The sequence below is a fragment of the Zeugodacus cucurbitae genome, chromosome X (genome assembly GCF_028554725.1).
Source record: "Zeugodacus cucurbitae isolate PBARC_wt_2022May chromosome X, idZeuCucr1.2, whole genome shotgun sequence".
Taxonomy (NCBI): Eukaryota; Metazoa; Arthropoda; class Insecta; order Diptera; family Tephritidae; genus Zeugodacus; species Zeugodacus cucurbitae.
Window position 1 is genome coordinate 32234427 of NC_071672.1, and position 205948 is coordinate 32440374.

General features: G+C 37.2%; 2 protein-coding genes and 1 long non-coding RNA gene across 9 annotated transcripts; all 3 read right to left on the reverse strand.

Moving 5' to 3' along the window:
- Window positions 1-12641: 12641 nt before the first annotated feature.
- On the reverse strand, window positions 12642-14692 carry LOC105219772 (uncharacterized). Of its 2 annotated transcripts, XR_852218.3 has the most exons (5): window positions 14376-14692; window positions 13913-14312; window positions 13753-13855; window positions 13415-13704; window positions 12660-12765 (listed from the first exon to the last, which is right to left on the reverse strand). XR_852218.3 is itself a non-coding variant. In XM_029045302.2 (4 exons), the coding sequence occupies exons 2-4, from the start codon at window positions 14238-14240 to the stop codon at window positions 12753-12755; spliced, it is 444 nt and encodes a 147-aa protein (XP_028901135.2). In that variant the 5' UTR covers window positions 14241-14312; window positions 14376-14692; the 3' UTR covers window positions 12642-12752. The 2 variants fall into 2 exon arrangements, 1 of the variants encoding a protein (XP_028901135.2); XM_029045302.2 differs by lacking the exon at window positions 13415-13704 and having other exon boundaries at window positions 12642-12765.
- A 13937-nt stretch (window positions 14693-28629) lies between these two features.
- Window positions 28630-159920, reverse strand: LOC105219774 (zinc finger protein 2). Of its 6 annotated transcripts, none has more exons than XR_008472098.1 (15): window positions 159644-159701; window positions 109460-110091; window positions 108725-108860; window positions 103527-105612; window positions 98704-98885; window positions 86553-88520; window positions 60856-62568; window positions 58994-59640; window positions 57488-57628; window positions 57207-57374; window positions 56223-57131; window positions 52665-54830; window positions 47519-48689; window positions 31593-31702; window positions 28630-29915 (listed from the first exon to the last, which is right to left on the reverse strand). XR_008472098.1 is itself a non-coding variant. In XM_054235325.1 (15 exons), exons 4-15 carry the CDS (start codon window positions 108831-108833, stop codon window positions 35140-35142), a joined length of 11316 nt encoding a protein of 3771 aa, XP_054091300.1. In that variant the 5' UTR covers window positions 108834-108860; window positions 109460-109858; window positions 110000-110091; window positions 159644-159920; the 3' UTR covers window positions 33008-35139. The 6 variants fall into 6 exon arrangements, 4 of the variants coding, with proteins under 4 accessions (XP_054091299.1, XP_054091300.1, XP_054091298.1 ...); XM_054235325.1 differs by lacking the exons at window positions 28630-29915; window positions 31593-31702 and adding an exon at window positions 33008-35195 and having other exon boundaries at window positions 109460-109858; window positions 110000-110091; window positions 159644-159920; XM_054235324.1 differs by lacking the exon at window positions 31593-31702.
- Window positions 159921-159959: 39 nt separating this feature from the next.
- On the reverse strand, window positions 159960-171940 carry LOC128922929 (uncharacterized). The gene is made up of 2 exons (XR_008472100.1): window positions 170651-171940; window positions 159960-160161 (listed from the first exon to the last, which is right to left on the reverse strand). It is a non-coding gene; the product is annotated as an uncharacterized LOC128922929 (long non-coding RNA).
- Between the last annotated feature and the right edge of the window lie 34008 nt (window positions 171941-205948).

Genomic DNA, 205948 nt, shown 5'->3' on the forward strand with positions numbered 1-205948 from the left:
GTACCGGAAATTTTAAATAGCTTGTGATAATTGACTACGTAAACCTGGTTGGTAGCTGTGTCAACTCTCTTGGACCGAAATTCTTAATTGTCGCATTAAGATCATCGATATCTTTTTTTTACCACCAATATAGGTCACTCAATCAGTCATTAATGGTTATCATATTGAGGTTTCATGTCAGGAAAACTTCTCTTTCGAGTCAATGAAGTGACAGAAATCTGTTGAAAATGCTATTAAACCATCGAGGTGTCAACTGCCAACTGCTTCTACAATCGCAATTTGATATTATTGCAAAAACACTCATATGTTAGTTGTTAATTGGCGATTCTTTATATGTCGCCACAAATTAAATGATTTTAGGCATGCGATTAGCCCGTCAATAACAGTTGATCCAGGAATAATTGGAAGAGTCTGGCGTAAATCACCTGCTAACAGAATCCTGGCTCCACCAAAAACGTTCATCGGCAATCAAGATCTTTTAAAGTCCTGTGCAGTACCTCCAGCGACTTCTTGAATATTTGAAAAGTCTTCGTTAAAGCGCTATTTTTGGCGATTTTGCCGACTGGTGTTTCGTTCATTTGCAATTTAGGAGTAATTTCAAGGCCGAATGTGCCGTTTGTTTGCCTACTAATAGGTGCCCAGTTGCCCCTATTCCCGTTAATCTTGCTGTTGAAAATGAGTAAAATTGGTTCTGGAATTACATCAGCCCTCATATACTATATGTGATGATTTTATATTGGACTTTATGCCGAATATATAGGCCAAATTGTGTGTTATCTTAATAAAATTACATCAATAAATTGCGAGAGTATAAAATGTTCGGTTGGACGCGAACTTAGCCTTTCCTTATTTGTTACAAATTGTTTTGGGCTATCGACAAAATCTTATACAATTGAACAATAACAAAAATATTTTAACAAAGCTACAATGATAACCTTCAAAATATTATTTTTTTGTTTTCTCTTTTTATATTTTTCTTGTCAACGCGAATAAAATTCTTTTATTATTATCTTCCTCGCAATTTTTCCATATTTACTCACTATCTAATCTTTTTCCTGCTCTCCACGAATATTTCAAGACTAAAATTAGCCAGGTCGGTTTGGCCGTTCTCGTTTTTTTGCTGCACAAACGAACAGCAATTCATTTTTATATTATATTATTATCAAGGAGGATGGAGTCATATGTAGAAGTTCACGTAAGTGAGGAAAGTTTCTGACTGTCATTCACTTGGGAGTGGCCAGGAACGATTCTTTTACATGTGGCTCAAGAGCTCACGACTTCAGGTCTTAGACCAAGTATCCTCTGGGTATCCAACAGACATCCGTTTGGAAGCGAGCTAAAGAGAGAAGGCGAAACCCGCTTATGCGGTTGTGCGTAGTTTTTGGGATCCACCACATAAAAACACCCCCCAATGAAAAGAAAAAAACAGCCTCGGATGAGAGACCCCAATTTTGATGACGACCACTGCACACGTTTAAAGGACTACGAATTAAGGGCATGCACCTGGAATGTCCGGACCCAGCTGGTTGATGTCCTCGTAAGAGTAAATGCTGACATCACCGCAATCCAAGAAATGCGATGGACGGGACAAGGACGGAAGAAGGTGGGTCCTTGTGACATCTACTACAGCGGCCATATAAAGGAGCGCAAATTCGGCGTGGGATTCGTGGTGGGAGAGAGACACCGTCGTAGAGTCCTGGCATTCACTCCGGTGGATGAACGTCTAGCCACAATCCGCATCAAAGCGAGGTTCTTCAACATATCGCTGATTTGCGCCCACGCCCCGACGGAACAGAAGGACGAAGTGATCAAAGATACCTTCTATGAGCGCCTAGAACGTACCTATGTGCCCCCGCCACGATGTCAAAATCGTGCTTGGCGATTTCAACGCTAGGGTGGGTAAAGAAGGTGTCTTTGACACAACAGTCGGAAAATTCAGCCTCCATGACGAAACATCACCAAACGGTCTGAGGCTGATCGACTTCGCCGGGGCCCGAAATATGGTCGTCTATAGTACTAGATTCCAGCATAAGAAAATCCATGAAGCTACTTGGCAGTCCCCGGATCGAATCACTCGCAACCAGATCGATCATGTTGTGATAGATGGACGACATGTCTCCAGTGTTTTTGATGTGCGTACACTTCGTGGTCCCAACATCGACTCGGACCACTATCTTGTAGCAGCTAAGATACGCACCCGCCTCTGTGTAGAAAAGCGCACACGTCAACAAACTCAAGGAAGGTTCGACATCGAGAAGCTGCAATCACAACCGACAGCCGAACGATTTTCTACTCGACTTGCACTCCTGCTCTCTGAGAGCACTCATCAGCATCTCGGTATAAGGAAGCTGTGGGACGGCATATCAAACTCCTTACGTACAGCTGCAACCGAAACCATTGGTTTTCGGAAAAGTCAAAAAAACAGCTGGTATGATGAGGATTGTCGTCTCGTTGTGGAGAGAAAACAGATTGCCTACCTCGCAATGTTGCGATCGACCGCAACACGAGCGGGATGGGAAAGATACCGAGAGCTGAAGAGGGAAGCGAGACGCATTTGCAGACAAAAAAAGAAAGAGGCCGAAATGGGTGAGTATGAAGAGCTTGACAAGCTGGCCGACAGGGGTAATGCTCGAAAATTTTACGAAAAGATCCGGCGACTAACTGATGGTTTCAAGACCGGAGCGCACTCCTGTAGGACCCCCAGAGGTGATCTAGTTATTGATGACCAGAGTATACTGAGTTTGTGGAGGGAACACTTCTCCAGCCTGCTGAATGGCAGTGAAAGTACAACACCAGGAGATGGCGAACCCGATTCCCCAATCGACGACGATGGAGCAGATGTTCCATTGCCCGACCGTGAAGAAATTCGAATAGCAATTACCCGCTTGAAGAACAATAAGGCGGCGGGGGCCGATGAAGTACCGGCCGAGCTATTCAAATACGGCGGCGAAGAGCTGATAAGATGCTTGCATCAGCTTCTTTGCAGAATATGGTCGGAAGAAAGCATGCCTGACGATTGAAATCTCAGTGTACTCTGCCCAATACACAAAAAGGGAGACCCCACAATTTGCGCCAATTACCGTGGGATAAGCCTCCTCAACATCGCGTATAAGGTTCTGTCGAGCGTATTGCTGTGTAAGGTGACGTTGAGCAACACCAAAAGCTCCGTCAGGATCGGGAAGGACCTCTGCGAGCCGTTCGATACCAGACGAGGTTTCAGACCAGGTGGCTCACTCTCGTGTGATTTCTTTAACCTGATGCTGGTGAAAATAATACGAGCGGCAGAGCTAAAAAGAGAAGGTACAATCTTCTATAAGAGTGTACAGCTACTGGCGTACGCCGATGATATCGATATCATTGGAAACAACATTCGCGCCGTTAGTTCTGCTTTTTCCAGACTGGATAAGGAAGCGAAGCGTATGGGTCTGGTGGTGAACGAGGACAAGACGAAATATCTCCTGTCATCAAACAAACAGTCAGCGCATTCGCGTCTTGGCTCCCACGTCACTGTTGACAGTCATAACTTTGAAGTTGTAGATAATTTCATCTACCTGGGAACCAACATTAACAGCAATAACAATGTCAGCCTGGAAATCCAACGCAGAATCACTCTTGCCAACAGGTGCTACTATGGACTAAGTAGGCAATTGAAAAGTAAAGTCCTCTTTCGACGAACAAAAACCAAACTCTACAAGTCTCTCATCAGTCCCGTCCTACTTTACGGTGCAGAAGCGTGGACGGTGTCAACATCCGATGAGACGGCACTAGGAGTTTTCGAGAGAAAGGTTTTGCGGAAGATTTATGGTCCCTTAAACATTGGCAACGGTGAATACCGCAGGCGATGGAACGATGAGCTGTATGTGTTATTCGACGACATAGACATAGTCCAGCGAATAAAAAAACAGCGGCTACGCCGGCTAGGTCATGTTGTTCGAATGGATGAAAGTGCTCCAGCTCTGAAAGTATTCGATGCAGTACCCGCTGGTGGAAGACGAGGAAGAGCGAGACCTACACTCCGATGGAAGGACCAGGTGGAGAGGGACCTGTCTTCACTTGGTATTTCCAATTGGCGCTAAACTGTCAAAAGGAGAGATGCGTGGCGCGCTGTTGTGGACTCGGCTATAACCGCGTAAGCGGTGTCTAGGCCAGTCAGGAAGAAGAAGAATTATCAAGCGACAATTTGTTTTAATTCCGCACAGGACCATTCAGTAGGGAGCCGACCGCGCGAGTGCTCTTAAGCCCCCTCTCGTACCCCCGTGCCCGAGTGACGCCTACAACTCTACAACGCATAGTTAGCCGCCGAGCGGCTTTTCAAAATTTTTAACTCGTGATATATTTTGAATGGAATGTCAGAATCTAATAATTCAAAAAGTTATATAAAGGTTTTCAAGCGATCTTAAATGATAAATCATTTATTTCGATAAGGTTTAATACTAAGGTACTAATAAAGAGCCTTTTCAAGTAGTGGCATTTTAATTAATTTTTTTTAGAAAATGATAAGTTCTACAAAATTGTACTACATCACTTTGTTATATCTTCAATCGTTTTCGCTGCATTCGCGATTAAAGAAAGTTTTTTGGTATTTTTTTTACATTATCGGAGATTTGGTAAGGAACCCTATTTATTTTTTAAACTAAATATAGCCTATGTCACTCAGGGATAGTATAGCTTTCCAACGGTAAAGAATTTTTCAAATCAGTTCAGTAGTTTCGGAGCCTATTCGAGACAAACAAACAAAAAAACAAACCTTTCCTCTTTATAATATTAGTATATAAAATAAAAATAAAACAATTTACATTTTTCGTTTTCAAACGGAAAAGTAGGTGACCTATAGAATGAAGACCAATGAACCAAATTTAAGTAACGAAACGGTAACCCAACAAATTACCAATATATTGATATATTATGGGGTGACCCTGAAAATAATAAATCCAACAATCTCCACTGATAGATGGCTGATTAAATAAAAAACCACTACAGAGGGCTCCGCTAACCACAGAGTGACATATGCCTTTCCAAAACAAAGAAAAATTAGAGCAGAGAGACATATGCAGGATTTGCACCAAAATCAATGAGAGAGACCGAGCAAGATAATCACACCGACATGCCTAAAAGAGGAGAAATGGTAACTTTTTTCTTGCACTTGAACAAGAGAGACCAGTAAAATAATACAATCTTTTTTTACTGGTAACCAATATTCCATAAGATAAGTAACTATACTCGTCTTGCAGGGTAATTTCTGCATAGTCAAATCAGAAGCAGGATGAACAACTTCTGCACCTCAATATTGTTTTCTCGATCTCTGTTTCTATGTTAGGTATCCATTGTGTAGATCCATTGGAGACTCTGTGTTGAGCACGTCGAAAATAAGTAGTGAAACCGCTACTCCAAAAGTCCGATGTAATTTGTTGTACATCATCCGATACCTGAAAAATATGTATAGTTGTTTAGAAATAATTAAAATATCTATATTCGTAGAATAAACCTTGTTATTTGCCGGCTGCTTTGTGCAATTTTGTCTTTTATTCAGAATTTGAATATACTTATATTAATTGTTGCTGCTGCTGCCGGTGTTGTTGAGTTGCTGAGTAGTGATTACTTGCTGGTTGAAGTCATACGCACTATTTGGCGATTATCCACCAGTATTTATTATACGCATGGGAAGTATTAATACCAACGCTAAGCCTCGTTGTTCCAACTCTCTTTTGAGTTGTGTCAGAATGTTCGCGTGGGAATGTATCGCCCACAATCGTCTATGTAAGGGCTGCCGGTCTGGCAGCAAGACATGGTTCTAATAAGGACAATTCTAAAGAAAGAGTTGTCCAGATGTTGAAAATCCGTTACAATTGGTGTCAGAAGTGGGATTGACAAAAATTCCATAAGAGGTATTGGCCAAATTCTGTGAATTAAAGATACCACAACTTAAAAAGTAGTTGGAGCAATAAGGTTTAGCAACGAATGGGTTGAAAGCCGAGTTACAAGCAGTGACAATGGAGGAAGAAATCATTAACGTTGACGAATATGTTTTCGAATCGATATTGGAGGAATCAACAACGAAGATAGAAGATTATCCACCAGTATTTATTATACGCATGGGAAGTATTAATACCAACGCTAAGCCTCGTTGTTCCAACTCTCTTTTGAGTTGTGTCAGAATGTTCGCGTGGGAATGTATCGCCCACAATCGTCTATGTAAGGGCTGCCGGTCTGGCAGCAAGACATGGTTCTAATAAGGACAATTCTAAAGAAAGAGTTGTCCAGATGTTGAAAATCCGTTACAATTGGTGTCAGAAGTGGGATTGACAAAAATTCCATAAGAGGTATTGGCCAAATTCTGTGAATTAAAGATACCACAACTTAAAAAGTAGTTGGAGCAATGAGGTTTAGCAACGAATGGGTTGAAAGCCGAGTTACAAGCAGTGACAATGGAGGAAGAAATCATTAACGTTGACGAATATGTTTTCGAATCGATATTGGAGGAATCAACAACGAAGATAGAAGAGAGTTAAGAAACCCAATGTTCATGTTGTTGTAACGATTTACTAGGTCTTCTCACGGGAGGCCCAGGAAACATAAAACAACAAAGGGAAAGAGGTGTTAGATGAGTAGGGTTCGTTGGGCATGAAAAAGGTGGTTAGTGTCATGTGGGACTCGTTGCATGCATGACATGTATTTTGTATGTCGGGGTTCAATCTCGATAAGTAGGAGTTTAACATGCTATAATATCCAGATCGAAGTTACGCAAGGGTCACTCTGCTTTCACGCGGCAACTCCAGCTCTTCGTCCGCTAAATGTGGTGGTTTGGTTCCAAGGACGCCATTCACTGGAAAGGAGTCAAGGAAGATGTCAATGGCTCCACTGTGAATGGCGTTTAGAGCGTGTCTGAAACTGTCTGCGTCCGCAGTCTGGTAGGTGTATTGTTCAAGATGGTCGACATATTGTAGGAGGGACCTCTTGAGCGTGCCGCTGCATCCAGGCGACCATACCGGTGCTGCGTATCGACCAGCCGGTCGATAGCCTTGTAAGTGGCCAGCAACGATTCTTTGTTCTTTCCCCAAATGCTACCGGCTAGTGACTTGAGGATTTTGTTGTGGCTCTGTACTTAATTATTATCGCGTTCGTGTGTGGAGTGAAAGAGTGCAGACTGTCAAATGTGACCACCAAAATCTTGGGTTTATTCACAGTCGGTATTGGTGTGCCATCGACGTGAATATTAAGATTTACAGCCCTATTCTGTGCACTTGATAAAATAACAAAAAAATTGAAAATGTTTTCAGATTTTTATCAAGTAAGAATTTTTTTGGTATTCTGTGACAATTTTGATAAAATAAAAAGCTTCAGAACGCATAGCTTTTCCCCACACGTGTGGGAAACAAAAAATGTAAACAGAAACAGCTGATTTCTGTCCAATTATGCTGATTTGAAATGAAAAATTTATTTTAATTATTTTATAAGGTAAGTTCTCACATGCATTTCAATATTTGTTGCAAAATAGTTAATAGTTTAACTTCAATTTCACAATAAATCCTTTGCTCTTGGTCTAAACGTGAAGTTTCTGGGAGAGTGCAAATAATCCATGCTCCGAATCTGGACTTATTTTATTTTGATTGACCTGTTATCAGTTTATCTATCCGGTTTTTATACCGATGAGAAGGTTATACGGCCTTTACTTGGTCGCCAGAACCTCGTTTGCTAAACATACAGAGGGTGCCGCGTAGATGAGGTTGATAATCGGATGGCAGGGGCTATATATTCGTTTTTCGATCCCACATCCCCTGGAGTCTTTTGCTCCTCCGCGGAGCAATATCTATATCCATATGTATATAAAAATTTCATGTCGCGTTGTTTGTCCGGGATTGACGCCTAAACTACTGAACAATTTTACTGAAATTTTGCACACGTCTGCAGTTTGGTCTAACTTAAAAGATAGGATAGTTTATATAGAAAATTTTTGTCGCAATGTCCATCCGTCTGTCCATTCGGTCAAGCGATAATTTGAATTGAAATGAAATCGTTCGTATACGTTACAGTTAGCAATATGAGATTGTATTGTAGATAGGCAAAATCGGACAAATGCAAACAATAAAAAAAAAAATAAATTAAGACTTTTGCAACAGATATTCACAAGACCGAAGGACAATCTGATTTACACATTTTTACGTAAATGGACGTGGTCACAGCTCAACATCCGTCTATCCGGTCGGTCATTTGGTCAAGCGATAATTTGATCTGGATATCCTAATATAACTTAGCTCAAACTTAAGCATTGTGTTACTATGAGATTATGGAATTCTTGATGGCCAAAATCGGACTTCTACAACGACTAAAAAATCATAGTTAAACAAAAAGGAATATAACAAACAATTTGAGTTATAAAATTCGGAACACATGAAATAGGTACGAAAAAAACCAAGAGAGAGTTTTGGTATATTTATCGTAAACCACTTTGGTATATTTATCGTAAAGCTGACGGAGAAAATGGAAAGTAGTTAAATAATTTCAATTTATCAAATATAACTTATCAACAGCAATGGGTGGTCCGGTCACTAGTAATATTATATAATATAATGCATATACATACATATTTCCTTTGTAATAGATTTAAAAATATTTGGAATGTAATTTTGACTTAGATGGTTTAGCTTCAGAAAAGTTCCTTGGGGACTACGAAATCTAAACTTTGTTCATTATTGGCAAAAATGTGCTAAGCTGTAATCGAATGCAATATAAGTATGTACATATAGAAAACAATTTCGTCAAAGTTACCCTCATTATCTCCATTTTTTATACAAAAAATAAACTTCTTAACATAAAAACGGCTCAATAACGCGAGCCATCAACATGTTCATATTTTTCCTCTTTGCAACAAATTCACTTTCACAACTATCCACAGCCAGATATTTTATTTGTCAAGAGCATTTTACTTCTTAACAACTGCCAGGCTCCTCGCAGAGGAGAAACAAGAAAGTTCGAAGAGGTAGTCGTTCACTTTCAACGTTCACCTTCACATGTCACCGATACCAGTGCCCGACATCGTTATCGTACAGTCATCTGCGTAGGAGGTAACTGAAATTCCCTCCGGTGGTTGAGGAAGTTTAGAGATATAGAAATTAAACAGTAACGGGGAGAGGACACCGTCTGTGGAACCCACTTTTTAATTTTCCTGAGTTTAGAGGTTTTACTTCGATATAATACGAATGATTGCCGACCGCCCAGGTAGTTCATGATCCATCTCTTCAGCCCCGGAGAAAGTGTTGTTTGCTCAATGTCTTCTAGTAGCGTTGTCCGTGTTGACAGGTCCAACGCCACAAGGACGGTTCTCTTACAGGGTCTATCTGGGCGTTTATGACGGTAAGTGCTGTGGTGGTGCTGCGCACTTTACGGAAACCATGTTGATGATCCTGAACCTCTCCACTGGTGAAAACAAGTGGCGCGCCGTTGTTTCGAATTTTGCGCAACTGTCTGATGACACGCCTTTTAGCCTTGTCAACCGGGGCTGCAGTATAAATTGGTATGAAGCGAGCAGTAGCAGTAGTGATCACCTTGCGGAATTGACGTTCGCCAACGATTACGTCCGTATGAATGTTTAGAACGGAGAAGGCATTCTCGGTGAATTCTTTGAAACCGTTCCAGTTAGATAATTATTCCAGAGATAATTATGGGCAGAAGATCTGATGCTAGAGTTCGCCAGGTTATGTACTTTATCAGACCACCGCTAGCAATGGTGATGTCCGGCAAGCTGCTGCGAGTGCTCATAATTCTGGTGGGGGCTTCGTCATTCATTATGCAGAATGTCGAATCGTTTGTCTGTTCTGCCAGCTCCATCCCTCTCCGATCATTTGACAGGCATGAATGCCAAAGATCGTGGTGCACGTTAAAGTCGCCTAGCACCAATTGGTTTTCACCACGAAGTAGCGCACTAATATTCGGGTGTATTCTGTTGGGCAACTTGTAACTGGGGGGATGTATATATTAAATATTTCGACCTCGACATCGCCTGACAGGGCAGCTATACCTTGACACTCTAGGATAGTGTCCCTGCGGTCGATGTCATCTTCGATAAAACGATATTGTACGGTGTTGTGTAGTATGAATGCTAGGCCTCCACCACTATCTCGCTCGCGATCTTTACGTAAAACGACCGCAGCTATTGATACGCCTTACCGACTCATAAAATACTCTATCTCCTCGATCTTGCTCTGGAGTCCGTTGCAGATAAATTGTAAGAGTCGGGTGTGTCGTGGTGTTGCTGTCGTGACCCTGGCAGTGAATTACAGGTACCCTGGCAGTGACGTACAGGTACAGGTGGCGGCGCGTTGCGCAAACTAAGTGCAAATTGCACTGCCGTAGAGGCAATAGTCGCAGTAGTGCGTTGACAGCATGGGGCCACATCGTGAGGTCTATATTCGCGACTAAAAATTTTTTTATTCGCGGATCTAATAAGCACATACATAATAATAAAAATTATTCGAATAGGTATCCAACCCAATATTCTTGTCGAATGGACTAATAAAAAAGTAAAATAGATCTTATTACAAGAAAATTTTAAATATTCCACTATTTTCGCAATATTTTTGAACTTTTGGTAGTATTTCCATATATAAGGGGCTCACATGGAACTGAACACAACCTGTTGAAAAAAAGGCTTCAACAAGCACTGGAAACGTGACATTCAATTTGAAAAAACTTAGTGAAGGTTTAAGAATGGCAAATGAGCTCTGCGATTTCTTTATGAACATTGATCCGTCTATGGAACGAAGTCTAATTTTTAAGAGACAAAGTGCTAATGCGACTGCTGTGTATCAGTCTGAATTGAAGGAGCTTTTGAAAACTGCCAAGCAAGAAAAAATTACAAAATTCTTCAAACCATTGCCTAAGCCTTAAGATAACACTGTGATAGTTTTTTTCCAAAAAAAAAAGACAAGACCAAATTCGACGGTTTCCCCCTATTTCGGGTCCTACGAATCGAACTGCATCATTACTTTTTTGAGTTACAATCATGGATTCATACAAAATTTTTTTTTGAAGTTTTTCATCAAAGTGGCCCATTGTAAGAGAAAGGCACTTTTTTCTTCGGTCTCTAACTTTTTTAATGTTGACTTTTTTGGTAAACTTTCTTTGGCAAAGCTTCTCAGAATAAGTCTGTCTTTAAGTTCTTAGAGGACTGTAAACCCCAAAATCAATGTTTTTTGTGTCCTTATAGCCAATATGTCGAAAAAACTGAAATTTAATCCATTTTTTTAATGTTTTTGCCCTCAGGTTTCGTCAATATTTTAATTTACCCTTTGATACATGCCACACAGCTCGCGATTCTATGGCCATTTTGAGGGAAAACTTCGGAGAACAATTCATCTCAAGAAATGGACCCGTAAGTTGGCCACCAAGATCATGCGATTTAACGCCTTTAGACTATTTTTTGTGGGGCTACGTCAAGTCTAAAGTCTACAGAAATAAGCCAGCAACTATTCCAGCTTTGGAAGACAACATTTCCGAAGAAATTCGGGCTATTCCGGCCGAAATGCTCGAAAAAGTTGCCCAAAATTGGACTTTCCGAATGGACCACCTAAGACGCAGCCGCGGTCAACATTTAAATGAAATTATCTTCAAAAAGTAAATGTCATGAACCAATCTAACGTTTCAAATAAAGAACCGATGAGATTTTGCAAATTTTATGCGTTTTTTTTTTAAAAAAAAAAGTTATCAAGCTCTTAAAAAATCACCCTTTATATACCAGAATTTTAAGACGACCTGAATCGTTTACTTTGCACTAGTAAAGATATCGATGCAGAACTTTGCACAAATACTACGTTTATAGTGTGGCAGTCCCATTCTAAAAATCACCGAAATCGAACTATAGGTTGACAAGGCCCCATATATCGAACATGAGGACCTCGGTACTTCTAACCTAATATTAGGGTTTCCAACTTTCAATGAACTTTATACAATATATATGACGAATATGTGGGTCAAATTGTGTATTATATAATATTAATAAAGTTAAATAAATAAATTGCGAGAGTATAAAATGTTCGGTTATACCCGAACTTAGGCCTTCCTTACTTGTTTTTATATACCTATATGTTTTTTTTTGTCACCCAGGAACGTATCCCCTATAATCCCATATGAATTACCATTCCGTATTCACGATTTCTGTATTCGCGGCATATTTATGGAACATATACCCCGCGAATAAAGAGCTTTTACTGTATATTTAAATCTATACATTTTTCAGAAAGAAGCGATCCAAGTGGAATAAGGAAGAAGTTGAACTTCTCCTGAGATTGTGGACGGAAAAATTGCCACAGTTACGAGGTGTTAAACGGAATTCGCATGTCTATAAAGACATGTCTATGGAAATGGCCGCCAAAGGTTTCATATATTCCGCGAATGAAATTCGTGTGAAAATACACAATTTAACAAATAAATACAGGTAAGTTTATTTAATATTCATGTACATTTAATAATCATCCAATTTTTCTCAAAAATGTACCTATTTACAGAGATGAGAGGAAAATTGTTTGTCCCTCTGGGGGCAGCCCTTCGACTTGGGAATATTATACTAAAATTAATGGCATTCTCGGCAGCTATAAGAGTTTCAAGTAGAAGAGAGCACAGGTTAATAAAACAAAATAGAAATTTGAATAGTTTGTAGTTATTTTTATAAACTTTCATTTATTACAGTTTACGAAGTTGTGGAGTGTACGCTCTCTCCAAATAACTCTTCCATAGATTCGCAAGAAGAATTTCTGCCTTCAGTCGAGGAACCTGTAAAGAAAAAGAAAAAGACAAATGCATCAGTTAGCATTCAATATGAGTTTTTGGATGTTTTCCAGGCTTTGAATACCAAATACAGGCTGAAATTGAAGCAATTAAGGAGGATGGCAGGGAGGCCATACAAATTGAAAGAGAAAAAAATTCAATCCTGGAAAAATTTCTGGAAGTTTTTAAACAAAACATATAATCTCGTAGCTGTGTCATTATTTTTTCTTTCTTTCTAGTCCAGGAGAAGTTCAACATTTTTCTGTTTAATGTAATGTTTTAAATGTTTAATTGTTCTGCTAATGTATTATTCAGTTTGGGAATTGAATTACTATTGTTTTGTTAATGTATTGTTTAGTTTGGTAAATTAATTACTATTATTTTCTTAATGTTAATTTGTTAATTAACTTTTGGTCTTTTGTTTCGTTATAGTGTATCAATATGTGATATAAAAATGAACCGATATGTAATATTGAATATATATATTGTAATATTGAATATGAACTGAAAATAAATACAACTTACGAAGAAATAGACTTGCACTTCCAACCATTTCGTGTTTATGTTGTCATTCATTTCATTTACAAAATTGTGCAAGACGCAAGAACAATTTATTATTGATATTGCGTTTTTAATATCGTTGTCAATTCCTTACCCTATTCTTCTAAATCTTGCTTTTAGGTGACCAAATGCGTTTTCCACAACCCTTCGAGATTTAGATAAGTGGTAATTAAAAATATTTTTGTAATAGGGCTTCATTAGAAACGGAGAAAAGCGAAATGTTGAGTCCCCAAGAACTACATTTGGGACATTAGTTTCACCATTTTTTTTGCATTCTCTTTAAGCAGAGGGTTTTTCAAAATTCTTTTCAAGTTGAATTTTTGAAATATTTGAGAATCATTACAACGACCAGGTGCTCCAACATTAATGTACATAAATCTATATCTGAAAAGAGTTTAAGTTTTATCCAAAATATTTATGTTGTTAACTTACCTGTAGTCTACGAAGGCTAGTAAAACCATTGAGTACCAACCTTTGTAGTTGAAATAGTCAACAGCATCAGATGCGGAGGGACTAATATCAACATGGCATCCATCTGAAATAAATTGTATTTGCATGTTATGGGTAAAATATTTCAAATTCACAAACTTACCTACTGCACCCAGGCATTGTGGAAATCCAATCTTTGTAAACCCTTCAACGCACTCCGTAATTTTTTCTTGCGTGAGAAATGAGCTGGTTAAATATTTAGACGAGATTTTGTCCCACACTCCTCGACAAAAATCTTTAAGAATACAACATACAGACGTTTTGGAAATCCCGCATAGTCTCCCAATTGTTCTATATTCAGCAGAAGAACCAAGGGTGTACAAAGCGATAGCCATTCTTTTTTCTAATGGAATACATTCCCTGTATGTAGTATTATGTTTGACAATGTGTGATAGCTCATTACATAAAATTGTGAATGATTCCCGGCTCATCCTGAAGCTCTCCTTGAAGAATTTGTCACTATTGTAAGCAACGTCGAGCTCTCAAAAATTACCTTATCTTTCCTACAAAACAACGACAAGCGGATAACTTGTGGGAATTTTATAAAAATTCATGTAATTTCTTACGTGTTTCCACAAACGTTTTGATCTAATGTTATTAATTACAAAAAGCAATAACGCGTTTCGCTTGTGTATTTCTGTTAATATCTTAATCAATCTGAGTTGTCGTCTTTTCCGTATTTTTGCCAACTTCTTACTACTGGCAGCAATCTGCGCAATCAAGTATACAATTGCGTTCCTTCCATATCTTTAATATTTTTTAATTTATCCTTTTTTGAGGGTTTCAACGTAATTATAAATATTTATTCGTTCCGGTATGTAAACGGTTAGATTATTAATCGAGATTATAACGAGATTATTTTCATATGTAAACATACTATAAGTCAACGGATGGGACTTCAAATAAAGCGAATGAGAATTACGCCAGAGCAACCCTGAAACGACAATCGAAATCGATAACTTGCCAGATTTATCCAGACATCGATATCCGTAGTTGCCAGAATGTTCGAGTGGCAATGTGTCGCTTACAATCGACTATATAAGGGCTGCTGGACTGTCAGCAAGACACAGTTCTAAAGAGAGAGTTGTCGAGGATAGTGTAAACAAGTAATAAGTTAGAGTTGTAAAGTAGAGTATTGAGTAATAAATTGTTAAGTTATAAGGATTTACAAATAAAGATTAGTGTATAGCCGTTAAAGTGTGACTTTTATTTGACAATACAGTGATCGAACTCAGTGTAGAGTTTCAGCATAAACGACAGATTTTGGAAATCCGTTACAATACATAGAAATTCGTAGTTGCCGAGTCATGTGTAAACGTGTTATAAGTAAGAAGTTGTTAAGGTTGTTAGAGACACGAAAAAAATATAATTTTCAGAATCTTTTTTGCTATTATAATGTTTCAAAAGTTTGAAGGCGAGCTATGGCTTTATTAGACAACGTTTTGACCTGAAGTCACGAAAATTTGAAAAAAATATTATAATTTCCAATGTTAAAACTGTTTGTGTTGACCCAGTTCCAAAAAAAAAATGACCTTGCGTTGACAATCATAAGTCCTTGGAGATTTATCTAAAATTAATTGGATAAAAAATTAAGTTTATAAATAGAAAATACTGGCCCTGAGCTTCTTTTTTTTCAGAAATTAACAAAATGGCGGCATCAAGAAATGTTTTTCCACATCTTCGGGAAAAATTTAATAAAAAATTTAAATTTTAAGTTTTTGCGTTACAGTTGTCACCAGTTCAAAAAACATACTTTTGAGAAAAACGCATTTAAGTTCCACACTAGCTTTTTGTAGTGCCCAAGCGCTCATATTTATTTTTCGAATAAAACGAAAAGTAATTATAGGACCAACTTAAAAGTTTCAGAGAATATTTATTTTGACGAAAATGCAATAAACAAAAAAAGTGTTAGGTGTTTTAATTTAGAAATAAAGATAAGTGTAATAAATTGTGACTTTTATTTGAGAGTAGATTTTCAGTATAGACGATTGATTTGGGTAATCCGATACAATATGGACCAGAGCACCTTGGCGGCAGTCAAATAATGGCGTTCTCTTGATCAGCGACCTCTGCCGTATGCTGCCGGTCATTGTCCTTATGGAAGACTCACCAATGTGGTATTCACCACTCAGCATCAGGCAGCATTATGGATTGAATACTGTCTCTGCAGACGTATAGACCATGAATCATGATAGCACTAAAACCATGATAATTAACTGCGTAAATAAGCGTCACTCAGGAGAGGAGTAACCATTGTTGGACAGCTTGGTAACCTTACCAATTGCGGAGCTCTATTAAATGAAAGCTTATGCTCAGTATTCATATTTCCATCAATACAAATGCGATTCAGTTAGAAAAAGGAGTATTGGGGTGCAACAACGGACAGACAAAGCTCTTTAAGTGAAATAATCTGCAGTAAAAGCAGATGTGGTCATATGTGGAAGTTCACGCAAGTGAGGAAAGTTTCTGATTGCCATTCACTTGGGAGTGGCCAGGAACGATTCTTTTACATATGACTCAAGCAGCTCACGACTTCCGGTTTTAGACCAAGTATCCTCTGGGTAGCCAACAGACATCCGTTTGAAGGCGAGCTAAAGTGAGAAGGCGAAGACCGCTTCTGCGGTTGTGCGTAGGGTTTGGGACCCACCACATAAAAAAAAACTCCACCATGAAAAAAAAATCAGAGCCTCGGAAGAGAAACCCCTCTTTCGCTGACGACCCCTGCAAACGTTTTAAGGAACATGATTTGAGGGCATGCACCCGGAATGTACGGACCCTTAATTGGGAAGGTGCCTTTGCCCATCTGGTTGATGTCCTCATACAACTAAAGGTTGACGTCACCGCCATCCAAGAAATGCGATGGACGGGACAATGACGGGCGAAGGGTGGTCATTGTGACATCTACTACAGCGGCCATATAAAGAAGCGCCAATTTGGTGTTGGATTTGTGGTGGGAGAGAGACTCCGTCGCCGAGTCCTGGCATTCACTCCAGTGGATGAACGTCTAGCCACAACCCGCATCAAACGGAGGTTCTTCAATAAATCTCTGATTTGCGACCACGCCCCAACGGAAGAGAAGGACGATGTGACCAAAGATGCTTTCTATAAGCGCCTAGAACGTACCTATGAGCGCTGCAGCGGCCATATAAAGGAGCGCAAATTTGGTGTTGGATTTGTGGTGGGAGAGAGACTCCGTCGCAGAGTCCTGGCATTCACCCCGGTAGATGAACGTCTAGCCATAATCCGCATCAAAGCGAGGTTCTTCAACATATCGCTGATTTGCGCCCACGCCCCAACGGAAGAGAAGGACGATGTGACCAAAGATGCTTTCTATGAGCGCCTAGAACGCACCTATGAGCGCTGCCCCCGCCACGATGTAAAAGTCGTGCTTGGTGATTTTAACGCCAGGGTGGGTAAAGAAGGTGTCTTTGGCACAACAGTCGGAAAATTCAGCCTCCATGACGAAACATCGCCAAACGGCCTGAGGCTGATCGACTTCGCTGGGGCCCGAAATATGGTCGTCTGTAGTACCAGATTCCAGCATAAGAAAATACATCAAGCTACTTGGCTGTCTCCTGATCGAAACACGCGGAACCAAATCGATCACGTTGTGATAGACGGAAGACATGTCTCCTGTGTTTTAGACGTGCGTACGCTCCGAGGACCAAATATAGACTCGGACCATTATCTGGTCGCAGCGAAGATACGCACCCGCCTCTGTGCAGCAAAGAATGCCCGTCAACAAACACAAGGAAGGTTCGACGTCGAAAAGCTGCAATCGCAACAGACAGCCACGAAATACTCTACTCGACTTGCACTCCTGCTCTCTGAGAGCACTCATCGGCATCTCGGTATAAGGGAACTGTGGAACGGCATCTCAAACTCACTGCGTACCGCTGCAGCCGAAACAATTGGTTTTCGGCAACGACAAAAAACAAGCTGGTACGATGAGGAGTGCCGTCTCGCAGCGGAGAGAAAACAGACTGCCTACCTCACAACATTGCAAACGACCACAACACGTGCGGGATGGGATAGATACCGAGAGCTGAAGAGGGAAGCGAGACGCATCTGCAGACAAAAAAAGAAAGAGGCCGAAATGCGTGAGTACGAAGAGCTTGAGAAGCTGGCAGACAGAGGGAATGCACGAAAATTTTATGAAAAAATGAAGCGACTTACGAAGGTTTCAAGACCGGAGCATCCTCATGTAGAGACCAAGGTGGTAATCTGGTAACCGATGTCCAGGGCATACTGGGATTGTGGAGGGAACACTTCTCCGACCTGCTGAATGGCAGTGAGAGTACAACACCAGGAGATGGCGAACCCGATCCCCCAATCGATGACGATGGAACAGATGTTCCATTACCCGACCATGAAGAAATTCGAATAGCAATTACCCGCTTGAAGAACAACAAAGCAGCGGGGGCCGATAGATTACCGGCAGAACTATTCAAATACGGCGGCGAAGAACTGATAAGGTGCATGCATCAGCTTCTTTGCAGAATATGGTCGGAAGAAAGCATGCCCGACGATTGGAATCTCAGTGTGCTCTGCCTAATCCATAAAAGGGAGATCCCACAATCTGCGCCAATTACCGTGGTATAAGTCTCCTCAATAGAAGGTTTTGTCGAGCGTATTGTGTGAAAGACTAAAGCCCACCGTCAACGAACTGATAGGACCTTGTCACCATGCGCCAAATCTTGGACAAGACCCGAGAGAGAAGAATCGATACTCACCATCTTTTCATCGATTTTAAAGCTGCCTTCGATAGCACGAAAAAGAGCTGCCTTTATGCCGCGATGTCTTGATTTAGTATCCCCGTAAAACTAATACGGCTGTGTAAACTGACGTTGAGTAACACCAAAAGCTCCGTCAGGATCGGGAAGGACTCCTTCGAGCCGGTCGATACCAAACGAGGCTTCAGACAGGGTGACTCACTATCGTGCGACTTCTTCAATCTATTACTGGAAAAAATAATACGAGCTGCAGAGCTAAATAGAGAAGGTACAATCTTCTACAAGAGTGTACAGCTGCTGGCGTATGCCGATGATATTGATATCATCGGAAGCAACAAACGCGCCGTTTGTTCTGCTTTTTCCAGACTAGATAAAGAAGCGAAGCGTATGGGTCTGGTGGTGAATGAGGACAAGACGAAATATCTCCTGTCATCAAACAAACAGTCAGCGCACTCGCGTCTTGGCTCCCACGTCACTGTTGACAGTCATTACCTTTGAAGTAGTAGATAGTTTCGTCTACTTGGGAACCAGCGTTAACAACACCAACAATGTCAGCCTTGAAATCCAACACAGAATCACTCTTGCCAACAGGTGTTACTTTGAACTGAGTAGGCAATTGCAAAGTAAAGTCCTCTATCGACGAACAAAAATCAAACTCTACAAGTCGCACATTATTTCCGTCCGATGAGACGACACTTGGGGTTTTCAAGGGAAAGGTTTTGCGTAAGATTTATGGTCCTCTGAACATTGGCAACGGCGAATACCGCAGACAATGGAACGATGAGCTGTACGATTTATACGACGACATTGAAATAGTTCAGCGAATAAAAAGACAGCGGCTACGCTGGCTAGGTCATGTTGTACGAATGGATGAAAACACACCAGCTCTGAAAGCGTTCGATGCAGCACCCGCTGGAGGAAGCCGCGGAAGAGGACGACCTCCACTCCGGTGGAAAGACCAAGTGCAAAATGACCTGGCTTCACTTGGTGTTTCCAGTTGGCGCCAAAAAGCAAAAAGGAGGAACGAGTGGCGCGCTCTGGTGGATTCGGCTATAATCCCTTAAAGCGGTTTCTACGCCAAATATATATGTAAAGGCAGATTTTTCGCTGGACATAACTTAACCTAATCACCGAGGTTGTCACTTAACTACGAAAAGTTGGCAGTAAGTATGCGTCGGTGAAAGATGAAAAACTGCATGCACTTTCTCACTGCACTTATATTATGAATTGAGTAGATAGATATTGAAGATAGTTTTGGACAGTGAGCGAAACGTAGTGTTCATGTGACATGTGATCTCGTGACATCATACGTTAAAGGCATCACACATCCGTCATCACAAAGCGCACCACGCAACACAACATATAATACCAACGCAAATTCACCACATCACCTATTCAAAGAATTAATCCTATCTACATTGCTTTCTACTCGGTTTCATTCATGAACCAGGAGGTTCGACATTACGACCGTGAATTTTACCATTCTACAGCCGTCTGGAACAGTTCGCAGTGGTTTTTACGCGTACAATGTTATGAAACAAAATTAATCATAATAATAATTATGTTTAAAGGAATATACAATTTGCGAAATAGAATTTATTAATTAAAGGTAATCTTAAGTTTAATATAAAATATAAATATCCGTTAAAACCAAATTGAAACAAGTAAGGAAAGGCTAAGATTTTAACCATTTCTGGTACTGAGACACACTCTCAGAAGAAAAATATTTCCTCTACATGAAGTTAAGATACCTGGGAGTTTTATCGAAATTTTCGGTGAAAAATTACCATGGGGCACTGAATTCTTCATATTCGATATTTAGTTCCTGAGATATGGTTTGTGACCCATAAGTGGGGATGCCACGCCCATTTTCAATTCAGGAAAAAAATCTGAGTGCAGCTTCCTTCTGCAATTTCTTTTGTAAAATTTAGTATTTCTGACGTTTTTCGTTAGTAACTCACTAACTTTCAGTAATTTCAACCTAACCTTTGTATGGGAGGAGGGCGTGGTTATAATCCGATTTCAACTAATTTCATGGTGTGTGGTGGGGACGTAAGAGAACCGACTGCCGAAAGTTTGGTTTATATAACTTTATTGGTTTGCGAGATTTATACAAATAACCGAATTGGGGGCGGGGCCACGCCCACTTCCCCATAAAAATTACATCCAAATATAGGACGATCCTTTCTACCACATTTTACTTTATAACTTTATTTATGGCATAGTTATGTGTTTTCGGTTTCGCCATTTTGTAGGCGTGGCAGTGGTCCGATTTTGAACATCTTCGAAAGCAATCCTCGAACGGTCCCAAGGAACATGTGTTCCAAGTTTCATCAAGATATCTCAAGTTTTCCGTTGCACGGACGGACGGACAGACAGACATTCGGATTTTGACTCGTCTCGTCACCCTGATCATTTTGAAATATATAACCCTATGTCTAACTCGTTTAGTTTTATGACTTACAAACAACCGTTATGAGAACAAAACTATAAACTCTTTTAGCAACTTTTGTTGCGAGAGTATAAAAAGTAAACAGTTCGTGTTTCGACAGCATATTTTATTTTAGAATCTGTATACGTTTGTGTCAACCTGACGGTTTTTGCGTTACCGAAAATGTTTCTGTGACCAGATTATATCCAATTGAAGTTTCTGCTCATCATCAATTGGCACTACAACCGGGTGTCGGTTTTCGACGCGTCCATAAGCCTTCGCCAGTCGTCTCTACATTGCGCACGACGGCGCCATTTGGGAATTTCAAACTTCGCCAGGTCTACATGAACTAGATCCTTCCACCTGTTCTTTTAGTTCTAGTTCTTTTCTTCGTCGGCCGCCAGGGGCTACCGTAACGTATGTTTTCTCGAGGGATTGTTTTCCTTCATTCGGGCGATATACCGGTCGGTATAGGGCAATTACTGATGACTCTTGAAAAAGATAGTCCCAATACGGTTAAGATCTGCAGCGCGAATTATCTTTTCAATAATAAGGTTAAAGAAATCACTCGATAAAGGGTCGCCTTGTCTGAAACCTTGTTTGGTATCGAAAGGCTCGGAGAAGTCCTTCGCTATTCTGACGAAGCTGTTGGTACCGCTCAACGCCATTTTACATAGCCTTATAAGTTTTGTGGGTATCCCAAATTCATACATTGCGGCGTAGAGGCGATCGCTTTTTGTGCTATCAAAACCAGCATTGAAATCGATAAGAAGATGGTGCGTGTCGATCTGCTTTTCGTGGGTCTTTTCTCGGAGCTGGCGTATGGTGAATATCTGGTCAATGGTTGACATACCGGGTCGGAAGCCACACAGATAAGATCCAATCCGTTTGTTGACGATATGTTTCAGTCTTTCACATAGTACGCTTGATAAGACCTTTTATACGATATTCAGACTACTGATACCGCGGTGGTTGGTGCAGATTGCGGTAACACATTTCTTGTGGATAGGGCAGAGCACACTCCGGTTACAGTCGTTGGGCATGCGTTCTTCTAACCATATTTGACAGAGGAGTTGATCCATGCGAGGTTCTGATGACCGGTATTCTCGCCGCCGTGTTTGAATAGCTCGGCCGGTAGGTCATCGGAGCCTGGGGCTTTTTTGTTTTTAACCCGGACAATAGCTATTTGAACAGCGTTATGGTCAGGTGGTGGTACGACAACATTGTCTTCAACACGGAGACGAGTTTGTCGAAGTCTCCGCCGCACCACGAAACCGGCGGGATATCCCACAACTTGATCGAACATGTTGTGATAGATTGATGGCATTCCATTGTTTTTGACGTGCGTACGCTCCGAGGTACATCGACTCGGACCTTTATCTGTAGCAGCAAAGAAACGCACCCGCCTCTGCGCAACAAAGCATGCCCGTAAACAAACACTAGGAAGGGTCGACATCGAGAATCTGCCGACAGCCAAACTGTTTCTACTCGATTTTCACTTTCATTGTAACTAGCATTGAAGACTTTCCTTAGATGAGTTCTTAGTTTCTTAAAATCACTGTTCCACCAAATGTGAGTAGTAGGTCTTTAACCTCATCCTGGTCTCGAACGCATTTGCACCTCTGATATCAGACTGGAATGTTCTCGCCATAAATTTGCTGGAAGAGAGACGCGGTGAGCTTCTTTGCGGTTGGGTTGAAGTTAGCGGTTAAGATTGGGTCATCAACCTCAGCTTCAGGCTTCCAGACAATGATAGCATGGGCATATGGGCCATAAAAGCCGATGAGCTTGTTAGGCTAGGTGTGTCAGTCTGACCTACAGTGGAATTTAATGGGAACAAGTAGGAGCACCACTATCCTGATGTAATTTACTACTGGATGGATGGGTCTCTGCGGAACTGCGCTAGACAATCACAGGACCCTTCAGACCCAAGATAAATCGCAAGAGGTCTAGGGAACTCTCGGCCTCATTAAATCCTTCCTTAGCTATATGATTTTTAAATGGCCATTGCCCATGGAACGCTCGCGGTCAAAGTAAAAAATTTACCGGGCGCTAGCAGAAGTAGATAAGACGAGGTTGAGTTGGTATCTTCTCAACATTTCCTTCTGGAATGTAAATAAAATTCAGGAAAATGTATGAACCATTTATTTGAATCGCACTGAATGAATGTGAGAAACACTCATACTTGCGATCGTTATTACAATATGGTGTAACAGATTTACCAAATTAATTGCTTACACTAAAACTCTATTCTAAGTTCGATCTGGATTGTCAAATAAAAATCACAATTTAGTAGCTATACACTAGTCTTTATTTCAAATTCAAATAACCACACTTTATTAGGTGTTATTCGAATTTACACTTTCTTACTTCAAATTTTCGTAAACATTACTCGGCAAATCTTAATCATTGGGAACACATCCTCACCCACGGATTCCGGCAACTACGGGTTTCGCTGTCAGTATAAACCTGAATGATCGATTTCAGTTGTCGATTCTGGTATCCATTCTCATTACACTGCCCTCCACTTAAGTCTTAAATCCACAATTTTCTAATCACCCATACAAACAATATGTGTCGTTAGTCTTGAAAAAAGTCGAGAAGTTTTGAAATATTTATGGAAGATCAGGGAAGGATTAAAAAGTAAGTGTGTATCGAAAAATTGTGAGGAAGATAACAAGAATATGATTTTATTTGAAATGACAACAAAATTATAAAAAAAAACAACACAAAAAATAATAATATTTTGAATGTTGTCATTGTTGCTTTGTTAAAATATTTTTATTATTGTTCAATTGTATAAGGCTGTGTCGATAGCCCAAAACAATTTGTAACAAGTAGGGAAAGGCAACCGAACATTTTATACTCTAGCAATTTATTGATGTAATTTTATTACACAAAAGTCCAATAGAATAACGAAAATCAGCATATATTGTACGGTACATGAGGGTTGAGGTAATTCCTGAACCGATTTCACTCATTTTCACCATCAAAGCATAATGGGAATAGGGGCAACTTGGCTACCTGATAGTAGGCACACAAACTGTACATTCGGTATTGAAATTACTCCTAAATTGTAAACACCAGTTTGCAAAATCGCAACTGCGATTGTAGAAATAGTTGAAAATGGTAGCGACGCAGTTGACACCTCGATGGATTAATAACATTTTTAACGGGTTTATGTTACTTCATGGCCTCGAAAGAGGAGCTTATTCATCGTGTTTTTCCTGACATGAAATTATAATATGATAAACATAAATGGCTGATTGAATGACCTATATTGGTGATAAAAAAAACAGGGATCTCTTTGATCTTAATGCGACAATTTAGAATTTCGTTAAAGGAGAGTTGACACAGCTACAAACCAGGATGACGTATTCAATTATCCCACAGACTATTTTAAATTGCTGGACTATCCCCACTCACTTGCAATTAAAAGTAGTGTGAGTTGTCATCATGCTGCGTAGCATAAATCCACATCAAACTTTGCAAAAGAACAAGACTGGCTGTGAAGAAGGTGATCAATATCGTCACCAAAGCCAAGATAAAGCCAACTATGAAATTTGGTCATTTGTTACTTTCTCTAATATACGATTAAAAAATCAATGTTTTACTAATTATAATGATTTACGCTTAACACAGATCTACAATAATGTCTATCAATCATTTAAAATTTATCGGCTATAACATTTTCGTCGTTATGTGTAAGCATTTTTTCTCTGCATTGAAAGATTTACTAATTTAATTTAGGTATACAACCTTAGCAAACGACCACAACACGTGCGGGATGGGATAGATACCGAGAGCTGAAGAGGGAAGCGAGACGCATCTGCAGACAAAAAAAGAAAGAGGCCGAAATGCGTGAGTACGAAGAGCTTGAGAAGCTGGCAGACAGAGGGAATGCACGAAAATTTTATGAAAAAATGAAGCGACTTAACGAAGGTTTCAAGACCGGAGCATCCTCATGTAAAGACCAAGGTGGTAATCTGGTAACCGATGTCCAGGGCATACTGGGATTATGGAGGGAACACTTCTCCGACCTGCTGAATGGCAGTGAGAGTACAACACCAGGAGATGGCGAACCCGATTCCCCAATCGATGACAATGGAATAGATATTCCTGTGCTGTGCTATTCAAATACGGCGGCGAAGTACTGATAAGGTGCATGCAACAGCTTCTTTGCAAAATATGGTCGGAAGGAAGCATGCCTGACGATTGGAATCTCAGTGTGCTCTGCCCAATCCATAAAAAGGGAGATCCCACAAACTGTGCCAATTACCGTGGGATAAGCCTCCTAAATATCGCCTATAAGGTTCTATCGAGCCTACTGTGTGAAAGACTTAAGCCCACCGTCAACAAACTGATTGGACCTTATCCACCATGGACCAGATATTCACCATGCGCCAAATCTTGGAGAAGACCCGTGAAAATAGGATCGACACACACCAACTTTTTGTCGATTTTAAAGCTGCTTTCGACAGCACGAAAAGGAGCTGCCCTTATGCCGAGATGTCTGAATTTGGTATCCCCGCAAAACTAATACGGCTGTGTAAGTTGACGTTGAGCAACACCAAAAGCTCCGTCATGATTGGGAAGGACCTCTCCGAGCCGTTCGATACCAAACGAGGTTTCAGACACGGTGACTCACTATCGTGCGACTTCTTTAACCTGATGCTGGAAAAAATTATAAGAGCTGCAGAGCTAAACCGAGAAGGTACAATCTTCTACAAGAGTGTACAGCTCCTGGCGTACGCCGATGATATTGATATCATCGGAAGCAACAACCGCGCCGTTTGTTCTGCTTTTTCCCGCATGGATAAGGAGGCGAAGCGAATGGGTCTGGAGGTGAATGAGGACAAGACGAAATATCTCCTGTCATCAAACAAACAGTCATCAAACAAACAGTCGGCGCATTCGCGTCTTGGCTCCCACGTCACTGTTGACAGTCATAACTTCGAGGTCGTAGATAATTTCGTATACCTGAGAACCAGCATCAACAACACGAACAATGTCAGCCTCGAAATCCAGCGCAGAATAACTCTTGCCAACAGGTGCTACTTTGGACTGAGTAGGCAATTGAACAGTAAAGTCCTCTCTCGACGAACCAAAATCAAGCTCTACAAGTCGCTTATCATTCCCGTCCTGCTTTACGGTGCAGAAGCTTGGACGATGTCAACATCAGATGAGACGACACTAGGAGTTTTCGAGAGGAAAATTTTGCGCAAGATTTATGGTCCTCAGAACATTGGCAACGGCGAATACCGCAGACGATGGAACGATGAGCTGTACGAGTTATACGACGACATTGACATAGTTCAGCGAATAAAAAGACAGCAGCTACGCTGGCTAGGTCATGTTGTCCGAATGGACGAAAACACTCCAGCCCTGAAAGTGTTCGATGCAGTACCCGCCGGAGGAAGCCGAGGAAGGGGAAGGCCTCCACTCCGTTGGAGGGACCAGGTGGAGAGCGACCTGGTTACACTTGGGATCTCCAACTGGCGCCGAACTGCGAAGGAGAGAGAGAGGTGGCGCACTATCGTCGATTCGGCTATAACCGGCTAAACGGTTGCAACGCCAATCACATACATACATACATACAACCTTAGCCACGAAAACGTGTGACCGGGTCTGCTAGTCTTTATATAAACATACATACCACCAGATGTAAATCCACTCATATAAAATGCTTAAAAATATAGTATCCTTAAAATATATTTGTACTTACAATTTCTCCGCCATCTCAATTTAAGAAACTGGTATTGTGCAGTAGCCTGTTTTTGGCATATTTGGATACTAGCCTATTTGGATACGTCTAAACAGCGTTTTCGAATTGTTTAACTTTATTACGAAAAATCACGTTCTGTAAAGAATGTGTTTCGTGCGCTTCGTTCAATAGCATTCATTACTGGATAATATTGTGGAGAGTCTATTCGGCGACAACGCCTCGCTCTATGGGCTCTGGAAAAGTTCCATGAAGACCCAACATTTTCGAGGCAAATTCTGATCAGCGATGAGGTCCATATCTGGCTCAATGGGTACGTAAACAAGTAAAATTGCCGCATTTGGGCGAAGAGTTTGGTGTGGTTTGTGTGCCGGTGGAATCATCGGTTCATATTTCTTCAAAAATGATACCGGTGAGAACGTAACCATAATGGCGACCGTTACGCACCGTGATAATCGGCAATAAGACGGCACCACTTTCCGCATATCGCATCAATCAATGGATTGATTGAGAGAGCATGTCGCTGATAATTTCCCATGCTGATCCGGTCGATTGGCCACCAAGATCATGTGATATCACACCCTTAGTCTTTTTCCTGTGGGTATAGTAAAGTCTAAAGTGTATGCGGAAAACCCTGCTGAGATAAGGCACTTTGAACAAACATTACGCGTGTCATTCTCGAGTTACCAGTTGAAGTGCTCGATCGAGTCATCAAAAATTTTGACCAACTGCTAACATATCTCAGATATTAACTGATATATTAGGTATAATGGACGTAGTAATTACCCGATTTAGTCCATTTTTGGCACAGATGCACACTATTAGAACCGGCATTTTCATTAAAGAATTAACCACAAGCACCGAGGCCTCGTTCCGGTATCTTCGTTGGTGCTTTATTTATAAATTGTAAGGTGAACGAATTAGATTGAATTCAAAATTGTGGTATAAGGAAAGAAGGAGTGATTGTGAACCAATTTTTTCAAATTATAGCAGTCGAGTAGTTCCTGAGATATGATTTTTGGCCACTAAGTGGGCCATTGTGAACCAATTTTTTCAAATTATAGCAGTCGAGTAGTTCCTGAGATATGATTTTTGGCCACTAAGTGGGGGGCACCACGTCCATTTCAAATTTCTGGAGTTTTTCATTGCTGAGTTAAAGCACTTTTAGTAGTTTTCAATGGTCCGATCCATCTGCCTTACCAAGCGTGTCGTTACATGGGTGCTTGCGGGGTCGCTGATTACAAATTTTACGTTACTTTTCAAAAATTTAAAATGGCGGACTAATAAAGCAGACATCTTTTACCGACAGCCGTTTCATAATAAGTGACTCCGAAAATCCCCGAGTAACGAGTTTTAAGCGAATCCGATGAATTTTTAAAAACGCTATCCGCCCTTCTGGTATTTTGGGGTTATGTCAAATCCCTGATCTGTTGGGGTTAAATGGAATGAATATGAAGCGCTACTTTCTAAATGCAATTTTAATAAATTTCGAATTTATAAAATAATCCCCGGCTCCCACCACCGCTACCAACATGGTCAAATTGTTCGAATTAGGCTACAAACTGCTGATACAACCAACGCATTCGCCAGTTTTGGATCGTGCGACTGCTTGCTGTTGTAAATGAACTAACCAGGCAGAAATTTGAGTCGAAGGTGGAAGTAGCTACTTCATAAAAAGCATGCTTCAGTGTATCGTGCTAGGTCCAATATATCGAGCTAAATCGAAATTAAATCGCCGTTTTGCAAACATATCCGTTACTTATCGGACCGCTATCATCAAATTTATGTCAAACCATTTGCAATTGTGATAGGATGGCAGAGTATATGAGGATTTTACCTGATTTGAATACACGCAAAGCACTTGATTTTTATCGAATATGAATTTGTTTACATACCGACGTTTTTTGATCAAATTTAATTTTATTATTTCTTTAGTTTTGGTTGGCACATATGTATGTCTGAATGTATATAGTTAGGATCTATGCTTGTATGTATGTAGGCGATATTTTTTAATCGTTCGCGTAATCTTTGAGTTGATTGCTGTATAGTAATAAATATAAGTATGTATGAATTCAAAGGTGCTAAAATACTCTTAAGTAATGATTTGTAATGCTGTTACTTTATTATACTTCGCAAGAGCGTTCATTTTTTGTGGATAAGGTTTACAGGATTTAGTTTATATCATTAACTTAATCAATATTTTCGACCATTGATGGTTTTTTTTTGTTTCAAATAATCATCTTCTTTAATAGTTATAAGGTAAAAATATAAATTGCTTAATTTAACTGACCACATTGCGTTTTCTATTGCGTACTTGTTTACTTGTCAACATTACAATACATTTAAATTAGCCAGATTTTAAGCTTTAATTTAAGTAAGGAATAAACAAAGGCAAAATAGTATGTAGCACACTAAAATGCTAGGAACTTTGTTGCATATTTTTCGAAAATTTATTTTATCTTAGTTTTCGTTTACTTTCACTAAAGTTTTATATTCTTTAATTGTTACTTTTACTTATTTCAATTAATTTATTGTAATACACCTATCTTAGACACGGGTAAAATATGCATATATGTTTCTTGTTTTCTTAATTTTTTCTTAAGACTGTCTGAGAAACCCAGTCTCAACATCTTCTAGTTCATTGAATCTTGATTCCTTTAATGTATATTAAGTGTTATTAACACAACACCTAAAAATATTGTAATATATACTCGTTCATCTCTTCTAATGAAGCACACACTTTGATAGTGTCAATCTTTGGCGCTTCCATATCAATGTGTGTTCTCCTTACTTTACTTGTATTTATTTATATGCTTAATTTGGTCTATTAATGCATGAGACTGCATCTAACATTATTTTTGTGTTCTCTATGTATATTTTCCACGTGTATATCAGCCGCTTTATATTGAATAATGTAATAGTTTCTCCTTAATAAATCGAGGTGTTAGATTTAAAATTACGTTACTAATGATTTTTTTTGTTTTTTTTTTTTCAAAATAGGAACTATGTGTATATGTCTTTTAGTATAAGTTTTTTGTTATCATTAAACATGTTGCGAGTATTCTTTGCAGTAAATCCTTTTAGTTTTCTTTTTTATTATGTTTTGCTTTTATCACTCCGCTTGGCAGATATCTCTTATAGCCGATTTTCGTCATATATGTGAGCAAGCTTTTATGATTTGTCATCCCAGTCAATTATTCCGAAGAATTAAAAGGTTTAGCTGCAAGTAATATAAATAATATCAGAACAGCTGTCGATCGCTTAATTCATATAAATATGTTTTATTAAAAGAATGAAAAAATGCCGTGAAATTAAAGTTAAAATGGACTCAGCAGAAATCTTTAAGGCAGCTTTAGAACTAAACAAAAATTAATTTAATAAATAATTAGGGCATAAATAATAATTCGCTCAAACCCCCAAACCATACGAATCAACAAAATATAATATGAGACAATTCTTTAATATAAAAATACAATTACTTTCATTATATTCATTCATTTCACAATTCTTTGAAAATACTATTCATCTATGCAGGCGGTAGCAAATAAATTTTATAACGTTATTAATATAAACTAGGAACTGTATTGAAAAAGTGGCTACCGCAGCACCATTGAGTATAAGTGCCAATTACATACTACATATAATGGGACACGCTTCAATTATAATGACAATCACATATGTACATATGCACAGTGAAACCTCTCTTGGAAGGACAATCACCGTCGATCGATTTTTGTCCGCCCAAGCGAGGATATTGAAGTTACGCATCATAAAGGATAAATGATGTACGGTTATGACATCACGATTTAATTTAGTATAATTTGGGAGTTCACAAGTCGTATTATTTCACAGATTTGCGTTATTGTTTATTTATTTAAAACAGTTGTAAACTTGTTTTTATTGTTTTGCAAGTAAAATTTGTATAAGCGTGTTGGGTTTAGTGTGTATTGCTAGTGTCATCAGCTGTTTTTTGTTTACATTTTGTGCTTGTGAATTCAATAAAAAGATTAATAATAAATAATAAATAAAAACTAATGTTGGAATTATTATTTAATTAAAACAATTTGTTTAAACATTTGTTATTTTACGGAAAAGTCAAACGTGTTCGCGGCAATTCAACAAGGATTTCCTATCTGATAGGGATCAATTTTCTAACTGAAAATTTTCATCTTGAGGTTTGTTTTTTGTTTAAGTATAAAAAATGTAAATTAACTTGGAGTTATTCCAATGAAAATTTTAAAGAAGCCGTCTACACAAACGTTTTTGTGAAGAATACCAAATTTAAATGGTAGGTAGCATGGATGACGATACCATTAAAGGTAAGTCTTATGGGGTCTTTAAATGTCAATTTACTTTAATAACTAATAATCCTCGATATCTTATTAAACATGTGCAGCCAGTATTACAAATTGTATGCCATATTTAGCAGGAGGGTAAGTGATTGCTCGATAATAGTAGATAAGATGGTGGAAGACGCTATTGATGTTGATCGAGATATAGAAACTCGAGCAACAGTAGTAGCAAAATGTAGAATACATTGTAAGTCCGACACTAAACGCCAAACAAGGAGACATAAGTTTATAAAGACATATATAGTTGAACCGTCTTGGAAATTAATTAAAGTTCAAAACGAAATTATTAACGTTCGAAAAGAAAAGTTGGTGACAGATTGTGCCGCCAGATTAAAAAAAAAAAAGAAAAATAATTTCAGCTTAAGGAAACTTTTTCGAAAGTATTAAATCCTAACTATGTCTAAAGTAAATGATACTTAAGTTTTAAAGAAATCCATATGAAAATGAATAAACATACAATAGACCGGAAAATAGCGCGGCTTGTGAACTCCATAAGTATAAATTTAAAATGTTTTTTGTTTTAGTTCACTTTGTCGGGTACTTACATGTTTTCTAAAAAGAAAGTCGTATTTAGGTTTTTACGTTTTGTTTGTGCTTTCTTTGATCCATGAATTGTTAAAACTTATTTTACGGTCGAATTATTTGCCGCCCGAAACTAAGTGAAGAAATATAGAATATATATAGAAGTTTTATATAATAAGAAGTAATGACTTGTCGCGATATTTTGAGTACTATAAGCATATACATATATATATATATATCTATAAATGTTGTTTATGGAAAATTTTAATTTGAAAGTTATTGAATTTATATTTTGATACTTCGAACAATATAAAAAATGTAAAACTCTAATTATATAAGACAATTAATACATTTAAATAATTTGGCGTGATTCATTTCAAAAACATAAAATGTGTTAATTACAATATATTTTAACATTGTTGATGATGCATAGATATATTTGTTCCTGCTACAACTGCAAGGCAAGGAGCTTAGGCCAAAGAACGTATAATAATAAAAAGTGCAAATGTTAGCTAAGTCAAAATGTTATTTGACATTAGGGAACATCGAAAAAATTTCGAACACTTTAAAGGAACACACCACTAAAAAGGGGAACAAGTCAAATGTTTACCACCCGATAAGGGAACCAAACAAGTGTTTACCACAATATAAAGGAACATGAGAAATGGCTCGCGCAGCTCATCATGCTCATGCTCATTAGGAAATACAGTGGTACCTCGACATACGAGTGCCTCAACATACGAGTTTTTCGAGATACGAGCCGACGAGCAAGTGATTTTTAGCTTTTAGTTACGAGCGAAATTCGAGATACGAGTCCGGTTCGGTTCGGTAGTAACACGCAGTCGCGCCATCACGATCAGTTAGCAGCGTGCTTCCGCTGTGATAAGTTGTGCAGTTGTGTTTTCGCGTTTTGTGTTGCGTTTACATTTAAAGTTGTAGTTTATTTTTATTTATGGCCGTAGTACGTCATCGAGGAGCGCACCCAGGAACTGACGACTGAGGAGATACATGAGTTACAGTCACAGCAGCATACTGAGGTTATGCAAGAAATTGGTTTTGAGGAGTCATAGGAGGAGGTTATTTCTACAAGTGAGATAAAGGAGATTTTAGGAATGTGGGAGAGAGTTTCACAGTTCGTGAAAAAAAAACACCCAGAAAAAGTAGCAACAGGTCGTGCATCTGACCTTTTTTCTGACACTTGCCTAGGTAGGTAGGTAGGAGTGCTGCCCTGTTTTAGTTCGGGCTCAATTAGCACTATCTGTGCCATTTTGATGCACTAGTCGTTGACCTTTTATTTTATTTTTTTTTATTTGTTGTCTTCTTCTCGTTCAAACCCATTTGTGGTTTCGATGATTGTTTCTTGACTTATTTAATAAGTCGTTGGTTCTCTTCATGTCATATTTTGGCCATATCTGTTTGGTTATTTTGCATTTTGTTGTATTTTCCCATCTGTTATTTGCTAATTGTTTGCCTAGCGGGCTTGGTATTAATTCGGTCTCCGATTCGTTCAGACAAGCCCCTGTCTTTGCCAGTTCGTCTGCTTTTTCGTTGCCGAAAATGTTCCTGTGGCCGGGAACCCATACCAAGTCTAGGATGAGCTTGTCTTCTAGCGACTTCAGCGCCTTCTTGCAATTTAGGACAATTATTTATTAGTCACGGGTGACGACAATGCCAGGAGAGCCGCTTGGCTATCCGTATATATTGTTGCTTTATGTATCCTCTCATAGTTTTCCAATAGAGCTTCACAGGCCTTTTCAATGCCTAGTACTTCCGCTTGGAAGATACTAGCCGAGTTTGGTAAACGGATAGAGAGAGAAATGTCTAGATCATCGGAAAATACTCCCGTGCCTACCCCGCAGTCCATTTTGGACCCGTCGGTATATACTGAGATGGTATCTTCCTCCTCTATTCTTCCCCTTCTCCATTCTCGTCTAGAGGGTATCCTCACCTGGAAGTTACTATTGAAATCCAGCTTTGGGAGAATATAGTCTGATTTATAGACTTGTGTTCTGAGTTGGTTTAGAATATCACTATGTCCATAGTTCTTCTGGTTCCAGGCTTTTTTTGTTCTTTTTTCAATGTTCATTTTCCAGTTCAGTTTGGTGTCAATCTCCACTCCTAAGCATTTAGCTGTGGGAGACAGTGAGAGCGTTGTACCATTTAGTACTGGAAGATGAAACTGGGGAATCTTGGTTTTGCTTGTGAAAAGCATCAGTTCTGTTTTATTAGGGTTAACACCTAGTCCATTGTTTGTAGCCCATATGTTTAGCCTGCGTAGTGCTCTTTCCATAATCTCGCTGACTGTTGATGGAAACATTCCTGATACCAACAACACTATATCGTCTACATATGCTACTGCTTTCACCCCTCCGCCATTAAGTTGGAGGAGTATTTCGTTCAGTGCTACAACCCATAGGAGCGGGAAGAGGACCCCTCCTTGAGGAGTCCCTCTACTCACATGACTTATTTGTGATGTAGCGCCATTTGATGCTATTATTTTCCTATTTCTAAGCATTGATTGAATCCACCTGCACACCGTATCTTCTATACCGCCATGCGTCAAAGAATTAATGATCGTGCTTACTTCTATGTTATTAAAGGCTCCCTCTATATCGAGAAATGCAGCCATAGTATATTGTTTGTAATGTAGTGATTTTTCAATTACGTTTATCACCTCATGAAGGGCAGTTTCGGTCGATCGACCTTTTATGTATGTATGTTGGGACTTGGATAACTTTCCTTCCATGCTTGATCTTATATGTATATCCATTAGCCTTTCTAGTACCTTAAGCATGAAGGATGTGAGGCTTATGGGTCTAAAATCCTTAGCATTTTCATGTGTTCTTCTGCCTGGTTTTGGTAGGAACACCACTTTAGTTCTTTTCCAACTTCTTGGGATGTAAGACAGTTGAATACTTGCCTTGTATATGTTTTCAAGCTTTTGACTTATTGGTTCTTCCAGTTTTTGCAGCATTATTGGCATAATCCCGTCTGGACCTGCCGCTTTGAATGGTGAGAAACTATTTATAGCGTATTTTATTTTCCTTCTGTTTACTATCAGGCCTTGGTAGTCAGCTGCTTTTGCGGGTGGATCTGGATGAACCTCCGTTATTGCCGTTTGCTGACTCCCTGGGAAATGCGTTTTAATGAGAACCTCCATTCTTTTGCAGAGGAGGTCCACGCATTTCCATCCGCCTTTATGTAGGCAATATTGCTGTGTTCTTTGGATAGTATTTTACTTAGTCTAGCGGATTCTTTGCAACTTTCTATCGATGTGCAGAAAGAACGCCATGCGTCAGTTTTTGCTTTTCTGACTGCTTTTTTGTATTTCTTTAAGACATCCTTGTAGGGTTGCCAGATTTTGGCTTTGAAACTTTCGTTGAAGTGTGTTCTCAGGTTCTTAAGATCACTATTCCACCAAGGAGGAGACTTTCTCTTTTTCAAAACCGTTAGCGGTGTGGATTTGTTGAAAGTTGTTATTCGAGTTCTTGAGGAGTTTTGATGTTAATATTCCCTCCTTTATCGAGGCTCTTTGTTGCTATACTAGTAAATTTTTCCCATGCTGTTCTTCTAGGGTTTCGATACTTGAGAGGTTCGATACTTGCCTAACTCATTTCCGGAACATTCTGAGAGGGAGGAAGAAACATTGTATTATTTCTTTACATTCTCTTTTTTGTTTTTGTGTAATAAATATTTGATATTTGTAAATACGTTTTTATTATTCAAAACCACGTAACAAAAATAACTGGGGTGACATTTTGGAGGTTGGATTAATGGTAGTTCAATTGTTTTGTATGGGGAAATTTGCTTCGAGATACGAGTAATTCAAAATACGAGCAAGGTTGCGGAATGAATTAAACTCGTATGTCGAGGTACCACTGTACTAGAAAAATGTGTAATAGTAAGCAATTAACTTATAGTGAGAATATAAAAATAATCAAAATAATATTGATTAATTTTAAAGTATAATAAAAAAAAAACATAAACAATAAAAAGAAAATTGTAAAAATTCGGTTGGGATTTGAACTTCGGCAAAATATTCCAAGTTGCAACATAAAGTTGTCCTATACGAACAGGTCCCATGATCACATTTCTTTTCAATTGTCTATGGCAGATCAAATTCATATATGGCTCGACTTTACTTCACACACATAAGTATGTATGTAAATATTGGGCCTCATGCATAAAACGTGAGCTTGAGCTCGGACTCGATTTTTTGAGTAAAAGGTGCTTGTCGTATGCATAATAAAATTTGATGTGTTTGCTTTTACTCGCTGCTTTCGTTTGATCTCATCGTGCTCAGTATGAACGAAGTTAGATGAGCTCGTGCTCACTTTCATATGCATAAAAACAAGCTTTTGCTTTCTTTTGTGAGCTCTTGCTCAAATTTTGTTGAGGCTGCCTTATAGTTGACTCGCGTACACTAAAAAGGAATCATGGCTGAATATTTTGTGCCACAAAGAAATATAAAATGTTATCAACAGCGTAAAACAAATTTAACAAGTGAGGATAAAAAATTATATAGGTTTGTATTCGTAATTATTAATTTTTTTTTTTATTATATAATTAATAATAAAATGATAAATACATAGGTTTGATGACACTAGCATCTGTTGGTTGGCTTATTATTTTTTTGAGAAGTCAAAAGAAACACTTAGTGATGCCCTCAGTAACATTGATAACATTTGACTATATTTAATATTTTGTGCAGATCCTGGATTCCAAAATGGTATAACCTCAAAATTGCATAGTAATGTTCAAATCCGGATATCTGTCTGTCTGTCTGTCCGTCCGTCCGTCCGTCTATCCGTTCGCGCAAACTGTAACTTGAGTAAAAATAGTCACATATCTTCCTGAAATTAGTAGACGTGTTTTTTAGCACTATATGAAGATTGATTTCGTCCACAAAATGGCGGAACCCGAAAAGGCATAAAGTGCCATAACTAAGCCATAAAATAAGCTATGAAAGTAAAATTAGGTACAAAGGATCGCGCTGTAAAGGGCATATTTGGATGTAATTTTTGTACATATCTCGTAAACTACATACAAAAGCTATATCAACCAAACTCTCTAAAACCATTTCTTTTAATCGGATTATAACCACGCCCACCTCCCATGCAAAGGTTATGTTGAAAACTACTAAAAATGCTTTAATAGGAAAGGAAAAGTAAGGAAAAACCCCAGAAACCTAAAATTTCGTTATAAAGATGGTACATAAAAGCTGCACTCAAATTGGAATACAAAAGTTCAAATTGGCTCCTCCCACAAACCCTTACGACAGAAACTAATCCACCAATTTCAATGAAATTCGGTTCATAATATATTCCAGCCATCCCAATAATATGTTGTGAAAATAGGCCAAATCGGTTCATAACAACGCCTACTTCCTATAACCAGAACTGTGAGGTCAATCTGAATCGTCGGGTCATAACTTCAGCTAGCTTCCATGTACCTAATATTAAGGTTTCCAACTTTCAATGTACTTTATACCATATATATGACGAATATGTGAGTCAAATTGTATGTTATAGTAATAAAATTAATTAAGAGAGTATAAAATGTTCGGTTACACCCGAACTTAATGCTTTCCCCGTTAATTGAATGCCCAATTTTTGCTCAATTTCTTTTACACATGTTTCTAGTGTATGTTTATTTTATTTTTAATGCTTGGTAATTGACCTTTTTCTAGCAAATATTTATTTTATTTTAGTTTTTCCACTAAAAATTTAGAAATGTCGTAAGTTTCTATTTTATTATTATTATTTGATCCTACTTCTACTTCACTTTCACTTGACGACACGTTTGCACTTCTATAACATTAGATGTTTGATCTCCCTTTGCTCAAGTAATTGCAATTGGTTTGAACTCATTTTTATGCATACGAAATTGAGCAAAAGCTGTTGCTGTTTGATCGAACTCGACTTACGAGCAATTGCTCACATGCCTCAACTCAGCGCTTTTACTCGTTTTTATGCATGAGACCCATTATCTTTTTTTCTAATGCCTAAAGAGATGTACAAACATATATTCCTCACAATTCATTTTAACGATTACTTGCAAAAAATGAAACATTCGCGCAAGTTACACAAAAAACATCCAATCGTATGCGCAACGATTCCTGATTGGTCAATATTTGGGCTTGCGCTACATATGTACACAAAACAAATTTCATTCATAAGGAACGCGCGTCTTCGCTTCAGTATGATGATGATGATGCGAAATGTTCTAACGAGGATGACAAAATTTCAATTGTAGAATCTTAGAGTCAACCCACCCTTGAAAATGAATCTTCCATCCATCCCCGCATATTCAAGCCGCCCACAAGTTATCTCTTCACGACGATGCTAAAAATCAAGAGTTGAAGAATTTTGTAATGTCCACTTCAGAAGTGAAAAGTGGGAACATAGCCCTTTCCAGACACAAAAGATTCTTCAGCCAATTATGTGGAAGCTTGCAAATCATCCTTACTTGATGCAGTTTTATCCTTACTTGATTAACCTGATTTGTGTTGAAAGTGGGAATGCGCGAGGCTTAGCTAATGTTTTATTCTGATCATTTGTGTCTGTTTGTGCCATTGTTCCCAGTTCCCTGATGCTGTGGTGTACTTTTTTCTTTCGAAGTGGCGAGTTTTCGATGTTCCCTTATAATTTCGCACTCAAAAAGTTGCAGGTTAATATTTGCTCTTTATTATTATTATACGTTCTATGCTTAGGCCCACTCAGCGTAGATAAATACAAAAAAATATATTAAGCTACCAATTATAATTTTGAAGTATTGCGAACTGACGTGGGGGTGTGTCTAATTGAAGAGCTCTAATTGAAACGGTATAGTCTTTAATATTTCAGTTGTATTGCATCATTATACTTTTGATTTACTGAAGTCGACTGCGTCTAATTGAAAAAACTGCATTTTATAACTATGCGATTCGTTCTAATAATAACTGATATTACTGCTTAAGAGTTTTGTACTTTTACAGTATAGAGAGAATCCAATATGTACATATATATTACATACATATAAAAATATAGTGTCCGACCGATACTAAAATTTGCCGATGCCGATGCCGATTAATCGGCCAGTTGGCAAAGAATCGGCCGATGCCGATGCCGATTCTTTCATCAACAACTTGATTTAGTAAATTAGTATAGTAACAAGGCAAATAACATCACAAAATAAGTAAACAACTCAATTCATATGTAAATATGAAGTTTTTTATTCTTTTAATTAATATTCAAAACTAAATAAATTATTATTATAAGATCTATGTTGATAGAGATAGAACAAATAAGTTTTTCGCGTTTTCTCAAAGCGAATCGGCAATATAGCTTTTTTCCTTTAAGGGGGTATAACGGTGTGGAATTTTCAAAAAATCGATTTTTTTTATTTTTTACTTATTCGATAGTTTATAATTTGAAAAATATCCTGTGAAAGCGGTAAGGTCGTATCTTGAATAGTTTTTGAATGGCAGCGTTCTAAAGAGCAATCGCTTATAGGTATAAGCCGCTATAGTCAAAACTTTAAACGCTTTTTTCTCGAAACGACTTTTCACAAAATTGCTGACATCATAACTCAACGAGATATTGACCGATCAACTTCTAATTTAAACTGAATGTTCTTGAATATATTTACTATACAATGACTATTTTTGATTTGTTGAAAATTGTCAATTTGGCATCTAAAAAAAATTCCATTTTTTACCTAAAAAATCTAATTTTTTTTCAAAACTACGCCATTTTGTGAATGTTTGATATTTTTCAATAATCGTAGGTCTTTGTATAGGGAATATATTCAACTTTAATGACATTTTTAAATTTTTGTGTTTCAGTTACTCATTCGGCCGAAATCATGTCAGCAGTTGGGGAACTTTTTTTGGCACCTCCCAAGAAAGCCCATAACTCTTTTAGTTTTCAAAATTTTTGTAAAATAAAAATCCTAAAATATAGTTGAAAGTATACCTTATTATGTCCAAAAAACTTCGAAACATTCGATCGAGTACTTTCTTTAAAAAAATTCACTAAAATCGCTTAATTTTTCATGGGTTACGCTGGAGGAGGATGGGATCATGTGTAGAAGTTCACGCAAGTGAGGAAAGTTTTTGATTGTCATTCACTTGGGAGTGGCCAGATACGATTCTTCTCCACATGGTTCAAGCAGCTCACGACTTCCGGTTTTAGACCAAGTATCCTCTGGGTAGCCAACAGACATCCGTTTGAAGGCGAGCTAAAGTGAGAAGGCGAAGCCCGCTTATGCGGTTGTGCGTAGGGCTTGGGACCCACCACATAAAAACGAAGTACCAATGAAAAATCTACGAAAGCCTCGGATGAGACACCCCCCTTTTGATGACGACCCCTGCAAACGTTTTAAGGATAATGATATAAGGGCATGCACCTGGAATGTCCGGACCCTTAATTGGGAAAGTGCCTCTGCCCAGCTGGTTGATGTCCTCATACGACTCAAGGCTGACATCACCGCCATCCAAGAAGTGCGATGGACGGGACAAGGACGGAAGAAGGTGGGTCCTTGTGACATCTACTACAGCGGCCATATAAAGGAGCGCAAATTTGGTGTTGGATTTGTGGTGGGAGAGAGACTCCGTCGCAGAGTCCTGGCATTCACCCCGGTAGATGAACGTCTAGCCATAATCCGCATCAAAGCGAGGTTCTTCAACATATCGCTGATTTGCGCCCACGCCCCAACGGAAGAGAAGGACGATGTGACCAAAGATGCTTTCTATGAGCGCCTAGAACGCACCTATGAGCGCTGCTCCCGCCACGATGTAAAAGTCGTGCTTGGCGATTTTAACGCCAGGGTGGGTAAAGAAGGTGTCTTTGGCACAACAGTCGGAAAATTCAGCCTCCATGACGAAACATCGCCAAACGGCCTGAGGCTGATCGACTTCGCTGGGGCCCGAAATATGGTCGTCTGTAGTACCAGATTCCAGCATAAGAAAATACATCAAGCTACTTGGCTGTCTCCTGATCGAAACACGCGGAACCAAATCGATCACATTGTGATAGACGGAAGACATGTCTCCTGTGTTTTAGACGTGCGTACGCTCCGAGGACCAAATATAGACTCGGACCATTATCTGGTCGCAGCGAAGATACGCACCCGCCTCTGTGCAGCAAAGAATGCCCGTCAACAAACACAAGGAAGGTTCGACGTCGAAAAGCTGCAATCGCAACAGACATCCACGAAATACTCTACTCGACTTGCACTCCTGCTCTCTGAGAGCACTCATCAGCATCTCGGTATAAGGGAACTGTGGAACGGCATCTCAAACGCTCTGCGTAGCGCTGCAGCCGAAACAATTGGTTTTCGGCAACGACAAAAAACAAGCTGGTACGATGAGGAGTGCCGTCTCGCAGCGGAGAGAAAACAGACTGCCTACCTCGCAACGTTGCAAACGACCACAACACGTGCGGGATGGGATAGATACCGAGAGCTGAAGAGGGAAGCGAGACGCATCTGCAGACAAAAAAAGAAAGAGGCCGAAATGAGTGAGTACGAAGAGCTTGAGAAGCTGGCAGACAGAGGGAATGCTCGAAAATTTTACGAAAAAATGAAGCGACTTAACGAAGGTTTCAAGACCGGAGCATCCTCATGTAGAGACCAAGGTGGTAATCTGGTAACCGATGTCCAGGGCATACTGGGATTGTGGAGGGAACACTTCTCCGATCTGCTGAATGGCAGTGAGAGTACAACACCAGGAGATGGCGAACCCGATCCCCCAATCGATGACGATGGAACAGATGTTCCATTACCCGACCATGAAGAAATTCGAATAGCAATTACCCGCTTGAAGAACAACAAAGCAGCGGGGGCCGATAGATTACCGGCAGAACTATTCAAATACGGCGGCGAAGAACTGATAAGGTGCATGCATCAGCTTCTTTGCAGAATATGGTCGGAAGAAAGCATGCCTGACGATTGGAATCTCAGTGTGCTCTGCCCAATCCATAAAAAGGGAGATCCCACAATCTGCGCCAATTACCGTCGGATCAGCCTCCTAAATATCGCATACAAGGTTCTATCGAGCGTACTGTGTGAAAGACTAAAGCCCACCGTCAACAAACTGATTGGACCTTATCAGTGTGGCTTTAGACCTGGAAAATCGACAACTGACCAGATATTCACCATGCGCCAAATCTTGGAGAAGACCCGTGAAAAGAGGATCGACACACACCACCTTTTTGTCGATTTTAAAGCTGCTTTCGACAGCACGAAAAGGAACTGCCTTTATGCCGCGATGTCTGAATTTGGTATCCCCGCAAAACTAATACGGCTGTGTAAGTTGACGTTGAGCAACACCAAAAGCTCCGTCATGATTGGGAAGGACCTCTCCGAGCCGTTCGATACCAAACGAGGTTTCAGACAAGGTGACTCACTATCGTGCGACTTCTTTAACCTGATGCTGGAAAAAATTATAAGAGCTGCAGAGCTAAACCGAGAAGGTACAATCTTCTACAAGAGTGTACAGCTCCTGGCGTACGCCGATGATATTGATATCATCGGAAGCAACAACCGCGCCGTTTGTTCTGCTTTTTCCCGCATGGATAAGGAGGCGAAGCGAATGGGTCTGGAGGTGAATGAGGACAAGACGAAATATCTCCTGTCATCAAACAAACAGTCATCAAACAAACAGTCGGCGCATTCGCGTCTTGGCTCCCACGTCACTGTTGACAGTCATAACTTCGAGGTCGTAGATAATTTCGTATACCTGAGAACCAGCATCAACAACACGAACAATGTCAGCCTCGAAATCCAGCGCAGAATAACTCTTGCCAACAGGTGCTACTTTGGACTGAGTAGGCAATTGAACAGTAAAGTCCTCTCTCGACGAACCAAAATCAAGCTCTACAAGTTGCTTATCATTCCCGTCCTGCTTTACGGTGCAGAAGCTTGGACGATGTCAACATCAGATGAGACGACACTAGGAGTTTTTGAGAGGAAAATTTTGCGCAAGATTTATGGTCCTCAGAACATTGGCAACGGCGAATACCGCAGACGATGGAACGATGAGCTGTACGAGTTATACGACGACATTGACATAGTTCAGCGAATAAAAAGACAGCGGCTACGCTGGCTAGGTCATGTTGTCCGAATAGACGAAAACACTCCAGCCCTGAAAGTGTTCGATGCAGTACCCGCCGGAGGAAGTCGAGGAAGGGGAAGGCCTCCACTCCGTTGGAGGGACCAGGTGGAGAGCGACCTGGTTACACTTGGGATCTCCAACTGGCGCCGAACTGCGAAGGAGAGAGAGAGGTGGCGCACTATCGTCGATTCGGCTATAACCGGCTAAACGGTTGCAACGCCAATCACATACATACGCTGGTATAGTCCCTTAAGGACAAATATGACCATTAAGGCCAATATTCGAAAATAGTAGGTCTCGTAAAAAGAATCCGTTATTTTCAAAGAGATGACTTTTGTCATTTATATCTCGCATGGTGAAAGGCGGCAAATAGTGATAGTGACTCAATAGAAACTTCGGAAGCTTGTTTGGGAGGTTCTTTTCCATGCACCTTATAGTCCAGGCCAGCACCAAGTGATTATTACGTGACCCTGTCTATGGAAAACTTTTAAAAATAGATTAACCTAGTTACGAATGCTTCTATAATAGTGGCTTTATGACATTTTCTTCAAAATCTCAACAACTTTAAACAAAACTGTGCATATTTGACATAAATCGAATGTTTCTAGCAGTGCTAAATAAAACCTTTCATGAATGCAAAATTATTGAATTTCTTTATACTAGACTTAAATTATCACCATGATGAATTGTTAGTTTAGTGAAATGTGATTCACTGTGTTTTATATGGTAAACAGAAGAATTCAAATTTTATGCTCTAAAGAAATAAAAAAAAAGTATAAAAAAAATGTATTTTAGTGTAATCCGAAAGAAGTAGAAAAAATCGGCTAAGAATCGGCCAAATATGACTGATGCCGATACCGATGCCGATGCTTAATTTTGTGGCCGATACTGGCCGATGCCGATACCAAGGCCGATTAATCGGTCGGTCGCTATTAAAATAATGTCTTTCAGAAATGTGTCCAAACAGTACATGAGTTATACATACATACATTTAATTAATTAGTACTTTAAAATACAAACCTGACGCAAAGCTTCAATATTAGTGCAGCTATAAATGCAGTGACTTCTAAACTCAGCTATGTACAGTTTGCATAAAATTGTCTAGTCAGAACGTATGTAGAGTTAGGTAAAAGTGAAAATTTGGGATCTAAAAATAATGTTTTCAATAAGCTGTGACTATTACTACTAACACTAGCACTTGCTAATAAAGAACTTACCGGATTTGATAAGATTTTGGTTCGAAACTTAAAATCAAAAACATATTAAGTTATCAGTAGATTTCAATAACCTTGTAGAATATTTGAGCGGAAATCGAACAAGAAGAGAAGACAGAAGATGTATATAAAAGGCAAAGAGGCGTCCTTATCTGTAGAGCTACAATATTTGAAATTTGGCGGGTCGTATAAATGAACGGCTTCTAAACAGAAATGCATAACATGGCTTTGCTGTCTGCCAAGAAACAAACTGATACAACTTTTGACACTTTACACTGGTCACTCAGACAAAGCTGCCATCAGAACAAACTAGGAATCTACTCAGCGGCCACCTTGTCTGTCCGGCGAACGCGACGAAAACGAGTCAGGTAATAGGGGCTCTGTAGCGCCAAAGCGACCTTTATTCTCGTCACTGAAATACTATTAAGATTTCTTAACGCGACGGGGTTTTATGGCATACTGTGCTAATAGGAGAGCGCATAATAGAACTTAGACCACAGTCCGTTTCTCAAAGCATAATCTAAACTAATGTTTATAGTATTAGACAGCAGACAGAAACCGCCTAAAATATAAGGTACCAGCCAGATTACAAAAAAGGCTAAAACGCGACATTGTTATATACTAGTTTTAAATAGTTCTAGGCTTTAATTATATATTTTTATACAGCAAATGCACAGATTTTCCATATTTGCCAGTTTCGCGTAATCCGTGGAAAAAAATAAGCGTTAATAAGTAATGAAATTAAAAGACGGGGTGGTGTGTTTTTTGTTCAGCATGATTATTGCCAACCATTTTCAATATTACATAAAATAAAATAATTGAAGAGAAAATAAATAAATATTGTTTAATTTGTTTGCACTTTGCTTGTGTGAGTTTTTCAATTATACATATAAAATGTTTAATTACGATTTTTAAACAGAAGTTAATTCAATAATAATTGTTCTAAGTATATATATTATATACATTTATAATATAAATATTTATACATATATATATTTATATATATATATACATATATATATGTATATCATAAAACGTACATATAAATGTATATATTCGTATTATGATTTAATGCGAGGTGTTTATTCAACAAAAACACAAAAATAAAGCAAAATAATAAAAAAAAAACAAAACGAACGAGGCGATTCGAATATAATTGCTTTTGTTGAATATTATTCTTAATTTTATAAGTCTTTGTGTTTTTTTAAAGTTATTTCAGTTATAAAATTTTTAATTTTTGTATATATCGTGCATTAAACTATTAACATTTAAAATGTCCACGAATTTTATGATTTAAAAATAATTTCGTTGCTCATTACAATATATATTTATAAATAAATGAATTTAAAATAAAATACAAATTATATTTGTTCGCTTATATAAACACATTTTTAAATTAAAATTTATATACGTAATTAAATATTGGAGTTATAAATGATAGTAGCAATAATAGGAACTTTGTGTAAAACTAAAAGTTATATGTAACTATGTTAGTTGATTTGACTTATATAGTCAATTACAAACACCTTACTACACACACTGCTAAATCCTCCTTGCAGGAGTAACAGGAACAAATACTATGTAATAACTATACAAATTTATGTATGAAAAAATATTTGGTCCTAAAGCAAACATTATGTGTTAAAAATAAGTTGACAAAGAAACGAAAAGTACTGACTTTACTTATTTAAACCAATGAACAAAAGTTTTTATTGGAAGGTGTGATAATGCTTATATCAAAGGTCTTTCCAGGTGATGTCGCTTATTACGCAAGTCTTATCTCACCGCAAACATTGGTGTGCTTACTGGTCACTGTTCAATAGGCACACATGCGGTGCGATTTGGGATCAAGCTAGACGCTTGTAGTCGAAGCTACTTGGTGGAAGGCAAAGCGGAATCATCCAAGCACTTCCTCCTTCAATTTCCGCAGACTAAGGTTAAAACTCCGCGATAGGCACACAGGCGGCGAACCGAGCAAAGTGACTGCAATCGACATTAGCCGACTTGAGAACTTCAGAGTCCAAGCGATTTGTCGAATCATAAGGGTCTTGGCGATTCGTCAGGAGTATTTGGGTGTCATAAAGGACAGTCGTTGCTGTCTAAGATGCTGAGATCTACCACTTGAGCTAATCTAACATAACCTAATGCGGTGTGATTTTCAATATATCGTACTTCAAAAATAATGAAATGTATTTATACTTTAAAATAAAATTAAGAGCTTATGTTAAATTAAACTAATGGAATTAGTATTATGGAGGAACATTTCGCACACGGGCACGCATATACTGTACATATGTAAAACATTTGTAACAAATGAATAGCATGTGAACATGGATAAGACAGCTACATTCATTCAAGTAGACGCGACGTATAAAATTTATATGAAAGTATTACATCATTAAAGTTATTGTTATCTGTTTTCGATTTGCCACACTTGGACGTTTTTATATCTTTAGAATATCATATAGTCCGAGTGTTTTCATAATAGAGTTACGCCGATAGTAAGGAAATTACAATAAATAGGATACTGATATCAAAATTATTAGTGTGAACCAACGTGACTTTGATAACTCAGTCCGGGACTCAGTAAATAAAACGGTATTAAAAAAAACAGCACAAAAAACAATAATTACATTTTACGGCAAACACATAATATGCTCCTACTTGGTGTATATACAGTAGCGGACTGTGTAACCTGGACAAGTAAACAATATTTTTTTTATTACTTTAGAGCGTATTAAATTTGCCTCAAGTATCTACTTAGTGCCTTTATCGGTTCTATCGTTTAGGGCTAGTTGCGCGAAGCCATGGTAAGAAAAGCCACCGCACACCAATCGGTTGCATCACTGCTTAACTGTGCTTCAAACACATTGATTCTTGAATCGTTCACCAGTTCTGGTCCTTACGTAGCACATACCGTCGCTACAAAGAAGGTTACATTTCGACTCAGCTGAGAAACTAACAAGATGAGTCCAGTTTTGATATTTTTTACCCATCGTAAATAGTTTTGACGCATTTTTAGGTTAAAAGTGGCTTACTGGCGTTCAAATCGCGCCTCTTGAAGCCACCGACCTCTTGAAGGTACCGACATCTTCAAATAACTCCACTTTAATGTCCTCAGCAGTTTTGATGTTATGTTCTAACACCTAATCTTCCCTTAAAATTGTCTTCTACTATGCTTCAGCGGCAGTTTTTCATCATCTCTATTAGTCATTTTCCGTACGGTCAGTTTTCTTTTTGCAAAATCAAAATTAATATTTAACAAAGCACGTGCACAAAATAAACAATGAGATGATTGAGAAGAAACTAAACGTTGCTATAAAACGTGTGCTGCACACATATTTATGTGAAAAATAAGCCGCCGATGGAAGCAGCGGAAGAGGAAGACCTGCACGCCGTTGGAAATACGACCTGGTTTCACTTGGGATTTCAAACTGGCGTCGCACGGTTCCTAACAGTTCCTACGCCAATTACATACAAATATAATAATCTTTCAGGCAGTAAATTACACCTGTCTCTTAAAAACGCGTTTTTAATGCAAACTGAAAGGATTGCTCGGATTTCATTGCCCGCTACTGTATGTATATTATACTCAGTTTTTAACTATATTGCTCAGCAGCATGCGTTTCATAAAACTCACCAGTTATTTCATTACATTTAAATAATTGCTGGATAATATCTTTAGTATGAGCATTTGTTAAATGCGAATGGGTTGTTAATGTTGAAGATGAGCTGCTACTGTTGCTGTTCGCTGTTGTTGTTTCATTTCTTGTCGATGGGTTTTGTATGACCTCAGTATGCTCTACCGTATTCCCACCATTGCTATCTTTATATTCGTCCATATAATTATCATCATCGTCATCAGTAATACTGGTTGCCAGCGGTGCATTTGAAAAAAAATTGGCACTTTTGCTGTCGTTAATATTATATTGCGCTGTCATTACTTTGTGATTGGCAATATTGTTGAGTTTCTTAAAATGCTGATAATCTTGTGCCAGCACACATTGACTACCATTTTCGTTACCGTTGCTGTTAGGCATGCTGTCAACCTGCTCGGTCGCATTGTTTGCCATATTAATAACATCAACACTTGCAGGTCCATCATAGTTTTTTGCTGCAGTTTGTGCAGAAGCTTGTTGCTGTCGTTGCACTTTAAATCGTTTTGCATCGTTGTTTTTTGTTGTTTCGCCATCTGCTTCATCATGCATATTGCTTAATTCGTGCCATTCCTTTAGTTCATTACCTTGATTATTACATGTATAATCGATGACTTGTTTCATTGTGTTTTGTAGCTTCAGTTCCTTATAGATTCTTGTAAATGTGCCAAGTCTATCGCTGTCGGCAATATCGGTAACCACATGCGTCTTCAAATTACCAGCCTGTGCAACACTTGTGACATCTTTACATACATTAACAACGGCATTACTAATTTGTTTATTGCTATATTTATCATCTTCCGTCTCGATATTTGGTTTGCCATCAACTGTGCTCTGCTCCAATAGCTTCTTCACTTTACATATGTGCTGAATGGATAAGGCATGTTGCTGCAGATTAACTTGCGGCAGTTGGCATAAGTTGGAGTCCCCAACTTCCATGCCAGTGTTGGTATTAATACTTATATTAGCATCAGCTAATAAATTCATGTTGCCCTTGCTGCCGTGCATTTTAGTAGATTTCAACGCATTCTTTTGCAACAAACCGTATTCTCTATTATTTTGCGAAGCGTCCTCGTAGTTACTGTCTTCGGATATGGCGGTAAAGCGTTGATTGCGTGACTTTTTATCTTTGGCACGTGAGTTTTGGAACCAAACCTATGAAAGAAAGCACACAGATGAGGAAATATGTCAGTGCAGGTTATATAAAAATAATATTATATGCTTAAAAGTGTTTTTGTAGTGCTTACTAAGAAATTTTGTATATAATTTGCTTTTCTAATAAGAACAATTTCGTTCAAAAATGCACATTTTCAAATTATCTTATAAACCGAATTTTAGATATAATCATTTTAAGTCTTTAACCAATTTTTTAATGGTAGTAGCAAATAAAATGGCAAATATATATAAAATAATTATAATTAATAATTTATAAATTATTATTGGCGAAAATCAAATGAGGAACCATTTGCGGCTCATTAAGGCAACTACTATTTTGTTGCTCTTGTACAACTACGAATATTTAAACATTATTACTGGTGATTATATAAATTATAGTTCCAGTACAACAGTTATTTTCGAACTCTCCAATGAGTTATAACGCCGCAGGTCTCGATATTAATTCAGCCCACGTAGTAAAACAATCCTGCGTCCAGAACATTTTAATACTCTCGCAACAAAGTTGCTTGCTACGAGAGTATAATAGTTTTGTCCACATAACGGTTGGTTGTAAGTCCTAAAACTAAACGAGTTAGATATAGGGTTATATATATCAAAATGATCAGGGATACGAGAAAAGTTCAAATCCGGATGTCTGTCTGTCCGTCCGACCGTGCAAGCTGTAACTTGAGATATCTTAATGAAACTTGGAACACGTGTTCTTTGGCACCATAAGAAGGTTAAGTTCGAAAATCAGCAAAATAGAACCACTGCCACGCCCACAAAATGGATTTGGATGTAATTTGGATTTTATGTTTTTTGTATATATTTCGCAAACCAACCAAACTTTCTGCAGTCGTTTTTTTTTAGCCATTTCCTTATACAGTCCAAATGACAGAAATCGGATAATAACCACGCCCCCTCCCATACAAAGGTTAGGTTTAAAATTACCCACTTTTGGGTTAGCTCACTAACCAAAAACGTCAGAAACACTAAATTTCACATAGGAAATGTCAGATAGAAGCTACACTCAGATTTTTTTTACAAAATGGAAAATGGGCGTGGCGTCGCCCACTTATGGGTCAAAAACCATATCTCAGGAACTACTCGACCGATTTCAATGAAACTTGGTTTGTAATAGTTTCCTTACATCCCAATGATATGTTGTGAAAATAGGCCAAATCGCTTCACAACCACGCCTACTTCCTATATACCAGAACCTTGAAGACGATTTGCATCGTTAACTTTACAATATATAAAGTAAGCACTAGTGAAGATATCGATGCAGAACTTTGCACAAATACTACGTTTATAGTGTGGCAGCCCCATTCTAAAAATCACCGAAATCGGACCATAGGTTGTCAAGGCCCCATATATCGAACATGAGGACCTCGGGTCTTCTAACCTAATATTAGGGTTTCCAACTTTCAACGGACTTAATACAATATATATGACGAATATGTGTGTCAAATTGTGAATTATATAATATTAATAAAGTTAAATAAATAAATTGCGAGAGTATAAAACCCCGAACTTACACCCGAACTTAGCCCTTCCTTACTTGTTGTATTGACATTTGGGAATGAGTAGACAGATTATAGGTATTTTGAAACGGTTTAGTGAAGGCAATTTTTAACAGACCTGACTTATAATCATCTCAATTAAACTAATGCCGGTATTCAGCTTGTCACGGCACTTGTCTCACACCTCTAATAGTCATAATTGTGAATTAGTGATTCTATTACTAAATAATTAAATTAATAATTAATTAATTAATTAGTGCCTCTGTTAGTCAGGACTGGTATCGTTTTAATATTCAGCCAGCTACAGTCTCAAAAATATTCACCAAATAGTGTGTTGAATAGAAATTGTAGCACGCAATCAGCTGTTGGGTTTAGGCTGCTAAGAGATGAGCGCAAGATAATAATAGTAATTTATAAATTGAAACAAATTTGTGAACAGCTTCAAAGCAAATAATAAATTAGAGACTGGTTTGGCTTGATTAGAGATGAGATACTACAGATTAAATAGCAAACAGTCTCTAAAAATATTTCGCACAGTTGAGACTCTATTAGAGACCTGAGACTGCACGCTGTATACCAGCATAAATGTTTCTAGCGTTAATGTTTTAATTAATTGGCTAAATTATCGCTTAAAATATTTATGCTAAATTTTTAAGAAAATACATATTTTATAAAATTTAAATAAATCGAAAACAACAAAATTATAGGCATATCTATGAACATATGTATAATTTTTTAGTTGTTTTTTAATTGATAAGTCGTAGGTTAGCATGTGCATGTTGTAGTAGTTCCATTTGTCAAACACAAATTTTACCTTTTAAAAATCGCATCCAGACGAAAAACATGTTTATTTTATACAGCAATGAGTTGACACAGCAAACTAATGTAGCGAATTCTAATGTTTAGAGTTCAGTTCATCAACAGCAACATTTTACTTTACTAAAACAAATAAAAGAAAAAACAAACAAAATCAAATAAAACTCGAAATTAAACTACAGTAAGTAAAAGGCATTGTGTTAATTAAAATAAAATAAACTTTGACTGTGTTATGTAATAAAGTCAGTAAAAAAAGTCAGATAGAGCTCTAAATACGGCTGTAACCGCACATTATAAGCTGAAGGTCGAAATCCATTTTTTGTGTATTAAACTCAATTATTTTCAACAACACAAAAAAACGGTACTTTTTTGAATATCCTTTTTTTTTGAAAGATTACGCTTGATTCGTGTCAAGCTGTCATGTTGTTTTTGTGTAGTATTGACAAAATACAGCTTGTGCAAGAACTAAAGTCGCTCGACCTTCAATAGTTCCAAGAAGATCCGACGAAACATCGGTCCATATTTCTTCAAAAATGATGCCTTTTAAAAACAAATGCCAAATAATCTTCTTTCGAATGAGAATAAACATTCCACATTAAATTTGAAGTGTCTGTGTTTTTTTAAGCAATGCATGTAAGGATTCTAGGTAAAATGCTATTTTAAAGGTGTTAAGCTGTCTAATTCGCAGTAAAAGTTGCCTACCTAATTAGTTTTTACTAATTTATTTAAATAAATTAAATTTATAATTATACATTTTTTTAAATTTAAATTTATCAAATCTAGTAAGTTTAAAACAACGCGCTTGTAATATGAAAATTGTCAATAGATCGCTAGATGATGACAGTGTTAGTGTACATAGTTGTATTTGATTCATAACATTGTTACTTGATATGTATTAAAATAATTTTTTTATGAAATTCTAAATAAATAAGTTAAATAACTAGAAGATAACTATAAAAAAATTGTTACTTTTCACTTAATAAATGGGACTTTGAGTAATAGAAAATCGGGTCTCTACATACATAGCAAGCAAAGTAAAGCGATTTTCATACGCGGACGTATCAGCATTATCTGAGTCGTTCAGAAAAAAAAAGGTAAATTTCCACAACGTTCGCGTGTGTTTAATTTTTTGTATGTTTTTCGTATATTTCGCGTATTGCAGCAATTCGTGCTCAGAAATATTAGAAAGTTTTATTAATATTGTAGCAATTGCCTTGCAGAAAAACATTTTTAGGCTGGTTTCAGATTTCTCTGTATATGTAAATGATTCTTTTTCGATATGTATATATTTTATATTATTGTCAAATGGCGGCGATGAGCGCTGTCAAGTACGTCATTAAAATTACATACTGATGCTTGACAGTTATCGGCACAAAGCAAGCAAAATAGACTTACGAAAAAACGTGTAAAATTTTTGTTATTGTTCCCTTGCGAGAACGTGAACGACACAGATAATGTTGACTTCGACGTGATATACCCGAAAATCTGCAGACAGTTGGCTGCTTACTATATAAGACAGTTTAAAATGCAGCGAGTTCAAAAATATATCGAAAATGTTTCAACGCTGCGTGCTTGCTTTTGTTATATTAATTATAGAATTTTGATTTTGAAGGTAGGCAAGTGTACCTTTACTTACTTGTACAACCCGTTTTTTGAGATTCACTTTCTTTGCGATCTCCTCAAGCATTTTGCGACTTGGATTCGATTCATTTTGATAGCATTCATAGAGAAAATTCAATTGCTCCGGCAGTATTGTAGTGCGTAAACGTTTGCTTTGCTGTTTCTCGTTAATGCCAGTAAATGTTTTTGTTGCGGTAGTGTTATTTGAATTTGTCGTTGAATTCGGTGATGATAATGGCGTTTCTGTTATTTTTAATTTATCGATTGTTGGTCCATTATTCACACAAGCGTCTGTTTCATTTGGTGCTTGTTGTAATTCTTTATAATGCTGTTGCTGTTTCATTTTCCCTTTTGCTTCCGACTTTTGGTTGACGTGCAGAAAATCGCTTAAATTGTCAATGTAGGCGCTGCCAAAGTTGCTGGTCGCTGTTGTTGATTTCTGTTTATTGAGTGGTGCTTTATGCTTATGCATTTTCTCGCATGTGGTCATAGATTTGCTTAAATCCTTGAAATTCTGTTGTTCAGCGCAGTAGGAAAGTTGTGTTTGCAAACTGCTAGTGAATTCATTGATTTCATTCATTTTGAATTTTTGCACAGCTTCAAGCGTACTGGCAGTCAGTTGTTGTGCATTCTGCTCATTTTCATTAACTTTTCTACACTTCGCAGGGCTTTTGTGTGCGTAGATTTCGTTAGATTTCGTGCGATTATTGTCATTATTATGTTCATCGTTATCAGTGTAAATTTCAGCGTCGTCAACATCCATACCACAACCATTGCTGCGCGTTTCGTTGTTATCATTATCGCAATCTGGAAAATTAAGCGCATCCAGACAGTTCTTCTTCAAACTCATATCGCTCATGTCATACTGTTCCACACCAGGCATGGTACCTGTGTGTTCACTATGCGCAATTGTTGTCGGATTATTTCCATGTTGGTATTGTGATGTCGATGTTGGCGACGCTGTCGTGTGATCATTTATTTCTGGGTTCGAGGCATCTAACTGAAAAAACTTTTTCGATTCATTCAGTTGATAGTACTGCAGTAGTACATCGATATTTGGCTTATTCTCTGCGCCGAAAAATCCCGTTTGTGCGGCTAAAGCACCCATTTGCGGTGTGCACTCATTTTTTTGATAATATTGATACAAGAAATCATAACTGCTACGTTTACGCAACTCACATTGATTGTAAAAATTTGTTAAATACTCCATTTCCAGCTCCGGCTCGTGTGACTGTTGCTGCTGTGCGTGAAATTGTTGCTTCAACTCATTGTTGCTCTCGTTTTGCATGAAATACTGGTACAAAAATTCGTATTTTTTGTTGTTTGGCAACATAGATGATACATGGTTGATGATGTCACCATCACCGGTGCCACCCACTGAAGAGACATCGTCCGCTATTGAAGATGTTTCCGAGCATTTACGTTTCTTTGCTGGCGGTTGGCCTTGCTGTTCTAGGAACTGTTGTTGCTGCTGTTGCGTGGCACTGGCAGCTGCCACTTGTTGTAAGCTCTGCAATATGCTACCAAATGAACCATATGCCTCGGGTATGTTCGCAATTTGTGTAGTAAATAAGCTGGGATTCATTAGGTGCAACAACTGATGCTCGCGGAAATGCTCATAGTAGTTGAATTGTAGTTTGCATTTGTCGCATTCGAACTTGGACTTCTGCGCTTGACTTTGCGACAGTAATTCATTGCTATCACTACGTTCACGTTGGGTTTGTGGCGGTGTGGGCGTGGTGGATGGACTAAAATCGGTCATGGACATTGACGATTTACCAAATAAATGCTGTGGCGATGTATTGCAGTGTAAATTCATGCCCGCAGCTACGACGCCGGGTGATGTGCTGGAAACTTTGACTGCTGTTGTTGCAGCAGCGGAAGCATGTTGTTGCTGTAATTGAAACGCAGCGCTATTATTTATGTCCATCGAGGAGTTGGAGTCTTCCGAGCTGAGATTTTGTGCGATTTGTGCTGCTGCGATTTGTGCCTTTGCCGACTTTTTGTTGTTTTCTTCTTTGAAACAATGATTCTTTTGATGGCGTATCAATTCGTAGTAGCGCTGAAACGCCATATTACACTTCTTGCAGGCATAGTTGATATTGTGTTTTTTCTCCTCAGTTTCGTAAATTGAATTATTCGGTTGATTCTCATAAATCTTACGCTGTTTTTGGCGTGCATTCTAAAATAGGCAAAGAAATAAAAGAAATATAGTATTTATATTTGGTAATTAATAATGAAATTAAGCAAACTATAAAATAATTAAACATTCTTATGTTGCCGCATCTTTTACAAAACTTTTGCTTTCTTCGCGCTATACTACCTCCTAATGAACATACTATTTTCGACTTTATATAGCCGTATGTGGACAATGTAATTTCTTTTAGAGTTTTTTTTGTAGTGTTACTTGTTGATAAAATTTTACAGCCTTTAGGAGTTAGTTCTAGTTCAATATCCATGTAATCGTAGTTGTTTACGAGTTGTAATGTTTCCTATGCGGTCTACGTCTAGTTGTCGTCGAGGTCATCAAACGGTAAGCCCAGAAAACGTGCAGTTTCGACAGATTCGGACCAAATGGAGAGGAGTGTTAGATGAGTCGGGTGCGTTGATAATGCAAATAGGTGGTTGTGTCATGCGGACACTCTTTGTATACAAGACATATATTCTATATGTCGGAATTCAGTCTGGATAAATAGAAATTTAACCTGCTACAATATGCAGAACGCAGTTGCGCAGAGGTCACTCTGTTTTCAAGAGCTCAATTTCTGCAAAGGGTTGTGGTATGACTCCAAGTACGCCATTCAATGGGAGGGAGGCAAGGTAGGTGTTAAGGGCTCCGCTGTGAATGAAGTCTTACAGCTGATCTGTTTGGTGGGCAGTTCATAATACTCATTTACGGGTAGTATAACGGCGCTTGGTAACTGTGCTTGAGGAGACATCAAGTGGCATCCTGTGACTATCCGTAGTGTACTTTGGCTGCGTAATTGACGGCCGGCAGGCCGATAGCATTGTAAGTGGCCAACGACGTGTACTTTATACTTTCCCTAAGTGCTACCCGCTAGCGACTAGAGTTTCTTGTTGTTGCTCAGAACTTTGGCCATTATCGCGTTCGTATGTGGGTTGACTGTCAAAGGTAACACCGAAATTGTACGGTTATTGATGGTCGGTATTGGTATAATGTTTGCTTGAAAAGTGCATGTAAGGTTTCAAATCAAATGCATGGAGACAATCGCAGACGTATGCAGATCACATGTGCAAAGAATGCGAAATAGTTGAGTGATGCTTGCTTGAAATAAAAAATGGTTTTCCTAAAGATATATATAATGATACATACACAAATAATGGAATGTGTGATCTATATAAAGTTGAGAAATATAGCTATATAGTAGCTCGAAAAATTAGTAAATCAACACAACCACGTAGACAACATTTCATAAATGAGTGGACGCTAAGAAATTGTACCTCAGCCACATTCCACTTTTCAGTTCACGTATGGTCTCAATGCGCAATGCGTTTGTACAGTTGCTTAATGTTTTCATTTTAAGTAACAATTTGGGTCGGTATAATTTCTTACCTGAAACCAGACAACAATAACTCGTGGGGAAAGCAATAATAGCTTGCTTAAATACTCCAAATCACTATCCTTTGGATAGGAGTTATTCTCAAAGAATTCCTGTAGTACCTTAATTTGGTAGTCCGTAAAGCGTGTGCGATTGGCGCGTTTCCCGCTCGATGTGGACGATGCATTCGATGAATTGGAATTTGTGTCAAACTGTGAAGATGGCGAATTCTTATCGAATGATTTGTTAGCTTGGAAATTTTTCGGCGGACCCATGTTGTTGCCGTGCATGTTGGCAACATTGATATTGGTAAGATTTTGGCTGAGGGGCAAATTGTCCAATTGTTGATGCAATAACTCATTAATGCTGGCATAGTGAGTTGGCACAACTGTGGAACTGTTGTTGGGTGATTGAGGTCTGGAGAGGATATCCGAGCTGCCGCTTTCTGACTTTGTTTCATAGCTGTATAGGTTGATATGCTGTTGTTGCTGATGAATATTCTGACTTGATTGGCCATGCAATTGTTGTTGCTGTTGATGTTGTTGCTGTTGTAATGCAGTGGCTGTAGTTTCTGGCACTTCAGCAACTTGTTGTTGGTGTTCTGTCGTTGACATTGCGCTTAAATGTTGTTGTCGCTTATGATGCAGCAGCACCGATGCCGTGCTCAATAAATGCTTCTCATCTTGTTTATGCTGTTCTAGCTGCTTTTGTTGCTGGTGTTGCTGCAGTTCATTTTGACGATGTAGACTCTGCGGTATTGTAATGTGTGGTTCAACGTTATCACCGAAAGGCTCTGTTTTTATTTCAATCAATAAAGTAGAATCGCCACATATTTCTGGTGTTGTGATTGGTTTCTCATTTGTATTATTTTGCGAATTACATTCATGCATATTTTGCTTTGGTTGTTGCTGCATGGCATTGAACTTTAAATGCAAAAAATAATAAGTATATTTTACAAACAATTATACCATATATTATATTATTGTAGGTAAACCTACCGTAGCCAAATGTAAATCCTCGTTCAGTGGTGTTACTTTAGTTTGCCCAGTGCGTTCGTATTCTTCCAAATTTAGTGTTGTAGATGGTGGATTATTAAAGTTGTATGGCGAATCTTTGTTCCTCTGGCGTTCTTTAAATAGCGTATTCCGAAACCAATGCTTGACGACCTTTAAGAGAGTTAAGAAATTGGTTAATTTCATTTCTACTTGCCTCTTTTCCGTGTGTACGAAATTAATAACGTTACAATTACACAAAATTTAAGAAATATTATATGTTATACCTTCATTGGCAAATTCGCTTTTTGTGACATTTCCGTAATACTTTCTTCACTTGGCGAATTATTGATATCGAAATGGGCACGGAGTATTTTCAGCTGTTCGTCAGTGATACGCGTCCGTGCACGCTTTTGATTACTGGCCATCTGGAATAAGAGCTCTTATTTTTTAATATATGGTACATTCATATAATATAGATAATAATTCAGCTAATAAAGCTGAAACGACAATACATACAAGCACTAATACTAATGTATCGCGTGATCCAATTGGAGCTACTTTTTTCACTAGCCTTATTTTACAGAGCTCTATGGGCTCTTGAAAAGTTCCAAGAAGATACGAAGTTGTCGAGCCAAATTCTGTTCAGTGATAATGCCCATTTCTGGCTTAATGGTTATGTAAACAAGCAAAATTGCGGCATTTGGTACGAAAAGCAACCTGATGAGATTCAAGAGCTGCCATTTCATACAGGAAAAATGTCTAAAATTGAAGCACGTGATCTCGGCGACATTTGGTCTCAACAAGATGGCGTCACTTCCCACACATCGCATCAATCAATGGGTTTATTGAGAGAACACTTTTGTGAGCAGATAATTTCACGGTTTTGGTCGGTCGATTGGCCATCAAGATCATGGCCGTTAGACTTTTTCCTGTGGGGATATCTAAAGTCTGAAGTCTATGAGGATAATCCAGCTTCGTTTCAGATCTTGGAACAAAACAACACGAGTGACATTCGCGAGATACTAGTTGAAATGCTCGAACGAGTCATCGAAAATTGGACTCAACGGATGGAACATCTGAGACGCAGCCGCGGCCAACATTTGAAAGAGATAATCTTTGTCGACTGGAGGGATTATCGTCGCAACGATGGCCTACATTTTATCATCCATGAAGGCACAACAGCTTACCGCATCTTTGGGTTAAGTATAATGAGCTAAAAGGAATTTGTGTTAAGAAATATATCTGTTTTTTTATTTTCAATGCTAATTACTTATCGAACCCCCGCTCATAAAATTGATGTCAGAGTGGGAACGAGAATTGATGCGATAAGATGGCGCTACTGCTCTTTATTACTCGCTGCTTCTTTCAGCATGTGCAAATCGCTCAAAGATGTCAGAGTAAGTGCGAGCAACAAAGCGACTTTCAGCGATGTCAAGAGGGCAAAGCGACAAAGCAGGTTCGCTTCAACTATCTTTACTACTGTTAGTATTAGTAAACTGAACACTTTTTTGCATGGTATTCTAGAGAGACGGAAATATTTATACTGGGTGTAGGGGGGCCAGGGAAAGATCTAAATGATCGGTAAAGTTTCTTAGGCTAACTTAGACTTCACTTGTGGAAAAAAAGTCCAAAAGGAGTGCGCAAAATAAATGCTGAGATACAATAAGATTTTCTACTTTTAATAAATGTTATACACGACATATTCAAATAATAAATTATAAGAAAACAAATATTTGGACTTGGAAATATTCGAGAATTAATAATTAACACTAATTATTACAACTTCTTACCTGAGCGCTACTTGTTGATGCGGATTGTTGCGGTTGCGGCTGTTGCTGTTGTTGCAATGTACCAATGAGGTCGGTTGTGGGCGCCACTGGCACTGGTGTGCCTGGTACCGATAATTCGCTGCCACATAGCAGTGCATTGGCGCTTGGATTGTGTGCAAGTTTAGGTGTGTGCGTGGGTGTTAACAAATCCACATTGCCACTAGAGCTCACATTAGCGCCGACCCCAAATATAAGCGGCGGTGCAAGATTCATAAAGTTCATGGACATAATGTGATGGAACTGCATTAAATTAAACATCTCAACCGGATTTAATTGCAAGCCAGATGCAGCTGCTGCTCCAGGCAATTGTTGCAGGTTTTGCAGATTCTGTTGTTGTAGATATTTTTGTGTTAAGAGCGAGCCACGTGGTTTCATTTGCAAATGCTGTATGAGGTGTTCTGATGTTATGCCACCGCTCTCTGATAATTCATCGCCGCTGATATGTTGTTGTTGTTGTGGTGGTGTTGACTGATTTAATAACGCAGCAGTAAAAGCAGCAACATGTTGTTGTTGCTGCTGCTGGTCTTGCAATAAGTTAGTTGGTAATGGGGAAGACGCTACTTGCGGTGATTCATTTGTTTTTGGTGTTGTAGGTGGTGATTCACGGACTGTGAAATTTGAATTGAATTTCAAAAATTTAGTTAAAGGAAATTTCATAAATTAATATAATTCTTAAAATATGTTGCAGAGTACAAAGCTTTGTTTGTAATTCCTAAAACTATTGAAGGTACGTGTATCACAATGACTACAATGAATTATGAGTCTCAAGTTCTTAAATTGTAGTTTTCTGTATACAAGATTTCAAAACGAAAGCCGTATTCTTCAACAAGTCTTTGTCGATTTTATCTGAATTTGGTATACCCGCAAAACTAATACGGTTGTATAAACTGACTTTGAGCAGCATCAAAAGCTTCGTCAGGATGTTATGAATCTCTTCGAGCCGTTTGATACCAAACGAGATTTCAGATAGGGTGACTCACTATCGTGTCACTTCTTTAACCTGATGCTGGAAAGAATAATACTAGCTGCAGAGCTGCTGCTGCAGAGAGAATCCAATGCAGAATCATACTTGTCAACAGTTACTACTTTCAACTGAGAAGGAAATTGAAAAGTAAAGTCCTCTCTCGACGAACCAAAACCAAACTCATAATTCTCGTGCTGCTTTATTGTGCTGAAGCGTTTTCGAGAGAAATGTTTTGCGGACCATAAAGGTCCTTTGAACATTGGCACGGCGAATACCGCAGATGCTGGAACAATGAGCTGTATGAATTATACGACGACATTGACGTAGTTCAGCGAAAAAAAGGCAGCGGCTACGCTGGCGAGGTCATGTTGCCCGAATTGATGAAATTACTCCAACTTTGAAAGTGTACGTGTAAGTAGGGGAAGAGGAAGACCTCCACTGCATTGGAAGTACCAGATGTCTGCACTTGGTATCACAAACAGCGAAAAGAAAAAACGAATGGCGCGCTTTTGTTAACTCGGCTATAATCACGTAAGCGCTGTCTACGCGAGTAAAGACGAAGCCGTAATCTTCACACTACAATTTCAAGATTTCAATGAAATTTCGGATTCGGCCTCGCAAAATATAAGTCTTTCATATGGAATTCAATATAAAGTTTGTCAATTTTTTTTAAATAAATTTAAATTTTTAGTTGTTTTTTGTTTTAGGAATAGTACCAAACGAGCTGTGATGTATACCTAGGATGTGCATGACGCAATCGAAAAAATTACACAGGGCCGCTAAAGGCGGCAATCAAACAGAGTTATATAGGGATATGTATTTATACACTTAGCTAATTTAATTCAGTATGTATATTTACCATTGCTGTCTGCGTTTTTAGCTGAATTGTCCGGCATAACATCAGCTAATTGTGCTTTGTTTTGCACGTGACTCAACTGCAAGGCTGGCGATCCACGGCCGCCGAAGTTGCTTGTTGTCGGTGAGCTTATGCCGCCAGCATGCTGATCCTCGCTACTGTGATGTGTTTGATCAATGTGCTTTTGTAGCGCTTGAGTCGTACGAAAATTTCGTTGGCATAGCGAACATTTGGTGGCTTCTCGCATGGTGTGATACAGCAAGTGGGTCGATAGTTTTTCTTGAGTTTTAAATGCAAGTGAACAATGTTTACAACGATATTTATACACATGACGCTCGGATATCACTAGGCTAATATGAGTGTTTTTATAATGGACGACCATTGCGGCGTGTGTGGGAAATATCGAATGGCAAGAACGGCTAGGATGACTAGCAGCCAAACAACGATGATCGCCATTTGGCAAGATTAGAAAATGTTGCATTTTTAGCGCATGCTGCAACAATTGTTGTTCATGCTTGAATTTTGCACCACATTTTTCACACGACAATTTATTATTGTTTGCCGATTCTTGGTATGTGGTATGAGCAGCATTGAGATTCAAAGGTAGATCATTTGAAACCTCCATTAGCGATAAGTCTAATTCTTGGGCGTCTTTAATATTCATATTATCCGTAGTAGTTTGTTGAGTTGTTGTCTCGATATTTGGGCCCTTACAGTCTTTAACTACAGTAGGTGTTGTTGTGGTGGTCGCATGCCAAACGCTAGTGTCTACCAATTGTAGGAGACGTGACAAACCATCACGATTCACACTATGTATATTCATCAAGTGAGTTTCCAGATTTTGTTTGCGATCAAATGTATCCGTACAGAGTGGACATTGCACATTGTTTGTTTCACCCACATATTTTTTGCTACCTTCTACTAATGCGTTGTCTTTACTTGTATCTTCAATTGGCTGTTCTTTCTGCACCCTTTGCTCCTTTTTTTCTAACTCACGCAATACATTATGCATTGGTTTGATTTCAACCAAATCTGCTGGTGTTTCGGTATTACTCATTGTGTTCGCTGTTGTTGGGAGCCAAGGTGTCATCATCGACACATCCTGCAGCGATATTGTACTTTGCATGTCGCCGGACTTGTCGGTCTCCTCATCTTCTTGCATACGTATACGCTCTCTTTTAATTGTTGTTGGACAGTCATCATTCATAGCGTCATTTTCTGCATAAGATTTGTTACTAGGCTCACGGGTAGCAATCACTGCAGAGGCGGCCGCTGCTGTTGCTGCCGCTACAGCCGCTTGAAATGCTTGTATGGCCGCAGAGTTCGTTGGGATGCTAATGTAGTCTGGCTCAGTGTGTGGATGTACCGCACTTAGATGTTGTTCCATTTCAGTTTTGGACTGTGCGAAAAAATCACAATTGTTGCATTTGAATACAACTGGCGGCATAATGGCAGCACTACCGCCCGTCAAGTCTGACGATGAAACATCTTGGTCATCGCCCGTACTTTGAAAGTTAAACATATTGACTCCCTGATAATTTTTACTCCGTACACTGGTGTTGCCTGAAGCAGTTGAGGAGTTCGAAGATGGTGAAAAGGAATTTTGTTCTCTATTAGATGTAATGCAGCCAAGATCGTCGGTTGGTAAACGAGCCAGGGGCGCAGGAAAATAGCTGGGGATTGTGGTAGTGCAGACATTCTTCATTCGGTTGTTTTCTGTGGAAAAGGAAAACAGTAATATTATGAAAACATTAATGTAAAATGTTTAAACAAAATTATTTAAGCGTAAGTTGCAGAAATTAAAAAAAAATATTGTGAAATTTTTAAAATTATGAAATAAAATCTGGGTTGAAGAAGTTCACGCACGTGAGAAAAGTTTCAAATGGCTCAAGCACCCCACCACTTGCGATCTTAGAACAAATATTATCTGCGTAGTCATCAAACAGCCGATTGGAGGCGAGCTAACGTAAGCAGGCGAACCCTTACCGTGGTTGTGCGTAGGGTTTGGACCCACCACATAAAAAAGGATCAAACAATGCAGAATTTCTCGTATGAGATGACAATCACTGCAATGGTTTCAAGGATCATGAACATATCAGCTTGAGGGATCGCTTTAAAACCGCTTAGAACATTAAAGTGAAGTTATTTGAAGGTGCCTTTGAGAGATCGGTGGCTTCAAGAGGTTCGGTTTGAACGCATGTCGGGCCGCTAAAAAGCCATGTTTAACCCCAAAAATGCGTCAAAACTGTTTACGATGGGCCCAAGGCAAACTAAACTGGACTTATCTTGTTTGGCGAAATGTTAGCTATTCAGATGAGTGCAAATGTAATATTTTTTATAGCGACGGTATGTGCTACGTAAGGAGCAGAACAGGTGAAAAGTTCATGGATGAATGTGTTTAAAGCACAGTTAAGCACGGAGGCAACCGAATAGTCTTGTGTTGTTTCTTTACCATAGATCTGGGCAACTAGCCCTGATAGATGGAATTGTAAACTCTACTAATAGTACTTCCATTTCTCGATGAAAATGCTGTCTCTTTATAATTTTACATTATACACATGTTGTATTACCTCTTTGAGTGTTTTCCATTTTTTACATAAAAATATAAAAGAACAAATAAAGGTCTTCTTATTATGCTGGTCAACTCGTACACACAATTTGAAAACCCGAGTACAGGGCAGAATAAATGTTAAATTTTTTTGAGAAAAGAAAACGCTATAAGTATCAGCAGATACTTGAGACAAACTTAATACGCTCTAAAATAATGACCCTGATCATTGAATCCGTTTCGATAGAAAAATGGTTCGATATGTCGGAATCATTGAAACCGTATCGAAAATAAAATTTACGATCAAATAGAACTCACTTACCGACTCGAAAAAATACATATCGCGGCTAATAGATGTCGCTAATTACGAAATCATTGAATACGCAAGATCGAAAATTTTGGTCGAAACCTATTCGTTGATGAGTGAGTTGCGGAAATTAAAAAGAAATGAACCATTGCGAAGTTTTTATGTAAACATTTACCGATGAAGAACTAATTTATATTTTAAATGAGTATTTAGAGACAAAAACAAACTAACAAAAATATGTTTAAGCTGTTTAAAAGCGATATAAAGTTGCCCTCCCCGAAATAGTGAAATAATTTTCTCAAAGAGACTGAGGCGAATTAAATACGTTTTACAACGCATGAAACGCATATCTAAAACAGTGGGTAGGCCCTATATTTAAGTAAATTTAAGTTCATTCGATGAGGAGGACAGTTTTAATTTTTTTGAACGAAGCAAAAGGCACAGACAATTTAATTTATCAAATTTGTCGCATTTGGCGATAAAGGTCGATAAAACAGTTTTAGTTCAGTTGTTCTGATTTCGCTGTGCGCTATTGTTGTATATGTTGAAAAGACATCGACTTGTTTTTCCTAATTTTCCAGCCAAACAGTAACAAGAGAATGTGATGAAAATTATTCCAGGAAGTAGGCATTGATTGTTGACTCTTCATAAATATATACTAATATTATAAAGAGGAAAGATTTGTATGAATAAACTCAAAAACTATTGTGCCGATTTTATCATTGGAAAGCTACATTCATCCTCAGTAACATAGACTATATTTATTGCTAGAAAGGATTAGGGATCCTTATTAAAACTTAACTAACGTAATTCAAAGCGTAAAAAAGTGCCCTAATACGTATTTTGCCGCATGCGCTGCGGTAATAATTGATGGTAGAACCACGATCAAGTTTAACTAGATCTCAACGTTCTGGAAATAGTTCCCAGGCGAGGGTATCAAAAATACTCCATGATGGAGAATCTTAATCTGAAACTGAAAATCGTCTTGCAAGCCATTCTTTTCGTATCGCAATCGCGTGCCAGAGAGTAGAGGAACAAACGTTCGCAGCTGTTTTCTGAACAAAATTTCAAAACCTTCCAAGTACGCGCTTGAGAGTCGAGTAAGGAGCGTGTGCAGCGGCTTAAAGAACAAAATATTAGAAATATACAAACTCGCTCTAGGGAGTCGACCTATATTACCCCACGCAAGAAACGGGAAAGTACATACATACATATGTATGGGAGAGTGTGTCTGTACACTAAGCATCATAAGTCTACGCTCCTTAAAAAATTAAACATTTAACTCGCAAAATTTATAAAAGTAACGTCAAAATTTTTGGAACTTTGCATACTCGGTATTGCAAGCTAAGATGTTGGCGCCACAAATTCTGCTGCTCAGTCAGACGACGCCAGAGATAACGGCATTTTTGTTACTGCAGCTTCACAATGCGTGCGTCAAAAGTGTACGTTCACTATATTTCGGTACAAGCTATAGTGGTCACAGTGCGTTGAATTTTATAACAAGAGTGTTTATTGTATAAATCGAATATACATATGTATGTATATTGTACATATTATAAGATCTGGTTGACTTTCCAAGCTAACAGACAGGGAGGCGCGAAGTGTTGTGTCCCTTATTAAGAAAAATCCAAGGACTGCTGCATCCCAAGTGACGAGGACATTCAACAAAATTTCGAAAAGTCCATAATTACTTCCAATGGGCGTGTCGCCCGAAAAAAACGTACATTTCCTTGCATAACCTACTAAAACTTATCGCCTTCGCAAATAAGTACGTCAACATACCCCAGAGTTCTGGAAGAAAGTTTTATTTTCCGATGAAAGTAAATTCTGTATTTTCGGCATCAAAGGAAGGGAACGAAAATGTGTTGCCCACCGTCAAATGCAGTATTTATGCAAAGTTCTGTTCCGATACAAAAACACTGGCACTAAGAGTTTTATACTTGAATGCATAGTTATTAAGTAATATATGATTTTTAGATACATAGTTAAGTTAAATAACATTCTTGGAACAACATTTACCCAAAGTATATGTTGTAGCATGTGTGTCACATACACGTTTTTTACACCAACTGCAAATCTTGCGTGTGGTTTTATGCTTTCCAGCTTCACAATTTTGACAACGAACAGGGAACGTAGGTTGAAAGTCATTAGAAATATCAGCCAGTGGTTCGCAATAGTGCCGGAAACAGGAGAACTACCGAGTGCCATTTCAATAGCCAGGCGTGTTGGAGCATGGCCTAATACCCTTGGATTTTCAGAGCGCTGTTCAATTGCTGGCTGTTTTGCAAGGCAACGCAGGAACTTTCGTCGTTTGTCAACGCAAAGTTTTGCGTTTAGTGGAATATGCAGAAAGCTTCTAAGGTACAATAGCATTTGTCAAGGGCGTACTGGATAGTAATATAACAGCTTTTCCGTTTTTGGCACATAAGATATATATATATATTTGGCGTAGAAACCGCTTAAGCGATTATAGCCGAATCCACCAGAGCGCGCCACTCGTTCCTCCTTTTTGCTTTTTGGCGCCAACTGGAAACACCAAGTGAAGCCAGGTCAGCGGGTACAGCATCGAACACTTTCAGAGCTGGAGTGTTTTCATCCATTCGTACAACTTGACCTAGCCAGCGTAGCCGCTATTTTTTAATTCGCTGGACTATGTCTATGTCGTCGAATAACACATACAGCTCATCGTTCCATCGTCTGCGGTATTCACCGTTGCCAATGTTTAAGGGACCATAAATCTTCCGCAAAACCTTTCTCTCGAAAACTCCTAGTGCCGTCTCATCGGATATTGACATCGTCCACGCTTCTGCACCGTAAAGTAGGACGGGAATGATGAGCGACTTGTAGAGTTTGATTTTTGTTCGTTGAGAGAGGACTTTACTGTTCAATTGCCTACTCAATCCAAAGTAACACCTGTTGGCAAGAGTGATTCTGCGTTGGATTTCAGGGCTGACATTGTTGGTGTTGTTAACACTGGTTCCCAAGTAGACGAAACTATCTACTACTTCAAAGGTATGACTGTCAACAGTGACGTGGGAGCCAAGACGCGAGTGCGCTGACTGTTTGTTTGATGACAGGAGATATTTCGTCTTGTCCTCATTCACCACCAGACCCATACGCTTCGCTTCTTTATCTAGTCTGGAAAAAGCAGAACAAACGGCGCGGTTGTTGCTTCCGATGATATCAATATCATCGGCATATGCCAGCAGCTGTACACTCTTGTAGAAGATTGTACCTTCTCTATTTAGCACTGCAGCTCGTATTATTTTTTCCAGTAATAGATTGAAGAAGTCGCACGATAGTAAGTCACCCTGTCTGAAGCCTCGTTTGGTATCGAACGGCTCGGAGAGGTCCTTCCCGATCCTGACGGAGCTTTTGGTGTTGCTCAACGTCAGTTTACACAGTATTAGTTTTACGGGGATACCAAATCCAGACATCGCGGCATAAAAGCAGCTCCTTTTCGTGCTATCGAAGGCAGCTTTAAAATCGATGAAAAGATGGTGAGTATCGATTCTTCTCTCTCGGGTCTTTCCCAATATTTGGCGCATGGTGAATATCTGGTCCATTGTCGATTTTCCAGGTCTAAAGCCACACTGATAAGGTCCAATCAGTTCGTTGACGGTGGGCTTTGGTCTTCCACACAATACGCTCGACAAAACATTATATGCGATATTGAGGAGACTTATACCACGGTAATTAGCGCAGATTGTGGGGTCTCCCTTTTTATGGATTGGGCAGAGCACACTGAGATTCCAATCGTCGGGCATGCTTTCTTCCGACCATATTCTACAAAGAAGCTGATGCATGCACCTTATCAGTTCTTCGCCGCCGTATTTGAATAGCTCGGCCGGTAGTCCATCGGCCCCCGCCGCTTTGTTGTTCTTCAAGTAATTGCTATACGAATTTCTTCATGGTCGGTCATGTACTTTCACTGCCGTTTAGCAGGTCGGAGAAGTGTTCCCTCCATAATCCCAGTATGCTCTGGACCTCCGTTACCAGATAACCTCGGTCCCTACATGATAATGCTCCGGTCTTGAAACCTTCTGTAAATCGCCTTATCTTTTAATAAAATTTTCGAGCATTACCCACGTCGGCCAGCTTTTCATACTCACGCATTTCGGTCTCTTTCTTTTTACGTCTGCAAATGCGTCTCGCTTCCCTCTTCAGTTCTCGATATCTGTCCCACCCCGTTGTGGTCTTTCGCAACGTTGCGAGGTAGGCAGTCTGTTTTCTCTCCACTGCGGAACGACAACTCTCATCGTACCAACTGGTTTTTTGGCGTTGCCGGAGACCAATTGTTTCGGCTGCAGCGGTATGTAATGAGTTTGCGATGCCATTCCACAGCTCCCTTATATCGAGATGCTGATGAGTGCTCTCAGAGAGCAGGAGGGCAAGTCGAGTAGAAAATCGCTCGGCTGTCGGTTGTGATTGCAGCTTTTCGACGTCGAACTTTCCTTGTGTTTGTTGACGGGCGTTCTTTGCTGCACAGAGGCGAGTGCGTATCTTTGCTGCTACTAGATAATGGTCCGAGTCAATATTTGGTCCTCGGAGCGTACGCACGTCTAAAACACTGGAGACATGTCTTCCGTCTATCACAACGTGATCAATTTGATTGCACGTGTTTCGATCAGGGGACAGCCATTTTGCTTGATGAATTTTCTTGTGCTGGAATCTGGTACTACAGACAACCATATTTCGGGCCCCAGCGAAGTCGATCAGCCTCAGGCCGTTTGGCGATGTTTCGTCATGGAGACTGAATTTTCCGACTGTTTACCGACTGTTTACCGACTTCTTTACCCACCCTGGCGTTAAAATCACCAAGCACGATTTTGACATCGTGGCGGGGGCAGCGCTCATAGGTACGTTCTAGGCGCTCATAGAAAGCATCTTTGGTGCAAAGGAGCGATATGTTGAAGAACCTCGCTTTGATGCGGATTGTGGCAAGACGTTCAACCAGGGGTGAATGCCAGGACTCGGCGACGGAGTCTCTCTCCCACCACAAATCCAACACCAAACTTGCGCTCCTTTATATGGCCGCTGTAGTAGATGTCACAAGGACCCACCTTCGTCCGTCCTTGTCCCGCCCATCGCACTTCTTGGATGGCGGTGATGTCAGCCTTTAGTTGTATGAGGACATCAACCAGCTGGGCAGAGGCACCTTCCCAATTAAGGGTCCGGGCATTCCAGGTGCATGCCCTCAAGTCATGATCCTTAGTACGTTTGCAGGGGTCGTCATCAAAAGGGGTGTTTCTCATCCGAGGCTCTGATTGTTTTTTCATTGGCGAGGTTTTGTTATGTGATGGGTCCCAAACTCTACGCACAACCGCACATAAGATACCAAAGCAAATTTTTATTCGAGAAAGCCAAAAATTGTTGACTGTTCTGCTCTTTTGCGGTCTGCTTTCATATTTTGTTTTGACGAACAGTACCGAGAAGAAAGTGCCCTTTCGACATCAAATGCATAGCCAGATTCAATGAAGTAAAAAAGTTATCACAGATTATGATTATTCCGGTGTTTTGCCAAGGGTAAACCAGTCTTTGCGCGACATTCTCTCCAAACAATACGCCTTCTATTTGCTCATCGGATCGAATATCGTCTTCTTCAAGTATCATTTCGTTTTTGGCATCTGATTCTTCGGGATTTATACCAGGTGTTACGTAATCATCGGTAGAATCATCAAAATCTAGGCCCTCTTCTGCTTCTTCATCAACCTCACTCAATAGATTCTCAATATGGTTTTGAAGCTCTGCGTACCCTAGCCTGTGTTTACAATTTTCTTTTATATCATCCATATCATGGAAAAAGATACACTTACCGTTTAACGACTCGTTTCGGACGGTTTGAGGCATAGACATATTTATTGCTGTTATGCACCAAGAAATGCTTGAGAAGCAATGCAAAACTGATCACCACAATATTAATATTTAATAGAAATCACTGCAAAAACAATTATTGCTATTGCGAAATACGCTGAAAAATCAGTAACGCAAGCACAGCCTACTTATTTAAAAATCGCATTCAAAAAATTAGAGTTGAGTGAAAGAGTGATGTGAATTTTCATACATTTTATATGTTGTCTACATTTGTAGACTAACCGCCAGGAGATCGTCATATTGAAAAGTAGGGTCTGGGGGGTGCTGTGAACTATTTTTTTTTACGTGTTAGTGGCCAAAACTCTCTTTAGCAACTTTGATGCGAGAGTACAAAAAAGTATTAGAGAAGAATGGGATAAAGAGGCTGGCTTTTTCCATGCCGTGGGTATCCAACTCATTACTAACGTATTTGATTTTTTTATAACAATGTACTATATATTATTTTGGTTTTTGAATAACTTTTAATTTATGAGCGTAGACCTTTGACGCGCTAGTTTTTGATCTCTTAATTGATAATTTAATTTTTTATTAAAACTGTAAACAGTATAATGAAATATATAACATAGAAATAACTTATTGAAGTAACTGATCAGTTTTTAAAAAAAGGAATTTTTGAAAAAATTACGTGGCTTATTTAAAAAAAAAAGCATCTTGCAATGAAAACACGTTAGGTGCGTAGACTAATGATTCCTAATGTCAATGTGTATGAAAACATATAACTTTTGAAAGTTTTGTTTAAACCCGTGCGAAGCCGGAGCGGTCTGATAGTTACATATAATTTACCATGAAAATATCGTTAAAGCTGCGTTTCAAGAATTAATTTATGCTATTAGTAATACATGTCTAAATAAATTGTTTATATAGACTATACAAAGCTACAGCTACGTGCTATTTACCATTTAGTGAGAATTAACAAGCCACAATTTATGCATTCACTCATGTACCATACATACTCGTTCATATGTGTATACTGTGTACATACATATATTAATATACATTGTATGTATGTATGTATATGCGTTATTGGGCAAGTTTATATACAATTAAATCTAATTGAATTATTGATAGTTAAAATAAGCAAGGCAGTACTAAGTTCGGGTGTAACCGCATCGTCGGATGTCCGAAAATATGAAACCAATTTATTGAAATTGTTCGAATATTAACTGAGATATGATTTTTGAGCCAGAAGTCCATTTTTAATATAATTTTAAGTGCAGCTTCAAACCTTTATCTGGGAAGTAGGCGTGCCATTAACTGATTTCATTCGTTTTCATACTGTATGAAGGAGAAAAATATACATATATATATATTTAGCGTACTATGGCTCCGGGGCACCGATGGGGTAGCAAAGGACCACAGTGAGATTCCTCCATTTATAACGATCTTATGCTAACCTCTTAATTTGACTCCAATTTTTTTAGACCTTTGATATTTCGATGTCCAAATTTCTAATCCAGTTAAGCCTTTTCTTCGGCTACCTTGTGTATTCCCGTTCCGTGTGATTCCAACATCGACCGAGCCAGCTGAGAATTTTAGCATTTAGGGATTTGTTCGGTTTGTGCGTGACCATAAGTCCGTATTAGAGACCATGACGGGATAGAAAATGCGCCAAACATTACGAAGGCAACGGTTTGTAAAACTTGCAGCCGTAAGGAGAAATGGCTTCAGCCACTTCTAGAAAAAGAAAGCAGTGAAACCTCTCTTGGACGGAAACTCACCGTCGAGCGATTTTTGCCCGCCCAAGAGAGATATCCGCCTAAGAGAGGGCCATTTGTTCTAAAAATTTAACTTGGTGTATTAAAAAATTATCGCTCAACGGAGGTATCCGTCTAATAGAGGTTTCTCTGTATATGTACGTTCAACTGCTCGTCGCTAAAGGAAATTTGTTTCTCAGAAATATTTTCTACTCTGTAAAGAATTGTTCATGTTGTGACCAATGGGCGTTATGTAGTATTTAAAGCTGAGTAAGATTGTGTTGATATTAGAGTCCGACTGATTAATCGGCCTTGGCATCGGCATCGGCCAGTATCAGCCACAAAATTCAGTATCAGCTTCGGCATCGGCCATATTTGGCCGATTCTTTCTACTTCATTTGAATTACATTTACATTATTATTTTTTGATTTGATTACTTAAAAGCCTTAAGGGGGGGAAAGGTTTGTTTCGTCGAAAAAATACCCTTTTTCATGAATTTTGAAAATTATTGCTGTAGGTTTACTTTACTTATTATTATATGAAAGTACAACATTTGTAGGATATTTAAAAAAAGTTTTATCGAAAAATAGCGAGGAATAACGGATTTATCTCGATCTCTGCAGGCACCTCGAAAAGAAGTTTTTGTGCGGTGACCAGCCTACAGCATCACTGGATCATCCGAAACCAAAAAATCAAAATGCTTTCTTTAGTTTATTTAAATTTCAATTTACGCATAGTTTTTTTTTAATTTTTCAATTTTTGGTACCATTTTCAAGCCAAAATGACGATTTTAGACGAAAAAATCGACCTATTTGTTATTGTAAAATTGTTGGTAATTAAAAACCGCACGTCATTCGAGAGCTATATTTATGTAGAATATTTGTTCAAAATTTCAAAACGATGGATGCAGTAGTTTTTTCTGTAGGCTGGTCACCGACATTAAAAGTGACATATTTGGGAAAATCGATTCAAAGTTTTGTAAACTCAGCGCAGATAGCTGGAGGTACCGTTATTCAACCTTCTGTAACTTCGTTAGTTTTTCTCCGAATGACCTAAAACTTTAACACAATATTCATGAGATGTTGATGGTTCAGAAAAAAAACTAAAAAATTAAAAAAAAAGTTGTTAAACCTTACCCCCTCCCCCCTTAAATATTAAGTGTTCTGTTCACCTCAAAAAAAAACACAGTTTGATTCATATTTGCCTGAACCAATCAAATACCAATCGATGATAATATTAAGTCTAGTATAATGAACTTCATTATTATACTCTCGCAACAAAAGTTGCTAAAGAGATTATTACAGTTTTGTTCACAGAACGGTTGTTTGTAACACCCAAAACTAAACGAGTTATATATACCAAAGTGATCAGGGTGAAGAGTGGAGTTCAAATCCGAATGTGTGTCAGTCCGTCCGTCCGTCTGTGCAAGCTGTAACTTGAGTAAAAATTAAGATATCTTGATGAAACTTGGCACACTTATTTCTTGGCACCATAGAAAGGTTGCTTTCGAAAATTAGCTAAATCGGACCACTGCCACGCTCACAAAATGGCGAAAACCGAAAACACATAAAGTGCCATAACTAAGCCATAAATAAAGTTATGGAAATAAAATTTGGTATGAAGGATCGCACTATGAAGGAGCATATTTGGATGTAATTTTTGTGGGGAGGTGGGCCTGGCCCCGTGTACATATCTCGCAAACCAATAGAGCTATATAAACCAAACTTTCTGCAGTCGTTTTTTTAGCCACTTCCTAATACAGTCCAAAAATGAAAGAAATCGGATCATAACCACGCCCACCTCCCATACAAAAGTTAGGTTGAAAATTACTAAAAGTGGGTTAACTCACTAACGAAAAACGTCAGAAACACTAAATTTCACATAAGAAATGGCAGATGAAAGCTGCACTCAGATTTTTTTACAAAATGGAATATGGGCTTGGCGTCGCCCACTTATGGGTCAAAACCCATATCTCAGGAACTACTTGACCGATTTCAATGAAACTTGGTTTGTAATAGTTTCCTTACATCCCAATGATATGTTGTGAAAATAGGCCAAATCGCTTCATAACCACGCCTACTTCCTATATACCAGAACTTTGAAGACAATCTGAATCGTTTACTTTACAATATATAAAGTAAGTGAAGATATCGGTGCAGAACTTTGCACAAATACTATGTTAATAGTGTGGCAGCCCCATTCTAAAAATCGCCGAAATCGGACCATAGGTTTTTAAGGCCCCATATATCGAACACGAGGCCCTCGGTGCTTCTAACCTAAAATGATGGTTTCCAACTTTCAATGGACTTTATACAATATATATGACGAATATGTGGGTCAAATTGTGTATTATATAATATAAATAAAGTAAAATAAATAAATTGCGAGAGTATAAAATGTTCGGTTACACCCGAACTTAGCCCTTCCTTACTTGTTTTTTGTTTTAAATTTATTATTACATTATCTAGAATGATCGGATTTATTTCAAATATGCACAGTTTTGTTCAACAACTTATTGATTGTTTGAAGATAATTTCATAATGTCAGTCTAATATAAACCCTTGTTGGGACTACAGTGATCCCCGCTTAAATGCGGGGTATTTTCGTTGTATTTTCTCTAAATTTACATATGTATAAAATTCCCCGCTTAAGAGCCTCCGCTTAAGTGCCTTTCCCGCTTAAGTGACTGTAATATTATATTTAGGCCACACATACCAAATTGTTTGCAAATTTTCTCTTTTAAGTGACTTTTAATATTTTTGACATTGAATGCGCTTAAAATTCTCAAAAGGAAAACACATACATAGTTTTGTAATGTTTTTTTTCATATTTATTGTTATTAATGAGAAATAAATGTGACTTTCATTCTAAAAAAAAAAAATATTGGATCGAAGTACTTGAGAAAAAGTTTGGTAAGTGCCTCGAGGCACTTAAACGGTATTCATTTAAGTGGATTCAGGATTCTGAAGAAAAAATTATTTAACCACCATTCATAAATGTTGTAACGCATGCCTTTGCAATTTTAAATACGAATATTAATATAGGGTGATCCGAATAGAGGTAATTTAAAAATTTTTTTTTTTTTACAGATCACGCGAGAGTCGTGTCAAGCGGTCATGCTACTTTTGTTCAGTATTGTTTGGCATTTAATCATGGAAAGGTTTATGCCTGAAAAAGGTTTATAAATTATTCAACTTTATTAACAAAATTCACGTTCTGTAAAGAATTTGTTTCGTGCACTTCGCTCAACTTATGGTCAATATAATCTTCCAACTGAGCGTACTATTCACAACACCAACACTCATCTGGAGACCCACTCATCCCAGACCCATAAAAATAGAAGCCGTAGCTGAGAGTGTACAAGAATGCCGTGGAGAGTCGATACGGTGCCGTGCGCAGCAACTCGGACTGACGTATGGAATAACTTGGCGCATTTTATGTCTAAATCAGTGGTCGGTACGAGAGGAATTGTGACTCTGTAGGTGAGCACGAATGAAATAATACCCAGTGAGAACACTGTAGTCAACAATTTTTAAAATGTTTTCCATTTTTAATAACACATGATTTTTTGTACTCATTTATTCATTTTAGATATTTTATTATTAACACAAATATATTAGATCATAAAAGTCCTGTATTTACTGTCTTTAAACAGCTTAAAACAGTAAATGGAAGACATAATAACAAACAATATTCATAACAACAAGGCATTTCGCGCCATGTTCATTCGTTGCTGGTTCGACAACGACTGAAAGATAGAGCATAAGCGTACATGTGATCTGAGTCGGCACAATTATGCCAAGCAGTGCCGACCACTGGTCTAGATCTTAAATTGAAAGCGTACTAAATACAGCTTGTGCATGAACTGAAGCCGCTCGACCCTCGCAAGCGACATCACTTCGTTCTATGGGCTCTTGAAAAGTTTCAAGAAGATACGAATTTTTTGAGCCAAATTCTGTTCAGCGATGAGATCCCTTTCTGGCACAATGAGTATGTAAACAAGCAAAATTTCAGTATTTGGGACGAAGAGCAACCTTAAGAGATTCAGGAGATGACATTTCGTCTAGAAAAACAACAAACAAACAAACAAACAACGGTTTGGTGTAGTTTGTAGGCCGATGGAATCATGGGTACACATTTTTTCAAAATTATGCCGGTGAAAACGTAATCGTCAATGGCGACCGTTATCACGCCATAATAACCGACTGTTGTCTGATGTCTGACATTGAAGCTCGTGATCTCGGCGACAGTTGGTTTCAAAAAGACGGCGCCACTTCCCACACTTCGCTCACTCTCGGTGGTCGGTCGATTGGCCCCCAAGATCATGTGATATCAGTGAGGATATGTAAAGTCTAAAGTTTATGAGGCCCATCCCGCGTGTCATTCGTCAGTTACCGGTCAAAATGATTGAATGAGTCATCGAAAATTGAAGTCAACGGATAGACCATCTTAGACGTAGCCGCGGCCAACATTTGAAAGTGATAATCTGTAAGAAATAAATGCCAAGGAATGATCTTTCGAATGATAATAAAAATTCACCATTAAATTGGAATTGACTGTATTTTTTCCTTAAAAAAGTAGGGAACCTTGAAATGAATCACCCTTTACAACTGACGATCACTACACTAAAGCACTAAACTGTGTAGCACAATTTTTCCCTGATACAAACAAGCAAAAAATAAATGTTCGGCCAAAAATTACAGATTAAATGTTCTAACTTATGTAACTTAGAAAAAAAACTTTATGCGAATTAAATAAATAAAGCTGTGCATAAATATATATAGCTTTGTAAAAAATTTTATGTTTTAATGAAAACTTCTATAACTCGTAGACTTTCTAACTCGAAATTCTGTATAAGTATATAAGTATATACATATATTTGAATGATATCAATGCATCCATTTTTCATATAAATTATTATTTTTTTGTTATTTCTACATGCGATTTGAAGTAGTCTTAACAATTACTTGTTTAAATTTTTTTAGCTATAGAGTTGTTGTTTTAATTGATTTAATTTTAGTGTTTCTGTAGGTTTTGATAAAAGCAATAATACGACCACGACAATGTAGATTTCGTAGACGAAGTCGAAGTCGGCTGGTGTATGCATATGGCCAAGGTATTGTGTACCAGTCTGGACTTAGTGCCGTTTGACGCTTTGTTCTGTTGTGTGCTGTTATTGAGTAGTGCAGCATTGCATGCCCTTCTTCTCTCTACAGGCTGCCTCTACAGTATGCTGCTGTATGTGAACGCTTTAACTTCAGCTTTCACAGAGTACAAAAGACGCAGACCAAAGACATATTGCTGCTGCTGCGGTGTATTTAAGTTAGGTAGAATGATGTGGTTTGGTGCACTCTTCACTAATTGCAAATTCAATGGATACACATAATCGTTTTTGCATTCTTAAATAATTTGCAATAATTTCCTCAAGGGCCAATCGTATAAATCTCGACGGTATACAAATCGATATGAGTGTACATATATCAACGGTAACTATAATAACAACAATGATGCCGCTGTACTGTACTGCTGCTTCGTTTTTGTTATTATTATTGTTGTTGTTAGTAGTAGTGTATAATGCGCTTATTGGAAATTATTGAGCTTGAGACTTGCATATTGCTTTCAAAGTTAGAATTCGTGAGAAGGCAGACTCGCCTGGATGGTTGATCAGCCATCGAGTCAGTTGGCTAATCGCTCGATCCAGCGCTTTGATCGCTTATACAGACATACATACATACGTTTGAGCACATCCATACATACATGCATCATACTCGCATGTATTGCTGTATTGTGTATAAGCATGCAGCGATGTATGTGCGTATGTATATATGTTGGCTGCAAGTTCAAGGTGGTTCTGAGTTTTACTTGTGCGCTAGGTATTTTACGCTTAGTGCGTGGTGCGTTATTACCTATCTGTAATTCTCGTCATCACAGCGGGCCAAATCAGCTTAAACAAAAACAAAAACACAACAATGAAAGCAGCAACAATGCAATATAATATGCGCGTGCATAAAAAAATTGGTTTTTGTGTATTATTATTGTATTTTACTTTAATAATAATGTTTCTGTTTTTTTTTTTGTTTCTGTGTTTTGTAAGCAAAACCTACACAGAAATTAAAATAATAAGGAACATACATGCATCTATAACATATATTCATATGTATGTACATAGCGTCGAAAATGAAATTGCATATGAAGTTGTAGATTTTCAGCCGCCTAAAGGCGCGCAGATAATTGCCATACAATCTCAACACGTTTCCCCTTCTACGTAGCGTGCGTATGTGTATGCATATATTTGTACGTGTTCGCACTTATGTACAACTGCATGCATTTACGCTTAATAAATACAATCGTTATGTAGTATTGTATTCAAATTATAAAATGCTGCATGATTACACGCACCCATTAGAATCCACAAGCAGCAAAAAGTAAGGCAAGAGTTGTAGTGACAATTGCATATATGTATTTCCCATCAACTGTGAGCGTCTTTTTGCGGTTTCTTTGCAATTTAATTTAATCCAGTACACTTCTAATTTCATATTCGTTCCATTTTTTATTATTCCCTTCTCTATTTTTCCCTTTTAACAAGCTCATCCTATTTTTTTCATTTTTATGACATTGTTATACGCTCGCAACACAAGTTGCTAAGAGATTATTATAGTTTTGTTCACTTAACGGTTGTTTGTAAGTCATAAAACTAAACGAGTTAGATATAGGGGTTATATATATCAAAAAGATCAGGGCGACGAGACGAGTCAAAATCCGAATGTCTGTCTGTCCGTCCGTCCGTGCAACGGATAACTTGAGTAAAAATTGAGATATCTTCATGAAACTTGACACACTTATTTCTTGGCACCATAGGAAGGTTGGGCAAATCGGACCACTGCCACGCTCACAAAATGGCGAAAACCGAAAACACATAAAGTGTCATAACTAAGCCATAAATAAAGTTATAAAAGTAAAATTTGGAATAAAGGACTAGCACTAGTAAGGGGCATATTTGGATTAATTTTTTTGGAAAAGTGGGCGTGGCCCCGCCCCTTAATAGGTTTTTTGTACATATCTCGTAAACTACTAAAGCTATATCAACGAAATTCTCAAGAAGTAGTTTTTTTCAGGGATTTCCTTATATAGTACAAAAATGGAGGATATCGGATTATAACCACGCTCACCTCCCATACAAAGGTTAGGTTGAAAATTACTAAAAGTGCGTTAACTCACTAACAAAAAACGTCAGAAACACTAAATTTTACAGAAGAAGTATCAGAAGGAAGCTGCACTCAGATTTTTTACCAAATTGAAAATGGGCGTGGCATCGCCCACTTATGGGTCAAAAACCATATCTCAGGAACTACTCGACCGATTCGTATGAAATTCGGTATATAATAATTTCTTGACCCTGATGACACGTGTGGAAAATGGATGAAATCGGTTCACAACCACGACAACTTCCCATGTAACTCAATTTTGAACTCCACCTTATTCCTTCACTTTATAATATATACATAAGGAACCAACAAATACACAAATACTGTATATGATCCGTGGCATCACTTGTGAAAGAATTGTCGAAATCGGACTATAACTTTTCAATGCCCCGGATATCGAATACGAAGAACTCAGTGCCTTATGGCAATTTTTACCGAAAATATCGGTAAATCTCTCAGATATCTCAATTTAATTCAAACCAGAAATGATTAAAATCGGGTCATAACTTTCCCTAGCTCTCATATAGCAAATTATAGGATTTTCAAAAATACGATGGGCTTAATCTATACTAATATTATAAAGAGGAAAGGTTTGTTTGTCTCGAATATTCTCCGAAACTACTGAACCGATTTGAAAAATTCTTTCACCGTTGGAAAGCTCTACTATCCCTGAGTGACATAGGCTATATTTAGTTTAACAAAAAAATAGGGTTCCTTACCAAAACTCCGATAATGTAAAAAAATACCAAAAAAAAACTTTCTTTAATCGCGAATGCTGCGAAAACGATTGAATATAACAAAGTGATGTACTACAATTTTGTAGAACTTATCATTATCTACAAAAAACATCCCGACATCATATCTCGAACTATTATAGTTCTGTCACAATAAGCGATTTTCTATAAAAAAAAATAATTAAAATTCAACTACTTGAAAAGGCTCTTTATTTGTACCTTAGTATTAATCCTTATCGAAATAAATGATTTATTATTCAAAACCTTTATATAACTTTTTGAATTATTAGATTCTGACATTCCATTCAAAAGTTATCACAGGTTAAAAATTTTGAAAAGCCGCTCGGCGGCTAACTATGCGTTGTAGAGTTGTAGGGGTCACTCGGCACGGAGGTACGGGAGGGGGGTTAAGATCATTCGCGCGGTCGGCTCCCTACTGAATGGTTGTGTGCGGAATTAAAAAAAATTGTCGCTTGATAATAATCCATATTAATATTATAAATGCGAAAGTAACTCTGTCTGTCTGTCACTCTTTCACGCCTAAACGGCTGAACGGATTTTGATGAAATCTGGTATGGTGATAGATGATAACCTAGAAATGGTCATATGCTATAAATAATCCCGCCATCGTTCTTAGGGGGTAGGAAGTAGGCAGATAAATAAATTGAGTCAGTGATTTTTAGTCGTTTTTGCTGGAAGTTTTGCTCTATCATGCCTAAACGGCTGAACGGATTTTGACGAAATTAGGAGATATAAATAATTAACATTTTGTTTTACTTCTAATTTACAGTTACATAAATATAATTTATTGCTGTTCGTTAGTCTCGCAAAAAGTCGAGAACGGCCAAACCGATCTGGCTAATTTTAGCCTTTATATATTCGTGGAAGGCAAGGAAAAGATTAGAGAGTGAGTAAATATGGAAAAATTGCGAGGAAGATAATAATAAGAGAATTTTATTCGAGTTGACAAGCAAAATATAAAAAGAGAAAACAAAAAAGTACTATATTGAAGGTTGTCATTGTTGCTTTGTTAAAATATTTTTGTTATTTTTAAATTGTATAAGGTTGTGTCGATAGCCCAAAACAAATAATGAAAGGCTAAGTTCGGGCCCAACCGAATATTTTATACTCTCGCAATTTATTGATGTAATTTTATTAAGATAACACACAATTTGACCTATATATTGGGCATAAATTCCAATAGAAAATCATCATATATTGTATATGAGGGCTGATGTAATTCCAGAACCTATTTCAATCATTTTCGGGAATAGGGGCATCTTGGCACATGTTAGTAGGCAAACAAGCGGCACATTCGGCCTTGAAATTACTTCTAAAGTGCAAATGAACGAAACACCAAAAACACGATTGGCAAAATCGCCAAAAATAGCGCTATAACGAAGATTTTCCAAATATTCAAGAAGTTGCTGGAGGTACTGCACAGGACTTTAAAAGATCTTGGTAGTCGATGAACGTTTTTGGTGGAGCCAGGATTCTGTTAGCGGGTGATTTACGCCAGACTCTTCCAATTATTCCTGGATCAACTGTTACTGACAGGCTAATCGCATGCCTAAAATCATTTAATTTGTGACGACACATAAAGTATCGCCAATTAACAACTAACATATCAAATTGCGATTGTAGAATCAGTTGGAAATGGTAGGGTCGCAGTTGACACCTCGATGGATTAATAGCTTTTCCAACAGATTTCCGTCACTTCATTAACTCGAAAGAGAAGTTTTTTTGACATGAAACTTCAATATGATAACCATAAATGACTGATTGAATGACCTATATTGGTGGTAAAAAAAGATATCGATGATCTTAATGCGACAATTTAGAATTTCGGTCCAAGAGAGTTGACACAGCTACAAACCAGGATGACGTAGTCAATTATCCCAAACTATATAAAATTGCCTGTACTATCACCATTCATTTTGCAATTAAAAGATTAAAAGTAGTGTGAGTTGTAATCATGCTGCGTAACATAAATCAACCTCCAGTAATCAATATCGTCGCCGAAGCCAAGATTGGCCACAAAAACGTGTGGCCGGGTCTGCTAGTACCTTATAAATCGGTTAATATGTGAAATATCTTAGCCAAATTAAGTGAGCATATAATCTCAGCTATAATGTATGTTGGTGATGAGTGAATTCGGTTCAGGAATAACCTTAGCTATATAATATATATGATGATTTTCGTTTTTCTATTGGACTTTATGCCGAATAAATGGGTCAAATTGTGTGTGATCTTAATTAAAATATAGCAATAACTTGTGAGAGTATAAAATGTTCGGTTGCACCTGAACTTAGCCTTTCCTTTCTAGTTTTTCATATATATTTTTAAGTTCTCATTTGCATAAGCAAAAGTTTCACTTTCATCACAAAGAGATGAAGGCACATTTTAACAACCGTTATACCGTTAAACGCAGCACTACGATGCCTTCCTGTAGGTATTTAGTTATAAAAAAATTATGAAAATTATATGAAACTTGGACGTGCATAACCTAAAATATTTATAAGTGTTAACGATGATTTAAATAAATGGAATAAATGTGCTTCCGAATGATAATAAACATTCCCCATTAAATTTGAATTTTCTGTGTTTTTTCCTTTAAAAAAGTAGACAAACTAAAAATGGACTACCCTATATCATGTGTCATTACAAGTGTTGTTGGTTTCTGTTATTATTTAAATTTTTTAATTACAAATAAATTTAAAAAATCTTAATTTTTTAATATTTGTTTATTATTTTATAGGTTTATTCCTCTCATAAGGGGGTCATCCCGTGTGACGGCCTGTTTTTTTAGTGATTTCTTAGATTTTTATTTCTACGACTAGTACATAGTTAGAGCTTTAAGTTTATTACATATGTATGTATTTCGAAAGTGTAAATATAAATTTTAAGCTTAAAATTGTATGTAAAACACGAGTTACAGCGAACTTTATTAGCGTATTCTGGGCATTGCTGCCCAAGCAATTTATGAAAAAAAAATATAAATCGATTTTGAGCCATCACATGGCATGACCTCCATCACTATTCGAAACAGGTTTTTATTTTGGATAAATAGAGAAATTTTGACAGCTGCAGCAGTTTTCGGTGCCTTGCAGCAGACGCTTGAAGAATTGTTATATTTGCAATAAAAGCGTACATTTTTTTAAGTCGGTGGATCTCGAAATTTCATGAAGCGACTTCGAACAAACTTCGCACACACCTCTGTATTATCTAGCTAAAAAAAAAGGATTTTTCCATATTTTTATTACAACTATTTTTTTCAAGCCAATGCAGGCTGAGTTTTCGGAATTTTTAAATAAATATTTGACAAAATACTGTCTCAATATGTAGCATTGAAATGATAAAATATATGTTTGCATATTTAAAAAAATAGTAAAAAGTCCTTGTCTTCAGCCACTAAAACCCATCAACAACCCAACACCTTAATATAGTAGCACTTCTATACGTCGAAATAAAATTACATACAAAATTCATTCCATAAACCAAACTTTTCGACCAGGGGATAATAAAAAATTTAAAATTTTACTATCGAGGCAGTGTTTTAAAGAGTCTCTCTATATCGCATGGAGGCTAACAAAAAATATTATATTATACTTATGGATTGCATAAATCATGTAACAAAGGCATGGGATACAGACTTCAATAGCCAAACAATAGCAAACTGCAACGGACAAACTTACAGAATACGTGTTTTAATGTATGCACATAAAACTTTATGCGAAGTAAATAAATAAAGCTGGGTATAAATCTATAGTTTGCAGTTTTTTTAAATGCATGTTTTAATGAAAATTCTGTAACTGGAAGTCTCTCTAACTCGAAGTTTTTTTGTGGATAATGGTGATTAGAGTTAGAGAAGTTCCACTGTAGTTATTGCAAAAGTAAAAGAAACTCACAATTATAAGTGCCATCATCATGAATTGCAAAATAGCTTAAACATATCATTATGCAGAGATGTAGTCAAAATTATTTACACATTAGGGTAGCTCAAAATAAATTATTCTCTGCCAAATCCACCAAACACATAGCAATATCTTCCTGGTCGTGAATCCTTGATTGGTTACCATTTGCGCCGTGTGGTAAAAATGATTACGACCATAATCGCTTGACGTTTTCGTTACTGAACCACTTTTCATCGAAAGTTATCACCAATTTACTGTCATCAAAGAAACAGTCAGCGCATTCGCGATTTGGCGCTCACATCACTGTTGTCAGTCATAGCTTTGGTTGTAGATAATTTCGTCTAACTTGGAACCAACATTAACAACAATAACAATGTCTGCCTTGGAATCCAACACAGCATAAGACTTGCCAACAGTTGGTACTTTGGACTGAGTAGGCAATTGAAAAGTAAAGTCCTCTCTCAACGAACTAAAACCAAACTTTACAAGTCGCTCATCATTCACGTGCTGCTTTACGATGCTGAAGCGTCTCCGATGAGACGGCACTATGAGTTTTCGAAAGTAAGGTTTTGCGGAAGATTTATGGCCCTTTGAATATTGTCAACTTCGAATACTACAGACGATGGAACGATGAGCTGTATGAATTATACGACGACATTGACTGAGTTCAGAAAATAAAACGACAACGGTTATGCTGGCCAGGTTATGTTGCCCAAATGGACGAAAATACTTCAGATTTGAAAGTGAACGTGGAAGCAGAGGGAGTGGAAGACCGCCACTCTGTTGGAAAGACCAGGAGGAGGTACCAACTGGTGAAAGCAGAGGAAAATGAATAACACCACTCCGTTGGAAGAAGAGCTACTATTTTCGATTATTGGCCTCAAAGCTGCTATTTGTGCTTAAAAGAAAAAAACTATACAGCTAACGTAGCAACTTGTTATACTCTCGCAACAAATGTTGCTAAAGAGAGTATTATAGTTTTGTTCACATAACGGTTGTTTGTAACACCCAAAACTAAACGAGTTAGATATAGGGTTATATATACCAAAGTGATCAGGGTGAAGAGTGGAGTTCAAATCCGAATGTCTGTCTGTCCGTCCGTCCGTCTGTGCAAGCTGTAACTTGAGTAAAAATTAAGATATCTTGATGAAACTTGGCACCATAGGAAGGTTGCTTTCGAAAATGAGCAAAATCGGAACACTGCCACGCCCACAAAATGGCGAAAACCGAAAACACATAAAGTGCCATAACTAAGCCATAAATAAAGCTATGGAAATAAAATTTGGTATGAAGGATCGCACTATGAAGGGGCATATTTGGATGTAATTTTTTTGGGGAAGTGGGCGTGGCCCCGCCCCCAAATAGGTTTTTTACACATATCTTGCAAACCAATAGAGCTATATAAACCAAACATTCTGCAGTCGTTTTTTTAGCCACTTCCTAATACAGTCCAAAAATGAAAGAAATCGGATAATAACCACGCCCACCTCCCATACAAAAGTTAGGTTGAAAATTACTAAAAGTGGGTTAACTCACTAACAAAAAACGTCAGAAACCCTAAATTTCACATAAGAAATGGCAGATGAAAGCTGCACTCAGATTTTTTTACAAAATGGAAAATGGGCGTGGCGTCGCCCACTTATGGGTCAAAAACCATATCTCAGGAACTATTCGACCGATTTCCATGAAACTTGGTTTGTAATAGTTTCCTTACATCCCAATGATATTTTGTGAAAATAGGCCAAATCGCTTCACAACCACGCCTACTTCCTATATACCAGAACTTTGAGGACTATCTGAATCGTTTACATTACGATATATAAAGTAAGCACTAGTGAAGATATCGGTGCAGAACTTTGCACAAATACAATGTTAATAGTGTTGCCGCCCCATTCTAAAAATCGCCGAAATCGGACCATAAGTTTTCAAGGCCCAAGATATCGAACATGAGGACCTCGGTGCTTCTAGCCTAATATTAGGGTTTCCAACTTTCAATGGACTTTGTACAATATATATGACGAATATGTGGGTCAAATTGTGTATTATATAATATAAATAAAGTTAAATAAATAAATTGCGAGAGTATAAAATGTTCGGTTACACCCGAACTTAGCCCTTCCTTACTTGTTTTCTTTTTACTTTGATACAATACTAGTTTAGTTAATAGATTTGTGCATGAAAGAAGAATCTTTGCCAATTGTTATGTGGAATTGTTCGGCCACTAGTTTATATATCTAACTTATGTATAATATGGCTTTTCAATGTTTTTATACTCTCGCAACAAAAGTTGCTAAGAGAGTGTTATAGTTTTGTTCACATAACGGTTGTTTGTAAGTCCTAAAACTAAACGAGTTAGATATAGGGTTATATATACTAAAGTGATCAGGGTGACGAGTAAAGTTCAAATCCGGATGTCTGTCTGTCCGTCCGTCCGTCTGTCCGTCTGTGCAAGCTGTAACTTGAGTAAAAATTGAGATATCTTAATGAAACTTGGAACACGTGTTCCTTGGCACCATAAGAAGGTTAAGTTCGAAGATGGGCGGAATCGGACCACTGGCACGCCCACAAAATGGCGATAACCAAAAACGCATAAAGAGCTATAACTAAGCCATAAATAAAGTTATGAAAATAAAATTTGGAACATAGGATCGCATTAGGGAGGAGCACATTTGAATGTAATTTTTTTGGAAAAATGGGCGTGACTCCGTCCCCAAATAGGTTTTTTGTATATATCTTGCAAACCAATAAAGCTATATAAACCAAACTTTCTGCAGTCGTTTCTTTTAGCCGTTTCCTTATACAGTCCAAAGAAATCGGATAATAACCACGCCCACCTCCCATACAAAGTTTAGGTTGAAAATGACTAAAAGTGCGTTAACACACTAACGAGGAACGTCAGAAACACCAAATGCAGCAGAAGGAAGCTGCACTGAGATTTTTTTACAAAATGGAAAATGGGCGTGGCGTCGCCCACTTATGGGTCAAAAACCATATCTCAAGAACTACTCGACAGATTTCAATGAAATTCGGTATATAATACTTTCTTGACACCCTGATGACACGTGTGGAATATGGTCGAAATCGGTTCACAACTACTCCTACTTCCCATATAACTCAATTTTGAATCCTTCTGATTCGTTCACTTTATAATGTATACATAAGGAACCGATAAAGATAGCGAAATAAAACTTTACACAAATACTGTATTTTAGCTGTGACATCACTTGTGGAAAAATTGTCAAAATCGAACCATGACTTTTCAAGGCCCCTGATATCAAGCATGAAGAACTCAGTGCCTAAGGGTAATTTTTCACCGAAAATATAGGTAAATCTCTAAAGAAATTACGAGAGTATAAAATGTTCGGTTGCACCCGAACTTAGCCTTTCCCTACTTGTTAATATTTAGTTCTAATCAAGCACTTACCTTCTTGCGTTGCAGCATCTGTTAGCGCCGAAGGCATCAGTACAGGTCGTTCGACTACCTTGAAAATGTCATCCAGACTAGGTGGGTCAAGTTGTTCGCTGCGTCGTTGTAGACTTACAAACTGTTCTATCTGCATGTGACGCATGCTCTTCACGTGCTGGATCATATTGAGCAACGTGAAAGTACTGAAATCACACAATTGACAGGTCAAACACTTTTGCACCGACTGCGGCATGTCGTCCGCCACAATGTTGCTACTGGGGTTGGTGTCACTCCCTCCTTCATTTGCATCTTTAAGCGAGTGCGTTTTTGCGTGTGTTGTCAGTTGTTCTTTCAGCTGCTGATGTACGATTTTGCTACGCTCGAAATTATGCTGTTCCATAATATGTAATAGATGATGGAAGATCATACGCATTGTGTCGTGACGCATATGCTGTGTGTGCAACGACAGCTTTTGGATGGAATTTGTGTAGAAATCACAACTGTTGCATTTCAGTTGCACAGTGTTGGCGGCTAGCTGCAAATATTTCAGCTTGTATTCATTATGTGCGCCGCCTTCGCGTATATGATTGATATAATTCAATTTCTGCAGATGTTTGTCCGTTTTGCTGTGCAGCTGAAAGTTCGCCTTCAGATTAGTCTTGTAGTTGCATAAACGACAAATGTAGTTGTTGTTTAAGATAACCATTATATCTGTGTTACTGGTTGTATTGGCGACATTGGAATTCTCCGAACTACTGCTGGCGACTGCATTTGTTGCTGCTGACTTGTTACAGCTACGCGAGCGATCAATCAGCAAATGTTGATTCAATTCGTCCAAACTATTTGTGCTGAAGACATCACATACAAGGCAAGTGTAGAGACTTGTGGGACATGGGTCGGCGTGTATGGGTGGTTCCAACGTTTCGTCGTTGCTGAAGCTGCCACTAACGTTAGAAGACGAATTTACATCGCTGGTGCCGTACGCATCCGCCGCAAGTAGTAATGTTGATGAATTACTGTTCGGTGAATAGGATTGCTGCAATTGTTGACGCAATTGCTGCAGTTGCAGTTGCAGTTGCTGTTGCTGCTGGTGCTGTTGCATTGTGGTTTGCTGTTCGATTTGCATTGAACGTGGTGAGGAACATGGTGAGGTTTTCAACTGCATTTGGGCAACAGCTTCACGTTGCTGCTGTTGGTGTTGTTGACTAATAGTGTTGTGCTGCAGCAATTGTATCATAAGCGCTTGATTATAAGCTAAATCGGCTAACGCCATTTCTGGCAGAAAACTGTTAGCTAAACCGCTGGCTATCGCTGGTAATTGCGTTTGTGACGTCTGTGTTGCTGCTGCCGCCAATTGTTGTTGCTGATGTGCAACAACGGCTTGCTGATGCTGCTGCAAGAAGCTGTATGCTTGTATGTGTTTGATATTATTTTGCAGTGCGGCCATGTTGTGCGTATGCTTCTCGCTAGTCATGTGTATGCGCAGATTGCGTGCCACCGATGTTTCATAACTGCAAATGTCACAACGAAAGGACGGCTTATTTTTATTGAGCATGTTGCAATTACTGCCCATACCACCATCGACGCTGGCACGACCGCTAACGCTGACAGCAGGACTACCATTGCTGACCATTGACGAACTACCAACAAGCGTCGATTGCGGTTGTTGGGATTGAGCTTGTGTTAGTGCTTGCTGCGACTGCTGTTGCTGGTGTTTTTGCTGTTGCTGTTGAGTAGCAGCAACATTGTTGGATAGCAACATTTTGGTTGCAACATCCGCCTTGCCACTACTAGCGGCGGCAACGGCGGCTGCCAGCATACTCTGTGAACTATTTAACTCCTGCATATTATTCAAATGCTTGTCGGACTGCATATGAATGGAGAGATTGCCTTTTGTCGTTGTCGAGTAATTACAAATTTCACAGCGATACGGTTTGTAGCCGCAAGAATATGACTCACCACGTGCCAGACGAGGATGCTGTTGTCCTATGGAACAGACAAGAAAAAAGAAAAACAAATCAGAAATGAAGATTTTTTAATTTTGTTTATGCAGGTTGTTTATATGCAGAAGGGAATTAGTGTCTCTCTTACTGAATTTCATTAATAGATTTGTATATAAATTTGAAAATCATCGCAATTCCATTTAAAACGTTTTCTTTCAAACTTAATATTACAGTTGAACTTCCATAACTCGTATTTCTATAGCTTGAAGTTCTCCCTAAACAAATATACAGTTGAACTTCCATAACTGGAGTCACCATAATCCACAAAAAACTTCGAGTTATGGCATGTAAATTTGATTTCTAATTCCAATTCAAAAGTTTAATGTGTGTAACCTCCGAGATATAGTCGAGTAAATCGTGTTCGATTGTTGCGATTATTTTCCTGTACAATACTTTGCATGCACATAGAAGATGTACAACAATAGAATAATAAGAGACTTCTACTGCTTGGCAGCTCATATAGTAGTCATTGTTTGGTAACCCCAGTCTGTTGGCATGTCTTGCTATCAGCAAACAACCAATTAGCACTTTTACTAGAGTTCCTATGTCATTCCTTTTAAATTTCAATAGCCGAAACCTGCGGCATTTATTCCAATCAGGCCACGTTCGCCTGCTTGTTGAGCAAGTCATAGAGTCTTCCCACCGGGACTCAGCCCAATATATGACCAGTTGGTCAATTAAGTGTCTACAAGTGGAGAACGGAATGCATTAAGGGATCCTATTGTAAGGCTGTGCCCATTCTACCGAGTTCATCTAATTGGCAGTTACCTGAAATATCACTGTGTCCAGGTTTATAGTGTAGTCAGTTCCATTAATAGCTCATGGCATTCTTTTACTATCTTAGACGAAATCCTTAGGGTGTTAAGTGATTTCAAAGCCGCTTGGCTGTATGCAAAAATATATGCATGTTTCTCGTCGTTCTATTGGGTTTCATCAGTTTCAGTATACTAGCAATAATTAAAAAGGAAATTAAAATTAAAGGATTGCTTGTATCGTACCTACTTGAATAACTGATAAAGACATTTTCAAATAACCACCACAAAATATGCATACATACATAATTTGGCAGATTGTTGATTTCTTCATATTTCATTTGAATTCAAATGTAATTTCCCCTTTAAAGATTTTGTTGAAGGATTTCATTGGTCTTTTGGACACAATGTGAACAAAGGACGACACGAAAATATATATTTGATTTGTATGCAGATTTGTAAATAATTCACGGGCGTTCGACTTCCCGTGTGGCAGCAGTGAATTAATCCCACGTGTCATAATGCTTGCACATTTTACAGTTGATTTTTGCTCCATTACACGAGCTCGTTATAATAATTGTCGGTGTATGTTGGTTGGTAATGTGTCGTAATATGCAATGAGACACGTAGCGTACAATCATGCGTTGTATGCAAATTAAGCATATTTATATGATAATCATTTATCATTTCAAACGCGACTTGCAATCAACGCTCGCCATACACCGACCACCCACTCCCCGCCCCCATTCTTGGTGCTTTAATCAAACCTTCCTATTCACACATCGCTTGATTGCGTAAATCTTTTATATGTAATTAACTAATTTTTAAGCCCATCATCGCCATCTCTCTCAACGCGACATTGAACCACAACAGGGTGGTTTGTTACAAATAATCCCACTTACCGCCTTGTATACAGTTATGAGTTTATGAAGAACTACAATTAACACGTAAGAAAGAGGTCATTGTGTGCACAATCTACAATTTTTCACAAAAAGTCAGTTTGAAACTGTCTGTCGCGTTGTAAACATGTACTTTATACTTTAGCGTAATGGCATGAAGAAGATTGCTTATAAATGTAGCAGAAATAAGAACTTCTTCCCACCAATTTTTTACGCCGATTTGGTACTAATTTTACTTTTTTATACTCTCGCAACACATGTTGCTAAAGAGAGTATTATAGTTTTGTTCACATAACGGTTGTTTGTAACACCCAAAACTAAACGAGTTTGATATAGGGTTATATATACCAAAGTGATCAGGGTGAAGAGTGGAGTTCAAATCCGAATGTTTGTCTGTCCGTCCGTCTGTGCAAGCTGTAACTTGAGTAAAAATTAAGATATCTTGATGAAACTTGGCACACTTATTTACTGGCACCATAGGAAGGTTGCTTTCGAAAATGAGCAAAATCGGACCACTGCCACGCCCACAAAATGGCGAAAACCAAAAACACATAAAGTGCCATAACTAAGCCATAAATAAAGCTATGGAAATAAAATTTGGTATGAAGGATCGCACTATAAAGGGGCATATTTGGATGTAATTTTTTTTGGGGAAGTGGGCGTGGCCCCGCCCCCTACTAAGTTTTTTGTACATATCTCGCAAACCAATAGAGCTATATATACCAAACTTTCTGCAGTCGGTATTTTTAGCCACTTCCCAATACAGTCCAAAAATGAAAGTAATCGGAAAACCACGCCCACCTCCCATACAAAGTTAGGTTGAAAATTACTAAAAATGGGTTAACTCACTAACGAAAAACGTCAGAAACACTAAATTTCACATAAGAAATGGCAGATGGAAGCTGCACTCAGATTTTTCTACAAAATGGAAAATGGGCGTGGCATCACCCACTTATGGGTCAAAAACCATATCTCAGGAACTACTCGACCGATTTCAATGAAACTTGGTTTGTAATAGTTTCCTTACATCCTCATGATATGTTGTGAAAATAGGCCAAATCGCTCCACAACCACGCCTACTTCCTATATACCAGAACTTTGAATACGATCTGAATCGTTTACTTTACAATATATAAAGTAAGTACTAGTGAAGATATCGGTGCAGAACTCTGCACAAATACTATGTTAATAGTGTGGCAGCCCCATTCTAAAAATCGCCGAAATCGGACAATAGGTTTTTAAGGCCCCATATAACGAACACGAGGACCTCGGTGCTTCTAACCTAATATTAGGGTTTCCAACTTTCAATGGACTTTATGCAATATATATGAGGAATATGTGGGTCAAATTGTGAATTATATAATATAAATAAAGTTAAATAAATAAATTGCGAGAGTATAAAATGTTCGGTTACACCCGAACTTAGCCCATCCTTACTTGTTATTATATACAGTTGAACTTCCATAACTCGAACTTTTTTAACTTTTTTGTGGAATATGGTGATTCGAGTTAGGCAAGTTCAACAGTATATTATTTAATTAATATATTAATATAAATATATATAAATGAAATAATTAACAATTTATTAAAAAATATACAAATAAATGTACCTACATACACCCCTCGTCAATAGGTTAGACGCGCCCGTACTTACAATAGTATGCAGCTTAGAACTTCTATAGATTAGAACTAGCATAAACGCACTTAAAGTAATTAATTTTAGGCCGAAAATAGCTTATTTTTAACTTTTTTTTAGTGAGTGTAAAAATTTGACTTTGGGTATAAAATGAAATATATTTTCAGTAAAGTGTTCTGCTTCCTTTGTTTGCAATAACTTCATATAGTAACTATTACGCCCTTGAATGATGGAGGGAGTATACATACATATTTAGCGAAATCTCGCTGGTGCAATAATTGGTTCTTGAATCTACGTATTGCTTTCCTGCTTCATAAACTTTCCATGTTTAACGTGTTCAATCACGTTAAGATACGGAGAATTTGGTGACCATGTGATGATATTAACGTTTTGAATTGGCGCATTATGTTGATGAAAAATCCATGGCATAGGTACGAGGAGATCTTTTAATTATAGAAAAATTTACGCCAATGTTGTTTTGAAGCGCTCACCGCATATTTTCTGTTCAATAAAAACACCAATCAATTGTTCTAAAACGTTAAACGTGATGACATTACCCTCTTGCGATGGCGGCTTAAAGACATAAATATAGTATTGAAAGCCAACGGCTCCCTTTAAATTAAAACGTTTTTCATCAGTAAAAATAACTGAACGCCGATCATTGAGTCGAGTGTCAGATAGCGCACTCCAAGTCGTGCACTCTTCCGCAAATTGCTTAAACATTTCCAGTCGCTGTATGAACTTGATTGCCACATTCTCAGGCTTTTTATTTCAAGGTCTTCTGAATGCATTGCATGATAGAGTTTTATAGGGTTTGGAACGAATTCGCTTCCAGGTATGAAATGCAATATGAATATTTTGTCATACAGAGTTAACAGATTGCAACGGTCGCCAGTTGTAAAGTCGAGTATTTATTGGGATATCTTACGCTAACGCTTACGTTGTATACGATATAAACTGAGCTAAAGGAGCGAAATTTCATGTATTGGATACATAAGGGTAAAGTCGAGCAGAAGGAATCAAAAAGTATATGCACCAGTTGAGCGCTTATAACGACGCCAAGTCAGGTACTGAATGCCACTGGCGGCGAAGGAGGCATTTAGACTGAGGGAATACTTCTCGCTAGTCACCTATAATAAGGGACACTCTCAATCAAGTACACTTAGCAAGTTCCCATTCCCCGTTAGAAATAAATCTAATCCCTGAATTGCTCAACAAGCATACAAACGTGGCTTGAATGGAATAAGACAAGAACATGTCGCCTATTGAAATTTAAAAGAACTCTAGTAGGAGTGTTAAAAGTCCATTGTCTGATTGGTAGCCATGCTAGTAGACTGGGGACATCATACAATGACTATTGCAGAAGCTGCTATGAAGTTGAAGAGGACAAGAGAGTAGAACATCTGCTATATGGATGCAAGGCTTTGCACAGGAAAAGAAAGACAACGATCGGTCACGATTTTCTTGACGATGTCTCCGAAGTAGCATTTATAACACTTGTTCAATTGAAAAACTTTATCACGAGCACAGTATAGTTCAGCGAGGACACGATAGTATGATGGGATTCTAGTTAATGTGGAGTCACAATCGACCTTCCAAAGACCTAAGTGAGTCGTTCGACATCCACTTTTTCTTCATTAAGATAACTCTAGAGATTCACCGCTCACGTAATGACCGATTTACACGGATGCATACGGTATCGAAACTTTGAAATTTGATACATTTTTGGCAGTAGGCACCATTGTTAACCGGTAAAGATGCCAACTGAATTCATTAATGTACGGTATTTCAAAGAGTGACAGATATTTTCGATAAAGAGATAACCGAGGTACTCATATTCCACAGCTTTCGGGCCTGTAAAGTTATGGTTAGGGGTCATTGCAATACGATTTCTATTGTAACAGAAAAAGTATGGTTAAAATTAGACTAGTACACAGTGGTTCCGCCCATAGGCCAAAAATCAAAAAATTCATCTCACTATTTTATGTCCAAATGTATACCGATGACCTCTAAATTGTCCAAACTTCCTATTTGCAAACCGGGTTTTTCTAAAAATATAACCGTCCTTTTTAAAAATGGAGTTAAATGCACACCTCTAAAATTTCAAAGCACTCGAATGATTACAATGAAATGCGATACATAATTCTTTCTTGACACCCTGATAACACGGATGGAAAATGGGCGAAATCTGCTCACAACCACGACTACTTTTCATATAACTCAATTTTGAATTCCATCTGATGCCTTTACTTTATAATGTATACATAAGGAACCAATGAAGATAGCGGAATAAAATATTACACAAATACTGCATATCATCTGAGGCTTCACGTGTGGAAAATTTGTCGAAATCGGACTATAGCTTTTCAAGGCTCCGGATATCGAACATGCTGAACTCAGCGCCTAAGAGTAATTTTTAACCGAAAATATGGGTAAATCTCTCAGATAATTTAATGTCATTCATTTCAGCCAAACAAACATCTTTAAAATAATATTATCTGGTTAAAAAATGAAAAATTTTTTTATTACAACAATTTTTTTCGCTTCAAATATGACAAATATATAGGAGGATGGGATCATGTGTAGAAGTTCACGTAAGTGAGGAAAGTTTTTGATTGTCATTCACTTGGGAGTGGCCAGAAACGATTATTCTCCACATGATTCAAGCAGCTCACGACTTCCGGTTTTAGACCAAGTATCCTCTGGGTAGCTAACAAACATCCGTTTGAAGGAGAGCTAAAGTGAGAAGGCGAACCCGCTTCTGCGGTTGTGTGTAGGGTTTGGGATCCACCACATAAAAACGAAGTACCAATGAAAAATCGAAAACCTCCGATGAGACACCCCCCTTTCGATGGCGACTCCTGCAAACGTTTTAAGGATAATGATTTAAGGGCATGTACCTGGAATACCCGGACCCTTAATTGGGAAGGTGCCTCTGCTGGTTGATGCCCTCATACGACTAAAGGCTGCATCACCGCCATCTAAGTAGTGCGATGGACGGGTCAAGGATGGAAGAAGGTGGGTACTTGTGACATCTACTACAGCGGCCATATAAAGGAGCGCAAATTTGCTGTTGGATTTGTGGTGGGAGAGAGACTCCGTCGTCGAGTCCTGGCATTCACTCCGGTGGATGAACGTCTATCCACAATCCGCATAAAAGCGAGGTTCTTCAACATATCGCTTATTTGCGTCCACGGCCCAACGACTATGAGCGCCTAAAAGTACCTATGAGCGCTGCCCCCGCCACGATGTCAAAATCGTGCTTGGCGATTTTAACGCCAGGGTATGTAAAGAATGTGTCTTTGGCAAAACAGTCGGAAAATTCAGCCTCCATGGCGAAACATCGCCAAACGGCCTGAGGCTGATCGACTTCGCTGGGGCCCGAAATATGGTCGTCTGTAGTACCAGATTTCAGTATAAGAAAATACACCAAGCTACATGGTTGTCTCCTGATCGAAACACGTGCAACCAAATCGATCACGTTGTGATAGACGGAAGACATGTCTCCATTGTTTTAGACGTGCGTACGCTCCGAGGACCAAGTATAGACTCGGACCATTATCTGGTTGCAGCGAAGATACGAGCCCGCCTCTGTGCAGCAAAGAACGCCCGTCAACAAACACAAGGAAGGTTCGACGTCGAAAAGCTGCAATCGCAACAGACAGCCACGAAATACTCTACTCGACTTGCACTCCTGCTCTCTGAGAGCACTCAACAGCATCTCGGTATAAGGGATCTGTGGAACGGCATCTCCCACTCACTGCGTACAGCTGCAGCCGAAACAATTGGATTTCGGCAACGACAAAAAACAAGCTGGTACGATGAGGAATGCCGTCTCGCAGCGGAGAGAAAACAACCACAACACGTGCGGGATGGGATAGATACCGAGAGCTGAAGAGGGAAGCGAGACGCATCTGCAGACAAAAAAAGAAAGAGGCCCAAATGCGTGAGTACGAAGAGCTTGAAAAGCTGGCAGACAGAGGTAATGCTCGAAAATTTTACGAAAAAATCAAGCGACTTAACGAAGGTTTCAAGACAGGAGCATCCCCATGTAGATACCAAAATGGTAATCTGGTAACCGATGTCCAGGGCATACTGGGATTATGGAGGGAACACTTCTCCGACCTGCTGAATGGCAGTGAAAGTACAACACCAGGAGATGGCGAACCCGATTCCCCAATCGATGACAATGGAATAGATATTCCTGTGCTGTGCTATTCAAATACGGCGGCGAAGTACTGATAAGGTGCATGCAACAGCTTCTTTGCAAAATATGGTCGGAAGAAAGCATGCCTGACGATTGGAATCTCAGTGTGCTCTGCCCAATCCATAAAAAGGGAGATCCCACAAACTGTGCCAATTACCGTGGGATAAGCCTCCTAAATATCGCCTATAAGGATCTATCGAGCCTACTGTGTGAAAGACTTAAGCCCACCGTCAACAAACTGATTGGACCTTATCCACCATGGACCAGATATTCACCATGCGCCAAATCTTGGAGAAGACCCGTGCAAATAGGATCGACACACACCAACTTTTTGTCGATTTTAAAGCTGCTTTCGACAGCACGAAAAGGAGCTGCCCTTATGCCGAGATGTCTGAATTTGGTATCCCCGCAAAACTAATACGGCTGTGTAAGTTGACGTTGAGCAACACCAAAAGCTCCATCATGATTGGGAAGGACCTCTCCGAGCCGTTCGATACCAAACGAGGTTTCAGACAAGGTGATCCCCTTTGGTGCGACTTCTTTAACTCGATGTTGGAAAAAATAATACGAGCTGCAGAGCTAAATAGAGAAGGTACAATCTTCTACAAGAGTGCACAGCTGCTGGCGTACGCCGATGATATTGATATCATCGGAAGCAACAACCGCGCCATTTGTTCTGCTTTTTCCCGCTTGGAATGGGTCTGAAGGTGAATAAAGACAAGACGAAATATCTCTTGTCATCAAGCAAACAGTCGGCGCACTCGCGTCTTGTCTCCCACGTCACTGTTGACAGTCATAACTTCGAAGTCGTAGATAATTTCGTATACTTGGGAACCAGTATCAACAACACCAACAATGTCAGCCTCGAATCCAGCGCAGAATCACTCTTGCCAACAGGTGCTACTTTGGACTGAGTAGGCAATTGAACAGTAAAGTCCTCTCTCGACGAACCAAAATCAAACTCTACAAGTCACTTATCATTCTCGTCCTACTTTATGGTGCAGAAGCTTGGACGATGTCAACATCAGATGAGACGACACTAGGAGTTTTCGAGAAAATTTTGCGGAAGATTTATGGTCCTCAGAACATTGGCAACGGCGAATACCGCAGACGATGGAACGATGAGCTGTACGAGTTATACGACGACATTGACATAGTTCAGCGAATAAAAAGACAGCGGCTACGCTGGCTAGGTCATGTTGTCCGAATGGACGAAAACACTCCAGCCCTGAAAGTGTTCGATGCAGTACCCGACGGAGGAAGCCGAGGAAGGGGAAGGCCTCCACTCCGTTGGAGAAGCCAGGTGGAGAGCGACCTGGTTACAACTGGTACCGAACTGCGAAGGAAAGAGAAGAGTGGCGCGCTCTCATCGATTCGGCTATAAACGGTTGAACGCCAATAACATACATACATATGGCAAATATTTTAACAAAAAAGTTATTGTTTTTAATTCTGTTAAAAATACATATTTTAATATTTGCTTTTTTCCTTCATCCATTAACTAGATTTAACCATGTAATAACGAAATGTTTTTGGTTTATTGATTTTGGTTGCACCAATAATGAGTTATGCTCACCACGGCAAGCGCTATTATTTTTTTGGAGACGTCGTGGGAGTTGAGTTGTCAACGGCTGAGCTTACGTAATTCTTAAATAAAAATTCACAAAATACTGTTAAAATATGTATATTTTATGTGCTGTATAGTTTAAATGAAATATATGTTTGTATAGTATATTTAAAGAAATTGTTCAAAATTACCCCTGTTTTTAGCCGCTGAAACAGACCTAACCGCTTAAGGGGTTATATACAGTTAGACGGCAGAAAAAAAGTGAATTTTCCAGATTTTTTTCTGAGAAAACTTTTTAATTTATTGATCCAAAAATTATACACATATTATGGTATCTTTTAACTGTATTTTAAGACTTAGTACTAGTAAAAATATTTATTTGAAACAGAGCTACAGCTGATCTCCAGGAGCACCTCTCAAAAAAGACGTTTTGCGCTGACCACTATATCTCGGAACTGGATCATCCGAATTTAAAAACCCAAACAGATTTCGTTAAAATAATGTCAAATCTAGTCATTAATCGAAGGAGTAAGCAAAATAAAATTTTTTGACAAAATGGCGGTTTCTCAAAAAAAAAATCGATTCTACACCGAAATTTCGGCCTTAAATTGTTTATAAAAAAAAAAATATTTAACGGAGAGAAAAAATCTACGATTAATTACTAAAAAATATATTTAAGAAGGTCGTGTTAAAATTTGAGACTAATCGGTCTAGCCGTTTTCGAGTAATGTTGGTCACCGACTTTGAAAACACCATTTTGAGAAAAACGCGTTTAAAGTTTGGATCTTGTACTTACAAGCACTCTGAAACGTCTTTCAAATTTTTCATTTGCTTGTAACTTTGAAAATATTCACCGGAACGATATTTTCTTGTTTTCTGTGTGTATTCTTAAATATATGTACATTAAGAAAATGAAATAAAAAAAAATCGATTTTTTGAAAATTCTAACTGTATATAACCCCTTAAGCATATTTAATATTGTGTGTTTGATTTGTTCAAATTAAAAATTAAAATTAAAATTAAAACATAATAAATTTACTAATTTGAAAATTATTCAGCTAAATTAAATACATTTTCAGTTTCAAAACATAACAAATTTACTTACCGGACAAACAGTAGCCACAAGCACTCTCACCATCCGGATGCTTTTCACGCATATGAATCTCGAGTGTCTCCTGATATTTGTAGTGCCAATTACATTGTGGACATTTCAATGTTTTACAAGAATTGCGCGTGGACATTTGTACGCCTGTATTGAGACGCGTTGAGTTCAATATCATTTCACACCTGTCACATGTTCAAAGACGAGATTAGTATTGACAGATTTTAACATGTTAAATATTTAATATATAAGCCATGTAATTGATATGCATATATTTTTGCTATGCTAAATAAAATTATTTATTTATTGTATATTATTTGAGGCGCTGTGTCCCACCTAGGAACTTTGGGAAAACATATACATTATATAGCTAAAAGGTCTGGTAAATTTATTTCTATTACTGTAGCTACTCATTACTTTATGAGTACGTATAAAATTAATAATTATTTCGTATACTGCATAGCGTACTATACTATATGCCAATTATATAAATATTTGATGCTTAATTTTCGTTTTATATTAATTCCATGCATGCATTCACATGTGCCGTTGTTGCCAGGAATTGTATGGTCCCACTCGTATTGACACACTCCACTCCCAATCATAATAGAAATAACTGATAATAAAAAATTACCAATTCTCGTGCATATTTATTCTATGCTTGCGTGAAGGGCTTTTGGGGCTGTGCACATGGTATGGGTAAGGCTGGAAAATCAGTAGCTAATGAGACACCGCAGCAGTGGTAGGTAATTTGAATGTATGTACCGAACGTTGTTATTGTATTCGCTATACATATATTTATACTCTCGCAACAAAGTAGCTAGTAACAAAGTTGCTAGAGAGTATTATAGTTTTGTTCACATAACGGTTGTTTGTAACACCCAAAACTAAGCGAGGAAGGTTGCTTTTGAAAATGAGCAAAATCGGACCACTGCCACGCCCACAAAATGGCGAAAACCGAAAACACATAAAAAGCCATAACTAAGCTATAAATAAAGCTAGTGAAATAAAATTTGGTATGAAGGATCGCACTATGCAGGGGCATATTTGGATGTAATTTTTTTGGGGAGGTGGGCGTGGCCCCGCCCCCAAATAGGTTTTTTGTACATATCTCGGAAACCAATAGAAACCAAACTTTCTGCAGTAGTTTTTTTTAGCCAAATTCGCCGAAATCGGACCATAGGTTTTTAAGGCCCCATATATCGAACACGAGGACCTCGGTACTTCTAACCTAATATTATGGTTTCCAACTTTCAATGGACTTTATACAATATATATGACGAATATGTGGGTCAAATTGTGTATTAAGTTAAATAAATAAATTGCGAGAGTATAAAATGTTCGGTTACACCCGAACTTAACCCTTCCTTACTTGTTTTATTTCGATTCATACAATTGTTCATTTAGGTTATGAAAGCGGTTGCGTATTTGATTTAATTGAGATTGTTTTTATCGGTTTTACGTTTGGTTAGCGTGTTGGGATTTCCGCGCGTCCCCAGAGATGCAATCGAGGCAAAACTTAAGTGAAATTCGGCGAAAGAGGGATGCAGTACCACGTACGTAGTGTTTTCTTTGCATTGATGAAATAATTTAAGCAATGAGTTATGCGAAGTCCCAACTAATTGCGCATTGTACGAATTCATTGAGAGCTATGCAAAATATCCTAAGGCATATCGCGACTGATTTGTGCAGGTACATACGTTGTACCATACACAACTTCCCATAGTTGAATTGTACACTTTCTTATATACTGTAGTAGATATACTATAACTGAAAAGCAGCTACATATTTCTAAAATTTTCGGAGTCCTTATAGTCTCCATATGTATATTATATGAGTAGTAGCTCATAAAGCAATTTTTTGTAACGCTTTAGCAACAGTAATTTGAATTTTAAATGGATGAAATCTGTACACATACATATATGTGTGTATTAACAATTATGTATGGCTAAAAAATAATTTTAAAACAAGTAAGGAAGGGCTAAGTTCGGGTGTAACCGAACATTTTATACTCTCGCAATTTATTTATTTAACTTTATTTATGTTATATAATACACAATTGTCCCACATATTCGTCATATATATTGTATAAAGTCCATTGAAAGTTGGAAACCATAATATTAGGTTAGAAGCACCGAGGTCCTCGTGTTCGATATATGGGGCCTTAAAAACCTATGGTCCGATTTCGGCGATTTTTAGAATGGGACTGCCACACTATAAACATAGTATTTGTGCAAAGTTCTGCACCGATATCTTCACTAGTGCTTACTTTATATATTGTAATGTAAACGATTCAGATCGTCTTCAAAGTTCTGGTATATAGGAAGTAGGCGTGGTTGTGAAGCGATTTGGCCTATTTTCACAACATATCATGAGGAAACTATTACAAACCAAGTTTCATTGAAATCGGTCGAGTAGTTCCTGAGATATGGTTTCTGACCCATAAGTGGGCGACGCCACGCCCATTTTCCATTTTGTAAAATATGAGTGCAGCTTCCATCTGGCATTTCTTATGTGAAATTTAGTGTTTCTGACGTTTTTCGTTAGTGAGTTAACCCACTTTTAATAATTTTCAACCTAACCTTTGTATGGGAAGTGGGCGTGGCTAAAAAAAACGACTGCAGAAAGTTTGGTTTATATAGCTCTATTGGTTTCCGAGGTATGGACAAAAAACCTATTTGGGGGCGGTGCCACGCCCACCCTCCCAAAAAATTACATCTAAATATGCCCCTTCATAGTGCGATCCTTCATACCAAATTTTATTTCACTAGCTTTATTTATGGCTTAGTTATGGCACTTTAAGTGTTTTCGGTTTTCGCCATTTTGTGGGCGTGGCAGTGGGCCGATTTTGCTCATTTTCGAAAGCAACCTTCCTATGGTGCCAAGAAATAAGTGTGCCAAGTTTCATCAAGATATCTTAATTTTTACTCAAGTTACAGCTTGCACAGGCGGACGGACGGACAGACAGACATTCGGATTTGAACTCCACTCTTCACCCTGATCACTTTGGTATATATAACCCTATCTCTAACTCGTTTATTTTTGGGTGTTACAAACAACCGTTATGTGAACAAAACTATAATACTCTCTAGCAAATTTGTTGCGAGAGTATAAATAGTTTTTAATTTATTTATAAAGAATCTTTTCTCATAATAATTTATTTAGGAAAATAGCCTAAAAATACTCAGACATTTGATTAAATGCATTTGACTTTTTGTAAAGAATAAAAAGTGAAAATTTATTTTTCTGGCGAATGTTTAGTATGTTAATCATTAATTACACTTCCTTTGGATGTTATGAGTTTGAAAATTCTATATCTCTAGAAGTTTTCTAAGGACATCGGGTTCAATTTCCATCCAACAAGTTTGTATTCGTTCCTTTAGCTCGAAAATTTTTTATATGATTATACGTTAAGGCAACCTACACCTTTACAGAATCCCCTCTAAAGTTGCGCCTCATTCTTTGACCTTGTATTTTGCCTTCTAAGATAAGATAAGCTTTTCTCGTCCGAAACTATGACGCATTTTCACCTCTTCTTCCAGTGCATATACTTTTTAGCAAAGGTCGACTTTTTCTCTTTGTACATCTTCGACATACTTAGACGTGCGACCGTTTTCTTCAAAATTATGCCTCCGGTTCCTCTCAAAACACGCGAAAGGTGTCGCTTCGTCACAGAAAGTTATAATTGATTTTTTTTTTAAATACATTTGCAAAAATTTCAAAAAGTTTAAGTGCGTTTAATCAAATATCTATGGCTGTATTTGTTTATTTTTTATACTAAGATAACACCTATATACATATGTATTCGCCATAAAGTTCACTAAAATAAAGAAAATCATAACATATAGTATATGAGGGTTGGGGTGATTTCTGGAGGAATTTCGTAAATTTTCGCTACATTGCTACACAAAATTTTATTTTCACTTCATTTTGTCAAAACAATGTACGATAATATTGTACAAAGCTCAGCGGATGTTTGAAACTCCTATTATAAGGTATCCGAACTGGGTGGATACCCGGTCACCGCGGAATCGCAGGAAACTGCAAGGCTTCCCCACTTGCAAGCGAGGATACCCTAGCTACATTGACGTCGTAGTAAAAGGGGTTCATTTGCGCTAGAGCACTAGACACACTGACTAGCGAGTCAGCTCGTCAAAAGATGGACAACAACTAGCAGTTGCGCAGTAGCAAGATCTTTTTGATCCGCGGTGGAACGAAAAAGATCTTTCCAGCTGCTGTCGCCTAGGAAGACACATCTCACCGCAATCATTGATGTGCTTACTGGTCACCGTCCAATAGGAATACATGCGGTGAGAGTAGTCATCAAACCAGACGCTGGTTGCCAAAGATACTTGAAGAAAGGCGAATAGAAATTATCCAAGTACTTCTTCCTACAATGTCCAGCATACGCCAGACTAAGGCTAAAATAACGCGGTAGGCATTCCTTCGGTGAACCAAGCAAAGTGACTGGAATCGACACTAGCCGACTTAAGTACATTATAATAGAGTCCAAGTGAAGTATCGAATCAAAAGTTGGCAATCCGTCAGGAATATTTGGTTGTCACAAGAGACAGTCGAAGCTGTCTATGTGAGACTCTCTGCAGGTGCGGACTATCCACTACTCAACGTGTCTTACTGACAATTTTGATACTTAACTGTATACCAGTATATATAAATGTGAATAAATACCGAGGCTACACCCAAAGACCAATATATCGGTTATTGAACGAACTCAATAATATTAATACAGTAACAGTTTTTTACAATAAGATATGGCCAAAACTGTGTTTATAACAAGGAATCAATCAATGAATAAAGTAACTTACCGTGCGCATTCGACGCCTAATGGCCGTCCGTTGATGTGGTCTGAACAGGCCCCGATAGTGAAACTTGAGGTATTGCCAGCCACGGACGCCACCGCCGCTGCTGCTGCAGCCGCCACTGCTACAGCAGCAGCTGCATTCTGTTGCTGGTTTGCTGCTGCGGCCGCTACTGCCGCTGCCGAGACAGTGACAGCTGTGGTGTTCGGAGATGTGGCCAAATTCGCAGGCGATTTGTTAACTGCACTGATGGTACAACTGCCATTATTGCGACTGGGCGAGAGTTGCGAGGGATGGCTGGTGAGCTGATAGTTTGAACTGTGATACTGGGGCGACTTTAATTGTTGCATTTCGCAGTTCTTACAGTCGACGTCCTTGTAGTCGACATGTTCTGGACAATTGCCACTAACATCGCCATATGGTTTCTGTTGCTGTAAATTGAGATGCTGTTGCAAGAAGTCGGTGAATAATTTAGCATTCGTTTTTTGTGCCTCTGTTGAGCTACAGTTGACATTTCTGTCATCAGACAGAGCCGCCAAAGAGGCATGTAAGCAGCTGAGTTGAGCGTCCGTGGGTGCCATGGAAACCAATGCTGGTAAAGAAGGAGTCGTAAAGGAGCTACTTGTTATTGTTGCACTATATCCCTGCTGCTGCTGCAAAGAGCTGACTGTTTCTTCGAGTGTATCTGTTGGAACCAACTTATCACTTTCTACAACAACTGCATTCTGAACGCATTCTTTGTTTCCGCCCATATCGCAGGTCAAAGCGGTACTTTTACTTGTAGGCGTTGTACAAGCTAGCAATTTTACAGTTTTCGAGTCCATGCTATATGACTCGTCTGGTTTCGTCATATTTTCTGCTTCAGTTTTTGGTAATAAGGGTGGGGAAGTTGGTAACTGCTTTTCCGTCAATGAAATCAGTCCTGGTGATATCGTTGCATTATGCATTTTGGACTCAGTAATTTCGTTGGATTCTTTTAGTTTTTTTTGCTGCAGCTGTTGATCGTTGTTGTCGTCAAATTTAGTGCTTGTTGTTGGTATATCGTTGGCCTCATTACGCTGCTCCTGGAGCATGCATTTTGAAAAGGAGGTTGCCAGCAATAATTGACTCTTGTTCACACATTCGTTTGCGGTGGACGACGTAGTCGATGTTATTTGTGACGGTGACAATGCCGTCTGTGTTATTGGTACTACGGTTGATGACACTGGTGAAGTTGGTGACGATGAAGTCGATGGCGATAATGAATTTGGATTTGACAATGTTGGCACTGGTTTGTCAGATTTTTCACTGATTATACGTGCTGTGATCGTCCCTTGCTCAGACATGGAAGTATCAACCGTACTATCTAGTCTACAAGAAAACTCCTGCGTTGTACCCTCTTTAAATTGAATATCAGTCTCAGAATTCAAATGATCATTTTTGATAACATTGAGTACATCAATTGGCTCAAGGAATGATATTTGCGGCCGTTCGTCCATATTTTGCGGCTGTATAATGACGCTCGAGTATTCGCGGTTCAATAAATGCTGCTCTTTCGGTTGTAATGTCAGTTGATGCTCAGTGTTGGCGTGTGAGCTAAACGATTTTGTGTTACCAAATGACAGTTTGCAAATAAAGCACATCAATATTGGTTTCTGTATTTTGGAAGATCTTTCTAGAATTGTATGGTTGCCGTTACTTCTGTCGCTATCGTTATCGGTGTCGTTATCGTCGATGTTGCTGTATCGGCGTTGTTGCTGCTGCTGTTGTTGTTCTTCGATATACGATGCTCCGTACTCCGTTGACTCCACACTGCTTTTGTCGGTGGCGGTGGTGGTAGTGTTAGTAATGTTGGCGGTTGTAGCATCCTGAGCACTTACAATTCGAAATGAATGTATGCGAGGGCTTGCGCTGCTTTTTAGCGCAACGGGTCCTTTTCCATCTTGACTGCCCGCGGCTTCCTCCAACGTTGGCGATATTGTGCTCAATGTTGCTTTTGCTTTTGTCGTAGTTGCTACAGTAGTTGATGTTAAGTTTTGTGTTGCAGTATTTGTTTCAACCGCATTTGAAGTCAGTAATTGCTTAGATTCTGTCGTTTTTTGTACTGTTTTTGCTGTTAATGAATTGACATGAAATTCCGGGAAATTAGTTTAATTCTCTAACATGCGAAGATAATTAAAAATAAACAATAGCTGCACTGATCGTTTGAAGCAATTAAATACAATTCAAATAGCACGACCTCTTCGAGCCGTTCGATACCAAACTAAGCGACCCCCTACGAGCGATTTCTTTGACTTAATGCTTGAGAAGATAATGCAAAGGATCTCATCATTTAGGAGACCACGTCATGTTTGCACTTATAACTTCGAGGTAGTAAAAGACAAGACATCGTGTATCTGTGTTCCTGCATAAACACCAACAACGAGGTCTTGCCAACAGGTGCTATCACGGGATCAGTAGGCAACTGAAAATCAGTGCCCTCTCAAGCAAAATCAAAGTAATGCTCTATAAGTCACTAATCATACCCATCTGTATGTGATGTATGGTACGGAAGCATGGGCCAGATCAAATCGATGTAGAACTGCTGAAGCTTGAAATCTCCAATTAGCGTCATCGTGCGCAATGCGGAGACGACTGGCGAATGCTTATTGACGCGGCCAATAGCAACATCCGGTTGTACTCTCATTCCTCATCATATTCAACTGCTATGTCGAAAATGATTTTTATACTCTCGCAACAAAGTTGCTAGAGAGTATTATAGTTTTGTTCACATAACGGTTGTTTGTAACACCCAAAAATAAACGAGTTAGAGATAGGGTTATATATACCAAAGTGATCGGGGTGAAGAGTGGAGTTCAAATCCGAATGTCTGTCTGTCCGTCCGTCCGTCTGTGCAAGCTGTAACTTGAGTAAAAATTAAGATATCTTGACGAAACTTGGCACACTTATTTCTTGGCACTATAGGAAGGTTGCTTTCGAAAATGAGCAAAATCGCCACTGCCACGCCCACAAGATGGCGAAAACTGAAAACGCATAAAGTGCCATAACTAAGCCTTAAATAAAGCTAGTGAAATAAAGTTTGGTATGAAGGATCGCACTATGAAGGGACATATTTGGATGTAATTTTTTTGGGGAGGTGGGCGTGGCCCCGCCCCCAAATAGGTTTTTTGTACATATCTCGGAAACCAATAGAGCTATATAAACCAAACTTTCTGCAGTCGTTTTTTAGCCACTTCTTAATACAGTCCAAAAATGAAAGAAATCGGATAATAACCACGCACACCTCCCATACAAAGGTTAGGTTGAAAATTACTAAAAGTGGGTTAACTCTCTAACGAAAAACGTCAGAAACACTAAATTTCACATAAGAAATGACAGATGGAAGCTGCACTCATATTTTACAAAATGGAAAATGGGCGTGGCGTCGCCCACTTATGGGTCAAAAACCATATCTCAGGAACTAATCAACCGATTTCAATGAAACTTGGTTTGTAATAGTTTCCTTACATCCCAATGATATGTTGTGAAAATAGGCCAAATCGCTTCACAACCACGCCTACTTCCTATATACCAGAACTTTGAAGACGATCTGAATTCTTTACTTTACAATATATAAAGTAAGCACTAGTGAAGATATCGGTGCAGAACTTTGCACAAATACTACGTTTATAGTGTGGCAGCCCCATTCTAAAAATCGCCGAAATCGGACCATAGGTTTTTAAGGCCTCATATATCGAACACGAGGACCTCGGTGCTTCTAACCCAATATTATGGTTTCCAACTCTCAATGGACTTTATACAATATATATGACGAATATGTGGGTCAAATTGTGTATTATATAATATAAATAAAGTTAAATAAATAAATTGCGAGAGTATAAAATGTTCGGTTACACCCGAACTTAGCCCTTCCTTACTTGTTATTATTTATTTTATTGTTATAATTGCCGATATACATATTCGACATAAAGTCAAACAAAACAAGTAAGGAAGGGCTAAGTTTGGGTGTAACCGAACATTTTATACTCTCGCAATTTATTTATTTATTTTTTTTATTAATAAAACCCACAATTGGAAGAGAAATATGCCCTTTGACTTTCTCAAAATATATGAGAGACTTAGCTATATTTTCGGTAAAAAATTTATTAGATGCACTGGGGTCCGCATGTTGTGTATATGGGGCCTTGAAATCTTATTATGTGATTTCGACGAGTTTTAGGAAGGCGATCTCACGCTATAAATGCAGTATTTGTGCAAAATTCTGTTCCGATATCTTCACTAGAGCTTAACTTATATATTGTAAAGTAAAGGATTCAGATATACTTCAAAGTTCTGGTATATAGGAAGTAGGCGTGGTTGGGAATCGATTTGGCCTATTTTCACAAAATATCATTGGGATGCAAGGAAAATACTACAAACCAAGTTTCATTGATATTGGTCGATTAGTTTCGGAGATATGGTTTTTGACCCATAAGTGAGCGGAGCCACGACCATTTCAACTTGTGCATACCAGTTTGAGTGCAGCCCTTCTGTAACATCTTTGTAATGAAATTTAAGGTTTTTGGTGTTTTTCCTTAGTGAATTAAAGCTTTTTTAGTAGTTTTAAACATAACCTTTGTATGGGAGGTGGGCGTGATTATAATCCGATTTCTTCTATTTTTGGACTGTATAAGGAAGAGCCTAAAAGAAACGACTCTAGAAAGCTTGGTTGATATAGCTTTAGCAGTTTACAAGATATGTACAAAAACCTTAGTAGGGGGCGATGCAACGCCCACTTCCATAAAAAATTACATCTAATGCCCCTTCCTAGTGCGAACCTTTGTACCAAATTTTACTTCTATAATTTGATTTATGACTTAGTTATGGTACTTTATAAGTTTATAAGTTTTCGACATTTTGTGGCAAGGGATATGTGTTCCAAGTTTCATTAAGGTATTTCAATTTTTACTCAAGTTATCGCTTGCACAGACAGACGGTCGGATGGACAGACATCCGGATTTCAACTCCACTCGTCATCCTGATCATTTAAATATAAATATCCCCATTCTTAATCTTTTAGTTCTGGGTGACACAAACAACCGTTATGTGAACAAAACTATAATACTCTCTTTAGCAACTTTGTTGCGAGAGTATAAAAATGAAATTATGATATAAGTTATTTGGAGAAAGGGCTGCACCAAAATAATAATAATAATAATAATAAAACATAGAGAAAATTTGCTTACCATTAAAAATCAAATCCTGTGTCGAATTTTCCGTAGCGATTATGAATGCTCGGCCATCCAAGTTGAAAACGATTTTTCCTTGAAAAACTTCGACATCTGTCCTTAACATTGGTTCTTTGTCATCCGTTTCAGTTTTCTAAAATGCAAAATAAAATGACTATTGTTTATGTTATTTAAATTTTTTTTATATACAAATTAGAGGAGCTCACATACGGGGTGTCTTCAAAAAATAACTGCAATTTTGTTTTTTGAAAAAAAAAAAAAATATTCATGCATTCAACAGTTAAAGGTTAAGCCAATGAAGTGTGGTCTCGGCTAGATACTGATAACTGGCATGGAAGGGTTGAAAACAATAATAAAAGACGAACGAGATTACGGTGAAGGAAGATAACGTCCAAGTTAGTTAATTCTATGCCAAATAGGCTATGAAAATTACTTCGGAGATATCATATACCATACTAAGCGAAATCTGACTTTAACCTTTCCAAGGTACCAGATATCGAATATGAGGAGCTCAAAACTTATGGCAAATATTTTATTGAAAATAATGGCAAATAACTCAGGTATTTTAAGAAATGTTGTATGGTTTGCGCCAAAAACCCTTTAAAAATAATTCTATATACATATATATAATATATATATATCATTTGTTATAAGTATTTTTCGTTTTGAGAATAAAGTTAGATATCGGGGTAATATGAGATGGTATACAATAATGTTTCGTTGCCTAATTACCTCGTCTTTAGTGTCAGCTATGTTTACGTTATCTATGGAACAGGAACGTTGGTTTTTACATTTACGTCGACGTTTACGTTCAAAAACCGCCTTTGTTTTAGCCTGTTGCTCCAGTTGTTGTGGCGAAGTCGATCTCTTAATATCTCCCCCAAATTTTTGTTCTGAGTTGAATTTTGCTATTGATGGCGGGAATAGTGTTGTAGCTGACTTTGATGTTTCTTTATATGCCGTTTCTTTTGATTGTATAGTGACTAAGTCTTGTGCTTGGTTGTCAGTTTTGAAAGTAGCTAATTGTGACAGCTTGCTGTTCGATTCTGCGGTAGTGGTTGCTGTTGTTGTGGCGTTTGTTGTTCCAGCGTTTGTAAATGCTCTCACCGATATATTCCTTCTTGTTATTGACTTGTGTTCGATTGGTTGCAGGGAAACGTGTGACATAATACGGGCACATTGGTTAGAGTTAGAATAGAATTTTATGTGTTGATTAGCTGTACAGTTGCAAGTTCAAAGGCATGATTAGCGTTAATCAATTACAGTGCTTACGTATATGTATGATTCACTTTCATAATCAAGAGCATGTGATTTTTGTGCCAAATTGAATTGCTCAAACTGAATCTGTAGCAGAATTGTCAAGCCTGCATGTAAAGAAAAAGCAAAAATTTCAAATATTAAAATTACTATATGTAGCATATTATTAACGTTATTTTTTAATATTCGAATTTTCATTCTGCCCGAGAGAAGTGCTAGTCTAATAGTGTTGTCCGTTAGAAGAGGTTTCTCTGTGTATATATATACATATGCAATAACGAAAAGGGATAAAAATATTCCACTTGAAGCTATAAGTAACAAAAAACTAAAAAGATTTGATGTGTTACTCAAAAAACTCGGAAATTGTCGATTGTCAGAAGTTTTTCTCTTCCGAGCTTTTTGATAATCAAAAAATTGCAGCCGACCATCCTAAGGAAAATCATCTACGGGCTCGCGTCCAGTTGCTAGATTGCTATTTTTGTCAAACCATGCTTTTTGGTAGCAAGTTTTTATGGTTTCCGGTTGAACCTTCGCCTTTCTTTTATAAAATGTTTGGCCCTAAAATATTTATAATTTTTTTTTCGAATCAGTCTCTCAATAAGTATTTTCATGAACGTTGCGTTGCCTTTTTTACGTTTGTTCGCCCATGAGGAGTACGCGCACGAATTACTTTGCAATCCGACTTGAGATGGCAAAGAGGACCACCTTGCAAGAGAGGCTACCCTAGCAATATTGACGTCGGAGTGGAAGCGGGTGGGTAGCCTTGCTCCACTTGCGTTAAAGCGCTGAACATACTGACTTCGAGTGTGCTCACCAAACGCTGGGCAACAACTAGCACCTGTGCAGTAGCGGGGTCTTTCTGGCCCGCGGTGGATTGGAAACGGTCCTTTGAACTGTTATCGCTTAGGAAGGTTCAACTCGCCGCAATCATTGGTGTGCTTACTGGTCACTGTCTAATAGGCACACATGCGGTTAGATTAGGCATCAAGCCAGAAGCTACTTGCAAAAGCTGCTTAGAGGAAGGCAAGGAGTAATAATCCAAGCACTTCTTCCTTCAATGTGCAGCATACGCCAGACTAGGGTCTTGGCGATCTGACAGTTGAAGCTATCTAAGTGAGACTCTCTGCAGTAACTAAGTGCTGCTGCTTTCTTCTATATTGTAATTTGAAAATATTGAATTCAACTGCGTTTCCATATACGCAAAATCATTAATCTAATATGTATTATACAAATGTATGTTTGTTGTTTAATAATCTTAAGGTATTTTCTGAATAAAATATATAAATATATTTTTACAGTGAAAATAAGAATTCTTGCTCTGCTGTAAAATCATAATTTCACAAAATGTTGTTTTTGTTTAAATTGCACATGTCGCGTTTAGCTGGTCTTGCAGGGCACAACGAGGTTTGCATAACTATACAGTAATTGCACTTATTAAAGTTGCTTATTGTTATTTAAATAATTAATTAATGGTGAATCTCATTACAATGTGCGATGGTGTGTGAATCAGTGATGAGTATAAATACGCTTAAACGTACTTCCGAGAAGGAAAGTGGAGAACCCAACAACGGCAAACAGCACTGCAGTTTCAAATCTTAGCCATTTTAACAAATAATCAGCCAATGCAATTTGCAAAAAAGTACTGTCGGAAAACTATTGCTGCATGGAGAGATTGAGTGCTGTGCTTTTATTTGAAAAAGTGCTGAATGCATATTAGCATGCACTACTTTTCTTACAGGGTCGGTGTATAATTTGCCACATTAACTAATTCGACGCAGCAAGTAATTTCACCAACTCAACGCAATGTGGTCTCTCAGTGTAACAACTTGTTATAGCTGGCTAGACAATAAAATTATTGGTTAACCAAAATTAAAAACTCCAACTATTTGCCTTCGAATTGCTGTTGTGAGGGCGGGTTTCACATTGCGCTTAACCGCAAGACATTTGACTTTTCCCTAGCATCCGGTATGCACGATATTACGCTAGGCTATTGTACTAAAAAGCCTAATATTATAAGATCATTATAAATTTTCTGATGTTCAATCACAGTGAAGTTGGCTTCGAGTGGTTACTAGTAGTAAATTCCCAAATGATTGTATCTCACATTAAAAATAACTGTACACTATTTCTGGTTTTCGGCAGAAAGAAATTCTTATTCTAACTGTGAAAGTAAGTGTACAACGCGTAAATATTGAGTTGTCCACTTTGACTAGAACCCGCTAATGCAAAGCCCTCAAACAAAATATGTACAGCGGAAACTCTCCTAACGGACACCTTACTTGAGCGGACATTTTTTGAATAAATGAATTTGTCGTCTTACGCAGTCGCGGACAATAATCTATAATATAAAAATGAATCGCTAAATGTGTTGCTAAGCGCAAATTTCGCATTAAACAGCTGAACCGTTTTAGCTAATTCTGTTTTTAGAATAATCCCTGAAGTACCTGGATGGTTCTTACAAAGAAAAATTAAAAAAAAAACTGGCTGAAAAAGTCTAAAACCAACACTTGTCTATGTATAATACCATATATATAATTTGTAATCTACAGATATACAAATCAATTGCTATTCGCAAGTCTCGCTATAAGTCCAGAACGGCCAAACCGATTTGTATAACTTTAGTCTTGAAATATTCGTGGAAGTCTAGAGAAGGTTTAAAAAGTATGAAAATATAGAAAATAAATAATAAATAATAGAATCGCTAAATGTGTTGCTAAGCGCAAATTTCGCATCAAACAGCTGAACCGTTTAGCTAATTCTGTTTTTAGAAAAATCCCTGAAGTACCTGGGTGGTTCTTACAAAGAAAAATTTAAAAAAAAACTGGCTGAAAAAGTCTAAAACCAACACTTGTCTATGTATAATACCATATATATAATTTGTAATCTACAGATATACAAATCAATTGCTATTCGCAAGTCTCGCTAAAAGTCCAGAACGGCCAAACCGATTTGTATAACTTTAGTCTTGAAATATTCGTGGAAGTCTAGAGAAGGTTTAAAAAGTATGAAAATATAGAAAAATTGCTATAATAATAAAAGAATTGAATTTGAGTTGACAACATAAGTCTAAAAAATATATTAATAATACAGTACTCGAAGATCTCCATAACTCGAACTCTTGAAGCGGCATTAGCGTTTCGAAATCAAATTTCATAGAAATTTCCTTCCATAAATCGAACTTTTCGACCAGAGCGTAATACAAAACGTAAAAAAAAACTTCTGTACTATCGTGGCAGAAGTTGAAAAGAGTCCTTCTATATCACATGGAAGCGAAGAAAAATATGATATTAACAAAGGCATCCCAGACGTGAAGACACAAACAATAGCAACAAAGAAAATTACAGAGTACAAACTTTAACGGATGTACATAAAACTTTATGCGAAGTAAATAAATGAAACTGTGATAAATCTATATTTTACAACTTTTTGAATGAAACCTATAACTCGAAGTTTTAGTGTGGATTATGATCATTCGAGTTGGGGAAGTTCAACTATATTTTGAAGGATGTTATGGTTGCTCTGTTAAGATATTGTTGACACTGTATTGAAATACATATTTTGTAATTGATTTGAATCATTATTCAATTGTTTAAGGTTAGTTGGCGGACAAACTGAACCCCTTACCTCTAAATTGCAAATCAACGAAAATCCAGTTTGCAACATAGCAAAATATAGCGCTATTGTGAGGATTCTCCAGATATGCTTTATTGATAATTCGGGACAAATACACGAAGCAGTTGCTACATATTGGTAAGATCGCAATTGACAACTCTACCGGAGTAATACCATTTCTTACAGATTTCTGTCACTTCACAGACTCGAAAAAGGAGCTTATTCAGCGTGTTTTTTCGGACATAAAACAACAATAAAATAAAAATACCAGGTGAGTGAACGAGCAATATTGACGGCAAAAAAATGTCGATGATCTTAATGCGAGAACTCAGAATTCCCTTCCAGGAGAGTTGACACAGCTACAAATCTGGATGACTGAGTCAATAAATCGTAAGGCCAGTCGTGGCAAGTTTACGGAATCAACTTGGAGCTTGATTAGGTATTACGATTTTACAAAGCGCGCTGAACCTGCTATAACTCTGCAGAGGTTTTTCACTTCTAAATCGCTATTTCGTTGGTTGTTCAAAAAACTGAGTTCTGAGAAATCTTTTTTTGATCAAATAACAAAAAAGTGAGGACATGATTCCACCTCGTCCTTCTCCATGCAGCGTCTACAGCTAGCATCCGGTACCTTATCATCCTTACCTTATCTTAACCTTACAGCGTGTATCCCGATGGGACAATGGCCAGTTAGAACCCCTAGGACTAAGGAAGTGTCATCATTAAGAAGCGAAATAATTTCATATTTTATTTGCAAATTGTGAGCGCGGAGATTTTGTCTATTTTAGCTTTGACTAATTAGTTAAAACTTGTCAATACACTTTATTTCTCGCGGCGTATTGAATAATCGCGTATACATACATACATGTACATATACATGCGTACATATGTTTGCATATAAATACTTATCAGTACTGGCAGTTATATTCTTAGGGCAGTTGTATGGATTACTCGCGCCAATGCATTTGGCATATAAATTCATGGAATGTTGCGTGTGGGTGTTAAAGTAAGCTGAATTTGCCGAAGAGATACCAAACCGACCAATACTCAATAATGAAAACTATTAAGATGAAACCAACAAAAAAAAACGAACGATCGCAAAAATAAAAAATAAAACTAAAGCAGCTAACAGCAGCGTATCGCACGTCTCACCTTGACTTTTTTGCTTCTTTTTATACTAAGCCCTGTGACAATGAACTTCTGGTGAGCGCGTCGGCATCGAGTTATGAGTGTCCACAAATCGGCGAAACTGTTGCAAAATAACACGGCACGAGCGAACAGCTAACAAAGATATGCATACGTAGATATGTTGACTGTGAAGGAGCGCGATTATACATACGTACATATATATATTCATAAATGCATACCTGTATTTGTGCATATGTGTATGCAAATACGGTACGTAGGAATGTGTTATTAAACTACACAAGTCGTAGGAGTAGGAAGTTTTTAACAGTACATATGTATATGCAAAATATGTTGAATTAGTAGTATGACTAAACACTACACTTCTTCGCTTGCAAAGGATTTACGAAGCAAAATATTTTAATTAAAAGGTTTTTGATGCGCTATTGTTGCTGCACAGGCGGTATGGTATAAAAAATGTGCCACTTTTTTGAGTAGAAGCCAGTATGCTGCTTTTAATTTTAATTTTTATACTCTCGCAACAAATGTTGCTAAAGAGAGTATTATAGTTTTGTTCACATAACGGTTGTTTGTAACACCCAAAACTAAACGAGTTAGATATAGGGTTATATATACCAAAGTGATCAAAGTAAAGAGTGGAGTTCAAATCCGAATGTCTGTCTGTCCGTCCGTCCGTCCGTCCGTCCGCCTGTGCAAGCTGTAACTTGAGTAAAAATTAACATATCTTGATGAAACTTGGCACACTTATTTCTTGGCACCATGGGAAGGTTGCTTTCGAAAATGAGCAAAATCAGACCACTGCCACGCCCACAAAATGGCGAAAACCGAAAACACATAAAGTGCCATAACTAAGCCATAAATAAAGCTATGGGAATAAAATTTGGTATGAAGGATCGCACTATAAAGGGCATATTTGGATGTAATTTTTTTGGGAAAGTGGGCGTGGCCCCGCCCCTACTAAGTTTTTTGTACATATCTCGCAAACCAATAAAGCTATATAAACCAAACTTTCTGCAGTCGTTTTTTTTAGCCACTTCCTAATGCAGTTCAAAAATGAAAGAAATCGAATCATAACCACGCCCACCTCCCATACAAAGGTTACGTTGAAAATTACTAAAAGTGGGTTAACTCACTAATTAAAAACGTCAGAAACACAAAATCACATAAGAAATGGAAGATGGAAGCTCCACTCAGATTTTTTTACAAAATGGAAAATGGGTGTGGCGTCGCCCACTTATGGGTCAAAAACCATATCTCAGGAACTACTCGACCGATTTCAATGAAACTTGGTCTGTAATAGTTTCCTTACATCCCAATGATATATTGTGAAAATAGGCCAAATCGCTTCACAACCACGCATACTTCCTATATACCAGAACTTTGAAGACAATCTGAATTGTTTACTTTACAATATATAAAGTAAGTACTAGTGAAGATATCGGTGCAGAACTTTGCACAAATTCTAAGTTAATAGTGTGGCAGCCCAATTCTAATCGCTAAAATCGGACCATAAGTTTTTAAGGCCCCATATATCGAACACGAGGACCTCGGTGCTTCTAGTCAAATATTATGGTTTCCAACTTTCAATGGACTTTATACAATATATATGACGAATATGTGGGTCAAATTGTGTATTATATAATATAAATAAAGTTAAATAAATAAATTGCGAGAGTATAAAATGTTCGGTTACACCCGAACTTAGCCCTTCCTTACTGTTTTTTTTTTTTTGTTTTTTAAAGACATAACTACAAACGAGCACAAAAGTAGAACTGCTACAAGCGTTTAGAATATTAAATTAGCTCAACATTATAATGCCATATAACGGTTTCGTTACTGAGCTATGCCACTATACAGTTTAAGGCGGTCATCCCAAGTGACGGCCTGTTTTTTAACGATTTTTTAGAATTGTTTTTCTACGACCAATAAATAGTTAGAGCTTTGAGTTTATTAACACATATTTCAAGAGCGGATATATAAATGTTGAGCTAAAAATATTGTGTAGCACATGAATTACAGCGAGTTGAACACCATCGCCTCGAAAAAAATGTTATTTTTTGTAACTACCGTATCCTTGTAACGTCTAAGAATTTTAAAAAATCACTTTATTACCGTATTCTAGACATGTTAGCGAAAACAAGGCTAAGTTCAGGTGCAACCGAACATTTTATACTCTCGCAATTTATTGCTATATTTTTATTAAGATAACACACAATTTAACCCATATATTCGGTATAAAGTCCAATAGAACAAGTAAGGAAGGGCTAAGTTCGGGTGTAACCGAACATTTTATACTCTCGCAATTTATTGATGTAATTTTATAAAGACAACACAATTCGACCCATATATTCGGCATAAAGTTCAATAGAATAACGAAAATCATCATAAATAGTATATGGGGACTGAGGTAATTCCTAAACCGATTTCACTCGTTTTCACCACCAAGATACAACGTATCGAAGACTATACGCTCACTTAATTTAATATTACTTATAATTAGGTATATGGGATCTGGGGGAAGTTATGACCCAATTTTTACCATTTCAGGTACAGAGAGAAACTGTTATAAGAAAAAAATTCAGAGGGAATGAATTACATTAAAATATCTGAGGGATTTACCTATATTTTCGGTGAAAAATTAACCTTAGGCACTGAGTACTTCATGTTTGATATCAGGGGCCTTGAAAAGTCATGGTTCGATTTTGACAATTTTTCCACAAGTGATGTCACAGCTCAAATACAGTATTTGTGTAAAGTTTTATTCCGCTAGCTTCATTGGTTCCTTATGAATACATTATAAAGTGAACGAATCAGATGGAATTCAAAATTGGGTTATATGGGAAGTAGACGTAGTTGTGAACCGATTTCGCCCATATTCCACCCGTGTCATCAAGGTGTCAAGAAAGTGTTATGTACCGAATTTCATTGAAATCGGTCGAATAGTTCTTGAGATATGGTTTTTGACCCATAAGTGGGCGACGCCACGCCCACTTATCTCAGTGCAGCTTTCTTCTGCCTTTTCTTATGTAAAATTTGGTGTTTCTGACGTTTTTCGTTAGGGAGTTAACCCACTTTTAGTAATTTTCAACCTAACCTTTGTATGGGAGGTGGGCGTGGTTATTATCCGATTTCTTTCATTTTTGGACTGTATAAGGAAATGGCTAAAAGAAACGACTGCAGAAAGTTTGGCTTATATAGCTTTATTGGTTTGCGAGTTATATACAAAAAACCTATTTTGGGGCGGGGTCACGCCCACTTTTCCAAAAAAATTACATCCAAATGTGCCCCTCCCTAATGGGATCCTATGTTCCAAATTTCATTTTCATAACTTTATTTATGGCTTAGTTATGACACTGTATAGGTTTTCGGTTTCCTCCATTTTGTGGGCGTGGCAGTGGACCGATTTTGCCCATTTTCGAAAGCAAGGATGCCAAGGAACATGTGTTCCAAGTTTCATTAAGATATCTTAATTTGTACTCAAGTTATCGCTTGCACGGACAGACGGACAGACGGACAGACGGACGGACAGACATCCGGATTTCAAATCTACTCGTCATCCTGATCATTTATGTATATAAAACCCCATATCTAACTCTTATATTTCTTGGTGACACAAACAACCGTTATGTGAACAAAACTATGATACTCTGTGCAACAGGTTGCGAGAGTATAAAAACGAAAATCATTTTACATGGTATCTAAGCTGAGGTAATTCCTGTGTCGATTAAACTCATTTTATCACCAACATACATTATATCTAATATTATATGCTCATTTACTTTGGCTAAGATATTTCATATATTACCCGATTTATAAGCTATTAAGCCCATCGTATTTTTGAAAATCCTATAATTAGCTATATGAGAGCTAGGGGAAGTTAGGACCCGATTTGAACCATTTCTGGTACAGAGACATACTATTAGAAGAAAAAGATTTCCTCTGAATTAAATTGATATATCTGAAAGACCTTAAAGGCACTGAGTTCTTCATATTCGATATTCGGGTCATTGAAAAGTTATAGTCCGATTTCGAAAATTTTTTCACAAGTGATGCCACAGATCATATACATTATTTGTGTAAAATTTAATTTTGCTATCTTCATTGGTTCCTTATGTATATCTTATTAAGTGAAGGAATCAGATAGAATTCAAAATTTTGCTATATAGGAAGTTGTCGTAGTTGTAAACCGATTTCATCTATTTTCCACACGTGTCATTAAAATGTTATACACCGAATTTCATTGAAATCTATCTAGTAGTTCCAGAGGTATGGTTTTTGACCCATAAATGGGTGATGCCACGCCTATTTTCCATTTTGTAAAAAAATTTAGTGCAGCTTCTTTATGGTATTTCTTCTGAAAATTTTGTGTTTCGTAAGTGAGTTTACGCACTTTCAGTAATTTTCAACGTAACCTTTGTATGGGAGGTGGGCGTGGTTATTATCCGATTTCTTTCATTTTTGGACTGTATAAGGGAATGGCTAAAAGAAACGACTGCATAAAGTTTTGTTTATATAGCTCTATTGGGTTGCGAGATATATACATAAAACCTGTTTGGGGCGGGGCCAGGCCAGGCCCACTTACCCAAAAATATTATATCTAAATCTGTCCCTTCATAGTGTGATCCGTTGTACCAAATTTTATTTCTATAGCTTTAATTATGGCTTAGTTATGGCACCTTATGTGTTATCGGCTTTTGTGGGCATGGCAATGGTCCGATTTTGCCATCTTTGCAAGCAACCTTCCTATGGTGCCAAGTGTGCCAAGTTTCTTCAAGATATCTTAATTTTTACTCAAGTTACAGTTTGCACAGACGGACGGACGGACAGACAGACAATCGGATTTTGACTCGCCTCGTCGCCCTAATCACTTTGGTGTATATAACCCAATATCTAACTCGTTTAGTTTTGGGTGTTACAAACAACCGCTATGTGAACAAAACTATAATACTCTCTTAGCAACTTTGTTGCTAGAGTATACAAATTACAAAATGTATGAGTCCAAGACATGGGCCGACCTCCTTAAGTAAAGAAAACAATACATTAAAGCGCCTGTATAAATTTGGTTCAATATCTTTAACATATGGTCGTTACACTTGAGACATGCTGCATACATGTACGTTTACTTATAATTCTTCGTTTCGCTAAGCGTTGGCGAATAGCGTCTAACAAACTATCAAAAGCACCAGTTCTTTTAACAACAAACTGACAACAATTGCGGTTTATCTTTGTGGTAACATGTACTCTGACGCAGGCGCTTACTGCTTTATTGAAGAAATGCCGTTTTCCACGGAAAAAATAAAATAATAATAACCCTTAAACTTAACCCCTCATTGCGTAAATTGTCCTTTTATGTCACCAAGCGTAACTCTAAAATTATGTTTTCGATATTATTTATTATTATTATGCTGGGTGCTGGGCGTGTTGTAATTATAATAACTTATTACGCAAAACAATTAGAATGGTTCCACAACTTTATATAACAACGAGCATTGACTGTAAAAAAATGTTTACGGTTATTAAAAACTGCAGGTTCCGAGAGATAAACAATTTCGACCTTTGCGGGTTTCAGAAGGACTACTGTGGCCGATTATATAAACAAATTTTCGGGAGACGGGTTCTTTCGCCCCGAAGAAAGGGTCCGAAAGGCGACAGTCGACAGGCTCAACCGACGATATTGTATACTGGATCGTTTTAAATCCTAGTCACATATCATCGAAGACCTGTATCAACACCAAAGCGACATCATAGAAACTGAATACCGTTCTTCTGAAGACGTATGGTGAATGACATGGCAAAAGTAGGTGCAGCAAAGTATTGATTGCGATATTGAGATTTCCCTATAGATAGTGTAAAATTATAAAGTAAAAACAAACAAACACTACGATGTTACTTTTTTATGAATTTTCTTATCGATATGGGTGAATATACCTAATGGTAATAATTGGACAAAATTTAAAAAAAAAATCGCTCCTGAAAAATTTAGCATTAATATTTTTTTGATGAATAATTTATTTTATCTCTCATAACAACTTTAAATAAACCCTAATTTTCAATTTTTTCCTGAATGAATATTTTAGCTTGTAATTAAAATTTTCCCCAGTGCTGTGTATTAAATGGTACCAATTTGACTATGTACCATTTCATGCCAGTTCATGTTTTCCTGCAGGGTGTGTCTACATAGCTACATATAGCAGCTTCGTATATACATATGTATATAAATTTATACATGTGCTCATTTAATTTAATTGTAGTTAAATTCGCCGTGATTTAATCATCTTAAGGCAGTAGTCTGCTTTACAGGCTTCAAAAAATCGATTTTTTTTATTTTGTTTTAAATCTCTTCCAAAACTATCCAAGAATATGTCTTTAAAATTCCAGAGGCCAATTCGACATATTTTCGTAGCTAGAGCAGTATAGTGGCCGAGCGTCGAGCAGATGCGAGTGCTCAGGCAGACTCTAAACCGCGTTTTCTCGAGTTTTCATTTTCATAAGTGTTAGTGCCGGCGATAGCAAAAAGAATATACATATGTCCGATCGAAAAAAAGTGATCTAGCTTAAGTATTAAATTATCTTCTATTTGAACTAAAAAAATTGGACAAAAGTATTATTTAAACTACTTGTTTTGCAACTTAAAGTCAATTTGTTTTCTTAATAAATTGATTTTTATTTTCAAAATTTGGAATTTTATAACTTCTGCGGTATTTTTTCAGTTCATAAAAAAAAGAAACTTATAAAAATTAAAAAAAAAATTTGGTTCGACTGCACCGATTTACAAGTGCAGACTTCAGACGCTCCAGAAAAATACTTACAACTTTGAAAAAATTTCAATATTTTTAAATAATAAATATTGTTTTTTAAGCCTTAAATATAGTACACTATCGTCTTAAAATTCCGTTTACCGCAATCATTTCCTTCCCTTTCAAAAAAAAATTGCTAAAAACGCTTTTTTTCGGCTTCTAAAGCAGACTACTATTTAATGAGCAATGAGAAATGTGAAAGTAACAAGTAGTTGCGCTAGTATATAAGTAATGTACTTGTATGTATACATACATATACTGCACTAAAATTAACTAATTTTGTTTATATTCAGTAAAGATGCGCACGTAAATAAGACCAGAGTCCATGTAAGTGTATATGCTAAGCATATTTGCCTGCGTATAATCACAAAACTGTTTACTGTGCAACTGTATTACGAGACATATGGTCAACGCGCACTTTCGAATCGCAAATGCTTTAATACCTTTGCCGCTCTTTTAACTTGACCGTCTGTTTATTTCACCTATGTATATGTATGTACGTTCATCCCATGGATCGTTCATTGTCATTGCGCTGCTACATTCGGCACGCTGGACACGTCTCAGTTATATGTGGTATCTGCTACACAAGCAGCGTATTTTAGGTATGTGTGACCATCACCAATAACAAACACGTGGTCAATCCTTTTCTTTCGGCATTAGGGTGCGCGACAAAACTTTTGTGTTTTTGCTCACGTTTATTATTATACTCTCGCAACAAAGTTGCTAGAGAGTATTATAGTTTTGTTCACCCAAACGAGTTAGATATAGGGTTTTATGTACATATCTCGGAAACCAATAGAGCTATATAAACCAAACTTTCTGCAGTCGTTTTTTTAGCCACTCCTTAATATAGTTCAAAAATTAAAGAAATTGGATAATAACCACGCACACCTCCCATACAAAGGTTAGGTTGAAAATTACTAAAAGTGGGCTAACTCACTAACGAAACACTAAATTTCACATAAGAAATGACAGATGGAAGCTGCACTCAGATTTTTTTTACAAAATGGAAAATGGGCGTGGCGTCGCCCACTTACGGGTCAAAAACCATATCTCAGAAACTACTCGACCGATTTCAATGAAACTTGGTTTGTAATAGTTTCCTTACATCCCAATGATATGTTGTGAAAATAGGCCCAATTGTTTAAAACAACCACGCCTACTTCCTATATACCAGAACTTTGAAGACGATCTGAATCGTTTACATTACAATATATAAAGTAAGCACTAGTGAAGATATCGCTGCAGAACTTTGCACAAATACTATGGTTATTGTGTGGCAGCCCCATTCTAAAAATCGCCGAAATCGGACTATAGGTTTTTAAGGCCTCATATATCGAACATGAGGACCTCGGTGCTTCTAACCTAATATTATGGTTTCCAACTTTCAATGGACTTTATACAATATATATGACGAATATGTGGGTCAAATTGTGTATTATTTAATATAAATAAAGTTAAATAAATAAATTGCGAGAGTATAAAATGTTCGGTTACACCCGAACTTAGCTCTTCCTTACTTGTTTTTATTTTAATTTTGTTTGTTTACTTATTCCGCTTTTTTGTCGGAACTTAAGTAATTGTGTGCACAACCACCAAGTCTGTCAGAGAGTCTGCCACTAACGTACAATGTGTGTTGCTACAAAAAATATTTCGATATACTTTCAGATCGTCTGTCAACGCATATGTACATGTTATTGGTAAATATTGCGATACATACATAATTAGTTTACATAGAGTTAAGAGTTTTTTTAACTATTTCGTTTTTAATATATACAAACATATATTTCATTTAAACTATACAGCATTTCAAAGTTACATATTTTAACAGAATTTTGCGAAATTTGTATTTAAAAATTCCGACGAAAACGGAAACTCAGCCGTTGGTAACTCAACTTCCAAAGTGTATATGTATCTCTTAGAATTTCTCTCCGCTAGATATGATATTTTTGGATAATATTTTAAACATATTTTACTACTTAATAAGCCAAAAAATACAATACAAATTTTGAAACCCACTTAGGAGGTCCATTATGACTCCACCGGTACTAGAATCTCCTCAAACTACCATATTCTCTCTTAACCTTGCTGTGCTCTTCATAAAGTTTTTCAATGCAACAAGTTTTATAAGAGTAACTTCGGAGACATCGTCAGATAGTTACCTGTTAACACTCCTACTATCTACAGGTCGCCAGCGGTATCTATATTCCCCGTTTATCAGAATTTGGTTGTAAGGTGGTGACTTTTCTGGAACCCATGCAGGTTTATCAAGATATAGACAGATAATCCCATTACAGGTTCAAGGCTTTCTGTCTTTGAAACCCAGCAAGTTCATAGTTCCATCGTCTACGTTATTTCCATAAACCTTTCTCTCGAAAAGTCCAAGTTCCATTTCATCGGATATTGACATCGCCCACGCCTCAGTACCACAAAGCAGCACGGGAATGAAGAGGGAGTTTGGTTTTAGTTCGCCTAAAGAGGACTTTACTTTTCAATTGCCTACTCAGTCCAATGTAGATACTGTTGGTAATGTGTGATTCTGCGTTGAATTTCAACGCTGACTTTGTTGTTGGTGTTAATGCTGGTTCCAAGTTAGACGAAATTATCTACAACTGCAAAGTTATGACTGTCAACAATGAGGTGAGCGCCAAGTCGCGTATGCGCTGACAGTTTCTTTGATGACAGCAGATATTTCGTGTTGTCCTGTTTGGTTTGACTACAGGGTATGTAAATACACAGGATCACACGTAGGGATATTAGAAACAAATTCAGTATGTCTTGAAATAACCGTTCGCATATATGAGTGTATGTACATATGTACATATGTATGTGCTGTCCATTGTTTCATTTGTGAAACATTTTCAAAGGATACGCATAAAATACGACTCCAGTCTGCTGCTTAAGAAACAATTGTGTCTACAATATCATGTATACGTACATACGCTATGTGAGAGCATATATTTCAGCATATAACCGTCATCAAGCCCCATAAAGTGTACGTGTTACGGTGTATTAGCGCTTCTTTATTTTCGTTCTTGTTGCTAAGACAGCAAACTTTTTCTACAAAGATCCGGGTTTGTGTTATTCATTTCGGAGAAGATCTATCGCAAAATTGCAAGCGTAATAGGCAGTAAAGTATCATGTTGAGCTGTTTGATTCATACAGTTTGAATAGCGCTCAGTCACCGTTTCAATTATTGGTTTTTATTTCGTCCTGTATATCACTTTTAATTTATTAATTCACTTTTATATTTTTTCGTAACTGTTTTTCTTTTTTTGTTTTCGAACGCACTATGCGCGTTGACTGGTGTTTTTGTGTACAAAAAACTATACAGACCGGTTGGCATCATTACATTAATTATTGTCTCCCTCAACTTTATACACTAAACAAGCATTTGCTACACATAATTTCTGCGCATTATAAATATGTGCATATGTGTATAGTTATAAATGTGACGCCTTGTGTTTGTATATATGTATTAATACCCTGCAGGAAAACGCCGTATGCAGAGTAATTCTACAATTTAGGCACCAAATTAACACCGGGTCCAGTGTAGCTGTAGCCTACAAGCAGTCATAACAATCAAAAACAAATATGTGCCTTTAAAATATTATTTAAAAATATCGAATAAAAAAATTTGATAAAAAAAATCGTTTTTTTTTTGGTTAAAATTGTGTCAAAAATTCTAATTTTAAAATTTCCTTTTTTCCTGCGTTCATTAATCATTTGAGATTTTAACATTATAGTTAGGCTTTAAACGAGCAGTTCCAATGAATAAAGGAATATTGAAGAATAAATAAGATAATTATGCATGATAAAGAACCGAAACTTGTAACGAGGTCAGCAAAAGTTTGGTTACCTCTCGAAATGTATATAAATATTTATTGATGTATTGAACTGGCCAGCGCATAGTCATCCTTTCAAACTGTTAGCAAACCTCTGGTATGATTTAAAAGTGAAGGTCGGACAAAAAAGAAATTGGAAGATTTTAAACGGAAGCATGGTATTCCCTGGCTGGGAGTAGATGCAAGAAACTGTTGGAGAGCTTACCTCACAGTTGGCAAACTATTTAAAAAAAATCACTAAAATATAGAACGAGATATAGTTGAACTTCACAAACTAGAGACACCATTATCCACAAAAAAACTTCAAGTTAGGGGGTCTTCGAATTATGGAAGGTAATTTGTATGAAATTTGACTTCTATTGCCAATTCAAGAGTTCGAGTTATGGAGAACTTTTCAAAAACGTTCGTTTAACTGTATTGCTAATAAGGAATATATTATTATTTTTTTTTATTTTCTTCCCATATAAACATATGCTTTCTTACAGAAATCTGAAAATCTGCTATTTCTGTAAGAAAGCATTTTGTTTGTTCCTTTTTTATATACATTTTTATATACATTTTTTCCATCGAAGTAGTTAGATTAGGTTGTATGGCTGTTCCCTAGAGTGAAAAACCCACGTAGACGATGAAAGACAGTGCTTCATGTATCCAGGATCCCCCGCTTGTTTAAGTCTTACGATTCTACAAAGTGCCCAGAACCTACATAGTACAAATCAGCAGAGATTTTTCACTTCTATAATCGCAATTCCGCATCGTTGTTTTGATCTTACAAAGGCGGTACATTCCAGAAATAAGTGATGAATTTATTCCAGGCAGATACTACTGCTAACAGCCGGTAAGAGTTTTAACCTTACAGCGTGGATGCCGTTGGGTCACTGGCCAGTTAGTACCCCACCCCACTACATCGAGGTAGTGCTGATCCACAAATATATATGGTTCATTTGTCAAGTTTGCACTTGTTGGGTATGTACCGGCGTAATCAAAATGTTTACCACTATCGCAAGTATATTCATGTACGCACACATAAAGGTGAATAACAATGATTATGTATCACAAAGGAAAACAAAAACTACAGGAGCCGCATGAAACCGCAATTATCACAACTGTATCTGCATCTATATACGTGCGTACGTATACGTACGTACGCGTCGCTGTCATTTTAGTGTTGGTTCTTTTTTTCCTTGGTGAATGTTAAGTGTTTCGCATAATCGCATCTGTGAAGTTGAAACAATGAAAAAATCGTTTTTTCTGCAATGTTATTCTCTGAACGAAGTCGTATTTTTTTGTTTTTGATTAATTCGTATAATCGGACTTTGGTTTAAAACATATAAAGCAGAATATGAGTATTGTTTTGCTTCCTTCACGGCGTTCTTCTTGATCTTAGGCTTATGCTTATTGTATTTGGCCTTGTCGCGACTCCAAACCAACCAACCTGGCTATGTTGCCTGTCTGCTGCTTACTTCTCCTTATGCTTGACCCTTTCCCATTATAGTGGTATCTGCTTGCAAATTTACAAATGATTGATTTTACAATCGTGTTCTTTTGTGTTGATCTCCCATATTTTATTAAAATAATAAATAAATAAAGGCCCATACAATGCGACATATGGGATTGTATGAAAATATGCATACAATAGAAGTGCCTTTACGCATTTATTTACATTTAAAACGAAAATGAGAAAGTAATAATGTTTTTACCAATAATAGTGATTAACGGCGGACCTATATACTGTAGTATGGCAGTAAATCTAAGGAAAACTCTTAACTATTTACATACAGTGAAACAGTATGGGTACAGGTGTCCGCCTAAGAGAGGGTCATTTGTTCTAAAAATTTAACTTCTTACATGATGAGAGGTGTTCATTAGGAGATGTTTCTCTGTATTCTACAGATATACTACATTTATAAATGTCATATGGACATGACTTCCATTTAATAAGCGTAGTTTGGTATAAAAAATTTCTCTGTTTAAGAGTTTGGTGGGTTTCAAAATTTAGAAAAACAAGAAAAAACGTTAACTTCGGCTGTACCGAAGCTAATATACCCATTACTGGTGCATTTCTTTTAGTAACTATGTGTTTTAGCAAATCTAAAGACGTAAGAAAAAGTAAGTGAAAACAAAACTAAAACAAGGTAATTATATTATTACCTTAAGCAGTAATCCATGTCAAATTTCGTGAAGATACCACGTCAAATGCGAAAATTTTCCATACAAGCCATTGATTCCGATCGTTCGGGTTGTATGGCAGCTATATGCTATAGTGAACCGATCTGAATAATTTTTTCGGAGATTAAATTATTTCTATGAACAATAACTCACACCAAATTGAAGATATGAAGTAAAATGCGGAAGTTTTCAACACAAGCCCTTGATTCCGATCGTTCAGTTTGTATGGCAGCTATATGATATAGTGGTCCGATATCGGCAGTTCCGACAAATGAGCAGCTTCTTGAAGAGGAAATAACATCTGCAAAATTTCAAAACGAGATCTTAAAAACTGAAGGACTAGTTCGTATATATCCAGACAGACAGACAGACAGACGGACATGGCTAAATCGACTCAGTTCAACATACTGATCATTTATATATGTACTTTATAGGGCCTCCGACGCTTCCTTCTGGGTGTTACAAACTTTGTGACAAACTTAATATACCCTGTTCAGGGTATAAAAATTATGTTTTTAAATAGTGCAATACGTTTAAAATATTAAAAAAACATCAAATCGATTTTTTTTTTTACAAATTTTGCACACATCTTTGAAATAATATTAACTAATAAAAAACGAAGGCTTTTATATATTTTTTATTACAAACATTTTTTTCTAACTAATATATGCCTAAAATTTTACCAAAAAAGTGTGTCTTTTCTTTTTTTTCAATTTATAATATTTTATTTTTTCCTACGTTCATTATCTTGATTTATGCATTAACTAACGACATATTTTTTGATTTATTGAATTTGTATGAACCAATAATGAATTATGATGTTCACTGCAAGCGCTTTTATTTGGGGGGCGTCAAAGGAGTTGAGTCACAAACGGCTTGGTTATCGGAATTTGTAAATAAAAATTTCACAAAATACTGTTTAAATATGTAACTTTGATATGATAAATTTTTTAAACGAAATATATGATAATTGTTTTATTAAAAAAAGTTGAAATACACTTGTTTTCACCCACTGAAAGCCAGCAAATCCTTTAAATGCATATATTCCATGAACCGAATTCAACTATTTTTGTCACTAAGTTACATTATCCCTTAATCGGGCAAGGCCACAAATTTTGAAAATTTTTTTGTTTTTCGGTAGCGTCAGTCAAAATAAAAATACAACTTTCTTAGATTTTATTTTTTAATTTTTTTTTACTATTTATTTAAGAAAATATCTTTTGTGACAGATATGTTACATTGCCTGGAAAAGGAAAATTAAATTTATGTCAAATGGTATGCACGGTAACAGTTATTATGCTTGTTGTAGCACAATGCAATTCGACATTTTTCACACATTGTTTGGGTAACTCCTTGGCAATTAGGCATCTTGCATCTTATCCTCTTTTCCGTCCATATTGGCCAATGACCAACTTGATCAAGTCGTAAAGCTTGTGGAGGGGCGTGCTGCGCTGGTCCTTTGCGTTTTTTTGCTTGTATTTGTGGCTCGAGGGATCTAGTGTTCTTGACGTTGATTTTTTGTCCGTATTTTAAAAGTGTTTCCGCGATCTGTAAGCGAAACTCTGTCGCAGGCAACAACTTTTCTGTGTTATTGGATCGATTTTTTTTATATAGAAGACAAGCGTTTGCCATCACTAAATCTAATAGGTGGTAAAATACTCGAACTTGCCATCTTTTACTTCGAAGTTTTATTTTATATCTTCCCATGATGGAATCAATAAGGTCTACACCACCCATATGCGCGTTGTATTCACCAACAATAGACGGACGATCAATTTCAACGTACTTCTTTTGAATTTTATCGTGCCTTGTTACTTTACGTTTTGGTATTTCACCAAGGAAAGTCGATGCGAGATTTACAATCTTACTATCTTTCCACGAAACTGTTGAAATGTCGATTCCTTCAGCCTGACACACGTACTCTATGCCAGATCCTCTCTCTTTTTTCATCATTTCTTTTTCGCTTGGTAGTTTACAATTGGGAATTCTATTCCTCCGAATTGTTCCCACACTGAATATCCCTTCATTTGCCAAGTATACGAGCAGTGGAATTGAAGTAAAATAATTGTCGAAATAAAGTTTGAAATTTTGGTTTCGTGGAATCATACGTGACAGTCTCATGACTACATTGGAAGAGGCTCCCAAATCCGGCTCGTTATCCCCAACGATATTTTCTTTTCCAGTTTCCGGTTCAATTTTGTAAGCAAATCCAGTTGTCCCGCAGAGAACAAATATTTTGTAGCCCCATTTATGAGGCTTGTTTGGCAGGTAGCGTTTCAAAAGGTTTCGGGCTTTTGTGGAACATATTTGTTCATCGACGCATAGATGTTGTTCAAGGGGCACTTTTGCAAAATTCTTATTTAACTCATCCAGGATCGGGCGTATTTTGTACATTCTGTCAATATTTTTATCAGTCGACGGCAAATTTTTGCTGTTATCGTTAAAGTGTATGCGACGTCGTAAATTTTCAAATTTTTTCAGCGGCATCGCTTCTTGTATCATGGATGTACCAATTTTGCTTCAGTGACTGGGTACATTAGGAAGTTGTACTAAGGACATCATATAAACTACTCCAATAAATTGCTGAATATCCATTTCTGATACACGAAATGGATCATTAACGTCCTTTTGGACAACATACAAATTTGTTTCATTGGCAATACACTTTATCAATTCTTTTGGAAATAAGTACAAGAAATATTCAATTGGCGCTTCGATAATCTTTATATCATCGGGCAATGATGTATTGCCTGTAAAACGCAATTGGTGCTCTTCCAAAACTAAATTCTTTTTTTTCCAGAGAATGTCATTGTAACATTTTTTTTGTTGTGCTCTCTCTGCCAAAATGGGCGGAACATCGTTCGAAGGATCTGCACACAATTCCATATTTTCATTTTCAATATCTTCTAATATATTCTCAACCACTTCATCAAAATCAGCATGTACCAACTCTTCATTATAATTAGGATCATCCACATCATCATCATCATCAAAATCGAGTCCATCTTCACTCTCGTCAAGAATTTCTCGAATTTCACTCTTGCGCAAAGTTTTAGACATTCTGCTAAAAATATACTCGCGCTGTAAGGCAATGTGACATATATGTAACAAACAATAAATACAATATAGAAAAGACGAATGAAATTTTTTTTCGATTGCACTTAGTAAAATCACTAAATTACATGCTCACCCAATGTATTTAAACAAATAAACACGTTTTTCACATTCACAAAAACCGCTTTTCGTCACCAATTTCAGCACTTGTTGTGAAATCACCAAACTTAATGCACTACACTTTTGGCACAAAAATACGTTACAATAGGGATGTCTCGCTGTATCTTATTACTTTTATACTATTCACAGTTTGTACCAGTTGTGTTACAAAAACCAATATGACTATATCAAATAAGAATGGTAAAATTACAGTCGAAAAAAGGGTTTGTAACATTTCTGTCACATGGCCAGGTTAAGGGTTATATCCAAGAATATGTCATTGGCTTTGGTTATAGCCGAATCGATGATAGCGCGCCACTCCTCTCTTTCCTTCGCAGTTTGGTGCCAGTTGGAGATTCCAAGTGTAACCCGGTCGCTCTCCACCGCCAGCAGCTGTACACTCTTATAGAAGATTGCACCTTCTCTATTTATAAAGCTCTGCAGCTCGTATTATTTTTTTCAGCATCAAGTTAAAGAAGCCTCACGATAGAGAGTCACCTTGTATCGAATGGCTCGGAAACGTCCTTCCCAATCATGACTGAGCTTCTGGTGTTGCCCAACGTCAGCTTACACAGACGTATTAGTTTTGCGAGGATACCAAATTCAGACATCGCGGTAAGACAGTTCCTTTTCGTGCTGTCGAAAAAAGGTGGTGTGTGTCGATCCTCTATTCACGGATCTTCTCCAAGATTTGGCGCATGGTGAATATCTAGTCAGTTGTAGATTTTCCAATCAGTTTTTTGACGGTGGGCTTTAGTCTTTCACACAGTACGCTCGATAAAACCTTATAGGCGATATTTATAGGGCTTATCCCACGATAATTGACACAGATTGTGGGATCTCCCTTTTTATGGATTGGGCAGAGCACACGGAGATTCCAATCGTCAGGCATGCTTTTTTACGCGCACTTAATTTTGCAAAGAATTCAAAATTGTATCATATGAGTAGTAGGCACGGTTGTTAATATTAGCAGCAAATTTTGTTGAAATTTCTCAAGTAGTTCCTGAGGTATGGTTCACACCCCATTTATAATATATAAATCTTCATATATAATTTTAGAGACTAGGGATCCTGGCAAATTCAAGTTACTAAAGCATCTAAGCATTTCCCAACTCCAATGTCCAGCTTTTGCCAGACTGAGGCTGAATCCCCTTGGAATACCCGCCTTCGGCGAACCTACTGAAAAGGCTAGAATTGACATTAGTCACCTCATGAAGTTTTCAACCAAGCGCTTTGCCGAATCATAAATGCCTTTTTTATCCATTAGGAGTTTATTGGTATCACAAAGGATAGCGGTTAAATCTTGTAAGTGCATCAACATTCTGCAAGCCTAACTGTTTTAGAATAACGGAACTTCCTAACCTTAATTCCGGCGTTTCACTCAGTTTCTCAATGCAACATCTAAAATTATCTAATGTATGCATATTTTCTTAAAATTAAAGTATTCAAACTTCAAAACTCGCAAAATATTGGAGGCAACTGATCTCTATCGCAATGGAAAATATACAAAAATGGCAACAGACAACTGAGTTAAGCTAATGCAATGCCAATGCATTGAATTAATATAATAATATTTTGCTTCTTTCCGGACTGGATAGGGAAGCGAAGCGTATGGGACTGGTAGTGAACGAGGACAAATATCTCCTGTCATCAAACAAACAGTTGAAGTTGTACATAATTTCGTCTAATTTGGAACCAGCATTAACACCAATAACAATGTCAGCCTTTAAATTCAACGCAGAATCACACTTACCAACGGCTGCTACTTTGGACTGAGTAGGCAATTGAAAATTAAAGTCCTTTCTCGGCGAACTGAAATAAACGCACTTTTCATTCCCAAGTTGATTTATGGTGATGATGCGTGGACGATAAGACGGCACTAGGAGTTTTTGGGACAAAGGTTTTGCGCAAAATGTGTGGTCCTTTGAATACGAAACGGCGTATACCGCAGAGGTTGAAACGATGAGCTGTACGAGTTATACGACGACATTGACATAGTTCCGCTAATAAAAAGGCAGTGAACACGCTGGTTACGTCATGTTGTCCAAATGGACGAAAGCACTCCAGCTTGGAAAGAGTTCGATATAGTAGGGAGGGAGGTGGAAGCCGAGGAAGAGAAAGAGCTCAATTCGTTCTACGTAATCGAAACGGTACTGGTTTTTTATCCGGCCAAGGACTATCAAATCGGATACATTCCTCAAAGTTATTTGGTTTTCTTGGTATCACCAATTAAATCACTAGTCACTGAGAGCGTAGAAGGTCTGAAGCGTTTATAAGCTCACAGTAATGTCTAACATTGATAATAGTGAGGCTCTTATCTTAATATATAAAAATCCAGTGTCCGTGTGTATGTTCCGAATGAACTCAAAAACAAGTCAACTGATATTCATTTAAGGTGTCATATACATGTAATTTGGTCAAACTTAGACGATAGGATAGTTATTATTCAAATTAATCGTCTCCACAATTAATAATTAACATTTTGTTTTACTTCTAATTTACAGTTACATAAATATAATATAAAAAAATTAATTGCTGTTCGTTAGTCTCGCAAAATGTCGAGAACGGCCAAACCGATCTGGCTATTATACTCTCGCAACCTGTTGCACAGAGTATCATAGTTTTGTTCACATAACGGTTGTTTGTGTCACCAAGAAATATAAGAGTTAGATATGGGGTTATATATACATAAATGATCAGGATGACGAGTAGATTTGAAATCCGGATGTCTGTACGTCCGTCTGTCCGTCTGTCCGTGCAAGCGATAACTTGAGTACAAATTAAGATATCTTAATGAAACTTGGAACACATGTTCCTTGGCATCCTGCTTTCGAAAATGGGCAAAATCGGTCCACTGCCACGCCCACAAAATGGAGGAAACCGAAAACCTATACAGTGTCATAACTAAGCCATAAATAAAGTTATGAAAATGAAATTTGGAACATAGGATCCCATTAGGAAGGGGCACATTTGGATGTAATTTTTTTGGAAAAGTGGGCGTGACCCCGCCCCCAAATAGGTTTTTTGTATATAACTCGCAAACCAATAAAGCTATATAAGCCAAACTTTCTGCAGTCGTTTCTTTTAGCCATTTCCTTATACAGTCCAAAAATGAAAGAAATCGGATAATAACCACGCCCACCTCCCATACAAAGGTTAGGTTGAAAATTACTAAAAGTGGGTTAACTCCCTAACGAAAAACGTCAGAAACACCAAATTTTACATAAGAAAAGGCAGAAGAAAGCTGCACTGAGATTTTTTTACAAAATGGAAAATGGGCGTGGCGTCGCCCACTTGTGGGTCAAAAACCATATCTCAAGAACTATTCGACCGATTTCAATGAAATTCGGTACATAACACTTTCTTGACACCCTGATGACACGGGTGGAATATGGGCGAAATCGGTTCACAACTACGTCTACTTCCCATATAACCCAATTTTGAATTCCATCTGATTCGTTCACTTTATAATGTATTCATAAGGAACCAATGAAGCTAGCGGAATAAAACTTTACACAAATACTGTATTTGAGCTGTGACATCACTTGTGGAAAAATTGTCAAAATCGAACCATGACTTTTCAAGGCCCCTGATATCAAACATGAAGAACTCAGTGCCTAAGGTTAATTTTTCACCAAAAATATAGGTAAATCCCTCAGATATTTTAATGTAATTCATTCCCTCTGAATTTTTTTCTTATAACAGTTTCTCTCTGTACTTGAAATGGTAAAAATTGGGTAATAACTTCCCCCAGATCCCATATACCTAATTATAAGTAATATTAAATTAAATGAGCGTATAGTCTTCGATACGTTGTATCTTGGTGGTGAAAACGAGTGAAATCGGTTTAGGAATTACCTCAGTCCCCATATACTATTTATGATGATTTTCGTTATTCTATTGAACTTTATGCCGAATATATGGGTCGAATTGTGTTGTCTTTATAAAATTACATCAATAAATTGCGAGAGTATAAAATGTTCGGTTACACCCGAACTTAGCCCTTCCTTACTTGTTTTAGTCTTGAAATATTCGTGGAAGGCCAGGAAAAGATTAGATAGTGAGTAAATATGGAAAAATTACGAGGAAGATAATAATAAGAGAATTTTATTCGAGTTGACAAGAAAAATGAAAAAAGAGAAAACAAAAAAAAATAATATTTTGAAGGTTGTCATTGTTGCTTTGTTAAAATATTTTTGTTATAGTTCAAATGTATAAGGTTGTGTCGATAGCCTAAAACAATTTGTAACAGATAAGGAAAGGCTAAGTTCGGGTCCAACCGAATATTTTATACTCTCGCAACTTATTGATGTAATTTTATTAAGATAACACACAATTTGACCTACATATATATTCGGCATAAAGTCCAATAGAAAATCATCATATATAGTATATGAGGGCTGATGTAGTTCCAGAACCAATTTCACTTATTTTCATCACCAAGGTTAACGGGAATAGGGGCAACTTGGCACCTGTTAGTAAACAAACAAACGGAACATTCGGCCTTGAAATTACTCCTAAATTCCAAATGAACGAAACACCTGTCGGCAAAATCGCCAAAAATAGCGCTATAACGAAGATTTTCCAAATATTCAAGAAGTCGCCGGAGGTACTGCATAGGACTTTAAAAGATCTTGATTGTCGATGAACGTTTTTGGTGGAGCCAGGATGATGTTAGCAGGTGATTTACGCCAGACTCTTCCAATTATTCCTGGATCAACTGTTACTGACGGGCTAATCGCATGCCTAAAATCATTTAATTTGTGGTGACACATAAAGAATCGCCAATTAACAACTAACATATGAGTGTTTTTGCAACAATATCAAATTGCGATTGTAGAAGCAGTTGAAATGGTAGGGTCGCAGTTGACACCTCGATGGATTAATAACATTTCCAACAGATTTCTGTCACTTCATTGACTCGAAAGAGAAGTTTTCCTGACATGAAACCTCAATATGATAACCATAAATGATTGATTATGATCTTAATGCGACAATTTAGAATTTCGGTCCTGGAGCACAGCTACCAACCAGGATGACGTAGTCAATTATCCCAAACTATATGCCTGTACTATCACCACTCACTTTGCAATTAAAAGTAGTGTGAGTTGTCATCATGCTGCGTAACATAAATCGACTTCGAGTAAACAATATCGTCGCCGACGCCAAGATTGGACCAACTTAATTTAATGTATACCTTAGCCACAAAAACGTGTGGCCGGGTCTCCTAGTATATCATATGTAAACATATTTTTTGAACCGATTTTCCAAGAAAAATGCTTAATGCTTTTCCGTTTAGTGCCAGTCCAGCCAAGAAACTAGTTGAAAACTGTTATATTTACTGATAAGTTTGAAATCAAAGAACTTAAACTTATTTTTACATATGTATGTATGGTACACACACATTCTTATACTTATGTATTATGTATTGTATGCATATTGTGCACATATTTACGTTCGTATGTCGACTGCTTTTGTATTCCTATTAATTACGTACCGAATGATCATTGTGTGTCTGTGCTCGCTATCACAAGTTGTGTTAATTATTTCAGTTTGGTCGTTGAGATTGTTGTTTCCTTTTTTGATTTTTTATTTTTATATTACTGTACGAAAAAATCAATTGCGCATGAACAAAGGCTAGCCGAGTTTATGTTTGAAACCAATTTAATTTAATTAAAGACTCAGCATTCCAAGATTTGCTGACAATAATCCATGCAGCAGCAGTCAAAACTACACAAAATGGTGCTGTGTTAAGGGAGAATTTGGGTGCACAAAGCACGATTCTGTAGCATAATTACAATTATGTGTAATTATTGCCACATTCCGTCAAACATATACGGTTTAATATCATGTTAACTAAGTGTGAGGGTCTCTAAATTGAGCGGGTATGATCGATTAAACAAAACGGCGAAAAAAATATCCACCGAAAATCAAAATATCATGCGCAGTACATCTGATCATTATTATATACTGTACGTTTTTTTAACTCACTTCCGTTGACTATTTATTGCGATCTATGCCTGAGATTTTATATAAAAGTAAAAATACACGTTCCTCTTGGTGCTTTGAGGAAGTTATTTAAATTTTATAAAATCTATAACTAAACGAGAGAAATGTAGAACAATTGATTTAGGTACAGTTGACAACTTTGCTTCGATAGTATAATTTAAAATTTTGTGTATTATGCCCTGGTCGAAAAGTTCGATTTATGGAAGGACATTTGCATGCAAATTGGCTTCTTAGCGCTATTGCCAAGAGTTGGAGTTATGGAGATCTTCGATTTATAGAAATTCGAGTTATGGAAGTTCAACTGTATGTATGTCGAGATCAGTTGAATTCTGGATATCTGCCTAACCGTCACTGTAATCGATAACTAAAGTCAATACTGAGATATCATGACAAAACGTGGTATGCGTGTTCCTTGAAACGCTGACGTTGATAGCACTGATATAGATAGCCAATAAGACACTATAAACACGCTTACTGCATACATATGTACATATATAACACAATATACACAATATACAAATCCAGCACTAATGAGTATTACGGAATAAATCGAAAATATAGCACAATCTGTGATATGAGATATATTAATGAGATCCCCCTTAAATAGAGATATGGATTTTTAACTCTCTTTTGATCTTGTATAAGTTAGTCAATTATGTAAGATTTCTTAGCAAAGTAAAATTACCGTATATGCTGCGAAATACTGTTAGTTAAAATCAAGAAAATCAGAGCAATTACATATCAAAATGATTACTCTTGTGGGGGCTAGAAGATATTTATTTTCCAATAGTACTTACATAGATGACACGTAGGGTCTCTAGATGAAATAGATACTTTAATTGATAATTAATTCTTGCAGCCACTTTAATTGAATGCCAAAGGTAAATGCAAACAGTTCATATCCTCCACCAGATATTTCGTTATATCTCCAATATAACCCAAATCACTATGATTTTCAACATTCCGCTTGAGTTTATACCGTTTCTAGTGGACAATATGTGGAAGATGGTTTTTGCACCAGCGCTTAATATGTATGAAATCGGTGCAAAGCGGTCCATTGCAGTACGATGTGAATCCGAACGCATACGTCTCGGCTCTATTTGCAAATTTAAATACATATGTATGTTCTAAAAATGACAAGTTCATTCTGATGAAGAAATCATCGAGGCTTTGAACAGTAAAGAGAGAGAAGATGATGAAGCGACTGAAACTGCAGATGTATGTATGTCAAGTACCATCTCGCGCAGAAACTTCAAATCAAATGTTTCTTTTAAGTGATTTGGAAGACAGGATGCATCGGATCCCATACAGTTGTTACAATTGATGTGCATCAGGGACTTGGACGCAATGCAAAGATGTGATTCATTACGCCCAAAATCAAATTAAAATATTGTTTGACTTGCTTTGAAATCGATTATCCGGAATACCACTGGTTTAATTTGATACGGTTAATCGGGATGCTACTGTAGCTAATATAATGTTTTTCGCAGCTCTGATTGAACTTTCTCTCATAAATCCAATATATTAAATAATAAATATATATAAAAACATGGATGCTCTAAATCTAAATCCAGCAGAACGTTTGCATTGAGACTTATACTAAAGACGAATGCTCATTGAAATGGAAAATCGGAAACCCTTCTGCACGGTTTTCTAGTTTCCGACGGTATCGTTTGATATCCGATTTTTCTTTCAAAATTGTTGCGCCAATAATATTTTCGATAATGTCTTTGTTGATCAAACGTGTACCATTGCATAATCGAGTTGAAGCAGGATAGGTGACCCAATCTTCAATTGAAGAAGATCCCGCTATATCAAAAATTTAAACTTTAATTTTCAACAACAACATTGATTAGACAACAAAGACATTCAAGCTCCTGGCAACAACCGTTGTAACTTGAAGTTAATGTCGTCTGCAACAATATATTTTTCGGATACCGGATTATAACCACGCCCGCCTCCCATACAAAGGTTGTATAAATGTTGAAAACTACTAAAAATGCAGTTGGGAGACTAGTTAGTTTTAAGTTAGTTGTAACAAGTGTTATCTTTAATGTAGTTATCAACTAGTTAATTTAACTGCAGCATATACACACACATTGACAACCGCACAAAACTTCACAATCTATATATTGCCCATAAAAACTTGTACACCCACACAGGTACGCGTTATTTAAACTACGCGTGCATATATATCTAATGTAAAAATCTACACTGAGCGTGGTAGTTTCCAGACAGCGAATAAACTCTTTTTTGTTTATTTTTTTGTGTAACAAATCATAAACCGTACTGCCACAACGTTACATTATTTAATATAAGCCTCCATCGCCAAAAGAAAATATAAAACACACACACCAACACACGCAACTAACGACCTCCTTCCGCCCTTTAAACATCATATATACAGCATGAGTTAGCTACTGACAAGCAGCAACCGACTAATTGCACTGGCTCACTAATTAGGATGACACAAGCGGCAAGCGAAGTTAACCAATGAGAAGAAACCATAGTAAATGAAGGTTAATACTGTGTTTAACCGAGCTTTACCACACAGGCATACATACATATGTACATACATTTACATATGGACATATAGAGGTAAATGTGTAGCACCGCATAACATATGCTAAAACATAGATATACAGTATACTCTCGAAAAGTAAATAATCGCGGAAATGTTAATCACCTTTAAGATTACACATGCACCTCGAAAAAGTAAATTTTTAAATTTACTTTTCAGAGAGTGTGATAAAAAATTCGAAACGAAGCAAGCAGCGTTTTTTACGATGTTGCAAAAACACTCTCTTGTTTATCGCGTCTTTTTAGTAAATAAACTCTCCTACTTGATCCACTGGAAAATATATTGCAAAAGAAAATAAAAACAAAAGAATATTCAAGATTTTTTCTCTTCATAGTAAATACATATGTATGTACATATGTAAATGTAAATATGTTTTTCATGTAAATCCATATGTTTTATTGAAGCAAATAAATGAATGATTTTTTTAAGTTTAAATATGCATTTTATATTATAAAAACAGATAATTTATGTATATATTTGGAAAAGTAAATTATTCGAAAAAGTAAATTACCCAAAATACCAATCGATTTACTTTTCGAGAGTATACTGTATTTGGAAAAGTAAATTATTCGAAAAAGTAAATTATTCGAAAAAGTAAATTACCCAAAATACCAATCGATTTACTTTTCGAGAGTATACTGTATATATATATATATGTCTAAATGTCTAAATATCTGCGTATATGTATAATTTATTTTATATTTCTTTACGTTAAAAATTTCTATAAAGTTAGTCAAAAGAGTCTATAAATTCATACTCGAAGTCTCTCTAACTCGAAGTTTTTTTTATGGATTATAGTGATCTCTCATCTATATTCTGGACTGATTGCTGGTCTACTTGTTGTCTTTCTAACGTTTCAAGCGAAATAAGTTTAGTTTATTTCTAAGGCAACTTCACACTACTTTTGTGGAAAACCAAACATTTTTGGACGATATTTGCTGATTTTCTTTGTATTTTTTAATTTTTTTAAAATAAAGTTATTGTTCCTTCGAGGTAGGACTTTGAACACCCTCTAATATGTTAACTAACATTTTGTCTTAATCTGTACGGTTATGTGCATCTAAAAACACAATTTGAGTACAAATTTCTATAGCAAATCGAACGGTGTTTTATATGGCAAATGGCAATGCTATTAATATGCACGGTATGCATGTATGTAGGTGGACATTTGTGCAATGCTCACATAATATACGGCTTTGGCTCCACCCATTTACCGCACCCCTTTGTACTGTATGCACTTTATTTTTTTATTTATTGTAAGTAGACGTATTATTTGGTAAAAATTAGTGTAAATTAGTGCACTTGAAATTTATCTAAATGTACATACATGCATACATTTGGGCGCTACAATTAAATCGATTTTTGCGTTGAAATGTAAACATAATGAATATCATAACGACAATTAGTATTAGCTTATACATATATGTATTTCACCTGTTCCTTTTCATTTTGTCATTTCTCACATTCTCAACTAACAGTTTTAGGGCTGTCATTTATTGCCGTTAGTTTTGTTTATATTTTGACATAAAAATGACAAAAGCATACTTTTATGTGCGGTATGCACATATCGTCTGCGTTGCGCTACCACAGCGCGGTTGCTAGTAGCTACTGCCTAAAATTGGTATTGGTGTGAAAGAGCGAGCGCGCAAAGAAAAGCTCCATGGGCGTAATTTTAGCGAGAGTAAAATGGGAGCGCAATACCCCACATACTTACGTGTGAAAAGGCAAAAATTGCACATTATTAGTCTTGGAGGGAAAACAAATGATTGCTCCCACCGGCTCATGTTTTACAATCTACTTATGTACATACGGTTATTTTTCTACTTTAGCGCTGCATTTGTCGCGTTGTGGCTCGATTTCTGTGCCCTACGCGTATGTACATATAATGAAAAAGAATGAGAGAGAGACAAGGAATTGTATTGCTTCCACCCACAATGTAATGGATATTAACCAGTTTGATTATATTCTGGTCGGAGTCTCTAATAAACATGGACTATTTTCAGAGCAACGAACTTTGTTTAAAATCAGAGTGCAAAAGCCGTATGCACGTACATACATATGTATGTATATGTAAATGTAGACATATGCACAGTAGAGGTCAAAATTTGGTATGAATATTAATCGACGCGCGTAAAATTCTATGAGATATACAGTTTGGAAGTTCCACCCATCTGTCCACGTCAGTTTCAATTGAAAACTTTGATTGATTTAATTATACACGAAATCTCGAAAAGTTATAAAGCGATTTTGTACGAAGTTTGCACACTGATTTCAACGAAGAATTCCATTTTAATTACAACTTTTTTTTCGCGCCAATAATATGGCAAAATTTGAAACAAAAGAGTTTTTTTTTCGTAAAAATTCAGTCAAAAAAACAAATTTTAATATTTTATTTTTCTCCTACGTTCATTAAATAGATTTATGCATTTATTAACGAAATATTGTTTGGTTTATTGATTTTGGTTGCAGCAATAATGAGTTATGCTCTCCAAGGCAAGCGCTTTTATTTTTTGAGAAGTCGCGGGAGTTGAGCTACCAACGGCTGAGTTGCCAGAATTTTTAAATAAAATTTCACAAAATACTGTTTATATGAATATGTAACTGTAATGCGGAATTGTTTAAATGATTGTATATAATTTGTATATAATTTAATTTTAAATAAATGTCTATGATATGCAGAATTGTTTAAATGAAATATATGCAGAATTGTTTAAATGAAATATATGTTTGCATATATTAAATAATAATAATAATAATGGGCTTGTTTTCAGTCTCTGAGACACACCTAACTCCTTAAAATGTATAATAAAACACACCCAGCTGCATTTCCTACTAGGTATTTTGCTCAGTTATTGTTATACATACATACATTTATTAAGCATTACATCTGAAAATACTTGTGTATCGTTATTTTCAGACTAAGGAAAGTGTTTCGGAATTGAAACTGACTGCTAAATAACGAGCAAGTTCATACATATATACAGAGATGTATGAATTTGCAAATGCACACAGTTCAGCACACATGAGCATTTCTCATACAAAGACGCAGTATATACTTAATGCGAATTTCCAATGCCAACAACATGCTTTTGCTCGTGTGCAATGCCGCTCATTGTCATCCCGCAAATAATGCCCGCCCACATAAGCAACCCCTTATACTACTATTTTCTCTTTCAACTCGTCGGCTCTGGCGCTGTACGTTCGTTTTAATTCGGTTTGCAGAATTTTTTCTGCTGCGAATTTCGTCAAAGTAAAATATGTATAAAAAACGGTATATTTACCTTGGATAACCATATTCTCAACTGTATGTACATATATATGTATGTGTGCATTTGTGTGAGAAGATACAGCAGAATTGATTAAAACGAAGTAGAATGATAAAAGAGATGCACAAAAAAACGCTCGATCCAATCATACGAAAGTAATAAACCAAAAAATCTGTGTTACATATACATATACATCCGAGTAATGAAATACATTTTCACTCAGCCATACATACATACAAATGTATATATGAATATACTTTTTTAGTTAAATATTTACATTATAAATGCAAATGCTCTCGAGCATTCGAGAGCAACAGCAATACAAATTGAGTATTTATACGCCGTATACACGGTTGCCGTTTTGGTCCATTTGTTTTCTCTTGGTCCATTGGTCTGACTTTGTGAAATGGTCCATTTTGAATGCAACATTTTATCCTACAAGTGAACAGGGTTTTTTTCATTATCGCTACAATAAGATTTCAATTTAATCGAAAATCCGGCGTATCAATTTTGCCTTGACCAATTTCTTTAATTGGTACTTGATTCGATAGGTATGAAGCGATATTTTTATTGAATACTTGGTATACGTCTTGCGTAGTACAATGTCTAATTTGTAAAATCAACTTAAGAACATAAAAAATACAAATAATTCTCAAAGTTGATATGACATTTTACGCAAACAAATTTAGTTAGTATGAGGCAAGTCCCCATACATTGAAATGAGAAAAAAAATCTACAAACGGGGACGATTTTCTCCTTTTTCATCTGATGAAATGTATTGAAAATTAAAAATTTTGATATGAAAATTTAAACGAAAAAATTAAATCGTTAAAGAACATGTCGAATAAATAACGAACAATTTGAAAAAAAAGAAATATGAAATCGGTTGAAAACTCTTTCGACAATAAAAGTCACCGCAATGACTTTTTCGGGAAAACATGATTTCGAAATAAATGCGTTTAAAGTTTTAACTACAATTTTGTCTAGTGTAGCGGAGTGAGATGAAAAACGCTATAACTTTGCTTCTACTGCTTAAATCTCTATAAAAATTTTAGAAATTTTTTGACCGACTTCAACATATATAACCCCTTAAAACACTTCACATTATTATCCTATTTTTTGTTATTCTATTATAGTTTTAATATGTTTAGTGTGATGTAAGCACGTAAACCTGAAGAATATCTAATATTTGTTAAATGTATAAATTGATACTAAATTTAATGTCTAATATCTTAATTCATGTACCTATACTGGCGTACCAGAAAGATGAAAAAGAGAAAAAACAAACAAAATTAAAATTAAATTAACAAAATAAATGTATATTTCTTTTTTTGTGAAAAAATATATTTCTCTTTTGCTGCTTACACACTCCCCCATCTCTTCGGTTTCGAATTAGGTTTGGTCCATTTTACTCTCTATGATCCACTTTTTGGTCCATAAATAAAAAGTCAAGCGGTATCCGTGGCCCTATACCAAATTCAACTCCATAAAGAGTATGTAATGAAATGAGAAAAAAAGAGCTGATGATGAAGAAGAGAAAATATGAAATTGAGTTCGACGTTATTATAAAATTGGGGAAATAATTGCAGATACATATTAAATTTAAATTAAGGTCGGATTTTCATTTTAGCATACTTGGAAAGGGTTGACAATTTCTCACATACATATGTATATGTATACGAGCATAATTAGTATGTTTAAATATATACGAATATGAATTTATACCCACTATGTATGCTCCCATTGGCTGCTGCGCTTTACATGTTTACGCATGTATTCTAGAAATGACACAACCCTGTAAAAATCACTTTCCTAAAGCTTGTATACGACTTGCTCTGAGAGTACTCCAAAATTAAAGAAAATTGCAGTTGAAATATGTAGAACAATGAGCGTTGCGTCCAAATTTGGTACATAACACAAAGTTTACGAAAATTTTGAAAATCGTAATGGTTGAGTATTGAGTAGTAAATAGTGTACTACTACTGTACTACAAAAAACAAGCGCCTATCATCATATGTATGTATGTATGTATGTCAAATTAACCGTTTTTAAACGTCCACACTTTTTCCAACGGGATCCACGCTGCAAGCTTAAAAGTCTTACTGGCTGCTAGCTGTAGTATCTGCCTACAGGAGAACGAGGTGGAATCATCTCAACACTTTTTACTGCAATGCCCCGCCTTTTGCCATATCAAGAAAAATACTTTTCGAATTTCGAGAATTCGCTGGAATCAACTCATCACTTTCTGCTGGAATGTACCGCCTTTGCGAGATAAAGAAAAAGTTTTCTCGGTACTCCCAACCGTAGCGGCTTTAGCTTAGTTTTGACTTAGTTTAGACATAATGCTGGAAATTTTTTTTAAAACATGTCGTACAACGCTTTTACCACAAAAATATACAAATAACAAAATAACATATAATAATATAATAGAAAAAAAAACCAATTCAATTTTTCAATTTTAAAAATATTAATTTCCACTCTTCTCTTGAATTTAGCTGGGATTACTGCCGAATTGTTGTCACTTTCGTTCATATAATCAAGACAGTTGAACTCCCCTAACTCGAATCCACAAAAACCCCTGGAGTTAGAGAGACTTCGAAATTTGACTTCCATGACCAATTCAAGAGTTCAAGTTTTAGAGAACTTCGAGTTATTGAAGTTCACCTGTTATATTTATACTAATGTATATTAATTGATTGTCCGTCCGTCTGCCAGTGCAGCAGAGAGGTTGTGTTAAATGGAGATATTTTGTTGAAACTTTCTGTTTTTGGGTACCCTGAGGCGGTTTGTATTGCTGACGCCTAAAAAATGGCGCAAACTTTAGATTTAAAATAATGATAAAATCGGCCTAGACCAATATTTACCTCATGTACTGCTAATAATTTAATCATTTATTCGCGTTTCTTTGAATAACGAATATCGAATTCCTTTACAAAATGTTAGAGTAACTTTAAATAAAGCTCTCTTTCAACGTCATTTTCTCATTAACATTACGCAAATCAGCTGTGAAAGGCAAAATTTTGAAATATGTACATATGCAGGTTTGATAGAATGTGCTTACTTTTGAACGAAATAAATTGCTTGATATACCATAAAGATATTTATGTATGTACGTATTACGATTCGCTCAAATCTAAGTATGACGTACAGACATGTACATACGTTAGGTGTTGGTGGGTGTAAGGACATAACATTTAAAAATGCTCAGCATGGGTGAATTGCGCGTACCAAGGGTGAAATATGTGCGCAAGCACGTACACACTTACGTATATACCGTTGCTTTTGTATATTTACATATGTATGTATGTATGTAGGTAGGTAAGTATCTATGAAGTGATTGAAAAAGTTTTAATTTTATGACGTGCATCGTACAAAGCGCACAAAAATTGGTAAAAAAGTCAGGGAGTTAGTGGAGGATGTTGGTGCAAAACACTGTTGAAAATTATCGATTGTTAGTTACGGGGAAATATTGATTAGTTTGATTGAAGAAAAAGTTATAGATTGAAAAATTGTGCAAAATATGAAAGTAGACGGATAAGTAACATTATAGGTAACATACTTGTATAATATATATATGTATGTACATTCATATGTATATTACCACAACTAATTTTGTACGCAAATGTTGTACTTTTTTCGAATATTATTATACTTTGTAAAAGCGGAAAATTTTCAATTTCTATTTCTAAATAGCACAGAGATCAGAAAAAAAGAAAACCAATTACGGTGTTAGCTGGGTTTCAAAATTTCAATATTTGAAACATTTTTTTTTTATTAAATAGTACAATTGAAGATATTATACAAAAATAACAAATCGACCGAGTAAAATTCTAAAATATATACACTTTGGAAGTTAAAAAATTCAAATTTTAAAGGACATGAAAAAATAGTACCAAAAAACTTAATAACAAACATGTAATCCAAAAGTGAGTTTTATTTCGAGCAAAAAATATAAAAGTCAAATATATTGATTATTTATGATTTTTATTTTTTTGCTCTAAAATAATGATTATTTATGATTTTAATTTTTTTTGCTCAAATATGATGATTATTTATTATTTTTTACAAATTACTCAAAATTAATCATTAACTGTGAAGAAAATCATAAAAATCTGTATTTAAAAAATCATTGTGGAAATGGATAGATCGTCAAAAAAGGATTACAATGACGTTATCCTTTTGTTTGTGTGGCGATTCTAAGTGATTGATTTTTTAACTTAAAAATCAGAACGATAATCATTATTTACGGTCCCTGATTTAAATCAAAAACTCCCAAAATTTTGATTTTTTTAATACTAAAATCAAATAAATCTCTTTTTTTTCAAATGTCTACCAAAACTCCAATTGATGGTATATTCATTTGAATAAGCTTACAGTTCAAAACGCCGTTAATTTTTTTGTTTCTGATAAGCCAATCATCCGGCATCGTGGCGGAAGTACGAGCGCATGTTTTCGAGATGAGGGTGCTCAGAACAGTGTAACTCATGTTGTGCACAATATTTTTGTCTTAAAATTTCTAAAAACTCGGTAAAGAACAAAACGTCACATGGGATGACTGCCTTAAAAAGCATAAATTTGATTTATTTTTGTCATTTTGTTCTATTTAAATATAAGTACACAAATAATTTAAAAATAAATGGCTCTTAGCACCAGATTAGTTTCTTTTCTTCGCTAGTGGGACATTCATTTCAAAAACGTAGTTAAGACAAGTCTTTTGCTTGGTATTTTCAGATATTTTCTATTTAGAAGCCAACCCTTAGCTGCTGTGCAGCCATTCAAACATATGTGACCATTAAACAATTTATTTTTATTTTTTTTTTTAACTATTTTTTATTATCTGATTTTATTTTATTTCATGTTTATTTTTAATTTTTTATAAATTTTTATAAATTTCTTCTTATTTAAGTTCTAAACAATAAAATAACCTTCTTAGTAAAAAATTTGCTAAATCCTCAACGCCGCAACTATACTTAATTGCACGGCAGAGCGCTAAATTCTCGAAGTTTTTTGGGTTTTCCAGCGGTTTAACGGTTTTGTAATCATACATGTGTACATACTATGTATTTGTCATGGGCTCAGGGGGTGGCGATATTATTTATATTTTGAGTTGAGTCGTTGCTAAGTAATACATATATGTGATGTAAATAACATAATAACAAATAATTACATTTTGTAAGGAAATTATTACCAGCTCTTTATGGCTTAAAACAAGGTTATTTTGGAAAAATTTATGTATATATGTATCGTATGCGTAATTTGTCACGTTTCTGTTTACACACTAGTGCATATGTATGTACATGTATGCATATCTATGCATTGTATAACTCGTTATAGCACATGCAAGTAAATATTAACTGCAAAGCAAATTAATTAGAAGAAAATATAAAAATAAGCACACAGAAAGCAGCTTGGAAACGAATCCGATTCGTCGAAGATGTTTACTAATAAGTAGCAGCATTTACTTATTGCTTTCTCTCTTACACAAAATCTCGTTCGTCGCACATTTGTCTCACATTTGCACACTCATTCTTCGTCTATCCATTAGTCGGAAGCTTTGGATATACGAATTCTTGTAGGGGCGGGTTTTGGGAGCTTAATTAATTTTTTGAGCGATATATTGAGTCAAATATTTTTTAATACAATGTTGTTTAGAATAAATTTAAAGTGTCATAACTAAGCCATAAAAAAAAATTTAAAATAAATAAAATTTGGTATGAAGGATCGTACTATGAAGGGGCATATTTGGATATAATTTTTTGGGGAAGTGGGCGTGGCCCCGCCCCCAAATAGGTTTTTTGTACATAAATCGCAAACCAATAGAGCTATATAAACCAGTCGTTTTTTTAGTCACTTCTTAATACAGTCCAAAATTGAAAGAAATCGGATAATACCCACGCCCACCTCCCATACAAAGGTTAGGTTGAAAATTACTAAAAGTGCGTTAACTCACTAACTAAACACGTCAGAAACACTAAATTTTTCAGAAGAAATACCATAAAGAAGCTGCACTCAGATTTTTTTACAAAATGGAAAATGGGCGTGGCATCTCCCACTTATGGAACAAAAACAATAGCTCAGGAACTACTCGACAGATTTCAATGAAATTCGGTATATAATATTTTCTTGACACCCTAATGACACGTGTGGAAAATGGATAAAATCGGTTCACAACTGCGACCACTTCCCATATAACTCAATTTTGAACTGCATCTGATTCCTTCACTTTATAAGATACATATACATAAGGATCCAATGAAGATAGCGATATAAAAGTTTACTCAAATACTGTATATGATCCGTGGCATACCTTGAAAAAATTGTCGAAATCGGACTATAACTTTTCAAGGCCCCGGATATAGAATTTGAAGAACTCAGTGTCTTATGGTAATTTTTCACCGAAAATATCGGTAAATCTCTCAGATATCTTAATTTAATTCAGAGGAAATATTTTCTTCTAATAGTGTGTCTCTGTATCAGAAATGGTTAAAATCAGGTCTTAACTTCCCCTAGTTCTCATATAGCTAATTATAAGATTTTCAAAAATACGATGGGCTTTATAGCTTATAAATCGGTTAATATATGAAATATCTTAGCCAAATTAAATGAGCGTATAATCTTAGAAATAATGTCTTTTGTTGATGAAATGAGTTTAATCGACCCAGGAATTACCATATATGATGATGTTCGTTTTTCTACTGGACTTTATACCGAATATATGGGTCGAATTGTGTGTTATCTTAATAAAAATATCGCAATAAATTGCGAGAGTATAAAATGTTCGGTTGCATCCGAACTTAGCCTTTCCTTACTTGTTTTAATCTTGTATTTGATTGACCCGCTATAGATGTCGTCCCAAACCTAGTTAGTTAGCAGAGTTTTTAGGCTTTCACGCCTGCTGTTGTCATATTTGCATATGAATTCCAATTTTATGTCCAAATACGTGCAATCGGATTTTATGCTGACTCACAAACAGTTAAGGCTTTATATAGCAGTTAGTCTCGAAAAACATTCGGTTTTGGTTGAAAAACTAACCGAAACTATCCACAGTTTCACTTAAATTGTGTGCCAATATATTTTTAAGCACATAACGGTACGTAGTACCCTCTATAAAACCAAACGTCTAACTCCAGTTGAAGCCATCCCTTAACCCTTTTATTTTACCGTATGTATAAAATTATTCACATTTTTCGATCTGAGCAGTGATACTTATATGCTGATTTTATAATACGCTAAATAATGCCAAAATCGCAAAATCATAGATTTTTTCCTTGACTGTATATAATAACTAATTTCTATTAATTTTTTTGAAATCTAAAGCGATTTTTCTGCTTTTTAGTTTATAATAAAATATAATATAATACGAAATAAAATATAATACTAAAATGTAATAGTAAAATATGGATACGCAAAAGTTATAATTCACCGTCATGGCAAATTTTTTCTAGATGTCACTTCCAATTATTGTGATTTCCGAACGCATGAACTTTCTTAGATATTACGAAATTTTTAAATAAAAATTCACAAAATACTGTTTAAATATGTTACTTTGATATGATGAATTGTTGAAATGAAATATATGTATGTATGTAGTAAAATAAATAGCAGTGGAGAGAAAACAGACTGCCTACCTCGCAACGTTGCGAAAGACCACAACGGGGTGGGACAGATATCGAGAACTGAAGAGGGAAGTGAGACGCATTTGCAGACGTAAAAAGAAAGAGGCCGAAATGCGTGAGTATGAAAAGCTTGAAAAGCTGGCCGACATGGGTAATGCTCGAAAATTTTATTAAAAGATCAGGCGATTTACAGAAGGTTTCAAGACCGGAGCATTATCATGTAGGGACCGAGGAGGTTGTCTGGTAACGGATGTCCAGAGCATACTGGAGTTATGGAGGGAACACTTCTCCGATCTGCTGAATGGCAGTGAAAGTACAGCACCAGGAGATGGCGAACCCGATTCCCCAATCGATGACGATTCCATTACCCGACCTTGAAGAAATTCGAATAGCAATTACCCTCCTGAAGAAGAACAAAGCGGCCGACAAGGGGCAGATAGATTACCGGTTGAGCTATTCAAATACGGCGGCGAAGAACTGATAAGGTGCATGCTTCAGCTTCTTTGGAAAATATGGTCGGAAGAAAGCATGCCTGACGATTGGAATCTCGGTGTACTCTGCCCAATCCATAAAAAGGGAGACCCCACAATCTGCGCCAATTACCGTGGTATAAGTCTCCTCAATATCGCATATAAGGTTTTGTCGAGCGTATTATGTGAAATACTAAAGCCCACCGTCAACGAACTGATTGGACCTTTTCCGTGTGGCTTTAGACCTGGAAAATCGACAATGGACCAGATATTCACCATGCGCCAAATCTTGGGAAATACCCGAGAGAGAAGAATCGATACCCACCATCTTTTCATCGATTTTAAAGCTGCCTTCGATACACGAAAAGGAGCTGCCTTTATGCCGCGATGTCTGAATTTGGTATCCCTGCAAAACTAATACGGCTATGTAAACTGACGTTGAGCAACACCAAAAGCTCCGTCAGGATCGGGAAGGACCTCTCCGAGCCGTTCGATACGAAACGAGGCTTCAGACAGGGTGACTCACTATCGTGCGACTTCTTCAATCTATTACTGGAAAAAATAATACGAGCTGCAGAGCTAAATAGAGAAGGTACAATCTTCTACAAAAGTGTACAGCTGCTGGCGTATGCCGATGATATTGATATCATCGGAAGCAACAACAGCGCCGTTTGTTCTGCTTTTTCCAGACTAGATAAAGAAGCGAAGCGTATGGGTCTGGTGGTGAATGAGGACAAGACGAAATATCTTCTGTCATCAAACAAACAGTCAGCGCACTCGCGTCTTGGCTCCCACGTCACTGTTGACAGTCATTACCTTTGAAGTAGTAGATAGTTTCGTCTACTTGGGAACCAGCGTTAACAACACCAACAATGTCAGCCTTGAAATCCAACGCAGAATCACTCTTGCCAACAGGTTTTACTTTGGACTAAGTAGGCAATTGCAAAGTAAAGTCCTCTCTCGACGAACAAAAATCAAACTCTACAAGTCGATCAGACGACTCTTGGGGTTTTCGAGAGAAAAGTTTTGCGTAAGATTTATGGTCCTCTGAACATTGGCAACGGCGAATACCGCAGACGATGGAACGATGAGCTGTACAATTTATACGACGACATTGAAATAGTTAAGCGAATAAAAAGACAGGTAATGACTGTCAACAGTGACGTGGGAGCCAAGACGCGAGTGCGCTGACTGTTTGTTTGATGACAAGAGATATTTCGTCTTGTCCTCATTCACCACCAGACCCATACGCTTCGCTTCTTTATCTAGTCTGGAAAACGCAGAACAAACGGCGCGGTTGTTGCTTCCGATGATATCAATATCATCGGCATACGCCAGCAGCTGTACACTCTTGTAGAAGATTGTACCTTCTCTATTTAGCTCTGCAGCTCGTATTATTTTTTCCAGTAATAGATTGAAGAAGTCGCACGATAGTGAGTCACCCTGTCTGAAGCCTCGTTTCGTATCGAACGGCTCGGAGAGGTTCTTCCCGATCCTGACGGAGCTTTTGGTGTTGCTCAACGTCAGTTTACATAGCCGTATTAGTTTTGCAGGGATACCAAATTCAGACATCGCAGCATAAAGGCAGCTCCTTTTCGTGTATCGAAGGCAGCTTTAAAATCGATGAAAAGATGGTGGGTATCGATTCTTCTCTCTCGGGTATTTCCCACGATTTGGCGCATGGTGAATATCTGGTCCATTGTCGATTTTCCAGGTCTAAAGCCACACGGATAAGGTCCAATCAGTTCGTTGACGGTGGGCTTTAGTATTTCACATAATACGCTCGACAAAACCTTATATGCGATATTGAGGAGACTTATACCACGGTAATTGGCGCAGATTGTGGGGTCTCCCTTTTTATGGATTGGGCAGAGTACACCGAGATTCCAATCGTCGGGCATGCTTTCTTCCGACCATATTCTACAAAGAAGCTCATGCATGTACCTTATCAGTTCTTCGCCGCCGTATTTGAATTGCTCGGTCGGTAGTCCATCGGCCCCCGCCGCGGGTAATTGCTATTCGAATTTCTTCAAGGTCGGGTAATGGTAAAAAAAGTATTAAAAAAGCCTCTGAAACCCATTTAACCGCAAAAGTTAATATGGTTAAGTTGTGAATATTCATAAACCTGAAGAGTATTAAGTTGCAGTTATAATGCTGCTGGTTTATTGAGTAAATATACTAGCATTGTTTTGAACTTCCGAGCTTCCCTAACTTACGAGAGACTTCGAGTTATGGAAGGCAATTTGTATGAAATTTGACTTCTATTGTCAATTCAAGAGTTCGAGTTATGGAGAATTTAGTGTTATAGAAGGAGGAAGGAGGAGGAAGTTCAATTGTATTTTTAAAAAAAGTTTCTAGCTCAATATTAAAAATTATTATTTTTTATTATTTTATTATTTATTTTTATCAATTTATGATATAAAGCTTTTTATCCTAGGCATTTAAGCGTTTTTTATTACAAATAATCTCTAATGGCAAGCACTCAACATCGTGCTTAAGTATTTCGTTCAACGGCTGTATATAGCGTATATGCTTTCATGTCTGCGTAATTAAATGGAGTTATCATTGTAGCTATTTTCCACTGGGTATTCATATGCACACATATGTATGTTGTACATTGTAGCTATGTATGTTGGTCACACAGCAAATTCTTGTAGTCTGTTTACCACCACTATGCCACTAATCTGTTCTCCACATATTTAGCCAATCCAGTAATTGCATTTAATTAGTTATCGCTGGCTATGCTTTGCTTTACACTTTTCCGTGTATAGCACAGCGCTTATTGTGTGTTATTGTTTGTGAGTGCTTTGTTTTAGCTCAGCGAAAAAGCCAGAGAGCGCAAATGAAATTTATGTGCCCCAAGCCAACAACATAGCGTCATACACACACACTTGTATGCTTGTGTATAGTTTAACCCTAGTACAACCAACCATTTACACCTTCTACAGCTTTTGCTTGTGACGTTTCTCTTTAGTCTTTCCCCCATTGATTGCATACGCCAAGTGTATGCTGCTACTCTCCACTCAACTGGATCTGATTCGACGACGTTCATTTGTTGCTGTTTAACGTACGTCTGCTCCATTGTAGTACAGCCACATATAAGTTTCTCTTATTTATATGTACGGATTTGACGCAGTACCATACACATACATATATACATGAGCTTGCTATTGTGTTGAGAATAATATGGGTATGTATATGGGTAGACATATGTATGTATAGATATTTATAACCATTCAGACATTCGTATATGTACGTACGTTTGTATATAGCGAACACTTGTTCTTTATATGCATATATTTGACATTGTTTTACCGCTTAGTACATACAGTATACGGAGTGTGACTGTATGCTCTATGCTTTGCTGGGGGGGCTTTTCACAACCAATTAGAAAAAAGCGTGCTCTCAACTTTGCGGTCGCTAATTAACCACCCAACCAGTATTTAATTAACCAATAATAACGCGGCATTACGAAGCCGTGTGTTTCATGCTAAGCTGAAAATGCCAATAGCAAAGTGTTGGAAATGTAAATGATTCGAAATGATTTAAACATGGAGACGAAGCATATCATTACATATTTGAGTACATATGTATATGGAACACTATAGTGATATGTATTAAATTTATATTTTAGTACAACATTTAAATTTTCATAAACATGTATATGTACATGTATGTGTATACATGCTTTTAGAACAACCAATAAGGAGTAACTTAGTTAGGTGCCACACACACAGCAATGCATGTGTGCCTATATAGTATATATGTTATGTGAATTTTTTGCTAGACAAAGCGGCTTGTTATTGTTTTACGTACTATACACATACATATGTGAGCATGGTTGCTTGCCGGCAAAATCAAATTTATAACATTAGATAGGGCGTAGCATACATAATTATATAAATGAGTAGTGAAACAAAACCTTTGTAACAAGGTATGGGACTTACGACTTACTAAATAAATATTTTTTGTAACGATTATTTTTATTTATTTGCATATACAACTGCAATGCGCTAATACTCACGAAACGCTAAACTGAGAGTAGAGAGAGTTACAACTTATGAAATAAATAAATACTTACCTTCAGAGCGTTCAACATAATATTTAAAATAAATTGTTGTTTTACACTAAACATAAAATTTTGTTTTATCGTAAAAATCTGTATCATTATATCTAAAATTCTGCTGTAGGTGCTGAACTCCAGCTAAACGGCTGGACCGATTTGTATGAAATTTTTTGTGTGCCTTCAGCTAGATTTGAGTGTGGTTTGTAGTCACCATACGGTCGAATTTAAATAACGCATTTAATTAGTTTAAAAATTATAAACTTTCAGCAGTTTTATATTCATTAAAAAAAGATGGCGTCTTTGTTACTGTATAAAAACCGCCTAAAGGGATATCAAATTTGTTTTTGTTTGGGATATATTTTTTAATTGTATGTCGCTACTGTCGATGTATCAAATCATTAAACCAGTTATATGGGCATTTTCTGTGTAGAATACACATTTTAAAAGTATCTAATGTTCGTTCACCAAATGAGTAACTGGGTCTGATTGTGGGAGCTTTGTTTACATACTGAATTATACAATAAGGCACAAGCGCAACTATTTTATACTCTCGCAATTTATTTATTTTATGTAACAAATTGTGTTGAATTTACGGTATACATATATACGGCATAAATAATAACGAAAATCATTATATATAATGTATGGAGGCGATGGTAATTCCTGAACCGATATCAACTAGTTTTGCCACCAAGTGACATTATATACAATTTTATATATGTATATGTTTACTTATTTTTATTTAATTTTGCTATGATATCTCGCATACTAACCGATATATACGGTATAAAATCCACCGGAAGTTTGATAGTCAGTATATCAGTTGTATGGGGATATACATATATATTTTAAGGGAAACACCTGGATATCTGGTGGATATCTTTCGAATATATTAGAAAATTACTAATGATTGCAGTAAAATCCAACCTCAAGTTATCGCTTCACAAACGGACGAACGTACATACAGACATCCGGATTTCAACTCTACACCCTGTCACTTTGGTATATAAATACATATAAATGTATATCATTAAAAAGTTGAACTATGGACAGTTTAAAACTGGGTGTAATCAAACTGTCATCAAACCATGTAGGATATAGTGTGTTTTGACTACTTTTAGCTTTTTTACTCCACAATAAATAGTTGTAAGTTATTAATGAAGGTATCGCAGCAACCTTATTTCCAATAATTCGCCTGATATCTACCATATAAGATAAATGTATGAAATTCAATAGACATTTTCATGGATAATGTTGTTTATCAATCTCAATATCTCAATCATTTTTGATCCAAATTTTATCTTTGATTTGTTCCAAATGATCCAGATTTGAACTAAATTAATCACATAACCGTCCTGACCGCAGTACGGTATAGTTTAAAAATCGAAATCGGACCTCTATAACCCACACCACGCGCCATATAAACTATTTCAGGCACCACAGTTGATAAATTATTTTCACACCAGTTTAAGTCCATTTACAATAGTTGATAGATACATATGCATATGTATATAACTGAAATATCGGTTCATTTTCAAGCTATTTTAAAACAACTAGATTGACTTTATTGCTGATAATGTAAAATACATTTTTTGCCTTAAGAAATGATTTCATTAGTTTTTAAGCGTACGTTATTTTTCTTTAGACCTTGGGGATTGGACAAATATTGAAAGTGAAACTCCGGTTTGGCGATTTAGCACAGCAACCGCCTGGTGTGGATCAAAATTAAGACATGATTTGCTAAATATACGCATGCGCCAAAACCAAACTCAAGGTGTGGTTTAGTTATTATTGTAGGATTAGTCAATAAAACATAATCTATACCTAGATCTAATTTATTACGTTCTAAACTAAAAACATCGTTCTTTGATTATAAATATATTATATACGATGTTGCATAACTTAGCAATAAGTTCATTAACAATTAAGTTAATTATTTCCAATACTAACGAGTCAGAGGATCCAACACCAACGGGTCAGAGTTAAGGCGGTTATGCCATGTGATGGGTTCAAAAAATCTGTTTTTATTTTATTTTTTTTTCATAATTGTAATTCTTAACATGTCTAGAATACGGTAGAAAAGTGTTTTTTTTTTTAATTCATCGTTTTAAAGTTACAGCAGTAACACAACATTTTTAGCTTAAAATTTGTATTCATTCTGTCGAAAGTTATGTTACTAAAGGTTAATAAACTTAAAACTCTTTCTATTTACTGGTCGTAGAAAAGAAAATACTAAAAAATCCCTTTAAAACCAGACCGTCACATGGGATGATACCATTCATCAGTTGCATGTCCAATGAGTCAGAGTTAATTAAGGTTGTATGGTTTGTTAAGGCTGTATGGTTTCCGAGACTATGATTTTCAATACCAACGAGTCAGAGTTCGAGTTAGGGCTGTATGGTTTGTAAAGTCTATATTGTTTCCAAGACTAACGTGTCAGAGTTAAGTCTGTATGGTAAGACTAACGGGACAGATTTAAGGTTGTATAGTTTGAGTACTATATTGTCTGTAGGAGATGATCATTAAAAGCCGTTACCAAAAGGTTTCTTAGCTCGCTTACATATTGTCAGTATACAATAGAATGTGTGTATATGTTACGAGCCTTATTATGATGTTCGACCAAACTTAATATTGTGAAAACACAGCGACAATAAAATATACTACAATTACCAGTAGATCAAATGATGATGATTTTAGATGAAGCAAATATACTAGAACAGTGATATAATGTCACAAATAATATTATACTAATTGTATTTAAATGTATTAAAAGAAATAAATTAATATACTTAAAACTAAAATATAAGATGCTAGCAGAGCGCTTCGGCTTCGCACGGGTTTAAACAAACATTTAAAAAGTTATAAGTTTTTACACACTTTCCCATACATATGTATGTACTTTCCTGTTTTTTGCGTGGGTTCATTTTAAAAAAGTAAAATGAGGAAAATTCGAACATGAAATTATATTTTATTTGCAATGAGCTAAAACTTGATAACGAACCCTAGTCTTCGGTATCCGTTGTCTTTCTCTCTGATTATGAAGGCGTTGGGAACGTTCAGAGCTCGTAGTGCGAGCTTGTATATTTCTAATATTTATACTCTCGCAACAAAAGTTGCTAATGAGAGTATTATAGTTTTGTTCACATAACGGTTGTTTGTAACACCCAAAACTAAACGAGTTAGATATAGTGTTATATATACCAAAGTGATCAGGGTGAAAAGTGGAGTTCAAATCCGAAAGTCTGTCTGTCCCTCCGTCCGACGGTCTGTGCAAGCTGTAACTTGAGTAAAAATTAAGATATCTTGATGAAACTTGGCACACTTATTTCTTGGCACCATAGGAAGGTTGCTTTCGAAAATGAGCAAAATCGGACCACTGCCACGCCCACAAAATGGCGAAACCGAAAACACATAAAGTGCCATAACTAAGCCATAAATAAAGCTATGGAAATAAAATTTGGTATGAAGGATCGCACTATGAAGGGGCATATTTGGATGTAATTTTTTTGGGGAAGTGGTGGTGGCCCCGCCCCCAACTAAGTTTTTTGTACATATCTCGCAAACCAATAGAGCTATATAAACCAAACTTTCTGCAGTCGTTTTTTTTAGCCACTTCCTAATACAGTCCAAAAATGAAAGAAATCGGAAAACCACGCCCACCTCCCATACAAAGTTAGGTTGAAAATTACTAAAAGTGGGTTAACTAACTAACGAAAAACGTCAGAAACACTAAATTTCACATAAGAAATGGCAGATGAAAGCTGCACTCAGATTTTTTTACAAAATGGAAAATGGGCGTGGCGTCGCCCACTTATGGGTCAAAAACCATATCTCAGGAACTACTCGAACGATTTCAATGAAACTTGGTTTGTAATAGTTTCCTTACATCCCAATGATATGTTGTGAAAATAGGCCAAATCGCGGAAGGGCTAAGTTCGGGTGTAGCCGAACATTTTATACTCTCGCAATTTATTTATTTAATTTTATTAACATAACACTCAATTTGACCCACATATTCGTCATATATATTGTATAAAGTCCATTGGTCCTCGTGTTCGATATATGGGGCCTTAAAAACCTATGGTCCGATTTCGCCGATTTTTAGAATGGGGCTGCCACACTATTAACATAGTATTTGTGCAAAGTTCTGCACCGATATCTTCACTAGTGCTTACTTTATATATCGTAAAGTAAACGGTTCATATCGTCTTCAAAGTGCTGGTATATAGGAAGTAGGCGTGGTTGTGAACTGATTTGAACTATTTTCACAACATATCATTGGGATGCAAGAAAATATCACAAAGCAAATTTCATTGATATTGGTCGAGTAGTTTCGGAGATATTGTTTTTTTGACCCATAAGTGGGCGGAGCCACACCCATTTTAAATTTTGTATACCAATTTGAGTGCAGCTCTTCCGTTCCTTCTTTATAATGAAATTTAAGGTATTTAGTGTTTTTTTTTAATTAAAGCATTTTTTGTAGTTTTCAACATAACCTTTGACTGTATAAGTACCTAAAAGAAACGACTCTAGAAAGTTTGGTTGATATAGCTTAAGTAGTTTACGAGATATGTGCAAAAAACTTAGTTGGGGGCGGGTCCCGCCCACTTCTCCAAAAAAATTTCATCCAAATATGCCCCTTAATAGTGCGATCCTTTGTACCAAATTTTTTCTTCCATAGATTTATTTTATGGCTTAGTTAGGGCAATTTATGTGCAATTTATTTTACTTTGTTGCGAGAGTATAAAAACAACAACAAGCAATATTAAAATTTACTGCAACAAACTATAAAAGGCGACTTTTACATCTAATTAATATGGCATAATTTTCTTACATGCAAAATATATTGTATTTGTAGCTGATAGCACTTACCGGTTTGTGACAAGTATTCTACGTGAGTTTTGCGAACGTTTATGAAGAATACAAGAAGTTTTGAAACTTTTTTGGGAATTGTCGCTGCGGGAAGTTCATATTGTCCAACTGCTTTGTTGTTGGCGTTAGCGGGAACATTTACCAAGTTGTTAAATTTCGTAATGTAATGCGTTATTGTAGCGCGCTCATTACTATTCAGTCCGTGAATGATCAGAAGACTTTTAATATGATGCCTATTACTGTATCCGTTCGTTTTGTACTCGTTGATAAGTTTTTGTTTTGTTTAATATTTCACACGCTTTGTACTGTTATATTTCTTGTTTTATGACCTTATTTTTCATGCTACTTATACTTAATTATTTTATTTACAGAGTTGATTTCATTTTCCTTAAAGTTTATAATAATTGTTAAATAGGAACTTTTTACTTATGTGTCTTTATTGATAGCGCATATTATGTCGAGCAGTTTATTTGGAAAAAATGTTGTTATCAAAATGTGCCAAAACGAGTGATATGGTCCTGTAAGTAATATATATATATATATAAATTGTTGTAAGAACACATGGCGTAGTAGCAGTTCATTTGCAGTGTGTGCGCAATTTTTGTTTATTGCAGAAGTTTAAAACTAACTTTTATTAACAGTTGGTAATGATTTTAATATTTTTGTAAACACCAACTCGTTTGTGGTTGTACAATGTAACGTTTAGTTGTACAAAGAAAGCGAGCAGAGAAATGGCATTAACATCGTAGATATACACGTATGTATATGTATAAAACAGTATTCGGTCAAATGCTATTATGAGGTTAATTGCGTCTCACAAATTTCAAAATTTGAAAAATATGTAAACAAAATTTAAAAATCCGCTTGTATTCAGCCGCTGAAACCGTTAAGCAAAGAATTCGATTATCCAATACATTTTTACTATTATTTGAATATTTCTTTCAAAAGGTGAGGTAAAATCGCACAAAAATATGCTGGAGTACTATCCAAATAGTAATAAAAAATAACAAGAAAAGTGATGGACTAGAGAATCCACAAAGAACAGGCCGTGCAAGGGCAAGTACTGCCCGCGAGGAGATAAATAGAAAGGAAGAAAGTCCCGATTTATACAACAGTACTTTCAGATTAATGCTTCTGAGCAAACAATTAAGCGGAGACTCCGAGAAGACCATACCAGCCACTAAAAAATCAAAAAGCTTATAATCAGCAAACAGTACTCGAAGTCACGTTTGGAATTTGCCAAAAAGTGTTATCAAATGCCGCCAAATTTTCGGAAAATATTAATTTGGAGTAATGAGCCGAAATTTGAATTTCAAAATGCGAAAGGTCGAGAAAAGGTTTGTCGAAAGAGTTAAGAGAGGCGTCAAAGTAAGTAAAGGATAATCCAAATAGAGATACAGTTTTCAATAGCCTTTTTTGACATATCAAGCTGTCCTGTTATTTTGGTTCAGTATTGTTTGGCATTTCATTGTGGAAAGATTTAAGCCTGAAGAACGTTTACAAATTGTTCAACTTTATGACGAAAATTCACGTTCTGTAAAGAATGTATTTCTCGCGCTTCGCTCAACTTATGTTTGTTTGTTTGTGGGCCGGTCGTCCATGTTTCTTCAAAAATTATACCGATGAGAACGTAATCGTTATCGCGCTATGACAACCGAATATTTGATGCCTGAAATTAAAGCTCAGGATCAGGAAGACAGTTGATTTCAAAACTCATCGTATCAATCTATAGGTTTATTGAGAGAACACTTCGGTTTCTTGTTTTTGGCCGGTAGATTGATTGACCACCTAGAACGTGTGATATCACACCGTTAGACTTTTTTCTGTGAAGTCTAAAGTTTATGCAGACAATTCCGCTGCGATTCAGGCCTTGGATCAAGGCGTTCAAATACAATTGCCCTTAGATGTCGCTAAAAAAAATAATTGCATTGAAAAAATACACAAAATAATGTAAAATCTAAAATTTCTATTTGAGCATAGATGGTTGCGGTAGACGCTACGCACCGAAAACAGGTTGCCATAAACAACCAGTCACCGTGGTAATCAACAGTAATTACTTTTACGAGTAAAACATTGCAGGTAACCAACTATTTGTATACATAAATACACGCACATAATAAATAGCACACATATAAAACAAATATAATAAATATACATTTGTATATGTTCATGTGTGTGCATGCATGCGTGTACATCAATAGAAAAATGCTCGTAGGTACGTGATGCATACAAATAGTAATTTAAATGATGCCACATACATACATACCCATATGTATATGTAGCACAATAGTTGTATTATTAAATAATAGGTATTTATGTGTGTGTGTTTGTGTATGCTTTACTGTTGCTTTAAGGACACACTTACGTTTGGAATGCATTCAAATTGTATGTGTGTCTTGTATTTGTTGGCAATCGAAGAGCATATAAAGTAAATAGGGAGCACTATAAAGAATATATGGAGCTACAACTGCAAGAAGCAGCTAGTTTCTAGCTTCAAATGACACATAGAGGAGTTGAAAGATATTTATATATAACCAACACAGTAACAACCTGAATAATTGCCGAATACTCACACTGTTTTGAAAAAGTAAATTTTTTGGTTAATACAAAAACAAAAAAAAAAACAATTTCCGCTAGCGTTGATTGTGCTGCTTCTTCTGTTTTTTTTTTTTTTTGGAGAAGCGCGAAATAATAACAACAGTTGGTTGATTATAACTATGCATTGAGTGCACGACCTCCACCACTAATTGGGTCGTAGGTTCAAATACCGATATTAAGCGAACAAATTTACAGTTAAATAACACTCGCCTTTTTTCAGCGTATTGTAACAATTAACATTTTTCTGGGAGATTGGATTCCCCATTTTTTCGAATTTCCATATACGCCTTCGATTTTAGCTTACTGGAAACGCCATTATTAACTACACTATACGACAAAATAAGTAAAGAAATTGCATACCCCGATTTTCGAAGTTGGCCTACAGAGTCGAAATATTTGGTTCCGAAGTTCGAAATAACGCCATTATTAATTACACTTTATAGCAAAATTGACATTTTTCTGCGGTTTAGATCAGTTAAAATTTTTCCGGAAGATTGAAGCATGAGTAAAAAAATTGGATACGTTTTCGAAAAACGAAATATTTGATTTCGAAAAAATTATATTTTTATTATTATTATTATTAAAAGTATTTATATTTTTCGAACTTCGAAATGTAAATATTTCGATTTCGAAAATCGAAGGACACAAATTTTTTTCTCAAGCTCCCAGAAAAAGTTAATTTGGTGCAATACCCGAGCCGAGTATTGATCAGTATAATTATATTACGTTGTTATTAGTATGTATGATATGCAATTAGTTTTCGTACTCATTACCCAATATTTTTATTGTCGCAATCATATTTGCCACTTTAAGTTTGCATACTGGCCAGAGTTTATTGTAAAGATTTTGAAGCGTACACTAACGTACGTACATATATGTATGTGTATTTAAGAGTGTTATTGAACTTGTTAGGCATGTAGAGCATTGTGTACAGTTTTTTAGTTTATACCAATACTCGTGACTCTATGGCATATGCTGCGCTACCCCAACTAACATGCGATATGCGTTTGTCTTCCAGGGCTTGGCTTTGGGTGAAACTCACTTGACTGTGAGTCGTCTTTTTAGCAATGACGTTAACCGGCAGCTGTGACTGACCATTTAAAAGATCAAAAGGATTAGTTAATTAAATAATTGTGAAACGTACTGTAATTCAAATTACTGCCCAGTTGCCCAGTAGTATTTAGTGTGTATTTGCGGTATTTTCCAATTCGATAATTTTATAGATAAAAAGAAATATTTTCGGCATATTCGGCAAGATATATTGTAAATGGAGGTGAGTCCAGACAGTTTTCCAGTAAACAGTAAACATGTAGTTGCTTTAAGGGGGTTTTAATTAATTGTGGGTTAAAAAATCAATTTTTATTTTTATTTTTTTATAAATTGCTTTCTTAACATGTCTAGTATACGATAGGAAAGTGGTTTTTTTAATTTCGAAATGGTTTTAAAGAAACGGCAGTTAGAAGCAGAAGCTGCTCGCCCATTTTTTCGAGGCCCGGTGTACTAATTTTCTTCACAGTTAATGATTAATTTTGAGTCATTTGTAAAAAATCATAAATAATCATCATTTTTGGGCAAAAAAATAAAAATCATAAATAAGGGGGATGGGGTCATATGTAGAAGTTCACGCAAGTGAGGAAAGTTTCTGATTGCCATTCACTTGGGAGTGGCCAGGAACGATTCTTTTGCATATGACTCAAGCAGCTCACGACTTCCGGTTTTAGACCAAGTATCCCCTGGGTAGCTAACAGACATCCGTTTGGAGGCGAGCTAAAGTGAGAAGGCGAAGCCCGCTTGTGCGGTTGAGCGTAGGGCTTGGGACCCACCACATAAAAAAATCTCCCCAATGAAAACAAACACCGAGCCTCGGATGAGAAACCCCCCTTTTGATGACGACCCCTGCAAACGTACTAAGGATCATGATGTGAGGGCATACACCAGGAATGTCCGGACTCTTAATTGGGAAGGTGCCTCTGCCCAGCTGGTTGATGTCCTCATACAACTAAAGGCTGACATTACCGCCGTCCAAGAAGTGCGATGGACGGGACAAGGACGGAAGAAGGTGGGTCCTTGTGACATCTACTACAGCGGCCATATAAAGGAGCGCAAATTTGGTGTTGGATTTGTGGTGGGAGAGAGACTCCGTCGCCGAGTCCTGGCATTCACCCCGGTGGATGAACGTCTTGCCACAATCCGCATCAAAGCGAGGTTCTTCAACATATCGCTGATTTGCGCCCACGCCCCAGCGGAAGAGAAAGACGATGTGACCAAAGATGCTTTCTATGAGCGCCTAGAACGCACCTATGAGCGCTGCCCCCGCCACGATGTCAAAATCGTGCTTGGCGATTTTAACGCCAGGGTGGGTAAAGAAGGTGTCTTTGGCACAACAGTCGGAAAATTCAGCCTCCATGACGAAACATCGCCAAACGGCCTGAGGCTGATCGACTTCGCTGGGGCCCGAAATATGGTTGTCTGTAGTACCAGATTTCAGTATAAGAAAATCCATCAAGCTACTTGGCTGTACCCGGATCGAAACACGCGCAATTAAATCGATCACGTTGTGATAGACGGAAGACATGTCTCCAGTGTTTTAGACGTGCGTACGCTCCGAGGACCAAACATTGACTCGGACCATTATCTAGTAGCAGCAAAGATACGCACTCGCCTCTGTGCAGCAAAGAACGCCCGTCAACAAACACAAGGAAGGTTCGACGTCGAAAAGCTGCAATCACAACCGACAGCAGAACGATTTTCTACTCGACTTGCACTCCTGCTCTCTGAGAGCACTCATCAGCATCTCGATATAAGGGAGCTGTGGAACGGCATCTCAAACTCATTGTATACCGCTGCAGCAGAAACAATTGGTCTCCGGCAACGCCAAAAAACCAGTTGGTACGATGAGAATTGTCGTTCCGCAGTGGAGAGAAAACAGACTGCCTACCTCGCAACGTTGCGATCGACCACAACACTTTCGGGGTGGGATAGATATCGAGAACTGAAGAGGGAAGCGAGACGCATTTGCAGACGTAAAAAGAAAGAGGCCGAAATGCGTGAGTATGAAAAGCTTGAAAAGCTAGCCGACATGGGTAATGCTCGAAAATTTTATGAAAAGATGAGGCGATTAACAGAAGGTTTCAAGACCGGAGCATTATCATGTAGGGACCGAGAAGGTAATCTGGTAACGGATGCCCAGAGCACACTGGGATTATGGAGGGAACACTTCTCCGACCTACTCAATGGCAGTGAAAGTACAACACCAGGAGATGGCGAACCCGATTCCCCAATCGATGACGATGGAATAGATGTTCCATTACCCGACCATGAAGAAATTCGAATAGCAATTACCCGCTTGAAGAACAACAAAGTGGCGGGGGCCGATGGATTACCGGCCGAGCTATTCAAATACGGCGGCGAAGAACTGATAAGGTGCATGCATCAGCTTCTTTGTAGAATATGGTCGGAAGAAAGCATGCCTGACGATTGGAATCTTAGTGTGCTCTGCCCAATCCATAAGAAGGGAGACCCCACAATCTGCGCCAACTACCGTGGTATAAGTCTCCTCAATATCGCATATAAGGTTTTGTCGAGCGTATTGTGTGAAAGACTAAAGCCCACCGTCAACGAACTGATTGGACCTTATCAGTGTGGCTTTAGACCTGGAGAACTAAATAGAGAGGGTACAATCTTCTACAAGAGTGTACAGCTCCTGGCGTATGCCGATGATATTGATATCATCGGAAGCAACAACCGCGCCGTTTGTTCTGCGTTTTCCAGACTAGATAAAGAAGCGAAGCGTATGGGTCTGGTGGTGAATGAGGACAAGACGAAATATCTCCTGTCATCAAACAAACAGTCAGCGCACTCGCGTCTTGGCTCCCACGTCACTGTTGACAGTCATAACTTTGAAGTTGTAGATAATTTCGTTTATCTGGGAACCAGCATCAACAACACCAACAATGTCAGCCCTGAAATCCAACGCAGAATCACTCTTGCCAACAGGTGCTACTTTGGACTGAGTAGGCAATTGAAAAGTAAAGTCCTCTCTCGACGAACCAAAATCAAACTCTATAAGTCGCTCATTATTCCCGTCCTGATGTATGGCGCTGAAGCGTGGACGATGACAACATCCGATGAGACGACTCTTGGGGTTTTCGAGAGAAAGGTTTTGCGCAAGATTTATGGTCCTCTAAACATTGGCAACGGCGAATGCCGCAGACGATGGAACGATGAGCTGTACGATTTATACGACGACATTGACATAACACTCCAGCTCTGAAAGTATTCGATGCAGTACCCGCTGGAGGAAGCCGCGGAAGAGGACGACCTCCACTCCGGTGGAAAGACCAAGTGCAAAGTGAGCTGGCTTCACTTGGTGTTTCCAGTTGGCGCCAAAAAGCAAAAAGGAGGAATGAGTGGCGCGCTCTGGTGGATTCGGCTATAATCGCTTAAAGCGGTTCCTATGCCAAATATATATATAATCATTAACTGTGAAGAAAATCATAAAAATCTGTATTTAAAAAATCATTGTGGAAATGGATAGATCGTCCAAAAAGGATTACAATGACGTTATCCTTTTGTTTGTGTGGCGATTCTAAGTGATTGATTTTTTTACTTAAAAATCAGAACGATAATCATTATTTACGGTCCCTGATGTTTTTAGCTCAAAATTTAAACTTAAAGCTCTAACTATTTACTGGTCGTGGAAAATAAATTCTCAAAAAATCTAAAATATAACACAAAAAACAGACTGTCATATGGCATGATTTCCTTAAGAAACATATGTATGTACAAATCATTGGTATGAACGCTTTAGCATAAAGTCAGTGGCATGGAGAGTGCTTAATTTTTTTAGTTTAAAGTAATTTAATAATTTATATTTTTTAACAAGAAAATAAATAAATAAAATACAGCGTGTAGTTGAAAAATAATAACGAAAATATAAGGCTCAACACACACCCGATTATACTTTAAGTTTTAATAACAATCAAACAACGATTGAATAAACAATTAAATAGGTTCTACAGATTGAAACACGCGAGAGGTAGCCTCAACTATCATTATCTGTCCTACAAATAGAGCTTACACTGTTTAAAATGCAGTTATTGACATCAACTAATCGCAGAGTGCTTACAAAGGAAGATCTCAAGACCCTAAACGCAAGAAAAGTCCAGAAAAGAACGTCTAACAAATGCTAATATTTCTTGAAAAACATGTACTTTGACATTCTCCAGTCTGACAAACCAAAAGTAAGCTTATTTAGTACTGAACGAAGTATTCAGCATATAAGTAGTCGAAGAGATTAAGTTTAAAACTCTATGTACCCAATAAAGACCGCTAAATTTGGTGGCAGAAACATTATGATTTGGGGATTTCCGGTTTCCGTCTGCCAAAACCTAGTTTCTTCTATGCCTTAGGGAAATCGTTCCAACATAAACAACAATGGATTTTCCAAAAAAATATATACTAAACTGCTTTGAGACACAATTGAAGATTAGTTCTTATGTATTTTTTTAATTTTTTAGCAAAACTTGTTTTGTCCTTATTAAATAAATACAAAAAAAAAATAAAAAATACTTTGCTAATTCTGGATAGAACTAAAAACCATTTAATTTGAATTTATATCTCCTTAGTTAATTATCTTTGATTCCCTCACATTTTTTGATGAGCATTAACTGCAGGCCATTATTTTCCACACCAGTGTACAACAAATCCTAGCACACACAATTACAATAATTGTGAAAAATCCCGTTTATATAATTTAATTGTATATACACAATTGTTAGCAGTTAGACAATAACAATGCGTGAGTTGTCACAAATATGCGGAAGTCAAAATACACACATATGTAAATAATGTTCATTTAAAATTATTTTATTTTAATTTATATTAATGACGTTTAATTAAATTGTAAATGTGGTGGCGAAACTAATAAAGGAAGACTGATAGTACAGAAAATTTGTTGAGAATAACTAAAAAATGTTTTTGTTTAGAATTAAAATTTGAAATAAAGCATTTTGTTGCTCCAAATTTTTGCTACACATAATAAATTATTATTTTTAAATTTAAGTTTTGTTCAAACATTTTTTTGCTCATAATTCATATTTTATTTTTTTTTCTCTTCTCTTGCAATAAAAGGTATCCGTCGCTAAAATTTTTGACTACAGCGTTTACGGCGTGCTCTATGTCTCTATGCCATGTAGGCAATATTTTCGTGTTTGCCACATATATGTATTGTAAAGATGTGTTGTTTAATAAAAACATAATGTTTCATAATTAAATTTTAGTTTAGTTTTTTTTTTTTAATTTTCAAATCAGCACTTTGTCAAAAAGCTCAATTATTTTAATTTATTTTTAATTTTTGCACAATTAAGCATTTGGTAATTACTTGCTTATTTAGCAATAACACTAACACTTAACTCGTTTGAACCATCACCACACATGTGCGTGTGCTATTTTTTTAAGAAACACATTTCGTTTAGTTACTTGCATACACTTTTGTAATTAGCTCTCACAAACTCAGTTGCACGACTCATTTTTGGTTAGAACTTGACACGTTACGTTTATTTGAATGCTTACATATTTACTTTGGTATTTAACGCGGGTTGATTTTTTACTAAATCACAATTTTTTGTTTCGCTCCAGAATCCATGCAACATTATGTGTTTTTGTAAATATGAGTTGCCACACAAGTATATGGGGCTCATATAAAATGTTATAGCATATGTATGCTCATATGTGTACATATGTGTGTGCAGTTATTTCCTTAGTTTGTATATTTTATTAAGGGTTGCAAGCTGAAATTCGCGAATATAACTAACGATTTTTATTTGTGTCTGTTTTTTGTTTCGGCGCGTACATTTGACGGTGTGCAAAAAAGTTTGGCCTGGGATCTTCATTTCCACAATTCATGAAGGGTTGGAAAGTAAAATTTGCAAATTCACATTCATATGGCTACAAATACATATGATAAATATGTTTGATGGCAGTTGGGGTGAAAAACGGCATATTACACAGGACAACAAACAATGTTTTTGAGTTTTCGGAGTTGGCACACCATATACATATATAGCATTAGATGTTTTATGTTTATTTCCAAAAAACGCACGTAGAAATTATTTTAATTATTTTCGAAATGTTAAAGTTTTCACATAACACTTGTAATGTACGTAATGCATGTAATCATTGCTGCTACGAAGATAAGTTGCAGCAGTTGACAAGATTGTTTGCTAATTTTGTTAAATCAACACCTTTATGGCTACAACAGAGTGATTTTTTTTCTTGTAACCTGTAAGTCTCTTGTAATATTGTTTATGATTTCGCAACGCGTAACCTATCAAACCGAAACCTATTGATCGAAAGGAACAGTTGACGGAAATTATGCACTATGTGGTAAGTAGCATAATGTGTAGCTCAGGCTCGTTAAAGAAATTTGTATTTATATTTTTTTTTTTATTATTTTTAACAATGAACCATTTTTTTATTTTTAAGGCACGAGTAAACTGAAGTAAACCAAAAAATAAAAAAAACTGTAACTGCAGAAAATAGGACTGAAAACGTGTTTTAAATCGAAAACACAGGCGTTCACAACTCAGCTGCAAAATTTCACTAATTTTAACCACTAATTTTTAAAGTTTAAAAATAATAATCATAAAAACAATCAGAAAGTTAATGCTGTGCGGCTATCACTATACTGAACATATTTTTATTGATTAGAAATAAATAATAATAATCAGAGGATGTTTTGAAAGCTAACGTTGTCCAAATAGCACTACATATATTAAACATATTTTTGACGTTAAAAAAATCATCAAAAGATGTTTTGAAAGCTGATGTTGACGGGCTAGCACTCACTGCACACATGCAATATTTTTTCGGCTGTTTCAAATTTTTTTTACAATATGTGCTGAAAGACAATAACGTCCGGCAAGCATTATGCTAAATAAGCAAACAACTAAAATTTATTTCTGTTGTATGACAAGAAGTTGTTAAATTAATTATTATTATTATTTTTTAACGCGGCTGATTTTAGCGATTTTATTTTATTGTTATTAATTTTTATACGTATTAATTTTAGTGATTTCGTTTTTTATTATTTCATTATTAGTTTTTATTTAACCTAACACAAGCCAAAAGCATAGTCTTAACTCACAGGTTTAAAAACAGCACACAGTTCAATACTTAACAGTTCGCGGCATAATTCGAGCATTTTATAATACAAATTAATTATTTCATGTCTAAACAACATTTTTTTCGACATTACATTTACAGAAAATCAATTATATAGGTATATTAGTGTATGAACACATTTTTTGTTTGTGTTATAAGCGACACACCGCTATTTACAATTGGTTTGCAATAATAAAGGCGTACACACATTGTAATTGGAGCAAAACTAGACGGTGTTTTACTCACAAAATTTTTTAACAATTTTCTACGTGCGCACCGTACGCATACCATATGTATAGTCGCCGCACTATCAAATATAAAACGTGTGAGCTTTGACGCGAACAAACATTACCAATAAGCAAAACAACGACACTTCACCACGCAGCGTCAGTTTGTTACTATTACTGCAAACAGCGGAAATATTTTTTTGGTAGCAAATAATGTTGTTGATGATGTGTTCACCAGCCGTAGCCGTAATATATTCCGAACAAGCACTTCACACTCCACACGCAGTTCACAAAACACCGAAATATCTGCCGTGTAACGCAAGGAAAATTGTATAAACGAAACAAAAGGAGAGCAAATCAACAATGCAAATCAAAGAGCGTAATGAGCGCCGCAAAAATGCAGAGAGTGAATGGTGTTGAACGAAGAAATACAACAAAAAAAACAAAAAAGCAAAATAATCGTGTTACAAATGAGCGTGTGAGTAAATGAGAAAATGAGTGAACTCAAAAGCATGCACACACACGCACGCACATATATATATATATATATTTGTGTAGTTGTGAGTTGCTCCGTAGAGTGAAATAAGTGTATTTTATAGTGGGAGTTGTATGTGCGTGGTGCTCACAGATTTTATGGTGCTCTATGTTGTTTTCGGCGCAAATACATATGCATATAGATATGTATATAAATATGTGTGTCGGACTGTGCATTTGATTTGGTAGTTAGAAAAGTATCTCAGGTAACCGACCCATGAAACAATTTACAGTTTATACGTAAAGTTAGAAAAAAGTGGTAGCACATTAGCAACGAACTCAGCGTATAATTACGGCGTGTATATGTGTATGTATGTATGTACTTACAAATTTTTAATTTTTTTTATTTATGTATCAACTTTGTTTGATTTTATTCGAAATCTTTTTATTATTTTTGTAAATAGTATGCAGCGACAGTAAGACACATTGATACAATAGCATGTGAGCAACAGCAACTACTGCTGTATAAGTTTGTACATACATATGTACATATGTACATGATTAAAAAAATAAAATAAAAAATCGTAAAGAAATTATAACACTTAATTTTTAATAACGCGTCATGTAATCAAATCTAGTTGAACTAGCAAGAAGACCGTGTTTAAGTGATTAGTTAGGTTTAAAAATTTCAAAATTTGAAGAAAAAAATTTGACTTATGTTTAAAATATCAAACAGAAATATGAAATAATATACAGCCGTTGAAAAATTACTTAAGAACGATGTTGAGCTCATACCTTTAAAGATTATTAAAAAAGCGGTTAAATGCCTGGAATAAAAAGCTTTATTTCATAAACTGAAGATTTTTTCAGCATATAATACTAAATTTTGCTTAGAAAAAAGTAAAATTTTAGGATTATCAACGTATTGTTCTTAAGTATTTTTGTACACTTCGATGGTTTCGCACCCGTCCGTTTCGACTGAAAACGCGCTGATATCAAAACTAAATTTTCTAGAAAAGTTATGAAGCGATTTTGTACAAATTTCTTATAGAACTTTGAAATAATTATTGAACGCAGGATGAACGCGCCAATATCTGGCGAAAATTTTCGTTAACATTCTGTCAAAAATACAAATTTCAAAATTTTATTCCTACGTTCATTAACTAGATTTATGCATTTACTAACGAAAATTTTTTTGGTTTATTGATTTTGGATGAGCCAATAATGATATATGCTGTACACGCAAACGCTTTTTTTTGGAGACCTCATGGTAGATATCGTGCCAACGGCTGAGTTTTCGGAAGTTTTAAATGAATATTTCAAAAAATAATATTTAAATATGTAACTTTAAAATGCTATTTAGTTTAAATAAAATATATGTTTGTATATATTTAAGAAAAAATGCAAAAATACCCCAGTTTTCAGTCGCTGATATCCAGCTAACCGCTCAATTTGAATTTATGCTTCAAACAACTAATCTCTGCGAAATAAAAATATTCAACTTACACATCTGTGCTGTTTGTCACCATTGGTTTTAAATGCAGAAACATTTTTTTAAACAGAATTTTTAACACCTTTTAATATTCGACGTGTGGTCTATTGAACCCTCCCTATGTCTATATCAACTCCATCAGCCCCAGCACTCTTATAAATTCCAGTATGGTGCTGGGAATGAGGGTGTCGATGCGTTCCTAAATCTCAAAATTTTACTTATTATTTTTATTAGCTGCTACACTAACTGAAATACCGCTCGTTGGAGCTAACTGCTAAAGATTATTTTATATTATCTTTAGTAGAACAGTTTTTAACATCCGAAACATTTGTTTGTAAAGCCGGGATTAAAGCTGGGACTAAAGCTTATTAAATAAACACATTTTTTTTGTAAAAAAAATAATAAAAGTTTTTTAAATAAAAATAAAACAATTTTTTTTAATAAAAATATAAACATTAAAAGAATAATAAAAACGTTTTTTTTTTTTATAAAAAATAAAAACAACTTTATTTAATAAAAATAAAAACAATTTATTTTATTTTATTTTATTTATTTTTTATTAAACATTGTTTTCCTTACAATTGTTTGTGTTTACCGCTCGTTGGAGCTAACTGCTAAAGATTATTTTATATTATCTTTAGTAGAACAGTTTTTAACATCCGAAACATTTGTTTGTAAAGCCGGGATTAAAGCTGGGACTAAAGCTTATTAAATAAACACATTTTTTTTGTAAAAAAAATAATAAAAGTTTTTTAAATAAAAATAAAACAATTTTTTTTAATAAAAATATAAACATTAAAAGAATAATAAAAACGTTTTTTTTTTATAAAAAATAAAAACAACTTTATTTAATAAAAATAAAAACAATTTATTTTATTTTATTTTATTTATTTTTTATTAAACATTGTTTTCCTTACAATTGTTTGTGTTTATGTTATGATATATTATAACTCAGCATATCATGTTAGTGGCTTGAAAAAATATATATAGTAATAGCGGACCGACCAGACTGTTGTTGTCCTGCAAGATATTTCAATCTATTAGCATATTAAACAAAGTCTGAAATGAAACAAAAATAATAAAATTATTGGTATTAATATGTAAACGGATAGAACATTTGGTATAGCGACAGTAGCGACATACAGTAAATCATTTCCCAACATTTTTTTATAGCTTTAGAGGGTTACTATATAGTAACAAATGGCGCATATAAAACAAAAACAACAAAAAACAATTAAAAACGTATTTAAAAAATTAAAAAAATCTGATATTTTATTTTGACCAATAACAAAAAATTTAAAATCAATTAAATGCACTATGTAAATTGTAACGTATGGTTACTACAAACCATGCTCGAATTCAGCTGAAAATACTCAAAAAATTTCATTCAAATCGGTCCAGCTGTTTAGGAGGAGTTCAGTGACATCACGTACAGCGGAATTTTATTTATATAGCATAAAAAGTTATAAGAAACCGTTTGTTTATTTCTAATATACAGTTTTTGAATTCTTAATATTTATAAATAATATAACACATAATATACTGAGATTATTAAGATGAAACGAAATTTATATTTATCGAGTGCTGCATCTTATCCATTTTATCTAAGAAACATGTGCCCTGAAATAATAAAGCGCAGCATAATATTATACATTTTTTTAAGTTTTTATTTTCATTTATTTTGCATTCAATTGTTTGTTAATTTGATAATTACTGTTAAATATATTTTTTTTCTCTGTTTACCATCCCTATATAACTATTTAGTTTACTTTATTATTTATTAGCATGAAGCATTTATAGCATATATATATTATTATAATTTATACTTAAGCTTTTTAATAATTTTTTTTATGTATTTTATATATTGTGTATGAGATATGCAAATATTGTATATACAAAATAATAAGTAAACTTACAAAAGTCACATCCTACCTGTTGCTATTGCGCAAGGCGCACAAACAATCTATACATATTTACTAATTACTGCAGAAATACATAAAACTGTGCGCCAATTAAAACGCTAGCTTTATAAGAGACTACACGAACAGTGTAGTTAAACGCGAAAAGGCTGAGCAAAGGGGGCGGGATTGTCTTGGTACTTGTGGAGGCTGCAGCATGTACACAACTAACCGCACACAACAACCAACAACGAATCAACTGCACCCCAGCTATTTACTTAATCAGACAACCCACCTATCCATTTGCTGTTTATTAAAGTGTTCTTTACACACTGGTAATGCCATTTTTCTTCATACGTTCATGGGGAAACGTGCTCTCTTTTATTACATACATACATACATTTATCCAAACATATACTATACGATACTAAATATATGTATGTATGTATGGTGTAAGATAGCCTCATGCATATATGCCGACACATTTAAAGAGGTTTTATTTAAAAAAAATTGGCACTATTTGCACACACTAGCGCATGACAGAACGTTCATGGATTATCATACACATATGTAAATATGTATGAAATAGATATTTTTTTAATTATCGCTATTTAAATGATTTTTTGTTGTTATTTATATACGTTGATTATATTATATTATATATTATATACGCTGAAAAGATAAATTAATTTTATAAAGGCCATTCTTTGCTTTTGAATTGACTCCGATTAATGTCGTTTTTAACATGAAGGATTCAATATGCGGTGAAATGGCGAACTCATAACCGGACATCGAAGCTCTACACTTATGGTAGCGTGTGTTTTAAATGAATGCTTAATGTTACTAAAATTTACAAAATGTTTTTTGTGATTCATTAAATATTGTACGTTTTACAAAATTATTTATTTATATTTAGGAATCACAAATAATATATACATAAATTTATATATATATATATAAATTATTCATTACAAACATACATAGAAATCTTTCCTCTTTATAATAGTAGTATAGATTATTGTATATACTTATATATGTATATATATATACTACTATTATAAAGAGGAAAGATTTGTATATATGTTTGTAATGAATAAACTCAAAAACTACTGTGACGATTTCAAAAATTCTTTCACCATTGGAAAGCTACATTCACCCCGAGTAACATAGGCTATATTTATTGCTAGAATCTCAACTTTTTGGAAATTGTGCCCAGGAGAAAGTTTCAAAAAGGCTCCCTGATGGAGAATCTTAATCGGAAACTGAAAATCGTCCTGCAAGTCATTCTCTACGCATCGCAATCGCGTGCCAGAGTGTCGAGTAACGAGCGCTCGCAGCTGCTTGCTAAACAAAATTTCAAAACCTGCCAAGTACGCGCTTGACAGTCGAGTACAGAGCGTGTGCCGCTGCTTGAAGAACAAAATATTAGATATATAAAAGTCGCACTAGGGGTCGAACTCTGATCGTTCCCAACACCTTCATAATCAGAGAGAAAAACAACGGACACCAAAGACCAGAGGTCGTAATCAATTTCTTTTCTCATTGCAAATAAAATATAATTTCATGTTCGAATTTTCCTCATTTTATCTTTTTTAAAATGAACCCACGCAAGAAGAAAATATATACATATATGTATAAGTGTAAAAAAGTTATAAAAACTTATAACTTTTGAAATGTTTGTTTAAACCCGTGCGAAGCAGGACCGGTCTGCTAGTTATATATATAAATAAGGGTCCGTATATATATATATATATATATATATATATTACTATATATATATATTATATTATTCTCGTATAAACGTGTTTAAATTTGATTGCACAAATTTGTAAATAGTTAAGTTTAATTCTGTTGCTTGTTTTAACCTGGTTTCGGTTGAAAACGGGTGTATTTTTACAATTCCATTTTAAATATTTACAATCATATATAATCATTTAAAATATTTAGCATATCAAGGTTACACATTAAAAGAGTAATTTAAGAAATTTTTATTTAAAAATTCCGTATATGTATTCAGCTATTGGTAACTCAAGTTCCTTGACGTCTCAAAAAAATAAAAGCGCTTGCCGTAGACAGCATAACTCATTGAAAATTTGTATTTTCACAGAATTTTAATGAAAAAACACACTTTTTTGTTCAAATTTACTTTTGAGATAAACGCGTCTAAATTTTTCAATTAAAATTGACGTGAACTGGTGGGCGGTACTTCCAAATTGTCTATCTCTTAGAATTATCCTTGGATCGATTTGATATTTTCGTATAATACTTTATTAATAATAATAATCGTATAATACGTAACCGGAACGGATCCGGATTTTTATACGGCCAAGGACTGTCAAATCGACAGCATTCCTCAAACTAATTTGTGGTATGTGAGATTTAGAAATTTTGAAACCCACCTATAACCCTTAATGAATTGAGTTTCAAAATAATAATTTTCAAATAAATCTTTATTTTATAATTTTTTTGCCCACAGCACAACTTTATATTGCCAATCTTTCCTACCAGAGTTAACGAGTCGGTCGAGTCCTTTAAGAATTCACTTTCTGAAATTGTTAGTATCGAAAAAGTGATTGATTCAAAAAAGGCGTCTAGACACGATAGCGTTATTCCAAAAATGCTAATTTAGTTACCAAATACTATTGCTATAACAATGCACTCCGTGTTCTTAGACGCTATTCTCATTTTCGGATATTATCCAATTCCATGGAAATACGACTTCTTCCATCATGATAGTTAATCCTGGGTAAGACTAACACAGCCGTCTACATACAGACGAATCAGTCCTCTACCCTATCTTTCTAAAATATATATTTTTTTATATATTTATTTTACATTGCAACTAATTCAAAAATATTTACAAAAGAAAGACTAACAAGCAACTTGAGTATGATATAAATGTATAGGTATTACAAGATTACAAAACTACTCTGCGAGTATTGACTAATTTAAAAGATCGCTTGGTTTTAAGCGTTTGAGTCGTCTTGGTGGTCCATCTCTAAAAGTTAAAATGGTTCCTTCTTCGTAATATACTTTAACAACCTGGCTTCATGTGCTGTTGCAATTTTTTAAATTCCTGCGATAACTGATCAGGACATCTTTATATCAGGACATCTACTAGGCGCTTTGACAATTAACCTTAGTATGTTGTTTTGGAATTGTTGGATGATTGTTATTTGCGTTAGTACATCCCCAGAGTTGTACACCATAGCGAAAAAGTGTTACTATCAAAAATATTCTCTTTACTTCATGAAAATAATTATTGCTAACGAACTCAGAAACCGTTCGAGCACAGTGTCTACTGTTCTGCTATATTTCTAGATATGACCCAAGCGTTCGATAAAGTGTGGCATGAATGCCTTTTATATAAAAATAAAACAAATTAAATTAAGAATTGTATAAATCCTTGGAAGCCTAATTTAAAAAAAAAAGAAAATTTACGGTTCAAGTAGCAGATTTTATATCTGGCGAACAAACGATAAGAGCTGGTGTACCTCATGGCAGTGTGCTAGGCCCAACTCTATACATAATATATACAGCTGATCTTCCAACAACTGTATTGACATACACTTTTGCGAATGACACAGTTGCCCTACTATAACATCCAGAGTATTGGAAGTACACCTAATTTTTGTTGAAGAATGGCTAGCCGGCTGACGTATGAATGAACAAAAGTGCAAACTTGTTACATTTTCACTACGACCAAATATGTGTCGAGCCATTAAAACGAAAATAGTACCTCCAGCGAATGAAGTAACTTATCTTGGGATTCACCTGGATAGGAGACTTATGTGGCGAAAACGCATAGCGGGTTAAATAACTTTCTTTAAATACTTAGAAGAAGTAATGTTCACCATGGTACATGAGTAATAAAAATATCCACACAGATCTTGATATCACTATGATAAACACGGAAGTAGAGGACAGCAAATTGAAATACAGTAGTTTTCCGAAATAACAAATATTGGTTTAAAGAAAACCGCTTATAACGAACAAGCAAATTTGTTACATTGAGAACCTTAAATAACGAACATCGGGGATTTGTAAGTACTGGGTTTAACGAACAACATGGAGAAGACTCTACATATGTCTTATCCATGTTGTTTGTTAAACCGAGCACTTACCAATCCCCGATGGTAAAAACTCGAATAAAATCGAAGTGAAAATAGAATTACAACAAGTAAGGAAAGGCTAAGTTCGGGTGCAACCGAACATTTTATACTCCCGCAATTTATTGCTATATTTTAATTAAGATAACACACAATTTGACCCATATATTCGGCATAAAGTTCAATAGAAAAACGCAAATCATCATATATAGTATATAGGTTGAGGTAATTCCTGAACCGATTTCACTAATTTTCCTCACCATTATATCTGAGATTATATGCTCACTTAATTTATTAACCGATTTACAAGCTATTTCCTCTATAAAATTTAGTGTTTCTGACATTTTTCGTTAGTGAGTTAACGCACTTTTGGTAATTTTCAACCTAACCTTTGTATGGGAGGTAGGCGTGGTTATTATCCGATTTCAACTATAATATTTTCATGGTATGTACCCCACACATAATGGAACGACATCAGAAAGTTTGGTTTATATAGCTTTATTGGTTTGCGATTGGGGGCGGGGCCTAGGCCCACTTTCCCAAAAAAATTACATCCAAATATGGCCCTTACTATGACGATCCATTGTACCAAATTTTATTTCCGTAGCTTTATTTATGACTTAGTTATGACACTTTATGTGTTTTCGGGTTTCGCCATTTTGTGGGCGTAGCATTGGTCCGATTTTGCCCATTTTCGAAAGCAACCCTCTCTCACCGGCCGGAGGGACGGACGGGCGGACAGACAGACATTTGGATATATCATTTTGATATATGTATATCAGTGGCGGATCCACGGTGGGGGTTTTTGGTGTTAAAACACCCCCTAAACTCAGAGGAAAATATGTGTTTGTTGATATGGGTTTGGAATGAGGTTATTGATCAAAAAAATCACATTAAATTATAAGCAATTATAATAAGTTACAAGATTTTTGTTGTTATTCATATAATTCGAAGTTTCTCTACATTTGTACAAGCAGTATCGCTGAAGCTCAGTGATTATTTGAGGATTACGCAGGATCTCACATTCCATGTTATATTTTCCTTGGTTTTTTAAAGAATTCTTCTAGTATTTCATCAATTGACAGATCAATATCCCTATGAATATTCATTGATGCTAGACCATTAAGCCTATCTTGACCTGTCGTATTTCGTAAATAGGTTTTCATTCTCTTTAAACTTGAAAAACTTTTTCCGGTGATGCTATTGAAACAGGCAATAACAGGCAAAAGACGTTTTGTTCACTGCTTCTAAAGCTTCGAGAGCATTCCGAAAATGCTTGCCTGAAGTTCGCTGTTTCCACATTTTTACCTCCGAAAGTTTTGTTCTGAACAGTTGATCACCCTTTCATAAAAAGAAAATATTTCTCGAGCTTTTTAGCTTCAAATTCGAACTTTGGGAAAAATACACAAAAAAAAACAACAAAACGTGTCCTATAATAACTGAATTTTCGCGAGGGAACTGTTATATAAAAATACGTTGAGTAATAAAACTTTTCGTAAAACCACCCCCTCCCCCCAAAAAAAAAATTTTTTTCTGGATCCGCCACTGATAAATATGTTTAGTTTTATGACTTACAAAGAACCGTTATGTGAACAAAACTATAATACTTTCTTAGTAACTTTTGTTGCGAGAATATAAATATAACTAAATAAATGTCAAAAGAAATCTGTAAATTGGAAAATGTTGAATTTTATAGAAAAGCTAAAAATTATTGATCAGCACCAAATAAAAGTATAAGTGTCAGCGCTTACTTTTAAGTACAAAATTGCGCGTCGTTCATGTAAAAATATGAAACAAAAATATTATGTGCAGCGCTCATGTAGATGATGTCCCCAACTTATTATAGCAACATATTATAACATATTGGCTCAACATTTCCTTTCCTTAGCTTAGTCATCGATCTAACATATTTCTGCAAGCTCGTTTTCAAATTAATCGTAAGTGACCGGTGGTTTATCATCATCGGCATCGGGAACAATGTGATTCCAGCTTAGCGGGATTAGGTGGGTTTCAAAATTAAAAAAAAAAAAACGAAAAAAGAAATATCTTATTAAATACTCCAATATGTAAAAAAAATATGTCACATCGAAAAACAAATTTATTTATTTAAAATTTTGTACCTTTTTCAGTTAAATGAATAAATTGATGTTACTCTATTGTCGAAATACAAAAAAAAAATGTTTTTTATTTTTTAATTAAGGCAAAAAGTGGCGAGTGCATATAAAGATACTGTACATAATTAGGTAATATTTTTCAGTTATATAGTTAACTGTAAATTAGATTATTAGATTAATGAAATCAATACAAGTTTAACTGAATAAATACAGGTGTTCAAATAAACCAAAATCGAATTTCAGAAAAAACTCTCATAAGTAACGCACACATGGGGTAGCATCTAAGTATAAATTAAACAATTGTGTGCTGGCACGTAAATAATAAGGAGTTATGCATACATAAACAGCCACTGATTAGTAATGTACATACATACGTACGTACAAACATACATACGTAAAGAAAATTATTACCGACCTGTAGAAAAGGTAAGCTACTTACATACATATTTACTTAGCTATGCATGGCATGTATGCATTTGAATTGTATAACATACATATACATATGTATAGCTAGGTACATATATCCACGATATTTTGAAAATTAAAACGAAGTGTATAATGTCTGCTAATGAGTTTAATTATATCTCAAAGACAGCTAAATCCAACATATTTGAACAAAAGGCGAAAATATTACAAAACTTTTCTGGAAAGCTGGAAGGTCTAAGCAACGATTTGCCAAAGTTTCTAACTTTATTAAAATTCTGATGGGAAGCCATTTATTTAACCCTTAGCTGTTGTCGATATTTCAAATCCCTATACATACATACATATATGGGGCATTCTCTATTATTAATATTAAACAAAAAACAAGTAAGGAAGGGCTAAGTTCGGGTGTAACCGAACATTTTATACTCTCGCAATTTATTTATTTAATTTTATTAATATAACACACAATTTGACCCACATATTCGTCATATATATTGTATAAAGTCCATTGAAAGTTTATAACCATAATATTAGGTTAGAAGCACCGAGGTCCTCGTGTTCGATATATGGGGCCTTAAAAACCTATGGTCCGATTTCGGCGATTTTTAGAATGGGGCTGCGACACTATTAACATAGTATTTGTGCAAAGTTTTGCACCGATATCTTCACTAGTACTTACTTTATATATTGTAAAGTAAACGATTCAGATTGTCTTCAAAGTTCTGGTATATAGGAAGTAGGCGTGATTGAAAACCTATTTGGCCTATTTTCTCAACATATCATTGGGATGTAAGGAAACTATTACAAACCAAGTTTCATTGAAATCGGTCGAGTAGTTTCTGAGATATAGTTTTTGACCCATAAGTGGGCGACGCCACGCGCATTTTCCATTTTATAAAAAATCTGAGTGCAGCTTTCATCTGCCATTTCTTACGTGAAATTTAGTGTTTCTGACGTTTTTCGTTAATGAGTTAACCCACTTTTAGTATTAGGAAGTGGCTAAAAAAAACTACTGCAGAAAGTTTGGTTTATATAGCTCTATTGGTTTGCGAGATATGTACAAAAAACTTAGTAGGGGGCGGGGCCACTGGCCGACAGGGGTAATGCTCGAAAATTTTACGAAAAGATCCGGCGACTAACTGAAGGTTTCAAGACCGGAGCACACTCCTGTAGGACCCCCAGAGGTGATCTAGTTGTTGATGAAAAGAGTATACTGTGTTTGTGGAGGGAACACTTCTCCAGCCTGCTGAATGGCAGTGAAAGTACCACACCAGGAGATGGAGAACCCGATTCCCCAATCGACGAAAATGATGTTCCATTGCCCGCCAGTGAAGAAATTAGAATAGCAATTACCCGCTTGAAGAACAACAAAGCGGCGGGGGCCGATGGATTACCGGCCGAGCTATTCAAATACGGCGGCGAAGAACTGATAAGGTGCATGCATCAGCTTCTTCGTGGAATATGGTCGGAACAAAGCATGCCCGACGATTGGAATCTCAGTGTACTCTGCCCAATACACAAAAAGGGAGACCCCACAAACTGTGCCTATTACCGTGGGATAAGCCTCCTGTGTGAAAGACTTAAGCCCACCGTCAACAAACTGCTTGGACCTTATCAGTGTGGCTTTAAACCTGGAAAATCCACCATGGACCAGATATTCATAATGCGTGAAAATAGGATCGACACACAAAACCTTTTTGTCGACTTTAAAGCGGCTGTCGACAGCACGAAAAGGGGCTGCCTTTATGCCGCGATGTCTGAATTTGGTATCCCCGCAAAACTAATACGGCTGTGTAAGCTGACGTTGAGCAACACCAAAAGCTCCGTCAGGATCGGGAAGGACCTCTCCGAGCCGTTCGATACAAAACGAGGTTTTAGACAAGGTGACTCGCTATCTCATTGAAGGGATATTGTGATTGATATAGCTTTCTTTAACCTGATGCTGGAAAAAATAATACGAGCCGCAGAGCTAAACAGAGAAGGTACAATTTTTTATACAGCTTCTGGCGTACGCGGATGATATCGATATCATTGGAAACAACACCCGCGCGGTTAGTTCTGCTTTTTCCCGCCTGGATAAGGAAGCGAAGCGAATGGGTCTGGTAGTGAACGAGGACAAGACGAAATATCTTCTGTCATCAAACAAACAGTCTGCGCATTCGCGTCTTGGCTCCCACGTCGCTGTTGACAGTCATAACTTTGAAGTTGTAGATAATTTCGTCTACCTGGGAACCAGCATTAACAGCAATAACAATGTCAGCCTGGAAATCCAACGCAGAATCACTCTTGCCAACAGGTGCTACTATGGACTAAGTAGGCAATTGAAAAGTAAAGTCCTCTCTCGACAAACAAAAACCAAACTCTACAAGTCCCTCATCATTCCCGTCCTACTTTACGGTAAAGAAGCGTGGTGTCAACATCCGATGAGACGGCACTAGGAGTTTTCGTGAGAAAGGTTTTGCGGAAGATTTAGGGTCCCTTAAACATTGGCAACGGCGAATACCGCAGACGATGGAACGATGAGCTGTATGTGTTATTCGACGACATAGACATAGTCCAGCGAATAAAAAAACAGCGGCTACGCTAGCTAGGTCATGTTGTTCGAATGGATGAAAGTACTCCAGCTCTGAGAGTATTCGATGCAGTACCCGCTGGTGGAAGCCGAGGAAGAGGGAGACCTCCACTCCGATGGAAGGACCAGGTGGAGAGGGACCTGGCTTCGCTTGGTATAACCAATTGGCGCCAAACTGCCAGAAGGAGGGATACGTGGCGCGCTGTTTTGGACTCGGCTATAACTGCGTAAGCGGTGTCTACGCCAGTCAAGAAGAAGAAGAAGAAGAATGTTCGTAATAGAGTGGAACAATTTGTAAACGTTTTTCAGGCGTAAGTCTTTCATGATGAAATGCCAAACAATACTGAACCAAAATAACAGGACAGCTTGACCTGTCTAACAAAGGCTATTGAGAAAAGTACTTATACTTGGATCATTCATTACTTGACACTTTTAGATTATCCTTATAATAAAATATATATAAAAAATAAGTTAAAATCAAAACTCAAAATGCTCATTTGTATCACTAAAGAGGAAGAAAGTTCGTCGCCATGTCAGCTCATTAAATAAAAATATGCCAAAAAATGAACAGATTACGTTACAATATATTTTAAAATTTTAATGTTATCATTTTATTGTGTAAAAGTTAGAAAAATATATGTTATTATGCCAAACAACAATGCCTAAAATAAACAAATGCTTAATGAGACACCTTCTCGAACACCACACTCGATTTTTTGCTTGCCTTCATCTTCCGGATCGTTTTAATAGGGAACTTTAACATTTAAAATACTCCACTGAAATTGTAATCCTATAATGATACAAAAGAATATTTAATGTTTTGTATGTATAATCGACGCTGCGACGAATCATTCTTTTCAACACTTCCCTGCTTATACTGGTTTGAATGTAGGTATGCACATACATACATATGTGTTCATATGCACCCTGTAGTGAATCGAACTATTTATAAACCCATATACTTTAGAGCTAGCCTGAACCGTAAGCCCATGAACCGTAAGTTCCATTCAAAAAACCAATCGAAGAAGAATTTTTAATTTGCTTTTTAACTGACTAGTTGGATTTTAGTTAGTCAATTCTCAATATACTGTGGTACTGTTCCTAATTAGTGTAATATCTCACAATTGGTAACATAACTGGGCACATTTCCATGTTGCTGTAGTAGAAAGTTGTTTCTATGATAAGAAAATGTTAGAGACAAATGTGGGTAAGGTATTAATACAGCATCATAAATAAAACAATAACACACCGATACCTATCAGTTTCATTTATGCCACATTGAATTTAACTGTTATTATGTATTGTTATTTTTTTATAATATTACGTTTTCTATCGTTTCTACGTTGGAAATCGAACTAGTTATACAGCTTTCGAAAAAAATTCATTCACGGATTTGTTCATTCACATTGTCAGACCAGACACCTATTTAAATGTGATACACAACACGCCATCACCCATAGGTTGCTAATAACTGATATAAAGTTTGATGTGTCATAAAGACGACACTAATATTAGGCTAATTTAAATCATATGCATATGACAGACACCTCAGTTTTTTTGTTTTTATTATATTATGTATGAACATTATTATTTCCATAAAGCTATCGGTTTGCATTAATTCTTAGCTGCAGCATAAACAATACCGTTTTTATTATTTTAGTGAATCAAAAAGTAAATGTATCGGTATATATAATATAAGCCTACATATATATGTGAATCTACTGTTTGGTTATTGTAATATATGCATGTTTTGTTCCGCATACTTTCATATGAACTTTTGCGGAACGTTGGTGTTACTACGTTTATGCTTCATTTCTTCGCGGTTATATTCTACATGGGTAAAGCCAAGAATGATAGATGACAAGCTTACAACATAGTGACGCGCTCATGACCACCGAATGGGAAAAGGCAACAGAAGAATTGCCAAATGGAAAACGGAAATGTAAAACATAGTGAACCAAATTGTATAATGTGCAGATAAAATATTACAATGAACGTGATTCTTAAAATCGTCATCTATAAAATGATCCAATATAATAATGATATAGAGACCGACTGATTAATCGTAATAAGTTAATACATTTTTCACTTAGAATTTAAATAATAATTAAGCACTAGCCTTGACTTCAGCTCTTTGTTTTGCTTTTTTATTGTTTTGTACTAACGTGCATTTGTCACTTTTTCTTTCGTTTTTTGTTTTGCTCGCGTGTTTGGGAGTCGTGAGTGCGTCACTCAACAGGAAATTAATTTACAGCGAAAAATTACCAATACGGGAACCCTGCATATGCAATCTGTTAAATTTGTATATTGTACACCGGCACAAAAATCATCTGACTTGACGTTCAACTTAATTCTAAATCCGTTTATGCACCCGAGTTAACAAAGTTAAAAAATGCGTATATTCTTTCCGAGTAGATCATTTAAACGTGTTTACGCATGTCTTCTTCTTCTTGACTGGCGTAGACACCGCTTACGCGGTTATAGCCGAGTCCAAAACAGCGCGCCACGCATCATTCCTGCTGGCAGTTTGGCGCCAATTGGTTATACTAAGCGAAGCCAGGTCCCTCTCCACCTGGTCCTTGCAGCGGGTACTGCATCGAATACTTTCAGAGTTGGAGCACTTTCATCCATTCAAACAACATGACCTAGCCAGCGTAGCCGCTGTTTTTTTATTCGCTGGACTATGTCTATATCGAATAACAAATACAGCTCATCGTTTCATCGTCTGCGGTATTCGCCGTTGCCAATGTTTAAGGGACCATAAATCTTCCGCAAAACCTTTCTCTCGAAATCTCCTAGTGCCGTCTCATCGGATGTTGACATCGTCCACGCTTCTGAAGGACGGGAATGATAAGTGACTTGTAGAGTTTGATTTTGGTTCGTCGAAAGAGGACTTTACTGTTCAATTGCCTACTCAGTCCAAAGTAGCACCTGTTGGCAAGACAGGTGGTGTGTGCCGTTCCTCTTTTCACGGGTCTTCTCCAAGATTTGGCGCATGGTGAATATCTGGTCAGTTGCGGATTTTCCAGGTCTAAAGCCACACTGATAAGGTCCAATCAGTTTGTTGACGGTGGGCTTTAGTCTTTCACATAGTAAACTCGATAAAACCTTATAGGAGATAATTAGGAGGCTGATCCCACGGTAACTGGCGCAGATTGTGGGATCTCCCTTTTTATGGATTGGGCAGAGTACACTGAGATTCCAATCGTCAGGCATGCTTTGTTCCGACCATATTCTGCAAAGAAGCTGATGCATGCACCTTATCTGCTCTTCGTCGTCGTATTTGAATAGCTCGGCCGGTAATCCATCGGCCCCCGCCGCCTTATTGTTCTTCAAGCGGGTGATTGCTATTCGAATTTCTTCACGGTCGGGCAATAGAACATCTGCTCCATCGTCGTCGATTGGGGAATCGGGTTCGCCATCTCCTGGTGTTGTACTTTCACTGCTATTCAGCAGGCTGGAGAAGTGTTCCCTCCACAAACCCAGTATACTCTCATCATCATCAACTAGATCACCTCTGGGGGTCCCACAGAAGTATGCTCCGGTCTTGAAACCTTCAGTTAGTCGCCGGATCTTTTCGTAAAATTTTCGAGCATTACCCCTGTCGGCCAGCTTGTCAAGCTCTTCATACTCACGCATTTTGGCCTCTTTCTTTTTTTGTCTGCAAATGCGTCTCGCTTCCCTTTTCAGCTCTCGGTATCTTTCCCATCCCGCTCGGGTTGCGGTCGATCGCAACATTGCGAGGTAGGCAGTCTGTTTTCTCTCCACTGCGAGACGACAATCCTCATCATACCAGCCGTTTTTTTTTTTTACTTTTCTGAAAACCAATGGTTTCGTTGCGCTGTACATAAGGAGTTTGATATGCCGTCCCACAGCTCCCTTATACCGAGATGCTGATGAGTGCTCTCAGAGAGCAGGAGTGCAAGTCGAGTAGAAAATCGTTCGGCTGTCGGTTGTGATTGCAGCTTCTCGATGTCGAAGCTTCCTTGTGTTTGTTGACGTGTGCGCTTTTCTACACAGAGACAGGTGCGTATCTTAGCTGCTACAAGATAGTTGTCCGAGTCGATGTTGGGACCACGAAGCGTACGCATATCAAAAACACTGGAGACATGTCGTCCATCTATCACAACATGATCGATCTGGTTGCGAGTGATTCGATCCGGATACAGCCAAGTAGCTTGATGGATTTTCTTATGCTGGAGTCTAGTACTACAGACGACCATATTTCGGGCCCCGGCGAAGTCGATCAGCCTCAGACCGTTTGGTGATGTTTCGTCATGGAGGCTGAATTTTCATTTCATTTCAAAAAAACCTCGAAAGGAATGCAAAAACAAACCAAGAACAACAAAAAACAAAAATCATTAAATTTCGTTCGTTTGCTTCGTGTTACACAGTTTACCGTACTTTACCGTTACGTATTTTTCGTAATGGGACATGTGTAGAAGTTCACTTAAGTGAGGAAAGTTTTTGATTGTCATTCACTTGGGAGTGGCCAGAAACGATTCTTCTCCACAAGATACAAGCAGCTCACAACTTCCGGTTTTAGACCAAGTATCCTCTGGGTAGCGAACAAACATCCGTTTGAAGGCGAGCTAAAGTGAGAAGGCGAACCCGCTTCTGTGATTGTGCGTAGGGCTTAGGACCCACCACATAAAAACGAAGTACCAATGAAAAATCGAAGAAAGCCTCGGATGAGACACCCTACTTTTGATGACGACCCCTGCAAACGTTTTAAGGATAATGATTTAGGGGCATGCACCTGGAATGTCCGGACCTTTAATTGGGAAGGTGCCTCTGCCCAGCTGGTTGATGTCCTTATACTACTAAAAGACTGAGCAATGGATCACCGCAATCCAAGAAGTGCGATGGACGGGACAAGGACGGAAGAAGGTGGGTCCTTGTGACATCTACTACTGCGGCCATATAAAGGAGCGCAAATTTGGTGTTGGACTTGTGGTGGGAGAGAGACTCCGTCGCCGAGTCCTGGCATTCTCCCCGGTGGATGAACGTCTAGCCACAATCCGTATAAAAGCGAGGTTCTTCAACATATCGCTGATTTGCGCCCACACCCCAACGGAAGAAAAGGACGATGTGACCGAAGATACTTTCTATGAGCGCCTAGAACGCACTTACGAGCGCTGGCCTCCCCACGATATCAAAATCGTGATTGGCGATTTCAACGATAGGGTGGGTAAAGAAGGTGTCTTTTGCACAACAGTCGGAAAATTCAGCCTCCATGACGAAACATCGCCAAACGGCCTGAGGCTAATCGACTTCGCTGGGACCCGAAATATGGTCGTCTGTAGTACGAGATTCCTGCATAAGAAAATACATCAAGCTACTTGGCTGTCTCCTGATCGAAACACGCGTAACCAAATCGATCATTTTGTGATAGACGGAAGACATGTCTCCAGTGTTTTAGACGTGCGTACGCTCCGAGGACCAAATATAGACTCGGACCATTATCTAGTAGCAGCAAAAAATACGCACTCGTCTCTGTGTAGCAAAAAACGCCCGTCAACAAACACAAGGAAGGTTCGACGTCGAAAAGCTGCAATCGCAACAGACAGCCACGAAATACTCTACTCCACTTGCACTCCTGCTTTATGAGAGCACTCAACAGCATCTCGGTATAAGAGATCTGTGAAACGGCATCTCAAACTCACTGCGTATAGCTGCAGCCGAAACAATTGGATTTCGGCAACGACAAAAAACAAGCTGGTACGATGAGGATTGCCATCTCGCAGCGAAGAGAAAACAGACTGCCTACCTCGCAATGTTGAAAACGCCACAACACGTGCAAGATGGGATAGATACCGAGAGCTTAAAAGGGAAGCGAGACGCATCTGCAGACAAAAAAAGAAAGTGACCGAAATGCTTGAGTACGATGAGCTGGAGAAGCTGGCAGACAGAGGTAATGCTCGAAAATTTAATGAAAAATGAAGCGACTTAGCGAAGGTTTCAAGACCGGAGCATCCTCATGTAGAGACCAAAGTGGTAATCTGGTAACCGATGTCCAGGCCATACTGGGATTATGGAGGGAACACTTCTCTGACCTGCTGAATGGTAGTGAAAGTACAATACCAGGAGATGGCGAACCCGATTCCCCAATCGATGACGATGGAACAGATGTTCCATTACCCGACCATGAAGAAATTCGAATAGCAATTACCCGCCTGAAGAACAACAAAGCAGCGGGGGCCGATAGATTACCGGCGGCGAAGAACTTATAAGGTGCATGCTTCAGCTTCTTTGCAGAATATGGTCGGAAGAAAGCACGCCTGACGATTGGAATCTCAGTGTGCTCCGCCCAATCCAAAAAAAGGAAATCCCACAATCTGTGCCAAATACCGTGGGATAAGCCTCCTAATTATCGCCTATAAGGTTTTATCGAGTTTAGTCAACAAACTGATTGGATCTTATCAGTGTGGCTTTAGACCTTTGAAAATCCACAACTGACCACAACTTATAAGGTGCATGCTTCAGCTTCTTTGCAGAATATGGTCGGAAGAAAGCACGCCTGACGATTGGAATCTCAGTGTGCTCCGCCCAATCCAAAAAAAGGAAATCCCACAATCTGTGCCAAATACCGTGGGATAAGCCTCCTAATTATCGCCTATAAGGTTTTATCGAGTTTAGTCAACAAACTGATTGGATCTTATCAGTGTGGCTTTAGACCTTTGAAAATCCACAACTGACCAGATATTCACCATGCACCAAATCTTGGAGAAGACCCGTGAAAAGAGGATCGACACACACCACCTTTTTGTCGATTTTAAAGCGATGAGCTGTACGAGTTATACGACGACATTGACATAGTTCAGCGAATAAAAAGACAGCGGCTACGCTGGTTAGGTCATGTTGTCCGTATGGACGAAAACATTCCAGCTGTGAAAGTGTTCGATGCTGTACCCGCCGGAGGAAGCCGAGGAAGGGAAGGCCTCCAATCCGTTGGAGGGGCCAGGTAGAGAGCGACCTGGTTACACTTGGAATCTCGAACTGGCGACAAACAGCGAAGGAAAGAGAGGAGTGGCGCGCTCTCATCGATTCGGTTATAACCGGCTAAACGGTTCAACGCCAATATCTTAGCCAAATTAAGTGAGCATATAATCTTAGATATAATGTATGTTGGTGATGAAAATTAGTGAAATCGGTTCAGAAATTACCTCAGCCTATATACTATATATATTGATTTTCGTTTTTCTACGGGCCTTTATGCCGAAAATATGGGTCAAATTGTGTGTTATCTTAACAAAAATGGGGCTCTGGCGTGGCGGACCTTCTTCTTCCCCACAGTAAATGTTGACGTTGACTAAGAGGCAAACTTTATGTTAGCCAATTGGTCGTAAGAAACAGATGGCAAAATACAACAAAAACAACAACAAACAAAACCAGACAGCGGCAAGGGTACTCCTAGCTCAGGGTGAAGACCACGTTTCCTTGATACCCTAACGGCAGATGAGCGTTCGCAGTTCGAGGAGTACGCGAGAGACGACGATGTACCCTCAACGAGCAGCAGCAGAGTAGGCAAGCCACTACTTCTGTCATCCCAGGCGGAAAACAGCCCAAAGAAAGTTCGAGCGAGTACGAACCCCACAAATGTACCCGCTATCGCCAGAGATAGTAGCAAGGAGCATGCAAAGAAACGGCCCAACACAGAAACCCACAATAGACGGAGGGATAAAAGGGGTAAATACGCTCCGCTACCTGTGGCAGGCTGTCCAGATGGTCCTGACGACCCCCGCAGTGTAGGAATGAGTGGAGCCACTGTAAAGTGGTACGTTCGACGTTTAGATGAGGGGAAATCGCCTAAAGTTGCCAAGGAACTTGCCCTTTGCAGGATACGAGGTATTGGAGGCAGCAATCCCAAAAAAGCGACTGTAACAAAAGAAACACAGAAGAGGAATAACTCTGACACTAAGCGAAAGGTAAGAGAAGAAAGTGCCGGCAAGCGAGACTGTAGCCAGATAACGCCACAAGAATTGCCAAATTCTAAGGTGCTCAGACCAGCCACGGCTCTGGAGTCGAGCGGGCAAGCTACGGCCCAAGAAGCATCTAAGGTAGTAGATAGCCAGCGCAGGTATGCGGATGCCCTTTGGAGCGTACACATTGCAATACTGCCGCTAAACTACCCAGAGATAGCTCTGGTCCCGGCCCAACTCACCGTCCTCCATAACCGTATTATGAAGCGAGTAGCCAAAGGGTGGAGGCACGCTCTATCCTTTAATAGTGTATACTTTCTATCAGGCATGCTTCTGGTTGACTGCATGGACGAAGAGACCGGGAGGTGGCCTATACACAGCATAACGGTATTTCTTCCTAGAAGTGCTGAAGAGTCTCTCGAATTCGCCATGGAGCTGATAACGGCACAAAATGAAGCTATTAACACCTCAGCTTGGCGAATTATAGACAGCAAGAAAGAAGACTCCGGAATAAGACACTACGTCGGGATAGACGACGTATCTTACAAAACGCTCCGGATGGCGGGACCTCTCCCTCCTGGAGCCCATACTGTGATGAACTCCCGCATAGCAGTTGCTGAGGTGAACCTGCAACATGCAGTAGCTGCATCGGCGGTTATCGCCAGCAGGTTCACCAAGGAGAAACTGAGCATCATCGTAGCCCAGGAACCCTGGGGTTTCAGAGGGGAGGTCAGAGGTTTAATACTGACAACAATAAGGTAATCTGGACCTATCTAGTGACAGACCTAGAGCCTTTATTGTTCTGAAGAAAGACATTGATTTCTTCTGTGTTTCAGAGTTTTTAACACAGGACCAGGTGGCTGTGCAAATAAGAGACAAAGAAGATAAGAAGTTGTCCTAGTGTCAGCCTACTTCCCAGGAGAGACCACCATTGTGCCCTCCTTAACGGTTAAAAAGCTAATGGACTATTGCAGGAAACATAAGATCCCACTTATTCTAGGATGCGATGCTAATGCGCACCATTTGGAATGGGGTAGCACAATAGGTGCGCACAATTCAAGGGGTGAGTCTCTTTTAAAATATATTATTAATAATAATATGAACGTGGAAAATGTAGGGTGCAGTCCCACCTTCATTACCATGGCCAGGGAGGAAGTCTTGGACGTCACTCTGAGTAATGAACTTGCGACTAACCTGATTTCTCAATGGAGGGTTTCCTCGGAATCATCCATGTTTTGTATTCGGAGTCGAAACCAATGTTATTCCAAAACGTAACCCAAGAAAGACAAATTGGATAACCTACAGGACAACACTTAATCTAGAAAGGGTTGACCAGCATGTTAGGGACAGATTTGTAGGATCACTGGAAAGTAGGGTAACTGCAATTACCCATTACGTCATTGACGCTTACCATAACAGCTGTCCTCTTAGTAAGACCACCGACAGGCAAACGTGCAAATGGTGGAACAGCAAACTCAAGAGACTCAGGACCTCTGTTCGCAAGCTTTTTAACAAAGCGAAATGCATAGGGTGCTGGACGGAGTATAAGACAAGTCTGACCAACTGCAACAAAGAGATCAGGCAGACAAAGAGAGAGAGCTTCAGGAATTTCTGTGAAAACGTCTCCTCGACGCCAGAGGCTGCAAGGCTATCAAAACGCTGGTGCGACGAGGTCGGACTAGGCATCAACCCTGCTAAAACAACCATCGGCAGTGATATTGAGTTCTCCAGCGTAGTGAAATGCCTAGGAATCACCTTGGACGCTTCTCTACGCTAGAATACACATTTGGATAATACGGTTGCGAAAGCAACCAAGACATTTATGGTGAGAAAACGTCTGGCCAAACGATACCAAAACGAGGTTTCAGACAAGGTGACTCACTATCGTGCGACTTCTTTAACCTGATGCTGAAGTAACAACCGCGCCGTTTGTTCTGCTTTTTCCCGCATGGATAAGGAGGCGAAGCGAATGGGTCTGGAGGTGAATGAGGACAAGACGAAAGATCTCCTGTCATCAAGCAAACAGTCGGCGCATTCTCGTCTTGGCTCCCACGTCACTGTTGACAGTCATAACTTCGAGGTCGTAGATAATTTCGTATACCTGGGAGCCAGTATCAACAACACGAACAATGTCAGCCTCGAAATCCAGCGCAGAATAACTCTTGCCAACAGGTGCTACTTTGGACTGAGTAGGCAATTGAACAGTAAAGTCCTCTCTCGACGAACCAAAATCAAGCTCTACAAGTCGCTTATCAGTCCCGTCCTGCTTTACGGTGCAGAAGCTTAGACGATGTTAACATCAGATGAGACGACACTAGGAGTTTTCGAGAGGAAAATTTTGCGGAAGATTCATGGTCCTCAGATCATTGGCAACGGCGAATACCGCAGACGATGGAACGATGAGCTGTAGTACAGCGAATAAAAAGACAGCGGCTACGCTGGCTAGGTCATGTTGTCCGAATGGACGAAAACACTCCAGCCCTGAAAGTGTTCGATGCAGTACCCACCGGAGGAAGCCGAGGAAGGGGAAGGCCTCCACTCCGTTGGAGGGACCAGGTGGAGAGCGACCTGGTTACATTTGGGATCTCCAACGTGCGCCGAACTGCGAAGGAGAGAGAGAGGTGGCGCACTATCGTCGATTCGGCTATAACCGGGTAAACGGTTGCAACGCCAATCACATACATACATACAAACGTCTGGCTGGCAGGACTTATGGCTGCAGTCCATACATTATTAGATGGATGTTTCATCATATGAAAGGAAGTTCCGCTTGGTCGGAGAATGGGTGGATAAGCTTAATTATTTATCAACGTGCAACAAAGTTTACCTCATCTGGGTGCCGGGACATAAAGGGATAGAAGGGAACGAAATTGCAGACGAGCTAGCTCGTACAGCTGCTGCAACTGTACCGACTGGTCCAGAACCTTTTCTGGCAGTAGGTCCCCATACTATCCGGGATATGTTCCGAGCAGAAGAAAAAAGAGATAGGGAGGAGCATTGGCACCAGTCAGCTTGATTGCGCCAATCAAAAGGCCGCCAAAAGATTTAAGTGCTTAATAAACCTCTCAAGCTCAGGAAACACCTAAATAATCTGTCTCGTCGCGGACCTGGCGCTTCTGTGACATGGAGGATGAAACTCCCCTACACATACTATTGATTCATTTGATGTTCAGATGATGAAGCCAATGGCGGAAAGAAACCTAAGGAAGCCAACTAGTGTCCTAGAAGACGAGATAAGAGATATACATGTTGTGATGAGACAGCTTATGATAATCATTAGTGAAAAAATGAAGGCACATACATTTGTCTAATCGGAACGATCAAAGTTAAGTGGAGAGCAGTAACTTTAGTAAAAAGAGAGATCCGAAACTGGATGTTTCCTGGCACCTTAATAAGGACCAAATCGGATCATTGTCCCACCCAAAAAATGCTGTTAAGCGAAGAGATATAAGACGCTTTTATTTGCATATGAGGTTTAAAAGGTATTCAAAAGTGGGTGCAGCACCGGCCCATAATATATTTTATGTACATATTTCGAAAAATTACTTAAGCAATTTTACCAAAATTACTGGACATATTTCCTTCCTTATTGCCCAATACTATACGTCAAACAGATCGACACCCATCACCTTTTTGTCGATTTCAAAGCCGCTTTCAATAGCACTGGCAGTAGCTGCCTATTCGACGCCATGTCTACATTTGGTATCCCTGCAACTCATACGGTTATGTAGAATGACAGCACAACGATTAGCTCCGTCAAAATCGAGAAGTACCTCTCCGAGCCGTTCGATAACAGAAGATGATTTAGACAAGGTGATTCCCTTCCGTGCGTATTCTTCAACATAATGTTGGAACAAGTGATACGTTAATTTGAACCGCTGTGCCACTATCTATTCAGAGCAGTGAGCGTAGCTTTTTCCAGTCCAGAAAGAGAAGCGAAAATGGTTGGATTTAATTTGACTATTTAAAGGCATCTATAATAAAAGAAAATAAATCTATAATAAAAATATAAATAAAGTATCGGCCAAAAATAGCAGATGCCGATTCTGAATATTTTGGCCGATACTGGCCGTTGCCGTTGCTTTGGTGTATTCCGTTTTTGGATATCTTGACGTTACAGCTCGTAAATGAGCGAAACCAGTACATAACCACACCCCTTTCCCATATAACAATTTAAATGCCAGCTGATTCTTACAACCTTATTCGAAATTAAATATTTTATTATTGTGCATTGAAACTGTTAATAATACCTTCATGGTATAACTATATGAATTGGCAATGACACTAATTAAGTCAACGATTTATGATATGCTTGTAATACGTTTGCACATACATTCCTACATGTACAGCGTGTGTAATTAAGTGGTGATAGGCCTTTGAGGATTTGGTTAATTTCACAGATTGAAATCAAGTTAATTGTGTTGAATAGAGAATACGTTATTGAGAAATTCTGTTGAAGTGAAAGAAGCTTATGTAATTTCCGTACTTCGGTGCATCAATAAACGCATGCTAAGCGTTCCGTAAATGGCTAAATTCGAAATGTCATGAAAGGAGCATGAATAATATTACGTTAATACAGCGGCTAAAGTATTACATTTAACTATCATCACCATCCCTTCTTCGTATTACTGCATTGCAATTATACCAGCACAAACAATGCTGAAAGTAATGCCAAATATTGGAATTTCAATAACGTCAAGTCATTATTGAATGAGCAAAATTAGCTTTTCTTGATAGTTTGCGAAATAAATATAAATATCCATGTACATTATAACTATAAAATCGTTTGTATGTTTTCCCCAGCATGTTATGACTTTTTATGTTTAGATCGAAACCTAATTCGATGACACTAGTAAATACTATTCCTTACATCATATACATATACGTTTGTTACATCGTAAACATGGCACGAAAGTGTTCTAATTACCACGACAAAAGTTTATAGTAGCTGTGCCTATAGATGTTCGAACGGTCCTTTACGCCACTCCAGGCGTTGTCCAGCATTTGACGAACTCTCGCGATGTCTGTATATCCTTCGCTCGAGCGCAAGTAGTATAAGTTATTATGATCCGAAATATGATTGCAATTCTTTGACAATGTCGTTGAACAATGAATATTGATGTCGTCCTCGTGGCGAAGTCGGACCGTGCCAAAAGTGGAAGGAACGAAAGTGTGATCTGGTCCACCTAGAGGAGGTTACGTACAACGCTGGTCCCACAAAAAATCGTTATCGCTGAAGATGTAACTAAACATCTGATAAATAACCCCCAAAGACGAGACCTAGAAAAAAACCGTTGACATATAACAAACAGAAACAGAAGTACAGTGATCCTCTCTTAAGTGACCAAGTGAGCAATTAACCGCTTCAAGGATAACAAAGCAGCAGGGCCGATGGATTGTCGCCGAGAAATTCAAGATAGGCGAGGAACTGATAAGGTGCATACACAAAGGTAGACCCCACAACCTAGGCATGAGATATGCCTCCTAAATATCGCATATAATGTTCTATCGATGCAGTGTGAAAGACTAAAGCCCACCGTCCACAAACTGATTGGACCTTCTGTTAGCGTGACTTTCGACCTGGAAAATCTACAATTGACCAATTATTCACCATGCGCCAAATTTTGGAAAAGGCTAGTGAAAAGACGATCGACACAAATCATCTTTTTGTCGATTTTAAAGCTGCATTCGATAGCATTAAAGGGACCTGTCTCTATATCGCTATGTCTAAATTTGGTATTCCCGCAAAAGTAATATGGCTGTGTAAGCTGACGTTGAGCAACACTAAAGTGCTGAATACAAAGACGACGACACGACGTAGCGACGGCTGATTACAAATGTCGCTTTGAAGCCAGTGCCTTGAACATTTTGAAGACGGCAGCGACATATCAAACAGCAATTTCATTGTTGCCGTACTTAAATATTTCACTTGAATAAAATTTACATATTTAGTGAAATTATTTGTGCAATACATTGTAAAAATAGGTCGATTTATTTGTTTTAAACAATCGATTGTTATTATAAATAATATATCAGATCTATTTTACGCGTCTGCTGGCAAAATAACGTCATACTTGTTAGAGCATTGAATAATTTTACATTTCACATATTAGTGGCAGCTCTACAGCGGCCATTGTCGTCGGCAAAATTAGAAACAATTATAATTTGGCGACAGCGAAGTGCCCATAAAAACGCGTGTATTTTAATATTTGACAGATGTCGCTCGTCGCTTGTCGTCGTCTATGTGTTCAGCAATTAAAAGCTCCGTCAGGATCGGGAAGGACCTTACCGAACCGTGCGATACCAAACGATGTGTCAGACAGAGTGACTCACTATCGTGCGACTACTAGAATGTATTGCTGGTGAAAATAATAAGAGCTGCAGAACTAAATAGAGAAAGTACAATCTTCTATAAGAGTGTACTGCTGCTGGCGTACACCGATGATATTGATGGCATTGTTCTGCTTTTTCCAGACTGGATAAGAATTCAAAGGGTCTGGTGGCGAATGAGGACAAGACACAGTCAGCAAATTGTCGACTTGGCTTTCACATCACTGTTGTTAGTCATAACTTTGAAGTGGTAGATAATATCGTCTATCTTAGAACCACCATTAACACCAACAATTTTAGCCGTGAAATCAAAGCAGAATCACTTGCCAACAAGTGCTTCTTTGGACTGAGTAGGTAATAAAAATGTGAAGTCCTCTCTCGAAGAACAAAAACCAAACTCTAAAAGTCGCTCATTATTTCCGTGCTGATTTATGGTGCAGAGGAGTGGACCATCGTGACATCTGATGAGACGGCATTAGGAGTCTGTGAGGGAAAGGTTTAGCGGAAGATTTATGATAATTTGATCATTGGCAGCGGGGAATACCGCAAACGATGGAACGATGAGCTGCATGAGCTATACGACGAGATTGCCAGAGTTCAGCGCCTAAAGAGACAGTGGATCATGTTGTTCGAATGGACGAAAACACTCCAGTTTTGTAAGTGTTCAATGCAGTACCCGCTGGTGGAAGCAGAAGAAGAAGAAGGCCTCCACTCCGTTGGAAAGGCCAGGTGGAGAAGGACCTGACTGCACTTGGTATCGCCAATTGGCGCCAAACAGCCAAAAGGAAAAATGAATTGCGCGCTGTTGTTTACTCGGCGGTGTCTACGCAAATAAAGAAAAAGAAGATTTAAGAGATTTCAAAATTTTCATAAGCAATATATTTATATGTAGAAAAAACTGTGGATTGTTGAGGTGTGGTGTTTTCAGCACCTAAGCGCTTACTCCCAGCAGAATTGGAAATCATGAAAGGAGATCATAATGCAGTAATGAGCATAAAATTAATAACAAAATAATTTCATTAGGAAAATATGATTTTTTAAAACTTAGCCTCGTTCCTCGCAAATTTCTAAAATGTACACGACTGCCGAAAATATCGGTAAATCTCTAAGATATTTTTTAGAAATTCTGAAGACTTTCCCTCATAATGTGTGCCAATTTTTAGCATTTCTCTAAATTCTTATCTATCAAAAATGTACTCTATATACTTTTTTCTTATGATAATGTGTAATATTCGCTGCCATATTTTCAATAATGTGTTAATGTATGTATATACCAAAGATGTTTCGTTTTCGCAAGTGCACCCAACTCAATAGTGCCATTTACATACAACCATTTCTATGTGCATACAACGGTTACACTGCAAGTGTGCTTTCTAATTACAAAGTATGTATACATGTATATGTATAAGTAATGTTGTTTTTTGTTTTCGTACCCCATGCTATAATATATACGCGTATATTAAATTTCGTTTTTCACCCCCACAGCTGTATATGTACGTATGTATGCTAGTATTTCCATCCTTTTTTATTTGAGCATTAAAACTATTAATGTTTTTTGCTTTAAATTTTTTTTTGCTGCTGTACTACCCCTTCTAATACAAGTTACGTAAAAAAGGTGACAAACATAAATTTTTAGTAGTTAGGTTCTATAGGTTTTCGGAGCAGTTTGCAAATAGTTAAGCCAATGCTTGCTTGTGAATTAGTAGTGAAGTAATTTGTGTCTAAATAAGACTGACTGATATGAAAAGACGCCTTTAGGCTTCAAATTTAAAAAAATCAATGTTACCTATATATGACTCTATTACGACTCCACTTCAATAATATAAGTGAGCTTCACTTCAGTACTCTAAGCGTTGCTCATAAAGAGATAGTTTTTTTTTTTTTAATTTCAGGTCAAATACGTTTTACTGCCGGGATATTAAGTTGCACGGAAGTAATTTCCATACAGTCTCGCGACTTTCGCGTTGTATCATCGTACACACACACAAATATGCTAAGGGAAGTGTGGCTATAACAACTGACAGGGTGAATTTATGAGTTTATACTGAAAAATATTGCGTTGTCACCCTCGTGTGCAGCTTACTCTCAACCGCTGTTCGCTTGTGTTGACATGTGTGGATATTGTAAAAAAAATTGCAACGAAAAAAATTACATACAAATATATATATGCTGATCATTTTTTTGTTTTTGTACGCGCATACATACACTTTTTTTATTATAATGTAACGCTGCTTGATATTCTTCTCATTTGAAGTTATGTATTTATTGTAAAATAGTAGTTGTATGGGATGGATGCATGTGTAAAGGTACGTTCTTGCATACGTTGATAACATTAATCGATTGACTTCCATACATATCTATAACTGTACCTGTCTAATCATAAGACGTAGATACATATGAGAATATGTAAATTAGGGAGCATAACTGCTTATATGTATATGTACAACGCTTTAAAAATTTTATCAGAAAAAATAATAGAAATATGACAAAAATTGAAAAAAATCACAAAAAAATAATAAACATTTCACAAAAATTGTAAAAGAAATATACAAATGAAAAAAAATATAAAAACATATAAAAAATCACAACAATATTTTGAAAAAAATTGATGAAAATTTACTAAAAAATAGTAACAAAATCACAAAAATTTATATAAAAAAGTCACAAGTAAAATAAATGAAAATGGATATACCAAATAATCACAGAAAATAATAAAGAAAATACAAGTAATAATAAAAAATCGCAAACAATCGAAAAAATCACAAAAAATGATAAAGAAAGAACTAACGATAATAAAACAAATCACAAAAAGAATACAAAATTCGCAAAAAAACAATGAAAAATCACAAAATATAATAAAGAAATAATAATAATAAAATCACAAAAAAATCTAAAGAATCTTAAAGGATAATATATTAAAGATGTGTTAAATTATATGAAATTGTATGACAGCGCATCGATAAAAACTTTTATGTACAATGGTTTCAAGTTTTGAAACAAGTTTCACGAAAAAAAAAATATATTTTTATAAAAAAAAAAATATATTTTCCATTAAAAAATATATATATTTTATAAAATTTTTTATTTATTTTATTAAATTAATTATAAAATATTTTTTATTTTATTAGAATTTAAGGTGTTTTAAAATCTGTTCATTAGTTTTAAAGTTATGGCGGTTCGAAATTTTTTTACAAAAAACTTTGGCCCCTTATAATATGGCACAGACCTAAAACCATATGTTTTATTTTAGGTCTTACATGTACTATAAGATATATAATTGCCAAAGAAAATAAAGAACTTTTTTTTTCAAGTGGCTTTTTTTCCAGAGAATGCCCCATATGTATAAAATATATTTGAAGATACACTTGTTTTCAGCCCTTTAAAGTGGTAAAAACTAGAAGGTGTATTTGTGCGGTCCCACGTCATGGTGTGCTATGTTTTTTATGCTCTAGCAAGATAATAATATTTTAGCATAATTAAATCGGTTCAAACTTTTCTTATATAATATAAGAATTGTACTAGCGCATACAGCATAAAATCGATTTGATTTGGGAACGAGAGCCGCGAGTGCGGGCACATATCACACCACTTTCAGCATCAACTCGTTAGTTGTTTTTTACTCAGGGGTGATTTTCACTGCACATAAAAAATGACGGGGGTGACTATCCTATTAATATTTTGGATAGAAAATTACATTAGAAAAAATGAGGGTAAGTAATTATAAAACAATACGCATTTGCCAGTTAGCAAGACTAGTGGTAAGTATCCACTAACGGGGTGAAATTAATATAGACCTCACCTTATTTTGGGTAATGTTAAACAAAAATATTGAAAATAATGTGCATACATGTATAAATATTTGCAAGAATTTTGTCGTGAAATATAAAAATTTGAATTTACCAACTGAAATAATACCTATATACATACAACTACCTACACATCTACATACATATTAACATTAATGTAAGCAGAAGTCAGAGGAATTGAATATCGTATATTATATATATGTATGTACATTAGGGTGTCCCTTATTTTCCAAAGTATTCCTATTCTCGATCGCACCCCCTAGAAATATGAGAATAGCCAAAAAACTAGTATATGCAAAGTTTTAGGTCAATCAAAAAAGATGTAGAGGTTGCGCAAGGAGCTTGAAATCCTGAAAAATTAAGCATTTTTGTCATTTTTATGTCTCAGACTTCCATATTTCAAAGCCACACTATCCCTTACTGGTTTTCCATACCATAATAAGATAATAAGAATAACATTAGAACCGTTATAACGTTATATCACGAGCATGCGACGCGTGAGAATGCACGTGCAACACATTTAATTTACTTTCATATTTGTATTTCTGTAACTCTATCATCAATCGACCGATTTTTAAGATTGTGGTAATTTTGGAAAGGTAATAAAAAGCAGATCTTATTACGCTATGGAAACCAGATAGTGTGGCTTGGAAATATGGAAGTCTGAGACATAAAAATGGCAAAAATTCTTAATTTTCCAAGATTTCAAGCTCCTTGCGCAACCTCTAAACCTTTTTTGATTGACCCAAAACTTTGTATATACTAGTTTTTGGGCTATTCGAATATTTCTAGGGGGTGCGATCGAGAATCCAGAAACTTTTTTTTCCTCCATACAACTAAGGGCCACCCTAATGTACATATTGAAATTTAAATATGAAATAAAGTATAAAGGGTGATCTATTTCGAGATTCCCTGCTTTTTTTTGAATAAAAAAATAACACAGAAAATTCAAGTTTAATGGTCTGAATCAAAGCGTAATTGTCCTTAGAGACCTTCCATATACCCACAGAAAAAAGTCTAACGGTTTGATATCACACGATCTTGGTGGCCTATCGACCGCCTCTGCTCAACGAAGTGTTCTCTCAATAACTCCATTGATTGCGGGCCGCTAATTTAAAATAAAAAGTCGTCAAGATCACGAGATTAAATTCAGGAATTAACTTTTGAAGAAATATGGACCGATGATTCCACCGACCCACAAACCAAATCAAACCCTTCTTTTTTCTGTATGAAATGGCACCTCTTGAATCTCTTGTTTCATACCCATTGGGATGTCGCTTAGGTAGGTCGTGCGGCTTCAGTTCTTGCACAAGCTGTATTTTGTACTCTTTTAATTTAAGATCTCGACGTAAAATGAACCAAGTCGTTCCATATATCATGCCAAGTTGCTGTGAACAGCGCCGAATCGACTCTCCACAGCCTTCATGTACACTCTCAGCTACGGTTGCCATATTTTCTTCACTGCGTTCTGGACATGGAGTCATATGTAGAAGTTCACGTAAGTGAGGAAAGTTTCTGACTGCCATTCACTTGGGAGTGGCCAGGAATGATTCTTTTGCATGTGGCTCAAGCAGCTCACGACTTCCGGTCTTAGACCAAGTATCCTCTGGGTAGCCAACAGATATCCGTCTGGAAGCAAGCTAAAGTGAGAAGGCGAATCTCGCTTATGCGGTTGTGCGTAGAGTTTGAGACCAACCACATAAAAACGAATAACCAATGAATAAGAAGCAACAGCCTCGGATGAGAGACCCCAATTTTGATGACGACCACTGCAAACGTTTAAAGGACTACGAATTAAGGGCATGCACCTGGAATGTGCGGACCCTTAATTGGGAAGGTGCCTCTGCCCAGCTGGTTGATGTCCTCGTAAGAGTAAAGGCTGACATCACCGCAATCCAAGAAATGCGATGGACGGGACAAGGACGGAAGAAGGTGGGTCCTCGTGACATCTACTACAGCGGCCATATAAAGGAGCGCAAATTCAGCCTTAGACCGTTTGGCGATGTTTCGTCATGGAGGCTGAATTTTCTTACTGTTGTGCCAAAGACACCTTCTTTACCCACCCTAGCGTTGAAATCGCCAAGCACGATTTTGACATCGTGGTGGGGGCAGCGCTCATAGGTACGTTCTAGGCGCTCATATAAGGTATCTTTGATCACTTCGTCCTTCTGTTCCGTCGGGGCGTGGGCGCAAATCAGCGATATGTTGAGGAACCTCGCTTTGATGCGGATTGTGGCTAGACGTTCATCCACCGGAGTGAATGCCAGGACTCGACGACGGAGTCTCTCTCTCACCACGAATCCCACACCGAATTTGCGCTCCTTTATATGGCCGCTGTAGTAGACGTCACAAGGACCCACCTTCTTCCGTCCTTGTCCCGTCCATCGCATTTATTGGATTGCGGTGATGTCAGCCTTTACTCTCACGAGGACATCAACCAGCTGGACAGAGGCACCTTCCCAATTAAGGGTCCGGACATTCCAGGTGCATGCCCTTAATTCGTAGTCCTTTAAACGTTTGCAGTGGTCGTCATCAAAATTGGGGTCTCTCATCCGAGGCTGTTGCTTCCTTTTCATTGGGGGGGTGTTTTTATGTGGTGGGTCCCAAACCCTACGCACAACCGCATAAGCGGGTTTCGCCTTCTCACTTTAGCTCGCCTCCAAACGGATGTTTGTTGGCTACCCAGAGGATACTTGGTCTAAGACCGGAAGTCGTGAGCTGCTTGAGTCACATGTGGTTTTAGAAGAAGAAGTTCTGGGCATGGTCTATTCGGTGGAATATTATCCAATAATGAATGCAGGGTCTCAAGATGGGCGAGCGAAACACGTTCTTTTTAAATCGTGAACAATACATGACTGCTTGACACGACTCAAGCGTGATCTGTCAAAAAAGGCTATTGGAAAAGTACCTCTAACGGGTGATTTTTTTGAGGTTAGGATTTTCATGCATTAGTATTTGACAGATCACGTGGGATTTCAGACATGGTGTCAAAGAGAAAGATGCTCAGTATGCTTTGACATTTCATCATGAATAGACTTACTAACGAGCAACGCTTGCAAATCATTGAATTTTATTACCAAAATCAGTGTTCGGTTCGAAATGTGAAATCCGCTTTTTTATCGACAAATTTTGTTCAGCGATGAGGCTCATTTCTGGTTGAATGGCTACGTAAATAAGCAAAATTGCCGCATTTGGGGTGAAGAGCAACCAGAAGCCGTTCAAGAACTGCCCATGCATCCCGAAAAATGCACTGTTTGGTGTGGTTTGTACGCTGGTGGAATCATTGGACCGTATTTTTTCAAAGATGCTGTTGGACGCAACGTTACGGTGAATGGCGATCGCTATCGTTCGATGCTAACAAACTTTTTGTTGCCAAAAATGGAAGAACTGAACTTGGTTGACATGTGGTTTCAACAAGATGGCGCTACATGCCACACAGCTCGCGATTCTATGGCCATTTTGAGGGAAAACTTCGGAGAACAATTCATCTCAAGAAATGGACCCGTAAGTTGGCCACCAAGATCATGCGATTTAACGCCTTTAGACTATTTTTTGTGGGGCTACGTCAAGTCTAAAGTCTACAGAAATAAGCCAGCAACTATTCCAGCTTTGGAAGACAACATTTCCGAAGAAATTCGGGCTATTCCGGCCGAAATGCTCGAAAAAGTTGCCCAAAATTGGACTTTCCGAATGGACCACCTAAGACGCAGCCGCGGTCAACATTTAAATGAAATTATCTTCAAAAAGTAAATGTCATGAACCAATCTAACGTTTCAAATAAAGAACCGATGAGATTTTGCAAATTTTATGCGTTTTTTTTTTTAAAAAAGTTATCAAGCTCTTAAAAAATCACCCTTTACTTGGATCACCCGATATATTTTAGTCGTTTAGTTTTAGGACTTACATCCAACCGTTAGGTGAACAAAACTGTTATGCTCTGTGCAACATGTTGCGAGAGAAACTTGTGCATGTGGGGCCTGCCTCATCGAAGATTTATTTGGAATACTTCAGGCAGCGCCATCGACTATGAAGCTTTGAAGTTTGGCTAGTGGTTGTACGGAATCCGTGGGTGTTTCTAAGTCACACGAAAAAAGTTTGGTTCTACCGAAGGGTCTTACTATATGGACCTTATATTTTTGAGTCCGATGAATCCGAATCCCAGGTCCGTTTAACC

What these genes read in the sequence shown, in the direction of transcription:
- LOC105219772 (XM_029045302.2), bottom strand. Translation starts at nt 14,240, where the DNA reads ATGAGCCGGGAATCATTCACAATTTTATGTAATGAGCTATCACACATT. An exon ending in ACAATGCCTGGGTGCAGTAG is followed by an intron (nt 13,856 to 13,912) that starts GTAAGTTTGTGA and finishes AATTTATTTCAG; the next exon opens with ATGGATGCCATGTTGATATT.
- LOC105219774 (XM_054235323.1), bottom strand. Translation starts at nt 109,894, where the DNA reads ATGTCACACGTTTCCCTGCAACCAATCGAACACAAGTCAATAACAAGA. An exon ending in ACAGGATTTGATTTTTAATG is followed by an intron (nt 105,613 to 108,724) that starts GTAAGCAAATTT and finishes ATTCATTAACAG; the next exon opens with CAAAAACAGTACAAAAAACG. An exon ending in TTGTGGCTACTGTTTGTCCG is followed by an intron (nt 88,521 to 98,703) that starts GTAAGTAAATTT and finishes TCTGTTCCATAG; the next exon opens with GACAACAGCATCCTCGTCTG.